Source organism: Capra hircus, chromosome 1, assembly GCF_001704415.2.
Source record: "Capra hircus breed San Clemente chromosome 1, ASM170441v1, whole genome shotgun sequence".
In the NCBI taxonomy this organism is placed as follows: domain Eukaryota; kingdom Metazoa; phylum Chordata; class Mammalia; order Artiodactyla; family Bovidae; genus Capra; species Capra hircus.
This window is the reverse complement of record NC_030808.1, coordinates 81,361,697-81,618,525: the sequence shown is the minus strand read 5'-3', so window position 1 is coordinate 81,618,525 and position 256,829 is coordinate 81,361,697. Positions and strand designations below refer to the sequence as shown.

Genomic DNA, 256,829 nt, shown 5'->3' with positions numbered 1-256,829 from the left:
GGGTGTTGTATAGCTTTGTGAGGTATGTTCTCATTAGATATCTACTTTATACATAGTATCAATAGTGTATGTGATTAAAGTTGTTTTTGAACATAGTCCAGAGAACTTGATTTGGATTAATCTCATCAATGGCTACCAAGAAAGTTCAGCTAATCTAACGAGTCTGCAATATTTCTGACTTTCTAAGTGTCTATTTTAAACACAAGTGTAAGACTCTAGAAATTTCAGGTTCCCAAGTGGCAGAGGAACCAGAGGTCAAATTGCCAACAATCGTTGGATCATGGAGAAAGCGGGGGGGAATTCCAGAAAAACATCTATTTCTGCTTCATTGACAACGCTAAAGCCTTTGCAAGGAGATCCAACCAGTCCATCCTACAGGAGATCAGTCCTGGGTGTTTACTGGAAGGACTGATGTTGAAGCTGAAACTCCAATAGTTTGGCCATCTCATTCAACGAGCTGACTGAGCTGACTCATTTGAAAAGACCCTGATGGCGGGAAAGATTGAGGGCAGGAGGAGAAGGGGATGACAGAGGATGAGATGATTGGGTGGCATCACCCACTCAATGGACATGGGTTTGGGTGGGCTCCAGGAGTTGGTGATGGACAGGGAGGCCTGGCGTGCTGTGGTTCATGGGGTTGCAAAGAGTCGGACATGACTGAGCGACTGAACTGAACTGAACTGAAAGCCTTTAACTGTATATGACAACTGTGTGGAAAATTCTTAAAGAGCTGGGAATACCAGACAACCTTACCTGCCTCCTGAGGAGCTTGTATGCAGGTCAAGAAGCAAGTTAGAACAAGACATGGAACAATTGACTGGTTCAAAATTGAGAAAGGAGTACATCAAGGCTATATATTGTCACCCTGCAGAGTACATCATATGAAATAAGTGCATCGTATGAAATGCCAGACTGAATGAAGCACAAGCTGGAACCAAGATTGCCAGGAGAAATATCAATTACCTCAAACATGCAGATGATACCACCCTTACGGCAAAAAGCAAAGAGGAACTAAAGAGCCTATTGATGAGAGTGAAAGAGGAGTGTGAAAAACCTGGCTTAAAACTCAACATTCAAAATACTAAGATCATGGCATCTGGTCCCATTACTTCATGGCCAATAGATGGGGAAACAGTGGAAACAGTGACTGGTTTTATTTTTCTTGGGCTCTAAAATCACTACGGACTGTGACTGCAGCCATGAAATTAAAAGACACTTGCTCTTGGAAGAAAAACTATGACAATCTTGGAGAGCATATTAAAAAGCAGAGACATCACTTTGCCAGCAAAGGTCCATATAGTCAAAACTACAGTTTTTCCAGTAGTCATGTACAGATGTGAGAGCTGGACCATAAAGAAGGCTCAGCAGAAAGAATTGATGCTTTTGAACTGTGGCACTAGAGAAGACTCTTGAGAGTCCCTTGGATTGCAAGGAGATCAAACCAGTCAATCCTAAAAGAATCAACCCTGAATATTCATTGGAAGGACTGTTGCTGAAGCTCCAATACTTCGGCCACCTGAGGCAAAGAGCCAACTCATTGGAAAAGACCCTGATGCTGGGAAAGATTGAGGGCAGAAGAGGGTGGCAGAGGATGAGATGGTTGGAAGGCATCACCAACTCAATGGACATGAATCTGAGCAAACTCCAGGTGACAGTGGAGGACAGAGAAGCCTGGTGTATTACAGGCTGTAGGGTCACAAAGAGTGGCAAAGAGACTGAGCAACAGTGCTGTGGAGTATGATTTGTAGGCACATTTCTGTAACATCATTAATCAAGGGAGTTAGGACCTCTCACTCTCTTTCTTGCAAGCACACCTATTTCTGCTGGAAACGAATAAGCAGATAGAAATTACAGCTACACAATGGCTTTTCTGATTTAAGGAATATCATTAGTCTCATCTTCAAAGCTGGAGTATTATGGCAAAGCTTCAAGGGTACTTGTAATATGTAGTTCTTGTCAGAGTCAATTACTATTAGAACACATTTTTAAAAATGTCATTCAGAAGGTGATTTTTTTGAAAGATAGTTTACAAATTTTTTAATAACAACAAAATAAGCCTTTAAGCAAGTGCATTTTCAATAATTGGATAGTATATCCTGGAAAGGTTTCTTCATATGAACCACTGCTGTGTGCAGAACCCAATAGTTTGAATCAATTTTGCCTCCTTTGATACAAAATAAGGATAAATGAACTCATATTTCTTCTTCCCATGATACATATAAAATGTTGGCCCTTAACATTTATTGAGTCACAGACACTTCAGAGAATATGATATAAGATATGGTACCTTTTCTAAGAAATACAGTCAGATACATACACACAAATATTAGCATAAAGTTTCAGGGATTATGGACTCATAAAAATCTATTTATAGACACTCTAGTGTCAAAACCCCAATCTAGAGGAGAATGAAGGAGGAAAATAAGTTTTAAGAACTCAAAAAAAAAGAAAAAAGAGCTCAAAATTGAAATCTATGCAAGGTCTAAAGAAGAAAAAGTTATGTGTTTATTAATTTGACACTAAGTTACTTTGCAGAGTTACTATTTTCAGGAATTTTTTCTATTTTTCTCTTTAATTATATAAACTCCAACAATATATATCTCAAAAATTATTCTAAATTGAACTACAATTCAAAGCACATTCTAAAAGTTTTTTTTATTTGTTTTTGGTTTACTTTTTACAATGAAAACTTGTACTATATTCATTCAAGATTTCTCTGTTAGAACTTTTGGTAATTTTGCTTGGGTTCCTTGGCAAAAACATTGTAAAAACCAATTCATTCACATCACCCTGAAGGACAATAACCTAAGCCTATTTGTTTCCTTATATGACAAAGGATTGCTGGATTAATGCCCCTCCAGATTCTTGATCTGCCAAGTGCTGTGCAAGATGTTCACGGGTGCACAGAGTATCTGTTGAATGAAGGGTCCACAAGACTTCCTAAGTAACTAAACAAGTTGCTTACTTGTTTATTAACTTGATTAAGATATAATTCACATACCATACAGTTCATACATTTAGGGTATATAACTCAATGGTTTTAAGTAGATTTACAGAGTTATGCAACCATCAAAACAATAATTTCAGAACATTTTCATTAACCCAGAAAGAAACTCTGTACCCATCAGCAGCCACACCCTGTTCCCTACCCCCAATCATTCAGCCTTTGGCAAACTGTAATCTGCTTTCTATCTCAATAGATTTGCCTATGTTTTCACTTAGCATAATATTTTCAAGATTCATCATGTTGTAGTATGTATTAGCACTTCTCTTCTTTTTATGACTAAATGATATCCTACTGTATGGCCAGTTTACATTTTATTTAGACATTCATCAGTTGATGGACACTTGGATTGTTTCCAATTTGGGGCTGTTACGAATAGTTCTGCTCTAAACATTTGTGTACAAGTTATTGGGTTGACTAGCCCCTCAACTTTTAACCGAACAAGGCAAAAAGTAAAAAGAGAAGAATTCTTATAACAAAATTACACAAAATTTGTTTTTCAATAATTTTAGACTTGTCAGGATTCAACCATTTCATACTCAACATCACAAAGGCTTCCCATGACCAGGAAACTGGTATTATTACTTTATCACAGAATTAGAGGAGGTTAGATCCCTGAGATTCCCACCTTACACCAAGTTAACAAGTTAACAAGTGTAATTTGTTGTTGTTGTTCATCACTCAGTTATGTCCTGTTCTGCGACCTCAAGGACTGCAGCACTCCAAGCTTCCCTGTCCTTCACAATCTCCCAGAGTTCACTTTCCATTACTGCTGCTTGAATAGAAGGGTAAATGAAGACATCTAATGGTCTTGAGGAAATTGTCATCAGACATTACTGAGCCTCTTACAAGCAGCAAGGACAACTGTACACATGGGCCTTGGACAGAAATGATAATATTGAGTGTGACTTTTTAAGCTCCTTTGACTCCCCATTCTGGTCTGAAGTATGTGGTTTCCTCACTAACTCCCAACTGTGTTTTGCTTAAGTTTCAACACCCTTCTGCCATTGAAACTTTGCCCCTGGCCTCCCCCTGGGCAGCTTTCCAAGCTCACGCGTACAGACCCCTACTGCGGACCCTACCCTGCCAACTGTCTCCACTCTACCTCTGAGACTCTGAACTGAAGCCTTTATCACAGGCTTCCTTGCTGGATAAATGCCCCTCCAGGTTTTAGGTCTGTTAAGTGTTGTGCAAGATGCTTAGGGGTGAACAATGAGGATCTATTGATGGAGGGTCCATAATATTTCCTATCACTGCCACGTGTGTGAGGATGAAAGACTCAACATGAATTTATGCATTTATCAATTAATAATTGATGACATATTTCTCAAATGATCAAGGAACTGGGAACCTCAACTTATTCCTGAGCCTCTCTCCTTAGTTATTACAATGTTAACACAAGTTTATTCAGTGCAATTGAAATCATTTATCTGATACAGACAGATCGCTGGCATAAGAAGCACATTCCTGAAGATTTGACCCATTAGAATCATCAGACAGAAGATCCAAAGAGGGGTTTTAGCCAACTGATTGTTCCTTTCATTTTGTGTTTCAGAGCAATCTTACTTTGGATCTCTTTGGATTAGTTTCTATGAAATTCAGTGAGCATTGCCTGATGCCAGCAGGTAAGGCAAAACCTGAAAGGCTGAATCACAGTTTACTTCTGGGGGGTCCTGCCAAGCTTTGCCACTCTTCCAGAGGAAGGTTTCCCTGGGAAGCCAGTTTTTTAAGATAGTCACAAGGCTCCAGTTGGGGAATATCAGGATTCTGCCTGTGGTATTTCTGCAACTTCTCTAGCACCATGGGCAACCCAACTGTGGAAGCGTAGAACATGGGCCCACCCTTGTGCCTTGGCCATCCATACCCGTGTAAATAGATAACATCAATGTGCTCTGGGGCAGCTGCCATCCCTTCTTCCAAGATGCGAAATGCCTCATTGATGAGTGAATATAGGCAGCGCTCAAGGATCTCATCCCGGCTAATGATACGTGGTTTGATGTGATACGTTTCCCTGTACTGTGCCAGAAATTGGGAAAGCCAGGGATCAGGTTTGTGAATCCTTCCCAGAGGCTTATCATAAAGGTACCAACCCTTACCTGTCTTCTGACCAAACCGTCCTGACTCACACAGCATATCAGGAATTGGGCAATATCTCCGGCCACCTCGCTTCCGGGCAGAACTTCCTGGAGGCAATGTAGGTCCAGTAAGACCTTGCCCTTTGCGGGATTTCCAACCTATATCCAACCCAGCAAGATCAGACACTCTAAAAGGTCCCATTTTAAAACCAAACTCTTCCAGCACCTCATCTATCTCCTCTGGTTTACTGCCTTCTTCTAATAAGAAGTATGTCTGATCATAATAAGACCTCAGCATTCGATTCCCAACAAATCCAGAACAATTGCCTACAACTACTCCAATCTTCTTAATCTTTTTTGATAAATTCATAACCGTGGCAATTGTGGTGGGGGAAGAGAATCGGCTGGGAATAACCTCTAACAACTTCATGACATGAGCTGGTGAGAAGAAGTGGGTGCCAATGACCAAGTGAGGACGGTCACTGGAAGAAGCAATCTCATCAATGTCCAGGGCTGAAGTGTTGGTGCATAAAAATGCTTCTGGCTTGCATATAGCTGATAGTTCAGCAAAGACACGCTTCTTCAGGTTAATTTCCTCATATACTGCTTCAATGACTAAATCTACACCACTGAGCTCTTTCATAGATGTAGTTAACCTGGGTTTTGGTCCTGACCAAGGGTGGCCACTCTGCTGCATTTTGGATGCTTCCTTTTCCAAGATGGAGGTTATTATCTTGCTTGCAGTCTCTAGCTGCTTCTTGTCTGATTCTACGGCAATCACAGGGAACTGGGCCTTTGCAAAAGAAATGACAATGCCTCGGCCCATTGTTCCTAAGCCTGTAGATAAGAGTGAAAGAGAAGAAGAAAGAGTCAATGGTATTGGAAAATGGGAAATTATTCAGTGAATGGAAGGTTTCTGTGGCAACGTGGCATTCAAAGACAGCAACTCAAGGACTACAGGTAGATTGAATACTAGTTAATGTTAGGAACTGTATTAGGTGCTCCAGGAGGTATAACAATAAAAAGGATCCACACACACACACTATTCGAAATAGTAAACAAGTTCAGCAAGACTGTAGGGTGCAAGATCAATATATAAAAATCAATTGTATTTCTATAATAAACAATATGAAATTGAGAAAACAATTCCACTTTTAATAGCATTAAAAAGAACAAAATACTTTGGAATAAATTTGAGGACGAACTTTAAGACTTGTGCATGAGAAACCAAAGAACATTACTGAAAGAAATGAAAGGAAACCGAAGTAAATTGAAAGATACCCCATGTTCGTGGATCAGGAGACAATATTGTTAAGATGGCAATACTACCCAAGTAAATCTTCAGGTTCAGTGCAATAACTATCAAAAGTCCAACTGGTATTCTGCAGAAATTAACAAGCTGAATCAAAAAGTCATATAGAAGTACAAGAAATGAAGAATAGCCAAAACAGTATAGAAAAAAGAAAAGAACAAAGTTTTAAGAGTCATTCCTCCCAATTTCAAAACTTTTGACAAATCTACAGTATTCAAGACAGTGTGATAGTGGCATAAAGGACAGACATATAGATCAGTGAGACAGAACTGAGAGTCTGGAAATAAATTCATACACGTACGGAAAATCAATTTTTAACAAAGGTGCCAATATAATCCAATGGGGAAAGAATAGACTTTTTCAACAAGCAGTGCTGGGACAACTGGATATTCACATGTAAAAGAATGATGTTGAACTTCTACTTCACACCATACATAAAAATTAACTTAAAATGATCAAACACCAAAGTAAGAGCTAAAACTATAAAACTCTTATGAGGAAATCTTCATGAGCTCGGATTAAGCAATGATTTCTTAGAAATGACATCAATAACACAAGCAATAAAAGAAAAAAAAACATAAATTGGACATCATTAAAATTAAAAACAAAAAAAAAAATAAATAAAATTAAAAACTTCTGTGTTTCAAAGGACACAAAAAAGAAAGTGAAAAAAACCCACAGGATGGGAAAGAATATTATCAAATCATATACCTGAATTTTAAATTAGGCAGAGGATATAATAAACATTTCTCCAAGGAAGATATACAAATGGCCAATAAGCATATAAAGAGATGCCTAACATCACCAGTTATTTTGGAAATATAGATCAAAATCCCAGTGAACTACCACTTCATACCCACAAGGATAGCCATAATTAAAAAGACAGATAGTAACAAGTTCTGGTGAGAATATGGAGAAATTGATTCATTGATTCACTGACGGCAGATTGTAAAGTGGTGCTGTTGCTGTAGAAGACAAGGTGGAGGTTCCTCAAAATGTCTAACATGGAGTTGCCATATGAGTAGGTAAGTAGGTGATTATATACATAATTCAAGAGAAATGGAGACATACGTCCACACAAAATTTATAGACAAATGTTCATAGTAGCATTATTCAAAATAGCCAGAAAAAAGAAAGAAGCCAGGGACTTCCCTGGTGGTCCAGTGGCTAAGACTCCATGCTCCCAGTGCAGGGGCCTGGGTTTAAACCCTTCTCAGGTCCCATATGCTGCAATTAAGAGTTCATATCCTCACATACCTCAACAAAGTTAGAAGATCCTGTGTGCTGCAACTAAGACCAGGCGCAGTCAAATAAGTAAAATTAAATGAAAAAGAAGAAGCAAGCCAAATGTCCATCAACATGAATAAACAAAAGGTAGCATCTCTTTCTGGGGCTACTCAGTCAGTTTCAGTGGTAAAGAATTCACCTGCAAAGGCAGGAGACACAGGTTGGACCCCTAGGTCAGGAAGATGCCTCAGGGAAGGGCATGACAACCCACTGCAGTATTCTTGCCTGGAGAATCCCACGGACAGAGGACCCTGGCGGGCTACAGTCCATAGGGTCCAAAAAAATCGGATATGACTGAGCATGCATGGACAATATATCTCTCCTTTGGAAAAATCACTCAGCTGTAAAGTAAATGATACATCCTATAGTGTGGATGGGCCTTAAAAAACATTATGCTAAGTTAAAGTTGGACACCAAAAGTTACATGTTATATGATTCCATTTGTATGAAATGTTCAAAATAGGGAAATCAGTAGAGACAGAAAATTGATTAGTAGTTGCCAGGAGCTGGGAGGAAGGGCAAGGAGGAATGACTGCTAATGGGTACAGGGTTTCTTTTTAGGGTGATGAAAAGGTTCTAAAATTGTTTGTGGCATACTTCCCTGGCAATCCAGTGGTTAAGACTGCACACTTCCGATGCAGGGGACATGGCTTCAATCCCTGGTCGGGGAAATAAGATCCCACAGACCATGGGGCACAGCCAAAAAACTAAAACAAAAACTTTTTTTCAAGTCTAAAAAAGTAAAATAAAATTGTGGCAATGGTTGGACAACTTTACAAATATCTAAAAACAACCAGTGTGCTCCTTTTTTGGTGACGTTGTTACTATGTATTTTTAAAATGTTTTATGATAAGATACATATAACATAAAACTTAACATCATAACCATTTTTATGTGTACAGTTCAGCGGTATTAAGCACATTCACAAAGCTGTGTAACCAGCACCATCTTGCACCATCTATCTCTAGAACTCTTCTCATCCTGTAGAACTGAAACTGTGCTCATTAAACCAGAACTCCCCATTTCTCTCCCTGGCAATCATCATTCTGCACTCTATAGTTGTGAGTACTCTAGATACCTCATATAAGTGGAATCAAATAGTATTTGTCCTTTTGTGACTAGCTCATTTCACTTAGCAGAAGAGCCTCAGGTTTATTCACGTAGTATGTGTTAGAATTCCCCACCTTTTAAGGCTGAATATTATCCCTTTGTATCCTTTGTATATGTACATATATATATATATATATATATATATATATGTAGCACATTTTGTTTATCCATTCATCTGTCAATTGACACTTGGGTTGCCATTATGCCACTATTGAGAATAATTTTGCTATGTACATGAGTGGACAAATATCTGTTTGAGTTCTTGCCTTCAGTTCTTTTGGATATGCCCAGAAGTGGAATTGTTGGATTGTATGATAATTCTATTTTTAATTTTTGAAGAAACTGTTTTTCATAGCAGCTGCACCATTTTATGTTGAATTTTACTCTTTAAGTGGGTCAATTTTATCACATAGGAGTTTCATCTCAAGAAAACGGTAATTAAAAATCTGTGTAGTACCAACCCTCAAGGCTTCCCTGATGGCTCAGATGTTAAAGAATCTGCCTGCAATGCAGGAGACCAGGGTTCAATCCCTGGGTTGGGAGGATCCTTTGGAGAAGGATATGGTCACTCATTCCAGTATTCTTGCCTAGAGAATTCCATGGACAGAGGAGCCTGGTGGCCTGTAGTCCATGGGGTCACAAAGAGATGGACACAACTGAGTGACTAACACTAACACAACCCTCAAGGATCTTATAATCTAGCGATGGGAAGAAGAAAAGTTAACAAGTATTCACCATGTAAGGTAAGGTACGTGATGAGAGAAGTTCTTTGGTGCTTTAAAGGAAAGATATTTTTGGTTAGATGAGTCAAGAAAAGCTTCAAGATAAAGAAGAAATATTTAAAGAAAGGTCATACTGAAACAGTATGAAATGATGAACCACCTGGCTGGGGAAGAGAAAAGGAAAGTGAGAAATATTTTAAAGAAAGGCAAGAAGAATGGAAAATATAGAAAAATTATTTGATGGCAAATATGCTGCCGTTTCTTCCCCATACCGTTTCATTTTCTTCTTGGGCACATAGGAGGCTGTACTTTCTAGACCTCCTATATCCCAGTAGGGCCTGTAACTAATTCTGGTTGAGGAAATGGGGGAAGGGTGATGTGGGATCACTACTGGCCCCTAAAATCTCCTACAAGATCCTTCATTACCACCTGGGTACAGAGGATGCAGAGATCAACTCTGAGGACTTGGAGGAGACCCTAGAGCAGGTGTTGGCCTGCAGGTCACATCCAGCCCACTGCCTGCTTCTAACTGCCTATGAGCTAAGATTGGTTTTATGTTTTAAACAGTTGAAAATTAAAGAGTAAGAATATTTTGTGACACCTGAAAATGATATCAAGTTCAAATTTCAGTGTCCATAAATAAAGTGTTACTGGAATCAGTCACACTGATTTGTTTTTATATGGTCTGTGGCTATACTCGTCCTCAACAGAAGAGTTGAGTAGTCGCAGTACAGAACATAAGGCCCCCAAAGCCAAAAACATTTACTGTCTAGCACTTTACAGAAAAAGTTTGCTGACCCTTGTCCAGGAGAATGGTAGAGCCACTAGTTGGAAAGAACCTGATTTTAGAACTATCTTGAGAGTGAGGAAGAAATACATCTTAATTGTGTTAAGCTGTTGAGACTGTTATCTGTTACAGCAGCAGCTTATCTGTTACCTGACCAACCTGCTGTGGATGAAACAGTTCAGTGAAAGCTATGTACATATTACTCTTCTGCACTTCACATTGACTAGCTTTAGGTCTTTTTTAAAAAATTGAAGTATAGTTGATTTACAATATTATATTAGTGTTAGGTATATAACATAGTGATTCAGATTTTTATAGATTATATTCCATTTAAAGTTATTATAAAATATTGGTCATATTCTCTGTGCTGTATAGTATATCCTTGTAACTTATTTATTACATATATAATAATTTATACCTCTTAATCCCTTGTGAGGATTGGTTTTGAATATATTATGTTATCAATCATTAGAAATTATTGATTTAGTTCCTCTGGAATATATTTAATTTTTAAATCATATTAAATTATTTAATACATATAATGAATTATTTAAAACAGTTTTGTAAATTTACTAAACATCTGTGTTTCACTCAGTAACAAGAAGGCTGGATAGCTCTCACTGCTGTAGCAGCTTGTATCCTAAACTTTAGCCTGCATAAACTGGAGGTAGAGTTGATGGTTCAAAACCCTGGCTCTCTGGCTTTCAGTCCCAAGCTTCATATAAAATTCCTACCAATCGTGGTGGGCTGCCGTCTATGGGGTCGCACAGAGTCGGACACGACTGCAGCAACTTAGCAGCAGCAGCAGCAGAGAGTACAATCTCACAGGAACAATAAGGACTCATGAGAAGTTTACGTGAAAGAGCTTCATACAGTACAACGTGATACAGATGATGGCACTGAACACAGCAGAGAAGGAAAGCCACCTGCAAGGGCGGAGCACAGCTCCTCGCATTCCCCTCACAGAGCAGGGCTGCTGCAGGACCTTTGCAGCCCCAAATAGCTCATAGTCCTAACCACAGAGTGGGCCAGACTAATGCTTTCTAGAAGTGTCTTAGCTATAATTTTACTCACTTCCTTGTAAGCGTGAAAGCTTCCATGTTAAATTACCTTATACTATTAATAGTAAAGCTTAAAAAAACAAAACTTAAAGCTTATTGAGTGTTCATAAGGAACATATTAGAAATGCGTTAAAGCATTTTGCATGTATTAACTCTTAATCCTCACCACAACCCTATGCGTTAAGTCCTATCATTTAACCCACTTTACAAATGAGCAACCTGAAGATGTACGTAACTTCCCTGAGGTCTGATACCTAGCAAGTAGGTGTGCTGGGGTCTCAACCCAGGTCATGTGAAGAGCCTGCATCCTTAATGTACAGAATATATGGCATGGACAGTCCATGGGGTCGCGAAGAGTCGAACACGACTGAGCGACTTCCCTTTCACTTTTCACTTTTATGCATTGGAGAAGGAAATGGCAACCCACTCCAGGGTTCCTGCCTGGAGAATCCCAGGGACAGGGGAGCCTGGTGGGCTGCCGTCTATGGAGTCGCACAGAGTTGGACACGACTGAAGTAACTTAGCAGCAGCTTAGCAGCAAGTAGAAACAGAAGGATGGGAAGGATTTTTAAGAGCAGTTGGTTGAGTTACAGTCCTACCCACGCCTTCAGCATGTGACTTGGAGTCACTATACACAGAGTCCTAGTTTCCAAATTCTTCAAGTTGGGAATGTGACTGCTTGAAGCTCTGATCTCATGAGTTTTGGTGAAGATCAAATCAGACAAAGCATGTAACAGCTCTCTGTAGAAGTTGCTACTTCTACAAAGTAGAAGGCTATAAGGTGCTAGCCTTATCACTCCTATAAGAGAACCTGGAAACAGAACTTGGACCTTTTTTTTAAATATATTTTTGTTTACTTATTTGTGGCTATGCTGGGTTTTCATTGCTTTGTGTGGGCTTTTCTCTAGTTGCAGTGAGTGAGGGCTGTTCTCTAGCTATGGTGCAGGGGCTTCTCATTGTGGTGGCTTCTCTTGCTGTGGAGCACAGGCTCTAGAGCATTGCTCAATAGTTGCAGTTCCTAGAATCTAGAGCACAGGCTCAGCAGTTGTGGTGCAGGGGCTTAGCTTCTCTGTGGCACATGGGATCGTCCCAGACCAGGAAGCGAACCTACATTCCTTGCATTGGCAAGTGGATTCTTTACCACTGAACCACCAGGGAAGCCTGAACTTGGGCCCTTGAAATGCAGCTTTTAACCTAACATAGAATTATCCTTGCTGCTCCTCTGATTAATAAACAATGTCTTATTGGGGAGGGGGGGGAAGAAGTATCAGCTATTATTTTAGATCTTCATTTCTATAAACTATTTTTTCATTTAATCACTAAAAATATACACGAAACCAGTAACTGTTTCCTTCAAAAAGTTCTTCACTAATTTCTCACAACCTTGTGGTCTCAAAGTTCTCTAGAAAGTAGGGCTGAAAGACCAAGCTTTTCACTGTTGGTAATTATGTTTTCATAGGTCAATACTGTATGTATATTGAATTTAGTTTCCTAAATTTTCCTCACTAAACACACACAGACAGGGACCAGGAATCCTGTTCCTGGACCAAGTCACTGCCTTTAACTACCCTGGAATTAAACATCGTCAAGAATCCCTTCTACTCAAAGAAGTAAATAAAGGATAAGGGATGCTTTGACTGCTGGCTCTTCAGTGTCTAGTCAACAGCAGTCTTCTCCCCTTCCAACAGCCCTGAGAGCCCAGGCGAGGTGCAAGAAAGTGGACTTGCAGTGGTGTCGACCCACTCTGAGAGCGCAGGCTCACTGACGCGCAAACCTGGGCTCATCAGGGCTGGGGTTTTCCTGGGGGCCCAATGAAAGGACGACGAGTCACGGCTTCTGAGGATGTAGGCAAGGGAGTAGCTGAAGTGATGATTGGAAATGAAAACTGAATAGAGAAGGAAGTAGATTAAAAGAGCCTATCAAGTAACAGATGCAGTTGGAATAACTGAGAAAGGGATGTGGAGAAACACAAGGTTGTAGTGAAAAAGTTCACATTTCAGTGGTGGAGAAATGTTCAGGATGAAGCCCGAAGTGTGGGTCACAGAAGTGAAGTGAGGCGAATGTCACTGCATCTGAGGAGGCGAAGGAACCCAGAAGCAACAGGGCTGGATGGATTCTCCACACAGGGGACGAGGACAACAAGGACAGGACAGCAGGATTGGGGCCAAAGCGGATAACCGTGAGCCAGGCACTGAAATGAGGGCCAAGGCAGGGGAGCGCGGACAGTGATGAGGAGGGATAGAGCAGGCAGGGAGACGGCTGCAAAACAGAGGAAGAGTGTCCAGAAAGGGGTCACGGTCTGAGAGGGGAAGCGGGAAGTGGCAGCGCAGTCCAGGCAGTGTGGGAAGAAGCAACAGCCTTCTTGAGAGGGCTTCAGGAGAAGCAAGTGCCCGGGGTAAGTCAGGTTTCAGGCAGGAGACAGAGGGACAGCCACTGTGAACCAGATGAGGCTGTGGGCGCATTCCAGAGGACGTGGGGCACAGAGGGAGGCTGCGTCACCAAGACCAAGGCGGGCAGAGCAGGAAGCGGATAAACATGACGAAGGGGGAAATGACCAGCTCTCACTTTATTTTCATCCACATTGTCTTTTATGTAGTTTTAAAAGCTTTTGCAAATATTTTTCAGAACAATGTGGTGTAAACTTAAAAAAAAACCTTGAACTTATAAACATTCCATGCCAGACACAAACCTGAAGTCTTTTTAAAAAGCTCACGATAAGGAAAGGGAAATTCTCAAATGATGGTTGACAAACACGATACTGATAAAGAGTTTTTACTATTATTCTGCATTAATTTTTCTTGGCTTGAAGGAATACAGGAAAGAAGAAACAGGTATGCACGTAACTAGAAACAAATATCAGTGTTGCTGAAGGAATATAAAAAGGTACAATCAGTTCTTTGCCATACTATTTATCCAGCTCCTTAAAAAATCACAAGTGAACAGAGTCAGTGCTACAAGGAGCACAGTATGTTTGTGTTGAAGACGTACTAGTTTATTTCCAAATTTCACTGAGACAGCTTCAGACTAAGAAAATGTAGAGAAGGCTCTTTCATTCACACTGCACTGGTGCTAGAGAGCTTGGTGAAGATTAAGAAAGCTGGTGCTTTTAGTAAACTTTGGACCTCCTTTCCCAGAAGACTGTATACAGGCTAATACATACCATACTCCACTTACTATTTCAGGGGATTTGGAATCCACCCAAGACCATTCTTGGGCCAAGACTAAGACTAAGTGAAATTTAGGATAGTGGCCCAAATAAGCCATTCGGAGAGCTAGCTTCTGAGGAAAGAAGGCATTTTGTTTGAGAAATTGTCAAGGGGAAAAAGTAAGAAAGCCCATGTTTCAGGTAAAGATGAATTTGGGGATAGTGGCTTTGAATCAGGAGAAGTGAATGGATGCAAGGACCAGAAAGACACAACCTTCATTCCCAATCCCTAGCTATAGGAGTGACAGGCCACACCTTGAAATGTGGTACACATCATAATCTTGCTGGGAAACCCAGGGATGAGGGACATGTAAGAGGCAGAAATGAGTTTAAAAATGCCGAGAGTCTGGAATCACACAGATGTAGTATTAGAGGACTTGGGTTTAATTAGTTCACTGTTGAGAAGGCCTAGTGTTTCTAAGCCTCATATGCAAAGATAGTTCATGGGCTGGGGTGAAAATTAAGTTAACTAAAAAAGTGATATGTTCAGCAAAGAGCCTGGCACGTAGTGGCCCAAAGCAAATGGTAGTACTTGACAAATGTAGATTTGGGGAGTGACATTGCTCATGTTCTTACCGAGAACGCCAACGGAGGAGATGGGCCGTCCCGACGTTGTTTTCCAGGAAGCCCCGGAGGGAGTGGACCACTTATTTGCCATCCTCTCAGCAAAGAAAGCATATTGCAGGGCCTTGGCCTGCCCTGAGGTATTAAGGTACAGGCCCAGCTCCTTTTCCTTCTTGCTGCCCATGTCATATGGATATTGGACTGCAGCCTGGACTGCTCGGACACAGGCCTCCGGAGACAGCCATCCAGGGTACCGCTTCCGCACCTGCAGAAAGGCTTCACTGAAAATGGTGTCCATGTTGGGCAAGCTCGGGACTGGCATGTTGCAGATTCTACGGGATTCTGGAGATAGATCTAAAAGAAATAAGAAAGAAAATTTGGAACTGTTAACTTATATCAAAGGCTCGTGCGTATATAATAATAAATACTATTTAAGATAGTTTTCCATTAAATGATTAATTAATGTGTTTCTTTTTAAAAATCTTTTTAATTGGAGGAAAATTGCTTTACAATGTTGTGTTGGTTTCTACCATACAATATCGAGAACCAGTCATAATTATACATACATATATATAAATATATATTTAAATATATATATATATATATATATATCCCTCTTAGGCCTCCCTCCCCTCCCCTCTAAACTTCCCTCCTGGCCCCTATTCCCCTCAGCCATCACCGAGTGCCAGGCTGGGCTCCCTATGTCATATGGCAGCTTCCTGCTAGCTATCTCACACATGATAGTGTATATACGTCAACGCTACTTTCTCAATTCAGCCCACCCACTCCTTCCCCTGTTGTGTCCACAGGTCCATTCTCTATGTCTGTGTCTCTATACCCTTCTTGAAAATAGGTTCATCAGTACCATTTTTCTAGATTCCAGATATATGCATTAACATATGGTATTTGTTTTTCTCTCTGTCTTACTTCACTCCTTATACTAGGCTCTAGGTTCATCCACCTCACTACAACTGACTCAGTTGTCAAGATATTTAATATAACACTAATAACAAAATCTCTGACATCTTTGCAACTTAGCCCCATAAGATAGAATTTAATAGATTCAAAGCAATTTCAAGTTACCTAATAGAGGCATAAAAGTTACATCTTCCTTTTACTTCAAGGCCAAGATAATAGATAGATTAGTTATATTAATCTGCCAGTGAGCTTAAGGAAAATAGTTCTGAGTTAATAATATTTTAGGTTCAAAATAATTTTAATTCCATTCTTAACAGTAACAAAAACTTTAAAGTACCTAGAAAAGGAGACAGTATAATATTGCCACAAAGATAGACATACAAATCAATGGAAAAAACTGAGTTAATGACGACCCTGTATGCAAGACAGCAAAAAAGACACAGATGTGTATAACGGACTTTTGGACTCAGAGGGAGAGGGAGAGGGTGGGATGATTAGGGAGAATGGCATTCTAACATGCATACTATCATGTAAGAATCGAATCGCCAGTCTATGTCTGACGCAGGATACAGCATGCTTGGGGCTGGTGCATGGGGATGATCCAGAGAGATGTTATGGGGAGGGAGGAGGGAGGGGGGGTTCATGTTTGGGAACGCATGTAAGAATTAAAGATTTTAAAATTTCAAGATAAAAATCAAAAAAAAAAAAAGAAAAGAAATAAACCCTTACAATCATCACCAATTGATTTCCAACACGGGTGCCAAAACAATTTAATGAGGGAAAGGAGAGTTTTTTTTAAATGAACAAAGCTGAGGACAACCGAATAGTCACATGAAATAAGTAAACAGGTCCTTACCTAGCACCACATATAAAAATTAACTCAAATATGGGCCATAAATCTAAATTGAAGAGTTAAAACTATAAGACTTTCTTAAAAAAATAAGAAAAATCTTTATGACATTTGGTTAGGCAAAGTATTCTTAGCACAATCCACAAAAGAAAAAAATTCATTAAGTTGGACTTCATCAAAATTAAAGACTTTTGTACTTCAAAGAACATCATTAAGAAAATGAAATGATAAACCACAGACTAGGAGAAAATACTTGCATGGTAGGCAAAATAACATGCTCCGAAACATCTACTTCCTAATCCCCAGAACCTGAGAATGTATTATCTTACATGGCAAAGAAACTCTACAGATATAATTAAGATTAAAAACTTTGAGATGTGATGTTTACCCTGTATTATCCAGGTAAGCCCAATCTAATTTCATGAACCCTTAAAAGAGGAGAGCCTCTCTCAGCTGTAGTGAGAGAGGAAGAGTCAGAGAGATGCCACACAGAAAGTTCTTTTGATGACAATGTGGCTTTGAAGATGGAGGAAGGGGACCAAGAGCCACTCCTCTAGGCTAGGAATGGCCATCAGTTTACAACCAGCAAAAACATGGAGACCTTGGTCCCACAACACAAGTACTGAATTCTGCCCACAACTCAAGTGAGCAATAAACAGATTCTCCCCAAGAACTTTCAGAAAGAAGTGCAATTGTTGACAGTTGGGTTCAGTCCAGTGAGACCCCTACCAGACTTCAGACCTGTAGATAGATAAGATAATACATTTGCATTGTTTAAAGTGCTGAGCTTGTTGAGCTTGTTATATCAAGCAACAGACAATGAATACAACTTGCATATCAAATACTAATGAAGTATCTATATCCAGAGTATATAAAGATCTATAAGGCAAAGAACTCAGTTTTTTTTTTTAATTTTATTTATTTTTTTATTTTTTAAATTTTAAAATCTTTAATTCTTACATGCGTTCCCAAACATGAACCCCCCTCCCACCTCCCTCCCCATAACATCTCTCTCGGTCATCCCCATGCACCAGCTCCAAGCATGCTGTATCCTGCATCAGACATAGACTGGCGATTCAATTCTTACATGATAGTATACATGTTAGAATGTCATTCTCCCAAATCATCCCACCCTCTCCCTCCCTCTGAGTCCAAAAGTCCATTATACACATCTGTGTCTCTTTCCCTGTCTTGCATACAGGGTCGTCATTGCCATCTTCCTAAATTCCATATATATGTGTTAGTATACTGTATTGGTGTTTTTCTTTCTGGCTTACTTCACTCTGTATAATCGGCTCCAGTTTCATCCATCTCATCAGAACTGATTCAAATGAATTCTTTTTTACGGCTGAGTAATACTCCATTGTGTATATGTACCACAGCTTTCTTATCCATTCATCTGCTGATGGACATCTAGGTTGTTTCCATGTCCTAGCTATTATAAACAGTGCTGCGATGAACATTGGGGTACATGTGTCTCTTTCAATTCTGGTTTCCTCGGTGTGTATGCCCAGAAGTGGGATTGCTGGGTCATAAGGTAGTTCTATTTGCAATTTTTTAAGGAATCTCCACACTGTTCTCCATAGCGGCTGTACTAGTTTGCATTCCCACCAACAGTGTAGGAGGGTTCCCTTTTCTCCACACCCTCTCCAGCATTTATTGCTTGCAGATTTTTAGATCACAGCCATTCTGACTGGTGTGAAGTGGTACCTCATTGTGGTTTTGATTTGCATTTCTCTAATAATGAGTGATGTTGAGCATCTTTTCATGTGTTTGTTAGCCATCCGTATGTCTTCTTTGGAGAAATCAGTTTTAAAAATGGGTGAAAACTTGAGTGGATATTTCACCAAATAGCATATGTGTGTATGTGTTAGTCACTCAGTCATGTCCAACCCTTTGTAGCCCATGGACTGTTGTCCACCAGGCTCCTCTGTCCATGGGATTTTCCAGGCAAGAATACTGGAGTGGGGTTGCCACTCCCTTCTCCAAGGGATCTTCCCAACCCAGGGACGGAACCCGGGTTCCCTGCACTGCAGGCAGATTCTTAATCATCTGAGCCACAATTGTTCGGTTATCCTGTGAGTTAGCCAATCTTCAGTTTATGGGCTCCCCTGCTGGTTCAGACAGTAAAAAATCTGCCTGCAATGCAGGAGACCCAGGTATGATTCCTGGGTCAGGAAGATCCCTGGCAAAGGGAAAGCCTACCCACTCCAGTACTCTTACCTGGAGAATTCCATGGACAGAGGAGGCTGGCAGTATATAGTCCATGGAGTCGCAAAGAGTAGGACAGCACTGAGTGACCAACACTCTTACTTTTTTTCAAGCTCAGCAGAGAAAGAAGACCTTTCCAGGGCCTACAGCTGATTTAATTTCCTAGTGGCCCATAAGGATGAGAACAGATAGTGGGGAGAGGGAAGTGGGGGGAGAGGATCGAGTGGATGAGGAAAGAGGTCAGAGCTGTCAGTTTTGTGGCGCCTGACAACAGGTGGCTAGTACAGTCTTTGTGGGGACAGGGCTTAGATGGGTATCTTAGAGCTGGATCTGCCCTTGTAATGCTGCCACCAGCCCCACCATCACAGGGGCTGATTCTCAACATCATAGTGCACATCAGAGTTATTTTAGGACTTTTAAAGATGACCATGCTCCACTGTGAACTCAGTTAAGATTCTTTAAGGGTGGGGCCTGGACATGAGTATTTTTTAAAAATTTAATAGGTGATTTTGGGACTTCCCTGGTGGTCCAATGGCTAAGACTCCATGCTTAGAGGGGGCCCAGGTTTGATCCCTGGTCAAGGAACTAGATCCCACATGTAACAACTAAAGATCCCACATGCCACGACAAAGACCTGGTACAGTCAAATTAAAAAAAAAATTCAATAGTTGCTTTTGAGGTATAGCCTTTTGGAGGTCCAAGAGCAAAGCATTTATCAGCCACCATATCAGAAGTCATCTGCAGCTCCTGGCTACTTTGACCTGGCAGAGATTGAAGCGAGAAGAGAAAGAAAAAAAAGGAAGAAGAAAATGCTTAATGGTGTGCGGTAATTTTAGCCAATTGGCACACTTCTAGTATCCCAGGGATACTCAGAACCTCTGAGACCGCAGACAGGCATTTGGGGATCCCCCACAGCACTTGTCCAGACCAAACTAAGCATATCTATTGGAGAGTGTTGGATCAGGGCATAACCGTTAGGAGGTTTTTCCCTGCTCAATTTCCTATCCTTTTTGTTCTGTGGCTGTAATTGAAGGATGCTATTATTTTACAACTTCATTTTATTCCCACAAAATTATTCAGAATTTCCCCTTTGGGTCTACAGGTATGGTGTTTTCAAAGTGCATTTCTTATATATATGCTAGTTCTAAAGTGTGAGGCAAGTGTGAGCAGGTCAGAACCAGCACTAGCTCCCCAGGAAAATGGGAAAGAGAGGAGCTAATTAATGATTCAAGTATGCTTATAATTGAATTCTTTCCCTGACCCATTCATATTTTTTTCTTAATTCTTTGAAGTTTCCTAAGGCAGAAGTTTTCATTTAGAAAATAAGTGAATCATATGCCTCAAGGAGGAAAAAGAGATGATTATTTTCCCTTTTTCCTTTCTAGTAAGCTGACAAGAAGAGATTTTCTCTCTCTAGGATAAAGAGACACAATGTACAGTGTGCAGTTTACAAAAATGGTTTCTGAAGACATACAGGACTCTCTCTAGCTCGGATAAATAGACTCTCTCTCATAGAAGCTCTGCCAAGAACAGACAGAACAACTGCACTTTTTCTGGGCTTGAGGGGGTCCCCAAAGAACTGCTGCTGCTGCTGCTAAGTCGCTTCAGTCGCGTCTGACTCTGTGCGATTCCACAGACGGCAGCCCACCAGGCTCTGCTGTCCCTGGGATTCTCCAGGTAAGAACACTGGAGTGGGTTGCCTTTTCCTTCTCCAACGCATGAAAGTGAAAAGTGAAAATGAAGTTTCTCAGTCGTGTCCGACTCCTAGCGACCCCATGGACTGCAGCCTACCAGGCTCCTCCGTCCATGGGATTTGTCAGGCAAGAGTACTGGAGTGGGGTGCCGTCGCCTTCTCTGCCCCAAAGAACTGGGGTACATAAAAAAGAAGCCCGATTTAGATATGTGCTTAGGCTTCCTAGGTAAGGCAGTGTCACTGTGCTTTTGTGAAACATGTTTATGCAAATGTTCACAGAGAGTAAAAATAAATTACAAACAGCAAAAGATAAAATAGAAGAGAAAGACAGATGAAACCACCAAGATTTTTTTTAAGTCACAAAATCCAAATGAACAAACAGATCAAGGTCTTTGAGCAGAATAAGAATCACTAAAAATGCCTATCACAGCCCAGAGCAGTGACAGGAATAGGACCAGGGTTTGCTGGAGGGACAAAACCAGAGCACTGGGTTCCTGAGCTGAGGCTCCCACTTGGATGTCCCCTGTGCTCATCTTCAGCTAACAGCACACACTTTCAGCTTCATGCCAGAATCACACTCGTGGGAACAAGGGGTTCTTACTCCATTTGGGAACAAGCAGGCTGCTGGCCAAATGCAAATAAACCGCATTTGACAGGACCCTCCCCTCCCGAGTTCAGCCAAAGCAATCTGGTTTGGCCAAGCAACTGAATTGCTCTGCTAAATCCATTGCACTGCAGTCATCAGGGAGGCTTCGTGTAACAAGAGTATTAAGATACATGAAGCTAATTAACTTCCACAGTCAACTCTCTAGGATGTGTGTTAAATTTATGGAGAAACTTGAAGCTACTGCCCAAATCATATTTTTAGATATATATGTTAACCTCTTACAAACTGGCTCCAAAACTGCAATTTTTTTCAAAACTGATTCCAACTGCAACACTGACCACTGGAAATTTCCTTCCTTCTCAACTTGCCTATTGCATGTGGAAACTAAATAAGTATTCTCTCTCTCTCTTTTTTTTTTTAGACTCATACTTTACTACTACAGCTTTAAAAAACTTTTTTTAATTGGAGGATAATTGCTTTACAATATTGTGTTGGTTTTTGCCATACATCAACATGAATCATATATAAATAAGTGTTCTTCATCCTTTCTTTTTGTTCTTTTTGTAGGTCAACATTTCAGCAGTGCAAGTTGAGGGTAATGATGGGGGTGAGAATAGGTTGAATTAATGAAATATTTTTACAAATGGAGAAAGAACTCAAAAATTTTACATGTACTTTTTAAAACTGAGATTTAGTTCACATACTATGAAAGTCACCGTTTCAAAGTTTATAATTCAGGAGTTTTTAGTATAATCACAAGGTATGCAAGCACACATGTATGTTTTTCAACTATGCCTTTCAGACTGCTTTACTAATATTTTTAAGTTAAAGAACATCACGAACCTCAAAAACATCATGCTAAGTGAGAGAAACCAGACACAAAAGATCACATGCTATATGAAATTCTAAAAAACAAGACTATAATAACAGAAAACAGGCCAGCGGTCATATGTGGCCAAGGGCAGGGCAAGGAATCTACTTAGAAGAGGCAGGAGCATACTTTTTAGAGTGACTGAACCGTATCTTGATTGTAGCAGGGCCGCACAACTGTACATTACTACAAAAATTCATCGAATTGCTACGTTTAAACTGGGTGACTTTTATTGTGTATAAATTACACCTCCAGCTGGAAAATCAAAACCAAAGCAAAAATCATTTATGAAATTTTGGGGGGGAAACAAGTTATTTTCATTTTTGTGTATTTTCTTTACATTTTTGTCAGCATTCATAACACACTATGTAGCTCTAAGTATAAAATCAGGAAGATCCCCTGGAGGAGGGCATGGCAACCCCCTCCAGTATTCTTGCCTGGAGAATCCCCATGGACAGAGGAGCCTGGCGGGCTACAGTCCATGAGGTCGCCAAGAGTTGGACACAGCTGAGCGACAGCACAGCACGTGTGTAATTTTGTATTTAGACACTTTTGGATCACAATTTCACATTTCTACCAAGTTTTAATTATTATAATTTTAAGATATACAATTGTCCAAAGCCCATAACCGTTCCCCTACTGTTAACAGGTAAATTACCAAATTTTAAACCAAATGATTTCTCCTCAATATTTGGATGCCACCAAGTGGACAAACTGTGTAATAATATTACTGAGATGAGTAGGCCATTTTATACATTTAAAAAACAATACTTCAATGTTAAAATTTTTATTTAAAATTAATTTTTAAATTTTTATTAATTGTAAGATATAAATGATTATGATTTTATTCATTTTAAAATAAATGATTTTATTAATTATAAGATTACTGTATAAATGTACCAGACCATGATCCCCATCTATCTCTTGAAGTAACTTAACTCTCAAATCTGAATTTCCAGAAGTCAAAGAAAAGAACTTCCTGTTGAAATCATGTTCTTAACAAACGAAAACCACAGGTGAGAAATGATAGACATGGGTCTATCTTAAACCCCAAACCAAAAACCATTTAGGGACCCCCCCAAATGCAAACAGCCTTTCCTGTAGGCCAATTGACTTCTAACAAAACAATAAGTGCTCTCAGGAGGCACAACAAAACCAGATGAAACTGTGGTGAAGATTATCTGGAAAGAAGAGAAAGACAGCAGGAAACGCATTCCCCTTAGGGCAAAGCCTTGCTAACTCTCTTTAGAGTCACCCGCATTTTCTCCTCACAGTCCCTGGCCTCTCCAGTTTAAGCTTTCACTATTGAAATGAAACAGTAAGTGGTTAGAGCCACAAAAAGAAGGATTATTTCAGGGAAGTGTTTGGTCCCTGCCAGCGTGGACAAAAGAATGACTTTTTCAGAGAGGCCTTTGAATGACACTGAGCCATTACCTACCACCAACTGGGGAGATGAACACTCTGCTCTGCCTGTAGCCCAACATTCCTTCCAATTATTTTTTCTGACTCTCTTTAACCCTCTCCATCTTGCTGACAACCTCCATAAATTGAAAAGGAACATTTTTTTAAAGAAAGAAAAAAAACCATCTAGGAATGTCATAAGTCCATGACGTGAGAAACCAGTGAGAGGGAGAAAACCGGGCTCACTGAGTCAGAACCATGGCTTTATTGCGGCAGATTATACAGCCTGCCTTCTAATTGCTGAAGTGTTTGTTTGCATGGCTTTTCTTTTTCTTTTTTAAATGTTTTGGCCATACCACAAGGCATGTGGGATCTTGGTTCCTCGACTCTCTCCGATGAGAACCTGCATTGCAAACAGAGTCTCAACCACTGGACCACCAAGGGAAGTCCTGCTTGGTTCTTCTTAAATTTCAATTGTACTTATTAATAGAACATATACTCATTCAATAAAAATTCAAAAGATACAGAAGAATAAAAAGAGACATCTCCTCTGACTGCTTCTGCTGGCTAGCTAGCCCCATTCTCAGAGGCAACCATCAATCTTTTCTTGTGAATCCTTATAGAAGTATCCTATACATAAACAGTTACAAACACACCTTCTCCCTATATAGACATTCAGTCCCCCCTTTTCTGTTATACAAATGTTGAACTACTGTATACATGATTCTTTTATTTTATTTTAATTGGAGGCTAATTACCTTACAATATTATAGTGGTTTTTGCCATACATTGACATGAATCAGCCATGGGTGTACATGTGTTCCCCATCCTGAACCCCCTCCCACCTCCCTCCCCATCCCACCCCTCAGGGTCATCCCAGTGCACCAGCCCTGAGCACCCTGACTCATACATCGAACCTGGACTGGTGATCTGCTTCACATATGATAATATACAGGTTTCAATGCTATTCTCTCAAATCATCCCACCCTCGCCTTCTCCCACAGAGTCCAAAAGTCTGTTCTTTACATCTGTGTCTCTTTTGCTGTCTTACATACAGGGTCATCGTTACCATCTTTCTAAATTTCATGTATATGCATTAATATACTGTATTGGTGTTTTTCTTTCTGACTTACTTCGGTCTGTATAATAGACTCCAGTTTCATCCACCTCATTAGAACTGATTCAAATGCATTCTTTTTAATGGCCGAGTAATATTCCATTGTGTATATATACCACTGCTTTCTTATCCATTCATCTGCCGATGGACATCTAGGTTGCTTCCATGTCCTGGCTATTGTAAACAGTGCTACAGTGAACATTTGGGTACACGTGTCTCTTTCAATTCTGGTTTCCTTGGTGTGTATACGCAGCAGTGGGATTGCTGGGTCATATGGCAGTTCTATTTCCAGTTTTTTAAGGAATCTCCACACTGTTCTCCATAGTGGCTATACTAGTTTGCATTCCCACCAACAGTGTAAGAGGGTTCCTTTTCCTCCACACCCTCTCCAGCATTTATTGCTTGTAGACTTTTGGATCGCAGCCATTCTGACTGGGTGAGATGGTACCTCATTGTGGTTTTGATTTGCATTTCTCTGAGAATGAGTAATGTTGAGTATCTTTTCATGTGTTTGTTAACCATCTGTATATCTTCTTTGGAGAAATGTCTGTTTAGTTCTTTGGCTCAGTGTTTCATTGGGTCGCTTATTTTTCTGGAATTGAGCTGCAGGAGTTGCTTGTATATTTTTGAGATTAATTCTTTGTCAGTTGCCTCATTTGCTATTATTTTCTCCCATTCTGAAGGCTGTCTTTTCACCTTGCTTAGAGTTTCCTTTGTTCTGTAAAAGCTTTTAATTAGGTCCCATTTGTTTATTTTTGCCTTTATTTCCACTACTCTGGGAGGTGGGTCATAAAGGATCCTGCTATGATTACATCAGTGTTTTGCCTATGTTTTCCTCTAGGAGTTTTATAGTTTCTGGTCTTACATTTAGATCTTTAATCCATTTTTAGTTTATTTTTGTGTATGGTGTTAGAGAGCATTCTAGTTTCATTCTTTTACAAGTGGTTGACAGTTTTCCCAGCACCACTTAATAAAGAGATTATCTTTTCTCCATAGTATATTCTTGCCTCCTTTGTCAAAGATAAGATGTCCATAGGTGCATGGTTTTTCTATTTCGTTCCACTGATCTATGTTTCTGTCTTTGTGCCAGTATACATGATTCTTTTTTCATCTAACAATACAATATATACTGTGGCAATCAAACCATGTCAATACATAGAGTTTCTCATTCAGTTTATTTTTTATTTTTGCATACATAAGTTTAAGTTTAATCGCTCAGTCATGTCCAACTCTTTGAGACCCCATGGACTATAGCCGACCAGGCACCTCCATCCATGGGATTTTCCAGGTAAGAGTACTGGAGTGGATTGCATTTCCTTCTCCAGAGGATCTTCCCAACCCAGGGACTGAACCCAAGTTTCCCACATTGTAGGCAGAGGCTTTACCATCTGAGCCACCAGGGAAGTATATACATATCAGTTCAGTTCAGTTCAGTTGCTCAGTCCGACTCTTTGCAACCCCATAGACTGCAGCACACCAGGCCTCCTTGTCCATCATCAACTCCTGGAGTTCACTCAAACTCATGTCCATTGAGTCAGTGATGCCATCCAACCATCTCATCCTCTGTTGTCCCCTTCTCCTCCTGCCCCCAATCCCTCCCAGCATCAGAGTCTTTTCCAGTGAGTCAGTTCTTTGCATCAGGTGGCCAGAGTATTGGAGTTTCAGCTTCAACATCAGTCCTTCCAATGAACACCCAGGACTGATTTCCTTTAGGATGGACTGGCTGGATCTCCTTGCAGTCCAAGGGACTCTCAAGAGTCTTCTCCAACACCACAGTTCAAAAGCATCAGTTCTTAGGTGCTCAACTGTCTTTATAGTCCAACTCTCACATCCATACATGACTACTGGAAAAACCATAGCCTTGACTAGATGGATCTTTGTTGGCAAAGTAATGTCTCTGCTTTTTAACATGCTGTCTAGGTTGGTCATCGGAGAAGGCAATGGCAACCCACTCCAGTACTCTGGCCAGGAAAATCCCATGGATGGAGGAGCCTGGTAGGCTGCAGTCCATGGGGTCACTAAGAGTCGAGATACGACTGAGCAACTTCACTTTCTTTTTTCACTTTCATGCATTGGAGAGAAGGCAATGGCAACCCACTCTAGTGCTCTTGCCTGGAGAATCCCAGGGATGGGAGCCTGGTGGGCTGCCGTCTATGGGGTCACACAGAGTTGGACACAACTGAAGGGACTTAGCAGCAGCTAGGTTGGTCATAATTTTTCTTTCAAGGAGTAAACGTCTTTTAATTTCATGGCTGCAATCACGATCTGCAGTGATTTAGAGCCCCCCAAAATAAAGTCTGCCACTGTTTCCAATGTTTCTCCATCTATTTGCCACAAAGTGATGGGACCAGATGCCATGATCTTAGTTTTCTGAATGTTGAGCTTTAAACCAACTTTTTCCACTCTCCTCTTTCCCTTTCCAGAGGAGCCTCAACTAAGAGGCTCTTTAGTTCCTCTTCACTTTCTGCCATAAGGGTCATGTCAATGGCAACCCATTCCAGTACTCTTGCCTGGAAAATCCCATGGACGGAGGAGCCTGATAGGCTGCAGTCTGTGGGGTCCCTAAGAATCGGACACGACTGAAGCGACTTAGCAGCAGAATCTGCATATCTGAGATATTGATATTTCTCCCAACAATCTTGATTCCAGCTTGTGCTTCATCCAGCCCAGCGTTTCTCATGATGTACTCTGCATGAAGTTAAATAATCAGGGTGACAATTTACAGCCTTGACATACTCCTTTCCCAATTTGGAACCAGTCTGTTGTTCTATGTCCAGTTCTAACTGTTGCTTCCTGACCTGCATATAGGTTTCTTAAGAGGCAGGTCAGGTAGTCTGGTATTCCCATCTCTTGGAGAATTTTTCATAGTTTATTTGATTCACACAGTCAAAGGCTTTGGCATAGTCAATCAAGCAGAAATAGATGTTTTTCTGGAACTCTCTTGCTTTTTCCATGATTCAGCAGATGTTGGCAATTTGATCTCTGGTTCCTCTGCCTTTTCTAAAACCAGCTTGAACATCAGGGAGTTCACAGTTCACGTATTGCTGAAGCCTGACTTGGAGAATTTTGAGCATTACTTTACTAGCATGTGAGATGAGTGCAATTGTGTGGTAGTTTGAGCATTCTTTGGCATTGCCTTTCTTTGGGATTGGAATGGAAACTGACCTTTTCCAGTCCTGTGGCCACTGCTGAGTTTTCCAAATTTGCTGGCATATTGAGTGTAGCACTTTCACAGCATCATCTTTCAGGATTTGAAATAGCTCAACTGGAATTCCGTCACCTCCACTAGCTTTGTTCGTAGTGATGCTTCCTAAGGCCCACTTGACTTCACATTCTAGGATGTCTGGCTCTAGGTTGTGATCACACCATCGTGATTATCTGGGTCGTGAAGATCTTTTTTGAACAGTTCTTCTGTGTATTCTTGCCACCTCTTCTTAATATCTTCTGCTCTGTTAGGTCCATACCATTTCTGCCCTTTGTTGAGCCCATCTTTGCATGAAATGTTCCCTTGGTATCTCTAATTTTCTGAAGATATCTCTAGTCTTTCCCACTCTATTTTCCTCTATTTCTTTGCACCAATCACTGAGGAAGGCTTTCTTATCTCTCCTTGCTATTCTTTGGAACTCTGCATTCAAATGGGTATATCTTTCCTTTTCTCCTTATTTTTTTGGCTTCTCTTCTTTTTACAGCTATTTGTAAGGCCTCCACAAACAGCCATTTTGCTTTTTTGCATTTCTTTTTCTTGGGGATGATCTTGCTTCCTATCTCCTGTACAATGTCATGAATCTCTGTCCATAGTTCATCAGGCACTCTATCAGATGTAGTCCCTTAAATCTATTTCTCACTTCCACTGTATAATCATCAGGGATTTGATTTAGATCATACATGAATGGTTTAGTGGTTTTCCCTACTTTCTTCAATTTAAGTCTGAATTTGGCAATAAGGAGTTCATGATCTTGAGCCACAGTCAGCTCCCAGTCTTGTTTTTGCTGACTGTATAGAGCTTCTCCATCTTTGGCTGCAAAAAATATAATCAATCTGATTTTGGTGTTGACCATCTGGTGATGTCCATATGTAGAGTCTTCTCTTGTGTTGTTGGAAGAGGTTGTTTGCTATGACCAATGTATTCTCTTGGCAGAACTCTATTAGCCTTTGTCTGGCTTCATTTTGTACCCCAAGACCAAATTTGCCTGTTACTCCAGGTGTTTCTTGACTTCCTACTTTTGCATTCCAGTCCCCTATAATGAAAAGGACATCTTTTTTGGGTGTTAGTTCTAGAAGGTCTTGTAGGTCTTCATAGAACCATTCAACTTCAGCTTCTTCAGCATGACTGGTCGGGGCATAGACTTGGATTACTGTGACATTGAATGGTTTGCCTTGGAAACAAACAGAGATATTCTGTCGTTTTTGAGATTGCATCCAAGTACTACATTTCTGACTCTTTTGTTGACTATGATGGCTACTCCATTTCTTCTGAGGGACTCTTGCCCACAGTAGCAGATATAATGGTCATCTGAGTTAAATTCACCCATTCCAGTGCATTTTAGTTCGCTGATATCTAAAATGTTGATGTTCACTCTTGTCATCTCCTGTTTGACCACTTCCAATTTGCCTTGATTCATGGACCTGACATTCCAGGTTCCTGTGCAATATTGCTCTTTACAGCATTGGACCTTGCTTCCATCACCAGTCACATCCACACCTGGGAGTTGTTTTTGCTTTGGCTCCATCTCTTCATTCTTTCTGGAGTTATTTCTCCACTATATATACATACATATATCTATCTATCTATATATTTGTGCGTGTGTGTGTGTGTGTGTGTATAGGCTTAGTTGCCCTGTGGCATGGCATATGGGATCTTCCTGGACCAGGGATCAAACCCATATCTCCTGCATTGACAGGCAGATTCTTTACCACTGAATCACCAGGGAAGCCCTCTCATTCATTTTAAATCTATATCATATTCTGTTTGGACATGCCATAAAATATTTAAGGAGTACCATATTAAGATGGACATTTAACTTACTTCCAAACTTGTGCTAGTTTTATTATCTTCTTACCTGAAATTCTCTGGGCAAATTTGATGGATTCTTCAATTGGGTCTGAGTTCACAATTTTATCTATAATACCCAGCTTAAGTGCTTCATTTGCTGAAATATGTCTTCCTAAAAGAAAACAAAATAAAACAGAACAATGTGAGATTAAAGCAAAAGCACCATTCTCTCTAGTAGGAAGTTCACTTGTCCTAGATTTAAACATCTATTACAAAATAAATAAGCACTACACTGATTGTTATAGTGGAAAATTACTGCAGAGATAATCAGAAAACTTGGATTCAAGTTCCAACTCTGCCTATACTATTTGTGTGAGCTATACTAGAACCATAATTTCTTTGTTGGTAATTGACAATAATTATGCTTACCTGAGTTATTATGAGTATTAAGTGAAAATAAAACATTTTCCTTATATTCTTTAAATCTCTATAGAAGCACTTTATAAATTATAAATCTCTATATAATTATAAGAGGATTGAATCTTTATAATAATACAGTTAAAAAATAATAAGGGTAGTAAGAAAAGCACAGTTGTAGTACCACCTGTTCTTATACTAACATATACCAAGCGTTGCCACTGATTATGAAGAGTCCTCAAACATAAATATAGTTGGATTGACAGTGGGAAAGCATTATTAAGTTGATATTATATAAGATATAATCAAAATGTCACGGGAAAATAGGATGGACCTTTGCGTTTTTTGGCTACCCAGCATCTCAACTTCTTCCTTAGTCTGTGGAATTGCTAATGTGTGAGCTTTGGAACCAAAAAGGAAGGTAAAAAGGAAGTAGAGATGATCAGACCATTGTTTCTTCAGACCTGGCACCAGGATGTGGCCCATAATCCCAAACGGGACAAATGGAGGGCTTAATTGATGGTTTTCAGCTGAAGTAGACAACAGCTCAAATCTCATTTTGCAGGTGGTGACACCGAGTGTCTGGTGGTGGTGATGGTGGTGCCAGGAGCACCTACTGTCCAGAGGTGGCACTGGCAGCCTCTGGTGTAATAATAGATTGGAAGCTCTAGGGGCTTACAGAAGTTTCATGAGGGTTAGCATCACTCTCAAGTTCTTCAACAGGTATAAATGTGTAATTTGATCTGCATACTCTGAAGTAGGAGGTTAAGGAATATAAGCATTCCTCAGCACAAGGGCAGAAGGAGAGGCAGTGACACACAGCTCGCTTGCCAGCATCATCTGGGCTTCTAAATTGTTTGTGCGTGCTAACTTGCTCCAGTCGTACCCAACTCTTTGGGCCCCCGTGGATTGTAGGCTGTAGGCCAGGTTCTTCTGTCCATGGGATTCTCCAGGCAAGAATACTGGAGTGGGTTGCCATGTTCTTCTCCAGAGGATCTTCCCAACCCAGGAATCTAACCTGCATCTCTGTGTCTCCTGCATTGGCAGGTGGGTTCTTTACCACTAGCGCCACCTTGGGCTTCTGAAGAGCAACCACCAAATCAGTCTTGCAGGCACAACTCCTCCACAGTCTTCGCTGCTCTTCCAGAGTGTTGGCGGATGCCATCTCCAAAGCAAAACCTTCATTCCTGGTTCTTATTAGTGCTTCAGGGAGCAACCAATGGGTTTTCTTGATCAGATAGACAATTCAATGATTTTTGGCAGGGGTCACTCTGTAACAGCAATATTTGGGCAGTCTGCTGGAAATGCCTCTGAAGGCAGGCCTCCAGATCTCCTCCTAGGGTGAGGAGGACAGGGAGGAGTGGGTAAGTGGCTTCAAGGGTGAAGTCTCTCAGGTATAAAACCACTTAAGTGAGGGATGAGTGAATCAGACTCCTCACATTAAGGGGCCCAAAGGGACACAGAATGGAATATGAAAATGCGGCTACTAAAAGGATCTTTGGGGCAGCTGAACAGTGGAGACAAGAGATACCCACAGGATGGACTGAAAATTCCTTCAGCTATAATGATTTCTTCTGACCTGGATTTCACAAAAGTTGGGAGTACTGCTACTGTTTGTATGGAGTCAATGAGATTTCAGGTACTTTTATTCTGTTTCAAGGATCTGAAGAGACAGCTCTGTATATCCAACCCAAATGCTCATGCTGAGATTTGAACTTGTTCTTTCTTATGCTGCTCTGAGTGTAGACAATAACCACTGTTCGATCTAATGAGAGCCAAGCCTTGATCTACTACAAAGAGACTGGAGCAACTTGAAGTTGAGACTTCTCCAAGCCAGGTAATCTCATTTTTTTTTCCAATTTCCTTTGTGGCTTCTTTTCGAACCTTCAGGAAAAAAATGCTACACAGAACCCTTGCCAGATGCCATTTTAAAGTCCCCCTAAAATTATAGAGACTACTTAAAAACATAGGACGATTCTAATGTTAGCATTCTTCTCATTTATTGTGACCTTTTCTGTGCAAATCAAAATCCATCATGTTCTTACTGCTTTTACCTCTTCTCTTCATCATGTTAAAAATAGTGATATTTCTATAAGCAGCAGTGTTTTGAAAAAAGTGAATCCTAGATCACTTTTTTGCTTTTTGTCAAAGAAGCCAGGTTCCTTCCTGATTTCCTTCAAGATATCCTTGCCTTTCAGGCTTAATACTGAAAGCAGGAACACACAATTCCTCAGTATTCCTCCAAATGTTTTAATTTCTATCAATATAAACCTTAGAATTCACAGACTCATTTCACACTGTTATGAATTCCCACCATATTTTATGCTTCTCTGCTTCCTTTCTATTTTGCCCTTTGCGGAATGAACCCTCTCGTGTGCTTTGAATTTCTGTAGTATGTTGGGTTGACTGTAAGCATTCTCTTGTGAATTCTGCATTAGGGACTTAGAACAGTTCACATTCTTAAAATTGCAGTTACCCTACCATTGTAAATTAAAGCAATTTCTAATCTATTTTACTGAAGACAAGAAATTTAGTTCTCCTAACTCCCCTTTCAAGCTCTACAGAATTTATAACACCTCCTTATTCAAAGGCGAAAAAAAGCCATTTTAGACTTTAGTCTAAATTTCTTAGTAACTGTATCAATTACTGTATAAATTATACATTAGATTGCCAGGATAAATATCAATAACCTTAGATATGCAGATGACACCACCCTTATGGCAGAAAGTGAAGAAAAACTAAAAAGCCTCTTGATGAAAGTGAAAGAGGAGAGTGAAGCTCAACGATCAGAAAACTAAGATCATGGCATCTTGTCCCATCACTTCATGGGAAATAGATGGGGAAACAGTGGAGACAGTGGCAGACTTTATTTTGGGGGGCTCCAAAATCACTGCAGATGGTGACTGCAGCCATGAAATTAAAAGACACTTACTCCTTGGAAGGAAAGTTATGACCAACCTAGATAGCATATTCAAAAGCAGAGACATTACTTTGACAACAAAGGTCCATCTAGTCAAGGCTATGGTTTTTCCAGTAGTCATGTATGGATGTGAGAGCTGGACTGTGAAGAAGGCTGAGCGCCGAAGAATTGATGCTTGTGAACTGTGGTGTTGGAGAAGACTCTTGAGAGTCCCTTGGACTGCAAGGAGATCCAACCAGTCCATTCTAAAGGAGATCAGTCCTGGGTGTTCTTTGGAAGGAATGATGCTAAAGCTGAAACTCCAGTACTTTGGCCACCTCATGCGAAGAGTTGACTCATTAGAAAAGACTCTGATACTGCGAGGGATTGCGGGCAGGAGGAGAAGGGGATGATAGAGGATGAGATGGCTGGATGGCATCACTGACTCGACGGATGTGAGTTTGAGTGAACTCCAGGTGTTGGTGATGGACAGGGAGGCCTGGCGTGCTGCGATTCATGGGGTTGCAAAGAGTCGGACATGACTGAGAGACTGAACTGAACTGAACTGAATGATATATTAGTAATAATATAGACTCACGTTATTTTCTAATTTGGACTGTGTGCACAGTTCTGTATTGTGGTTTCTGTGTCAAAGCACAAGTGTTTTGATTAGCAGTTCTCAAAATTTTTAGTCTTGAGACCCCTTTGTACTCTTAAAAATTATGGGATGCTCTAAAGAGCCTTTGTATATGTGGGTTATTTCTATCAATATTTACTATATTAGAAATTATAACTGAGAACTTTAGAAATGTGCCTTTATTAAATCACTTTAAAATAATCATGATAGACCTATTACATATAAACATAAATAATTTTATGTACATAATCCTATTTTAAGAATTTAGTGAGAAGAGTGTCATTGTTTTACATTTTTTAAAATTTCTTTAATTTCTGGCTTAATAGAAGATAGCTGGGTTTTCATTTCTGCTTCTTCATTCAATCTGTTTTGATACCACATGGCATAAAATAACCTCTTATTATTACAAAAACAGTGCTGACTTCAAGGACTGCCTCCCCTCCAGCCCCCTGTACCCCACACAATGGTCTTAGGTACACCTAGGAGTCTGTGGGTCATACTTTAACAACTCCTGATTTGGAACACATTTAAAGACCATGTAGCATCTTATATATGAATCCATACATTTAGAATTTATTTGTGGCTGGTGTGATTTTAGCTACTTTGAGAGTAACCTTTTGTTGTATTTTGTTTTTATCCTTTGGAAGCTTGCAGGATTCTACTTCCTGAAAGTTTAAAACCTTTATCAAAACACAAGGCATTGACATTTCATCAGATTTTTCAGGAAAATGGTGTGTCTGCTAAAATACAATCTCTGATTCTTTTATGTATCTGAAGAGTTTCTTCCCTTTTTCCCTTTGATTATTGCTTCTCCCATTTTTGCTTGTGCTCTGGAAATGTTTATTATTCGTCGCAGAGACCTCTATTAGAGACCTTCCATGTCTGCTGCCTTCATTTACATTTCATGTATCTTTTTAAAAAATTCTTCTGAATTCTATAAGTGGGTCTCTATCCTCCATGTTGCTGATTCAGTCGTCTGTTCTATTGCATCCTTTTTTCAATGCTTCAAAAATTATTTTGGCTAACATATTGATTTTAAACAGGTTTTTTATTTAATAAATAATATATTTTCTTTTCTAATTCACAATATTGTGAGTTTGCTAACCTTTTTCTTTAATCTGTTTCAACAGACTCACATTTATGTTTCATTTTTCTAATGTCATAGAATATTTTCATAGATTTTAGGTTGAGTGTTAAAGGTTTTGTCTGTTAGTTTGTCTTAGTCATGAAATAATGTTTGCTCATATGTATTACTGGTGACTGGGAGCCATGGGTACTAAAACTTGCCCTTAACATCCTGTTTGAATACAGAGAAAACCCACCTGGACCTAACTAAATCTGAAAGGCTGGCAGGATATAGATGTCACTTGCAATTTCTTCCCCAGTACCCTGGGTGCGCTTCAGTGACCAAGGGAGATGGGACCTAGAAAACAACAGCAGAAGGAAGGGCAAGGCACTTGGAGTTCTCCACATCCGAATGGATGGAAAACATCAGGGATGAACTGCAATGTGCCCAGCACATCTTTTGTGGTTACTGCTAAAGATTCGGTTGTTTTCAGATGGCATTTTAGGGGAATTGTGAAGAAGCGGCAGTTGTTGTAATCGATCCACTTTTCCAGAATTACCTCTCTCATGGTTTTCAGAAGAAAAGGTTAGCTAGTTACTCATTAACTTAATCTAAATTTATTTACATATTAATTTCCTACAGGGCAGTGCCTACAAAGCTGGTGTTTTTCCCCATTAACATCAGTAGGGAATCTTCAACTTCCAGTAACAACTTTTTTTTAGCATCCTTTCTCAGGAAAAATGTTTTCCAGAAGCAAGACATCAGGAATCTAAAATAGGTCAGCAAACTGTGCTCCTTCCAGAGGCTCAGAGAGAGAATCCATTTCCTTGGCTTTTCTAGTCTCTGAAGGCTGCCCACATTTACTCTTCTCTTCCTCCATCTTCAAAGCCAATTTGCACCATCTTCTTTCCTCTCTGACCTCTCTCCTTCCACTTCTGAGGGCCCTTGAGATAAGCTGGGCCCACCTAGAAAATCCAGAATAATCTCACATCTTAAGACTCCTAATTTAATCACATTTGCAAGGTCCCTTTTTAATGTAAGGTAATATATTCACAAGTTCTAGGGATTAGGATGTGGACATCTTGGAGAGGGGCATTGTTAGGCCTACCACAGTTACTATTTATAAAATATCTCCTAGGTGACAGGTACTCTAGCAGAAGCATGTCATGTAATTTCATTATTCCTTAGAATAACTATGTGGTTGTTTTACTGATGAAAAAACAAAGACCAAGATGAGTTCAGACAATCTTGCTTCTAAATTCCAGGCCAGTCTATCCAACTGTCTTACTTGACATCTCCACTTGGATGTCAAACTTCACACGTCCAAAACTAAGCTCTTGCATTTCTTCCCTACAACCTGTTCTACAAGCAGAAATCCCCATCTTGGTAATGGCACCATCCTTCCAGCTGCTCAAGCCATTTAAATCATTCTTCTCTCCCCTTTCTCTCACCTCTACATTTGATATGTCACAAAATCCTGGTTGGCTCAAAATATATCCAGAATTTGACCGTGTCTCACCATTTACATTGTTACCACTCAGGTCTACATTTCCATCATGGCTCCCTTGGATTATTAAAGCACCCTTCTAACCAGTCTTCCTATTTCTGCCCTAACCTCCCATCAGTATAGTTTCAGTAGCCAGAGTGATCTTGTAAAACACATAAGTGACAGCATGTTACTCTTTTGCTCAAAACACCCCAACGCTTTTCTACCTCATTCGGCAGAAAAGTCAAAGTTCTCTGTATAATTTTCAAGGCCCTATAGGATGTGACTTCACCCGCAACTACTCTTTCCCTTACTCACCTCACTCTAGCTTCATTGACCTTCTTGCTGTTCTTTGAAATTTCCAAGTAAGCCTTACCTCAGGGCTTGGTATTTGCTATTTTCTCCATGTGAAATATCTTCCAGTAGATATTGGCGCAACAAGCTTCCTCCATCCTTCAGGTCTTCACTCACGTTCATTTTGTAGGAAAGCCTTTCCTAGCTATCCTACCTATAAAATTTTACCCACCCCCCAGCCTATCATTTCACATTGCCCTTTTCTGCTTTATGTTTTCTCCTCAGCGCTTGTCTCCATCTAATCGACCAGATATACTACTTACATAATAGGTAGCCGCGGCATTTAGTAAGAGTACACAGCATGGTAGCTGGTCACCAAAGTGACCTGCCGTGTGTTTGACCTCTGGGTATTTAAGCTCCCCTCACAAGCTGAATAGGAAAGACTCGTATAATCAATAAGATAATTCAGAAAAGATGGCATGGAACTCCAAAGCTAGGTCATAGAAGACACTGCAGTCTTTGCCTTGCTCCCTCTTGGACCAGTTACTCTAGAGGAAGCCAGCTTTCATGTTGTGAGGGGATACAGGAAACTCTAGGGAGAGGCCCACGTGGAAAGAAAATGAAGCCTTCTGCCACAGTCAACAGGAACCAGCCATCCATGTGACTCAGCCATCCCAGAAATAGATCTTCCAGCCCCATTCAACTTTTCAGATGACTGTGGCCCCAGTCAGTGTCTCGGCTACAATCTCAAGAGAACCCTTGAGCAAGAACTCAACTAAGCTGTTCCAAAATTACTGACCCACAGAAACAAGGGGAGAAAAAACACTGCCCATCAAACCATGACTCCAGTGAATGTAAGAAGCATCTTGAGTTCAAAGATGAGGATATCACTGTGCATTTTTGAACAGATGAAATATAATAATGATAATTATTCTTATTGTTGCTATTTTCTATATGTAATCTCTATAAGGGCAGGAGTTTTGGTAAGTCTGATTTGCTGCTATAGGTCCACTGCCTGCAACAGAGCCCAGCACATGAGAAAAAAATTAAACAGCTATTGCATGAGTAAATAAAACTGAATTTGTACAAAGCATACATGTTCATATGTAGCACAGCTGGGATTCAAGCTCAGGTCTTTAATTCTAAAGCGTGTGCTCTTTTTATTGCCTGTTCCTTGGGATACAGTCTGTTACCAAGATGTTCATCTTATTTTTACTCAATCCTCCTCTTTTACTAGAAAGTCAGATGTAGGAATAATAATATATAGCTAACATGTATTACCATGTCTAGGACTGTTCTAAGCACACTGTATTCATTAATGCATCTGATCTTCATCATATCACCATATGGTAGGCACTGCTGTTACATACATTTATGGGGAAACTAAGGCACAGAGAGGTAAAGTGATTGACCCAAGGTCTCACATTATTTCTGTTTGGAATAAACACTAATGCATGCACTATCTTCCAACCTTACTTCAGCTGGAAATATCTTTTATGTCTTTTAATATTTGGTAAATGCAGGGTCTCTAAGGGCTTCTTTGGTGGCTCAGCTGGTAAAGAATCTGCCTGCAATGCAGGAGACCCTGGTTCAATTCCTGGGTTGGGAAGATCCGTTGGAGAAGGGATAGGTTACCCACCCCAAGATTCCTGGACTTCCCTGGTGGTTCCGCTGGTAAAAAATCCACCTGCAATGTGGGAGAAATGTTTTCTAGTGTTGCATTGTTCACATTCTCTACTGAAAGATTACAACTTCTATTTGAGGCTAATATCTTCACACCTGGGAAATGAAAAATTCAGTCATTTCCAAACTAAAACTTGAAATCTTTCCTTGGAAATTCTAGTTTTAATTCTTGTTGTATATTATGATTTCTGAGTAAGATCTGAATATAATGCACCCTATGCAAAAGCAGTGTCTATGAGTAGACTCTTAAATGTGATTAGGGCTTTGTATACACTTTCATCTAAAAGGTATACATATTTGCTCTTCATGGTAACTTTTGAGAAGCTCTCAGGAAAGATATTCTTTCTATTTTACAGATGAGAAAACTGACATCAAAGAAGTTAAAGTATCCTCTTAACATTACATGGGTAGAAGACTATCAAGCCAGAATGTTTCTAAATCCTTGTCTATTTCCTCACATTGATCCAGGCTGCCATTGGCAGAGTTAGTACTCACCTGAGATAATCAAGTCAAGTGCAGCAGGCACTCCAACAAGTCTGGGGAGAAGCTGGGTTCCTCTTGCACCAGGAAGGATTCCTAGCGTGACTTCTGGGAAGCCAACTTGAGCCTATCAAAGATTGAAGGCATAAAGGTCGTTAGAATGAGATGCTACATTCAGAGTCAAGGCAAGCATTCCCTTGGGTTTCTCACACCCTCAAAAACATTGTTGCACAGAATTCAGTGACGGTTTCTACAGAGGAAATCAATGTATACCCGCTCCTTTAATTAACAGCATAAACAGAACTGTGCCATCACTAAGTCTTCATGTTGAAACACATCCCTAGCTCCTTATACATTTTTTTCTCTGACTCTATTACGACCTGTCTCAGCCAACCCAAATAATAATCTCCAGAAACAGCTCTATGGAGCCCTGAAAGAGCCAAGCAGCCAAGAGATTACAAAGACAATCCAAAAATTGGGAGAGAATATTTTCTAATCATATGTCTGGAATATATAAAGAACTTTTAAAACTCAATAATAAAAACATAAATGATCCAATTAACATGAGCAAAGCATCTGAACAGACATTTCTCCAATAAGATACAAATGGCTAACAAGCACATGAAAAGACGTGCAATATCATTAGCCATCAGGGAAATACAAATCAAAACTACAAGATACCACTTCATAACCACTAGGATGGCTGGCATAAAAAGAAAAACAGACAATAACAAGTTTTAGAGAGGATGTGGAGAATATAAAACTCTCATACATTGCTTGTGGGAATGTAAAATGCCACAGTCACTTTGGAAAACAATTTGGCAGTTTCTCAAAGATTAACCGTAGAGTTTCCATATAGCTATATAAGATCATGGTATCTGATCCCATCACTTCGAGGCTAATAGATAGGGGAAAAGTGGAAACAGTGGTAGATATTATTCTCCTGGGCTCCAAAATAACTGCAGATGGTGACTTCAGCCATGAAATTAAAAAACATTTGCTCCTTGGAAGAAAAGCTATGACAAACCTAGACTGTGTATTAAAAAGCAGAGACATCACTTTGCCTACAAAGATTCAACTAGTCAAAGATGTGGTTTTTTCAGTAGTCATGTACAGATGTGAGAGTTGGACCATAAAGAAAGATGAGCTCTGAAGAACTAATGTTTTCAAACTGTGGTGCTGGAGAAGACTCTTGAGAGTCTCTTGGACAGCAAGGAGATCAAACCAGTCAATCCTAAAGGAAATCAACCCTAAATATTCATTAAAAGGACTGATGCTGAAGTTGAGGCTTCAATACTTTGGCCAACTGATATGAAGAGCCAATTTATTGCAAAAGACCCCGATACTGGGAAAGATTGAGGGCAGGAGAAGAAGTGGGTGACAGAGGATGAGAAGGCTGGATGACATCACCGATTCAATGAACATGAGTTTGAGCAAACTCTGGGAGATAGTGAAGGACAGAGAAGCCTGGTGTGCTGCAATCCACGGGGTCACAAAGAGTCAGATACGACTTAGCAACTGAACAACAACCCAGATATTCCACTCCTATATACATAGCCAAAAGAAATGAAAACATGCCCACAAAAAAACACTTGTGTGAAAATTTTCATAGCATCATTGTTTATAAATCCAAGAAAGGAGAAACCATCCAAATGCCCATCAAGTAATGAATGGATAAAGAAAATATGGTATGTCCATAAAAAGAAATATTCAGTCATTGGAAGGAATGAAATACTAATGACATGCTACAATGAAAAAAATTATGCTGAATGGAAAGAAACAGACACAATATATTATATGGTTCCAGTTTCATGAAATGTTTAGAATAGGCAAATCCATATAGACAGAAAATAGACTAGTGGTTGCTAGGACTGGGGGAGAGGGAAATGGTGGGTTACTCCTAAACGGTGTGAAGTTTCTTTGGGGGGCAATGAAATATTCTAAAGTCAGTTGTGGTAAACACTGCATAACTCTGCGAATATACTAATATACTATTGTACTGTACATTTTAAATGAGTGAATTATATGGTATATGAATTATATCTAAGTGAAGCTATTATAGAAAGGAAGGTAGGAAGGAAGGAAAGAAGAAAGGTAGGAAGAAAGTCAGGCAGCAATCTCAATTCAGATGAGAGGGTGAGCTTGAGAGCTTAATCACATGACTTCCCTAGTCTTAAAAGAGGCCAAAGCTCTGTTAGTCATTTCCCAGGTATAAGGATGGGAGGAGGAGGGTACTTAAATACAGACCACCATTTATCCAAGTTGTGATGCCAACAGCTCCAATATACCTGGAATGTTTGAGTCTCTCTCACATGAGGCTTTCCTAGCTGTTAATCACCATTTTCCCCACCACTGGTCATCCCCATTCCCTGACATATTATTGCCTGTAACTTAGATCTGCATTCAATGTTCAGAAGGTCATGATATAAGGAACACAGAAAAAGGAACACAAGATATGTGTCTTTATTTATGCGTGTGTGCATGCTAAGTTACTTCAGTCATATCTCTTTTTGACCCCATGGACTATAGCCTGCCAGGCTCCTCTGTCCATGAGATTCTCTAGGCAAGAATACTGGAGTGGGTTGCCATCCCCTCCTCCAAGGGATCTTCCTGACCCAGGGATCGAACCTGAGTCTTGAGGCTCCTGCGTTGCAGGCAGATTCTTTTACCTCTGAGCCACCGGGGAAGCTCATCTTTATTTATAAGTTTCATTAAAAAAATTAAAACAAAGGGAAAAGGTTAAATAAATTATGATGAATCTATTAATATAAGAGGGGAATCATATAACCATTTAAAATGATATTTTTAAGAAATATTTCCAATAAGATTAACAGTAAATTTCTCATCAGAAACTATGGAGGCCAGAAGGTAGTGTGATGACATGTCTGAAGTACTGAAAGAAAAATACTGTCAACTAATAATTCTACTTCCAACAAAATTAGTCTTTAAAAATGAAAGCAAATTAAGACATTTTTCAGATAAATAAAAACTGAATTTGTTGCTAGCAGATCTGCCATACAAGAAATCCTTCAGCATAAAATGAAAAGACCCTAGATGGTAACTTAAATACACATGAAAGAATAAAGAATACTGTTAAAGGGTAATTATATGGGTAAATATAAAAGCATTAATGTAATTAATTTTTTGCTTGTAATTCCTCTTTTTTCTTATCTGATCCAAAAGACCATTACATTAAGCAATAATAATATATTTATGCTTATGGGCATGCAATGTATAATGATATAATTTGTGACAATAACAATATAAAGCAAGTGTGTAACAGAACTGTAAGGGAGCAAGTTTTTTTGCATACTATTGAACCTAAGTTAGTATGAATCTGAACTGCTGCTGCTGCTGCTAAGTCGCTTCAGTCGTGTCCGACTCTGTGCGACCCCATAGACAGCACCCCACCAGGCTCCACCATCCCTGGGATTCTCCAGGCAAGGACACTGGAGTGGGTTGCCATTTCCTTCTCCAATGCGTGATAGTGAAGTCACTCAGTGGTGTCCAACTCTCAGCGACTCCATGGACTGCAGCCTACCAGGCTCCTCTGTCCATGGGATTTTCCAGGCAAGAGTACTGGAGTGGGGTGCCATTGCCTTCTCCGATGAATCTGAACTAGTTTATTGCAAATTAAGATGTTAATTATAATCCCTAGGGCAGGCAATCACCACTAAGAAAATAACTAAAAAATATACGGTAAAGGAAACAATAAGAGAATTTATCCATTTATCCATTACCAGAACTTATCCATTTAATACAAAGAAAAGTATTAATGGAGAAATTGAAGAATTAAAAGAAATATAAGATGTAGAAAACAAACAGGAAAGTGGCCAAAGTCCTACCTCATCCATAATTATGTTAAATGTAAATAAATGGTAGACACTGGTAGAATGGATAAAAAATACATAATAATAATTTAAATATGGTATTAGTAGAAAATAGAATACAATAAAATTCCATAGTTTTTTTTTTTAAAGAAAGGTTGCAAAGAAAAATAAATATATGAAAAAATGTTACACAGGAAAAGGATCAGAATGAGAAAAGATAAAATGTTAATAGCAGTTATTTCTGAACTGTGAGTTTATGGTGACTTTAATATAAAGATGACTTTATTGTATTTTATAGTCTATTACAATGATGAATATTACCTTTATTATCAGAAAGTATATCACTTATAAAAATATTACTATTGTAAGGCAGGCATCACAAACTTCAATCTATATGTCTAATAACCTAAATTAAATCTATTTTCAGAAATAAATGGATTTATTAGTTGTGTGCTGTTTTCAATAGGAACTTGTCTTCTTCCGTTCAGTTCAGTTCAGTTCAGTCGCTCAGTCGTGTCCAACTCTTTGCGATCCCATGAATCGCAGCACACCAGGCCTCCCTGTCCATCACCAACTCCCGGAGTTCACTCAAATTCACGTCCACTGAGTCAGTGATGCCATCCAGCCATCTCATCCTCTGTCGTCCCCTTCTCCTCCTGCCTCCAATCCCTCCCAGCATCAAAGTCTTTTCCAATGAGTCAACTCTTCACATGAGATGGCCAAAGTACTGGAGTTTCAGCTTTAGCATCATTCCTTCCAAAGAACACCCAGGGCTGATCTCCTTCAGAATGGACTGGTTGGATCTCCTTGCAGTCCAAGGGACTCTCAAGAGTCTTCTCCAACACCACAGTTCACAAGCATCAATTCTTCGGCGCTCAGCCTTCTTCACAGTCCAACTCTCACATCCATACACGATCACTGGAAAAACCATAGCCTTGACTAGACAGACCCTTGTTGTCAAAGTAATGTCTCTGCTTTTGAATATGCTATCTAGGTTGGTCATAACTTTCCTTCCAAGGAGTATGAGTCTTTTAATTTCATGGCTGCATTCACCATCTGCAGTGATTTTGGAGCCCCCCAAAATAAAGTCTGACACTGTTTCCACTGTTTCCCCATCTATTTGCCATGAAGTGATGGGACCGGATGCCATGATCTTCGTTTTCTGAATGTTGAGCTTTAAGCCAACTTTTTCACTCTCCTCTTTCACTTTCATCAAGAGGCTCTTTAGTTCCTCTTCACTTTCTGCCATAAGGGTGGTATCATCTGCATATCTGAGGTTATTGGTATTTCTCCTGGCAATCTTGATTCCAGCTTGTGTTTCTTCCACCCCAACGTTTCTCATGATGTACTCTGCATAGATGTTAAATAAGCAGGGTGACAATATACAGCCTTGACGTACTCCTTTTCCTATTTGGAACCAGTCTGTTGTTCCATGTCCAGTTCTAACTGTTGCTTCCTCACCTGCATACAAATTTCTCAAGAGGCAGGTTAGGTGGTCTGGTATTCCCATCTCATTCAGAATTTTCCACAGTTGATTGTGATCCACACAGTCAAAGGCTTTGGCATAGTCAATCAAGCAGAAATAGATGTTTTTCTGGAACTCTCTTGCTTTTTCCATGATCCAGCGGATGTTGGCAATTTGATCTCTGGTTCCTCTGCCTTTTCTAAAACCAGCTTGAATATCAGGGAGTTCACAGTTCACGTATTGCTGAAGCCTAGCTTGGAGAATTTTGAGCATTACTTTACTAGCATGTGAGATGAGTGCCATTGTGCAGTAGTCTGAACATTCTTTGGCATTGCCCTTCTTTGGGATTGGAATATAAACTGAACTTTTCCAGTCCTATGGCCACTGCTGAGTTTTCCAAATTTGCTGGCATATTGAGTGCAGCACTTTCACAGCATCATCTTTCAGGATTGAAATAGCTCAACTGGAATTCCATCACCTCCACTAGCTTTGTTCGTAGTGATGCTTTCCAAGGCCCACTTGACTTCACTTTCCAGGATGTCTGGCTCTAGATTAGTGATCACACCATCATGATTATCTGGGTCATGAAGATCTTTTTTGTACAGTTCTTCCATGTATTCTTGCCACCTCTTCTTAATATCTTCTGCTTCTGTTAGGTCCATACTATTTCTGTCCTTTATCGAGCCCATCTTTGCATGATATGTTCCCTTGGTATCTCTAATTTTCTTGAAGAGATCTCTAGTCTTTCCCATTCTGTTCTTTTCCTCTATTTCTTTGCATTGATCACTGAAGAAGGCTTTCTTATCTCTTCTTGCTATTCTTTGGAACTCTGCATTCAGATGCTTATATCTTTCCTTTTCTCCTTGCTTTTCGCCTCTCTTCTTTTCACAGCTATTTGTAAGGCCTCCCCAGACAGCCATTTTGCTTTTTTGCATTTCTTTTCCATGGGGATGGTCTTGATCCCTGTCTCCTGTACAATGTCATGAACCTCATTCCATAATTCATCAGGCACTCTATCTATCAGATCTAGGCCCTTAAATCTATTTCTCACTTCCACTATAATCATAAGGGATTTGATTTAGGTCATACCTGAATGGTCTAGCGGTTTTCCCTACTTTCTTTAATTTAAGTCTGAATTTGGTAATAAGGAGTTCATGATCTGAGCCACAGTCAGCTCCTGGTCTTGTTTTTGTTGACTGTATAGAGCTTCTCCATCTTTGGCAAAGAATACAATCAGTCTGATTTCGGTGTTGACCATCTGGTGATATCCTTAAGTACTAATAATTATGAGACCACAAAACTGAAATGTTTGAGATAGGAAATGAAAATTTAAATAGACATGCATACTCAGAAGTTATGCCCAAATATTTACTTCATACTGTACAAGCATGGCTTAGTGAAATTTGATGTGGGCAATAGCACTGTACAGGAGTTCCCCTTTATCTAGTGGTTCACAGGGAGGGCCAAGGGTTATTGAAGGGTCAGTTACAGGCTCAGGGTAGCAGCTATTTATCAACTAGATTGGACATAATTCAACATTTCAACAACCAGTACGACTATACTGGTATATAACAGCTGAACACCAGTGCTAGAAATATCTGAGAGTTATTAACCAGTAAGCTAACCATTTACAGTGATCACCTCTGATGCTTATGACAACATTTAATGCTTGCTTTAAAGAAAAGTTCCCTACATAAATTCCTTCATGGATCCCCTCTCTTACCTCTGCATGGGCAATTCTATAGTGACAGCCCAGGGCCAGCTCCAGTCCCCCTCCTAAAGCCACCTTTTGGATAGCTGCCACCACAGGCTTCTTGTTTCTCTGTATTTCATCTACTATGTCTCCCAGTTGTATGTCAAAGCTCTTACGAACTTTGAATTCTCCAATATCAGCACCTAAGAACACAGAGAAAAGGAAAAAAGAAAGTTGAGGAAGGCTTTGCTATTTAACAATAGACTATCAGATAGTACTTAAGGAATCTCAGATCTCTTTGGATCCCTGAAACACTTTATTCTTCGGCTGCAGACGCAGTAAAGCAACAAGTAGCCTGAAAAACGTAGAATGATATGAAAGTCATCAAATATTTATCAGAAGTCCTGTAATCTAAAATCTGTTTTTCCATATGATAGTAATAACTCTACCTTCAGAAAAATTTGAAAGTTCAGAGAAAGGAAGCTAAGATTCTGAGATTGAGTTAGCCCCTCCTCATTTTCGGCATGATATTGCTCACCAACTCTTTTCACAGCCATTTAGACCTGTATCTTTTTTAAGGGTGTCAGTTATTACAATATAAAACCTCATAAAATGCAGACAGATTTGTGAGTTATATGTTGATCGACCAGCTTAGAATTATGTTTTTCTGATAGACTCTTTTGCAATCAATGAAAGTAACATTTACTGGTTTTCTTAGTTACGAAAATAATACTCATTATAAAGCGACTTCCCCCATGATTCAACAAGTAAAAATTCTGCCTGCAATGCAGGAGACACAGGAGATGCAGGTTGGATTCCTGGATCAGGAAGATCCCTTGGAGAAGGTAATGGCAACCCACTTCGGTATTCTTGCCTGGGAAATCCCATGGACAGAAGGAGCCTAGCTGGCTACAGTCTATGGAGTTGCAAAGAATCGGACCACAACTGAGCAACTGTCAGGGAATGTTTAACAGGAGGATTCCTACGTGCTGTTTCTCATAAGTCCTTTGTTCCTTATCAAAATGGAACGGCACACTGCTCCCAGGAACTGAGGTCATTATGTGAGACAGGCTTGAATCTCCTTTAGTAAACATTCTCTTTATGACAAAACTGCTTAGTCTCCATCCTCTTTCTTGAGATATGGGTTGTCTCCTGACCTTGTGACCATTATTAATCCCTTGTTCCCTTGGTAACGGTTGCTGTACGTTTGGTTTTCTGATCTTTATCATTATCGAAAAAAACTTATTGTACAACAGCCTATATACACTCACAGAAAGATCATTAAAGCACCTTTGCTCCATCAGAGCTTGGGTCCCCATGTCTTTCTTTCTTTATCTCTCTCTGGCTAATTCTCTGGAGCGTAGAAATCTGTTGTGCTCACTCTCCTGCCTGGGCTTCTAAGACTCTCTCGAGAAGGCGCCCTGTGCCTTCACCTCCTCGAGAGGGCGCCTAGTGCCTTTGTGAGCAATGCAAGCCCTGTGTCAAGGGCTTTATTGGTTCTCTGCGTAAACCAGGGAATATCAGCCTCTTTCTCTTTTTCACTTTCTTATCGTTGACTCCGGACCACCAGGTTCCGGTCCATTGAAGGACCCCAACAAGTGGTGTCCAGAACAAGGACTCTGGTATACATGGCATTTCAGATGGAGTGACTCCAGGCTTATTGAGGTCAGGCCCTATTGAGGTCGGTAAGTACTAGACATGGGTCAAATGGCTGGAAAGCCCCGTCATTTCTCTACTTTACTTCACCATTTGCTTAAAGTTCAGGGACTTCTGGTTTCACGCCAATGAATAGAGGCTTGCCTTCAAACATTAGTCGAACATAATCCCTGGTTCCCTGATGAAGGCAGTTTTGATTTAGAAATTTGGCAGTGGGTCAAAGAAAATGTTGAATGAGCCACCAAGCAGGGAAAAAAATATTCCAATTGATTTCTGGTTCCTATGGGCTCTCATTAAAGCTGTAATTCTGCCATTTCAAGGTAAATTTTACCCCTCATGATATTCGACAACAGACAGAACACTTACTGCTTGAATATGAATTAGATGATGAAACTTTACAAAAGGCCCAATTAGAACAACAGAGAATATTTCAAAATTTTCCTACTAGTCCTGCCCCAGCTACTCCAAATGCTCATCCTCTGTCAGCAGGCATGAATCCAGAAGTCTCTACTTTGTTAGAACCTAATGATGCTAATAATGACTCTTCTGAGATGTTTTTTGACACCCAAAGTGGCAATGCTCTTCTGGACAATAATGATAAATCCTTGGCACAGACTCATATTTGCAGAAAATCAGCACTTACTCTCTCTTCTCTGCAAAGAGGCTCTCTAAATTAATGGCTTTGCGATCACAAATTTCTGATGCCAATGGTTTCTCTGTCTTTCTAGTTTTAAGAAATCCTGATGCTCAAGGGCACATAATACCTCAATATGACAATATTAATCTTTTTTACATGCAACAAATGAAAAAGGCTATAACTATGTATGGCCCACATTCGTCTTTTACTAAAGAACTTTCAAATGTTGTAGCATCTTCTATTGGAAACTTTATTCTCTATGATTGGCGAATTTTAATAAAAGCTCTCCTTAAACCAGGAGAATATCTTCAATGGACAATGTGATTTCATGATATAGCCAGAAATCATGCTAACAAGAATACTTGAGCTGGCACTCCCCAAAACCAAATTATTTTTGAAATGCTAACTGGCACCAGACAATTTGATACCATAGAAGCTCAAACACAATGCCCTCCGTTATTGCATGAACAATTAAAAACAGTAGCCCTTAAAGCTTGGGATCGAATTACTCCTCAAGGAGAGCCTACAGGTAGCTACACTAAAATATTACAAGGACCAGTGAAAATTTTGCTGATTTTTAGCTAGATTAGAAACTGCTATTTCCTGTACTGTAATCAGAGAAAAAACTAAGAAACAGCTAGAGAAATTACTTGCTTATGAGAATGCAAATCAGGAATATCAAAGAGCTATTGCTCCAGTTCATGAGACTGGGACTATTATTGATTATTTGGAGGGTTGTCCCAATCTAGGATCAGAAACTCAAAAGATGCAAATGCTAGCTGAGACAATGGCTGCTATCTATAGAAAGAGAAATGAACGATGCTTTGCATGTGGAGATAAAAACTATTCAAAAGGGACTGCCCTAAGAAGACTAATTTAAAAAAACCCTCCAAGAATCTGCCCTTGCTGCCGTAGAGGAATGCATAGGGCTAAGGATAATAAATCTAAATTTGACATTGAAGGAAAACCTATTCCAGGAAACTCCAAACAGGGGACCTCCCAGGTCCCGTACAACAAAAACCAGAGGCAAATCAACATCCAGCGGTACTGCCATCAATATATCAGCCCTAAATGATTTTTTCCTTTACCCTCAAGCAGGTCCTTCTATAGTACCTACTGGTCTTTTTGGACCTCTGCCCTCACGAACCTTCGGTCTTTTACTTGGCCGATCTAGTTTGACTTCTAAAGGAATTACTGTTCATCCTGGAATAATTGATTCAGATTATAAAGGAGAGATTCAAATTATGATGTCATCTCAGATTCTATGGTAAACTCAGATATACCTTCTACATTTTTCCTAAGGGCCACTGCTCATTTAACAAACAAAGTAATTATTAAAATAACTTGGAAGAATGACGAGCCTATTTGGACAGAGAAATGGCCCCTTACGAAAGATAAATTACAGGCTACTAAAGAACTTAGAGACACACAATTAGAATTAAAACATATTGAGGAATCTTATTTAACTTATATGCAGAGTACATCATGAGGAATGCTGGGCTGGAAGAAGCACAAGCTGGAATCAAGATTGCCAGGAGAAATATCAATAACCTCAGATATGCAGATGACAGCACTCTTACGGCAGAAAGTGAAGAGGAACCAAAAAGCCTCCTGATGAAAGTGAAATAGGAGAGTGAAAAAGTTGGCTTAAAGCTCAACATTCAGAAAACGAAGATCATGGCATCCGGTCCCATCACTTCATGGGAAATAGATGGGGAAACAGTGGAAACAGTGTCAGACTTTATTTTTCTGGGCTCCAAAATCACTGCAGATGGTGATTGCAGCCATGAAATTAAAAGACGCTTACTCCTTGGAAGGAAAGTTATGATCAACCTAGACAGCATATTCAAAAGCAGAGACATTACTTTGCCAACAAAGATCTGTTTAGTCAAGGCTATGGTTTTTCCAGTAGTCATGTATGGATGTGAGAGTTGGACTGTGAAGAAAGCTGAGCACCGAAGAATTGATGCTTTTGAACTGTGGTGTTGGAGAAGACTCTTGAGAGTCCCTTGAACTGCAAGGAAATCCAACCAGTCCATTCTAAAGGAGAGTCCTGGGTGTTCTTTGGAAGGACTGATGCTGAAGCTGAAACTCCAATACTTTGGCCACCTCATGCAAAGAATTGACTCATTGGAAAAGACTCTGATGCTGGGAGGGATTGGGGGCAGGAGGAGAAGGGGACGACAGAGGATGAGATGGCTGGATGGCATCACAGACTCGATGGACGTGAGTTTGAGTGAACTCCTGGAGTTGGTGATGGACAGGGAGGCCCGGTGTGCTGCAATTCATGGGGTTGCAAAGAGTCGGACACGACTTAGTTCAACTGACTGAACTGACTGACTGAGGAATCTTACTCTCCTTAGAACTCTCTTATTTTTGTTGTAAAAAAGAAATCTAACAAATGGCATCTCTTAACAGACCTTAGAAAAGTTAATGCATCTATGAAACCTATGGGTGCATTACAACCAGGGATCCCATCACCTATTACTATTCCTCAAAGTTGGCACATTATTATTATTGATTTACAAGATTGCTTTTTATATATACCTTTACGCCCTTTAGATTGGGAGAGATTCACTTTCTCTCTCCCTTATCCTAATCATATCAGGCCTCATAAAAGATTTCAATGGACTATGTTACCTCAAGATATGCTTAACAGTCCCACTATTTGTCAAAATTTTGTAGCCAAGGCTTTACATCCAATGTAACAGCAATTCCCTCATGCATATATCATTAATAATATATTGTAACTACAAAAAGGAGAAATGATATTTTTGACACTGAATAGCCATGATATTCTTTAGACTCCAGAGAAAACTGATTAAAATAAAATCTTTTTTGAAATTCCAAAACTGGTTCTCCTTACACATGCAGTTAGGGAAAGGTTAACTTGTTAAAATACTTTTTTGGAGCTCCAGTTCTGCCTGGGAAACAAAAACAGGCCTAAGAAAAAACCTAAAGTTAACTCTTATCATGTCCTTGGGATACACAGCCCACTCTATCTAGGACTCCAGCCATAAACAAGTTGGTGGAACTAAAAAAAAAAAACATTTTTTTAATTTCAAGCAAAAAACTATGCCTATCTATCTAAAATTATATATGTCTCAATATATGTCTTTGTTTTTGGATAATATGAGGTTAATAAGGTCTATTTAAATTCAACTTCACATGAACTGAAAATTATTCAATATTAAATGTAATGTTTATTTAAATATAAATATAATTTAAATGCAATTTTTGCTAATCTAATTAAGACATGTCTTAAGTCATCAACATTATGTAATGCTTTTATTATGCCTAATCATGGCATCTGGTCCCATCACTTCATCGCAAATAGATGGGGAAACAGTGGAAACAGTGTCAGACTTTATTTTTCTGGGCTCCAAAATCACTGCAGATGGTGACTGCAGCCATGAAATTAAAAGATGCTTACTCCTTGGAAGGAAAGTTATGACTAACCTAGATAGCATATTCAAAAGCAGAGACATTACTTTGCCAACAAAGGTCCGTCTAGTCAAGGCTATGGTTTTTCCAGTGGTCATGTATGGATGTGAGAGTTGGACTGTGAAGAAAGCTGAGCACTGAAGAATTAATGCTTCTGAACTGTGGTGTTGGAGAAGACTCTTGAGAGTCCCTTGGACTGCAAGGAGATCCAACCAGTCCATTCTGAAGGAGATCAACCCTGGGATTTCTGTGGAGGGAATGATGCTGAAGCTGAAACTCCAGTACTTTGGCCACCTCATGTGAAGAGTTGACTCATTGGAAAAGACCCTGATGCTGGGAGGGATTGGGGGCAGGAGGAGAAGGGGACGACAGAGGATGAGATGGCTGGATGGCATCACTGACTCGATGGATGTGAGTCTGAGTGAACTCCAGGAGTTGGTGATGGACAGGGAGGCCTGGCGTGTTGCGATTCACGGGGTTGCAAAGAGTCAGACACGACTGAGCGACTGAACTGAACTGATAATATGATATAATGAATATTTTCACCAATCTATAAAATGCTAATATACAAGACACTTCATAGTTGCTAAAGAAAAGTAAGATATATGCTTTTAATGAAAGATATAAGAAATGGCAAACAAAATGATGAATACAAAAATGTAAAAAAGGTTTATGAGAAATGAAAGAAAATTTTATGGCAAATGGATGTAACTCATTGCCCTGAACTTTCTTCCTCTTCCTTCTTACATGTCTCCATCGATACAAATTCTTCTATAGGGGCCACACCTCTCTGAGGTGAAACTACACGACATGTTATAACCCACCTGATAGCTTACTTTACAATAATTAGAACACCTAATTCTATAAAAACAGACAATGGCCCTGCCTATATTTATAAACAATTCAAACAATTTTTACATTCATTCTCTATTAAACAGATTACAAACATTCCTTATAATCCACAAATACAAGACATAATTAAACACATTACACAGTAAAACTACAAATAAAATATTAAATAAGGGGAAATGCACAGAAACACTTTTATCTTCCTTATCCAGAGCAAACTTTACTAGATTATAATGCAATATATTCTTTAAGCCTATAACTATTGTTAATATAGCTTTATTTCTGTTTCCAGTCTGTAAGATTCTTAAAACAAAATAACATCAACTTCAGTGCCTATTTCACAATACAAAACAAAAACAACATAAAAAAAGGCACCATTTGCCAAATAAGTTATTTGTTTCTAAGAGTATCAAAAGTGCAAAATATTCACCTTCTTTTCAGGTCTGTCTTGTAAGTATAATCATCTTCCTTAACACACTGAACAGAGAGATTCAGCAGCTGCCAGGCTGCTTTTTTTTTCCAGGGACAGGTCAGGTATTTGGATGTGAGCAGCATTTCATTTATCAAGTTGTTCTGCATCAGCTTTTCAATAATTTCACTTAGGAAAAAATGTTTGAGTGTTTGCTCCCAATCCTTTGCCCCAAATAACACAAACCACTTAAAACATAGTCAGATCCTATTTCTTTTTATATCAGGAAAAATGTATGTACTGAATGAGGAGGAAATCAACCCATTAATTCAAAACCACAGCCAAATACCAGTCCCCAAACAGATCTCTAGATGATTTTTTTTTTTTGGACTGAAATATTTCCGAGGAATGTTTTCATCATTATCGCTTTCCTTTCTTTCTATAACTATTGTTAATATAACTTTATTTGTTCTAAATTTTTTAAACTTACCACAAAGAGATATTTTGACCAAAGCAGAAAAACATTTCAAGACATTGAAGAACACCTCCCTTCCTTTGCCCATTTGATATCAAGACAGGTTAACTAATCAATGGAAATCTAAGAAACTAATCTTACAGGGAAAAGGGTATGCTTCTATTTCTCCAGATGGATTTAACGAACTCATTTGGCTTCCTTTTTGGAAGATTCAGCTTAAAGGGAACCCCAACATTCAAACTAGAGACGAAACAACAAAAACCCCAGGAGGAAGAAATACCAGTACAAGCCATAGCAGCTTTTAAAATTTCCAAAAACACCACACTTGATGTCATCGACCTTATGATCTCCCTACTGGGGGACAGATAAAAATCCTTACTGATCGAGCTGAAAATCTGATTTCTCAACAGGGAATGCCTCAGAATCCTGAAAATTTTTTTTTCCTTTTTTGGCCAGGCTTGCTTTGCTTGCTTTTGCTTCCCTCACTCAGGCTGACTTGATTGATCACACTTATTGGGCTTATATACCTAACTCCCCTTTTTATTGTAGGTTATAAAATGGACAGAGATAGGACCAATTGTATCCACTAATGACTCAACACATATGCCCCCTCCTTGGAACTTGGAGGGTCCCTCTCATCCTGAGAAAGAAAGAAAACTAATTAACATTTCTCTAGGCTATAAAATCCTTCCTTTATGCATGGGCCCAACAAAATTGTATATTAATGTTAGTCGACAAACATGGGCTTTCGTCCTGCCTCCAAAAGAGGACTTTCAGACGCTGCTTGGATTATTTACTGCCCTTTCTTTCTTCGTGAACCATGTTTATGCTACTGAAACTTTAGGGAGAGAGTTAAGGAAAGAACAAAGAACACTATGCAAAGGGTTTACTAATAAGAACTTTAAATATATTTCTGTTCATTGGGACAAATGTCAGGCCAAGTCAGGAAAATTAATGTTTATGGCTAATCATACAATTGTCGACTGGGGACCCCATGGTATGTGGTTATCTAACTGCTCAGATGACATTAACAGCACGGTGTGTGATTATGTTACTCAAGTAGCATAGAAGGTTACTAATACTACAGTGGAGCATTACCATGACAAAGGACTTCTTGGGTGGCTTGACGGTGGAATGGCCCCCCTCGTCCTTGAATAGTCCTTGATAAACAGATTGGGCCTAAACAATGGGATATCTGAAAACTTGGTGTGAACACCAAAGAACTTAGGACTTGGACTGGACATTTCACAGGGACCAATCGTAGTCAGAAACTATTTCTTTCGTTATAATCAATCATATTTCATACAAGCTTGTGTTCCACTTCCTTTTGTTATAGCTATAGGAAATTTACAATTCAATAAGACTTTACATTCTGTAACTTGCATAAATTATAAATTATATACTTGTCTTAACTCCTCTGTTTCCTTGAGAAATGACTCCCTTTTGATTCTTCGATCTCAACATAATCTGTGGTTACCAATAAATCTCCAGCGGCCCTGGGAAGAAGGTCCCATGGCTGGACTTGCTTCCCAGTTACTTAATAAATTGCTCTGGTGATCTAAACAATTCATTTTGGGATTAATAGCTGTTTGCACCAGTGCTGCCATCACTGGCATTACTTTACAAACCTCAACTCAAACACATAATTTTATCCAAAATTGGACTAGAGATGCTCATACTATGTGGGCCACTCAGGCTCAGATAGATGAGGATATTCAAGATGAAATACAGGAACTAAAAACAGCCATCAGATGGACTGGAGATCAATTAACAAATGTACAAAAACAGGTGATGCTAAAATGTGATTGGAATTCTACTCAATTTTGTGTTACTTCCGTTCATTTCAATAATAGTGCCTACAACTGGGAGCAAATCAAATTTCATTAACAAAACATACATGATAATGCCTCTCTGAATGTACAATTATTACAAAAAGAAACTTTTGAAGCCTCTTCTAAAAATCTGTTCTCCTCCACTAATTTGAAAACTTTAGCTGAACAACTAGCTGATCAATTATCTGGGCTAGACCCATGCAGATGGTTTTAAAACATTACTCACAGCATCGGGTCTGGAACTGTAATTTTGGTGATTGTCTTGACAATTATATTTGTCACCTACCATTGCCTTCATGCAAAGATTGTTAAAACTAAACAAACTCTACTGGTCAGAACTCTTTTTACAAATTTTAAATAAATAAGGGGGAATTGTTAGGGAGTGTTTAACAGGAGGATTCCTACGTGCTGTTTCTCATAAGTCCTTTGTTCCTTATCAAAATGGAACAGCACACTGCTCCCAGGAACTGAGGTCATTATGTGAGACAGGCTTGAATCTCCTTTAGTAAACATTCTCTTTACAACAAAACTGCTTAGTCTCCATCCTCTTTCTTGAGATATGGGTTGTCTCCTGACCTTGTGACCATTATTAATCCCTTGTTCCCTTGGTAACGGTTGCTGTATGTTTGGTTTTCTGATCTTTATCATTGTCGAAAGAAATGTCTTGTACAACAGCCTGTATATACTCACAGAAAGATCATTAACACACCTTTGCTCCATCAGAGCTTGGGTCCCCATGTCTGTCCTTCTTTCTCTCTCTCTCTCTCACTGTCTCTCCCTGGCTAGTTCTCTGGAGCTAGTGCTCACTCTCCTGCCCGGGCTTCTAAGACCCTCTCGAAAAGGCACCCTGTGCCTTCACCCCCTCGAGAGGATGCCTGGTGTCTTCGTGAGTGATGCAAGTCCTGTGTCAAGGGCTTTATTGGTTCTCTGCGTAAAACAGGGAATATCAGCCTCTTTCTCTCTTTCACTTTCTTATCATCGACTCTGGACCACCAGGTTCCAGTCCATTAAAGAACCCCAACAAGCAACTAAACATATCCACTATAGAAATTTTGAAAAATACACAAGATTATAAAGGACATAAACCCCAAATATCACTACACAGAGATAACAATGTAATATTTTGGTGAAGTCTGTTTTTTCCAGATGCATATATGTAAATTACTTTGTGATCTTAAGTAGCCTCACAGAATGAGTTGGGAGATGAGTTGGACTGAATAGTGTCTACCTGGAACCCATGGATATGATCTTATTTGGAAATAGAGTCTTTGCAGATATAATCAGGTAAAGAAGAGGTCATACCAGATTAGGATGGGTCTGTGTAAGATCAGGGAAATATTGAAACAGAGGAGAAAGCCAAAGGAAGACAGAGGCAGACATAGGAGCGATGCAGCAATAAGCCAAGGAATGCTAAGGATTGCTAGCCACCAGGGACCTAGAGGAGGCAAGGAAGGAGGCTTCCCTAGAGCCTTTGGAGAAAGAATGGCCTTGCAGGGCTTCCCTGTTGGCTAAGTGGTAAAGAATCTGCCTTCCAGCGCAGGATACATGGGTTCTCCCAAATGACACAGAGCAACTAAGCCTGGGTGCCACAACTATTGAGCCTGTGCTCCAGAGCCCCAGAGCTGGAACTACTGAAGCCCATGTGCCCTAGAGCCCGTTCTCTACAAGAGAAGCCACCGCAATAAGCCTGCGTACTGCACCTAGAAAGTAGCCTCCTCTAACCACAGCTAGAGAAAAGCCCAGGCAGCAGTGAAGACCTAGCACAGCCAAAAATAGATGATTAAGGCTGTATATTGTCACCCTGCTTATTTAACTTCTACACAGAGTACATCAAGTGAAATGCCTGGCTGGATTAAGCACAAGCTAGAATCCAGATTGGCAGGAGAAATACTAATAACCTCAGATACACAGATGATACCACACTAATGTCAGAGAGCAAAGAGGAACTAAACAGCCTCTTGATGAAGGTGAAAGAAAAAGAGTGAAAAGCTGGCTTAAAACTCAACATTCAGAAAACTAAGATCATGGCATCTGGTCCCATCACTTCATGGCAAATAGATGGGGGAAAAATAGAAACAGTGACAGACATTATTTTCTTGGGCTCCAAAATCACTGCAGACAGTGACTGCAGCCATGAAATGGCTTGCTCCTTGGAACTGAAGATGCTTGTGCCTTGGGAGAAAAGTTATGACAAACCTAGACAGTGTATTAAAAAGCAGAAACATCACATTGCTGACAAAGGTCTACATAGTCAAAGCCATGGTTTTTCCAGTAATCATGCACAGAGGTGAGAGTAGGACCATAAGGAAGGCTGAGCACCAAAGAATTGATGTTTTCAGACTGTGGTGCTGGAGAAGACTCTTGAGAGCCCCTTGGACAGCAAGGAGATCAAACCAGTCAATCGTAAAGGAAATCAATGCTGAATATTCATTGGAAGGACTGATGCTGAAACTGATGCTCCAGTACTATACTTTGGTCAACTGATGCAAAGAGCTGACTCACTGGAAAAGACTTTGATGCTGGGAAAGATTGAGTATAGGAGGAGAAGGGGATGACAGAGGATGAGATGATTGCATGGCATCACCTACACAATGGACATGAATTTGAGCAAACTCTGGGAGATGGTGAAGGACAGGGAAGCTTGGCATGCTGCAGTCCATGGTGTTCCGAAGAGTCAGACATGACTTAGCCACTCAACAACAACAACAACAACAAAAGAATGGCCTTGCAAATATCTTGATTTTGAACTTTAAGCCTTGGAATGCTGAGAGAATAAATTTCTGTCATTGTAAGTCACTAGTTTGTGCTCATTTGTTACAGAAGCCCCAGGAAACTAATTTAGAAAGTGTTCCCTCTTATTTTTATCCTCTGTTTGTGTAAAATTAGAATAATATTTTTCTTGACTTTTCAATTAGAGATTACCAATGAAGTCATTTGGGACTTGACTTTACCGTGTGAAATTTTGGACTACTGATTCAATTTCTTTAATGGTTTTCTATTTCTCCTTGAGTCAATTTTGTAAGTTCTATTTTTCTACTTGTTCATATTATCTTCTTTAATGGCTAGAGCATCTGTAGTGCTATCCCTTTTGTCATTCTTTATACGTAGTGTTTGTACCTTCTCTCTTTTTCTCAAGTCTCTCTGAAGCTTTATCAATTTTATTGTTATTACTAATCAAAGAACCTTTGACATTATTGTTCTCATGATTCACATTTGTTTTCTATTTTAGTAATTTCCCCTCCATCATTTCCCTCCTTCTACTTCATTGGATCTGTTTTATTGCTTGTTTTGTCAGTCCCTTGATAGAGACACTTAACACAATATGTTTCAGCCTTTTTTTTTTCTGACTTATACCTTTAAGGCTATAAATTTCCTGCTAAACTATGCTTTGGCTTATGCCTCAAGTTTTATGTTTTTATTATTATTCATGTCAAAATGTATTCTAAATTGCATCATGATTTCTGCTTTGACTAAAAGGTTATTAAGAAATGAATTTATTTTCCAAACACATGAGAATCTTTAGTTATATTTTTGCTATTGATTTCTAGCTTGATCGTATTGTTGTCAGAGAACACAGTCTAAATGAAATTTACTGAGATAAGCATTCATGGTCCAGTACCTGATCAATTTTTGTAAATGTGGCAGATTGGAGCATATATATTTTCCAGTTGTTGGGTACATTGTTCTACCTAAGTCCATTAAGTCAAGCCTGATAATCCCAATGCTTTTCTAGGACAGTTATTTTTTCTGCTTCTGAACTTTCCTACATTCTCTCCTACCTCCTTTCTTTTTAAAAGAAATATCAGTTCTGATTTTTCATAATTCTGATCTTTTATTCCATGCCTCAAAGTCACCATCTTGGACTCCCAACCTTAAGTTTTCAGACAGCTGAATCAGCTATTTAATAGCTAGTAAAAGTGAGAGTTGGACTGTGAAGAAGGCTGAGCGCAGAAGAATTGATGCTTTTGAACTGTGGTGTTAGAGAAGACTCTTGAGAGTCCCTTGGACTGCAAGGAGATCCAACCAGTCCATTCTGAAAGATATCAACCCTGGGATTTCTTTGGAAGGAATGATGCTAAAGTTGAAACTCCAGTACTTTGGCCACCTCATGCGAAGAGTTGACTCATTGGAAAAGACTGATTCTGGGAGGGATTGGGGGCAGGAGAAGAAGGGGACGACAGAGGATGAGATGGCTGGATGGCATCACTGACTCAATGGATGCGAGTCTGAGTGAACTCCAGGAGTTGGTGATGGACAGGGAGGCCTAGCGTGCTGCGATTCATGGAGTCGCAAAGAGTCGGACACAACTGAGCGACTGAACTGAACTCAACTGAACTGAAAAGTCTGGCACGTTTTAAAATCTATCTTAGGTTCAGCCTTGTCATCAGTAGATGAAAACTGTAGGATTTACTGAGGATTAATATCACCGACTCAATGGACATGAATTTGAGTAAACTCCTGGAGATAGTGAAGGACAGGTAAGCCTGGTGTGCTGCAATTCATGAGGTCACAAAGAATAGAACACAACTGAGCAACTGAACAACAACTGAGGATTAAAATTTAAAGTATGTAAAAATATTACTATTTCCATTGTTGATAAATAAGTCACACAGTACTGGTACATAGCAGGTAAACTAAATGGTAATTATTAAACTTTAAATATTTCTTGTCACTATTTCAACATCTATTTCTTCTTACACTACTACTGATATACATTAAGCTCCTCTGGTTAAAAAAAGAAGAAGCAGCAAAAAAATTCCTCTGGTTACAGTAAGAATGAATGGGCCTTTATATCCATGCAACTTTTGCCAACGGTGTAATATATTCATTTGGGAAAGAAGAAAATGTGCCACAAATATGAATAAATCATCACTTCAGATACTTTGGCCATATTTTGTCACTATGTTTGCATCTTCACTGGATAATTTTATTTTCTTTTTCTTTTTTTATTGAAGGATAATTGCTTCACAGAATTTTGTTTTCCCTCAAACCCCAACATGAATCAGACAAAGGTATACATATTCCCTTCATTTTCAACCTCCCTCCAATCAGCATTCCCATCCTAACCCTCTAGGTTGATACAGAGCCACTGTTAGAGTTTTCTGAGACATACAGCAAATTCCTGTTGGCTATTTATTTTACATATGGTAAAGTAAGTTTCCATGTTACTCTCTCCATACACCTCACCCTCTCCTCCTCTCTCCCCACGTCCAAAAGTGTATTCTCTATGTCTGTTTCTCCATTGTTGGCCTGCAAATAAATTCTTCAGCATCATGTTTCTAGATTCCGTACATGTGCATACAGTTCAGTTCAGTCGCTCAGTTGTGTCCAACTCTTTGTGAACCCATGAATCGCAGCACGCCAGGCCTCCCTGTCCATCACCAACTCCCAGAGTTTGCTCAAACTCATGTGCATAGAGTCAGCGATGCCATCCAGCCATCTCTTCCTCTGTCGTCCCCTTCTCCTCCTGCCCCCAATCCCTCCCAGCATCAGAGTCTTTTCCGATGAGTCAACTCTTCGCATGAGGTGGCCAAAGTATTGGAGTTTCAGCTTTAGCATCATTCCTTCCAAAGAAATCCCAGGGCTGATCTTCTTCAGAATGGACTGGTTGGATCTCCTTGCAGTCCAAGGGACTCTCAAGAGTCTTCTCTAACACCACAGTTAAAAAGCATCAATTCTTCAGCGCTCAGCTTTCTTCACAGTCTAAATCTCACATCCATACATGATCACTGGAAAAACCATAGCCTTGACTAGACGGACGTTTGTTGGCAAAGTAATGTCTCTGCTTTTGAATATGCTATTTAGGTTGGTCATAACTTTCCTTCCAAGGAGTAAGCATCTTTTAATTTCATGGCTGCAGTCACCATCTGCAGTGATTTTGGAGCCCAAAAAAATAAAGACTGACACTGTTTCCACTGTTTCCCCATCTATTTGCCATGAAGTGATGGGACCGGATGCCATGATCTTAGTTTTCTGAATGTTGAGCTTTAAGCCAACTTTTTCGCTCTCCTCTTTCACTTTCATCAAGAGGTTTTTTGGTTCCTCTTCACTTTCTGCCATAAGGGTGGTGTCATCTGCATATCTGAGGTTATTGATATTTCTCCCGGCAATCTTGATTCCAGCTTGTGTTTCTTCCAGTCCAGCGTTTCTCATGATGTACTCTGCATAGACGTTAAATAAACAGGGTGACAATATACAGCCTTGACATACTCCTTTTCCTATGTGGAACCAGTCTGTTGTTCCATGTCCAGTTCTAACTGTTGCTTCCTGACCTGCATATAGGTTTCTTAAGAGGCAGGTCAGGTGGTCTGGTATTCCCATCTCTTTCAGAATTTTCCACAGTTTCTTGTGATCCACACAGTCAAAGGCTTTGGCATAGTCAATCAAGCAGAAATAGATGTTTTTCTAGAACTCTCTTGCTTTTTCCATGATCCAGCGGTTGTTGGCAATTTGACCTCTGGTTCCTCTGCCTTTTCTAAAACCAGCTTGAACATCTGGAAGTTCACAGTTCACGTATTGCTGAAGCCTGGCTTGGAGAATTTTGAGCATTACTTTACTAGCATGTGAGATGAGTGCAATCGTGCAGTAGTTTGAGCATTCTTTGGCATTGCCTTTCTTTGGGATTGGAATGAAAACTGACCTTTTCCAGTCCTGTGGCCACTGCTGAGTTTTCCAAATTTGCTGGCATATTGAGTGCAGCACTTTCACAGCATCATCTTTCAGGATATGAAATAGCTCAACTGGAATTCCATCACCTCCACTAGCTTTGTTCATAGTGATGCTTTCTAAGGCCCACTTGGCTTCACATTCCAAGATGTCTGGCTCTAGATTAGTGATCACATCATCATGATTATCTGAGTCGTGAAGATCTTTTTTGTACAGTTCTTCCTTGTATTCTTGCCACCTCTTCTTAATATCTTCTGCTTCTGTTAGGTCCATACCATTTTTGTCCTTTTTCAAGCCCATCTTTGCATGACATGCTCCCTTGGTATCTCTAATTTTCTTGAAGAGATCTCTAGTCTTTCCCATTCTGTTCTTTTCCTCTATTTCTTTACACTGATCACTGAAGAAGGCTTTCTTATCTCTTCTTGCTATTCTTTGGAACTCTGCATTCAGATGCTTATATCTTTCCTTTTCTCCTTTGCTTTTCACCTCTCTTCTTTTCACAGGAGATTTGTGCTGAGATTTTGTTTCTTTGTTTGTTTTTCCTTTGATGAGCAAGGCTAAGTGAGGTGGTAATCCTGTACTTTTGTTTTGTTTGTTGTTTAGATGCGGCGTCCTGCACAGGGTGCTACTGGTGGTGGGTGATGCCAGGTCTTGTATTCAAGTGGTTTCCTTTTTGTGAGTTCTCACTATTTGATACTCCCTATTCACTGCAAATGGTGATTGTAGCCATGAAATTAAAAGACACTTACTTCTTGGAAGGAAAGTTATGACCAACCTAGATAGCATATTAAAAAGCAGGGACATTACTTTGCCAACAAACGTCCACCTAGTCAAGGCTATGGTTTTTCCAGTGGTCATGTATGGATGTGAGAGTTGGACTGTGAAGAAAGCTGAGTGCTGAAGAATTGATGCTTTTGAAATGTGGTGTTGGAGAAGACTCTTGAGAGTCCCTTGGACTGCAAGGAGATCCAGCCAGTCCTTCCTAAAGCAGATCAGTCCTGGGTCTTCTTTGGAAGGAATGATGCTAAAGCTGAAACTTCAGTACTTTGGCTACCTCATGCGAAGAGTTGACTCATTGGAAAAGACTCTGATGCTGGGAGGGATTGGGAGCAGGAGGAGTAGGGGACGACAGAGGATGAGATGGCTGGATGGCATCACTGACCCGATGGACATGAGCTTGAGTGAACTCCGGGAGTTGGTGATGGACAGGGAGGCCTGGAGTGCTGCAATTCATGGGGTCGCAAAGAGTCAAACACGAATGAGAGACTGAACTGAACTGAACTGAGGGTTAGTTCTCTGGTAGTCTAGGGTCTTGGAGTCAGTGCTCCCACTCCAAAGGCTCAGGGCTTGATCTCTGTTGAAAATCAGTGGTAATTTCTACATAAATTGTAGGATAAGTGAACTGTATTTCAGTTGAATGCTGATAGTAAAATTTTAAAAATCATCATTTATGGCAAACTTTTTGGTTTGATCCTTGTATTCACCAAGACGCTGCAAAGCACACAAAATTAAATTACAGGAGGCCGATGGCCTAGTCTAAAAACTTCATCGTCATTTCTCTGTCCTCCATCCCACCCCTTCACAGGATAATTAAGAGTGCATGATCACTGAGATGGGTGACAGAAAAAAAATGAACTCCATTTCAAGACTGTGTGAAATAAAAGATAACATTTATAGAACATCTTCTTCATCCAGGTACTGCTCTGCTACTGCTGCTGCTGCTGCTGCTAAGTCGCTTCAGTCGTGTCCAACTCTGTGCAACCCCATAGACGGCAGCCCACCAGGCTCCCCTGTCCCTCAGATTCTCCAGGCAAGAACACTGGAGTGGGTTGCCATTTTCTTCTCCAATGCATGAAAGTGAAAAGTGAAAGTGAAGTCGCTCAGTTGTGTCCAACTCTAGCGACCCCATGGACTATAGCCTACCAGGCTCCTCCATCCATGGGATTTTCCAGGCAAGAGTACTGGAGTGGGGTGCCCTTGCCTTCTCCTGGTACTGCTCTAGGGGTACTGCTCTAGGGGCTTTCAGATGTGTTACCTCTTTTAACCTCACCAAACTCTGTTAAGGTATACATATTATGGTATCCATTTTATAAACAGAAAAATTGGATTTCAGGAGATTTAAGGAAATTCCCCAACCTCACATAGGGTAGAGACATATGCAGAACAGGTTTGTACCAGGAGGTGTATACTGAAGTGATAAGTGAAAGTGAAAGTCGCTCAGTTGTGTTTGATTTTTTGTGACCCCAAGGACTGCATGTATAGTCCATGGAATTCTCCAGGCCAGAATACTGGAGTAGGTAGCCTTTCCCTTCTCCAGGGGATCTTCCCACTCTAGGGATTGAACCCAGGTCTCCTGCATTGCAGGCGGATTCTTCACCAGCTGAGCCACAAAGGAAGCTCAAGAATACTGGAGTGGGTAGCCTATCCCTTCTCCAGCAGATCATTCTGACTGAGGAATCGAATCGGGGTCTCCTGCATTGCAGGCAGATTCTTAACAACTGAGCTATGAGGGTAGCCCTAGGTGTATCAGTTCAGTTCAGTTCAGTTCAGTCACTCAGTCGTGCCTGACTCTTTGCAATCCCATGAACCACAGCACACCAGGTCACCCTGTCCATCACCAACTCCCGGAGTCCACCCAAACCCCTGTCCATTGAGTCGGTGATGCCATTCAGCCATCTCATCCTCTGTCATCCCCTTCTCCTCCTACCCTCAATCTTTCCCAGCATCAAGGTCTTTTCCAATGAGTCAGCTCTTCGCATCAGGTGGCCAAAATATTGGAGTTTCAGCTTCAACATCAGTCCCTCCAATGAACACCCAGGACTGATCTCCTTTAGGATGGACTGGTTGGTGTATACTAGCAGGTATAATAGCTATCAATCCTGGAACTAAATGTCCTCCAAAGGACCAGTCCAATATAAAAGAGATTAAAGTCAGCATCTTCTCTGGGTCTCTCCTGTGACTCTTTGTCTCCTTCTCCATAATGTTTCTTCTTCCTCCCCTATTCATCACCTATACTATAGGATTGCCCATGGGTACAGGTAATGCAGCACTGATCTCAGTCTGTGTGAGATGTCAGAGAGAGTGGGAAAGGGTTGGACACATTACCTGCACAGAAGATGCCATCTGCTCCACAAATCACAATGGCTTTAACTGTATCATCTGTTATAGCTTTCTGCAGACTCTCTTTTATTCCACGGGCAACATTTATACTAAAAGGGGAAAAAAAATTACATGTAGCATTAGTCACAATCAAATTTCTACCATCTCAGAGTTTATTTTTTTCTTTTCTAACAATGAAAAATTAAACATATACATGCTGTAGAAAAATCCTAGATACTTATTGTTAAATTTTCACTAATTTAAGAATTAATATATGTCTACTGTGAAGTAAGCCCTGAGGTGATTAAACACATAAACTTCAGAAAATAAAAGTGTTTTCCTGCATTTTGCTGTAACTTTGACCACTTAGAATCAACACTATCAATTTTAAAATATTACACACATCTTCTCTGTATAGTGAAAGGAGTTTAAGACATCCTAGGGACAACAGTGTACACAACACAACAGCATACTGAGATGAGTGCTATAATAAAGGTACAGAGAAAATGATGTGGAAATTCTGACAGAAAGTGCTTTTGATTTGTCATATTGGCCTAATAAAAGAAAACTGAAATAGTCTAAAAATAACAGTCTAAGTCATGTGGCAGGGGATGCAAGTTACCCGCAAACTAATACTTAACACTTTAAACTAATACTAATACTTTGACTGTTCCCTAAGGTTGCAGATACTAAGTCCATTTCCATTCCACTGGCCAGAACTTAATGCTTTGAGCTGAACTTGCTGCTGTGAAATATAGTCTTTATTTTGGGCAGCCATGTATCCAGCTAAAAACCGATTAATCCACTATTATGTTGAGTTTTCTGTAACTAGCAGCCAAGCCTAACTAATTTGAAAGGTAATGGCAAGGTCTGGGAAAGGAAGGACATTTGGTAAATTTTTGTCAAGTTTCAGTAGATGAGGGAGTCATCCCCAGAGGAGATGGTTAAAACCAAGACTGAATGAGTTTGCCAAAGGAAAAAAAAAAAAAGAGCTGAGAGTAGATCCTGTAAATATTTAAGAGGTGGGAGAGGCTCAGCTGAGTGATTCAGTACCGAGGAGTCCAACGAGACCAAGAGAGGAGAATTTCCAAGAAGCAGAGGATCAGTAAGTGCCAAGGGACGGCAAAGCAGGAGCTCTAGGAAGAGTAGTGAAGAACTGCTTAAAGAAAAAATTATAAAACCAGAGTCCGGTGAATTTCGCCTTAGAATTCTAAGTAATATGGGGGAATTTTATACAGAGGGAAAAATACTTAAAAAACAACTAAAGCCAAATTGTTCAAACCAGCAACTAACATTGCTAATTGATTACATCCCAATACAAAAGGTTTTTGGTATTAAAAATAAATTAATTAATTAAAAAACCTCAGGGAATAAAGGAGATACTTGCTCTTGTATATGGTAATTCCCTTTCACCTAGTTACTTTTCACCATTTAACCCAGATGAAATCAAACAAAACCTCTTGCCTTCAGTTGATTTCATTAGAAACCAAATCTGCTAAAGAAAAACGGAATTTGAACCATCCAGAATACTGACAAGTCCAAAAGTCACATACTGCTTTCTGGGTAAACAATGGCTGCAAAATTAGCCAAAATGAGCCCAATCTGTGCCACTGAGGAGACAAGTCTGGCTTTTCCCATTTCAATCAACCCCTACTCTTTCATTTCTTATCTTCTTGTTAATTTTGCATCATTTGTTGTTGTTGTTTAGTTGCTAAATTGTATCCGACTCGTCTGCGACCCCATGGACTGTAGCCCACCAGGTTCCTCTGTCCATGGAATTTTCCAGGCAAGACTACCAGAGTAGATTGCCATTTTCTTCTCCAGGGGATCTTCCCAACCCAGGGACTGAACCCACGTCTCCTGCATTGGCAGGCAGATTCTGCTACTGAGTCACTCTAGATCCCCTGGAATAGGCAACGGCAACCCACTCCAATATTCTTGCCTGGAAAATCCCATGGACAGAAGAGCCTGGTAGGCTACAGTGCATGGGGTCACAGAATCGGACACAACTAAGCACACACACTCACACACACACACACAAACAGCATTTGCTAAGTGTCAGATCTCTAACACATTTAAACCTCACAATGACTTAATGAGATAGGTATTAAAATTTCTCCTGAAAGGGGGAAAGGGGACAGTTTAAATACAAGACACATTTTAAGTGGTTATGGGAAAATATTCCTAGTTGTAGGTAGCAAACTGTGAAACTATTTACCCCACAAGTTTGAGATGGGCAAAACTTTTCATTATGAGGAGAGATACTTGGGAGCCACCTAGGAAGCTTCCACCTGCCAATGCAGGGGCTATAGTCCATGGGGTCGCAAATAGTTAGACACAATTGGGTGACTGAGCATACATACAGACACACAATTTTGCAAAAATAAAACAAGAAAAAGAAGAATTAAAATGGCTATTATACATACAGCTTTACTAGATTCTAGCTGAGTGAAAAGGGACCACACCTTCGTAGCAATTTCAAAGTCACAGGGGTTAAGAAATTATTTTCTCCCCTTAATATTCTCAGGTATGGAGAAATGGAGTCTAAAGGTAACATTTCATGAGTGATGACCAAAGAACTTAACCTTCTGTCACTTTAGAAGTCTTTTTTGTGATCATTTTTTAAAACCAGAAGTCATCAAAGTCGTGGCTTGTGACCAGCATTTTTCAAAGAAACAGAATGAAAACAGAATACATCAAATAAAAAGAAAAGTTTTGTTTCACTAAACTTTGCTTTCAGTTACATATTCGTATGTGTGTTTGTGTGTGCGTGTCCTAGGTTGCTATGTAAAACATGGATTACTGTGTAGAATATAATTAAAAATTATATAAAAGCCATTGTTTTGGGAGACAAATCTAGTAATTAGGCATCTCCTACATTTATAAAGAGGGTTGGCATTTATCCAAATAGAAAGAAATCTCGCTTAGCTAAAGGAACAAAGAAAGATTTGAACTGTTTGGGCCAAAATATATTCAAATAATCTCTCACTTATCTAAGAAGAAATAATTACCCAAATAAAATTAGAAATAGGAAGGGGGAAAGGAAGGGGAGATGAAAAGCGTAAAGCAAAAAGAGAGAAAAAAAAGGAGGGGACCTGTTAAACTGGATGAACGTGCTAGGACACATACCTTCACCTAAGTACAAGTTTAAGAGGAAAGTGCAAAAAAGTGTTTATCGCCAAGTGGAGAAAATCCTGATGCAGCTGCAATGAATCCTGAGCAGCAGGGCCTGTTGGTAGGGGCTTGTAACAGGCCTTTTGCCTAATAAAAACAATGATAGCTGGTGGTGCAGTGGTAAAGAATTCGCCTGCCAGTGAAAGAGATGCAAAAGACGCGGCTGCGCTGGAAAGATCCCCTGGAGTAGGAAATGGCAACCCACTCCAGTATTCTTGCCTGGAGAATCCCATGGACAGAAGAGCCTGGCAGTCTGCAGTGCATGGGGTCAAAAAGTCAGACACAACTAAGCGCGCACACACACACAACATCTAAGTGTCAGTTTCTAATCGGCAACACATTTAAACCTCACAACTTAATGAGGTAGGTACTAAAATTTCTTCTGCAATGGGGAAAGGGAACAGGTTAAATACCAGACACATTTTAAGTAGTTATGGGAAAATATTCCTAGTTATAGGTACTAAACTGTGGAACTATTTTCCCCAAAGTTAGAGATGGGCACAGTTATCCATTATGAGAGATTAAGGCAGAATCCTAATACTTAGTAATTTTAATTGAAATACAAAGTTCAAAATTGATATGTAATTGTAGTACTCCTGTTTTTCTTCATCAAAACCGAAATAATATTTTGCTTTATCCTGAGTGGCAAATAAGTGGACTTATTCTTTGTGTGATTTTATTTCTGAAAATTTTTATATTATTAAATGCAGAATTTTATATTAAAATAAAAGTTATAATATTAATGCTAATGATAAAACCTCATCTGATGACAGGACAAAAATTCAGTTAAAATTAGCATGTCTTCTCATTTCAGTCTCTTTTTGCTCCAGCAGCATGCAGTAAGGATTCTGACCAAAAGTCGTTCTCTTTATGCTTTATATGTTCTCTGTAAATGATCATTTCCCTACTCCCTGTGGATGAGTGGTTTTTTCCCCAGGTTGATCACTATACTTTTTTCAGAGATATAAAAGAACCAGGTGGTGCTAGTGGTGAAAACCTCCCTGCCAATGCAAGAGGCAGAAGAGTTCAATCCCTGGGTGGTAAAGATCCCCTGGAGGAGGGCATGACAACTCACTCCAGTATTCTTGCCTGGAGGATCCCATGGACAGAGGAGCCTAGGGGCACACAGTCCATAGGGGCACACAGATTCATACACGGCTAAAGTGACTTAGCACAAACCTATATATCATTAATTTCCAAAACAGCAGCATTAATCTCACTTTTTAAAGTAATGCTTTTACTAGTTTAACAAGAAAAGTACTCCACGATAAAAGAACATAAACGGCACAGCAGTTTTTCAGGAAATGCTATTTAATAGGCTAATTCTGACATGAGCTTATTCTAACATGGATCTTCACCAAAGCACTAAGACCTTGAAGTTTAGAACAAACCAAGAGATACATCTTTGTGTTTCTGGGCCAGGACATAATTCTCTTTTACTCACTATATTGGCATTAATGGGGATCTTTATTTTCAACAGTGTGAAGCCACCTTATTTTTGGACTCCCAAAGCTTTTAGTCACACATTGTAAGGGTGGCCTGGACTCCAGGTTGGGAAGAGAGGGATCAAGGTCCAGGCAGCACAGCACTAAGACCTCTGGACTAGAAAGTACATCTGAGAAGTCAAAGTTGCAAGTAAGCAGAAGAGTGCAGCACGAAGTTGGCACGGACAGAGGCACTAAGACCTCTGGTCTAGAAAGTACATCTGAGAAGTCAAAGTTGCAAGTAAGCAGAAGAGTGCAGCACGAAGTTGGCACGGACAGAGGCACTAAGACCTCTGGACTAGAAAGTACATCTGAGAAGTCAAAGTTGCAAGTAAACAGGAGTTCAGCACGAAGTTGGCACGGACAGACCGGTTCGGGCGCAGCTCCCCAATTTCTAGCTGTCTTCCTCTCAGCCTCGGTTTCTTTATCAGCGAAACGGAGGTGAGAGGTCTCTGCAAACAGGTACCGAGCCTACCAATGTAAAGTGAAAGTGAAGTCGCTCAGTCGTGTCCGACTCTTTGCGACCCCATGGACTGTAGCCTATCAGGCTTCTCCGTCCATGGGATTTTCCAGGCAAGAGTGCTGGAGTGGATTGCCATTTCCTTCTCCAGGGGATCTTCCCGACCCAGGAATCGAACCCGAGTCTCCCTCATTGCAGGCAGACGCTTTATCGTCTGGGAAACCACAACGTAAAAGATCCTGGCATTTGCCCTGATTCTATCCGTGTCAGTGTCTTTCTCTGTTTAAACCAGCAGGGGGAAGTCAAAGCCTCCACTTCAGGCAGGCAGGTACGCCCCTGCTCGCCCTCCCCGGACTGATCGCCGAGAGCCCGTTACCTGATCGCATTGACTGGCGGGTTTCGTAGACGGATCAGTGCCAGGCTGTTCTGCAGCCGCGTGAACTCAGCCATGTTTGCTCAGTTGCCCCAAAGTCGCCTCACCCCTCAGCTGAGAGGCAAGATCACTTTCGCTGGGCGCGTCCCGGGGAGGGGAGGGGCGTCTGCTGGGCCAATGTGAACCCGGCACCGCCTCCGGCACCGGCACCGCCTCCGGCACCGGCACCGCTTCCCGCCCCGGGACGCTCCCGGGCTCTGATGCCCATCCTCCATCTCAGTCCTCCTCCTTCCCTGACCGCAGCCCCGTGCTCAGCACACCCTTGCCGTCTCTTCCTCTTTGCTGGCCCCTGTCCTGCTCCCATCACAAAGTAGGTCAGGCAGGAAGTTGGAAGATGCGTGAAATTGCCAGTAAGTCCAGATTTGCAAACCCCTGGCCCAGAGGGGCTGGCTTCCCTGGACAGGTTCTAGATGCACTACGTTGGTGCAGCTTCATCACAGTCTTCATTATCCTTCTTAACAAAGACAGATATGTGGGATCCTGACAATTATATGATATGACACATACCTGGAACATATAAAACACTTCATGCATTTCATCTAAATGAGTAAGGTACTAATATCAACCAAACATGTACAGAACTGTCATGCAGCAACCTTGTGGAACATACCACTTTCTTGTCTGTTCAATCCTTCCAGTTTTTTTTTTTTTTTCCTTCTTCTGGCATTCCTAAGGATTATTTCTAAGATTAATACTTCAACTATGAATCGAGCAACTATTATGTCCTAGGCAGCAGGCCGAAGACTAAAGATAAATGAGGCTGGGTTCAGACTGGGACAAAGTTTTTGAAGATGCAGTTGGCCTCAGGTGGTCTCCACAGCCCATCAACTGGCCAGAAGGCAGTCTGGAAGTTTCAGAGGAAAAACAAAACAATGGAGTGGTTTTATTCACTGACGTTTCACAAATTTTAGCGACAAGGCTGGATGGCATCACTGTCTTGATGGACGTGAATCTGAGTGAACTCTGGGTGATGGACAGGGAGGCCTGGCGTGCTGTGATTCATGGGGTCACGAAGAGTCGGACACGACTGAGCGACTGAACTGAACTGAAGGATTATTTTCACAGATATTCTTTTCAGTTCAGTTGCTCAGTCATGTCCGACTCCTTGCAGCCCCTGGACTGCAGCACACCAGGACTCCCTGTTCATCACCAACTCCTTGAGCTTGCTCAAATTCATGTCCATTGAGTCAGTGATGCCATCCAACCATCTCATTCTCTGTTGTCCCCTTCTCTTCCTGCCTTCAATCTTTCCCAGCATCAGGGTCTTTTCTAAGGAGTCAGTTCTTCACATCAGGTGGTCAAAGTATTGGAGTTTCAGCTTCAGCATCAGTCTTTCCAATGAATGTTCAGGACTGATTTCATTTAGGATTGACTGGTGTGATCTCCTTGCAGTCTAAGGGACTCTCAAGAGTCTTCTGCAACACCACAGTTCAAAAACATCAATTCTTCGGAACTCAGCCTTCTTTATAGTCCAACTCTCACCTCCATACATGACTACTGGAAAAACCACAGCTTTGACCAGATGGACCTTTGCTGTCTAGGTTGGTCATAGCTTTTCTTTCAAGGAGCAAGCATCTTTTAATTTCATGGCTGCAGTCACCATCTGCAGTGATTTTGGAGCCCAAGAAAATAAAGTCTGTCACTGTTTCCATTGCTTCCCCTCTATTTGCCATGAAGTAATGCTTTTGAACTGTGGTGTTGGAGAAGACTCTTGAGAGTCCCTTGGACTGCAAGGAGATCCAACCAGTCCATTCTGAAGGAGATCAGCCCTGGGATTTCTTTGGAAGGAATGATGCTACAGCTGAAACTCCAGTACTTTGGCCACCTCATGCGAAGAGTTGACTCATTGGAAAAGACTCTGATGCTGGGAGGGATTGGAGGCAGGAGGAGAAGGGGACAACAGAGGATGAGATGGCTGGATGGCATCGCCGACTTGATGCGCATGAGTCTGAGTGAACTCTGGGAGATGGTGATGGACAGGGAGGCCTGGTGTGCTGCAGTTCATGGGGTCGCAAATAGACATGACTGAGCAGCTGAACTAAACTGAGCTGAATGGGACCAGATGCCATGATCTTTGTTTTTTGAATGTTGAGTTTTAAGCCAGCTTTTTCACTCTCCTCTTTCACTTTCATCAAGAGGCTCTTCAGTTCCTCTTCACTTTCTGCCATAAGGGTGGTGTCATCTGCATATCTGAGGTTATTCTCCCGGCAATCTTGATTCCAGCTTGTGCTTCATCCAGCCTGGCATTTCGCATGACGTACTCTGCATATAAGTTAAATAAGCACGGTGACAATATACAGCCTTGACATACTCCTTTCCCAATTGGGAACCAGTCTGTTGTTCCATATCCAGTTCTAACTATTGCTTCTTGAACTGCATACAGATTTCTCAAGAGGCAGGTCAGGTGGTCTGGTATTCCCATCTCTTGAAGAATTTTCCACAGTTTATTGTGATCTACACAGTCAAAGGCTTTGGCATAGTCAAGAAAGCAGAAGTAGATGTGATATTCTTTTACCTATTGAAAATAAGGGCTTCCCTGGTGGCTCTGACAGTAAAGAATCCCCCTGCAATGGGGGAGACATGGGTTTGATCCCTGGGTTGGGAAGATCCCATGGAGGAGGGCATAGAAACCCACTCCAGTATTCTTGCCTGGAAAATCCCCATGGATAGAGGAGCCTGGTGGGCTACAGTCCACAGGGTCACAGAGTTGGACACAACTGAGTGACCAAGCACAGCACATTGAAAATAAAACCAGGTTCCTACTCTTAGGAAAGTACCCATGGCCTTGAGGCCCTGGAAACAAGTAGCAGTCAGAACCATATAATCCATCAAGGACAGCCCCTCACTTTGATAGCCAGCCAATCATGAATATCCCTGGGCACAAGCTAACATTCAATATCAACCAGCTTCTTATTAGTGGTATCAATCTCTACTGCCTCTAAAATTCGCCTATCTCTCAACTTCACCTTGCCCAAAATCTCAATGTAAGATTAACAGTTGGCTCTGCTTGGAGAGACCTTGTATAACCAGCACAGCATTCCCTGACTGTAGGAAGCAAGAGATTCAGTATTGTTTTCCAGGGGGACAATTTTGCCGTCCATCCTAACAACTTTCAACATCTCCACAAAGGCCATGTAAGCAAGGCTTAACAGTTCTGAAACTGCTCCTGGAACAAGTGGAGATAAGCACAGCGTGGAGCCATTCTGAGGCATTTTCTCTTCTATATCTTGGAGTCAGTTACAGGTCATTTCTCATGTATTTCCCTGTGTGCATGCTAAGTCACTTCAGTGGTGTCTGACTCTTTGCAACCTTATGGACTCACCAGGCTTCTCTGTCCAAGGGATTCTCCAGGCAAGAATACTGGAGTGGGTTGCTGTGACCTTCTCCGGGGGATCTTCCCAATCCAGAGGTTGAACTTGCATCTCTTATGCCTCCTGCATTAGCAGGTGGGTTCTTTACCACTAGCGCCCCTTGGGTAGCCCTATCTATTGCCCTAGTTTTAGTTAAACACAGAACTTTCTGCCTTGTACTTTCTTTCCCTTAGATACATACAGCTGCAAACATCTGTGTAAATCCATAAAATTGCCTGGCAGTAGTTTAAAGTTGGCTCCTCAGTAGGGCAGTGCTAGGGCGAGCAAAAAAGGGCCCCAATGGGGAAAATTGAAGAGGGCACTCACTCTCTGGTTCATGTAACTGCTGCCCCTGTACTGCTCCTGAACAACAGAGCGATCCCCACACTTTCTGTAATCTGTCATCCAGCCCCTCCTGTTTAGTGTAATACTGTGGGACTAGGGCCCCAGGCAGCTGACACCAGGCTCATCTTCCTTTTGCTCTCTATGTAGATGATAAACTGTCTAAATCTATTTGTATTCCTTATGGGCCCAATCTATGGCAATGTGGCAAGTCAATTTAACAATATGCCACCATGATACTGTTTACAGTCCACTTGACCCCCTTGACTATCTCTTGATCATAGGCTGAACTGTTACATTCTCAAGTTGTCTTATTTGTCTCAACAAGTACCACTTAACAAGATGCCATTCCTCTTGACTAATGCATTTCCAGATCATTTGCATGTTACTAATTTTGCTTGTTAAATATGTCATTTTCATTATTGTCATGGTGTTGCAATTCACAAATAGATCAGTTGATCAGAAATATATTCAATAGTCATCATTAAAAAATCTACAAATAACAAATACTGGAGAGAATGTGGAGAAAGGGAACCCTCCTACACTTTTGGAGTTAATGTAAGATGGTGCAGCCACTATAGAGAACAGTATGGAGGTTCCTAAAAAAATGAAAAAGAGAATTGCCATATGATCCATCAATCCCACTCCTAGGCATATACCTGGAGAAAACTATGATTAAAAAAGGTAGATACACTCCTATGTTCATAGCAGCACTATTTACAATAGTTAAGACATGGAAACAACCTAAATGTCCATAAAGAAGACGTGTTACACATATACAATGGACCATTACTTAGCCATTTTTAAAAAATGAAATAATACCATTTGCAGCTACATGGATGGACCTAGAGATTATTATACTAAATGAAGTCAGTCAGCAAGATAAAGACAAATACCATATGATATCACTTTTATGTGGAATCTAAAATATGACATAAATGAATTTATCTATGAAACAGAAACAGACTCAGAGAACAGACTTGTGGTTGTGGGGGTTGGGGGTTGGATTGGGAGTTTGGGACTAACTATATATAATAAATATATATAGAATGGATAAACAGACATTCCCACTATATAGCACAGGGAACTATATTTAATATCCTGTAATAAACCATAATAGAAAGAATTTTTAAAAAGAAGTATATTGAATCTTGTAATAACCTATAAGCAGGGGCTTCCCTGGTGGCTCAGTGGTAAAGAATTCGCCTGCAATGCAGGAGACTGAAATCTTGTATGCTAGACTTCATCATTATGTGAAACAAGAACTTCCAGATATCCAAGCTGGGTTTCGAAAAGGAAGAGGAACTAGAGATCAAATTGCTAACATTTGCTGGATTACAGAAAAAGCAAGAGAATTTCAGGAAAACATCTATCTCTGTTCCATCGACTACAATAAAGCCTTTGACTGTGGATCATGACAAACTGTGAAAAGCTCTTAGATGGGAATACCAGACCTTCTTACCTGCCTCCTGAGAAACCTGTATGCAGGTCAATAAGAAACAGTTAGAACAATGTATGGAACAACTGACAGGTTCAAGATCAAGAAAGGAGTGTGACAGGGCTCTGTTCTGTCACCCTGTTTGTTTAACCTATACGCTGAGCACATCGTGAGAAATGCCAGGCTGGATGAGTTACAAGCCAGAATCAAGATAGGCAGGAGAAGCATCAACAACCTCAGATAAGTGGATGATACCATATGGCAGAAAGCGAAGAGGAACTAAAGAGCCTCTTGATGATGGTGAAAGAAGAGAGTGAAAGAGCCAGCCTAAAACTAAATATTAAAAAACTAAGATCATGGCATCCAGGCCCATTATTGCATGGCAAGTAGAAGGGGAAAAGGTGGAAGCAGTGACAGATTTCCTCTTCTTGGGCTCCAAAATCACTGTGGACAGTGACTGAGGCCATGAAATCAGATGAGTGCTTCTTGGCAGGAAAGCAATGACAAACCTAGACAGTGTGTTGAAAAGCAGAGACTTTACTCTGCCAACAAATGTCTGTATAGTCAAGGATATAGTCTTCCCAGTGGTCATGTATGGTTGTGAGAGCTAGACCGTAAAGAAGGCAGAATGCCAAAGAACTGATGCCTTGGAACTGTGGTGCTGGAGAAGACTCCTGAAAGCCCCTTGGACAGCAAGGAGATCAAACCAGTCAATCTTAAGGGAGATGAACCCTGAATATTCACTGGAAGGACTGACAGTGAAGCTGAAGCTCTAGTATTTTGGTCATCTGATGTGAACAAACAACTCATTAGAAAAGTCCCTGATGCTGGGAAAGATTAGGGCAGAAGGAGAAGAGGGCATCAGAGGATGAGATGGCTGGATGGCATCACCAATGCAATGAACATGAAGCTGGAAAAACTCCAGGAGATGGTGAGGGACAGGCGTGCTGGAATCCATGGGGTGGCAGAGTCAGACATGACTGGGTAACTGAACAACAACAACAATAACCTATAATGGAAAAGAATCTGGAGAAAATATGTATGTATATAAATATGATGAATTACTTTCTGTATACCTAAAACACAATACTGTAAATCAACTGTATGTAGCCTGCTAGCCTCCTCTGTCCATGGGATTTTCCAGGCAAGAATACTGGCATGGGTATTACTGGTAAGGAAATACTGCCATTTCCTTCTCCAGGGGATCTTCCTGACCCAGGGATCAAGCCCGAGTCTCCTGCATTACAGGCAAATTCTTTCCTGTCTGAGTCACCAGGGAAGCCCTAAAAGAAAAATAAGAATGTAAATATATAACTTTAAAACTTTTGTGTACTAGAGCATCCACATATATACCCATGGTAGAAACAGAGCTAGTTATCTAAACTTGACTTTCCCTGCATTGGTTATCTTTTAGCTCTGGAATCCAGGTATGGTATTGTGAAACTTCATTTAATAACAACTGAAGCCATCAGAGCAGACTGCTTTGGTGAACCAATCAGGTTTTCTGAAACAAATTGCAAAATATTAGGGCTTCCTGGTGGCTCAGATGGTAAAGAATCTGCCTGCGATGTGGGAGACCTGGGTTCAATTCCTGGGATGGGGACATCCCCTGGAGAAGGGAATGGCAACCCACTCCAGTATTCTTGCCTAGAGAATTCCATGGACAGAGGCTACAGTCCATGAGATCGCGAAGAGTCAGACACGACTGAGCAACTAACACTTTCAATGTGAACCAATCAGGTTTTCTGAAACTAACTGAAAAATTGCTTTCCAGCTGGAGTGATAAAATCTCTTACATGCTATCTTCAATGTCACTTCCCCTCTCAATGTGGGATACAAGTAGACACAAAGCTCCAGGGGAGGATAAATCCACAGAAGCCTGACTTCTCAAATGATTTTGTGGAGGAGTTGCCCCACTGACTGGAACCAACATGGACTGTTACTGGCTAAAGAAAGGAATTTAGAATTGTTTGTTAAAGAATTTTAGCCTATACTAAGTAATATAGTGAAGAAATGGGCCATGAATACTCACTTCACAGGGAAGTCGGCTGACATTTGAGGAGAAAAGCTGCTCATAAAAGTGTCTGAAATAAGAAATGGGATAAAAATAGTTTATTCACTACACCATTATTATCAGTAATGATAATTTTTGAACCTTGGAGATACACCACCCCTGCTCCATTTACATATTCAATGTTTTATTGATGAAGGTAAACCATCAGCATTTCTAAAGAAGATCCAACTATGGCAAAAATGACTCAGTCAGATGTTAATCAGAGAAAGCAATGGCACCCCACTCCAGTACTCTTGTCTGGAAAATCCCATGGACGAAGGAGCCTGGTGGGCCGCAGTCCATGAGGTCACGAAGAGTTAGACATGACTGAATGACTTCACTTTCACTTTTCACTTTCATGCATTGGAGAAGGAAATGGCAACCCACTCCAGTGTTCTTGCCTGGAGAATCCCAGGGACGGGGGAGCCTGGTGGCCTGCCGTCTATGGGGTCACACAGAGTCGGACGTGACTGAAGCGACTTAGCAGCAGCAGCAGTAGCAGCAGCAAGTGTTAAGCATTTTTACCAGTTGAAATGTCAGAGATCAATGATGTATTACTGAGCATAAGGATCACACCCATGTGCTGAAACAAAATCTGAGTTGAATGCAACCAAAAATCTAAACTGAGAATCCATTCAGGGCTATCTCTCATGTTCCTACCTCTTAGTTTTCCAGTGGGCTCTGCTTATCACTTTAGGTTTGCACATAGTTTTTCATTGAATGTCATCTTTCAACTTCTGAACTGAAAATCATGCATGAAATGTCCTTTCTCAATGGTAAAGAACCTTCTTATATGACATTCCTGGCATTCTCTGGCATTCAGTTTCAGTTCCTATTGAAAGTACAGTTAGGCTATAGTTCACCTTTATATTTTCTCAGATCTTTCTCCTGATTTCCCACCATATCATTTTATTGAAGAGACTATTTTATCTGCTAATAATAATCTTTTCCAGATTTTTCTGACAAACTGGCAGCATTTAGAAAGAGGCTACATATACTTAAATTTGAGAGATGCTTTAGCTTATCTAGTCTAATATTCTCTCAAACATAGCCCTAACAACATTCCTAGCACAAGATCTCCTGCCCCTCTTTGAATGTTCCCAATGATGAGAAGCTCCATACTCTGCATGGTAGACATTTTTGCTTGCTAGAATTTTTCCCTATTCCTCAGGACTTCCCATTCCCTGATTCTGCTTTTGTTCTCAGGAGTAATAACTCCCTGGTTCTACTTTTGTTATACATTAAGCCTCCCTTTAATGGAAGAGTCTTTCATCAAATATTTAAATATGCTAACAAGTCTGTGCAAGCCTTCACTTTTTATGCTCTTCCTCAGGCACCACAGTTTCTCACATGAGAAGCTATCTCTAGTTCCTCACTACATGAGTTGTTCTGGACACCCTTCGTGTTTGTCAGTGGCATCGATTCTCTGCATTCTGCACCTATCATTAATCAGGTAATATTCACGTTCCCTTAACTCAGGTTTGTTCTTTTTTTCTTACCCATAAAGACTTTTTTCCTTTTAAATTTCAAGTGATGTGCTTTTGCCCCTTAAAAGATAATTACTTCTTTGAGTAATTGAGATAGAACTCATACACAATTCATGCTTTGAAAATGTACAATTCAATCATTTTTAGTATATTCACAAAATTGTACATCACGATTCTCAAATCCACAACATTCCAGCACCTCAAAAAGAAATCCTGTATCTATTAAGCAGTCACTTGCCATTCCTTTTTCTCCTTATCTCCGGCAAACACATATCTACTTTAATAGACACTAATCTGTCGCTATGGGTTTATATATTCTGGACATTTCATATAAATGGACTCACAGAATGTATGGCCTTTTGTATACTGTTTCCTTCACTTAGCATAATGTTTTTAAGATTCATCCATGTTGTAGCCTATATCAGTACTTCATTCCTTTTTATGACTGAATATCCACATTTTGTTTATCTCTTCATCAGCTGGTGGATATTTGAGTTATTTCTTTTTGGCTATTATGAATAATGGTGCACATTTTATGTGCACGTAGTGTTTTTGTTTTTGTTTGGTCATCCTATATGGTGGGGGTCTTAGTTTCTTGATCAGAGATTGAACTCAGGCTCCCTGCATTGGAAGTGCAGTCTTAACCACTGGACCGCCAGGGAAATTCCTATACATGTTTTTATGTAAACTACGTTTTTAATTTTCTGGGATATCTACTTCAAGAAGTAGAATTGCTTGATCATATGGTAATTCTATTACTTCCCAGGTAGCACTAGTGGTAAAGAATCCGCCTGCCAGTGCAGGAAACACAAGAGATGGAGGTTCAATCCCTGGGTCAGGAAGATCCCTTGGAGGAGGGAATGGCAACCCACTCCAGTATTCTTGCCTGGGAAATCCCATGGACAGAGGAGCCTGGTGGGGTACAGTCCATGGAGCTGCAGAGAGTTGGACACAACTGAGCAACTAAGCACACACACATGGTAATTCTATGTTTTAAGTTTTTGAGAAAATGCCAAACTATTTGGGACCATTTGGCAATGGCACCCCATTCCAGTACTCTTGCCTGGAAAATCCCATGGACAGAGGAGCCTGGTAGGCTACAATCCATGGGGTCGTGAAGAGTCGGACATGACTGAGAGACTTCACTTTCACTTTTCACTTTCATGCATTGGAGAAGGAAATGGAAACCCACTCCAGCGTTCTTGCCTGGAGAATCCCAGGGATGGGGGAGCCTAGTGGGCTGCCGTCTATGGGGTCGCACAGAGTCGGACTTAGCAGCAGCAGCATACAATAATCACAGCAATGTCTGAGGTTTCCAACTTCTTCAAATCCTTGGCAACACTTGTCCACTTCTTAAATTATTAGGCTGTGCTGTGCTTAGTTGTTCAATCGTGTCCGACTCTTTGTGACCCCATGGACTGTAGCCCACCAAGCTCCTCTGTTAATGGGGATTCTACAGGCAAAAATACTGGAGTGGATTGCCATGCCCTCCTCCAGGGGATCTGCCCAACCCAGAGATCAAACCCAGGTCTCCCACATTGTGGGTGGATTCTTTACCATCTGAGCCACCGGGGAAGCTCAAGAATACAGGAGTGGGTGGCCTATCTCTCCTCCCAGGGATCTTCCCGACCCAGGAATCAAACTGGGGTCTCCTGCATTGCAGGCAGATTCTTTACCAGCTGAGCTACCAGGGAAGTTATTAGGCTTAGTGTTAGTGTTGGTCGCTTAGTCGTGCCCAACTCTTTGCAACCCAATGGACTGCAGCCCACCAGGTTCCTCTGTCCATGAGATTTTCCAGTCAAGGATACTGGAGTGGGTTGCCATTTCCTTCTCCAGGGGGTCTTCCCAACCCAGGGATCAAACCTGGGTCTCCTGCACTGCAGGCAGATTCTTTACCGACTGAGGTACAAGGAAAGCCCCATTATTAGGCTAGTTGTTTGTAAATATGACTTTGTCACTAAGTATAGTCTTCTCCCTTTTTGAGTGAATACAAATTTAGAATCTGACTGGCTGATGAAAAGCACTCAGTAAAAAGTCATGTTATTAGACATCATTAGTATTATGTTCTCTGAGATTAGTCAAATCGAATTGTGTTTTTATTCTAGGATTATATTTCCATCTGCTTTGAATAGCAAACAGGATTCAAATTAATACATCATGCACTATTAAGATGAAAATGAAGTAGGTTGGCACAACTCATAACTCCATTAATATAAACATCAAAAGTTCTAGCAACTAGTATTTATTTCCAGGTTTTTTCATCAAAGTGCCTTGATTTTAAGCCTGGAAATTGTGCTGATGTGGTTACAGCACAAAGAAATTCCAAAGAAAAAAAAGAGGCCAGTAGACTAGGAATGGGCAAATGTTTTGATTTTTGAATAGGCAAAAAGATGGTAAAAGATGTTGTTGACTGGTGAGTTTAAAAATCAATACCTAATGAAATTTCAGAATAATTCATTAAGGAGATGGTTTGCAAAAAGGAATTTGTGATCATCAAAGATATATTGTGTTCATTAAGAACAAGATACACCAAATTAATTCCATTTCAGTCTTTGAGTGGATTAATACATTGGAAGATAAGAGAAATGTTGTACTGAGACTCCTATGGTAATTTAACATGGTTAGACAATGAAGTCCTTGTGGATATGATGTGGGTTACTTGAAACTATGTTTTATGAACAAATATTTGACCAATTATGTATTTGTTGAGGATTTCCCTGGTGGTTCAGTGGTAAAGAATCCACTTGCCAAAGCAGGAAATACAAGTTTGATCTCTGCAACCCACTCTAGTATTCTTGCCTGGGAAATCCCAAGGACAGAGGAGCCTGGAGGGCTATAGTGCATGGGGTCACAAAAGAGTCAGACACAACTTAGGAGAAGGCAATGGCAACCCACTCTAGTACTCTTGCCTGGAAAATGCCATGGACGGAGGAGCCTGGTAGGCTGCAGTCCATGGAGACACTAACAGTCGGATACAACTGAGCGTCTTCACTTTCACTTTTTACTTTCATGCATTGGAGAAGGAAATGGCACCCCACTCCAGTGTTCTTGCCTGGAGAATCCCAGGGACGGGGGAGCCTGGTGGGCTGCCGTCTATGGGGTCGCACAGAGTCGGACACGACTGAAGCGACTCAGCAGCAGCAGCTAAACAACATGTACGTGTGTATATACACACACACACACACATATATATATACACACACACACATATATATACACACACACACATATATATATACACACACACATACATATATGGTTCAAACGATTGATTTAAAATTTGATTGAAATATATTTTATACTTGTTTCAAGTTATAGTATGTTGGTAGCCAAAAGAAAAGAGCACATTGTTTGAATGAAGGCATTAGATGAATCTATGGTAACATTAATATGGAATTATTTTTTCATTAAAAAGTATACCTCTCTCATGACAGAAGGTTCTTCAAAAACAGGGGGTTATTTTATTCATTTTTGTGTCCCTAATTCCTGAGCTGGTGTCTCTCCTGAATGAATGAATAGAATTAGGATGCTTAGACTTTAGAACTGACTACCATTGTCTAATTTTCTGATTTTCAGTAAATTAATTTCAATAGTCCATAGATTCATTAAAAGTATCATTGATCTTTTTTACTGCTAGAGTTGGAAGAAACGTTAAATTTCATCTATCCCAACTATACTATTCTATGGGTCTATGGGGTTACCTGTTTATTTGTAACACAGACTTATAACCAACATTTCAACAATAATAACTACGGTAACTTTGTCATAGTCTTAAAACAGAATTTGAATATTTAAGACAAATTTCTTCCTATAGAGAAGTCTAAATAAAGTTGTGCCATGTTATTAGCAGTGTGCCAAGTGTATTTATGTTTACTCTAGGTAACTGCTTGAATCCATTATTTATTCCTGTTTGACCGGTTAAAACTGAAGGTAGAGCTCATAGGAGTTGATACTTAACTCCTGGTTTCTGGGTAAGTTTAAGAAGTTTGCCAGGGAAAGGGGGCTATGGCATCTGAAATGAACCCAGCAGTGGCCAGACCAGAACATTCAAATGATCATCAGTATCCTGTGGGAACTGCTGGGTTCAACTGTTCCTCTCTCTTGGACTGGGGGAATTTTCCTAACTTTTTCCACTGAGAGTAAAGGTCTTATAAGTGAATCTGCTTTTACCTTATTAACACCTGAGGCATATTTTGGAAATGGAGGAAGGTAGCCAGTGTTTTTAGACTCCACTTCTGATCCTAGCCCTACCACTAATTGTGTGACTTAAGGTCAGTTACTTCTCTGGATCCAATTTTCCTTATTTGTAACATCAAGAGGTTGACTAAATAATTATCTCCAAAATTCTTCTCAGTTCTCAGTTCAGTTCAGTCACTCAGTCGTGTCTGACTCTTTGCAACCCCATGAATTGCAGCACACCAGGCCTCCCTGTCCATCACCAATTCCCAGAGTTCACTCAAACTCATGTCCATTGAGTCAGTGATGCCATCCAGCCATCTCATCCTCTGTCATCCCCTTCTCCTCCTGCCCCCAATCCCTCCCAGCATCAGAGTCTTTTCCAATGAGTCAACTCTTCGCATGGCCAAAGTATTGGAGTTTCAGCTTTAGCATCATTCCTTCCAAAGAACACCCAGGACTGATCTCCTTTAGAATGGACTGGTTGGATCTCCTTGCAGTCCAAGGGACTCTCAAGAGTCTTCTCCAACACCACAGTTCAAAAGCATCAATTCTTCAGCACTCAGCTTTCTTCACAGTCCAACTCTCACATCCATACATTACCACAGGAAAAACCACAGCCTTGACTAGACGGACGTTTGTTGGCAAAGTAATGTCTCTGCTTTTGAATATGCTATCTAGGTTGGTCACAACTTTCCTTCCAAGGAGTAAGCATCTTTTAATTTCATGGCTGCAGTCACCATCTGCAGTGATTTTGGAGCCCCCCCAAAATAAAGTCAGCCACTGTTTCCACTGTCTCCCCATCTATTTCCCATGAAGCTATGGGACCAGATGCCATGATCTTCGTTTTCTGAATGTTGAGCTTTAAGCCAACTTTTTCACTCTCCTCTTTCAGTTTCAACAAGAGGCTTTTTAGTTCCTCTTCACTTTCTGCCATAAGAGTGGTGTTATCTGCATATCTGAGGTTATTGATATTTCTCCCGGCAATCTTGATTCCAACTTGTGCTTCTTCAGCGTTTCTCATGATGTACTCTGCATAGAAGTTAAATAAGCAGGGTGACAATATACAGCCTTGACGTACTCCTTTTCCTATTTGGAACCAGTCTGTTGTTCCATGTCCAGTTCTAACTGTTGCTTCCTGACCTGCATATAACATTCTGTAAATTTTTTGTTCTAATGATAAACCCTTGGCTCAGCTGGTCCCATCTTTTTTTCCTGGGTTGACTTTCTTTCTACCATAATAACCTTTAAATATCTCCACCTTTTTGAGGGCAAGGTTTGGGTTTTATTCACCTCCCCCAAGATGGGTAGCACAGTACCCAAGCAGGTGATTTCAAGTAGCGTTGAAATTGATTCTTATACAAAATTCCCTCTTTGTCTGGAGAAGCTCACAGTTCAGTTGGGAAAGTACCAAGCATCATTAATCAACCACTTAACTAAAAGCTGAGGATAACAGGAAAACCGGCTCCAACCTCCTTACCACTTATATATTCCAACCAGAGTTATGTAACTGGTAATAGTTAACACTCTGAATGCTTTCACTGTGTCAGCGCTTTCCATGTATTACCTCAAACAATACACACACGCCAACCTTATATTCTAGGTACTAGTATCATCTGTTTCAATCTTGAGGAAAATGGCACAGAGAAGTTAAGTAATCTGCCTAGGTAATATGGTTACAAGTGAGAGACAGCATCACTTGAGCAAAACTGAGAAAACATTGTGACTGTCCGAGGGACTTGACGAGTCTGGAGAACAGTGATGAGTTCAAGGTAGAGAAGTGGCAGGCGCAAGCCATCGTAGAAGGCTACAGAAGCCGGCAAAAAAGTTTGAAAAACAAACAAACAAAAAATCGCACTTCTCCAGGCTGGACTATATAGCCGGAGTTTAGGAAACCAGGCGGAAAAAAACCTGGTAAACAAGATCTGGAGAATGCCTGAATCTCGAGAGAACAGGGGAACAGGCCGGAAGTAGCGTCAACTAACTGCGTTGGGGTCTTAGCGGGACTGCGGGGCCGGGAGGCATTCGGGCCGGACGCGACACCCGGAAGTTACGCTCTGGAGGCGGTACCTGGTTGTGGAGGGCGTCGCGATGGGCGGGGCGGGGCGTCCGTGGTCGTCCTGGAACCGTGGATTCCAGGCAGGTAACTTGCGTGCCGAACCCGGACCGGACAAGGGTGGAAGTTGGGCTTGGGGGCTCAGTTTGCTCAAACTCCAAACTCGGGCAGGGAAACGTGGCTCTCGCTTGATACCGGGGCTGGAGGAAAGGTTCCTTGGCATACGGCTCCCTGGAGAGATAGGGATACGAAGAACTTTATAGGAACGGGGTCGTGCGGAGGAAATGAGCAAACGAGGTCATGGAGGAAATACAGATAGGTTGAGTCTTCTAGGAATCGGTCATGACTTGGGTGGGAGGTTCGGGGGTTGGTCACAGGCTCATGACTGTTGGCGCTCGGAGGTGAAGACACAGAACCTGGACACTGAGATGAGCTGATCTAGAGTTCATTTCCCTCCTACCTGGTCCCCCATCCTATCCTGCTAGTAGGGAACAGCGACATCGTCTTTTCATTTCTTAATCTAGGACAGTGCCTTGTCACTATTAGGCATCATTAGATGCTGTCAAATGAATGAATTAATGAACGCACGAACCCAATTCTGGCTCACCTAGGGGAGCTTCTAAACTTCAATGTTCCTACTTCTGAATGTAGAAGTGATGCCAGCTTAGTTTGCTAACTAGTGGCTTTGAGAATGTCAGTGCAGTAGAGGTTCGGGACGTTGTTGTTGTTGTTGTTGTTTTGTGGTTATTGAAACATAGAAATGTGTCTTAATATTTTTCCCTGGGGTGGGTGGAGAGGAAAGGCTATCAGTTTGACCTTTTTCAGGTTCCTTCACTTTTCTGGGAATAACCTCCAGGTGAATGATACCGGCCAGGAGTTGGCCATCAAATAAATTGCAGTTGTAGCAATGAGCTTCTAATTAGTGTTGCGTTCCTGCGTGCTAAGTCGCTTCAGTCGTGCGTGACTCTGCGACCCTAGGGACTAGCCCGCCAGGCTCCTCTGTCCTGGGATTCTCCAGGCAAGAACATTGGAATGGGTGGCCAGGCCCTGCCCAGGGGATCTTCATCCAAGTATCAAACCCAAAACTCCTGCGGATCCTGCATTGCAGGCGGATTCTTTACCACTGAGCCACCCGGCAAGCCCAATTAGTGTTTTAAGTGCTTCTTTTCTGTAATATGAACTTATTTTTCTTTTTCATAATGTTTTCTTTCTTAAATTGGGGTGCTTTTTACATTTGAGATGTAAATGAGAAGTATTTCATAACAAAGGTTAAAATAGTTATATACAAAAGTCCAGGCAGAGATTTCATCTGGTGGGCGCACAAAAGTTTTTTGCATTGTGCCTCGGACTCTGCAACGCCGTGGACTGCAGCCCACTAGGCTCCTCTGTCCCTGGAGTTTTCTGGGCAAGATTACTGGAGTGGGTTGCTGTTTTCTACTATAGGAGATCTTCCTGTCGCAGGGATAGAACTGTTACCCTGTGTCTCCTGTGTGTCCTGCATTGGCAAGCGGATTCTTTACCACTGAGCCACCTGGGAAGTCCACATAAAGGGTCAACTCCTTCCAAATAGTTGTAGGAGGCTTCCAAAAGAATGAATCTCTAGGTTAAATTGTTTCCATAGTGAGGTATTTGTTTAGGTGTCTTGAATGGAATAAAGAGTGGGCATGTGCTAAGTCCCTTCAGTGGTGTCCTACCGTTTGCAACCCTATGTACTATACAGCCCACCAGGCTCCTCTGTCCATGGGTTTCTCCAGGCAAGAATACTGGAGTGGGTTGCCATTTCTTCCTCCTGGGGATCTTCCTGACCCAGGGATCCAACCAGCATCTCTTCTATCTCCTGCATTGGCAGGCTTACTGCTAGCACCACCTGGGAAGCTCAAAGAGTGGGCATAGACCTAAATAACCTGATTCTTTTTGGTTGTCAAATGGGAAAAAAGTGCAGATGACACATCAGGCTTGTAGTAAGATCTGGGCATGAACCCCTATCTAGATGCATTGATTGATTTAGATCTAGGGAGGTGATTGTGTGTAGGGGTTTCATACTGTCAAATGAGATAGTAGCTCCTAAATGGTTCTGGAATGTTGTTATTAGTTTGGATGTAATGGAGTAGGAAAACCTGAATTTATGGCTTTTTGTTTATTTTACAAGGAAGAAACTAGTAAGCGTTTTTAGGTTTAACAATCTAAGATGTTATTAAAAATAGGTTGGAAAAAACCAGAAGTAGAGATTTGAATACCTTATTGAATTCATACAATTTTTAAAGTTTGCCTGCCTTTAAACCTTGTTTTCCCAATTTCTGGAAATTGCTGGCATCCAAATGATTTTCGCCTTTGTGTGCTCTTACTATGGTGTGTCTTTTAGGATACATGTAAATTTGGTGCAAACTAATGTTTTGAGATCCTCTAGATTGATCTTAATGTTACTGTCATAAAGTCTAATTTTGCTGTCTCATTGTGCGTTCAATGTCATGTCCGTTAATTCTGCACATTTAAATAACTATATTTGTAATACTTATTGTAACTGTTATTCATAATAAATTGGTATCCAAGTGGTGACTTAGATATGTGCACTGACGTCCTTGAGCTTTTCAGTTTTGCAGAACTCTTTGATATCTGTGGATGCTAATATGGACTTCGTTTAGAAAAATCCATGGACCAGTAAAGGACAAAAACATGAATCAGTTTGTATTTTGGCATTCAAATCCTAGCACTTTGGGAAAGGTAAGTTGTTAACTGTTTTATGTTAGGTGAAAAGTATTGATAAAATAGCCCTGGATTGGTCTAGAAAATTATAGGATTGTGATTGAAAAATATAGGCTGAATCTCTCTGAATTATATTTTAATCTGGATCTTCCAAAGAAGTTTGAGTTTTGTTCATTTTATATGAGGGAATGTTACTATTTCTCTGTAAAACTGATCAGAAATTAGAGAGATTGACAAGATATGTTATTCTTGGAACATTATTGCTCTGTTTTCTTTCTGTTGACTCTCGTTTCAACATTTTAGAACCTGTAAGTATGGGGTCGCAAACAGTCATTAAATCATCACACGTCCAAATTTGGCTCTGTAATAGTATGTGTCCCAAATCTAGCCAATTTTATTTTATGCTTTAGGTTAAAGCAAGAAAAGAAGCCTCTAAGTATCTTTAAAAAAAAAATCCTGTCTTACATATGCTTTTTTCCTTTTTCTCCATTAAAAAAAAATATATTAGATGATTCATTCATTTCCAGGCTTTTAATCTTTCTGTCCCAGGGGCAAAGTTTCTCTTTTTAAAATTTCTATTTTTCCTAGTTGAAGAGTTTTTTAAAAACTTTTAACTTCTAACTTTGCAATAATATTAGGCACCTTTTAATCACTAATTATTAAACTTGTAGTTTGTCCTGGTCTCTGTAGACAAACTGGCTTCTTGTTTGAAATGCGTTCATTTCTAAAAGTAGGTTTTACTTCTAGGAATCCATCTTTCAGATATATTTGCACTTGCACATCAAAATTTGTTTATGAACATATTCATCGCCATATTATTTGAAATTAAGAAAATAACAACTAGAAATAACCTAAACATCCTTCAGCAGAGTCTGGTTAAATGAACGCTTTCATAGAATGTAGAATTTGCTGCTCTTAGAATGAGTTAGATCCATAGGTGGGGATAAGGAAAAATCTCTAAGATACATTGTTAACTGACATAAACAATATAGAACTGTATGTATAGTCTATTTTCATTTGTGTTTTTGAAAGCATATGTTTCTATACATACCTGTAAAATTTCTTCAGATCCATGTAAGGAACTATTACTTACAGTACTTAAAGAACAGGTACTCCCAGGGAATGAGACTAGAAGTCTAGAGAAGGAAGGAGTCTCAAGTTTTTTCTGTATTCTCTTTCTGGTGGATTGTTTGTTTGTTTGTTTGTTTTTTACTATGAACTTCTATTTTCAATGCTAAGAAACAAACAGTAAGGCTTTAGGTTAATTATGTGGAGTCATTACTATTCCTTATGTCTATTGTCCTTATGATTATTTGCACTGTTCAGGAGGAATGAGGTTGCACAAGTGAGTTGTTTATTTCAGAGCTGCATGAAAGGTTTGGTGATGTTTTAATATGTTTGTAATCTTGACATTAGACTATTATTCATAATAAGAAGTTGTTAATAAATTAGGTGCTTAGCGTTGCCGAGCTCAATGCTCATACACACTTCATCGCATGTGCCTCCCTACGTGATGCGGGTGTTGTTCCCTTTGTTTGCAAGCTATGTTTGTGTTGGATTGGCATGGTTCTTCTGAACCTCTCTTTATTGCTGATTGGATGGACTTGTTTGAATTGAATTACTATTTAGCAACTCTACTCTTTAAACAGATCTTACTGTTATTATTTTACTTTGTTCTTGAAGTCTGGAACTGGCTTAAGGCATTTCAAAGAATGGCTTGTTCTGTTATAAAATCAGGAAGCCAGAAGATCACTTAGATATAGTTGGATAATTTCATTCTGCATTGAGAATATTCCTTCGAATTGCCTGTTTCTCTGCCTTAGACTCAGCAAAAATTTCTGATGACTTACTTCTCTAGCCATCTTTGTCTCTCTATACTTTCATTGGGTAAAATTTGAAATAAGAGTAGTGCATCAGTACAGTGAGTTATACAAGAAATTTGAAGATGTAATAGTACCATTTTGTTAGTGGAGGGATTTTGTTTGAAACTTGCTGGAGAATAGGCTATGTAAGATACATACCTGTGTGACACTACTGTCATATAAAATATATCATTGCGTGTCTTGTTAGAAGCAAAATGAAGGCCACTACTCTAGGGGCTGAGTCATGATTAATAGAATAGAACAGATTATGGTATGCCAGGTGTTGTATATCGAAACCACACTGGCTGACTATTTTGCATATAAATCATTTCTATTAAATAATGCTTTGCTTCTTGAGATCTGTGGGAGTAATCAGTACTGGCCACAGTTGGAGGAGGGGGAATCACTGGGCAGAATGCCTAAAGTAGGAGTCCTTATTCTTGCTAAGAGAATGGATAGCAATGAATTGAATCCAAGGGTAGACTGTGTTTTCCTGAGTTAAGATGAATGTGGTAAAGGTGACTTATAGAAAGAAAAGAGATGAAAGTAAATTATATGTAGAGAACATAGAATTGGGCAAATACGTGTGTGTGTGTACAGGTATGTATATAATACATTATATATTTAAAATGTGTATGTATATTATTTCACACATATATATATTTTGTGTGAAAACTACAAATTCTGAATAGGAAGGTATCCAGTTAATACAAGAGAAAAAAAAATCAGAATTTTAAGGCCTCAGAGCTGGTCTGTTAGGGGTTAATTCATAATTGTGAGAACAGCTTGAAGAATTTTGGCAGTGTTAAAAGATCATTCACAGGGCCCAAGTGATGTTAAGGTAGACAAAAGCCTGAGGATGAGAAAGTTAAAATTTAGTAACATGTAAGGTTATGGTTAAGGGTATCTTTTAAGATTCTGTTTTATGCCATTGTTTTGAGTGGGGGGAAAAAGAAGAACTGAAAAGTATATTGCTGTTCAATTTGAATTCAGCTAGATTCATAAGCTTTTCCTAGTGTGCCAATTGCATATGACCAAAATGGATTAATTGGACCCATTACCTACAAAGTAATTAGTTTTTGTATATTAATTATTAGATAAGCCTGGAAGGAGGAGAGAATTGTTTTTAATCAATCTTAGGATTATATAAAAGGACGGCTGTGATGATCCAAGTTGAGAGCACTGAGACTACTTTGTTTAGAAAAAAGAAGACTTGGGAACAGTTGGAGAAATGCCATAGGAAGCGCACTTGTTCTGTTATTTGAAGCCAAAATTAGTTCTAAATGAGAGAAGGTGTAGATAGAACTAGTCAACAGTGGAGCAGATTGTGTCCAGAGGCAGTGAACGCCGAGTCGTTAGGGTCTCTTAAGCAAATTTTGAATGCTGGCAGTGTTGTAGAGGGTACTTCTCATTGTTTGGAAGATTGTACCAAATTATTAATAAGGTATATTTTAAATCTGAAAAAAATTATACTGCAGTTAAGTGTTTTATTATGGTATGTGTATATGTTCTATTATCCTTGTATTTAAATTCTGAGAACTAACTTACCTGTTGCTCATTCATCTACTAACTTCAGTTAACTTATAACCAGGAAATAAAATTACGTGAGCTTCCGAATTATAAGACACACACACACAAAAAAAGACACAAAATCTATATGCTTTTCTCAGGTCTTTACTCAGTTCATTTACATTTAGACATAGTTTAACATGCTTAATTAACTGGATCTAACTCCAGTGTATTAGAAGCAACAGATTCTGAGTGGGCCAAAAAGAAAGTTACTTGGTTGTGTCCAGCACTTTGCGACCCTATGGACTATACAGTCCAAGGAATTCTCTAGGCCAGAATAATGGAGTGGGTAGCCTTTCCCTTCTCCAGGGGATCTTCCCAACCCAGGGATTGAACCCAGGTCTCCTGCATTGCAGGAAGATTCTTTACCAGCTGAGCCACAAGGGAAGCCCATCAAATAGAGGCAGGCACATTGACAAGTGTGGACAGCAACAGTCAGAAAACTGACCAATTAATTTGAAATTTGTAGCAACCCAGGCTTTTTGGTGAGATGAGAACTCTTCTGTGTTCATGGATATTCCAAATGATAATCCTGACTGAACTTGAATAATTTGTGTTCAGTATTTTCTATTTAAGAATACCTAAATTTTAGAAAGATTTCTTTAGTTCGTTTTGTAAGACAGATATTTGGCATCTGGAGAGGGTACGTGCATTGTACAGTGTAAAGAGTTAGGACTCTAGAGCAGTAAACATAGATTTGAATCTGGGCTCTAGTATCTACTTGCCGTTCTATTAATTAAGTTTATTATTCAGTCTAAGCCTCAATCTCTTCTCCTATAAAATAAGAAATTACTGAAAAGTAAGTGTTTGTAAAAGATTTGCTTATATTAGGTGTTAAGTCAATAATAGCTATTATTATTTCATTATTACCATAAAGCCTACTCTACCTTGAATTTCTTTCTCTTCAAAGAGAGTAAGAATAAACTTACCTGATAATTTTATTGTAAGTTTATATATATTAATGCTAATAAAGATGATGACATGCTTAAAAAACCTTGTTAAAAATTGTGTAAATAATCCATGTCCACTTTACAAAAAATAGGGTATAGAAAAAAAGGATATGTATATCCCTCCCAAAAGGAGTACAGTCATCTATAATCCTCTCCCACTGTTAATATCTATGTGACGTGCTTTGTTGTTATTATCTTTGGCTGCCTGGGTCCTCGTTGCTGCACGGGCTTCTCCTCTAGCTGTTGGTAGGCCGGGGCTGCTTCGTAGTGGGGCGTGTGGGCTTCTCATTGCGGTGGCTTCTCATTGCAGAGCATGGGCTCAGTAGTTGCAGCGCTCCGACTCGAGAGCGCAGTCCTAGTGGTCGTGGCGCAAAGGCTTAGTTGCTCTGTGGCATGTGGCGTCTTCCTGGACCAGGGATCAAACCCACGTCTTCTACACTGGCAGGCAGATTCTTGGTTCAGTTCCTGGGTCAGGAAGATCCCCTGGAGAAGGGAATGGCTATCCATTCCAGTATTCTTGCCTGGAGATTTCCATGGACAGAGGAGTCTGGTGGGCTACAGTCCATGGAGTCACAAAGAGTCAGACACGAGTGAGTGACTAACATACACAGACACACACACACACACAAAGCCGCCAGGGAAGCTGCGTGCTTTAAAGTGCTTTGACATCCCTATCGGATGTCACTTCTGAGCAGTGACGTCTGAAACTGATTCTACCTTACTACTGTTGGAAAACGTAAATTAGTCTCTACCCTTGCTATTCTGTGGAAAAGGAAATGGCAACCACTCCAGTACTCTTGCCTGGAAAATCCCATGGACGGAGGAGCCTGGTAGGCTACAGTCCGTGGGGTTGCTAAGAGTCGGACATGACTGAGCGACTTCACTTTTACTTTTCACTTTCATGCACTGGAGAAGAAAATGGTAACCCACTCCAGTACTCTTGCCTGGAGAGTCCCAGGGACAGAGGAGCCTGGTGGGCTGCCGTCTATGGGGTCGTACAGGGTTGGTCACAACTGAAGCGACTTAGCAGCAGCAGTAGCTTGCTATTCTGAATATGCAGTGAAAGATTGTGACATGACATAATGTTGATTTAAAGAAAGCCCTAGTTCTGGGAAGCTTTGTGTAATGAAAACAGTTTTGTTAGAGTAGTGGGTGTAGGTTGGTGCTGTGGGGCTGGATGGCCTGAGTTTGAATTCTGACTCCACCCTTTACTAGCTCCGTAAGGTACCTGAAATTTCTTAACTTCTCTGGACCTCAGTTTCTTCACATGTAAATTGGGGATAATAGTAATATCTAATTTATGAGATCATTTTGAGGATTGAATGAATTACTCTACTTAAAGGCTTAGAGTAGTCCTGGCACAAAGTATAGACTCAGTAGATATAAATTGCTCTTATTAATTTTTAAAAGCTTAATTCTTTCTTGGGAAAAAAAAGGATGTTTACTGGAGCAGATTAAAGAAACAAGTTAGGATGAGCACAAGAGTAGTCAGTGAGATATACTGTGTGTTTTTCTTTTGAACTTGCAAAGTGATCTGAATTTTAACATTCAAAGGCTCTGTTAATTTTTCGACCCGTTTAAATCTTGTCAAGCCATGATATTCCCAATTTAGCTTCTTTCTCTACCCCACAAAATCAATTTCATTTTATGTTGTCTCATCCAGCAAATATTCTGGCCATGCTTTCAAAAGCCCAGGAAGTTCTCTTTAGATCAGTTTATCTGACTATAGCTCATGGTGGTTCTGTAAGAACTTTAAATTCAGTTGCAATTTGATGTGAGGAATGTTAATCAAAGTGATAAACCCATGAACATATTTATTCTTTCAGTACACTATATCTCTTTAAAATCTCTTTCCTTTTCTTCTTAATTCCTTTTTGTTTTCTTCTTTTGCTCTTTCAGCATAGTATCTAGCAATCTGATTAATTACTGGTCAAAGAATTGCAGTTTTTCAAAACCCTCAAGAACTTTCACTAGACTTGCTAGTAGTATCTTTTTGTGTTTTGTTTTAAAGTATCAAGTACAAGTTTTTGAAGACCCTGGGGCCTACCATTGAACATTATGTGTTTAAGATTTGAGTTTGAATTACTTCATCAAGACTTAGATCCTCTTCAAAAGCCTCAAGGCTCACCTGTATTAAAGCTCTCCTTTGAACCCTCTCACAAAAATAAAAGCTTAAATTACTAAACTCCATTAGTACCTTACCTTTTATATCCTTTTCTCTGATTTCTCTTCAATTTCCTTGGCCTTTAGGGTCTTTCATGTTGTTTATGTTCCTTTAGACTTACAGCCAAGAAACCTGTACTTTCCAAAAGAATGTGTGTCCCAGGCCATAAGTTTTCACTGATAGAGAAGTGTAAACTTAGCATGATACGCTTAGAATCAGGTCTTTTGTTGTATCCTATAAACACCTGAGTCAACACTAAGAAGATGAGGATGAAGTGGTAAAAATATGCAAGGTCAGATTATGCTGTCAGAACCTACGTGTTTTAGAGAAAAGAACCCTCAACCTAAAAGTTAATGATTCTTAGTTTCTCAACTGGGCTTCCTGGTGATGTAGTAAATAATTTGACTGCCACTGCAGGAGACACAAGAGACATGGGTTCAGTCTCTGGGTTAGGAAGATTCCACGAAGAAGGAAATGACAGCCCACTCCAGTATTCTTGCCTAGGAAATCCCATGGACAGAGGAGCCTGGTGGGCTATAGTTCATGGGATTGCAAAAAGAGCTGGACACAATTTAGCAGTTAAACAACAGCAGATATCTATGTGGTTTAATCCCTCATCTTTAGATCCTTCAAGTCATATGTTACCGTCTCATTAAGGCTCTAACAACTGATTTAAAATAGTAACCTCACCACCACCCCCAAGGCACCCCTATTCCCCTCTCTGCTTTACTTTTCTCCCTGGTACTTACCTCTGCCTGATGTCCTATTCACTAGTGTTCTCCCCAGCACCAGAACAGTGCCAGATGCACAGTAGGTGTTTAGAAGATATTTATTAAGTGAATGAATTTAACTGGCATTCACAGAAGTATGTGTTTGGGACAGTGAGTCCTATAAACCGAATTATGGGGACCTAGTATTTTTTAATGACTTTTAAAAGGATGAATTAATTAAATTTATTTATAGCTTGCTTTGTTCTTAATATTGAAGCAGCTTCTAAAAAGGCATATAGTACAGTGGGATGAAGACATATAAAAAGAACAAAACAAAGTGAGTGAATTGATAATAGTAACATTAAGCTGGGGTAAAGTTAATGTAAGAAAGTCCTCCATAGTGACTAAAGGCAGATTGTAAATTTGACTCGTTAAAGAATTGCTCAGAAATTATAATTGGACTCGAATCATGAACTCTGTTCTGTGGCACAGACATTTGAGTCTTACATAGGAACCCAGAAAACCTGTTTGGTTTAACTGTAAGAACTTGTGAGATTACTCTTATAAAAATACTTGCTTTCTATATTAGGAAATTTCCTATTGGTATAAAATGTACACAGTCTATCCATAATAAAGCCTCTGCTGTTCTGAGTGCTGACCGTCATAGCTATCAGCCTCTGCTTCTGTTGTGTTATTTACAAGGTTGATTCAAAAAGTTTGCTGTCAAAGATACCAATCAGGACATCAATAACTCTGACTTCTCCTACTTGCAGAGTAGTATGAGATTCCAGTGGTTGTGACTTCCTTTTAAGATACATAATTAGAGGCTTAGAAATAGGTTTTTCATTGTGTGATATACACATAAATCAAGATACTCGTATATCAAATTATTGTATTGCATACCTTAGACTAATGTAAGGTTGTATGTAAATTATATCTCCATAAAACTAGGGGGGAAAGTTTTTATACAATCAACCACTGAATTGGGATGGAGAATTGGGAGTTAAATAGGCAAATTAGACATCAAGAAACCTTTCACTGATAGAGTAGCCAAAATCAGAGCTATTTTGTGTACATGTGAAATTAAATGGGATGTTGTGTAGTAATATATATCTTTCTGTTCATGAGATGTATACTTTCCAAATTCTTTCTTGTCTTTTTTTTTGTCATTTAAAATAAATAAGTGAAAACTAAACAAAACTGAGAATTCGGGAAATGCCTGCAGGCCAGAGATAAAGGGAGGGCTGCAAGAGGGGTAGACAATAAACTCTGCAGTGTTTCATTAAACAGAGATGGCATTTTGAGACAAAAGAGGACAATATTTAGCTAAGTGGTGTTCCAGTGGCAAAATATGCTTTTATTTGACTTTTTCTTATTTTTTTACCTTTCTCCTTTCTATCTTTGACCTGGAGATAAGCAGTACTTTTGGAAGGCAACTTCTGTCCTGTCCCATTTTTCAGATAGAAGGGAAGTAAATGAACATTAGACTTTTAGGGAAATAATGAAAACATGGCTTTAAAAAAAGAATTTATGTTCCACATATTTCAAAGTCAGAATATGGGGAGACAAGAGAAGACTACAGAAACATTCAGCTCAGTTCAGTCGCTCAGTTGTGTCCGACTCTTTGCGACCCCATGAACCGCAGCACGCCAGGCCTCCCTGTCCATCAGCAACTCCCAGAGTTCACCCAAACCCATGTCTATTGAGTCGGTGATGCCATCCAACCATCTCATCCTCTCTTGTCCCCTTCTCCTCCTGCCCTCAATCTTTCCTAGCATCAGGGTCTTTTCCAATGAGTCAGCTCTTCGCATCAGGTGGCCAAAGTATTAGAGTTTCAGCTTCAGCATCAGTCCTTCCAATGAATATTCAGGACTGATTTCCTTTAGGATGGACTGGTTGGATCTCCTTGCAGTCCAAGGGACTCTCAAGAGTCTTCACCACAGAAACATTAAAGTGAACAATTTGCATAAAGGGAAGATAATTTCAACAAAAGCTTTATTTTATAACATGTTGCTAATTAAATGATCATATTGGGTTACATTTAATCTCTTAAGTATACATTATTCTAACAGTGTATAAGTATACTTTGTGCTAATTTAAAATGTACTCATTTTGCTTTACATATTTTATGTGATGGAACTTTATGTTCATTTTTTAAGGAAATCAAACGTCTCTTCGTTTTGGCATTTGATGAGTAACAGTAAAAACTTGAGAACAGACAGAACTATCAGTGTAAAAATAAAGCAAAGGTCATCATATTTTCTGGCATAAGTGGTATAGGAGCAGAAAGATCTTGTTTTCAGTAAAAGTGTCAAAGTGGCAGAAAGAAAATATCCCCAACAACTTTGCTGACACAAATTTTGCTATAGTGAGGACGAAGAAAATTGTCCCAGGTTTTAACTCAATATTTCCTGAACTGTGCTACTCAGAAAGGCTGATACAGCTAAAAGAGACTTTGTAAACCAAAACGGTTCTATAATGACTTAAGTTTGGAAAATGTCACATTCTTTTTTGGAAATTTAGAATGCAAATTAGCATTTTCCAAACCTATATGTGGCTAGCAAAGAGTCCAGCACCACTGAGCAACTTTCACATATGTGTGGCTGGAACTCTTTTTAATAGCCCTTGGAACAAGGTTTCATTCATAGAATGAAATGCTATTCTAGATTGAAATGCTAAAATTGAAATTCACAGAAATGCTGTTCTAGATTGAAAAATAAATTTAAAATATATTCATACATATACATATGTATGTTAATATATTCTATTATAGCATAATATTTTATATCCTCTGAAGTTAATAAATGCAGACTGTCAATGACATTTTTATCCAGTATCTTTAATATTCATTAAAGATAGAATATTAAGATTATTTCAAAATTTGCACGCATGTACTAAATTGAATGGTCATTAAATAATAGTACAGCATTCACGTGGATAATCACTCATCTTTTCCTGCACACGTTCTCTTTACTTGTCTTGCAGTTCATCGCACCCTTTCAGACTTTCCTCCTCCTTCTCTGACTATCCCTTGTAGTCCACTCTGTTTCTCTTCAGTTTTTTTGACTTCTAAACACTGGAGTGCCCTAGAGATCAATCCTAGGACCTTATCTCTTTTCTACCTAGACCCATTTCTCTTCAGTTCAGTTCAGTCGCTCAGTCGTGTCTGACTCTTTGCAACCCCATGAATCGCAGCATGCCAGGCCTCCCTGTTCATCACCATCTCCTGGAGTTCACTCAGACTCACGTCCATCGAGTCCGTGATGCCATCCAGCCATCTCATCCTCTGTTGACCCCTTCTCCTCCTGCCCCCAATCCCTCCCAGCATCAGAGTTTTTTCCAATGAGTCAACTCTTCTCATGAGGTGGCCAAAGTACTGGAGTTTCAGCTTTAGCATCATTCCTTCCAAAGAAATCCCAGGGTTGATCTCCTTCAGAATGGACTGGTTGGATCTCCTTGCAGTCCAAGGGACTCTCAAGAGCTTTAAGCCAACTTTTTCGCTCTCTTTCACTTTCATCAAGAAGCTTTTTAGCTCCTCTTCACTTTCTGCCATAAGGGTGGTGTCATCTGCGTATCTGAGGTTGTTGATATTTCCCCCGGCAATCTTGATTCCAGCTTGTGTTTCTTCCAGTCCAGTGTTTCTCATTATGTACTCTGCATAGGAGTTAAATAAGCAGGGTGACAATATACAGCCTTGACGTACTCCTTTTCCTATTTGGAACCAGTCTGTTGTTCCATGTCCAGTTCTAACTGTTGCTTCCTGACCTGCATACAGATTTCTCAAGAGGCAGGTCAGGTGGTCTGGTATTCCCATCTCTTTCAGAATTTTCCACAGTTTCTTGTGATCCACACAGTCAAAGGCTTTGGCATAGTCAATCAAGCAGAAATAGATGTTTTTCTGAAACTCTCTTGCTTTTTCCATGATCCAGCGGATGTTGGCAATTTGATCTCTGGTTCCTCTGTCTTTTCTAAAACCAGCTTGAATGTCAGGGAGTTCATGGTTCACGTATTGCTGAAGCCTGGCTTGGAGAATTTTGAGCATTACTTTACTAGCATGTGAGATGAGTGCAATTGTGCGGTAGTTTGAGCATTCTTTGGCATTGCCTTTCTTTGGGATTGGAATGAAAACTGACCTTGTCCAGTCCTGTGGCCACTGCTGAGTTTCCAAATTTGCTGGCATATTGAGTGCAGCACTTTCACAGCATCATCTTTCAGGATTTGAAACAGCTCAACTGGAATTCCATCACCTCCACTAGCTTTGTTCATAGTGATGCTTTCTAAGGCCCACTTGACTTCACATTCCAGGATGTCTGGTTCTAGATTAGTGATCACACCATCATGATTATCTGGGTCATGAAGATCTTTTTTGTACAGTTCTTCCTTGTATTCTTGCCACCTCTTCTTAATGTCTTCTGCTTCTGTTAGGTCCATACCATTTCTGTCCTTTATCGAGCCCATCTTTGCATGAACTGTTCCCTTGGTATCTCTAATTTTCTTGAGGAGATCTCTAGTCTTTCCCAATCTGTTGTTTTCCTCTATTTCTTTGCATTGATCGCTGAAGAAGGCATCTGCTCTCAAAGTTTTAGTACCTTAAATACCAAAACATTTTTAATCTCCAGCTTAGACCTCTCCTCTGAGCTCCAGATGTATAAACATCTACAAGCTTAACATGTCCATGTGTATGTCTAACATTCATCTAAAATTTAGCATGCTCAAAACTGAACACCTGATCATCCCTCCATCAAACTTCTTTTTCGTTTTTTTAATCTCGGTAATAGACAATTCTATCATTATTATTTCTCAGCCTTGGAGTTATCCTTGATGCCTGCCTTCTCTCATGCCAACCATCTGATCCTTGAGAAAGTCCTGTGGGCTCTGTCCTAAACATACAGGCAGAGTCCAGTCACTTCTACCTCCTAACTTAACCTTCTTTCTTCTACCCTTGCCCCTTTCTATCAACACAGCAGCCAAAGTGATCTTGTTAAACAGAAGTAACATCAAGTCGCTCTGCTCAAAACTCCAGTAGCTTCCTGTCTGACTAATAAAAACCCTTTGATGTGATCTGCTCCTACTCTTCACCAGGTCACCTGTTTCAGCCTTCTCTCTGTTTTAAGGATTTTGCTGGTGCTATGCCCTGTGCTTGGAATGATCTAGAAACTGTGTGGTACTTTCCCTCACCTCCTTCAGGATCTGACTCGGAGGTCACACTAGCTACACTCCCAACTCTTCCTTCCAGCTACCACACACATACTTCTTAATCCCTTTTCTTGCTTGCTTTTTGTCCTTCTCACTATATAATATTCCATGTATTTTCCTTATTTATCTCATCTGCTTCTTTCTCTCAGCTCTATTATATAAGCTGCATGTGAGCAGAGTGATTTGCTTTGTCTTTTATTTTCTGCTGTAACCCTAGTGCCTAGAACAGGGTTTAACTCATAGTGAGTAGTAGATAAATATTCATTGAGTGAATGAATGAATCATGTATGAAACTGCTCAAGTGGTTGAATATAGTATTGCTTAATTGTCTTAATGTGGCTGAATATAAAATAATTAAAGGTTTTTTGTTTATTGAAATCAAAGTATTTTTGACATAATGGGAAAAATCCCATTAAGCTGAGACTTTCAAAATGTCAGTATATGTTTATACTCATTCGATTACTACTTATCAAACCCTGGATATTTTCAGGTATGCTGTCAGTATGCAATTAAGAAATAGTGCTTTCAATAGGTTTGTTATTGTTCAGTTGCTCAGTCATGTCTGACTCTTTGAGACCCCATGGACTGCAGCACGTCAGTTTTCCGTGTCCTTCACCATCTTCCGGAGCTTGCTCAAACTCATGTCCATTGAGTCAGTGATGCCGTCCAGCCATCTCATTCTGTCGTCCCCTTCTCCTCCTGCCTTCAATCTTTCCCAGCATCAGGGTCTTTTCCAATGAGTCAGTTCTTCGCATCAGGTGGTCAAAGCATTGGAGCCTCAGCTTCAGCATCAGTCCTTCCAATGAATATTCAGGATTGATTTCCTTTAGGATTGACTGGTTTGATCTCTTTGCAATCCAAAGGATTCTCGAGTCTTCTTCAACACCACAGTTCAGAAGCATCAATTCTTCGGCACTCAGCCTTCTTTATGGTCCAACTCTCACATCCATACATGACTACTGGAAAAACCATAGCTTTGACTATATGGACCTTTGTCAGCAAAGTAATGTCTCTGCTTTTTAATATGCTGTCTAGGTTGGTCATAGCTTTTCTTCCAAGAAGCAAGCGTCTTTTAATTTCATGGCTGCAGTCACCAGCTGCAGTGATTTTGGAGCCCGAAAAAATAAAGTCTGTCACTGTTTTCATTGTTTCCCCATCTATTTGCCATCAATAGGTTAGAACTAAGTAAGTTACTCTTGAATGGGTAACGTAAATATAGTCAATAAGTAGTAGTATTTTTTTCCTAAACCTGCCATAGCATGTAAAAATAGATGTATATAAAATGGTAGCTAATTTACTTGGAGAAAATAAGAGTGCACGTACAAATAAAAAGTCACCGAAGAAAGCTCAAGAAGAAAAGGTTGACTTCCAAAATTTTATGTACTATAATGTAGTTGCCCTTGAAACCATGTGGTATTAGTACAGATAGGTCAAAATATAAGGAGCAAGACTGAAAACCAAATTTAGGCACATCATCATTAAGAGGATTATTTTGAAAAACAAAAACCTAACCTGTGAATCAGAAATTAGCATGGATCCAATTCAGAAGAAAAAGCACTAGTATATGTACTGCACATGCATATATAGAATGAAGACAAAGATGGAAACAAATACCAAGATAAAGATTTGTGAAATCAAGTTGTTTAGAGATTGTTTAATAAGCATGGAATATTAAAGTGTTAACATTTTCTTAGTATACATAATTTATGCCAAAATTAAAAGTATTAATAAACAGAGCAAATAAACCAAAGTGCTTTCTGGACATGGTTTTAGATATTTTAAAAAACCATTTGCAATTACATATGGAAATTAAAAATCTTTTAAATCTAAAGTTCATATTAAACTATGGGAGGAGAACTTTGCTTCTGTTTAAGATGTAGAAAGTTGCAAAGAGAACATTTCTCTCACTCCTAACATTAGAAAAACCTGATAATCCATAAAGACATTAACTTTTCTTGAGTCCATGAGAGAGTTGGGTTTGCAAGGCAGTCAGGTAAACCGAAATTCCAAAGACAAGCCCTTCTGAGAAGAGATGGGGAACAGAACTGTTTTTACCTTTGGCAGAGCATGGGAGGAAACAGTGACCAGCGTAAAAGGGTGATTGCTAAAGAAAAAGTTAAATTTTTAACGAATTCTTGATGTCTGAATATGGGGCTAGAATAACAGTCTAGAATAACTGGGAGCCCCAGACACCAGGGAGTCTGCACTCACTCAAGCTGTTTTCTGTAGATCCCTTGTATTAATTTCCTAGGGCTGCCAAAACACAAGTGCCACAAACTAGAATGAGCTAAAAAACCAGCAATTCTGTCATAGTTCTGGATGCAAGAAGTCCCAAATCGAGGAGTTGGCTGTGCTGTCTGTCTCTCTGAAGAATGTAGGAAAGAATCTACTCCATGCCTTTCCTCTCTCTCTTTTTAAAAATTGATATTGGATAGTTTTTATTATTTTTAATATTTGTTTTATGTTGGAGTATAGTTTATCTCCTTGTATTTCTCCTAACTCGTGGCATTTGCTGACAGTTCTCAGTATTGCTTGCTCTGTGACCACATGACTGTAATCTCTGCCTTCATCTTCACATGACTGCCTTCTTTATGTGTGTGTGTCTGTGTGTCTGTGGCGCCTTCCCAACATCTTAACCATTCAAGTGTTCAGTAGTGTTACCTTTATGCACACTGTGCAGCATATAAGTTTTGGCATATTGTGTTCATTTCATTCGTCTCAAGATATTTCCTAATTTCCCATGTGTTTTCTTCCTTGATGCGTTGGCAGCTCATAATGTGTTTAATTTCCACATGTTTATGCATTTTCCCATTTGTGTTCTTCAGCTCCTGAAGTTGTTTGGTTCTTTTTTTTATGCTTTATCTTTGCTGATAGTCTTGTTTTGTTCATGCGTCATTTCCCTGATTTTCTTTAGTTGTCTGTGTTCTTGTGTAGCACATTGAGCATCTTTAAGACGATTGTTTTAATTCTTTGTCAGGTAATTCATGAGCCTCCATTTCTTTAGGGTCTGTTTCTGGAGATTTATTTTGTTTCTTTGGCTGAGCCATGTTTCCTCCTTTCTTTCTATGCCTTGTTGTTTTCTGCTGGAATTTGCACATTTAAAAAAAACTGCTACCTCTCCCAGTTCTAGGGACTGGCTTCATAAGGGGAAGACCGTCACCAGTCAGCTCTACTGAAAATTCTGGGAGCCTCTTAAAGCTTCTGTGAAAATGCATCTTCTCTGAGCTTGTATGAATTGTATTGTATTGTAAGATCTTACAGAAAAACCCGAATGAACTTTGACCAAACAAGTATGTACCTTCCCAATTAGTTTCTTTTTCAGGAGTTTGTAATCTTTTGCTCCCTCTGGTGTTGATCTATAGTATTGCTGGTTTTCTGGTGCTAGAACCTGTCTCTGAGCTCTCTTCTGTTCTCAGTGGGACTTGACTTTCTAGGAGTTGAGTCAGAGGTGTTTCAAGTTAACCAATTTTGTGTCTCAAAATTATGTCTCTAAAGAATTCAAAAGAGTAGAGTTTTGATCTGAGTAGTACCTTAGGACTTTCCTCCTACTTTAGAATGACTTCTGGAGAATGTTCCTAGTAGTACTCGTTGTTGCTTCCATTCTTTGAGAATGTTAGTCTTGCAATCCCATACATCTGCTGTCATTCCCTGAGTCATCTTTGCTCATTTTCTTGCCAGCCCAGGAAGGTCTTCAAGACTTCACATTCTCTTTAGTTATTGTCTGACTCTCCTTTCCTTCTCATTCAGCTGTTTTGAAAGAATTTCTGTGCTTTTTTGGTTGAAATTAAGAGAAAGGATGGGGGAGGGAGAGATTCAGACACGTTTTTTAAAAATATGGTGGTTCTTTGTATTTGCTGAAATAATTTATTAAAATATTAATTGCATCACTGTTTTAAAAGAAAATAGTCTGAAGTTCTATTAAGAAAATGATGAATGAATTTCAGTTCATTCATTGTAGTAAATTTCATCAGTGCATTATAGAGCTACTTTTATCAACATGGATCAATCTCAAAAAAAAAGTTGCGTAAAATAAGTTTTGGAAGGATCTTACAAATTTTCATAAAGATGAAAAATAGTACAGTTGACCCCTTGAATAACACGAGGACTAAGGACACTGACCCCTACACAGTCAAAAATCCACATATAACTTTTGACACCCCCAAAATTTACTAATAGCTTATTGTTGACAGGAAGCCTCACCTATAACATAAACAGTCAATTTATATGTATTTTGTATGTTATGTGTATTATATGTTGTATTCTTTTTTTTTTAATTGGAGGCTAATTACTTTACAGTATTATAGTGGCTTTCACCATACATCGATACGAATCAGCCATGGGTTATTCTTATAGTAAAGTAAGCTAGAGAAAAGAAAACATTATTAAGGAAATCATAAGGAAGAGGAAATATAGGTACAGTTGTTTAGCCGCTAAGTCATATGCAACCCTATGCAACCCCATGAACTGTAGCCCACCAGTCTCTTTCTGTACATGGGATTTCCCAGGCAAGGAGACTAGAGTGGGTTGCATTTCCTTCTCTAACAGGTACAGTGCTGTGTGCTTAGTGGCTCAATCATGGCTGACTCTTCGCAACCCGATGAACTGTAGCCCGCCAGGCTCTTTCTGTCCTTGGGCCTTCCCAGGGAAGAATACTGACGTGGGTTGCATTCCTTCTCTAATAGGTGCAGTCCTGTGTACCTAGTGGCTCAGTCATGTCTGACTCTCTGCAACCCCATGGACTGTGGCCCACCAGGCTCCTCTGTCTGTAGGGATTCTCCAGGCAAGAATACTGGAGTGGATTGCCATGCCCTCCTCAAGGGGATCTTCCCAACCTAGGTCTCAAACCTGGGTCTCCCGCACTGCAGGTGGATTCTTTTCCATCTGAGCCACCAGGGAAGCCCAATAGGTACAGTACTGTACCTTATTTATCAATACCATATGTTTACATCTGTTTATAAGATGAGCCATCTGTCTGTCAGTACTTACATCAATATTGTGTTATGTGATACAAAACATGGTGATGTTATCCATGTTACTAACACTGGACATAAAAATGAAAAAATAATGAGATAATGTGAAAAAGAAATTCATATTTATACAGATATAACAATTTGTACATTGATAATGAAGAGGTAGCAGTATGACTGCTTTATGGAACCTGAATGTATCAGTATGATTGCTTCATGTTAGTTCAGCCTATACACTAATGAATGAATCATTATAAAATTTTCATGGCATAGATATTACTATATTATTCATAATGCAATATTAGAAACACTTTTTAAAAAGAAAACCTTATCTATGATAATAAGCTATTTCTCCATTTAGAGAGACAGGCATAGTATATGGTAATGTAATTCTATGAAAGCAAAGTTATAAAACAGAAAACGAACACATTATTTTTATATTAAATATCACTCACCTTATGCCCATATTAGGATAGACTAGTATCCATGTGTACTTTTATGCATTCATGACATAACTTTTTCTTAAGTTTTTCAATATTTCTAAGCTATCTGGTTCATCTGTGAGTTTTTTCAAATTGTGACAAATTTCCAATAATTTTTCCAGTATATTTATTGAAAAAAATCCACGTGTGGGTGGACCCACACAGTTCAAACCTGTGTTGTTCAAGGTCCCACTGTACTTTTGGGGGGGATGATGAACACTATATTCAGAATAGTGATTTAAGTATTAGAAAGAAGTATGTGAATTTGCAAGGGTACCGGGAGTGTTTGAAAATTTGTCTATTTTGGAAATTATCTGACAGAATTATGGAAAGATGAGAGAGTGGTGGGAAAGAGGTGAGTTTTAAAGCTAACTTGTGGATTAAAATTGGAAAGCTCTTTGGACTCTTAGGCAGCTCTGGAGGCTGGTTGGCTGCTTTCTCTACTTGTCTCCCATGGCCTCTGGATTCTAACCGAGAAATGATCTTACTGAGTCTGTTGGTCGCGGTGTGATAGGGAATGCTGCCACGGTAATACCCCTGTTTCAAACATGGGTCCCTGGGTTAGGACAGCAGGATATGCTCACACAAAATAGTGTTTCCCAGAAAGGGGCAGCGGAGTGCAGCACTTCCTAAGAGATGAAGACACAGGCTTTCACCCACTGCAGTTTGCCCTTTCTCGGCTTCCTGTGCATCTCTGTCACTGTGTAATCACATGGCACAGTAATTGATACATATCTGCCTGTCTTAATAGATTGTTAGTTCTTCAAGCACTCATTCTTAAGTACACAGTAGGTGCCTAATGAATGTTTGTGGAATGAATGCAAATGAGCATTCCCTTCCAAGAGATATAATACGGTTAGTAAAAATATGTAGGTATACCTTGGTATATGAAAGTGTAAAGTGAAAGTCCCTCAGTCATGTCTGACTGTTTGTGACCCCCATGGGCTTTACAGTCCATGGAATTCTCCAGGCCAGAATACTGGAGTGGGTAGCCTTTTCCTTCTCCAGGGGATCTTCCCAACCCAGGGGTTGAACCCAAGTCTCCTGCATTGCAGGTGGATTCTTTACCAGCTGAGCCAAAGGGAAGCCCAAGAATACTGGAGTGGGTAGCCTATCCCTACCCCAGTGGATCTTCCTGACCCAGGAATCAAACTGGGGTCTCATGCATTGCAGGCAGATTCTTTACCAACTGAGCTATTAGGGAAGCCCTGGTATATGAAATATGTAGCCAAATGGGATCTTTTTTCATAGCTGATATATATGTTACACATTAGAATAACAATTCTTAAACATTAGAATCATCCTGGAGGATTAATTTAACAAAAAACAGATTGTGTGTGTGTATGCATGCACGCATGCACGTGTTTTAACAAAAACACAGACTGCTTGGCCCTAACCTAGAGTGTCTAATTCAGTAGGTCTGGGTGGGGCCTGAGAATTTACATTTCTAACGAGTACTCAGGTGGTACTGATGCTGCTGGTCCAGAGACCATAAGTTGAGAATCATCGCATTAGAAAAATCCTGGGGAAAGAATATGGAGATGCACAATGAGAACAGCAAAGTCACCTGTCTCTTTCCTCTAAGTATCACTCCTTTTGGAAATGCCTCCTAAAGAAACTGAAAAAAAAAAGAGAGCAAAAGCAAATTATTCTAACAAACAAATTTTGCTATTGTGCTGTATTGCAAGTGGACTATTAACCGCCATTGCTTCCAGGTCCTACTTTATACAGTGGGGATAACAGCATATTTTTAAATTGGAAATATCTTGCAAGGTTATTGTGAAGATTAAGTTTTCAGAACAATGTCTGGCTTAATACATATTAGCTAGTCTTATATTTTTGGTTAATAAGTTGCAAAACTAACCATAGAGAAGAAAAGAGAAAGAGAGAGGTCTGAGCAGAAGATATCAATGTAAGAGTCAATAGGATATAAGAAGTCAGTAAGGGAAAATGTTAGTCATTCAGTTGTGTCTAACTCTTTACAACCCCATGGACTGTAGCCCACCATGTTCCTCTGTTCATGGAAAGAGGAAGAATACTGGAGCGGGTTGCCATTCCCTTCTTCAGGGGGTCTTCCTGACTCAGGGATTGAACCTGGGTCTCCCACATTGCAGGCAGATTCTTTACCATCTGAGCCACCAGGGAAGCCCTACTAAGAGAAAAGCCTGAACAAAAAAGGCACAAGATATTTTTCCTTTACACGTGAAAATGAAATTGTACCTTAGAAGCCAAAAGACCTCTTGACTTTGCATTTGAGAGTTTACTGTTTGGGAACTCTATTTATTATGCTGTAATGGCTATATGGGAAAAGAATCTTAAGAGTAGATATATACAAATAATATCGTCAAAGTGTTTTTTTTTCTTCTTTTTACTAACTAGATGAGAATTGTGAGGTAGACAGAAGAGAGAAGTGCTTGGAAGAAAGCAATTTGATTATCTAATTTTTCCTTCCTCCCTGCCTCCAGCCTGTACACTTTTATTCCAGCTTAATTTCAAAAATCAGGTTGCAGTTGTACATGAAATTATTATCCCATTTACTGTGCCTTCCTAAACTGGAGGCCGTAGGGACTGGGAACATAGTGAGCTGTAATTATTGTGATGTCATGCTAATGATTTAAAATTTTTCTTTAAAAAATATTTTATATTCTTTAGATAGTACTGAAGCCATTCCAGCCACTATTATAAAATAGTGCTGAGATATTCTAGGAAAAATATTAAGGCGCAGCCCTCCCTTTGCTGAACTTGCCCTGATACTCTTTCCCCATTCACTCTTGTGTACCAATTCATCTCTACTTCTGAAATACGAATATATTCTGTCGAAACTGAGATTATGAAATGTTTGATTTTTTTTTTTTTTTCTGTGCTGTAAACAGCATTTGAGAGCAAGGTAGATGACTGGGCTCAAATTCCAGAGCGTACTTATCGTACTTTCACCTTCTGAAAATTAGGGAGAAAAGTGCCAAGGGTGAAACTAGGGGTGTGGCCTAGACTGGGGAGATACTTTGTTTCCATTCCACCTAATTCCCACTGTTGCTTATACTCTGTATTGATTTTCTGTGGTTCAGGGTTGGTTTCAGGACTGCCTCACACTTGAAAGGACAGGTTTTGCCATAAGCCTTTTCACAGTAAATCTGAAATAACTTCCTCTCGGTGAAAATAGGTATTTTAGAAAATCTGAAGTAAAGCAGAAACAATAAGTGCTTTATTATTATGCAGGTAGTTATGCTAATGTAACAGGAATTAAATGTGTGGACTAAGATTCTCACTTCAGCATTATCTACTGACATACTTAAAAAGTGGGCTTTGATAGCTTGGAGCTAGACAAGATGAATTTTTGAATTGGGTGATTATGTGAAGTTTTCCTATGTATAATTGACCCTATAAATACATACTGTCAAATACAATTAAATTTGATCTTTTCTTAAATGGTCCAAGGGGAAAAAGCATTTCATTTTGTGTAAAGTTTATTGACTCATCAGCAATAAAAATCTGAGTTCAAGGTACAGAGACAGACACCACTTGGCATGCCATTATAATGTGTCATGTGAAAGTAGTTTCTGTTTGCAATTTCCAGATAGATAACTCCAGAACTGACAGGGGAATTCCAGCAAGGTCACTCACCTATTCAAATTTTGAAGAAGGAAAAATAGCAAAGGAAAAAAAAAAAGCCTTCGTGTAAACATTAACCGATTTGCTTTTAAGTAGCTCTCTCTTTTCTTTTTTAAATATTGAAAGGAGAGCTCAAACTGGGTTTCCTTTATATTCCAAATCAAAAATAATAAATTTAATTAACTTGGAAGTTAAGTTTATATCTCTGTGGTCTATTATAGCTCTTCTGCATTGGCAAAATATCCAGTGCTTAGGAAAATAGTTTCCCAATGTCCAGCTCTTAAAACACAAAAAGAGAGAGTAGAGGCAGGAATTCTTAAACTGTTTTCATTGCGTTTTCTTTGATAGTTACATCAGATGAAACAGATCTAGTTCTTGTTCTTGAGGCTTAATAACCTGCCCTTAAGTGACACTGAGAAACAGGCATTTGACTAAGTAAACATGGCTGGATGTACATGATGAATTAAAGTATTGTCAGTCCCTAAATGTCTTTTGTGTGGCCTAAATACACAATGAAATGTGGACTGTTCAGAAAATAGCAAGAAGAGTTATTCATCCATAGGCTGGCAGTTTATTCAGTCCTGATTCTTTAAATCTGTGTTTTAATTAACGTTAACATTTGCATAATGATAGCATATTGAATTTAGTCTTAACTTCTTGTTATGGTATAGCTTACAGATTTTTCCTGTTGCAAACAGTGTGTGCGTTTGTAGGGAAAGGTTCAGTGTCTGACCTGTGGTGGTCTGTCTAGTTTGATGCTTTCTGTCCCTCCTGTTCCATGCACCTCATACTGTTGCAGAGATCACAAGTGATTTGCTATCTACTGGTGGACAAAGTAGGGCTTTTATAGAAGATGTTTCTTAAACACTGAGTAGATATAAAATATTTATAAAAGATCTGTAACGCTTAAACATATGTATCCCTACCGCCCAGTTTTACAAAAGCAATATGACCATTGTTCTCTAATATCTCCTATGCACTCCTCTGTGATCCCAAGCTTTTCATCCTCCCTCAGAGGTAACCAACGTTCTGATTTTTTTTGGGGGGGGGGCGCAATCTGCAACTTGTGGAATCTCAGTTCCCCAACCAGGGGCAGAAACTGTACCCCTGCAATAGAAGCACAGTGTCCTTCTAGAGAATTTTGTGTTAATAATTTTCTTGCCTTTTTTCAATGGTTTTATCATGTATCTGTGTATCCTTAAACTGTTTATATATTACTTTTATTTGTTCTTGAGTTTTAAAACAGTAGAATTATATTGTATGTATTTTTCTGGGACTTAACTCTTTTGGGGTTCAGTGTTACAGTCTTAGATCTATCCATGTCAATGTGTATAGTTGTTGTTCATTAGTTTTCACTGGGGTATAACTTTGCATCATATGAGTATTCCAGAATTTATTAGCAGAGGAGTTGATTGATGAACATACGAGATAGTCCCATTTTTAGTTATTATGCACATTGCTCCTATATGTATACATATTCCTGAATATACATCTGCCACATACATGGAAGAACTTCTCAGTGTTTCCCAACCCTTTTCATGCCATAGCACACATGGAAAATTATAGATAATATTTGTACAAAGCTTTCCATTACAGGAATGAAGCTGTGTCTCTGGCCTGGGGGCTTCTTCTTGGCTGAAGGATTGAGGAGATCCATATCTGGGCCCTCCTGTGAGATCCACCCCTGGGCACCTTCCATTTGTTGCCCACCAGGGTGCCATGGAGCAGCAGTTAGGAAGCTGGGTTGAGATGTGTACCTGGGACTTAAATTGCTGGTTGTGGGAACATGCTTCTTCATCTTTTCTAGATCATAACAAATTGCTTGGTGACACTAGTAATTCCCTTTAACTGATATCCAAAGTGCTCATATCAATTCTTGTTCCTTTAATATATATTTAGGACAGAAAGGGAATCACTGAGAATTCTACCACTCTCATGATAATTAAGGTGAAGTAGGAAAACAGATGATGTGATCACTCACCTAGAGCCAGACATCTTGGAAAGTGAAGTCAAGTGGGCCTTAGAAAGCATCACTACGAACAAAGCTAGTGGAGGTGACGGAATTCCAGCTGAGCTGTTTCAAATCCTGAAAGATGATGCTGTGAAAGTGCTGCACTCAATATGCCAGCAAATTTGGAAAACTCAGCAGTAGCCGCAGGACTGGAAAAGGTCAGTTTTCATTCCAATCCCAAAGAAAGGCAATGTCAAAGAATGCTCAAACTACCACACAATGGCACTCATCTCCCATGCTAGTAAAGTAATGCTCAAAATTCTCCAAGCCAGGCTTCAGCAATACGTGAACCATGAACTCCCTGACATTCAAGCTGGTTTTAGAAAAGGCAGAGGAACCAGAGATCAAATTGCCAACATCCGCTGGATCATGGAAAAAGCAAGAGAGTTCCAGAAAAACATCTATTTCTGCTTGATTGACTATGCCAAAGCCTTTGACTGTGTGGATCACAATAAACTGGAAAATTCTGAAAGAGATGGGAATACCAGACCACCTGACCTGCCTCTTGAGAAATCTGTATGCAGGTCAGGAAGCAACAGTTAGAACTGGACATGGAACAACAGACTGGTTCCAAATAGGAAAAGGAGTACGGCAAGGCTGTATATTGTCACCCTGCTTATTTAATTTATATGCAGAGCACATCATGAGAAACGCTGGACTGGAAGAAACACAAGCTAGAATCAAGATTGCCGGGAGAAATATCAATAACCTCAGATATGCAGATGACACCACCCTTATGGCAGAAAGTGAAGAGGAGCCAAAAAGCCTCTTGATGAAAGTGAAAGAGGAGAGTGAAAAAGTTGGCTTAAAGCTCAACATTCAGAAAATGAAGATCATGGCATCCGGTCCCATCACTTCATGGGAAATGGATGGGTAAACAGTGGAAACAGTGTCAGACTTTATTTTTTTGGGCTCCAAAATCACTGCAGATGGTGATTGCAGCCATGAAATTAAAAGATGCTTACTCCTTGGAAGGAAAGTTATGACCAACCTAGATAGTATATTCAAAAGCAGAGACATTACTTTGCCGACTAAGGTCCATCTAGTCAAGGCTATGGTTTTTCCAGTGGTCATGTATGGATGTGAGAGTTGGACTGTGAAGAAGGCTGAGCACCGAAGAATTGATGCTTTTGAACTGTGGTGTTGGAGAAGACTCTTGAGAGTCCCTTGGACTGCAAGGAGATCCAACCAGTCCATTCTGAAGGAGATCAATCCTGGGATTTCTTTGGAGGGAATGATGCTAAAGCTGAAACTCCAGTACTTTGGCCACCTCGTGTGAAGAGTTGACTCATTGGAAAAGACTCTGACGCTGGGAGGGATTGGGGGCAGGAGGAGAAGGGGATGACCGAGGATGAGATGGTTGGATGGCATCACCGACTCGATGGACGTGAGTCTGAGTGAACTCCGGGAGATGGTGATGGACAGGGAGGCCTGGCGTGCTGCAATTCATGTGGTCGCAAAGAGTCGGACAGGACTGAGCGACTGAACTGAACTGACTGAGGAAAACAAAATAATGTATTATTCCCTAGGATATCAATTCAGATTTGCTTCCTCAAAAACATGAGACTGTCAGCATTTCTTTAAGAAGTGACAGCAGAGAGTTACAGGAAGTAGATGATGTTAAGAAGTGACAACATGGCTCTGTAATTTGTAATTGACTGTGAAAGCTAACAGTCCAGGCTGAATGAAATACGTGTGAAAGCTGTAATTTTGTCTTTCAGGTTCGGTGCTGCATTACCCTTTTGTTTCTTAGCCTCAAGAGGTACTTCCAGACAAGGTATATGGTGAAGTAGTGAAAGCTATTTGCTATGTTGGTAACTTTTATTGGGTTGGCCAAAAAGTTTGTTCAGGTTTTTCAGTACCGTCTTAAAAAACCCAAACGAACTTTTTGGCTAACCCTATAGTTTAGAGATTCAAACGTTTAGAAAAGAAGCTGGTGTAACTATTCTTAAAATTGAGTTTCTTTCGAATAGTAAAAAATACCTAAGTATCAAAATTACAGTAGGGTAGTAAATGATGTTGATATTAATTTCTTCCTTCAGATGACATTAGACTAGATAGTTGATTTTTTTTTAAATTACTAATCCTACATAGTTTGCCATGACATTTTCAAGAAGCATCTGCATATCACCTAAACTGTTACTGCTCTAATGGTTTTCTCACACAAAAGATTTAAAAGAAGTCTTTACTTGGTGGAAGCATTGCCTTGTGGTTTGTGGACCAAGGCTGTTTAAAATTAGATGGAAAATACCAGAGCAAAGCTTTCAAATATATCCTTAAAGCATTTGCCTGCAATGCAGGAGACCTGGGTTTGATCCCTGGGTCTGGAAGATCCTCTGGAGAAGGAAATGGCAACCTATTCCATTACTCTTGCCTGGAAAATCCCATGGATGGAGGAGCCTGGTAGGCTACAGTCCATGGGGTCGCAAAGAGTCAGACACGACTTAGCAACTTCACTTCACTTCAATGCCAAAGCAGTATGTTAATTTACTTAGCAGGAAATTACATATGAAAACTACACTTGCATTTTACCAATAGACCGTGCACTACACATCCGCCAAGATTTCAGCTGTTTTGTTATAAATTAGAATTTGAAGCATAGTCACCAATTCTTGCGTTAACATCTATGTTTACAGTATATGTCTGTATGTGTATGCTTATACATACACATTTATGCATGTGTATATGCACACATACCACACATACATACATATTTACCCTATGTATATATATAAATTGTATATATGTCTGTATATATTTACACGCACATATATATATGGTATTGGTTGGTACTTAGTATATATTCATCATTCTCAAATAACATTGATAAAGCATCTAAGTATAATTGACAGTGTGACTTCCTTCTCAGTATGTAGCCAAGCTTACCTATAGACATAAAAGATAAATAATATATGGAAATATCAAATAATGGTAAATATGATAAATCCAATATTTTGTTCATTATTTTTCTTCTTTGAATGTGAAATGTTTATTGTAATTTGCCATGTGGGGCCATAGTTCACTGAGTTATTTTTAAAACTATAGTTATCTTGAGTTTTAGTAGCAAGACTGCATTTCAGGATAGCTGACCATTATATTGGTGCTTCTCAAATTTCTGCCCAAGTACCTCTTTATGGAAGTGGAGAATGAATTTGTAGCCCTAAAAGTAAGGTGACCCCCATGCTTGAAATTTTAGGACCTGTTTGAATTTTAGAAACATATGCAAATTTTGCATTCTTCTCTCTTGTTCGTAAATTTTCCTTCTAATGAAGCTGATTCTACAAAACAATCTATGCCATAGCTTCATATACCCAGTTTGAGAAGCATGATAATAAATGGAATCCCATTTCTTGAAGGCCTTTGACTCAGAATTGCTCTCGTCTAAGAAAACTTCGATTTTTGTGATCTGGGCTCCATTTAGGCTTCACTGAAAGTGAAAAGGTCTCCTGAGTGACCTCCTTTGCCATCAGTTCTCTCTCTTTAACCCATCGTGATGTGTTCTTTTGTATATCCTCACTTCTTGTACAGTACATTTGATGGAATACCTCTTTGATCTTTTATCTTGGTTTCCCAGAAATTACCTCACCATGCTTGTTCTCAAAAGCCTCTGCCCATTCCTTCCCTGTCTTCTTTGCTACGATGCTCTTCCTCCTAACTGTGGTTCTGTTCTGCAGCTCACCTTTGGCCTCTCCTTCCTTACTCTGTATCATCTTTCTCAGCTATCCCAGTCTGTCCTCTCCCCTGAACTCTCATTCTCTAATATTCAGAGGCCTTTTGGACGATCGAACTAAAAGATTTAGGGTCACTCTCACATCCCCAGTGCCTTGCACAGTGCCTGGCATAGTAAGTACCAACAAATATTTGCTGAATGAATTAATTAAATGTATCTCATTCCCCTTCAAACCAGCTTCCTTTTCCAATTTTCATCTTTTGTCCCTAGTTTCATTATTCTTATCTCTCTCCACTACTGCAAATATTTTATTTTTTTCTTCTGAAATATGTTATATCTATGTTAGTTCTTTTCATTGTGTTTTCATGACTTACCCTCAGGCAGGCCTTCATCACCTCATGCCAGGATTACTCCCACAGTTTCTCATTTGGCCTCTTTGATTCTAATCTGTCCTCTCTCCAAGCCATTTCCACCATAGCTGCCCTATTAACTTGTTAAATGTTTCTTGTGTTAATAAACTTTTTATTTAGGGAGTAGTTTTAGATTTACAGAAAAGTTTGCAAAAATAGTACCTTCACCTAGTTTCTCAGATGGTAACATCTTATGTAACCATGGCTCATTTGTCAAAATTAAGAAGTTAACAGTGGTACGTGACTATTAACTAAAATCCAGACTTTATTTGTTTTTTGCCAGATTTTTTACCACTCTACTTTTTCTTTTCCAGGGTGCCATATTGCCACTTAGCATATCTATATTTTTAAGTAGGTAACATCAGCTTGGGAAAAAATTCAGAAAGGACAAAAGGATGCATAAGTCTCCTTCTCACCTTTGAACCATAGCTACCAGTCCCTTCCCTAGAGAGAACCCACTGTTTCTGGATTCTTGGATGTTCTTCCAGAGAGATTTTCAGTGTATTCTGTCTCTCTCTCTCTGTCAAACATACACACACAGATAGTTGCATTCTACATATAGTGCTCTGTACTTTACCTTTTTAAACTTAATACAGCTTGATCATTCTTTATCAGCAACATAAATATGCCTTGTTTTCTTATTACACTGGGTATCTGCGCTATAATTTACCAGTTCCCTTCTCATTGACATCTTTAACTTTTGCAAACAATGCTGCAGTGAATATTTATGGACATGTTATCATTTTATATATGTATTTTTTAGTTATTGCTGGGTCAGAGGGGATATGTATTCATAATTTGATTGCCAATTTGCTTTTCAGTGATTTTACCAATTTATCCTCCATTATTTACCCATAACTTCACCAACACTGTGCCTTATGTGACTTTGAACTTTGCCAGTTTGATAGGTTAAAATGATGTCTTTGTATTTTGAACTGTATTTCTCTTATAATGAACGAGATAGAGAGTCTTTTTATATATTTAAGAGCCATTTATATTTCTTCTTTTGTGAACTGTTCATGTAACTTTGCCCATTTTTCAGTTTGGTTATTAATGTACTCATAATTTTATTTTCCTTCTTTAAAATATTTCAGTTTTACCTATTTTCTAATATATTAAGTTGAAATCCTAGGTCCCTTTTCAAGACTTTACATCATATGTCTCAGCCCTAGTTTTGCACTACTTTCCAACAATCACTACTGCTCTGAGTCTGGGTTTTATACTCTTACAAGGGCACACAGTACTCACCCCAGCCTTCTTTCATAGTGGCCCCCATCTCCTCCCTCCACTATGTCTCTGCTTTTGAGACAGAGATTGTTTTCACTTCCTACAATTGGGAAAACTTCCTTTTAATTTCAAGTAGACTTCTGGAAAGAATAATTAATTGATAGTTTGTAAACTCTTAGAAAATGATAATCACTGAGACAGCGCTGAAAAACAAAATGGAACAACTGCTGACATCAAACTAACCACGTCTCCGTTTCCAGACGCGTTCCAGTGGACTGGCACGCTGCAGACACACCTTTATTATTAAGGCATTGATTTCATCCTTCTGATATACTTGAGAAGTTAAAAACACTATAGGCTACATGACAGTAAGTGTTTTTATAGCTGATCCGACTTGTGTACAAAGAGTATTGATTTATGGACCGAGGTCAAATTGAAGATCTCTAATAACAGGACTCTGTTCTCTGTTTCAGAATTCTGTTCTTGATCTTGATTACTCAGTGTTTATTTATTGATAACTTGGTAAATACATGGAGATGAAGTCAGTACAGTTAGGGTTAAAAAGATATTTCTGATGACAGAGTACAGAGGCATGATTCAAAATTACCTTAATATTAGAAGGATGGGCTAAGAGGGGAAGGACGGGGTGAACAGATATTTATGGAGTTTGGGATGGACATGAACACACTGCTATATTTAAAATGGATAACCAACAAAGACTTACCGTATAGCACATGGAACTCTGCTCAGTGTTATATGGCAGCCTGGTTGGAAGGGGAGTTTGAGGGAGAGTGGATACATGTATATGTATGGCTGAGTCCCTTCAATGTTCACCTAAAGCTATCACAACATTGTTAATTGGCTATAACTCAATACAAAACAAAAAGTTATAAAGAAAAAAAAAGCAGTCTACCAAGTTTGTCAGATTTTTAAAAACAAAATTTTAAGTTTTTTTTTTCTTCATCAGACTTCATTTGGCATATTCTATCAGTTTTGGGTTTATGTTTTCAAAAAAACATTTTGAAATTAAAGTACCTATATTTCTATTGCTGCCATAAAAAGTGGTCACAAGCTTAGTGGCTTAAAACAACACAAATTTATTATCTAACAGTTCTGTAAGTCAAAAATCCAGTGTGGGTCTCATGAGGCTAAAACCAAAGTTTTTTGAGGGCCGTGTCCCTTTCCAGAGGCTCTAGAGAATGTTTCCTCTGGCCTTTTCCAGCTTCTATCAGCCCCCTTTCTCCATCTTCAGAGCCAGCAAGAGCAAGTCAAGCCCTCACATTGCCCCTCTCTTACCAAAGCTGGGAAAAATTGGACATATCCAGATAATCTCCCTGTCTCAAAGTTCTTAACGGCATCTACAGAGTCCCTTGGCTATTAAGGTAACAGATTCCAGTGATTAGGGAACGAATATCTGTGGAGGAGGTCATTATTCTGCCCACCACAGTGCTTATTGCAGAGAATCACCAAGATAGTGAAGGGGCCAAATTAGGTACAAGAATCAGACTAAGAAGAATTGAAGATGATTCCAAATATATTGCTTAGGAGAGAATAAGATAATGTTTATAAAGTGATTAGTGTAAATACATAGTAAATGGCTTTTGCTCCAAAGGCTAGTGCTACAAATTATAGAAATATAGTAGCTCAGAGGGGAAGAAGCTTAGGGATGTGGAAAAGGATGACGCAGCATAATATTTTATCTTGTGAAGAGCTTAATTTGGCGGGGGTTGCAGAGAGGGTCTTAAGTTCTCACTTTACATTAGGTCAGCAAGTGGTTTCAATGTCAGAAAGCACTACATTTAATAAGAACCCTGCGTTGTTTCCCAGCTAGTGAAAGAGCTGGGGCGAATGGAGGTGATGGGGAACTATAATAGAAAAGCAACTTTCTGGCCTCTTTCTGCCGTGATTATACAATGTATGCACTCTGAGGAGACAGGAGAACTTTTATGAAGCAAGATTTTTGAATCCCAGAGGATTATTGTGTTGGTTGGTTTGGTTTTTCTAGGAACACAGGGAAATTCCCTCTGAAACCAAAACCCTCCCATCAGAGATTAGGAGACTCTTCAGGCTTTCTCTGTAATCTTCCATAAATTTGCGTCTTTAAACATGTCCAGGTAAACCTCTGAGAAGTTGCTGATAGGTGGTTATCAAGCAGAAGTTTAATGAACAAACCCTCCCACCTTGTTGGGTGGTAGCTTCCAAGGCCATGGTAAATGTGTATCAGTGAACCTGATCCAGAACCAGCCAGGAAGGGAACAAAGTTTAGTCTGTGAGGAAGCAGGCAGCTGCTGGTAGTTTCATGCTGTCTGATCCGACTTCAGGTTGCTGCAGTGTAAGTATTTTTTAAAAAATATTTTGATATTTGAATATGAAAGCATTGTGGAAACAATTTCTAAGATTAAATTAAGGTACTAAATCTTGTATACTAGACCTACTTGCAAGAAAGTTTCAGCATTCACAATAGTTTTATTTATTTTTTTTTTAAGAAAAGGGAAGTCCGAAAGTCTTTCAGCAAGTGTTCTGCTAACGCAGGTCCTCCTGCTTGCATGAGATGACTTTTAATGTCATGTCTTTGATTGAGCAAAGATGCTTACGGTCAGGAAGTAAAAGTAATGGAATATATATCTGGTGCCCAAAGATTGATTATTTCCAAGTAGTGCTGCAGTTTCTCCCTGATGTTCTTAATGGTTGCTGTCTCTTTAGTTTAGGCTCTTGTTACAAGATTATGTTAGCAAATATTTAGTAGTCTCTCAGGTAATTAAACTGGAGCTTTTGATGTTCAAAGAAATCAAACGAATGAGAACTAAGTAGAACTAACATGATTTAATCAGATATTGGGATCCTAAATTTGAGAGCAACAGAGTGTATTTTCAAAGAGAAGGAACTTTGTGAAATGGATGGAAATGGCAAGCAGCCTTAGAAATTTCTTCCAACTTCAGAGAAATATGTTTTTAAGACTTTGACATATGTACTAATTTTCCAGACTAAATTCCCCATACTGTCCTATGTAAAATAAATTTCATATATGAAGTGAAAAGTGTTGCAATACAGCTGTTGTAGTTCTGCTTTGGTACTAGGATTCCAGGAACTACTCATTGTTATACAAACATTGACTCTACTGAGTGCAGCTATGAGAGTGTTAAGGTTGCATTTGGTGCTAGAGAGGTTGTTATTTTCTGTTTCCCTTTTGCCACGATATATCTGAAAAAAAAAAAAAATCTTGGTACTGGAAAATGGTATAACTTTGAACAGAGAAACAAATTTTGATGTGGTTAATATATTATATAAAAGTTGTAAAGGCTGGCAGTGGGCCAGTAGCCTTTCAAATCATTCAGGAAGTACTGATTGTTTATATGGAAGTACTCTGGGTTTCCCCTTTGCTCTAGCTTCACCTCAGACCTCAGGGACGTTCAGTTTCTTTTTCTAGTCTGCCTCTGATTCCTACTGGACTTGAGTGAGAGCCCACATGGCAGTACTGGGCCCCAGCTGACCCTTGGTGGGATAGAAGCCCAAGACACACTGTCCTAAGCAGGTTCTAGGACTGTAATAAAGTGAGACCTTGGTTCATCCTGTAGACGGCTGAACTGCAATGATTCTAGGTTCCTGAGCTGACTAAAACTTTGCCAACTCAATAGCTGTTGCTGGGCCAGGTTACTTATTTAGTTATCATTTCATGGGGGGGGCGGGGGTTGGGTGTCCTGGAAGAGAAGCCAGTATGGCAGGTGACACTATTACCAGGGAAGCAGCTGTTTACTAACAGTATTTGAAGTATTTCGGTCCTTTAACCACCTGGAGGAACACACAGGTGTGCCCGGGCTTAATCTTAACCAGATACTGTCAGGTTTTTTTTTTAAAACCAACCTCCAGTAGCTGTCTCTAACACCCAGACCATTGCACATACCCCATGAAGCCTGTATGATCTGCTTTCTGACCACCTGTTGAACATCATTGCCTACTTCATTCATGTCACAAAGTTTGCTCCAGCTACATAAATGTCTTGCTGTTTCTAGAGCACATCAAGCGTGTTCCTGCCCTAGGGTGTGTGCTGCCCTGCCAGGACAACTTTCCCATGCAGTATTTCTGCCTTCCTTCTATTCAGGTCTCTACTCAGATACCCCCTCCTCAGAGGCACCACCACCTCACTTCCGCTACATTGCTTCTTTTTCCTTCATCCTGATTTACTTTTCTTAAATAGCTACCTGGCGTAATTTATCAGTAAAATATATAGTCTTTCCCACTAGAATAGAAGTTCTACGAGGGGCAAGAACTGCATCTTGTTCAGTGCTATATTGCCAGTGCCCCAAATAGTGCCCACTGGACATACAGTATGTTCTTGGTAAACATTTTTATGAATAATTTAATGTCAGTTGGTACCACTGAAATTTACTTCTAACCATAGGAACTCCACTCCGGTGTTCTTGCCAGAGAATCCCATGGACAGAGGAGCCTGGAGGGCTATAGTCCATGGAGTCGCAAAGTCAGACATGACTGATCAACTAAGTGCACACACACACACACACACACACACACACACACAGAGGAATTGTCATTGAATTTTTTGAATAGGTGATATATTCACATGGTTCCAAGACCAAAATATATTAAAAAGTTATTTTGAAATCTTCCCACCCCAGTCCCCTATCCATTCAGGACCCCCAAATCACTATTATAATTTTTATTACTATTACTATATTTTATTATTATCCTTTTCCTATATCTAGAGTTTCTTTATATATCAAGGAATTATAAAATTATAAATAGATTCCTACTTTCCTCCTTTTTACATATACTATTATATATACTGTTAATTTTATCACTTATATGTTGAACCTCTTTCCATAACAGTACATGATAAGTGTTCTCATTTTAAAATGGCTGCATAGTATTCCACTGTAGAGATGTCTGCTGGGTCAGTGGTAAAGAACCCGCCTGCCAATGCAGAAGACGTGGGTTCCTCCCTGGGTCGGGAAGATCCCCTGGAAAAGGAAATGGCAGCCCACACGAATATTCTTGCCCAGAAAATCCCGTGGACGGAAGAGCCTGGCAGACTACAGTCCACAGAGTCACAATGAGTCAGACATGACTTAAAGACTAAACAACAACAACAAACCAATCATCCAGTAATGGGCATTTTGGTTATTTCCAGTATTTTTCTTTTGTAAACAATGCTGAAATTCACAATCTTGTGACTGTATCATCCCATATATTCTTACTGTATATCTGAATGATTAAATTCACCAGAGTAGAAATGCTAGATCAAAAGATGTCGTGGCTGTTGCCTAATTGCACTCCATAGGGATTGTTTCAATTTGTACTCCCCCAGCAACAAACATGTAAGAGAGTACTATCAGACTTTCAGATTTTTGCCAATCTGATAACTTAAAAACTGGTTTCAGCATAGTTTTTTTTTTAAGAATTCATAACAAAATTTGTGTTAAAGTTTTAAAAACACTTTAAAAATTTTAAATTGTGATTTTTAAAAATGTAACATTTATCATCGTAACCATTTTTAAGTGTACAAATCATTAGTTTTAAGTACTTTAACACTGTTATGAAACAAATCTCTAGAGCTTTTTCATCTTGTAAAACCAAAACTCTTTATCTATTAAATGGCAACTCTCCATTTTCCTCTCCCCCATTTCCTGACAACCACCATTTTTCTTTCTGTTTCTGTGACTCTGACTAGCATAGATACTTCATATAAGTGGAATCATACAGTTTTTTGTCTTTCTCAATTTAATTTTTAGTTGGAGGGTAATTGCAATGTTGTGATGGTTTCTGCCATAGATCAACATGAATCAGCCAAAGGTATGCATATGTCCCCTCCCTCCTGAACCTTGCTCCCAACTCCCTCCCCATCTCACCCCTCTAGGTTGTCACAGAGCACCAGCTTTGGGTTCCCTGCCTCATACAGCAAATTCCCACTGTGTCTTTTACAGATAGTAACACTTTTTGGTTTTTGTGAGGCTTGTTGCACTTAGCATAAAGTGTTCAGAGTTCATCCATGTTGTAGCAAATGACAAGATTTCCTTCCTTTTTAAGGCTGAATAACTTTCAAATGTTCCATTGTGTTGTAGATATCACGTTTTGTTTATCCATCTATAGATAAACCCAAAAGTGGGATTGCCGGATCATATGGCAATTCTATTTTCATTTTTTGATAAACCACTATACTGTTTTCATAGCGGCTATACCATTTTAGTGTTGTTTTAATTTTCATTTCTCTCATTTTGAGTAGAGTTGAGTATCTTTTCATGTTCAAAAGAAACTGCCTTTTATGTGTGTGTGTGTGTGAACTGTTTCTATATTTGTCCTTAGTAGGATTTTTTCTATTATTAATTTGAAAATACTTTTTGCTTTTGTGCCTCTGAGTTTTCTGAATTTAGAAACTATCCATAAGTAGGTAGAAGTAGTCATAAATGCAGGTTTGGAGTAAGAGTGCCTAGGTTTGAACTCTAGATCTGTTGATGTGTGTGTGTGTGTGTGTTATTCTCTCTTTGCAACCCATGGACCATAGCCTCCCAGGTTCCTCTGTCCGTGGAATTCTCCAGGTAAGCATACTGGAGTGGGTTGCCATTCCCTTCTTCAAGATCAGTTGATAGGTGTGCAATATTGATTGGGCAAATGACTGAACATTTCTGGGCCTTGGTTTTCTTATCTGTAAAATAGGAATAAAATTGAGTTGTTATGAAGATTAAATGAGATGATGTATATTATGTGCTTAGTATAGGACCACTGTGATAAGGCAAGGAAAAGAAATAAAAGGCCAAATTTCAGAAAGGAGGCAAAACTGTCATGATTCACACACAGAAAGATTGTGTACATAGAAAGTCTTATAGAAGCTATAAAAAATGACTTCAACTAATTAAAGAATTTAACTAGGCCACAGGTTATAATCAATATAAAAATTGTATTTGAAATAATTAGAACAGCTAAAACAATGAAAACATCACCATTAAATTACCAAATACATAGAAATAAATATTTTAAAGAACACAAGAAATCTATACTGAGAACTACAAAACATTGCTGAGAAAAACTAAAGATAAAAATTAAAAGTCCAGTATATATATACAGTTAACCTTTGAACAATGCAGGCATTAGTGGTGCTGATGACCCTTGTGCAGTTGAACATCTGCATGTAATGTATAGTCAGCCCTCCACATACACAATTCATCCCTCTGAGTTCCAAATCTGCAGATCCAGCCAACCTCAGATCATGTAGTACTATTGCATTTACTACTGAAAAAAAAGCTCAAGTGTAAATGGATCCACTCAGTTCAAACCTGTGTTGTCCAAGGGTAAACCATACCATGATCATGGATTATAGAACTCAGAACTGTTGAGATGCCAGTCCTCCTGAAATTGATCTATAGAGTCAATGAAATCTCTGTCAGAATTCTAGCAGGCATTGTCAAGCTGATTCTAAAATATATTTGGAAATGCAATGGATATAGAAGAGCTAAAACAATCTTGAAAAAAAAACAAGGTGAGAGATTTATAATATGTGATTCAAGACTTAAAAGTTACAGTTAATCAAGTATTACCCTAAGAATAGATGAATAATATCAGTGGAACAGAATAGGCAATCCAGAAATAGGTCACGTGTATATGATCAATTGATTTTTTATCAAGGTGGCAAGTAAATTAAATGGGAAAAGGATAGTCTTTCTAAACATGTTGCTGGTTGAAGTGGATTTGATTCACATCTTCACAGCCTCCACATCTTTCTCACTTTATACACAAAAATTAGATAGATATGGACCATAGACCTAAATACAAAACTCAGAACCAAAAGCTAGGAAAAACAAAGAAAAGTATATTTGCTGCCTTGGAGTATGCAAAGATTTCTTTAGCGGGACACTAAAAGCATTAATCATAAAAGTACATTGAATAAAGTTAAAAGAGCTTATGTTCTTACTGCAAGACTTCTTAGGACTTTTAATAACATTTCTAGTAAGAAGGTCATGCAGCATTTCTCAGCGTGTTTGACCACAGAAACCTTTTTTCATCTAGAGCATTGAAGTAAAACACAGCAGTGAGTATGGCATAGGATATACTTGAAGAAGTATTGCTTTGGTCCTCTCCTCAAGACATACTATTTTTGAGAGTTGTAATAAGTTAATGATCATTTTCTCCCCCTTTGATGTGAATCACTGTAATTTCATCCATTTCAACTTAGTAAAGAAAACCCTTCTGCCAAAAGAGCTGTGATCACTTCTTATCCCATAACGACTGGTCAGCCAGCCAACTGTTACAGTTATTACAACTGGTAGGATTTGGGGCTAGTATCACATTAGACTGAAATTCACTATAGTAAGAGGAATAAAGAGTGACTGAGAGTACTAAGCATTTTGCATTCTGCCTGCTGCTGATCCCGTATGCTTGTTTGGCCTGCTCTGCCCTGCTAACTCATTGCCTGGCAAACTCCAAGTTGTTAAGCCCGTGCTTCTCTCAAAGGCTTAGAAGTTGGTAAACTCCTACAGTAATCCCAGTTCCCAGCTTGAATGCTTTTTCCCTCCTGTCTATGGAATTCCTAGTCTCTGACTCCTAGTTCGCTGTCCTACTCACATTCCTCTTCCTGTTGTTTCTGCCCATGAACTGATTTTATGGAATGTGGAGTATCACCTGAGAAGCAGGAGAAGAACCAAAAAAGAAAGTAGAAGGAAATCAAACTCAAGTTTTAATTAAACCATAATTTACCTGAAGGCTCTATTCAGGGAAACAGATCTTAGGAAGAAGCCAAAATAATGTTGTGATGTCAGTAGAAATATATATATGAAAGTTTAAAGAAGTAGCCCTATAATGTCTTTGAATTATATTTTTAAAATCGACTAGTATATATTAATTTATCCTGAATGCAGAAAACTCATAGCCAGATATGGAAATGTTATCTATGACATCAGAATAGAGCTTACTAGAAGGACTGCCTGGAAAATCCCATGGATGGAGGAGCCTGGAGGGCTGCAGTCCGTGGGGTCGCTGAGGGTCGGACACGATTGAGCGACTTCACTTTCCCTTTTCACTTTTGTGCATTGGAGAAGGAAATGGCAACCCACTCCAGTGTTCTTGCCTGGAGAGTCCCAGAGACGGGGGAGCCTTGTGGGCTGCTGTCTATGGGGTCGCACAGAGTCGGAGCGGTCTATGGGGTTGCACAGAGTCGGACATGACTGTAGCAACTTAGCAGCAGCAGCAGCAGCAGAACTGTATATGACTAGACGTTGGAGTGTTGGTTGTTTAGTCATTTCCAACTCTTTGAGACCCCATGGACTGCATGCTGCCCACCAGGCTCCTCTGTCCATGGGATTTCCCAGGCAAGAATACTGAAATGAGTTGCCATTTCCTTCTCCAGGGAATCTTCCCAACCCAGGGATCAAACATGGGCCTCCTGCTTTGCAGGTGGATTCTTTACCATCTGAGCCACTATGGAAGCTGTGACTAGATGTTAAGAAGCTTTAATTTTAGATATGACATTAAATTGTTTTTTGGTAGTAAATAAATATATTCTTGTAAAGAAAGAAATTATTGCCCTGACCCTCATTTTGCAGAAAAAAATATATATACACATAAAATATATATTTGTGTGTATACATTCATGTATATGTACACACACATGTATACACACATACCAGGCTCTGTCACAGATACTTTTCTTGTATGTTGTCTCATTTAATCAGCTCTGTTCATGTTTCAACTTCCTTATCTGCAAGTGAGGTGATAATATCTCACTCTACCTTCCTCACAGAATAACAAATATAATCATAGCGAGATAATAAAATATACTACTTTAAGCATTACTCAAGAATTTAAGGACTAAATCTTGAATGCCATGTTGTGAGATGTTTACCAGTGTTTCCATAGTAAAGTGGTGTAATGGATCCTGGTAAAATTCATTTCAAGATACATTTGCAATACAAACTTGGCAGCAACAATTTGCACAGCTTGTTCCACAGACATCAAAGAAATGATGGAACACCTGCAAAGTATAGAACAACCTTTTTTATGCTTCTCAATAAATACAACACAAAGTAAACACACCCTTTGCAGTACTTTATGACACACCTCATCAAAAAACTGGCAAGGGAGAGATATACTTGGGCAAATGCTTGGACATAGGATAACATCATAGATGACAGAAGAATTTTACGTTGGAAATTGAAAACCAGTTTTTAGTCTGTGTAATAACAGTATAAACAAAAAGGTGAGCCTTACCTCAGAAAGCACCTAGGGATCAGGGGGAGTTAAATGGAATGATGCTTATATAACTCTACTGCTTATTAACCTGGACCTGGGAGCTGAAAGAAACTTGATCTCTTTCTAGCAGCCTGATCCTTTATTATAATCAGAATGGAAGTTTTAAAAGCTACTGAACCCCACCTGTAGACTGTCTTTCCATTGACCTGAAAACCTTTCATAATTTAATAAGATAATGGAGATAGGGGCCACAGTGCCTGCCAAGTGTCTAGGAAACTATAAGTTTTCTTCTTTGAAGTTCCCTAAAATGTCTAGGGGATCATAAACCAGGAAACGAAACCATCAGAAGTTTCGTTTAGTAACCATAAAAAGTTACTAATTGAAAAACTGAAAAAGGCTACCTTATAATCACTTATCTGGAAAATGATTAGACAATAAGGTCCATAGGAACAAACAGGAAAAACAAAGTGGTTTATATGGCTGCTTTGGGAAACTGTGAAGGAAAAAATAATTTTGCCAGAACTTTTTCCAGTTGAAAGTTTCAAGAATAAAGTTTTCACGTAATGCTTTAAAGAAATCACGTGAGATACATGTTAAACAGCAATAAGTGCAAATGGGAGGTGCCCAGCCTATAGGTGGATATTAATAGTTCTGTTCATGGAATAAAGAACAAAGAACATTACATACATACAGAAAACCTTACATACTGGTAGAGAAGTTACCTTCACTCAACAGAAAGACCTTTATGCCCATCTAATGAATTCTTACATGTTTAGATTTATGTTTTATTTCTAGAATTTCCTTCTTACTGTGTTTTTGTACTTTCCATCTCTGTGATAAAATTTCTTTTTTTAAGATTCCATATATAAGTGATAACATACAGTAATTGGCTTTCTCCAGTTTCATGAAGCATAATGCTCTCTAGGTCCATTTGTATTGTTGCAGAATTTCCTTCTTTCTTATGACTAATATTCCATTGTATGTATTCGTATATATATATATATATATGCCAAATCTTTATCCATTCGTCTGTTGAAGAAGGCAGATTACATCCATATCTTGGTTAATAATGCTACTGTGAATATTGGGGTATATGTATCTTTTCAAATTAGTGTTTTTGTTTTTCTCGTATACCTACCTAGTATTGGAAATGCTGGATCTTTTGACAGTCCTATTTTTAGTTTTTTGAGGAGCCTCCATACTGTTTTCCAGAGTGGCTACACCAATTCACAATCCTACCAACAGTGTACAGAGATTCTCTTTTCTGTGTATCCTCACCAACATTTGTTATTTGTGGTTGTTTTGATGATTCTGACAGGTGTGAAGTGAACAGGAATTTTTAAAAAGTATTTTCTTGATATATAAAAGTACTTCTTTTATTGATGTCTCTGATTTCATTTGTATATGGTCAGTGAACATACTCTTTTAAGATTTCGGTCTGGAAATAATACTATTGAAAAACACTTTAAGTTTCAGAATAAGGTCTTTGTTGGTGTAGCTATCTTTTCACTTACGTTTTCTGCAGTTGCTAAGTGCAGTGTTCCGTGAGTTTGGGCAAGATGGTTAGGGCAAGATGGTTGATAGTACTGTTTAAATCTATCTGCTGATGGGTTTCTTTTGTCTACTTCTATATCTGTTACTGAGAAAGGAGTGTTAAAATCTCTGATTGTGGATTTACCTATTTCGTTAGTTCTGTCATTCCATGCTTTGAAGCGCGGATGTTGACTATGTCCACATTTAGGATTATTATGTCTTCTTGATGAAGTGGCCCTCTTAATATTATTAACTCTCCCTCTTTATCTCTGCTAATGCTCCTTGTCTTGAAGTCTACTTTATCTGATAATAGTCACATCAGCTTTTTATGCTTAGTATTTGAATGGTATATCATTCCCTCCTTTTACTTTCAAATTGTCTGTCTTTTAATGTTTGAGCTGTATTTCTTAGAAATAAGATACAATTGAATCTTCCTTTTTGTAAATCCAGCCTTGGTCTCTACCTTGTCATTCATCTGCATTTAGCGTAGTTTCTGATATGGTTGCACTTTGTGTTTAGTTTTCTGTTTATCCCATTAGGCTTTTTGTTTCCTCATATTCTTCCATTGATTGATTAATTGATTTGATTTTATTTTTTATTTTTAATATAAATCTATTTTAATTTTAATAAAGTTTTTTGTTTTCTCATATTCTTCCATTGATTGATTTTAGTTTAATCAAATGTTTTCTAGTATTCTGTTTCATCTTATGACTGTTTTGCTGTATCTTTTTAATGTTTTTTAGCACTCCCTCTAGCTGTTTTGAACCCGGGCCTCCTGGTGGCTCAGACAGTAAAGCGTCTGCCTGCAGTGTGGGAGACCCGGGTTCGATCCCTGGGTTGGGAAGATCCCCTGAAGAAGGAAATGGCAACCCACTCCAGTAATCTCGCCTGGAAAATTCCATGGACTGAGGAGCCTGGTAGGCTACAGTCCATGGGGTTGCAAAGAGTCGGACACGACTGAGCGGCTTCACTTTCACTTTCTTTCTAGCTGTTTTAATATGTATCCTTAAATGATCACATTCTACATATTAACGTTGTATCGTTTCTTATAAAATGTAAAATCTGTGGATATAAAACAAGGATTTCTGAAGGGATATTTTAGAAATCTTAAAGGACAAGTAGAAATGAGGAAGAGGTGATAGGGCACTCTAGGGAGAGTGATAGCAAGATCACATAGCCTAGTAAGAGAACAAGCCATTCACTCTGACTAGAGCCTAGAGCTCAGAGTGGCAGGAACTGAGGGCAGAGAACTCAGTAGGGGGCACTCTTGTGTGTCGTGGTGGGTTGAATAGTGTTCCCCTAGAATTCATATTCACCTGGAACCTCAGACTATGACCTTATTTGGAAATAGACTGTAGTTATAATTATTGGCATTAATACGAGGTCATTCTGGATAAGAGGTCATTGGTCTAAATCCAGTGAGTAGTGTCCTTATAAGAAGAGGAGGGGACACACAGAGATACACACAGAGAAGAGGCTGTGTGATGACAGAAGTAGAGACTGGAGTGAAACAGCTACCAGCCAAGGAGCACTGGGGGTTGCTAGGAGCCCCTGAAAGTTCGCAAGAGGCAGGGGTCTTCCTTAGAGCCTTCAGAGGGACCACGGCCCTGCTGATACCTTGATTTTGAACGTCTAGTCTCAGGAACTATGCGGGAGTAAATTTCTGTTGCTTTATGCCTCCCAGTTTGTATAATTTGTTACAGCAGACCTAAGAAACAAATGCAATATTTAACCCATATTCTGCTTACTGCGCATTAAGCCCATTGTTTTGGTTTTAAGATATGTTCAGAAATTCTTTTATTCTTCGCCTTAAGAGTTAGAGCCTAATTCCTCTCCCCCTGAGTGTAGGTTGGATACTGATGACTTGCTTCTCATGAATGAATAAAGGGAGAATGAGGGCATGCAGATTTGGAGACCAAGTCAGAGGTTAGCAAACTATAGATGTGGGCTGGCCACCTATTTTTATGAATCAAGTTGTATTGGAACAAGTATCCCCATTTGTTTACATTGTATGTACCTGTCTTTGCACTGAAACTGAGGTAAGCAGTTACAAACCCTATGGCATGTACACTTAAAATAGTTATTATTTAGCCCTTTCAGAAAGTTTGTTAATCCCTGAGCTAGGTCATAAAAAGCACTGCAGCTTTTTGCTTGCTCTTGATAACTTGCTTTGGGGGAACTCTCAAATTCCTGTTGTTAAGGAACTGAGGCCTCTTACAAACATCTATAAACAGTCTTGGAAGTACAGTTGACCCTCGAACAATGTGGGAGAGAGGGTGGTTCAAAAATTCATCTGTAACTTAACTTACAGGCAGCCCTCTGTAGTTACAGCTACAGTTTCACACCTAGAGATCAACCAACCTCAGATTGCATATTACTGTAATATTTTTTAAAGCCACATGTAGTTTTTAAAAAGCCACACAGCAGTGGACCCACACAGTTCAAACCCATGCTGTTCAAGGGTCAATTTAAGTTCCTCAAGCCCCAGGCAAGCTTTCAGATGACTGCATCCCAGTCAACAATTTAACCGAAACTTCCTGAGAAACCCTGAGCCGGAACCACCCACCTAAGCTGCTCCCAGATTCCTGACCTTCAGAAACTAAGTGCGATAATAAAGGCTTGTTGTTTTAAGCTGTTCGGTTTGGGGCAATGTGTTATGCTGCAATACATAACCAATTCACTCATCCTCCCCTTCTGCAGTTTTCCATGCTGCCTATGAGCTGCTCTGCGTGACTTACCTATGCCTCTGGCTTTGCTGTTTTAGAAACACTGGGAAATAAGACCTTTATATAAAGAAACTCCCAGATGACATGGATAAGATTTAGGAAACAAAAGATATTGGAAAACAAGGACTCTATTTTATATTTTTCATAATTCTCCTTACTAACTAATATAGCACTATGAGTGAATTCAGTTCAGTTCAGTCACTCAGTCATGTCCAACTCTTTGTGACCCCATGGACCGCAGCATGCCAGGCTTCCCTGTCCGTCACCAACTCCCGGAGCTTGCTTAAACTCACATCCATCGAGTCGGTAATGTCATCCAACCATCCCACCCTATGTCGTTCCCTTCTCCTTCCTTCAATCTTTCCCAGCATCAGGGTCTTTTCCAATGAGTCAGTTCTTTGTATCAGGTGACCAAAGATTTGGAGTTTCAGCTTCAGCATCAGTCCTTCCAATAAATACTCAGGACTGATTTCCTTTAGGATGGACTGGTTTGATCTCCTTGCAGTCCAAGGGACTCTCAAGAGTCTTCTCCAACACCACAGTTCAAAAGCATCAATTCTTAAGCGCTCAGCTTTCTTTATAGTCCAACTCTCACATCCATACATGACTACTGGAAAAACCATAGCTTTGACTAGATAGACCTTTGTCGGCCAAGTATGTCTCTGCTTTTTAATATACTGTCTAGGTTGGTCATAATTTTTCTTCCCATGAGCAGACATCTTTTAATTTCATAGCTACAATCACCATCTGCAGTGATTTTGAAGCCCCCCAAAATAAAGTCTCTCACTGTTTACACTGTTTCCCCATCTATTTGCCCTGAAGTGATGGGACCAGATGCCATGATCTTCGTTTTCTGAATGTTGAGTTTTAAGCCAGCTTTTCACTCTCCTCTTTCACTTTCATCAAGAGGCTTTTCAGTCCCTCTTCACTTTCTTCCATAAGGGTGATGTCATCTGAGTATCTGAGGTTATTGATATTTCTCCCGGCAATCTTGATTCCAGCTTGTGCTTCATCCAGCCCAGCATTTCGCTTGATGTACTATGCATATAAATTAAATAAGCAGGGTGACAATATACAGCCTTGACATACACTCCTTTCCCAATTTGGAACCAATCTGTTATTCCATGTGTGATTGATTACTGCTGCTGAACTTGACTGTGACTAACAAAGGGTTAGGCTTGTAAAGCATGTTTATTTGAGTTATTAGGCAGAATGTTTTCTCTATCATGTTACTATTATTTATATGAAAAGGGGTATTTGAGTATGCCATCATAATCTTTATTGGTTGCACTTCAAGAGCTTTAGTTGCTTTTCTTAAATATTAACCAAGTTGTCTCTAGTCAGGATGGTGTTGAGTTCTGTGCGTATATTAGTTTTCTACTGATGCATCACAGTATTATTTTAGTGGCTTAAAACAACGCCCATTTATTATCTCAATTTCAGTGGGTCAGGACTCTGAATGTAGCCTAGTTAGGTCTCCCACTTAGGGTCTCTTACAAGGCTGTAATCAAGGTGTTGGCCAGGGTTGGATTTTCATATGAAACTTGCCTGGGGGACTCGTGTGGCTGTTGACAGCATTCAGTATCTTGGGGTTGTAGAAATAAAAGCCTCAGCTTTTTGTTTTGTTTTTTTTTTTTTTTTGAGTTGTTATTGCCTGTTGTCTAGAGGTGTCCCTCAGCTAACGGAGAGCACCCACACACTTCCTTGCCATATGGGGTTACCCAATATGGCCATCTGCTTCCTCTTAGCTAACGAAGGGAGAAACTCCGGCAAGATGTGCAGTATGGTTTTCTATAATATCATCACATCATTATGTGCATGTGATCAGTACATTCCAGCACCTTTATGGTGTTCTCTTGGTTAGAAGCAAGTCTCACTCTGAGCCAAGGAAAAGCATTAGCAGACGCCTAGTTTCTGCCAGCTCTTGGCATATAGTGTTCTTTCAAGAAGTTTGGTGGTGGAGGACAGGAAAGTGAGTAGATAAGTCAGAGGGAAATTCTGAAAAGGAGCGGCATGAACATGTTTCTAGGCAAAGGAGAAAGCGCAGCCAAACAGAAGAGACTGAGCTGATACATTAATCTGTGCCAAGAGTCTGTTAGATAGCAGGTGCTCAGCTATGTCAGTTGTCTCATACCTCTCCTTACACAATGTCTCATTATGTTTTTTTCTTTAAATATATATTATACTACTCTGTTGTGTGTCATACAGGACAGTAGATACTGGTACTAACCGAACTAAATATATCCCTGACCCCTTTGCCTTTGTGCCATCCAGCACATTTCAGTAATCACTTCCTTCCAGGCTTACGTCCTCCACCTTGTCAACTTTGGCCCTTCTTCCTTTGACTGTGCCAAGCCAGAGTACTCCCCAAATTGTGTTTTCTGCTGCTGTGTTGATGTTTTGCCTCCTCAGTTGGGTCCACACTGCTGATTGGTGGCCTTGAATTCATATCTGTTTGAGTTTCCCGAACCTCTTCTGTAACTTATTATCCTGACTCTGTTGTCCTTCTCAGTTGACAGGGCTTCCTGTGATAGGGTCTCTCACCTTCCTTTCTGCTCATCTCATAATCTTTTATTGCCACCTTCACTTGCCTATATTTTTGCACGACAAAATATGTAGATACCACAGGTATCCCTACCTACCTTGTGGTCAAAGTTTCGGTCGTAAACTCTCCCACCTCCTCAAAGCGTATTCCCAGCCACGAGCATCCCTCACTGTAATGAGAAGACATACCACCCTCTATAGCAGAATATATTACAGAATCATTGCCAAGCCATCTGTGCTTTCATGTTTGATATCTCCCTTAAAATTAGAGGGGGGAAAAAGAAGTTTTTTAAAGTTCAAGTAACTTGAATGTTAAAATAATAGTGTATTTATTAAATCAGCAGGTCTTAAAACTTAATTTTGTTCCCAAAGTAATATACTTGTACTTCATAGAAAGTTTAGAAATTTAGATTAAAAGAGAAGAAAATAAAATTACCACTAGCCCTGCATCCAAATAACTATGGTTAACATTATATTTATTCTTCTAGTCATATATATGTGTTAGATTACATGGTATCAATTATCATGTTACCTTCCTTATCCGTATTTTGTTATGAATATTTTAATCTATATATCAATACTTTAATATATAACTTGTAAAGCTTTAAAATATTTTTAATTTTACTCATTTAATAAAACTTCCCTTTACGGGTATTTTATTTTCTCAATGACCTTTTTGCAAATTCTTGATTATTTGTTTAGGATAATTCCTTGAAGTTTAATTTTAGATCAAAGAATATTTACATTTAAGCCCACTGACACCTGCTATCAAGTAACTATACTTCAAAAAGGTTGTAAGAAGTATTTAATCATCAGCAGTGTGTAAGAGTATGTTTCCCATACCTTTTCCAAGGCAGTGTATAAAACAGTCTTAGCCACTTTGCAAAGAGAAACCGGTATTTCATTTTGATTTAATTTTCATTTTTTGATACCGAAGTCACACTTTTCCCTTACTATCCATTGTATATATTTTTTGTAAATTGTCTGTTCATGGACTTTTTCTTCTTCCCTTCATGTTATTTGTATGTTTATCTACTTTATTATTTTTTGAACTTATGGTTGTTCAAATTAGTAACAGTGTATTTTGTGTTTTCTGGTAGCTATGAATGGTAGCTTTCCTTTAATACAAAGGACAAACTGATTTTTCTTTTTTAGTTAATTTATTTGGCGGCCTTGTGACTTAGTTGGGACACATGGGATCTTCATTGCGGCCTGAGGACTCTCTAGTTGCGGTGCGCAGGCTCAGTTGCTCCGTGACTTGTGGGTTCTTATTTCCCTGACCAGGAATTGACCCCACATCCTTGCTTTGCAAGGTGAATTCTTAGCCACTGGACCACCAGGGAAATCCCTGATTTCTCCATGTAAGATAGACTAGAGAAAAATGACATGCATATATATGGCATACATATACACATAGGTATATATACAGATATGTGTATTATGTATGTCTTTCAAGCATAGCTTAACAAAGCTACTTAATATGGTTCTGTATGATTGTTGACTTTCTTTATGCAGTATTACCTTATTGATCATCATTCAAGGTTTTGGAATAATTAGTTGTTTAATAAAGCATAATGACATTGATCTCAGTCTACTTGTCTGACTTGTAAATTTTTCCTCAGTAATATTATTGTATTGGATTTTCTCTTTTAAGTTTTTCAAACATTCTTCAAATTTGCAGTAGGTGGCAGCAACAGAAAGTATTCTTTCATTTGGTTCAAAATGTAATCAGGCATTCATCAGTTCAGTTCAGTTCAGTCGCTCAGTTGTGTCCGATGCTTTGCGACCCCATGAATCGCAGCACACAAGGCCTCCCTGTCCATCACCAACTCCCGGAGTTCACTCAGACTCATGTCCATCGAGTCGGTGATGCCATCCAGCCATCTCATCCTGGGTCGTCCCCTTCTCCTCCTGCCCCCAATCCCTCCCAGCATCAGAGTCTTTTCCAATGAGTCAACTCTTCGCATGAGGTGGCCAAAGTACTGGAGTTTCAGCTTTAGCATCATTCCTTCCTAAGAAATCCCAGGGCTGATCTCCTTTAGAATGGACTGGTTATATCTCCTTGCAGTCCAAGGGACTCTCAAGAGTCTTCTCCAACACCACAGTTCAAAAGCATCAATTCTTTGGCACTCAGCCTTCTTCACAGTCCAACTCTCACATCCATACATGACCACTGGAAAAATCATAGCCTTGACTAGGCGGACCTTAGTCGGCAAAGTAATGTCTCTGCTTTTGAATATGCTATATCTAGGTTGGTCATAACTTTTCTAGGGGACAATATACATGAACTCACCCTAAATATAAAGAGCTTTATGATAGAGGCTACTCCAGAAATGTAAATTTAGTGTGAAATTGGTGAGTATGTCATAGCCCATTTTGGAAGTAAGCTCCAACAAATACTCTTTTTGGGAAATTGCATTTTATTTTTCAGTGTTGCAAGGTTTACTTATAGCATGTTTTATTATTTGGGAGAATCTTATTCCCCACCACCTCCTCTTTTTATATTTACAGTGAAAGCCACTCAAGACAACAGCCTCTTTTCTAGAGGAGTGGCCTTTTCAACGATGACCCTTTAATACAGAGCCTTGAGTAATTTAACAGACTAAAAATACATGCCAAGAATACGTGGCCTTTTTAGGCCACTGCTTCCATTTTGAGTGGTCTTAGAACTTCATTGTGCTGATTTTAAAATTCAAGGTCCATACATGTCTTAAGAGTGTTTGTAATAATTTTCTTTAGATCGTAACAGTTCCCCCCAAGTTGGTTTAGCATCATCTGTAGTCCATTCGGGTTTCCCAGGTGGCGCTAGTGGTAAAGAACCCTCCTGCCAATGCAGGAGACGTAGAGATGTAGGTTCAATCCCTGGGTCAGGAAGATCCCCTGAGGAGGGGATGGCAACGCACTCCAGTATTCTTGCCTGGAGAATTCCATGGACAGAGGAGCCTGGCGAGGCTACAAAGTCAGGGGTCACAGAGTTGAACATGACTTAAGTGACTTAGCACATGCGTAGCCCATTCATGAGAGGGACAAGCAACACCACTACAGAGGATCTGGGGACACACCGGCTTTAGTTGCCAAACTACAATGACAGGTGGATATTCTGTCCCCTAGGACAAGAGGGGTGGCTGTAAGATAAACCTGGTGGCTGTGAGTTGAGGGAGGAAAAGGTCCACTTGCTGCTCTGGTCATTAACGCTTCCTCCTTAGCAAGAGTACAGCTTAGAAAAGGTTTCTGGTGGAGAACAGCTGTTGTTAGCTAGCCAACACAGAAAAGAGCTCTAGGCTTTAGAGGTGATTTTTAAAAAGACTAAAGCATTAAAATTTTGCAGGCTAAGGAAAAAGAAGAATTTCATGAGAATTAAAAATATATTTCAAGCCCTTTGCATGTTTAATTAGGGTCCAACAGAGTTCTTAAGAATTGATTCAGAAATTCTTGAATCATATTTTCTGTATTTCCAAAGCTCTTGTTATCAGGAGAGAAACTGATCTTGTTTGTCCAGGTTTTAGTAGTATCGTAGAGGTAAGCTAGTATTTTCTCTTCTATTAGATTGCAGATAGCTTTGAGACAATAAATAAATAAATAAATGTGATTTTTAAAAATTTTGTTGGGTTTTCTTTAGGACTAAGAACAGTATCCTATTCTAGGAATACCAAATGAACTAACTGATTGTCCAAGAAAAAGAGGTAGCGTTAGTGGTCACTCTTATCCCACCAAAAAATTACAGAGAACATTCAGGAAATCTAAGATCAACTCCTGACTCAATGCCACAAATTCCAAGACTACGGACAAATCTTTGAACCTCAGTTTTTTCGTATGTAACAAAGAAGAGGACAGAGTAGATTTGAGTTGTAAGGTTTCTCTCAGATCCTTGATTCTCTGAGTCAGTATTCTTCTTAAGATGTCTAGAGCAATAATTGCTAATTTATCTCATTCAGGAAATAACCGCAGTCCACCTGGTAACAATATTAGTAGGAATACACACTAAGTAGCAGTAACAGAGAGTCTCACAATTTTTGGTGGTTCCAAAAGACGGGATGTTATTTCTGTCTTCATTAGCAGTCCTGAAGTAGGCAGGTACCCCAGGACAGATGGATGGTTCTGATTCGTCAAAGAATCAAACCCCAAGGCTACTTCTGCTTCCTTGCTCTGCCATTGCCTGGGGTACCATCATCTGCATGGTAGAAGCTGACTCAGCATGGGACTTAAGAAAGTCCAGTACAAGCAAGTAAGACCTGCAAGTTAAAACCAGACTTGCACTCAAACCCCACTGGCTAGAACTCAGTCATGTGCTCACATCTACAGTCAGGAGAACAGAGAAGTCTTTAGCAGCGTGGCTTGTATCCATCTACAGTTTTAAATGGATTGGGCATAAGGGTTCTATAACTAACAAGAAAGAGAGGAGATGATATTTTAGGAGACAGTCTCCAGCACTGTGCCTTCTGTTACAGTTTTAAACCATTCTGATAATCATATTTTACTGTTTATTGTTTTTCTATCTTTTCTAATGAAATAGACTGAGATCAGGATCTGTGATTTATCCCTATATGTGTATGTCACAGCACATGTAAGATATTTTGAACATAGATGACATTCAATAAAAATTTGTATATTTTATTTGTATATTGATTTTTCAGAGCTTTTAAGTAAGCACTAGGTCCAATAATCTTCCCTTCCATTATGCCGCTCCATCTACTTATTGCTTGTGTAGTGAATGTTACATGTAAAACTTCAGTTCTCAACCTAGTTCAGGAGACTATATCAGGACTCAAAAAGTAGTAAAATTTTTAAATATATGTTATAGATTGATTGATTGGGAGCAGGTTGCTGCTAGTAGCAATTACTGTCTTTTTCAGCTAGTGTGATTATGTGTAATGGAAAACCGAGAGCTTTACAGAGTGGCTTCAACATTTGGTTTTAAGTGTATTCCTTGGACATCACATATGATTATATTTATGAAATATTTTAAAAAACATATCTTTCTCTCAAATATTTTGAGGTTCTGTAATCTCTGTTCTCTTCATTGGTGTTCTTAGTTGCTCAGTGATGTCCAACTCTTTGCCACCCCATGGACTGTAGCCCACCAGGCTCCTCTGTCCCTGGGGATTCTCCAGGCAAGAATACTGAACTGGGTTGTCATGCCCTCCTCCAGGGGATCTTCCGAACCCAGGGATTGAACCCAGGTCTCCCACCTTGCAGGCAGATTCTTTACCACCAGGGAAGCCCGTTCATTTGATGTTAATAACAGAGAGCTGACTGCAGTGCTGAGTGTGGGTTTACACAGAGTGAGCTTGTATATGGAACAGCTGTATAAAACTGATTTTAAAAGCAAGCCACACTTTTACTGACTCTGTGTTAACATCTTCTCCACTCTGACTTCCTTTTTTTTTTTTTTTCTGCTATGCTTGTATACTGTAATCCAGTATGGGAAGGGAAAGTGCTGGTGTGTGCCTTACTGATTTTACATTTGGTAAGAACTGCCTTGGAAGAATTGTCCTAGTCTCTTATATTTGGTTTTCCCAAATCTTCCCCCTTCAGGTTTACCTCCTTTTATAACTGACTGTAACCACCCAACCCAAAATGATCATTCTGTCAGTAAGGGAGGAAGGTTTGCTTCAAGCCCTGGGCAAACTGCAGCATAAGGACAGGGTTTGTTTGTATAAGACAAGCCTTTATTCCCTTTACAAACACGCCAACTTGCCAAAGACAAGCAAATGGCAAATACTGGCTATAGTCTGCACCAGGAAGAGTGGCTCTGAGCTTTTACTCGGCCTCACCCACATTTCAGAGCTTTCAGTGAGCCTCAACACCAAGCTGTTCTTGGAACATTTTTCTCCAAGGGACAGGACACGTTGTTTTGTTTTGTTTTGTTTTTTCAGCTAAGGGCTTGATCTTACCTTTCTATGTCAACAGAGGGCAGCAGAGAGCACCACTCTATAGCCTAACTGCTGCTGCTGCTGCTAAGTTGCTTCAGTCTTATCCAACTCTATGCGACCCCATAGATGGCAGCCCACCAGGCTCCTCTGTCCCTGGGATTCTCCAGGCAAGAATACTCGAGTGGGTTGCCATTTCCTTCTCCAATGCATGCATGCATGCTAAGTCACTTCAGTCGTGTCTGATTCTGTGCGACCCCATGGACAGCAGCCCACCAGGCTCCTCTGTCCACAGGATTTTCCAGGCGAGAATACCGGAGTGGGTTGCCATTTCCTTCTCCAATAGCCTAACTAGTAGTTCTCAAATTGGGTGAGGCCCAGTCTCATAAAGCCTATAGAGACAATCAATCCCACCGACTTTTTTTAGCTATGGCAAAGACTGGGTCTGTTACAGGCATTGGGGCGGGGGTGGCGCGAGGAAGGGTTGCTAAACATTTTGCCTTATGTAGGAAAGTCCCACGCGTGGAAGAATATTCCCACCCACAGAAGTCAGTTAACTTCCTTCTTGTATTGTTCTCCAGCCTCAAGTAACACATTGCTGCCTAACTTAGCACTTTCACCATTTGTGTTGTTATTCATCTTACCAAAGCAACCTACTACTACAAACTGGCCTTTTCATCTTTGCATTGTCACTTTTTAAATTCACTTTAAATTTTAATCATTGAATGACCACAGACAGGTCTTTAATAGGAGAGGGGAAAGAGGTAATGGATAGAATTTAAAAAGTATAAGTCACTAGGTTGCAGAGTTTAGACAAAGATGGATTAGATGAGCCAATCTTCTTGAACATTAATTTTCTCACATATAAAGTGAGACTAAAATCTACTTTAAGATACTTTGTAAATTTTAAAGTGAAGGAGAAGATTGTTTACAAAGAATGTCTAGGGCCAGATTTGTACCCAATTATTATTTTTAGAAATTAGATATGCAAACCTCTCTACTCACAGTATACTTAGGAGCTCATATCCCAATTAAACAACAGTTGCAGCCAACATCCTGGGGATGACATGGTGGATTCTCACTGGGTCATGGGTCCAGTGGACTTGGGTCATGTGCCTGTCCTTTCACTCATATTATAACCAAGTAGGTGAACTGCCCTGCCTTGTGTCACGTGTTCACTCCTGGAGTCCTAGCTTCAGGTGGGGTTGGCCTTGCCTGAACCTCTTGGACTGAGACTGGGAGAGAGACAGTTTCCTCAAATGGAGAGGATGTAGGGGCAGATTTTAAAAGGGGGCGGTTGTTCACTATTTCTATGTTTTGATCTTCAGTTATGCTACATGCTTTGTAAAGCTAAAGTGGAAATGCCAACTTCCACTAAAGAAGCAGGGAAATGAAAACAGGATTAGAAGTATAAAAGTTAAATGGTTGTTTCTTTACATGGCCTCTCAGAAAGAGTACAAACTCTATATGGATGGGTAAAATATAAAGTTATTTTTTGTTTGGTTGGTTTTTTACCCTTTCAATATGTAAAGTGCCTTTATAAACTCAAAATATTATTTTTAGTTCCACAAAGGTTTGGTTTATGGTAACTTGCCAGATTTTGTGTTTTATGGAGTGGTGTATTTCAGGGATGTTAAATGTTTTATTTATTGAGAAATCCATTTGCTTTTGATTTGCTTTAGTGCATTTTCATTATTGATCAGAGAATTATATCCCTTGTTCGTAATCATCCTTTTGACACAGATAATACATTAAAACTTCATTAAGCTGTTAAACTTTATTCTAAATAGCATAAAAATCTCTAAACAATTCCTTTTTCCCAGTTGTCTAGATGTTTTATTATCCTTTGATAAAAATGCTGGACTTCAAATCCACTTAACTCACAATATTCTTCAAAATTTGCTGTAATTATATGAACCTTTAGGATTTTTTTCTATCATAAAAATGATTGTGGAATTTACCATCATGAGACTTTCATCTTTTTAAAAGTTAATAGGTGTATTACTATGTTTCTATTTATAGTCTACTTTTTCTAAAAGGATGTGCTTATGACATATATATACATAACAAGGTTAACAAAGGGAAAATCAAACCTAAAACAAGGAAGATAAAGCAACAATGATAACCACAAAAAGCTAAAATAAATTATACAGAGATATAGATTGATTGATTTGAGCATAAAGTTGGCTCTGGACTTCCTTGCAGGGACAAAAAAAAAAAAGGCAATTCAGTGGATTACATTGTTGCCATCTAAAAGGGAAGGCTAATAATTCTTCAAGAACAAAAAACAGTTTCCCTGATGCTGAGTTCTAAAAACAAACTCCTGTTGTGAATTTATTACGTGTGAGACATCATGCAAGATAGTGGACCGTGTAAAAGCAATATGGCTGTTTCTTATAATAAAAGGAAAACCATTACATACAATGTAACAATGATAGTGCCTCTGCTAGGGAGTACTGTGCTAATGATATTTGGGTAGCATGTAGCTTTCTGATGAACTCTCTCTCTCCTTTGCTGCAAGGACAGGTTTTAGTAATACTTACAAGAATATTTTTCCTTAGATGTTTCTTAAAAATCACTTTCTCAGATAAACATTTCCTGAGAGCTGGACAGCAGCAACAACAAAGTTCGAGTAATAGTCTGCTGAGGTCTTTGAATGTTGAAAAAAAATTTAAAAAACTTCATAAAATGTTTTATTAATAAAAAGAATGAGAAGGTAGAAGATGTGATCTGGAACTCTCTGGATTAGAAGGACTTGCTCAGAGCCCTAGTCTCAATCTACTGTAGTTTAAGTGGAAAAAAAAAAAAATTTATTTGAGGAACCATGTACTTTGAAAACAGGGTAAGTTAGGGTTAATGTTCAGATATGGAAGTGAATTCTAATTAGCATTCTCACCTATTAGAAAGATTGTTTTTTTACATCAGTTCATACAAACTGCATCTTTATGTAGAAAAATTTTAACTTTTTTTTATTTTTACAAAGAGAATTTTTGGTCACCTCTCTTAACTTCCTCAGGGTTTTCCCTCACTCACCTTCAGAACCTCAGAGAGTATTCCTCAACTTCCCAAAGGGAAATAATTAGGATGAGCTTTTCTTTGGAAGATGTGTCACTAATGCATATTTCTAAATTTCCTGAAAAGACCTGTTCTAGCTTGCTGTTGTCCAGTCGCCCAGTCGTGTCCGACCCTATGGACTGCAGTGCGCCGGGCCTCCCTGTCCTTCACCATCTCCCAAAGCTTGCCTAAGTTCATGTCCATTGAGCAAAATAAAAAATCTTTATTTTGTTTATATTAACAACAGTAAAACAAAAACAGTTACCAGAATCATTTTCTGAGTATCTTCTATATGCAGTATTGTGCTGAAGTCCACACGTTTTATTTTATTTAACTTTCACATAATAGGCATATAGCCTATTATTATCCCCACTTTATTTTTCCTCTTCCAGTTTTATTGAGATTTAATTGACATACAACACTGTATGAATTTTAGACATACAGCATAATGATTTGACTTACATCATGCAATGATTACCACAATAATGAAAGTGAAGTCGCTCAGTCGTGTCCGACTCTTTGCAACCCGTGGACTGTAGCCCACCAAGCTCCTGCATCCATGGGTTTCTCCAAGCAAGAATACTGGAGTGGGTTGCCATTTCCTTCTCCACGATTGCCACAATAAGTTTAGTTAAAATCTATCATCTTATATACATACAAAAGAAAAAAAAAATTTTTCCTTGTGATGAGATCTCTTAGGATTTTGTCTCTTAACAATTTTCATGTATAACATACAGCAGTGTTGATTATATTAATCACATTGTACATTAATTACATCCTTAGTACCTATTTATCATATAACTGGAGGTTTGTACCTTTTGGCTACCTTTGTCCCCAAAGATGTTATTTATTAATGACTATTTTCCCCACACTGTACATCTTACTCTAAAAATGAGAAACCAATAGCTTGGTTTACCTAAACTTACATAACTAATGATAATAACCAACAGAGTCAGAATTTGAACCCAGATCTCTTTACTAACTTCTAGCTACACTGGTGCCTGTAAAAGAAATCTGAGTCATCATGCATTAGTACTGAGATCATCATACTCTTTCTTTTTCTTGGTATTTACGACAAAAATTGCCCCTAGGTCATAGTACTTTGAACTCTTAGATTCTGATTTAGTCATTTTCCTTTAAAAAAAACACATAACCAGCTTTAGAATAGCTCGTTTTTTTTTTTTCTTGGCCACGCCTCAAAGCTTGTGGAATCTTAGTTCCCAGACCAGGGATGGAACCAAGGTCCTCAGCAGTGAAAGCATGGAGTCCTAACCATTGTGCCACCAGGGAATTCCCATAGAATAGATCACATTTTATGCCAGAATAATTGTGCCTTAACTTGTGTTCTTAAATTTTTCCCTGATAGTGAGTTTGGAATATCTTCTTGGGAAAGGAGACCAGATTATCTTTTAGTCATTAATGAAATTTGAAAAGGTCCATTTGGTTCTTAAAAGAGTTTACTCACTTTGATAACTGGCTTTGTAGTGCTCCATACTCATCGTGCCTACATGCTGAAATAAAAAATTACTTGTGAGTATGGGCCTTGGCTTAATATTCCTAGAGTTTCAATGTCCCATTCAGTAGCCACTAGCCACTTGTGACTTATTTTTCAACTTATATTAATTAAAATTGAATAAAACTTAAAATTCAGTTCCTCAATCATCGTGGCCACATTCCATCATGCTAATATATGAGACAGTGCAAATTATAGAACATTTCTGTCATCACAGAAAGTTCTCAAGAAGCATTGCTTTCGGATATACATTTTTCTTGGCCCTTTTTCTTCTGTGCCCAAAACAACATTGTTCTCCTTGAAGAATAATTAGTGCAGTTTCTGAGATTTGGGGATACAACTTATCTTCCCAACAGATTTCCTGTCATGCTTGACATAGAGAAATTTTTGTTGACAAGGTTATTTCTGTGCTCTAGGGAGGCATGCTAATCCAGACTAAGTTCATCTTACTAAAACGGCAAGTCGGTAGAGCTAGCTAATTTTTATTTGCCAGATTACATATTAAACCAACATGTTAGATGACTGTTATTAGAACCATTATGCATTCTGTTTTGTTGAATTGCTTCAGAGACGTACCCTGGTCTTTGATTGAGTAATGATGTTTCTATGAAACTTAACAGCCAGTGTGTTAGCTTCTGTAACAGATTTAACATCTCATTGACATATTTTTTCATAAAGGGGTTACCTCTTTCTATTAGTCTGTATTATTTGGAAGTTTGTTTTGTTTTTTTCAATATATAAATCCAGTTCTTCCGGTATAGCCTGGTTGGCTTTGATTGCTGTTGAAGGAAACAGAGATGCATATTCTTTATCTTCTTTTCATTTGTGAATTCTAAAATAATCTTAGTACATGGACATAATTGATTGGTATAGATCAGTGTGGGGCACTCAGGCCTACTAGGAAGGTACCAATATTACATTGGTCTTGAGCACACCCATGTCACATGGATAAATTTCTTTGGTCTGTCTTTTCCATTGTGATATTCCACAAGAAGCTTCTTTAAAGAAATTTGTTGAATATATTGTTTGCTAATGAGATGCTGTTGCTTGAGTATATAGAACAGTATGTCTTTCCTGTGTATAAAATAGCCCTGGGAAGTTGGGTTTTTTTCCTCCCCTAATGAAGTAAGCAGTAAGCAGTACTTATTAGTGTCAGGTTTGAACCCTTTATAATCACATAGAAACAAGCAACCACTCTCCTGTCAGCTGTACAAATAAGCTGATTGAGAGAGCAGATATCTGTTCAGAATGTTCTTGGTCACTGGACACCTATAACCAAGGCCTTATATTAACCACTGTTGTTCTAGTTTCAAGGATTTGAGATCATTTCCCAAGTTCAAAAAAGCTATGATCAGTATTAGTAAAGTATTGGTAATTGTGAAATGAAATGATGCTATTCAAGGGCAATAAATTATATTAATCTCCACTTCTGTGTAACTTTGAAAAAATTTAAAACAAAGAGTAAAAAATCAGCTCTTCTCAATACTCTGTAATGACCTATATGGGAAAAGAATCTAAAAAAGAGTGGATATATGTATATTATAACATTCACTTTGCTATGTAGCAGAATATAACATAACATTGTAAATCAACTATACTCCAATAAAAATTTTAAAAATTTCATTGACGATATTAAGCCCCCAAAAAACAGTAAAAAAAAAAATCAGGTTTTTTTTCCTTGTACTAAGTTGTATGAGTTCCTTGTACTTTTTAGAAATTAACCCTTTATCAGATAATATATCTGGTTTACAGATATTTTTTTCCCACTCTGTAGATTGCCTTGTCATTCTGTTGATTGAAGCTTTTTAGTTTTATACAGTCCCACTTGTCTATTTTTGCTTTTGTTGCCTGTGCTTTTGGTGTCATTTCAAGAAATTATTGCCAAGACTCATGTCAAGAATGGATAAAGGACTTGAACAGACAGCTCTCCAAAGAAGACATACAAGTGGCCAGTGGGTATTAATATGTGAAAAAGTGTCCATCATCACTAATTATCAGGGAAATGCAAATCAAACCACAATGAGATATTACCTCACACCACTTAGGATGGCTTATTATTTTTAAAAAAGATAACAAGTGTTGTAGCGAAATTGTAACCCTTACACACTCTTGATGGGAATGTAAAACAGTGCAGCAGTTATGAAAAACAGTATGGAGATTTCTCATAAAATTAAAAATGAAACTTCCATAGGATCCAGCAATCTCACTTTTGGGTATATATTCAAAAGAAATGAAATCAGGATCTCAAAGAGATATCTACACTCCCGTATTTATTGCAGCACTCTTTGTAATAGCCAACATATGAAAACAGTCCACATGTCCATCAACAGATGAATGGATAAAGAAAATGTATATGCCTACAATGGAATATTATTCAGCTTTTAAAAGGGAAATGCCACCATTTGCAACAACGTTGATGAAGCTGGAGGACATAACACTAAATGAAATAAGCAAGTCACAGAAAAAGACAAATGTTGCTTGATTATATTTATATGAGTTATCCAAAATAGTCAAACTCATGAAAGCAGAGAATACAATAGTGGTTTCCAGAGCCTGAGAGGAGAGGGAAATGGGTAGTTGTTATTCAACAGATATAAAGTTTTAGTTATACTAGATGAATAGGTTTTAAAGATCTGTAGTACAACATGCCTGTAGTTAACAATATGGTATTTTATTGTGCAGTTCAAAATTTGCTGAGAGTAGATCTCATGTTAAGTATTTTTGCCGCAAAAACCTACAGCAGCTATAACAAAAAACCCAAAGGAACACATGAAACTTGTCAGATGTGTCTACTACCTTGACTGTGATTATGGTATCATGGGTATTTGCATAGTTCCAAACTTATCAGTTGTACACATTAATTATGTGTAGTTCTTTGTATAGCAATTGCACCTCAATAAAGCTGTTAAAATTTTTTTAATAAGAAAAAAAATGTCATGAGCTCTTTGGGTGAATTTAATTACAGCTGTTTCTGTTATTAGTAATAAGACATTTTACTAAAACCAAAATCTGCTCAAAGAACATTATAAGCTCTTTGGATCTGTGTCTTAATTGAATGTCAGAAGTTTAATAAACCAATGAGGAAATGTCCTACCTTATTTAAAAGGTAGCAGTAGATTACGCTTTCACACTCGCTTTTGATTCATCACAAATGTCCGTAAGGTGATACTGTTCTGTGAAACAATTACATTTGTTATATTTTCTTACCTATTTCCTTAATCACTAGGGTATTATTCTAATTATTATTTCTCTACTGTTTTGCTTTTACAAGTCTTGGTGTACATCTACTGGGCATCAGTTTTAGGAACTCTCTAACTTTGATTTGTTTTTATCACATCAGTTGAGGCACAGTATTGAACAGCAAGAAAAAGGTTAAAGAAAATAACTGAGGAATAAAAGATTGTGGTATCTTCTATATGCGTTTTTGATAGCACCAATGCCACCAAAATTCTATTTTGATTCCCTCATTCAATAGCAATAATAATGTTTTCATGACTATCACAGCTTGAAACACGCACACAGGCACACACAGACACACACACACACACCACTACCACCCCCTACCCCGCTCCTCACGCTGCCAGTCTGTCCTAAGGCAGTGGCAGACGCCTGATTGGTGGGCTCTGTTTATTCTGTGAGCAGATTCCTTCTGAAAGAAGGCAGGCCATGACTGCCTGAAGCCTATTGGCCAGGACTGCTCTGGACCCTCCCTTTCTTTTTCACAGCACACACCATAGCGAAGTCTGTGCGGAATCCTAAACCAGCCCAATTTACATCCATTCATGAATCTGTGACGTCAGCAAGCCTTCGGGCTTCTCTGCGGTGGGCTGGAAGATTGTGTGGGTGGAATCCCCCTCCTCCTTATTTTTCTAATTCTGCAAGGCTTTTTAAATGAACCTTCCATCTTTTTTAAAGCAAGAAACTGGACCGGCATGTGTAGGAATTCTTCATTGTTGTGAGTATCGCACTCTGTCTTTCTGTTTCATCAGCATTTATTTCACAAGGACAGATGGAGAATGTGTTTTTGATTTGAGGTGATTAGAAAGCTGATATTATTGAGGGAGACACAGTGAGAGAGACAGAGACTGAGGCAAAGGGAAACCTGAAACCCCGTTACAGCTAGGAGTCTGAAACTGACAGCTGGTTTTCTTTTGCTCGTCTGCATGCTGCTAGACGTGGACATTTTTCATTTACGGTTCTGCACGTTACCTCTCGATGTGGGCTTGGCTTTCCTTAAAGAGAGCTCCATCTCTCTGAGAGATGATGTGAATTGTATTAGAGAAGCACAGAACTGGGACCAGAAAGGTGCTGGGGAGAGCCGGGCCAGCTAGACCGAGCAGGTTCTAGCTGCTGAGCACTCGTCTTCCTTTCCGCTGTCCTTTCTGTTTCTCACCCTTCACCTTGCCTTTGTTTCACAACTGTACAACAGTCAACATCTTGGGATTGTAGTTTGAGGAAGATGAATACCAGTTCAACCTTCTACCTAACCCCCGCCTCCAACAAGCTTTTATTATGGGAGCTATAGTGGTATGTTTATACTTGTTTGCAGCTCTTTATGTCACTCTGCACGTTTTATTTACGTTTTCAAAAACCTAAAACCTTCACCAGAGGCAGAAAGGGAATTATCTTTAAATTCTGACTTGTTTAATATTCCCTAGTGAAAACTAAGAAGCGGTTTCTTAATGTAACCTGTAATTATATGCATGGAAATGCACGTGAGCATTTTTCTAAGATAAACTTCCAGCTGAAATCTGTTTATTCCACTGTGTCTGGGAAACGTGCAAAACTTCTGATATGTTCCAGGTGTTAAGTTGGTTCGATAGTTTGCGTGGAGTTTCAACAAAAAGTGTCTGAATTTGTTTTCTAAGGCTTTGGTCGATTCTGGTGAAAGCTGTGGTAGTAAAAAAAAAGGGATGTGCCACTGTGACACATTCTGCCCCCTGGGGCAGCTCCTCAACACGCATAATCTAATAGCCTTTTCCAACTGCCTCACTTAGAGCAGTTTATAGTCTAGTCAGCAGCATGTACCTGGTTGTTCTTTCCAATGAGAGAGAACACAAGATGTCTTTTTTTTTTATCATTCAGCCTTGTCTTGTTTACCTTGTATAATCAATACTTCCTTTTGAAGTTTTCATATTATAATCTGCTCATGGAACAAGGCTTCTAAATTATAGCTCTAACAATATCTTTTGAATTATTCTTGTTAATGAATCTTCCAACTGTGAACTTATTTCAAAATTACCCGAGGATTTAGAATTTTCTTTTATTTCTCATCTTTGGTATTGTCCTCACTCAATTTGTTTTTCCTGAGTACATTTGAACTCACTAGAATTATAGAAGGGAAAACTTCAGCCTGCTTTTAAACAAGATTTTTGTCTTATGCTAAGAAAACTATGGTGTCATGCTTTGCTATTTTTTATCTGCAGGTTGAATAAATAACAAAATTCCCAACATTTGTAAACACCTTGACTTATTTCAGCATTTTTTGAGTATGTACCTTCAGATACATTGTTGAAAGTAGCAATTTCAAAGTTATTTTAAATTATTAAAGACTTTTAAGTCGCTACTAGAGCAAAAGACTCCTTAGGATTTTTTAAAAGATGTGTTTACAGGGACACGTTCACTGCTGGTCCATTGGTTAAGGCTCCAGGCTTCCATTACAGGGGGCACAGGTTTAATCCCTGGTGGGGGAACTAAGATCCTACATGCTGTGTGGTGTGGCTAAAAGCAATAATAGAAAGAAAAAAGAAAATGTGTTAATCAGACTCATCTTAGGAAATGTTCATCAGATTTCGATATACATTTTGCCAAAGAGAGCTTTATTTCCATGAAAGAAATCCAGTCTGCCCTTTGGTTTTATTCAAGTAAAGCTATCCCTTTAAGGCACAGAGTGGATATAGAGTCTCCCTTTCTCTCCACTCCTAGTGGCTGTATTCTAAATGATATTTATTTTCATGTATAGTGTACTTGTAGGGGAAAAAACAATAATTCTTAATTGTTTAATATCAAACAATAAAATCCTGTGTATCAGTGACTGTCAATAGATGGCTTTCTGTTTAAAAATTGAAGCTACTCCAGAAGTAGGAATTAATTTATTTAGTAAACAAAGTCAGTCAAACCAGAGCCATGTCCTGGGGAGCTGTCAAAAGAAAGGTTCCTGAGCGGCCGCATTCACTGTTTTGTGGTGGAACAACCATACTTTGAATGGCAGAACCGGTCAGTTTGGTTTGCACTGGTTACCTGTCTTCTCTCTATATGCTACAACTGAATTAATTGCTTGGTGAGTTTAAATGAATCATGATAGTCAAGATGACCAATTCTGCCAGGTGGCAGCCTGACTCTTACAATTTCGATTAAAATAAAAAACATTCACCAAGAACACTCTTTTACTTTAAAAAAAAGAAAAGGCATTTACATGATATCATACTCCTGCTCTGTGTCAGTTATTATTTCTTAAGGATGTGGGGGAAAGAAAGAATTAGAAGATGCCATCTTTACCCCTAAGGAATCTAGAAGGTAAGATGCCATATATTTTGAGTGTTGTGTTTCAAAAATTGGTTTCTGTAAACAGACATTAAGATTAGAATTACCTGGGGGAACTTTCTGTCTTTCCAATCTAATGGTTTTTAGTATGTTCTCAGAGTTGTTCAGCCATCACCACAGTCAATTTTAGAACATTTTCATCATGCAAAAAGAAACTCTCTACCCATTATCAGTCACTCCTCATTTCCCTTCAACTCTCAGCCCTAGGCAACCACGACTCTACCTTCTCTACACATATACTTGCCTATGCTGATCATTTTCTTATAAATGAAATTATACAGTATATGGTCTTCTGTGACATCAGTTGACCTTTGAACAATGTGTGAAGGGAGTTAATCTGAGTATAATTTGTACTCATCCCTCTGTATCCACAATTCTGCATCCTTGGTTTCAACCAACTATGGACTGTATAGTAGTGTGGTATCACAGCTAAAAAAACTACAAGTGGAGCTGTGCAGTTCAAACCCACGTGGTTTAGGGGTCATCTGTAGCTTTGTGCTCTCAAAGTTTATCCATGTTGTAGCATATATCAGTGCTTCATTCCTTTTTATCACTGAATATTATTTCATACCACGTTACTTACCCATTTATCAGTTGATGGACACTTGTGTTCTTTACACTTTTTGGCTGCTATGGCTGCCAGATGTACAAATGCTGTGTATATTTGTGTGCAACTTTTGTGTAAACATGTTTTCATTTCTTTTGGGTATATACCGAGGAGTAGAATTGCTAGGTCATATGATAACTGTATGTTTACTATTTCCACACTTTTTCCACAAACCATTTTCCAAAACAGCTACACCATTTTGCATTTCCACTAGCAATGTATGAGGATTGCAACATTCATCAGCAAATGTTATTATCCATCTTTCTGATGAGAGCAATCTTAGGGAGTTTGAAGTGGTAGCTCACTGTGATTTTGGTTTACATTGCCCTGATGGGTAATGATGTTCAGCATCTTTTCTTTTGCTTATTGGTCCTCTGTATTTCTTTTTTGGAGAAATATCTATTCAGATCCCTTGCTCATTTTAAAAATTAGGTTATTTATCTTTTTATTATCGAGTTTAAGGGTCCTTTATGTATCTTGGATATAAGTCCTTTATCAGGTATGTGGTTTGTGACTTTTTTTTTTTGTTCTGTGGTTAGTCGTTTAATTTTCTTCATGATATTATTTATAGTACCAAATGTTTTACTTTCTATTTTTGTCATTGTTGCTTGCGCTTTTGGTGTCATACCTAAGAAGGCTTTGCCTGACTCAAGGTTATGAAGATTTACTCTATGTTTTCTTCTAAAAGTTTTAAAATTTTACTTATTACATTTAGGTCTGTGATCCATTTTGAGTTAATTTTTGTGAATGGTATAAGGAATGGTTTGACTTGATTCTTTTGAATGAGGTTATCTACTTCCAACATTTGTTGAAAAGACTATTCTTTTCCCCCACTGAATTGTCTTGGCACACTACCAGGGAACTTAAAAAAATACTGATGCCATGTTCCTGCCTCCAGAAATTCATATTTAATTGATCTGTGGTGGGGGCCAAATATCTGCATTTTTAAAAAGCTCCACAGATAATTCTAATGTGCAGCCAGGGGAGAAAACTATTTGTATAGATAGGGCATTAGCCTCACAGAAGAGGGACACTATTTCTGAAACAGGAGACAGGATGAGTGAAGACACAGAATTCTGATATGGAACGAAGAGAAGAGAGAAAAATTAAGATTCATACTGGAAGTGTGGGATTTCTTGCTAAGTACATGTTAGTCATTTTCAAAGAATGAGGACCTCATCGGAGGTTAGTGAAATATGTTAAATTAAAGGAAGAGAAGGAGCTTATTAAGCAACCTCTACATGCCTGTAAGTCTGTTGAGAGCTTTCACATACAGTATTTCATTTCAAGTATAATCCTCACAATATGAAGTGAGTATTATTACTACTCCCATTTTATAGAAGAGAAAACAGGTTCAGAAAGATTGTCGATCTAGCCAAAGACACCACGTAGTGCATATTGGACCCATTTTTAAACCCAACTCTAATTCTTGGGGGCTTCCCTCACTGTGGTGTTGGAGAAGACTCTTGAGAGTCCCTTGGACTGCAAGGAAATCAAACCTGTCAATCCTAAAGAAAATCAGTCCTGAGTATTCATTGGAAGGACTGATGTTGAAGTTCCAATATTTTGGCTACCTGATGCAGAGAATTGACTCATTGGAAAAGACTGATGCTGGGAAAGATTGAAGGCAGGAGGAGACGGGGATGACAGAGGATGAGATAGTTGGATGGCATCACCAACTTGATGAACATGAGTTTGAGCAAGCTCTAGGAGTTGGTGATGGACAGGGAAGCCTGGCGTGCTGTAGTTCATGGGGTCGCAAAGAGTCTGACACAACTGAGCAACTGAACAGAACTGGTAGCTCAGATGGTAAAGAATCTGCCTGCAATGTGGGTTACCCAGGTTCGACCCCTGGGTTGAAAAGATCTCCTGGAGAAGGGCATGGCAACCCACTCCAGTATTCTTGCCTGGAGAATCCCATGGAGAGAGAAACCTGGTGGGCTATAGTCCATAGGGTCACAAAGAGTCAGACACAACTGAAGCAACTTCACACACACTAATTCTTAATCCCATTCTCTGTCTCTGTATACCATGAATTTTGAGCATTGAGTTCTACCATCAGTCAAGATTGGTCCAGTCCAGCATGAATCTAAATCTCTAGCAATGGTCTGGACTGGACAAACAGTAAGATAGCTGGACAGTGGGGGTAAAGTATTGGCGCAGTAGGTGCAGTGGAAGATAAGAGGGTTAGTTGAATGAAAATTATCATGTTATCATGGAGCCCAGCCTGACTGCACTCTTCTTGGGTATAGCTGACAGGAAAAATCCTAAGAGGACAGAGGGCCACAGGAGAATGATTGAAGAGATTGATGAGGAGACCAGGGTGAAAATGAGAATGTATCAGATATACTTGGCAGGTGTAGAAGTGTTGGCATTTATTTAATCAACAAATATTTATTGAGCTTTTACTGTATATTCAAGGTACTGGGGACCCAGAAAGAGAAACAATGAGACAAAAATTCTTGCTCTCTTGGGGAGCTTATTTTATTGGGGAGGACAAAAAGTGAATAAGTAATTTAGACTATAATAAATGTTAAGGAGAAAAATAAAGGTAGGAGGGGAGTAGAGGGTAGGGATGAGGTGAAATCAAAAAGGAACCATGTCATCATTTGGTTTCTGTGCAGATGTTTCCTCAAGGGGACTAAGGAACCACTGAGGGTGCAGTGGCAGACCATGCCAGGCACTTTGGGTTTATAAAGAAAGCAACTTCTAAGTACTAAAACTCAGAGTGAGTAGTCAGCATCAACATTTCGTTCAGCACCTTATATATATCCTGTACCTGGTGCAGAGCAAACACTTCAGAAACATTTGTTTATTGGATGAGTACAATTTTTTTGGATTAGCAATTTTTCCACTGGTTGGAGGGCAGGGCAGAAATGATGGGAATTTTTTCAAACTTTGCCTGCTGCCCTTTTAGGATAGATCCTTCTAAGTATGCATGTATACATATGGATGGGGGTAGGGGTATCCTTCCATAAATGTCCCAACTCAGAATCATTGCATACTGAGGGATAGTTAACAAGGAGGATGTATTTTAGTGTTCAGATGAATTGGGCCAAGACCATCAGTGTAAGGAATACTGGAGACTCATATTTCTTATGCTTTTTACACTTTAGCAGAAGAGTCACATGCACCACTTTGAAAACAGGGCAAATCGAACCCTTGGTGTATAGTGAAGCTTTTTTAAAATAATAGTTTTCAAAAATGAGGTTCTATTATGCGTTTACCTGCCTTCTTTATTTAAAAGATTACTTATATTAAAATGGATAAAATCAACATGTCTTCTGTTTACCTGCTGTAAGACACAGTGATGCAACTGTTTGTTGTTTAGTTGCTCAGTTGTGTCCAACTGTTTGCAACCGCATAAACTGTAGCCCTCCAGGCCCCTCTGTTCGTGGGATTCTCCAGGCAAGAATACTGGAGTGGGTTTAAGAATTGGACTTGAGACTATAAGAGCCTGTGTAGCAGTCTAAGATCATCCTTGGCAAGATTCCAATTATCTCAGCTTTTTAAAATTTTCCCTCAACTTTGGTCTTAATATATGAGATGGAGAAATTGTTCTTAGTGATCCCAAATGTCCTTTCTAACTCTAACATTGTTAGGATTCTTAAAATTTGTTTATAACCTACATCAAGTAGGCAAGTGACAATTTTTAAGACAGTCTTGTTAAAATCTACCTTATTCCAATTTTTCATAATACTTTTATGGAAGTTTAACTCCCATGGGCTGCTGCTACAGTGGAGGAGAACAAAGTGTCAGAAGTGTTTGAGGTAAAGATATCTGGGTGAAATCACTTTCAGGTTTGCCTGGAGATTTCCTCATACAGAGAAAGTGAGTGCTAATGAGCTCTGACTATGCCATCTTAAGATAGGCTCATTTTACATGTTATTTGTCTTTGCTATCGTTCTTTATAGTTAAGAGAGAGTTTCCATTTGACTAGTGATTTGATGGTCTGGGCTAATAGGGCATATGGCAACAGATAATCTAATAACCTCAGTTTGGCTGTGTTTTGTAGCCTTTTCCTTAATCTAACTTTATTAGTGCTCTGAAGAAGCAAACTCAGTTTGGTTCTTTCTGTCCACCTCTCTCTACTGCCTATGATTCTCTAATTCACTGACTATGATTCTCTAATTCACTGACTATGATTCTCTAATTCAGGCCAAAGTGTTGATGATGAGACTCAGTGAATAAGAACATGAAGACCCGCTAAATCCATAAATGGTATAACCAGGCTTTGAAAAAATAAGATTTTGTTATTTTGTATGAGAGTTGCTAGCCTTTGAAAATTATTTTTACATTCTCCAGATAACATTTTTGTTGCTGGGTTAGTGTTCTAAGTTTGCAGATTTTATTGAAGAAAAAATAAATATTTTAAATTATAAAACAGAAAAACCCCTTTTAATTTTTGTGCTCATTTCCTCCAGTCTAAAATTTTTCTTATATCCTTTCTATCTGTGTAATAGTCAAGCAGAGAGGTCTAATGTCTAGTCTTAACATCTGTAATAATTTCATGTAGAGGTTCCATTTAGTAACAACACATATGTGTAGCAGTGTGGCTAAAAACATCTTACAAAAAGCAATTAGTATTGCACATAAACCCTAAGAGAATGTGTAGTAACTGCAATTTTAATTATTTAAAAATTTAAGGGAAGACAATATAGGACTTTCCACCGACAGATAGTAATTATCTTCTGTGTGCTAATTTATATTGTGAATTCCTGGGCAGGGGTAATAGCTGAATTCGATAGTACTAGAAGGATGGTTTTGTGAAATTCTGGATTACAAAAAAAAAAAAAAAAAGGTCAAAGAAGTAAAAAAAATGAGTTGATTAAAAGTGAATGGCTGGAGACTTCCCTGGTGGCTCAGTGATAAATCTACCTGCCAATGCAGGAGACACAGGTTCAATCTATGCTCCAGAAAGATCCCTTATGCTGTGAAACAACCAAGCCTGTGGGCCACAACTACTGAGGCTGTGCTCTAGAGCCCCGGAACAGCGACTATTAAGCCCACGTGCTGCAACTACTGAAGGCCTAGGTGCCCTAGAAACCGTGCTGCACAACAAGAGAAGCCGCTGCAGTGGCGAGCCCGCACACATCACAAGAGAAGCCGCTGCAGTGGCGAGCCCACACACATCACAACAAGAGAAGCCGCTGCAGTGGCGAGCCCACACACATCACAACAAGAGAAGCCGCTGCAGTGGCGAGCGCACACACATCACAACAAGAGAAGCCGCTGCAGTGGCGAGCCCGCACACACCACAACAAGAGAAGCCGCTGCAGTGGCGAGCCCACACACATCACAAGAGAAGCCGCTGCAGTGGCGAGCCCACACACACCACAACAAGAGAAGCCGCTGCAGTGGCGAGCCCGCACACACCACAACAAGAGAAGCCGCTGCAGTGGCGAGCCCGCACACATCACAAGAGAAGCCGCTGCAGTGGCGAGCCCGCACACATCGCAACAAGAGAAGCCGCTGCAGTGGCGAGCCCGCACACATCGCAACAAGAGAAGCCGCTGCAGTGGCGAGCCCGCACACATCACAACAAAGAGTCGCCCCAGCTTGTCACATCTGGAGAACAGCTCCCGTAGCAGCCAAGCGTGGCCAAAAATAGATAGATGAATTTTAAGTGAATTGCTGGGACTTCCCTGGTGGTCCGGTGGCCAAGACTCCAGGTCGCAGTGCAGGCATCCCGGGTTTGACTCCTGGTCAGGGAACCCGACCCCACATGCCACAGCTGGATCTCACGCCACAGTGAACACCTAAGAGCCTGAGGGCCGCAGTGAGGACCCAGTGAGTGGCTTAGGAAAGAGCCGAAGACAGAGGTTGGAGAAGGTGATGGAGAGCCCAGGGAGAGTGGCTGAGCTGTGGCTCACCCGCCTAGGCGCGTGGCAGCCAAGCCAGCAGTTTCCACCATAAACCAAAAGAAATGGGCCTGAGAACCAGACTGAACAAACTCTTGGAGTCCTAAAGAGGGCTGTCACAGTTGTTATCACTAAAGAGGACTCAATTTGCCAAATAAGCCCTCCGAGGCTTCTTCTTACCCCGAGGCACTGTGCCTGAGTTCCTAGTAGCTGTCCCTCCTGCGTTTAATGGGACACATTAGGCTATCTGCAGGCTTAGATAGCTGTGGATAATTGAGATTAGTGAGATCAAGCCCACCAAAACACAAAACCATGATTGCTTTTTCCAGAGAAAATCATCTTTTGGTTTAAGTGAGGATAAGCTTTTTACTAATTAGTTACCAACTATTTACTCTCAACCTAACAAATTCAAATACAGATGCATGCGAAGAAGCAGATGCAACATACCTTTGGATTTTTCCAGGAAATACTAGACCTAAATTGCGGACTCATTTTAAATTTTCGTTGAGCATAAAAGCTCCTGGGAAATATCCACCTGATATTGCAGCTGCTAGGGCTCAAGAGGCAGGCTGAAAAGAAATTTTACTACTTTGCCTGATTCTCCCTCCTCCCTCCTCATCCTCCCCCTCCTATTTCTGGCCATTTTTGAACAGAACCCCTTCCATCTGTTTGTCAAATCAAAAATAACTGAACATTTGCTTTATACTGCTTGTGTTAATGATCAAAGCTAGGCCCTAATCTAATCCTTATGTGTTCTCCTGGAGACCAGAGACCTGGAGACCAGATTAGATTTCTTGGAGAAAGAAAATCAATCACATAATCCTTTATATTTTCTTAATCCTTTATATAATCTTTTCTCCAATCAGGGCCTCTGCCATAATACATTGAAACAGCACCCACTCCCCATCACCTGCTCCGCTTTGATCAAAAGTTTATCTTCACTGATAAGGATTTCTTTAAACTGAATCTTACATCTTTGATATTGGCTTTTGTTAGTGTCAGCTATTTTTGCCACAGGTTCTTTTTCCTTCTAACTATTTAAAAGGCCTTGGAATGGCTTTAAAAACAAAGAGCAGCTAGCCACTCATGTTCTAATACCCTGGACCAAGGCTGGAAAGTAAAAAGGAATGACCAAGAGAACCTCACTATTAAGGCAGGGCAAAGGCCGCCAGGTTAAGGAGAAGGAAGGCGGTCCTAGGAAGTACCTGTCCAGGAGGCTGTACTGTCTTATAGCCTCGCCAAGCTCAGGAGCAATATGAAACAGTAATTGTATTGTGATTTAACTGAAATGTATATGGCTTGTACCCCAAAATGTTTGTATACTGGAAAATAGTTTCGTGTTTGAATTGAGTGGGCTGAACTTGAAGATTCAGGGTGAGGAAACTGTAGTCTCAAGTATTCTTCTAAAAGAAATCTCCAGTTTATTCCTGAGTCATTATAACCAAAGAGTTGCCTAAGACTAAAACACTAAAGCTTTGGGGCTTGTTTTGGGATCTATCCTTTCATTGCTATACATATTTATTTTTCACCACAGGAAACTGGAAGTTAAAAAAATTATTTTCCTTTGATACTTTTTACCAAGCAAATTCTCTTATTTGAGATGTAATTAATAAAATATAGTTTAGAAAAAACTATTCAATAAGAATTTTTTTCCGCGGTACTTAAATTGTAGTTTCTTTTCTAGGGAGGTACCTAAATAATAAGGTAAAAAACCTCTGTTTCTGTTTCTCAGTTGATCCATCCACATCAGCCTCTGGCCACCAACCATGACTAGGTCTAACCATCCCAGCTGGCTTACCTGCCTCCACAAAACCTGGTTCTATACAGTGAGAAGTATTTATGAGCTATACATTGATTATATTTTCCCTCTCTTCTACAAAATTAAGATGCATTAGCAATTTAAAAACATTAATCTTGCAAAAGATCTGCATATGAGCTAGCTAATGCAGTGGTTCTCAGAGTATGGTCCTAGAACCAGGAGCGTCAGCATCACCTGGGAACATGTCAGAAATGCACAGTTTCAGGCCACTCCCCAGGTGTTCTGAATCTGAAATGCAGGGGGTGGGGTCAGGCATCTCTGTTTTAACAAGCTGGCTAGGTGATGCCACTGCATAATAAAGTTTGAGAATCCTTGATTTATAGGATAACGTCTCAGAATTTTAATATGGATAGGAATCACTTGAGGACTTTGTTAAAAATCAGATTCTGATTCACTTAGTTGGGTGATCTTTTTTCAGCATGGCTAATTAGCTCCCATCCGCCTGCAATGCAGGAGACCTGGGTTTGATTCCTGAGTTTGGAAGATCCCCTGGAGAAGGAAATGGCAATCCACTCCAGCAATCTTGCCTGGGAAGTGCCACAGACAGAGGAGCCTGGCAGGCTATAGTATATGGGGGTCGCAAGAGTCGGACACAACTTAGCGACTCAACCACCACCAATGCTAATGCTGCTGGCCCTGGGACAATACTTTGTGTTGAAGAATTGGTAGGGGGCTACTCCAAGAACTGGACTTCCCAGATGGCTCAGTAGGTAAACAATCCACCTGCAGTGCAGGGGACACAGGTGACACGGGTTCGATCCCTGGGTCAGGAAGATCCCCTGGAGGAGGGCATGGCAACCACTCCAGTATTCTTGCCTGAAGAATACGCTGGACAGAGGGGCCTGGCGGGCTACAGTCCATGGGGTTGCAAAGAGTTGGACACAACTGAGCACCCCCACACACTTTTTGTTGGTGATTTCACTATTTAAAAGAGCCCCAAAGCATAGTGTTGAAGTGCTGCCTGGAGTTCCTATGAAGGCTATGATGTGCTGAAAAAGTCAGCTATGTTTAGGCAAGAATTATTGCGCTGTTGGCTGTGACTTCAGTGTTAATGAATCAACAGTGTATATTAAGTAGAGTGTCTTTAAACAGAGATACACATAAAACAAGTTTGTGTATCAATCAACTGAGGAAAATGTTGTGTCCAAGGGCACACAGAATCCTAACCCTGCATTTCTCCTAGAAGTATTGGTTCAGTATTCACTAATTCATTGTTTGTGATGACTTTATAAAAACATAACTATCTCAAATAAGAAGAACAACTACTTAGTAATCAATTGATAGAATTTATGCTGCCTTTTTTAAATGGTGGTGATGAAATCTGTTCAATCAATGTGAAAATTATATCTAATGTAGTAGTAAGAGAAAAACAGGAGACAAAGTCTCAGGTACAGCACAGTTCGAGTTATGTTTAAAATTTTGCAAGTGAAAAGTTGAAGGAAGTACACCAAAATTTTTTGAGTTAGGGTGAAAGAGTGATTTCTGTTTATTTCTCAATTTTCTGTAATATTGTTATGTTAGGTTTATAATGTTAAACACTTTAAAATCTGTGTCTTACTAGTTTTTTCAGAGACATAAGGTATTGATATTGAGAGGCACCACCTATTCACCTCCTTGAGAGCCAGAGTCAAATACATTCTGGCTGTGGGGTTGACCTTCTTAGGAAAGATTTTATTAAGTTTGGTATAAGAGAGTATGCTATCTTTATTAAGCCAAATAAAACTGCTCTAAATCACAATGTGAATATCCAAGAGAAATCCAGAATTACAAACCCCTTGCAAAGGTTAACTAGCTATTTGATAGATACTACTGGAACCATGCTTTGTAAATAATTTGTCTTGCCTAACCACAGCTTTTCTAATTTCTCTGCATTTTTCCACCCTTTTGACATAAGTGAAAAGCTTGGCTTCTAAAGTCAGAGTTGAGTCCTGGAAGTTCCATTTATTAGCTACCTATGCCTATAAGTTATTTAATGTCTCTAAGTTTCCCCCATGTAGCAGTAAGGGTAATTCTAGAACTTAATGAGTGTTAAATGAAAAGCTGAGCATAGCACATAAGGTACACTAAGCCCTGAATAATGGCATTTGCTATATGTTAGTTTTATTCCCTTCACTGATGGTCTGCCATATTAGGAAAAAAAAAAAAAAAAAGACTGAGTGTCAATACCTGGGGAAAGTTTTTTTAAAAGAAAAAGAAAAAAATGAAAAATTATATTCCTATCCATTCACAGTCCATTTAAAGAAACTGACATGTACCCTGTAATAGAGCAGTGGTTCTCAAACTTTTGGTCTCAGGACCAAAAGAATTATTGAGATGTCCAAAGAGATTTTGTTTATATGAGTAGTATCTTCTAATTTTACCATAATATAAATTAAAACAGGAAAAAATTTAATACTAATTTATTTTTAAAAACAAGTACACATCCATGAAACTTTTTGTGAAAAGTAACTAGTTTCCATACCTCCAACATTTTTTGTGAGGAAAATGGCATTACGAGAAGAGACTTCTGTAAGTCTTTTGATGTCTGACTTAGTAAATGGTAGTTGGATTCTCAACTGGCTCCTGCTTTTGGTCTGTCATAGTATCAAGTGGCGTATGGTAGCCACTGGGAGATTCCACTGTAAGGATTAGTGGACTTGTGAGAGTGTGTAAGCGAAAAAGGAAAGTATAATGTCTCTTTATTACGAAAATAGTTCTGACTTCATAGACCCTCTAAGGTCTCGGGGATCCTCAAAGGCCCCAGAGCACACTGTGAGCACCAGTGCACACAGGGTGTGAGTGTGACCATAGCGGACATCACTATGGTGCTCCCCTTGTTCCAGACACTGTGCTTTCCATTGTTAAACCTCACAACAGCTCTTATTACAGCCCTTAATTTCCAGATGAAACTGAAGCACAAAGATGTTAAATTCCTCAAAGTGGAGCCAGTATTCAGTTGTAGATAGTCTGGCTTCAGTGTCCAAAGTCTTTTCTATGCCACCATGCTGCTTCCCTAATTGGGAATTGAGTAAGATTTCGTAGAGAAGACAACATTTTTCCTAAAGGATATAGAAGACTGGGGGTTCTTATAGTCAATCTTAAGAGAATGCTTCATTAGTAATAAATACAGAGTAGGATTTTATTTTTGAGAGGGTTTTTAGCCTTCAGCTTTAACTAATAAGTTTCTTCTAAATCACTTTACACTTAGCCCTTTTTCCTCTCTCACAACTGCGTCACCAGTGCTCTCCTGCCCACCCTAGTCTATTCAGGGTTCTGAGAGGCTGCCAGTTACTAAAGACAGGATCTTTTCCACCATTCTTTATTTTTTGTTGAGATAAATTTACAGTTTTAACCATTTTAAAATGTGCAATTCAGTGACATTAAGTATATTCATATTGTTATGCCACCATCATTACCATCTGTCTCCAGAAATTTTTCATGTTCCCAAACTGAACTGCTGTACCCATTAAAGAATAACACGCCACACTCCTTTCTCCCCAGTCCCTGGCAACCACCATTCTACTGTCAGTCTTCTGTGAGTTTGACTACTCCGCTGCTGCTAAGTCGCTTCAGTCATGTCCGAGTCTGTGTGACCCCATAGACGGCAGCCCACCAGGCTCCCCCATCCCTGGATTCTCCAGGCAAACACGCTGGAGTGGGTTGCCATTTCCTTCTCTAGTTACCTCATATAAATGAAATCATACGATATTTGTCTTCTTGTGACTGGCTTCTTTCACTTAACATAATGTCTGCAAAGTTTATCCATATTGTAGCATATGTTCAAATTTCTTTCTTTTTAAGGTGGAATAATAAACTTAGGATTTTAAGAATAAATGAAATGCAGGACCTAAAGAAATATCAGCTAAAGAAAGAACAGAATATAAAATACTATAGGACTTAAGTCCATAAAGTTATATTATACTGCTTCGATGCTTTATTACAAAGTTACTGTTTTCAACATCTATTCTGTAGAATTCAGTAGGAGATTTAAAAAAAAAAAAGGAGAACGGCTGGACAATAGCTAGGACCCCTCCAGTATACTGTAGCCATTTCTCATGATTCTAGTCTTTTCTCTTTCTCGTGCTTTTTTCTATCCCCATTCCCTTTTTTCTGTCACAGAGGATGTAAAACCCTCTTTCAGCTCCTCTAGGAACGGCCATTTTATGGAACTGTTCACAATTTTAAAAGCTGATGGGTTAAACATTTTACTCAGACTTTATAAAATAAAAGCCTAAATATTAATAAGCTGAAGTACATTCTGTTTAAGCATAACAAATTGTTTTTTCATTGGAGGTTCAGGGCTGGCAGGGAGTCATGGTCCTTGAGAAGGCTTTTATAGAAAAGTTTGTTATTATCCTGGGAGCATATAGAGAACTCAGCTTTCAGAATATGTTCTTGAATGAGTACTGTATGCTGGTTGCTGTGCCATGCCCTGGGAATATAGTGGTGAACAACCAAGTCATGGCACCTGCCCCCTCAGAATTTACAGACTAGTAGAGGAGATAGATAAAAAGCAATTATAATACAGTGGCATGTGCTATTAGGGGGAGGGTAAAGAGGTGAAGGGATACCAGCTGTTTGTGGAGGACATAAGTAGAGAATCGACACAGACTTGAGGGATCCAGGGAGGAAGTGATAACATGAACCCTAAAAAACAAGCAAGAGTTGAGTGGAGGCATGGAGAAGGCAATGGCACCCCACTCCAGTATTCTTGCCTGGAGAATCCCATGGACAGAGAAGCCTGGTAGACTACAGTCCATGCGGTCGCTAAGCGTAGGACCTGACTGAGCGACTTCACTTTCACCTTTCACTTTCATGCATTGGAGAAGGAAATGGCAATCCCTTCCAGTATTCTTGCCTGGAGAATCCCAGGGACAGAGGAGCCTGGTGGGCTGCCATCTATGGGGTCGCACAGAGTCAGACACGATAAAGCATCTTAGCAGCAGCAGCAGAGTAGAGGCAGGTGTACAGAATGTGTTGCATGCAAAGCAGACTCAAGTGCTAGATTCCAGAGGAGAGAGAGAAGGCAGTGAATTCTGAGAACTGAATTGAGTCTGGCTGGTCAGTTGTAAGGCTTGACCAAACACGAGGGTAAAAAAGCAAATCATTTCAGGAGGGTTGAAGTTTATCCTAGGAGCCAGAGACTTTACAAAGTTGAGTAATAAGTTCATAATTACTTGCTAGAAAAAGCACTGTGACTATGGAGAGAATGGAATAGGATGGAGAGACTAGAGGCAAGGGTAAATTATAGAAGATTGTTATAATAATCTAGGCAAAAATGATAATGACCTGTACTGGAAAGAGTTATTGCAATGGAGAAAGGTGCACAAAATCAGAGATATTCAGAATATAAGTCCTTTTTAAAAGGATTTAATTTAATTTCATACATTATGAAATGAATATATGTCAAAGATATTATTTAACTCATTAGTTAATGAGGGAACTAGTAGGACATTATGAAGAAAATTCAAAGACCACACTTACTGTAGGCAATTAGGAGTGGTGAAGTGCTGAAATGGCTGTGCAGTTAGGGGCAAAACTAGTCAATATGCACAGGACATTAATAATCAATTGCATTCCACCAGATACAATTCACTTGCATTTCTACGGAGAACAGTCAGCTACATTACTAGGCATGTGCGCTACAGTTTTTAGTGTTGCAAATATCTAAAAAACAAGGAAAATCTCACATAAACTGGGGATGGTGCCCTAGGCAAGGATACCCCCGTGTCTTTTTGCCCATTTCCATGTCTTTGACAACTTCTCCTGACAAGAAAATATTCCCAGGATTTTGGTGATTAGTTGAACATACTGAGGATGAGCAGGGAGGAAAACAGAGGGATGAGTCAACTATAATCATTCATTGAATGCTGAAGATGGAACAGGAAGCTGCAGTGCAAAAGTTTCGGAAAGAGAGGATGGTGGGAGATGGGGTCAGGGAAGAGGATGCAAAGAAAAATACAGGATTGAGACTAAGCCAGAGAGTTTTCTCTTGGGCAGTAACAGAGGAGAACAGGAATGTGATGAGAGGCGGGGCTGGCTGACTACAAAGTTTGAAGAATTATTCCAAGGTATCCTGTGATCTACCAGTGTCAGTGATGGAACCCTTCATTTATCCCACATCCCTCTGGGCACTTGTCCCTGTGAACCTGCTTACTTTGAGTAGAAACCTGAAAGAACGATGAAGATTAAAAATGTTAGTGGTGATTTTGATTTAGTGAAAATAAACTCTGAAGACAGAGAACCATGTCTCGTGTATCTTCCTATCTCTGGGCTGCCTAGCCTGTGCTTAGTCACCCAGTGATGCCTGACTCTTTGCAACCCCATGGACTGTAGCCCACCAGGTTCCTCTGTCCATGGGGGATTCTCCAGGCAAGAATACTGGAGTGGGTTGCCATGCCCTCCTCCAGGGAATCTTCGAATCCAGGTCTCCCACATTGTAGGATTCTTTACTGTCTGAGCCACCAAGGAAGTCCACCTAGCATAACAGCCAGCAAATATTTTTCATGAATATATAGAATGAAAGATTAATAAATTGGATTGTGGCCTACAGAGCTCAAGGGTTTACCCCAGTTCATGTAACTGCTTAGGTAAGGATTTTAGGATTCAAGCCCAGTTCTTCTGACTCTAAAATTCATGCCACTAGGGTGAGTGATTTAAATTATAACTTCTCATGGAATTTTCAGCCTACCAATTATTAGGAAAGATGAAAAGGTATTTTTTTATTTTTTAATTTCTCATGTTTCCAGAAATAAAGCATAACTAAATTTTAGATATACTTTTTCTGAGGAGAAGTAACTTTCTGGAAAGACTGAATTTGAAATCAGATGGACCTAACAGGCCATCTACTAACTATGTATCCTTGGGCAAGTTACTAAACCTTTCTGACCCTCATTTTTCTCATCTGTAAAATGATGATAATATTGACTTCTAAGAAGGCCTGAAGATTAAATGATATAAAGTGAATAAAAAGTATAATAGGTACCCTTGACAGGTTCTGGCATTTTTTCCTTCTAAAGCTTTTGCAGGCTTAGTCTATACTCAAATCTGCCTTTATTTGAACAAGGGGCTAATTCTTGATCAAATTAAATTTAGTTTTTTCAGTATAATTTCTTTACAAAGATCTTTGTATCATTTTAAATTTAGATGTATTTATTTTTTAATTGGAGGATCATTGCTGTACAGCATTGTGTTGGTTTTTGCCATACATCGACATAAATCAGTCATAGGTAGGCGTATGTCCCCTCCCTCTTGAACCTCCCTCCCACCTTCCACCCCATCTCCCCCATCTAGGTTGTCACAGAGCACCTGATTTGAGCTCCCTGCATCATACAGCAAATTTGCACTGGCTGTCTAATTTTATGTATAGTAATGTGTGTGTTTCAATGCTAGTCTCGCAATTCATCCCTCCCTCTCCTTCCCCTACTGTGTCTGTTTCCTATGTCTCCATCTCCTTTGCTGCCCAGCAAATGGGTTCCTCAGTACCATCTTAGAAAGATCTTAATTTCTTGATAATGCTTGTCACCTGTTTCAGATTCTTTGCTTTTTCTCTTTTTCATCTCCGTATACTGATCTTTCTCTTTCTTCCCAGTTTACTAAACTTGACCACTACGTGTTTCCAGAATCATGTTGCTAGATTCCAACTTAAATTGGACCTGGTTTGTTACAGGTTTTTTTTTTTGTTTGTTTGTTTTTTGTGGGGTGGGGGCAGGCTCCTTTATTATTTCTCGGATATAGCAAGCATTTCTAACTCAACATATATTTCTGATTCAGCTTTTTTAAATATCATTATAATTCAGGATTGCTATTGTTGGTTTCCTTTTCAAAAGACATTTCCTGAAATTCTATAACAATACTATTTTCTTCTGCCATTTCCTGAGTATAGGCAAATATACTGAAATCACAAATAGCTCGACAGGTCCTGGCAGACAAAAAGCAGTGTTGAAAATGGTATAATAAGGATTTGATCAGTTTCTCATTTTTGAGGAAAAGGAATGTTACTAAACTCCGGTAAGCTTCACTTCTCCTCAGAGGGGTTAATAATACCTGCTCTGCCCACCTCACAGGGCCATTATGGGGCTCAAAGGAGATTTAAATAGATGGAATTACTTGGAAACTCACCTCAACATATAAGTGTAAGATAACTTAGTGGTGGTTGTTATTATTTGCCGCTCTCTCATTATTCATCCCTAAGAACGTGGGTCAGGGATTTTCCTGGCGATCCAGCGGTTAAGAATCCGCCTTGTGATGCAAGGGACATGGGTTCAATCCCTGGTCAGAGAACTAAGATCCCACATGCTGAGGAGCAGCTAAGCCCACGTGCCATAACTAGAGACCCCCACATGACCCGACGAAGATTCCACCCGCTGCAACTAAGACCCAAGGCAGTCAAATTAATCAATTAACTTTTTTAAACGTTAAAAAACAGGCAAACAAACAGAAGGTGGACCAGTGGAGCACACCAGTGTATGAAGTGTCTGTCTGCCCCCAAACAAAGGAGAGCCCTTTCTGATCCTCCTCCCTTCCTCCCTTAGTTTTTCTGACTGGCAGTGAGAAGATTTTACGTGACGAAACCCTGTATGCTCACTTTGGAGTGACTGAAGGCATTTAGACCTTTTCATTGCTGGATGTTGTGTTTGCAGAGTTATTTACACCACCTAGCAACCTGGCCCAAGACAAACAGTACCTGTTAGCTGCACGATGACTTGCTATCCCTGTCAATTGCTCTGTTAATATAACAGCAAACATTTACTGTATCCAGAAGATGGTGTTCCCCTCCCCCTCCTTTCCTATTGAATTAATTTCATTCTCTGGTTGTCTTATGGTCTCTAGAACTAATTTGTAAAATGACAGACTCTTCTAATTGAAAGACGTAAGAGAGGTCATTTGGTTCAATCCTGTACCAAAGCAGGAATATTATAATTTCTCTGATACATTCAGCATTTCCAGTGATGGGAAGAGTGAATCAGTTTTGAGATAAAGCTTTTCCATTGTTGGATTGTTCTGAGTCCTTGTATTCACAGAATACTTTTTCAGTTGCTCAAAGGGACCTTAGAGACCATTCTAGTCCAATTTCTTCAGTTTGCAGATAAGGAAATTGAGGCCTAGATAAGCTAGGTGACTTGCCCATGGCCAGACAACTAATTTAAGACACAGCTGGGACTCCTGACTCCTGGTAACTTCTTTCCAAATCATTAAACTGCAAAATTACTGAAGTCATAAGTGCTGAATAGCATTAAATGCTATTATGCAGTGTATAAATGCTTTAGACACAGCATATTTTAGCATAGCAAATGTTTATATTCTACTATAGGTAAACTTATTTTGATTTTGGTGGAGAAAATCTAAATCTTGTCTTAAAGCTTCATGAGAAATTCCCTGCTTTAAATAGGACTTTTTTTTTTTCTTTCCTTTTTAGAGGAGGGAAAACGAAGTCATCAGTCTGGTTCTTATATCTAAGAAGTCATGTGACCAAAAAGATACAAAAACGCATTTTTCTGCCTGACATGAGGGCTGTGGAGTGGACTGGAGCCAGGGGCTTTTTTATATTCCTGTCAGGCTTTGGTCCCAGGCCTGTCAGTGGCAATGTGGATGAGATGGGAGTAGAGCCTGCCCATATGCCAGGGGACTTTGAAAGATTGCCTGGCCTCTCCCTGCCTTCTGGAAGGACTGCACTTAAAGGGAATCTACAGTCTTTTGTTCTGTGAAAATGTATGCCTTATGTGGGAAAAGGGGGTGGTAATGAAGAGGACTGAACACCGACAAGCTATGATGGGAGAAGCTGATAGATTCCGAGAGGGTCTTGAAGTACTGGAAATGGTGTGATGTAAAGCCTTGACCACCAATGCTATCTATTCCAAAAAATAACCAGCAGCCTTAGAAACAGGGCCTGGCAGCAGCCTTGGGCCTGTGATCCCATGGGCTATTCTTAATATCTTTCCAGGTGTGGATTCAAAAATATTTCTTGAAGACTTTTCAGATACATCAGTGAGAAGACATCTTTCCAGTTTTCAAACTTTTGGTCTCATATCCTTATAAAGATAGATGACCAGACTCTTGTTCCTCAAAAGCAGATTATTATCTTGCAGTGCTTTATACCTCTCTATTTTAGGCGTGTATCATGGCCTGCTTTCATATGTGTTTATGGCTATCTCGCCTATCTGACTTGAGTTCTGAAAAGAAGAGACCATCTTACCATGAAATATGTAAGGCAAGCCAAAAGATAAAGAGGATGCCCTCTTTAGGCCTTTATATCCACATGTGGCTCCTAAGAAGCACAGTACAGCGCCCAGCATGCACCTGGCACTCAGGAAAGTTTTGTAGAATTGCAGTAGTAACTTCCATATATTGTGCAGTCATCATTTCTGTTTCTTCCAGATTATGTGGAATCAGAATCATTTTCTCTGGGCGCCTATGTTTTCCAGGTCAAGGCAAAATATACTGTGATATTCATGAAAATAGTAGCTTCTCGAAAAAGCCTTGAAACAGTGTTGCCCACATTAGGCAGCCCTAATTTTTGATGATGATTAAAATTCAGAAGTCGTGTTCTATTCAAATGACTTAGAGTTTAAATAAATGAATGAAACAATAAATGTATAAAGAGCTAATGAGGAAATGGATTTAGCCGTAAATAAAACAAGTAGCTTGTTATCTGTGTTTGCTGTTACATCCTTTAGCCACCACTGATCTTTTGAGGAGGTCTCAAAAGTGGCTCACAGAAGACAGAGGGTTTTGAAGAAAGGAACATGCTTAGGTTGAGGGACGGACAGAAGGAGATTATTCATGTGTGTATGGGTGTGTGGTGTGGGGGAAGGTAAGGAGCTAGGCCGTAGATTCAAGAGGTACGTGAAAGAGACAAACAACAATGATGAAATAACCCTGGAGAAAGAGCTAATACTCGTCAAAGGGCTAAGGATGAAGTTGAGCCCATGAATTTTATAACTCTCCTGAGCTGACTATAATAATTATATGAAACTTTCCTATCATATTTGTCTCTCCAACAATATTTGTAGCCCTTTGTCCCAGTTTCAGTTTAGCCACTTCCTTCTTTCTTTTCCAACTGCCTTGCCCAGTAGAGTCTGTAAAATATAAACCCTAGCTCGTTCCCTCCTCACTGCAGGTCCCTGACTGGGACTTTTCTACCTGATCAGTGACAGAATCTAGTCTGCCCCACTGGAAAACCCTTTCCCCATCACATCCAGCAGTCACTATATCCTATCAATTCTGCCTTCTAAATATCTCTCAGATGCTTTCCATCCTCCCTACAGCAGGTTTATCCCATTCTCCGTCCTTCCCTCTTCACCCTTAAACAGAATCATCTTTCATATCTCATCATGTCACTTCCCTTCACTTCTACTTCTTTGCCCATAGGGGGAACACAGATTCTCTAATCTGTTTTTTCCAGCCCTATCTTCTACATCTCTCAGCACTTCCCACCAACCTGGCTGACATTTCTCCCTCTCCCTAAATAATAGCCTGGTTTCTTTCATGCCTCCATATCTGTACACATGCCTGTTTCTCTGACTCACACACCTCTTCTTTATTCTTCCTGGACAGCAGTTTTCCCTTCTTTGTATTTCAAAAATTTGTATCCATCTCCTTCAGAGAACTTCTCATATTATATATTAATCATCTATTCCTATGTTTCTCCTCTGTTAAACTGTTAAGTTCCTCCAGAGCAGGAATCTAGTGTGAAGTTCATCATTTTAGTAAAAAAAAAAATATTTTTCTTCCATTTACTTATTTGTTTATTTTTGGCTGTTCTGGGTCTTTGCTGCTGCTTAGGCTTTTTCTCTAGTTGAAGGGTTCGGGGGGACCTACTCTCTAGTTGCCAGGCATGGGCTTCTCATTGCAGTGGCTTCTCTTATTGTGGAGCATGGGGCTCTAGGCACGTTGGCTTAGCAGTTGTGGTGCTCAATTTCAGTTGCTAGTGGGATCTTCCCAGACCAGGGATAGAACCTTTGTTTCCTACACTGGCAGGCAGATTCTTTACCACTGAACCACCAGGGAAGCCCCCAGTTCATCTTGCGTTGTCCTTACTGCTTAACACAGACCCAGCACCCGGAGTGATTAAAGCATTTGTTGACTCAGTGAAGGAGCTGAGTAGACAATATCTAAGTGACCTCTTCCTTACAGATATGGGAGTTTGGGGGTTTAGTTTTGTGATTTTGGCGGCGAATCTAATGAGTGCCTTTCTCAGATCTGTGTGGTAAGAACTGATGTGAGAATATCTATAAAAGTCCTTGAATATCTTAGCAGATGTGACAGGTCTAAGCTTTAGGTGTTCAAGCACCTTACCAAAAAACCCGGTGGCTTTAGCACTTGTAACTTGAATTCAGTAAGGATGAGCTCAGGAGCCCTTTAAGGCTTAATGTAAGGCCTCAGAAAGTATCCTAACTGTACGTTTTTCTTTCGACTTGTAATTTTCTGATTATTTTTATAAACGACTTTCTACACTGTTTTCCTTCTTGTTAGTATCATTCCTGTCTTCCGTCTTCTTTTCACCTGCTTATATCATCTTTGAAATGATTGGGAGGAAATCGTCCAAAGCAGCTAAGCCCTTAGTTTGCAGTACAAGGCAGAAGAGACTCCTCAGCCACCAGGGCGCCAGGCTTGGGGGCCGTGCGAGTCTATACAGGCACATGCTTGCACAGTCCCGTAGCTGCTTCTTGCTGGGTTAGTATCTCAGTTTTCATTCTGGTAAATAGTGTCACCTCTTTCTTTTGGAGACATATTTGTAAGTTCATTAAAAATAGATGAAGCAGCTCTGAACATCTCGTTTGTTCTCTCTTACTTGAAGACATTTTCCCCCTGAGCGTCTTGAATCCTAAATTCCCCCTCTAATTGCCAGTGTTTAAAGTGTGAGAAATTTCTGTATAATTTTCTTATTTCGGAAATTTGGTTTGAGGGTGGGGGTGTTTAAGGGTTGCCTTTGAAAATCTGACTGTACTGTATCCTTCTGCTGTAGCCCTTGTCTGGGCTGGAAGCCGCCCTGTCCTTCAGCCCCTCGTCTGGATGGCCATGCTGATAGATAGCTTCTCCTAGGGGAGCTTCACAGATCAGCCCTCTGTCCATTACCGTGCAGCAGGCTTATAATTTATAGCCCCAGATGGTGACTCGCAACCCCACCACTCCCCACTTACTTCAGTAAAGCAGACGAGGTATTAACTATTAAATTGCTTCCCTCTTTATTTAAAATAATTGATACTATTTGCTAAGGGTTCTATGTAAAAAAGTTATTAAAAATATTGCAAAATGTACAAGTTCATCAGAATGGGAAGAACATTGTGCATTATAATAAAAAATAAATCACCACATGGTCAGGTTTATTTTTCTTGGCCCACCTCCATGTGGAAATGAGGTTTTGAGGCACAATTCTGACCAGATTCCTGAATTTTCTCCTCCTTGGTTGATTCTTAAAGCTTATGGGTTTACGCCTCACGTGAAAACTCAGAATGTTCTCATTCCAGGTTCTTGCCAAAAAATAGAACCTGGAGTTCTTAGCTGTTCAGTGTTTTGAAAAGTTTATGATCAGTAGTGATCAGGGGAAGATTTCCTGAAGGAGTTGGAGTCAATCCTCTTCTCCATTAAATCAAAATTTCAGCTATTTCCTTGGAATCTCTTACTGTAAGTATTGCTTTTCTGGAATTCTTAGGAATCTTACCTTGAATGGAGAGGTGCTCTAAAAATCGTCTAAGAAATGCTGCTGTAGTTACTTTGAAGATGTTGAGACTGTTCATTGTTTTGTACAAATCTGTGGAAGGAAAACGTCCACAGGTCTTAGTAGTGTAATAACTGCTTATCCTCAACAATTGGTGTGTTTTTCTTTTATAAATATCGTGTCTCTCCTTACTTTGATCCACAGAAAGCTCTGGTCCAAATTTGTGAACCGTCTTTACAGTTGTTAAATTATTTTTGCCTACTATTTTTCACCTTGGTGGGGTTTTCTTTTTGACATTGTATTACTGTTTTTCCTTCACCTGTTTACCTATTGTACTGCGTGCATTTTTGTCAATAGCCTATTTTAACAAAATATTTTGACAATAGCCTATTTTGTCAAATAGTCCTTTTTAGAACAAAATCCATGTGTCTGTTTCCTAATATGTATTTAAGTATTTAAGAAGTCAAGCTTACTATATTATCTCAAATGATATTGTAATATATTATCACTTTTTATAATATCACCATAATATTATCACTTTTGAATTTTAAGATGTAGCTGTATATATTTTTGAACTCTTACACTCTTTCACAGCTCCACAGTGTGTGAACCATGGACAGCATTTATTAGACAGGTTGTAGAGGCCAGATGATGCCTGGAAGTCTTACTGTGTAATTTAATCCTGGGTGCTGTGTTGTTTGGCTTCACTAGACTCCGAATGTGCATACGTAATTATGTGCGCATGTGTAAAAAGCCCAGCCCTGATAAGAAAGAGAGGGAGGAACATCATTAGCAGAGATTAGATTTGTCTCTCCAGCTGGGCAATGTGCCTCTGAATTCCAAGGGCTTTCCCCAGTGTAAATTATTAGACTGACTCAGCTGCTGTTCAATTCCCCTCTGGCTGAACTGCTTTTGCTAATGCTGTTAAGCTGTGGCTCAGGAGGCAGAATGTCCTGAGGTACTAAATAGATGTTCTGCATGTAAAAAGAAAGACCTTCCTTCTCATATGTACCAGATGAAGGTATATGGTCTCCTCAAATCAAAGATAAAAAGGCAAAAAGGGAGAAAAAGATAAACCATGTCCCAAACTTCAGCTCCATATACAGAGCTTTTGAAATTGTTAGTAGACTGAAATAATTCCAATTGAGCTAAAGCAAATAGGAATAATCTAATCCAAAGAGTTTATTTCAAATCAGTTCAGAGTATCTGACTTTACGTCTGCTGCAGTTCTAAAATTGGTGAAGTGTAAACAAATTAACCCCACTCAGACAGTACTGAACCAAATTCAGGTTCAGAGCCACAGGAGGGTCTTGTCTGAAGCTCTATGAATACCATGCACAAAACACAGGCTCAGTATAATATACATGTCAACCTGTTGAGCAGAATTCACAGCTACAGTAAATGATCTGTTTCAGTTTTTCCTATTGACAGCTAAGTCTATGTGTTTGTACGAATGCAATTAAAAAAAAAAATGCTGTCTTCTCCGATTTTATTGACTAAGATAACTGATTTATTGATTATAGATAAACCTAATGGTCAATTTATCCACTGAATGTCAGGGAGAATAAGCAAAATGCACAGATAATATGGGAGCTGTAATTAAGTGATTGTTTTAAATCCTTGTTTTTTAAGTCATTAACAATGTTTTCTTTCCAGCCCTATTGACAAGTAGCAAAATTGTCTGACCTGGGTGATTTCTGCCCCTTCCTCCCTTTGTTTTTTCTTTGGGGGAGGTGTTAATACGCTGACGAATAGGAGTAAAATTTAAGAAAACGAGGAAATCAGATAGCAACAGGATCATCCACTGATTAATTTTCAGGACTTAAAGTGCCCAGCACCATACACACGCAGTCAACCACATCATCAGTATTGGCAGCAGCAGTGGCAGCTACACTTGACACTGCGTAAATAGTAGCCTAAACAATACGTCAATTCAGTGCTAGATGTGGTTGAGAAGTTACTACCTCACCTCCTTTATGGTAGAAGACTTTATGAAGAAGGTAAATTTTCAGCATAAAAGATTATGAAGAGAAAGCCTGAGTTTTCAGTGAGCAGAACAGCATTATAAAACCAGGTGAAGAAGTTAGCACATCTATGAGAAGAGCTCTCTTGTAGCCACCATTGCTAGGGAAGGTGGAGAGGAAAGCAGATTGGTGGGGATGGGATAAATTCTGGGGGGTAAATTGGTGCTGAAAGTTCACACTTGAATATGAGAGCTGTTATACACATATCAGGCTGTGGAAACTAATTGGATTATCATATTGGATTATCATTAAAAGTTAGAATTGGCAGTCAGGCCAGCTTCATGGGGCACTTGGCCTGGGTCCTTGCTTTTGGTTTTATGCTCTACTGTCTCTATCTTGAAATTCTTACTAGTTCTTGAACAGAGGTCTTCCGTTTTCGTTTTGCACTAGCTCTGAAAATTTTGTAGCTGGTTTTATTATAAATAGCAATATATGAAATCATCATAAGCCCTTAGATGATGTTCTCAGTACATTTCAGTACGTTGATTTCCTGTGGTATGCCCCTTTTTGCTAAAAGGCCAGGATGTTTATTTCTTTCTATCTACTGTCAGATTTCTGGAAGTGGCTCTGAAAAATGTGTTTGTGCCAGTGAATGACTTAAGGAAAACTCTGCCTCAATTTTATTCCCTCAAAAAATGTTCTTTTGCTAATAAGATATATCAGTTCAGTCGCTCAGTCGTGTCCGACTCTTTATGACCCCATGAATCACAGCACACCAGGCCTCCCTGTCCATCACCAACTCCTGGAATTCACCCAAACTCATGTCCATCAAGTCAGTGATGCCATCTAGCCATCTCATCCTCTGTTGACCCCTTCTCCTCCTGCCCCCAATCCCTCCCAGCATCAGGGTCTTTTCCAGTGAGTCAGCTCTTCACATGAGGTGACCAAAGTATTGGAGTTTCAGCTTTAGCATCAGTCCTTCCAAAGAACACCCAGGACTGATCTCCTTTAGAATGGACTGGTTGGATCTCCTTGCAGTCCAAGGGACTCTCAAGAGTCTTCTCCAACACCACAGTTCAAAAGCATCAATTCTTCGGTGCTCAGCTTTCTTCACAGTCCGACTCTCATATCCATCCATGACCACTGGAAAAACCATAGCCTTGACTAGACAGACCCTTGTTGGCAAAGTAATGTCTCTGCTTTTGAATATACTATCTAGGTTGGTCATAACTTTCCTTTCAAGGAGTAAGCGTCTTTTAATTTCATGGCTGCAGTCACCATCTGCAGTGATTTTGGAGCCCAGAAAAATAAAGTCAGCCACTGTTTCCACTGTTTCCCCATCTATTTCCCATGAAGTGATGGGACCAGATGCCATGATCTTCGTTTTCTGAATGTTGAGCTTTAAGCCAACTTTTTCACTCTCCTCTTTCACTTTTTGGTTCCTCTTCACTTTCTGCCGCAAGGGTGGTGTCATCTGCATATCTGAGGTTATTGAGATTTCTCCCGGCAGTCTTGATTCCAGCTTGTGCTTCTTCCAGCCCTGCATTTCTCATGATGTACTCTGCATAGAAGTTAAATAAGCAGGGTGACAATATACAGCCTTGCCGTACTCCTTTTCCTATTTGGAACCAGTCTGTTGTTCCATGTCCAGTTCTAACTGTTGCTTCCTGACCTGCATATAGGTTTCTCAAGAGACAGGTCAGGTGGTCTGGTATTCCCATCTTTTTCAGAATTTTCCACAGTTTATTGTGATCCACACAGTCAAAGCCTTTGGCATAGTCAATCAAGCAGAAATAGATGCTTTTCTGGAACTCTCTTGCTTTTTCGATGATCCAGCAGATGTTGGCAATTTGATCTCTGGTTCCTCTGCCTTTTCTAAAACCAGCTTGAACATCTGGAAGTTCACGGTTCACGTATTGGCTGAAGCCCGGCTTGGAGAATTTTGAGCATTACTTTACTAGTGTGTGAGATGAGTGCAATTGTGCGGTAGTTTGAGCATTCTTTGGCATTGGAATGAAAACTGACCTTGTCCAGTCCTGTGGCCACTGCTGAGTTTTCCAAATTTGCTGGCATATTGAGTGTAGCACTTTCACAGCATCAACTTCCAGGATTTGAAATAGCTCAGCTGGAATTCTATCACCTCCGCTAGCTTTGTTCGTAGTAATACTTTCTAAGGCCTGCTTGACTTCTACACATTATTTAATGTGATAGCATAATTTCAAAGGCTATATATTTTTCTCATTTTAATTCTCATGGTTTTTGCATAGGAAGTTTTCTTACCGTTGACAAGTAATTAGTAATTTTTTAAGAAGCCAAATTATTCTGATGAGAGAAAGGAGACTTGTTAGTCTAGCGTTAAAAACCTTTCATGGTTTGACACCACTCTATAGTTATAGCTATATTAAAAGCAAAGACATGACTTTGCTGACAAAGTTCCTTATAATCAAAGCTATGGTTTTTCCAGTAGTCATGTACCCATGTGAGAGTTGGACCATGAAGAAAGCTGAGTACCGAAGAATTGATGCTTTCAAACTGTGTTGCTGGAGAAGACTCTTGAGAGTCCCCTGGACTACAAGCAGATCAAACCTGTCAATCCTAAAGGAAATCAACCCTGAGTTTTCACTGGAAGGACTACTGCTAAAGCTCTAATACTTCGGCCACCTGATGTGAAGAGCTGACTCATTGGAAAAAACCCTGATGCTGGAAAAGATTAAAGGCAAAGGCAGAAGGAGATGGCAGAGCATAAGATGGTTAGATAGCATCACCCACTCAGTGGACATAAATTTGAGCCAACTCCAGGAGGCAGTGGAGGACAGAGGAGCCTGGCGTGTTGCAGTCTGTGGGGTCGTGAAGAATCAGACACAACTTAGAGACTGAACAACAACATTGTTATGGCTGTGCTGATTACTGCCCTCCATGTACCTTTTGCTCCAATTACTCCAAACTGCTTACTATTCTTGGAAAATGTCATTATATTCTTACCTTCCATTATTCTCTTTATGAAATTCTCTTTGATAAGGCTGAATGCCTTCTTCCAAGTGGCGCTTCTGCCTCCCTCATCCCCTGCCCTTTTCCCACTGGTATGACTCTTGCTCTTCTTTCAAGATTGCACTTTGTTGGCTGAGTGTCTCTCCTCTGATATTCTCCATCAGAGTCAGCTATTGCACCCACTGTTGTGTCATGGCTCACACTGCTCTTAAACCCTTTCTGAATTCTGCCTCACTTTCTAGTTACTTGTTTACTTGCCTGTCTGACACATTAAGTTGTATATTCCGTGAAGGCAGGACTTTCTAAATTGTCTCTATTCCATCATCCATGGCATGGTAACACAGTGTCTGGAACACGCTCAGTGTATGTTTCCTGAGTGAGTGTCTTAATCTTTACCAGCTGCTGTAACAAAATGCTACAGACTGGGTGCCTTTTAACAACAGAAATTTATTTCTCACAATTCGGGAGTCTGGGAATCTGAGATCAGGTGCCAGCATGGTTGGATAAAGGCCCTCTTCTGAGTGGCAGACTTCTCATTTTATTCTCACATGGTGGAAGGGGCTAAGGAGCTCTCTGGAGCCTCTATTTTAAGGGCACTGATCTCATTCATGAGAACTCCAACTTCATGAGCTGAGCACCTCCCAGAGGCTCCACTTACTAATAGCATCACCTTTGGGGGTTAGGATTTCAGCATATGAATTTGAGGGGGGACATATTTAGACCATAGCAATGACTTAATTGGAAGGATAACTCTAGTTCCTTTACAATATTATCTCATATGTTTAAAGCAATTGGTGGTCATTCCCTAAAGTGAAATAATCCATTGACCTTGATAAGAAAGAAATAATAAAAACAGGGCTGTCATTGGGAATTTAGCCCCTTACAACTGTATGATGTAGCTACCGTAGGTGGAAAAGTTAAAAGAGACTAGAGGGCCCCACGGTAGTCAGGAAAAATTACCTAAAACATTTTGAAGTCAGAAAAACAGGAAGCCTAGGGTACCACTTGACTCTCAATTTAGCCATCCCTAGCCTGCAATTTAGTTTTCAACTTTTCTTTTTGTAGCGCCTTCCCTTAATTAAATTATACTGCCATGTTGAGAAAAGACTTTAAATAAAGCCAGTAAAGTGGCAGGCCTATTTAGGAGTATGCTAAATACATTTTTTGAAGCCCAAATAAAGCAGTGATCATATTTATTTTAATTGAAACATGTACAAAATAATAAAGACAATCTGTTTGAGCTGATGTAGGGTGATTTTTCAGGATATATTCTTTTTGAATTTATTTTGTATTGCTGTACAGTTGATTCACAACACTGTGTTAGTTTCAGGTTTATATTTTTATAAGTGATTCAGTTTTATATTTTTTTTTCAGAAACTTTTCCATTATAGGCTATTACAAGGTATTGAGTATAGTTCCCTGTGCTATATAGTAAATCCTTATTATTTATCTATTTTATATATATTGGTATATATCTGTTAATCCTGTAGTCCTAATTTATCCTTCCTCTCCCCAAATACATTTTTATTCTGCTCTTTGACTCTCAGACCAAATCCTAGCAATTGTGAAATTTGAGTCTTTTCTTTTGATTCTGCCTAGGTTCTAAGTAAGGAGAGAGAAAAAAAGAGAATAAATCAGAATCAGAACCTGAATCTACTGGGATTAAAAAATAATCAGACACTTTGAGTTTCCCTGTGACCACAGCCAATCATGCCTTTAGTTTTGTACCATGGGATGAAACGTGTAGGCTAACAGAATGTATCATTAATCCAAAATCTGGATTGTCCAAGACGTTGTAAATGGGTTAATTTCCAAGGTACTGATATAATTGGTGGACCATCCTCACTCTACTGTCATTTCAGTGGTTATGAGAAGAAGGCTGTTTTGTTCACTAGGCAAAAGAACTGATTTCTCTTAGGTATTTATTTTCATATTTTAAATTTTGGTGCTCAGTTTGTTTCAGTCTAGTGAGGTTGAATTCATGCCCCATTGCAAAATCCATTCTTGCTAAAGAAACTGCTTGTTTTTTTTGGACGCTGTGGAAGAATTCTTCAAATGAAAGTCAAACTATAGAGTGGAGTGGGATCTTCCCTGAGGAGATGTGGGGTGTATTCCCACAAAATTTTGATCCAGTAAAATAATGTTTAAAAATTAATATTGATCGCATGCCTAGGAAGGAAAGAAAATCAAAAAAGGACAATAGAAACCCTAAAGATTTAATGGGAAGGGCACTTTGATTTGCCTCAGTAAGTGAGGGAAAGGATACATGAGTTTATTATGTGTCTGTGAACCCTTAGGATATAACTAACGTCTCCTTCCTCAACCGTTTTCTGCCACCTGACCTTAGATCTTTACCTCTGCCTTCAATCAGCACTGATTCTGGGGCTTTGGAAAAACTCTAAGAATGGCTTTTAGATTCCAAAGACATGTAACTTTGACTGTGTTAAACTCTTAACTTATTTAATACTATGGACTGATGCTTATTAACTTTCATTTGGGAACACCCAGAGGTATCTCTATCTTAAAGATTGTTAAAGGATTCTGAATATAAGATTAATCCTAATATATGCATAAATGGAAAGCTGTAACTCTAAAGCCATGTGATTGCATCTTAACAAAGCTTGCCACCTCTTACACGACTAGCTGGGCTTTGTCTTTGTCCGAGGCCTTCTAGCAAAAATGTCAGGAAAAGTGTCAGTGTCCTTAGAACACTGATAGTCGCCAAGGAGCCTGTTGGAAGGTTATTGATGTGTTCTGGTAATTCTGCTATTATTCAGGACATCTTGGATCTTTGCCTTTAGGAATGCTTTATGCAGATCTCAGTCCTGGAATTAAGGGGAAGAAAAGCCCAACTATGACCCCTCTCCCCCATCCCTTCCCTGTTGGCCATTTTTCTGTTTTCTTTATGGTTATGTCTTTTCTATAAATGGATTTCATATAAATGGACCCATATACAACTTTTAGGAACACATGATTGAAAATGCACACTTGTAATGAGTTATTGAATTATCATTTCTGAAGGGAAGCAACTAAATATGTCTTTAAATTCCATCCTGTGATATTAATCTTTGTATTGAGGTACTACATACTGACTGTTTACTATCACAAGTAGTTATCATTCTGCATTTATTTTTCTTTCCATTAGAACTGTGTATTTAATATTTATTGATATCCTTCCTTGTCATCCCCATCTTGGACAGATGAGACTTACCAAGGATCCTTTAGTAGTTTGCAAATTTCAGCTATATATTGGGGGTAGAAGTGGAAACTACACCAATGAATAATTAAATGATGGATTTGGATTACTCTCTAGCACATTAAATTCACATTCCGAAACAGTGATGTGAGACAGGTGAAAAATGATTGTTCTTTGCCAATTTCAAATTTATATCCCTGGTAAAGCTCAAAATGTCCTATTACATATTTTCTAGAGTATCATCTTGATTGAATCATTACTTTAAAGAATTAAAACTCGACACTTTTTTTTACCAGTTCATTTACTAGGTCATCAGAAATTTGCTTTTAGAAATTTTATTTTCAATTGATACAACTGAAATCAGTGTCATTCACTCTTGGTAAATGCAATATCACAAATAATTTTAAGTTTGAAAATCATTAGAAAAATTCAGTTCTTGCTAGGAGTATTGAGAATCTGGTGGGCTGCAACAACACTGAGATACACTTATGAAAAATTATTTATTATATCCAAAAGCTGATGAGTCTGTGGTACAACTTTTTCTAAGAAGATTTAGCTTTTCATACAAATTGCTTTTGTATCACTCTGAGTTTAATTAAAATGTAAATTGATGCAATGTCCTTTTCATGTTTCCTCTGACATCTCTGTAACATATCGATCACACAGGAAACTAAGTGGCTTCATGATTTGTGTACAATTCAATATGTCTGTCTATATGTTTTATCACTATCTTCGACTACCATAAAACCTTAAAATTATCTTTCTTATTAGGTACTTTATATAAAACTTCATATGCAAATAATGTTCTTTGTCAATGTGAAATCTGAATTTAATTCCATTTCTAATCTTGTGGATATCTTCTTTGGATTGTTGTAAGAGCTCTCAAAATTTCAGTACTTTAAAATTTCACCTAAAATTCTTCAAAGAATTCTAATAAATCCCTGTTAGGCTTTAAAAAAAATAAAGCTCAGGACTGACTGTTTCTGTGAGCAAAAACAGTAATAAGGAGAAATAAAATTTCATATCTCAGTTGGTAAAGAATCCGCCTGCAATGCTGGAGACCCTGGCTCAATTCCTGAGTCAGGAAGATCCCCTGGAGAAGGGACAGGCTACCCACTCCAGTATTCTTGGGCTTCCCTTGTGGCTCAGCCGGTAAAGAATCCACCTGCAATGCGGGAGACCTGGGTTTGATCCCTGGGTTGGGAGGCTACCCACTCCAGTATTCTGGCCTGGAGAATTCCATGGACTGTATAGTCCATGGGGTCACAAAGAGTTGGGCACAACTGATTGATTTTCATTTTCAAGTGACTAAAGGAGTAGGATCTTTCACTAGTACAGTTTTGATTACTTTGGTATTAAAATTGAACATTGGATCCAGAGTCTGGAGTTCCTTGCTCCCTCTGGAATCTTTATCCTGGTTATCTGTACAGTCTTCTCTGAGAAGTGATGAGAGTTGTTGGTGATTCAGTGGAAACTTCTGATCCTGTGCAGCCTGCCCTCCATTAGCCCTCCCTATAGTTTTCTGCCTTCACCTACAGTAGTCCTGTGATTAGGCACTTTAAGGAATGGTGATTATGAGAATAATAGCAATAATCATAATTTCAATTTTAAAATTCTTCACAAATGACTGTTTAAACTATATAAGTATTTGAAAATGAATCATTTGGCTCTTCTGAAGATTCTAAACAAATGACTATGGTCCTTTGGAAAGTTGTTTTTAAATACTCTCTTTAATTTGATCCTGACGAATCATGATTAGAATGAGTTGTACTTAAATCATTTCATTCACAGGCATTACTAAAATTTGGTAGCACACATGTTATTTTAAAGGAGATAAGAGAATTCTCTGCATTTAGCAAATTCCCATGTACAAAAGGAAACCGTAATCTTTATTAATTCTCACAACAAACAAATCTGTTAATGTGAATGAATCATATGGAGAACTGCTGTCCAACTGAACATTCTGTGGCGATGGAAATGTTCTGTTTTGTACTATCCAATATGGTTGTAAATAGTCACATGTGGCTACCAACCACTTGAAATGGATTAATGTACCTGAGGAGTGGAATTTTTTATTTCATTTAATTTTAATTAATTGTTCATTAAATAGCCTCAAATGCCTAGAAGCTACTGTTTGGATGGTGCAAGTGTAGAAGTTTAGCAAATTAAAACAGAATGGAGGAAATTCTATAGTGAGTGGACATTTTTTAGAATTTTCCACTTGTCTTTACTTGTTGCTAGAAATTTTTACCTTTTATCATAAATGTAGAACTTAACCTCGAGGTAAGATGTGAGTCTAATCCATATTTTTTAAGGCCTTTCTTAATTAAATATAAGCCCATTATAATATTGACAGTGGAGTGTTGAGACTAAACAAGCATGGGTTTGGACTCAGCTCAGATTTAGGCTCAGGCTCAGGCTCAGGCTCTGGAATTGGAATAGAACTGGGTTCAACTACTGTCTTTACCACTTAGCAGCTGTTGGTGAGTTCTTTAAGCCCTCTGTGTCCCAATTCCTTTGTCAGCTATAGGAGTGATAATAGTACCTTTCACAAGGGTTGATGTAAGGATTAGAGAAGTTAATATAGGAAAAGTGTTTTGAGCAGTGTTTGACAGTAATCTCAGTGTCGTGGTCCGGGCATGAGTTGGAAAAGAATTTCCGGACACGAGACAGAATGAGAGGGAAATAAAGTTTATTAGAGTGGAAGATGCTGTTAGAACAGTGGGCCAGCTCAAGGGAGAACCGATGTTAAACAGGGTCCTTAGTCCGCTTTCATACCCAGGGTACAATGAGTGGGATAGGGGTCTTGCAGGTCATTTGCTGATTGCGTGAGGCAAGTGTGCTGGGTGGAGGAAGAGGAAGGCAAATACCTTCTCCCTGTGTGGGATAGGAGGAGAAACAAGTTATACTGCTCAAGAGGACCTGAAATCCCTTAATAGTTACAACATGGGAGAGGGAAGGACGATAAGGGTCTGGTTTTTCTGTTCCTGTATTCCAAGACCCCCCTTGGTTTTATCTGCTCTTTTGTCCTTGGGTCACCACACTCAGTAAATATTAGCTGTTGTTATTAACACATTGTTTATCAAGTTACTCAGTGTGTGTGTTTGTGTGTGTGTATGTGTGCATGTGAAGTTCTCTCCTCCAAAAAGTAAACTGCATCATCTTATATTAGGTCCTATGCTAGGTGTAAGGCTAGATAGGGAGCAAATGAAGAGGGACAAGGTACGGAGATAAATAATACTTGGATTCTACCCCCACCTAATTTACAAACTAATTAGGATGAATTATTTCTCTTTAAAAATAGAAGTCATCACCCACTGACTGCTCCCTCCAATTCTAACAATCTATAATTCTACCATCCCTAAGTAAGACTTTAAAAAGCAATACAAAGATGGCAAAAGGACCTTTGACAACTTCTTGCCTGCCAGTTACAATCAAGACTTGCCCAGAAACCATTTGTAGGATCTACAGCCTTACTGGAAATTCCATATACATCATTGGAAGTCTTACTGAAGCTCTTTAATAACTCTGTTATACTAAGCTGGCAATGAATAATTTCATTTTCATGTTATATAGTATAAGCATAGGGACCACCAGAGAAATCTCTATTAAATATGTTTTTATTCTCAGCATCAAATTAATAACTTGTGCTACTTGTACTTTCTCCTAGTTAGGTGATTATTAATCTTTCAATATCTATAATTATTAAAATTACATCCAAAAGATTTTCTTTTTGCAAACTAGACAAAGCATGGAGAATTTTGAGAGTGGGTCAAAGTGGTCTTCAGACCTGGAGTCTATAAATAGTGATGTCAAATCATACAGGCTGGGCCATTGCTTATTTCTGGGCTAAGCTGCTCTATTTATATCCTTGGAAATGAATGATTCTTTGCATGAAAAAATAGCCATCCTTTGAGATAACTTTAAATTTCTCATTTTCTATGATTATCCCTAGAATGACCAAGGACAAAACTGTTGTAAAAGATAATGTGCTCATTTGATCGTTAACCATGTGGTCCATATAGTCAAAGCTATGGTTTTTCCAGTAGTCATATACTGATGTGAGAGTTGGACCATAAAGAAGGCTGAATGCCAAAGAATTGATGCTTTTAAACTGTGGTGCTAGAGAAGACTCTTGAGAGTCCCTTGGACAGCAAGGAGATCAAATCAGTCAATCCTGAAGGAAATCAACCCTGAATATTCGCTGGAAGGACTGATGCTAAAGCTGAAGCGCCAATACTTTGGCCACCTGATGCAAAGACTCATTTGAAAAGACCCTGACGCTGGGAAAGATTGAAGGCAAAAGGAGAAGAGGACGACAGAGGATGAGATGGCTGGATGGCATCACTGATTCAATGGATATGAGTTTGAGCAAGCTCCCGGAGATAGTGAAGGACAGGGAAGCCTAGTGTGCTGTGGTTCATGTGGTTGCAAAGAGTCAGACACAACTTAGTGACTGAAAACAACAATATTATTATTAATAATGATATATTCCCTTATTTTAGAATAATGTTTATTAATTTAACATAAAGCAAGTATTATTTCATTTAGCCCTCATTACCGCCCTGTGAGGTTGGTACTCTTATTATCCAAGTTTTTGACTGTAGAAGCTGAGACACACAAAGGTAAGGAACCTCCCCATGGACAGAGTCAGGATTCAAACCAGGCAGATTGAATCTAGAGCATACATTTTTACTACAATATTGATTATCACTTAAAGATTATTTTTTTATGATTTTTCTACATTTGTGGGAAGCTGCTATTGTACAAAATTCTATAGGCCTAGAGCTATAAAAAACTTTTTTAGATTTTGCCCTAAGAATGGGGCCTTCATGAAGAAAGTAAAGGCGAGCTGCCTGAAGACAGTACATTTCCAGAAAGATGGGTGAAACAAGAGTAGAATCAGGCATTCCCTAAGAGAGAGAATGTCTTCATATGTACACAATATGACATAGAACCATGTCAATCGCTAGGGAAGAAAATTCTATAATCTCCCTTGGGAACACAGTTCTGTCATGATTCTCCTATGTTGTAATTGCTGTTCTGTTTAAAACATAAGCAGCCTTTCTCTAGAGATATTTTCTTGAATCTATCTCTGAATTTAATATAGTAATGTTAAAATAATGGGAGTTGTGTACTTTTTTTCCCCAAATATTAGAACTACATAGTATTAATATTCTCCCAATTATTATAGCTACATAGAACCTTCTCATTTTCCTTCAACCTAATTAAAACCTGGAGTGTAAAAAATAGCTGCTGTAATTAAAGACAAAGGAAACTAAATATGAAAAAAAAATTGCATATGTTTGGGATTTTCCTCTTCTGTTTTCCAGCTTACTCTTGCCCTTTTAACCCACATTTGTTTTTGGGTTCCTCGTGCTTTCATTTATAATTTCAGATGAATGTGCCTCAATTTCTATGTAAATTGAGCTATCTTTTCCTTATCTCCCCTTTTGTCGTTTTTTCACTTAAGAATGCTTTCTTGTCTTCCTTTTGTCCTTCTTTTCACGTGCCTTGATCTCACATATGTATTGAGCATATTGACATATATCTTTTCTTTCTAGTTTTTCTAGTTACAGGTTTGAATCACTAAGAAGTCTTGAGGATTCACTGTGTGCTGGATAAATGTATTATATATGCATTATCTCATATAGCCATCTAATACATTCTATGAGATGAATTCTGTTATTATCGCCACTTAAAACGAAATTTGAGGCTTAAAGAGAGAGTGAGGTCAAGCTAATGATTGATATTTGAATCTAGGTCTATCTTCTTCCAGTGCTTTCCCTCTTAACCCTTCACAATATTGTTCTCTAAATGATAAAGTACATTAAGAGTTCTGAATTGGTTGATTGGGAGAATATTACTATGAGAATATTAATGCAATGAGGAAACAAAAGTTGATGACTCCTATTTTGTTTTTACCTTTCCTACTAGTAAAAATCATATCAAGCTGGAAAAAGCAGAATAATCTAGGTAAGAGAACTGAAACTTAAGACAGATAAAGAGACAAAGGCATATCTAATTAAATCTTGATGATTTCCAAGTTCTAAGGTCAGATGGCTTACACACTAATGCACTAAAACTCTTGCATTTAGAAAAAACAAACAAACTCTTGCATTTAGGGTCACAAAGACAACCTTCCATAAGGAATTATCATTAGAAATTGTGAGCAAGATATTCAAGGACAAGTAGAATATAGAGGGACTTCTCTGGCGGTCCGATGATTAAAACTCCATCCTTCCACTGCAGAGGGCATGGGTTCAAGCCCTCGTCAGGGAACTAGGAACCCAGAAGTTGTGTGCGTGGCTTGGCCAATAAATAAGCAGAAAACATTTTTAAAAAGCAAAGATTTGGATTGAAAACTTCTGAATAAGCAATTAATTCTTGCTAAGACTAGAAATTTAGGAAAACACAGAAAAAATTTAAAAAACAGCAATGAAAACCACTGTTAATCTTTTAAACCTGCTTTCCTACTTTCTTGAAATGCTTATATAATTATTTTTATATTCGTTAGTATTAAATATTTAAGGACGTATGTATCTGTATCTTATTTTTAAGATATTTTAAGTGGATTTATTTTGTTATTAATTTTCTTCTTCATATGGAAAGTCAGACTTAAGTCAGAAAATGATTTATGGAGGTTGTAGAGAAATCTTTCCTTTGGTCAAGAAATTTGTATAGCCTTTGATTTTAGGTGTATTTTAGGTGTATTTGCTGGTTTTTAAATTAAGATTATAGTTTGTAACTATGTAAAAAGCATCTTTTAAAAAATTTATGATTCATTTATTTATTTATTCATTTTTGCCTGTACTGAGTCTTCGTTGCTGCTTGGGTTTTTCTCTACTTGTGACGAGCCAGGGCTACTCTCCAGCTGTGGCGTGCAGACTTTTCGCTGTGGCAGCTTCTCTTGTTGCAGAGCACGAGTTGGAGGGCTTCAGTAGTTGCTCCCAGGCTCTAGAGCACAGTCTCAGGAGTTGTGGCACACGGGCTTAGTTGCTCTGTGGCCTGTGGGATCTTCCTGGACCAGGGATCGAACCTCTGTCACCTGCGCTGGCAGGCGGATTATTACTGAACCATCAGGGAAGCCCTATAATGAAGCATGTTTATTCATTTTAAAACTTACATTATAAGCTTATTTTAACTTGAATCCTGGTTGTGTTTATAGGTGAAAGTGAAAGTCGCTCAGTTGTGTCTGACTCTTTGCGACCCTATGGACTATGCAGTCCCTGGAATTCTCCAGGCCAGAATACTGGAGTAGGTAGCCTTTCCCTTCTCCAGGGGATCTTCCTAACCCAGGGAATCGAACTCAGGTCTCCCGCATTGCAGGTGGATTCTTTACCTGCTGAGCCACAAGGGAAGCCCAAGAATACTGGAGTGGGTAGCCTATCCCTTCTCCAGTGGATCTTTCAACCCAGAAATTGAACCAAGGTCTCCTGCATTGCAGGCAGATTCTTTACCACTGAGATATCAGGGAAGGCCATATTCATTAAGTAATCTGTCAACATGGAGGTTGCCTTTTTGTAATTTTTATTTTTTGCTGGCTCCAGCATTGTTTAATATTATTAAACATTCATGATTTTAACCAAAAATATAGGTGTATGATACACACTGAATCAATATTTTTGAATGCATGATTATTGGATGAAATGTTATAAAGGAGATGGGACAAGGTAGGTCAGTGGATTTGGTCAATGTGAGGTTATTATTGTCCTTTCAAATAGGGATTTCAGTAGATGGCTCACAGTTAAGAGAGCAAGTTAGGGGTGAAGCCACAATTGTAGGTCACTCTTCTGATCTGATTTTTAGATAATCATATACTTAAAATTTTGCAGTTCCATTAGAAAAAGCAATCTAATTTTTTTTAAGTTCAAATCACGATCTCCATGATAAACATCTGTCCCAGAAAGATTTTTTTTTAATTATTACTATGAGCAAGTAACTTAATCCCAATTTTTAAAATGGGAATGATTGCCTTAATAGCATAAACTTCACTTATGCTCAGCTATGTGAAGTAACCATTTTTGAAAAGTAACCAGAAAGTTGGGATAGCAGTATTGTGTTCATTTTAAGGCAAAACAATGCCAACTGAAGAGAAGACAGCTTGGGAAGAGCTCAATCAAAAAATCTTAGCAATCATGCCTACTTTCAAATTTTATTCGATTTTAGTCAATTCATTGAATTCAGTTGAATTTTATTCATTTGTGGGAGAAAGTTTCCAAAATCTTTGATTTGCTCATATTTATGCTATAAAGCTCAAAATCGGATCTATTATAAAATTATCCTCTTTAGCAACATGGAGACAGTTGTATCATATAATAAAAACACAAGAACTCAAGGACTATTTGGCCACCTGACCTCTTCCTTTCCTCTTTTTCTCGGTGCCAAATTCATCTTGGCATGAAGTCAAGGTAATTTCCAGAAACTGGCAGTGCCCTGGCAAATGCACAGCTGCCCCTTTCACCAACCCTTGCCTACTAATTTTTACACAAACCACTTCCTCCTTTTGAGGCTGAGAAGCCTACAGGGCAAGGAAGTGTGCCTGAAGGGCAGAGAGGGAGGCGCTGCCTTGTACTCCTGCAGATTCAGGAGCCCTTGTATAAGGGCAGAGGCAGCACCACCTCCCCCTACAGCCTTGCCCATAGATCTTTGTACTGATAAGGGCACAGGCTGACCTTGCCCTCTTGCACCTCTGCTCTTCCTTATCTTTTTCCATTTGACTCTCAGTGTTTAAAATTCTTGCCTCGTTTTGCGTCTATCACCTTCTAATAAATTCTAGCTTCGATTTCTCATGAACTAAAAGATCCAGTCAGTTCCCAAGAGAGTACACGAGCCCAGACTGGACAGAGAGAGGAACTGAGAGGACAAAGAGAGAGGAAGAGATGGTGGAGCGGCGTCTGCTCCCCTAGGTCCCACTTACCAGCTCCTTCACTGTGCAGTGGCAGTGTGTGGGTGTGCATACAAACACAGGTAAAATTTAGATAGTGTATCCTCCTACACTCTTACATGTAGAGTCAGCTCTGATCGCATTTGAATATAGTCATGGTGATGATTTCTTTCCTTTTGTTCTGTGCTCCTCCGTTTCTCTGCCTTTGTTGGTTGCGATTGGACTCGATTTCTTGGTGAGCAGAGGAAAGCCTCTCTGACTGCACATCTTTATACACATCTTGAGGTTTCCATCACCTCTGCCTGCTCCCAGAGCAGCTGGATCACCAAAAGCTGGGTGCCCTTCACTGCTATATCGACACATGCAGGGTCACCCCTCTAAATGGATGTTTGTGCTTTTGCGGATGTAGCTTTAGTGCATCTAGAATAACATTGCGTTGTCATCTGTTTTGTCATCAGTGATCATGCTATCGTGACTACTTGTTTCTATTTGTCTGAATAAATAACCAGACTAGGGGAAGACCAGAGGATAAGGAAAGAGGACTCATTCTAGCTCTGCCACTAATTAGTTGTATTGAGCAAGTCAGCAGTCTCTCTGGGATTTTATTTCGTATGTGAGACAGGTAGGTTGGGCTATATTCCTTGAAGGTCGTGTTATTCTTGATCTCCTAAATATCAATGGTAAAGTTCTCTTCTTTAGACTCATTCCTAGTGCCTGTGTGAGCAGGCCCACTTCATGTGCACTACTAACTTCTTAGAAATCAGCAGAGATGGGAGTTCTCTGGTGGTCTAGTGGTTGGGATTTGACACTTCCAATGCTGTGGCCCAGGTTCGGTCCTGGTTAGAGAATTGAGATCCCACAAGGTGCAAGGTGTGGCCAAAAAAAAAAAAAGAAGAAGAAATGAGAAGAGGTTACAATTCAAAACAAACTCATGTCTTTCTAACTTTTTGTATATGAGCTAATTTCAGTGTGATGTCATCAAGGAGAAGAAACTCAGAATAGAAGTGGACAAAATGGAAATTTACCAGGAGTTAATATAAAATCCTGCAGTTGAGTTCAATTCAGAACACTTTGCACAAATAGGTGTTTGGCTGAAATTCACATATACATTTGGGTATTTGCATTATCAACTGATGTGAGCCAACGGCATAATGTATGCCCTGTGCTGTAAAGGATAACCACGAATCCCAATGGCAAAGACAGATTGGAAGCAACTGCTCAGACAGTGGCCAGGTCAGATAGCATGAAGTCAGAGATCCTGAAAGATATTAAGCAGAGCAAGATCAGAGAGGCCAAAGGCAAAGGACAGCTGAAGGTCATGGCAGAAGATCAGCAAGAAAGCAAAATGAAGGCATCGGTAATGTCAAAGCCTAGAGATGAACACAAAAGGAAGGAAATGGGGAGGATGGGGCTGGGGGTCAACTCAGCAAACAGCTGTTTCTATAATGAAGGGCTCCAGCTTTTCTTTTTCTCTCTTTCTTTTCCCCAACCTTATATTCCCAGCTAGCTTCCCAGCCCTTAAATTTCTCCACATCCTGGAATTTGTCTCACTTAACCCAAGGCAATGGCACCCCACTCCAGTACTCTTGCCTGGAAAATCCCATGGATGGAGGAGCCTGGTGGGCTGCAGTCCATGGGGTCGCACAGTCGGACAAGACTGAGCGACTTCACTTTCACTTTTCACTTTCATGCATTGGAAAAGGAAATGGCAACCCACTCCAGTGTTCTTGCCTGGAGAATCCCAGGGACGGGGGAGCCTGGTGGGCTGCCGTCTATGGGGTCGGACACGACTGAAGCGACTTAGCAGCAGTAGCAGCAGCAACCTAACTTTGTCCTGTTAAAGTTCTCTCTCTGATTTCTTTAAAGGGAAGAATTATCTGTATTGTTTCATGAGCTTTCAGAGCCTGTATGTGAAGGAGTTACTTTTATTTCACACCGCTGTCCAACATCAGCTGGCTTTTTCATTATTTCTGGCTGACCAGATCTCCCACACATGCCCTGGTCACTTTTTCTCTGCCCATGCTCACACTCTTATTCTTTCTTAACTTCCTTTCCTCTGTCAGTGTCAAACATATCTTCCTTACCTTCCCATGTCCCCATTCTTATTCCCTGTAGACCAGAATGTGGCATGAATGTCATGGAGGTGAAAGTAGGCAGGAGGTTAATTCCCTCGATGTAATTATTAACTCCTTAAGTAGCATTAGTCGCTTAGCTGTGTCCAACTCTTTGTGATTCCATGAGCTGTATACAGCCCACCAGGCTCCTCTACCCATGGAATTCTCCAGGCAAGAATGCTGGAGTCGGTAGCCATTCCCTTCTCCAAGGGATCTTCCTGACACAGGGATCAAACCCAGGTCTCCTGCATTGCAAGCAGATTCTTTACCACCTGAGCCACCAGGAAAGCCATCTTACCAGGTGGTGCTAGTGGTAAAGAACCTGCCTGCCAGTGCAGGGGGCTTAAGAGATGTGGGTTTGATCCCTGGGTCAGAAGATCCCTTGGAGGAGGGCATGGCAACCCACTCCAGCGTTCTTGCCTGGAGACTCCCATGGACAGAGGATCCTTGGAGTCTACAGTCCATGGGGTCGCAAAGAGTCAAGATATGACTGAAGCGACTTAGCACACATGCATGACTCAATAGGATTTAAGTTAACTGTGTTGGGGCTTCCCTAGTGGCTCAGATGCTAAAATATTTGCCTGCAATGCAGGAGACCCAGATTCAATCCTTGGGTTGGGAAGGGAATGGCAACCCACTTCAGTATTCTTGCCTGGAGAATTCCATGGACACAAGAGCCTGACGGGCTACAGTCCATGGGCTCTTCTGCCCATGAGGTCACAAAGAGTCAGACATGACTCAGCGACTAACGCTTTGAACTTTTGAACTTAAGTAGTGTATGAGCTTTGAAAGAAAGGGACTATGTCTTACAGAGCCCACATGGTACAGTAGAGAGTTTGGGATTAGGTCCTGGCTCTGTGACCTTTAGCATACACCTCTCTCTAGGCCTCAGTGTTCTTCTGGGAAAGACAGGAATAACGATTCCATGCTCTGGCTTTCTTACACAGGCAATCAAGTGTTTAGGTCAAGGTCACAGGAAATAGCATTTTTTAACCTGTAAAGTACTCTAACAGAATGAAGGGTTATCATAACAGGTGCCTTGTTATAAAGAATTCAAGGAAATTTGAGAATCTGAATTCTTAGTTAGATTGTAATTCTTGCTCCACCACTTTCTCAGTATGTAGCCTTAGAAGTTCCTTACTTCTCTAAAATGAAAATGACACTATCACAAAGATAATGTTGCATTTAGTAACTGCAGGCAGGTTGTTAAGCTATTGTTAGGAGCCTTAAACCTGACTTGGTGGGAGTATTTATACCAGGGAAATTAGCAAATACTACTTACTGGATTACTGGTTTTTTTATTCTGGAGAGTAGATGGGTCAGACAACAAACATTTACTTCTGACAGTTTTTTGGGGGCTGAGACAACCAAGATTGAGGCACTTGCACACTCAGTAGTCTGGTGAGGGCCTGCTTCCTGCTTCATAGACAGCCGTCTTCTCACTATGTTCTCACGTGGCAGCAGAAGCAAAGGAGTTCTCTAGGGTCTTTTTCATAAGGCAGTAACCCCATTCATGAAGGCTCCACTGTCATGACCTAATCACCTCCCAAAGGCCCCCCTGCCAAGTAACATCACAAATGAGTTTCACCATGTAAGTGGAGTGAGGGGAACACAGACATTCACTCTATAGAAGTGTATTGATACAGAATGCTTAGAATATCTTGAAAAACACAACATAAATCCCTCCCAAATCTAACCACCTAGAATTAACAGCTATTAATTCTTTGGATGTGTCCTTCTAGTCGTTTTTTCTTATACATGTGTTTGTGTATCTTTTTAAATAATAAAAATTTTAAATGGCTTATGTTGTATATATTGTTCTAACCTATTTTTTGTATTAATAGTCATGAACATTTTCTCATGTTAGTAAGTACTCTTCTACAACATGATTTTTAACTGCTGCACAGTATTCCATTACGTGGATTAACACCACTGTTTAACCCATCCCCATTGCTTCAGCATTTTTATTGTTATAATCAGAAATGTAGTAGTGTAACTGACTAAAGACAGGGTGATCTCACGTCCTCTTCCTGTTTTCCCCAGGTTCTGAAGCCCCCTCTTACGTCGGAACTCTTCTGTAACGATCCTCTGAGTGTCACCTCAGGACCTCAGGCACACTCATGGCACGATGGCCAACCCTCAGGAGCACCTGAGCTGCTCCTCTTCTCCACATTTACCTTTGAGTGAAAACAAAGCCTTCAATGGACTACAGGATGACCTCGCACCTATGGGGAGCCACGCTTCCCTCAAGCTTCTTAAGGACCAGCAGGAAAAGGGCATGGTGCAAACTGAGCTAGCTGAGGGCACGAACAGCCCCATCACCACAACAGTGTTGACAAGCATAAGTGAGGATTCCAGGGACCAGTTTGAGAACAGCGTTCTGCAGCTAAGGGAACAAGATGAATCGGAGATGGCCATGTCTCATGGGAACAGCAGCACTGTGGGTGGAGAGGGCACAAGTGGAACTGAAGACATCAAGATTCAGTTCAGCAGGTCAGGCAGCGGCAGTGGTGGGTTTCTTGAAGGACTATTTGGATGTTTAAGGCCTGTATGGAATATCATTGGGAAGGCATATTCCACTGATTACAAATTGCAGCAGCAAGGTAAGCAAGATACTTCCTGTGTAAACATACCACCAGCATTAACTGGGTAACCTTTGATAAACTAAAGACCTAGAGGCAAAAGAATACACTAGGTCAGTCCCCTATAGACCTTCTGAATGGAGCAGAGTGACATAGCATTGGTCTTTTTTGGTTGAAGCCCATCCTTTGTGGTTATCCAGTGATGTCCGGAGTAGAGTGTATAGAAGACAATCCAGGACATTGTGAGGAAGAAAATGTTAGCGCTCCTGTTCCTTTTAACTCAGCGTTTTAAATTTCTGTTCTCATGCATGTTTTCACATGTATATTTAGTATTTTAATAAAGTTGTACAGATACATAATTTGTAAATAAATCACATAGCAGGCACATATTCCAAATTTTTTATTAACAGTTTTTTACAGTCAAAAAGTTTGATGGTCACTGGACTAATTCAAAACCAGACAGAAGTGGCATGGTATTGCCTCCAAAGATTACAAGACTGCCTTAGTTAATAGCAAAAAGGAATATTTTAAATTTTATAGTCAAGCTCAGAAAACTCATGTTTTGAGAAAAGAACAAAATATCTAACCATCCTTGAGAAACATTATTATTTCTAGATCCCACAGCTTTTTAAAAAGTAAAATTAAAAAAAAAATAAAAAGTAAAATTGTAACTCCCATCATTGTATAACATGTATATTCATATATTCCAATTCAAGCCTTACCCTTTTTGAAGTAAAGAGAACACATGGCCCTAGTGTTCTTTATAACTTTATTTATATTCTTGAAACAGTTTTTCCTGAGAATAAAAGTAAGATATATAGAGAAAATTTTGAACCTGCAAGTAAGTTCGCCCAAAAAAGTTAAAATAACCTATGCTTCCCCAATCTGAAAATAACCAATGTTAGTGTTTTGGTACATATATTATGTTAGCCTGTATATCTGTGTGTATGTATGCTTTAAAAAAGTCATACTGTTCTGTAACTCCTTTTTATTTCATATTGTGAACCCTTCCCATACCATGAAATATACTTTTCAGCATCATTTTTAATAGCTGCGTAATATTAAATTGTGTGAAGATGTACAATTTAGTACTTGTAATTAAGTAATCCTCTGTTTTTTCCGCTTTGGATGAGAACTCAGGGTTTCCTCTTTTAACAACATTCAAATATAACATAAGCATTGTTAATTATATTGATCAAGTTGAACATTACATACCCTTGATCTTATAACTGGAAGTTTGAACCTTTTCACTGCCTTCATCCAGTTCCCCCTCCCCCACTCTCCACCTTTGGTAACCACAAAACTGATCTCTCTTTCTGTGAGTTTGTTTCTTTTTGAAGTATAACTGACCTACAGCACTATATTAGTTCCTGGTACACATCATAGTGATTTGACAGATGGCAACCCACTTCAGTATTCTTGCCTGGAAAATTCCACGTACAGAGGCATCTGGCTAGCTATAGTCCATGGCGTCTCGAAGAGTCAAACATAACTGAGCACACGTGCACTGTGTGTTTCAGAATGATCACCATGACAGGTCAGGCTACTGTCTGCCACCACACAGAGATATTATATAATTATTGGCTGTGTTCCCCACACTGTACATTTCACACCTGTGACTCATTTATTTCGCCCTAAAAGTTTGTACCTCTTAATCTCCCTCACCTATCGCTCCCCTCCCCTTCTTCCTTCCCTGTGACAACCACCTGTTTGTTCTCTGTATCCATGACTCTGTTTCTATTTTGCTGTGTTTGTTCCTTTGTTTTGCTTTTTAGATTACGCATTTAAGTGAAATCATATAGTATTTGTCTTTCTCCATCTGACTTATTTCACTTGGCATAGGGCCCTGTAGGTCTATCCAGGTTGTCACAAATGGCAAGATTTCATTCTTCTTTATGGCTGAGTAATGTTTGCTTACTCCTTGGAAGGAAAGTTATGACCAACCTAGATAGCATATTGAAAAGCAGAGACACTACTTTGCCAACAAACGTCCGTCTAGTCAAGGCTATGGTTTTTCCTGTGGTCATGTATGGATGTGAGAGTTGGACTGTGAAGAAAGCTGAGTGCTGAAGAATTGATGCTTTTGAACTGTGGTGTTGGAGAAGACTCTTGAGAGTCCCTTGGACTGCAAGGAGATCCAACCAGTCCATTCTAAAGGAGATCAGCCCTGGGTGTTCTTTGGAAGGAATGATGCTAAAGCTGAAACTCCCGTACTTTGGCCACCTCATGCGAAGAGTTGACTCATTGGAAAAGACTGATGCTGGGAGGGATTGGGGGCAGGAGGAAAAGGGGACAACAGAGGATAAGATGGCTGGATGGCATCACCGACTCGATGGACATGAGTCTGAGTGAACTCCGGGAGATGGTGATGGACAGGGAGGCCTGGCATGCTGTGATTCTTGGGGTCGCAAAGAGTTGGACATGACTGAGCGACTGAACTGAACTGAACTAAATATTCTGTTATGTGTGTATGTATGGTTACATATATATGTGTATATATATATGTGTGTGTGTATATATATGTGTATATAAATATATATATATATCACATCTTTTTTTATCTGTTCATCTACTCATGACACTTTGATTGCTTCCAAATCTTGGATATTGTAAATAATGTTGCAATTAATGTAAGGGTGCATGTATCTTTTCTAAAGAGTGGGGTATTTGAGGGATTTGTTTTTAATTTTTAATGCAATTTTTAAAGGATGCTTTCCATTTACAGTTATTACAGAATATTGGTCATATTCACCATATTGTAAATTACGTCCTTGAGCCTATCTTATACCCGGAAGTTTGTACCTCCTATTCTTGCATCCCTATAGTGCCCCTCCAGCTCTCTCCACTGGTAGCCCCTGGTTTGTTCACTATATCTGTGAGTCTGCTTCTTTTTAGTTATATTCATTTGTTTTTTTGTATTTTTTGAAGTCCAAAATATATATGATACCATATAGTATTTGTCTTACCCTATCTGACATATTTCACTTTAGCATAACATCCTCCATGTCTATCCATGTTGCTGCATATGGCATAATTTTGTTCTTTTTATGGCTGAGTAGTATTCCATTGTGTCATATATGTATGTGTGTGTATGTATATATATATGTCAAGTTGTATGGACTGTTTGTATATGATGGATGTTAATATTTGCAAGTATTTTCTCCCATTCAGTAGGTTGTCTTTTTGTTTTGTCAATGGTTTGGCTTTGCTCTGTGAAAGCTTTTAAGTTTAATTAGGTCCCACTTGTTTATTTTTGTTTTTATTTCCTTTACTTTAGGCTCCAAAAAAAACATATTGCTGCAGTTTATGCCACAGAGTGTTCTGTGTGGGATTGCATTCCTCTAGGAATTTTATAAGTCTCTGGTCTTACATTTAGGTCTCTAAGGAGTGTTTTTGTTTTCTTTAGATAAATATCCACGAGTGGAGTTGTTGGGTCATATGGTAATTCTATTTATAGTTCTATTTTTAGTTTTTTGAGGTATCTCCATACTGTTTTCCATAATGGCTGCACCAGTTTGCATTCCCATCGACAGTACACAAAGGCTCCCTTTTCTCTACTCCTGGCCAACCCTTGATGATTAGTGGTGTTGAGCATCTTTTCATGTGCCTGTTGGCCGTTTATATGTCTTCTTTGGATAAATATCTATTCAGCTATCTGTTTATCCTCTGCCTATTTTTTAATCAGGTTTTCTTTTTTATGTTGTTTTGAGTTCTTTGTACATTTTGGATATTAACCCCTTATCAGAATAGTGTTTACAAATATGATCTCCCATTCAGTAGGCTGCCATTTCATTTTATTGTTTCCCTTCACTGTGTAAAAGCTTTTTAGTCTGATATAGTCCCATTTGCTTATTTTTGCTTTTGTTGCTCTTGCCTGAGAAGACATATTCAAAAAAATATTACTAAGATTGATGTGAAAGAACGAACTGCCAATGTTTTCTTCCAGAACTTTTATGGTTTCATAGATCTTACATTTAGGTCTTTCATCCATGTAGCTGTCTAATTTTCCAAACACCATTTATTGAAGAAGCTATCTTTTCCCCATTGTATATTCTTGCCTCCTTTCTTGTACACTAATTGCCCATACAAGTATGGTTTCATTTCTGGGCCCTCTGTGCTGTTCCATTGATATCTGTGCCAGTATTATACTGCTTTGATTACTATAGCTTTGTCTTACAGTCAGAAATCAGGGAGCAGGATACCTCCAGCTTTGTTCTTCTTTCTCAAGATAGTTTTGGATATTGGGTATATTTTGTGTTTCCATACAAATTTTAAGACTATTTGTTCTAGTTCTGTGAAGAATCCATATATATTTTGACACAAATTGCACTGACTCTCTAGACTTCCATGGGAAGTATGGTCATTTTAACATTATTAATTCTTCCAATTCATGAGCATGATATATCTTTCCATCTTTGTGTGTTGTCTTCAATTACTTTCATCCATGTCTTATGGTTTTCAGAGTACATGTCTTTTACCTCCTCAGATGTATTCCTAATATTTTATTTGTTTTGATGCAATTGTAATTGCATCACATTGTTTTCTTTACTTCCTTTTCTGATTGTTGATTGTTAGTGTATAGAAATGTAACATCTTTCTGTATATTAATTTTGTATCCTGAAACTTTTCCAGATTCATTGGTAACTTCTATTACAATCTTCTCATTTGACAGTTTGTTTACTATTTTCAGTGGTTATAAGCCACGCTGCAGTGAATATAGCATTGAAACATATACATTACCATATGTAAAATTAGATAGCCAGTTGAAATTTACTGTATGATACAGGGAGTTCAAATCTGGTGCTCTGTGACAACGTAAATGGGTGAGATGAGGTGAGAGATGGGAGGGAGATCCAGGAGGGAGGGGATATATGTATACTTGTGGCTGATTCATGCTGATATATGGCAGAAACCAACACAGTATTGTAAAGCAATTATCCTCCAATTAAAAATGAAAAAAAAAAATGAAGTCTACAAAACAAACGCTAGAGAGGGTGTGGAGAAAAGGGAACTCTCCTACACAGTTGGTGGGAATATAAATTGGTACAGCCACTGTGGAAAACAGTATGGAGATTCCTCAAGAAACTAAAAATAGAATTACTGTTCAGTTCAGTTCGGTCGCTCAGTCGTGTCCAACTCTTTGCAACCCCATGAATCGCAGCACGCCAGGCCTCCCTGTCCATCACCAACTCCCGGAGTTCACTCAGACTCATGTCCATCGAGTCGATGATGCCATCCAGCCGTCTCATCCTGGGTCGTCCCCTTCTCCTCCTGCCCCCAATCCCTCCCAGCATCAGAGTCTTTTCCAATGAGTCAACTCTTCGCATGAGGTGGCCAAAGTACTGGAGTTTCAGCTTTAGCATCATTCCTTCCGAAGAACACCCAGGGCTGACCTCCTTTAGAATGGACTGGTTGGATCTCCTTGCAGTCCAAGGGACTCTCAAGAGTCTTCTCCAACACCACAATTCAAAAGCATCAATTCTTCGGTGCTCAGACTTCTTCACAGTCCAACTCTCACATCCATACACGACCACAGGAAAAACCATAGCCTTGACTAGACGGACCTTAGTCGGCAAAGTAATGTCTCTGCTTTTGAATATGCTATCTAGGTTGGTCATAACTTTTCTTCCAAGAAGTAAGCATCTTTTAATTTCATGGCTGCAATCACCATTTGCAGTGATTTTGGAGCCCCAAAAAATAAAGTCTGACACTGTTTCCACTGTTTCCCCATCTATTTCCCATGAAGTGATGGGACTGGATGCCATGATCTTCGTTTTCTGAATGTTGAGCTTTAAGCCAACTTTTTCACTCTCCTCTTTCACTTTCATCAAGAGGCTTTTTAGTTCCTCTTCGCTTTCTGCCATAAGGGTATAACCCAGCAATTCTACTCCTGGGCAAAACTATAATTGGAAAACATACATGCACCCCTGTGTTCATAGCAGTGCTATTCACAGTGGCCAAGACATGGAAACAACCTAAGTGCCCATCAACAGAATAACGGGTAAAGACGTGGCACATATATATCTCAGAATACTACTCACTCATTTAAAAAATGACATAATGCCAATGAAGTATTACTCAATCATAAAAAAGAACAAAACACCATTTGCAGCAGCATGGATGCAAGTAGAGATTATCATGCTGAGTGAAGTAAGTTAGAAAGAGAAAGACAAATACCGTAAGATAATCACCTTTGTGTGGAATCTAAAATATGGCATAAATGAACCTATCTACAAAACAGAAACAGACTCACAGACACAGAAAACAGACTTGTGGTTGCCAAGGAGGGGGTTGTAGGGAGGGATGAACTGGAAATTTGGGGTTAGTAGATGTAAACTATGACATATGTCAATAGAATGGATAGCAACAAGGTTCTACTGTATAGCACAGGGAACTGTATTCCATTTCCTGGGATAAACTATAATGGGAAAGAATATGGAAAAGATGTGTATATATGTATAGGGTTAGGGTCCCATATATATATATACACACATACGCGTATGAAACTGAATCATTTTGCTATACAGCAGGAATTAACACATTATAAATCAACTCTACATTTAAAAAAAATTAACTCTGAAATGCTTTCTCTTAAACTGATACCAGCCTCTTCATCTGTACCCCTTCTCCATAGGTATATCGGGGTTTACCTGTAAATCTGTCAATTCCTGATATGTGTTCCAGGATTTGTCAACCATAGCATTCTTTCTCAGTCCATAGATGGTGTCTGTCTTTCTCTCTCTTTCGTACATACTCCTTGCCTTGCACATTCTACCCTCTTGTTACCTCTATGATCTTAAGGTTACAAGGAAATTAAAAAGCTGTTCCTTGTCACGTGGAGATTGGGGACTCCTATGTAAAACAGTATTTTTGTTTTAAAAATTGGGAATAATGCAAATACATACAAGTATTAGTTGCTCAGTCGTATCCGACTCTGTGTGACCCCATGGACTGTAGCCCACCAGGCTCCTCTCTCCATGGAATTATCCAGGCAAGAATACTGGAGTGTGTTGCCAAAACTGGGAATAAAGACAAACCCAAAGAGGAAAATAAAAGTCACTTGTCATCCCACAGCCCAGAGATAACCACCCTTAATTTATTATTTTTCTGAAGTTCTTTCTTCTCTGCTTAGACACAAAACCTACTAATATCTGCTTATATGACAAACTCATTTGGTTTTTAGGGTCATAACTTGTCCAGTCTAATAATTATTTTGGTGGAAATGTGAAGATCTCAGGATCCAAATGCAACATTGAGGTTCAGACTCATAAAGAAGGCTAACAGACACATCCTATGTCTGTTAAAGGAGCCTTTAAAATTTTTTTATTGTTATATAACCTTGTAGGGAGAAGGAAGTGGCAACCCACTCCAGTGTCCTTGCCTGGAAAATCCCATAGATGGAGGAGCCTGGTAGGCTGCACTCCATGGGGTCGCAAAGAGTCCGACACGTCATGCATTGGAGAAGGAAATGACAGCCCACTCTAGTGTTCTTGCCTGGAGAATCCCAGGAATGGAGGAGCCTGGTCAGCTGCCATCTATGGGGTCACACAGACTCTGACACGACTGAAGCAACTTACCAGCAGCAGCACCACCATATAACCTTGTATTTAATTTTTCTTCTAATTGATTGTGTGACCTTCAGAAAGGCTTATTTCAGGAACAAATAAGAAACATGCTTGGTCAGTTTTAAACTTATAAGGTTACAGCAGCTGCCCAGATCTTCAGCAAATGACAGGGTATCCTACTGTGAGCGGGTGTTGCTGTGGGTTGTACAACAGATTCACCAGCCTAAGTGTATTTTTTCTCGTATCAGCTCCAGGATCAGGGAGCTAATCTTTAATCCTGGATTACAGTCAACCAAAGGCTAGTAGTACATATAACAGATGTGTCCCTGCATTTGGTATTATGAGGAAAGTTCACTCGATTAAAAAAGTTTTAATGATATCTTCATCTCCCATTTAGTATATTGGTGGTTAAGTGCAAATAAGGTAGTATGTAGAATTGAAATTTTTCAATGCCAAATTTTTCCCAGTCTCAGAACAAGTATTGTTATAGACTTGTCTAGATAAACAAAGGAGAACTTATATGTTAAAGTGAGTGGGCTTGTGGCTTTTTCTTAGCCCTAGGGATCATGATGGGTATTGGAATTAAGATTGTAGTCATAGTGATGAATCAGAATGAAGATAAAAGCTGGGGAAGAGTACCAATGGGACAGATATAAAAGCAGTGGAGAGTCTGGGACCAGCCCTGGAGGGAGCCCAGCCGGTTTCCAGCATAATGAGGTTAGTTATCTTGCTTCTCAGTGATGCAGACCCCCAGCTTGTGCAGTCTTGTTGCTGACATTCTTTTTGCTGCCATTTTCCTGTTCCTTGGCTCCCTACTAGGTATTGATCAGGACATTGGAATGGGACAGAGAGAACAAAATGCCGTGAATCAGTTTCCCTTCTGGGAATCAGCTCTAGTAGAAACAATTGACAGAAAGGTGGTTGAAGTATTACTTTACACTCTGTGTTCCTGAATTACCAGTACTGTCCCCTTTATTTTTCCATGGATAATTAAGATTTGGTTGAGCATAGATGAATTAACACAGGTATGAGCTACTGTTGGTCAAGAAAATTTTTGTTATTTATTATAAATTCAACCTTTGATATTTGAGTGCCAAATATTTTTATCATTTATATTTCTTTTATTTTATAATTGAAGTATAGTTAATTTACAATATTATATTAGTTTCAGGTGTACAACATAGTAATTCAGCATTTTTATATATTTATTTAAAGTTGTTATAAAATATTGGCTATATTCCTTGTGCTGTACAATATATCCTTGTAGCTTATTTGCTTTATACATAGTAGTTTGTGCCACTTAATCCCCTACCCATATCCTGCTCCTCCCTCTTATCATTTGTATTTTAATAATTCGTTTTTTTATTGTATAAAAATACCAAATAATAGGATTATTTATAAAATATATAGTAAGTTACAATATAAACATTATAAAATGATGTAAAAAGAAAGGATTATTTAACAAATTTTTTAAAATCACTAAATAACAATATGAAAAAATTAGTTTGCATTACATCCTGCAACAAATTAAGCTTCAGATGCAAAGGTTAAGCTTAAAAAATCAACTATAGATCACTCTTAGAAGATAGATTAGACAGTGGAAGAAATCACAAAGCAAATTACAGGCGACTATAAAAGTATTTTGTTTAAAACATGAAATTAAAAGAAAAATGCTTTGTAAGAAGTCTCTTCATATGTATCAAATAGAAAGCTGCTTCAAGTTTATGAGAACTGCAAACCCAAGTAAATAAATGGACAAGGGGTAAATTTGATAATTCATACAAAGAAGATGTATTAAACAAATGTGGAAAAAACATTCTACATCACTTGCAATTAAAATAATACACACTTATAAAACACTGTTTTATACCTAATTAAATTAGCACCAAAAAATAATTGGCAATAGTCATTGCTGGCAAAGTTGTAGTAAAAGAGACTCATGCTTTACTAATGTCAGCAAAAACTAGCAAAATTCTTTTGGATAGCAATTTGGAATGTATAGCAAGAACCAGGAAGTTATACTCTTTAATGTAAGGATTGAATTTGAGGAATAATATAAAGAGAGAAAGAAGTATCAAATTTAAATTAGCAAACAAAAAAATAGAGACACTTAAGTACTGTGAAAGGTAAGAGGATACAGTAAACAGCTGTTAATCTTATAAATAAAAACTGTAAATATATGGGGAATACATAATACATGAAAAAATTGTACATCACATACACTCTTACATAGCTATATGCATATAAACAAAGACAAATAAAATGAGAACAGAATATGGGTTGGGATTTCAGATAAAATATATGCTTTTCTGTTTCTTTCTAGAATTTTCTAATGTTTTCTAGTACTAAACAGTAAATAAAGATTGAGTAAGTAGAGAAAAACAGCTAAAGATTGTCTAATTTTAGTAATTACGTATTAAAAATTAGAGTAACCTGAATTTTTATAGAGTTATTTGGAAAAATATTGCCCAGTTATGCTCTTGCTCAAAATCCAGTGCTAGTACTTAGCCCCAAGAATGGTCAAAATGACACTGTGCTCAGTTCTTTACTGGACCACTAATGAGGAACTCTTTCAGTATACATGGGTCCCATGTGTACCACATGAATAAGCCTGTGAGGATGAAAACTCTTAGACGCCATAAAGATAACTAAAGCAGTCAAGACTGTAACTTACTGTTTCCACCCAAATTTTACTTGGTATTGTTTGTTCCTTTGGTGATTTCATATTTGTGAGCTATTTGTGTTTTAGAGAGGTTTGTTTTTGCAGAGCATCTATTCAGTTTCAGTAGAGCAGAAACCTTTAATGCTGGTCATACCAGAAGCATGGGCCAAATGCCCATGCTATTAATCTCCCTCACTGTAATTTTTTCTGCACTATGTAGTATTATATTTGGAAGGTCATGTTTAACCATTGTAACAAGAAAACACATCTTATTAAGAATCTATGGAATTTCTTTTCTCTCGAAGTAGAGAAAACTAGAAAAGAGAGAAATGTAGTTCCCTTCCACTCTCTGCTTTTGCTTCATCAACATAGTAGTGAGTTGATTTGCTTTCAAGACCAGAATATCTTCAAAGCTGATTCAACACTACTTGGTTCAGTGTTCTGCAAACTGTAGCCTTTAAGTGACTGGTGATCTGGCAAGAATCTCTCATAACCTTTAACATTGTCATCATCTCCTCACTTCACGGGGCTCCTAGCTCTTTGATGTTCATTTCTGTCCAGTGTAGCGATAATGCACTGGCAGAAAGGATAATCAGTGGATTATAGTCTTCTTTCAAGTTTCATGAAATTAAAGCACATATTGATTGAATTTTTGATCTATTTTAAATAGTATTTTATTCACTATAAAAGTAATATATGCTGAAAGTTACAGTATTGTAAATCAACTCTGCTTCAATAAAATAAAAGTAATACAGGCTTATAGTTTACAGTTTTTAATACAGAAAAGGATAAATGATATAACATGAATCATCAATAATGCCACCACTTAGAAATGACCCCTGTTACATTTTTGGTGCAAACAGAAATTAAACTTTAAGAGAAACTGGCAAATACTGCATCTATATGTATAAATTTATCAAGACTAATAAATGACCCTCTCTTTCAGTTACTTCATGGGAGGAAACGTGGTATAGCAGAAAAAACACTGTCCCTGGACTCAAGCCAGTTCCAAGGTCCTTGGCCCTGTTTTGCCACTTACCAATTTTGACTTTCAGTTGTTTAAGGCCTGGTTACCCTTTGCCTTAGTTTTCTCATATTTAAGTAACCGTAATATGGCCAGACTTGTAGGATTATTGTAAGAATTAAACATATGACAGACCTAAAACACTCTGCTAGTGTCTGGCATATAGTAAGTACTAAATAAAAGGTAAATACTAATTTAATTGTTATACATCGTTAGGTCCTCGGGAGAGTATCACTGAAAATGCATTCAACCAGGATTAATTGGGCACCTGCACTAGAATTCAGAGAGGAATAAAGCCACACTTGTAATGGGTAATAAGGTAGGGATAATGACGTAGAATACAGAAGGGTGAACTGACTGAACAAGCAAGCTTCAAGGGAGGAGGTGGGGCTGTGGGAGTGGCAGGATATGTTTTGTCCGGAGGCAATTATATTGGAGATTTCCCATCTGCAGGATTTCACTGGTTAAAATCTATACAAACTAATACATAGGAATATCTCTATGATATCAAGACCCATAGAAAAGTTCCGTCTTTTAGCAAGTTACCAGGTGAGAGACAAAAGTTGAGGTCATTCTGGGTGATGGTGAAATTGGTCCCTGCAGAGTGGCCTTGTAGAATGGCCCCTGAGCAGATTCCAGGATCTCCTTATGCTTGTTTCTCACTTGTGTGCCTAGATACTTGGGAAGTGCCATTTGAGGAGATCTCAGAGCTGCAGTGGCTGGGTAGTGGAGCCCAGGGAGCTGTCTTCTTGGGCAAGTTCCGAGCGGAGGAGGTGGCCATCAAGAAAGTGAGAGAACAGAATGAGACGGATATCAAGCATTTGAGGAAGTTGAAGCACCCTAACATCATCGCTTTCAAGTAGGTCAAGGCTTTTTTTTTTTTTTTTTTAAGTAATAGATTTTCTTTCCCTCAGAACATACATGTAAGTTCCTGACTTAAAAGACGTGTTAAGAATACTCTACAGACTTAGCAATATGCTAGGTGCTTTGGGAGGATACCAAGGAACTATTATACTAGAATCATGTTTTTGAGAATTTGATAGTCTAATAGCTCTTTTTGCCAGAGCACACAGTGCTTGGAAGGGAGGGAGATACATGGGACAGAGAGGGAGAAGGTGAACTCCTGCCATGCAGTCAGATCTGCTGAATCAATGTAATTTATCCATAGCATAACAGAGGCCTCTTCAAGATAACCTGAACACCTTCAAGTTCAATTAAGAAAACAAAGCTAGCATCTGAAGTGATCAGCGGATAATTAGTTCCTTGTAAATAGAGGTGTATTTTCTTATTAGTTTCCATTAGTGTCTCCTCTGAAATATTAACTTGTAGTAACAGGCACCTTCAGAATATTTCTCCCTAAAAAAAATAAAATTAAAAAAAAAAAAGAATATTTCTCCCTGCCTCAGCTTTTGCCAGATTCCTTTTCAAGGAATGCCAAAACTGGCTTTCTAAATCTAATAATAGAATTCGTGATTACAGTAAGTCAAATGATACATTTATTTCACAAAGTGGTTGTTTTCAAAGAAAGTGTGAACATACCTTTCTAGTTTAGACCCTCATTTTCCTAGTGTTGACTGGGATCCTCAGAGGCAAATTTGTGGAAGGCACAGGATTTGATCGTGTCAAGAGAATATGTGCTTTATGGGCTTCCCCTGTGGCTCAGCTGGTAAAGAATTCGCCTGCACTGCAGGAGACCTGGGTTCGATCCGTGGGTTGGGAGGATCCCCCCGGAGGAGGGAAAGGCTACCCACTCCATATTCTGGCCTGAAGAATCCCATGGACTGTATAGCCCATGGGGTCGCAAAGAGTTGGACATGCCCGAGCAACTTGCACTTCACTTCAGTTCCCTTTCAAGAGGACATGTGTACGCTCTTCTGCCTGTACCTTTCCCTTGAGCTCCTTCTCTTTCCAGCGCTGAAAATTCCTAGGCTTGAACAAACGAATGATGTGTGGCTTAAGAGGAAGAAAGGTGACGAATGGGAAAGAAAACCTTTAGGAAGGATGAAAGGTTAGAAATTGGAGCCTCTTGGTATATTTTTATGTAATATATATTGAGTTTATATATAGGCAAATAATATGACCAATGAGGCTATAGCTAAAAAGTGGACTAACTTAAAATTCCCCTTCCCTAACCTGAGAGGGACTTCTTCCAGCCCCTCAAGAGGGATCCTTTCCTTAAGAAAACTCTCCTTATAAAGTTAAACATGTCATGCAACAATTTCTAATTGGAATCATATCCCCAAAGCAAGGAATAAAAATCTTGGGTACAGGTTTTGTAAAATGGATTTAGATGTGTGTTAAGGTTGAATTTTGATTCCCAAACAACACCCCTTATGGAAAGGGAAAGAAGTGTGAAAAGAAAAGAAGCTGTGTCAACTGGGATACTAAATGGAGTCTTTGGATTCATTTCCTTGTAGAAGGAACATCCCTGCAGAGGACATGGAGAGAACTTCAGTTGCTATAGTGATTCTATTATTGGTTGCCCTAGGAGGGCCAGGAGGATGTGAGAGTAAAACAAAGTACTATGGAGACCAATCATAATCCTTCCCAAGATGATAAGTTTCACAAGACAATGGGTGGAGAAACTCCCTTCTTTCCTTCATTTTACTTCACTGAGAGGATCATCATTATAGCATGGTATACCCTCATAAGTGGAAGGAAGAGCCTTTTACTTAACTAAATTTTAAGCTTAAATCACAGGGTTTGAGACATAGAATATTCTATGGATGAGCATGGCTTTTTGGCCTCCTGAAGTGAACTAGGCTGTGAGTCTCAGGCCTGAAGGCTTTCTAGCAGGATGTTGTGGATAACTGAAAGTAGAAATGAGTCCTCAGAAGGCGAGTGTGAGAAGCTGGATTTTTTCCTCTTTTCTTTTGTTTCTTCCTTTTTACTCAGGGTCTTTTCCCCACCTTACCCTCTGACCCTCCCACCGGCATGTGCAGTTTTCAGCATTGTGGATAAGGATTGCTTTATTGGTGTCCAACTCTTTAGGCTGAAGATGCTTGAAGGTCTTTACCTCTACATGGGAAACAATAGTGAGACTGTGTCCCTGGCCCATTACACCAGGCTCTTGAGGCATTGTGCAGTGTTGTGTTTGCAGCCGTCTGTGCCATTGTGTTGCCTGGCCAGTGAATCACTCAGGAGTGTCTGGAAGATATCAAAGCGTGATTAGATGTTAGTACGTCTCTCTGGATACTGATTTCTGTACTTTCAGCTTCTTTTGAAGTTAGCAGAAACCATGCACAGAAGGGAAGTGCAAGTAAATAATGTGATATTCTCTTTTTCTTCTAATTTTTTAAGCAATCTTTTAAGAAAACCCAACCTGCCTGTTTCTAATGGAATTGGGTGCCAAAGGGAAGAAAAGGTGGCAATTAGAAGTGATTATAAAGCTGTTATTTATAGCTACTAAGAAGCCTTGTCATAGTACAGGGCTGATGGAATGATTGCTTCTCATTTGTCAGTCAAGAAAGATGAAAAGTATATAGTATGACGATGTTTGTCTGACAAGCTAAACATAATTGAATAGGATGCTGAGTAGTTTCAAACAAATATTTGCTTTGTTGTTCTTAAGCGCATTACATTATGTCTGCCCTTACTCATCATTTCTCTGTAGTAAAAACTCAATTGTCTATTTGTAGTTGCCGTATACTTGTGCTCCACTGAGGTTTCCTGAAAGTCAAGTAACAGAAACTTGAAAAAAATTTTTTCTTTAAAAATCAAGACGAGCATCTTCTTTGGTGGGCCAGTGGTTAAGAATCCGACTGCTAATGCAGGGAACACGGGTTCAATCTCTGGTCAGGGAAGATCCGACATGTCATGGGGCAGCTAAGCCTGTGCACCGCAACTTCTGAGCCTGCGCTCTCTGCAACAAGAGAAGCCACACTGCAAGGACGCCCCCGCTCACAGCAGCTAGAGAGAGCCCAAATGCAGCAACAAAGAGCCAGTGCAGCCAAAAATAATAATTCTTTTAATCAAGATAAGAATTCTGGGGGGCTTAGAAAATGATAGGAAAGTAATAGAAATAGCTTTGTGGCATTTGACAGGCACATCAAGGCAGGGAAAATGAAAACTAATTATACTTCTTCATAACCTGCCATTGTTTTAAGACTTTCACAAGCCACTGCTTCTAAATTCTTTTACCACTTATGGCAGCCTAAGACATAGGACATGAATTGGTAGCTGGTTGAGGACTTTAGCTGGGAGTCTGGTAGGTAGAATAATGATATTCTTTTGGAGGAGGGCATACATATCATTAAGAGATAAGACACAGAGAATTGCTCATGGTAATTTTTTTTTTATCGTATTTTCAGAACAAAACTGTGAAGTAAAGTTTATATGATTTTCCCACTTTTATAAGATAACAGTATTAATATAAGAATCCCCAGTATGCTTGTCTATACAGACTTTAACGAACTTTAAGAAAGGAGGCTGTGTAGTGTAGTGAGTGGAAAGCACATGACCTTTGAAGTTAGACAGACTGGATTGAAATCCGAGCTCTGTCATGTTTAGCTGTATGATCTAGTCAGTTTTCCTCTCTAAGCCTTAGCCTGTAGAAATGGAAAAGATAGTATCTATCGTGCAATGATTTGGAGCAGATTAAACAAGGCACTTAACTAACACGTAAGCATACCTGACACACGGAAGATGTTCTTTTGTGTTGTTATGCTTCCTCCTACCCCTCGCTTCTGCACCTGTTTGTGCAAAGGCTTTATCAGCAAAGAATGTTCAGGTGAAGTTAAGAAATTTTTGTCAAGAACTTGCTGTGAACTTCCAAGCCATGTGATAGGAAGAAAAGAACTTGAAGACTTTTTCCTTCTAGGAGCTGATAATCTGTAGAGGGAGAGAAAAATAGTATATAAAAAATTAATTGTAGCATAGGAAATTAGAGAAGAGAAAGATTTTTTAGACTGGAATAATCAGGAAAGTCTTCATAGAAGATGTAGGAATTAATGAAAATAGAGGCTGCATAGGTATATAATAGAATGTGTGACATTATTTTTATTCTAAACAGAAATGCTTTTCAGATACTTATAATACAGAACATTGATTCTTTTGGTATTCAGTCTAATTATCTTAAATTTGAGTATTTTAAAATTCAACAAATTTAATGGTAAAAATAGAAATATTTTACTTGAATTCTCTCTATACATTATATATAAAACTTCCATTTAATTTTTAAGGGAAGATACTTAAATTATTCTTAATCTAAAAGAACGGTGTCCAGCCTACACAAGTCTCAGAGAAAGATGCTCTTTGTTTTAGAATGACAAGGTCCCACAGAAAAAGCACCGATACAGCATAGCATATAGATACCTGAGGGCTTCCCAGGTGGCACAGCAGCAGAGAATCCACCTGCAGTGCAGGAGGCACAAGTTCAGTCCCTGAATCAGGAATATCCCTTGGAGAAGGAAGTGGCAACACTCCAGTGTCCTTGCCTGGGAAATCCCATGGACAGAGGAGCCTAGCAGGCTTCAGCCCATGGGGTTGCAAAAGAGTTGGACACAACTTAGCGACTAAACAACAATAGATATCTGAAGTGAACAAAACAAACTAAAATTGTCTATGTGCTAACAAAGAAACATGTAGACTACAGGAATTTAAATGGTAATTTAAGAATCGGGATATATATGCATTTTATAAATAATTTGGATAGAAAACCTGTCTTTATTAAATTTATTAAATATTTTTAAAGTATGAATATGTATACATGTATGTTTATGTGATCTGTGTGTTCATATATATGTCTGTGTTTTCTTGAAAGGGGTGTTTGTACTCAGGCCCCATGTTACTGTATCATCATGGAATACTGTGCCCATGGACAACTCTATGAGGTTTTGCGAGCTGGCAGGAAAATCACACCTCGATTGCTAGTAGACTGGTCCACGGGAATTGCAAGTGGAATGAATTATTTGCACCTTCATAAAATTATTCATCGTGATCTCAAATCACCTAAGTGAGTTCTGGAGCTAACTTTTCAGTCATTTTCTTTTATTGTTTTGAAATATGGAATTTTATCAATCATAATGAAGCTTTTAGACTATTTTCAGTTCAATTTAAATAAGCAGAGTGGATATCTCTATTTGCGTATTTTGGAGAGTGTTATTAACCTCCTTACTTACCTATATGGCAGATATGTCCAGGCACCTGTGTGGTTTTCCCTTTTTGTTGCTTTGCAATTGTACAACTATGAAACAAATTACATTATTAACCAGAGAATTCACTTTCCATCATCTCAGATAATGAATGCCAGACTTTCCCACTGGAAGACTTGTTTTCCTAGTGTGTTTCCCCCAGAAAACCAATTTTCCAAAACTGAGTTTCAGAAATATATACAACAGAATAAAAATAGATTAAAAAATAAACCAGAGGCAAAGAGAAAGTGAAAACATTAACTAAAGCTTGTCCACAAAATGTATGCCATAAGTTTCTGTACAGTCACTACAAGTGGATTACGAATTTGGCTTTGAGCTTCCTAGAATCTAAGCAAAGAAGTAAACAAGTAAAGTTCCACAGTGTCCATTAAACAATATAAATTGGTTATTTAAGAGAAGCAGAGCTGTTTCTAGTAATCTTTGTTTTCAGAATGATTCTTTGGTTGCCAATAACCCACTTTAAGAGGAATGCTTATTCAAGTTTCCCAAAGTGCATGAAGAAAGGAAAGAAACTGATTAAGTAGTACATTTCAATGTGGCTACTATTTTTATACATTATTTTCATTATTTTCCATCACATTTTGTTTAGAGAAGCAGAAAAGAATCTTTTACTAAAACGTTTTTGCATAGTGCTTTCATGATTTACAACATTTAAAAATACTTAATCATATCTGCTTTAAGAGATGTAATAAGTATCATTATTCTTATTTTATGTAAGATAATCCAGAGCTCAGAGCCCAAAGTCATGGAGGTAGTGCTTGAACCCAGAACTTAGATCCTTCCTTGTCCTGATAAGATGAGGGATCCACAGTGAGTCCTGCCCCTACTCCATGGGAGATACAAAATCTGTCCTTGATTATCAATTGTAAAGCAGCTCTAGTTTATCACTGTTAATGTCAACAATGTTTATTACAGTCCTTAGCTCACTAAAAACCTCCTTGCTTTCCTTACACAAAAACGTTATTATAGTATTCATTCCTTCTGTTCACATTTTTAACACAATCTGTTGTTTCTGTCATCCACTGCATACATAGAAAGCGCACAAGATACCTTGCCGAAGGCCTGTTTGAATGGCCTCCTTCTTAATCAGCTTGTTCTCCTTAAGAATTCCTCCCTCTTATATTAGGGGATTCTCTGGCTCTTCAGTGGTTAGGACTCAGCGCTTTTCAGTGGTTAGGCCACTCACTGCTGTGGCCCAGGTTCAAGCTGTGTGGATTGCCCCCGACCCCAAAACAAAAGACTTACTGTTCAGATTATTTCTCTATATCATTAAGCCTCTGAACCCCTAACTCCTTAACACTCTAATGTTCTAAACAGGCTATTTCAAGTGAATTCAGGCAGTGTCTGAGGGTGCTAGCACTCTGGGCTTGACTGGCACTGGATTATACTCTGAGGCTAGCAAAAGCAGTTTGCCCCAGGCCACATCCCAGATCACTATTATAACAAGTAAAATGTGTAACAAATTATATAAGTAAGAAATTATAACAAGTAAAATATTCTATGCATGACTTATGTAGAATCTGTGCTTAAATTTATTCCTGCTTTTCCTTAGCAACATTAACAGAATCCCAGCATACTTACTTGCCTTTTAGATTAATGAATCCTGTGTGTCATGGTTCCATGCATGATTTTAGTTGGCCATTATTTAAACAGTGTTTTAAAAAAAGTGTTTTTCCCACTGGATTGTCTGAGACTGGCAAGGATGAGAATCAATGTTTATTGAGATTGGTGCTTTACATTGCTTATCTCATTTAATTCAAATGAAAATTTTATGAGATCATTAATTACAGACTCGTAATGCCTTATCCAAAACTCCTGAAGTCAGATGATTTCAGAAGGTAGCATAGGGCATTACATTACACCCCCAGCAAAGTCTGGGGCAACACCCTATAATCATACACATTCATAAATCCATGGCAAAGCCTTTGATAGTCACACAAAATGGGATAAGTAAATTGAGTTTGTTTTATACTTATGAGAAAATATTTATAAACCATTTCCAGAGATGTTTGAATTGTGAATAAGATACTGTGACCTGAACTGTCTCTATCTTACAGATGAGAAAACTGGCTTAGAAGAATTAAGTAATTGGCAAAGGTCACACAGTTAGCAAGTGGTAGAGGAAGGATAAAACCAGGTGTAGCAAGCCCAGTATGCTGCGCTGCTCACAAGCGTAAATGATGCTGCTCCTGGTGGGTAGCTAAGGCCGCAGTAGTACTGGAACTGGAGAGCTGAGTTCTGCAACGTAGGAGGCAGCGAACAAAATCTTCAGTTGCCAGTTAGTCATGATTTTCATTAGTACTAACGCTCTGAATCCTTTCTTTATTTCTTTTTAAAGTGTTTTAGTGACTCACACAGATGCAGTAAAAATTTCAGATTTTGGTACATCTAAGGAACTCAGTGATAAGAGTACCAAGATGTCCTTCGCTGGCACTGTCGCCTGGATGGCACCAGAAGTGATACGGAATGAACCTGTCTCTGAAAAGGTCGATATATGGTGAGTGGTGCCATCTGTCCCAACCAAAAAGCCTGTTCCCACTTTCACCCTATTAGCACTTCCTCTTTCAACACCTCTCCTCACCCAAAATACTCTTTAGTATTACTCAGTTCTAGTTGATCTCAGTCTCATGTAACCCAAGGTACTACCCAGTGTGATGACACTTGGTAAGAAGGATTGGGAGAGGAGGAATTGGGGTGAGTATCCACTCAGTGAATCATCAGTTTTGGGGGTTCATCAAGAGAAAATGCTGAACTTTCTGGAAAACTAACCAATACAGTATTGTAAAGCAAAATAAAGTAAAAATAAAAATTTTTAAAAATTCAAATAAATAAATAAAAATAAAACCAGCTTGAACATCAATAAATAAATAAATAAAAGTTTACTTCAAATAGCCATTTAGTGTAAAAGTCTTTCTGAAATATATTACATAATTCTTTCCTTCTTGAATAAAACATGGTAAATGAAGTTTACTTATTCTCAGACCATCATCAGGTGTATTAGTGATGTACTTTGCTGCAATACAGTTACATGCTTTGAGGTATACGGGACTATTTGCCCTTTTATTAAACAGTCCTGATAGACTATGCTTTTTGCAGGGGGGGGAACAGGAAGAGGTATTCATCTTTATTTTCTTTTCCTCTGAAGTTCCAAATCTCTGCTATTAACAGTATATTTTCCTGTAGTTGCTTTTCTTCCATTCTTAAAATTGGTGACTAGTAACTTTTAGACTTAAAACCAAAATAATAGCCTATATTAAAACTGGCTATAATTTTAAAGTAAATAAGATAAAGTAGAAATGTGAGATCATTTGTAATTTGGGTAATTATTACCAAAGTGTCCTCATTAGGGATTTCATCAATTTATGTTCCCAACAGAAATGTATAAGAGAGTTTTTTCAGGCTCACCAACAAAATGTGTTCCACTTTGGGATCTTCTGCCAACCATATAGGTAAAAACAAATGGTGTCCTAGGTGCAGTTTTAATTTGCATATCTCTTCTTATAATTAAGGTTGTACTTTTTTCATATATTTACACACCCATTTGTAATTTCTTATTTACACACTAATCCTTTACTAAGTTTTCTGATATTTTATTCTTATCAACTTATAGGAGTATTTTATATATTAAGGAAATTATCCTTCTGTGTATATGAATTACAGATACTTTTCACTTTTGTTGTTTTGCTTATGTTAGAGGGTTTCTCCATGTCAAGATTTTCTTTTAAGCAGTTTATCAGTCTCTCCTGTTATGACTTCTGGATTTCTTAATTAGAAAAGCTTTCACTACTCTTAAGATTTTTTTTTTCCATATGTTCTTTGAGAATTTTTAGGATTTCATTTCTCACATTTAAATCTTTGATCCATTTGGAATTTATCTTAGTGTAAGATAAAGTATAATTTTTTCCCCAGTTGTCCCAATAGTATTTATTGAATAACCAATTTTTCCCTACTGGTTTAAGATATAACTTCCATCATATACTCAATTCATATATGTATTTGGTCTAGATGTATTTCTAGACTTCTATTCCTTTCCATTAGCCTAGCTGATTATTCATCACCACTGTTAATTTCTGAAGCTTTGTAGTATGTTTTAATATCTGATATTTGTTACCCTTCATTAATTTTCTTTTTCAGAGTTTCCCTGGCTGTTTCTATTTTTTCTATAGCAATATTAGAGTTTGTGTGTTTGATTGAAAATTACTAAATGGCTAAAATATAAATCAGTCTTTCTGAAATATCTTCTGTGCTTGTTCCCGGGGCTACTATAGGTCTTTTGGAGTGGTGCTTTGGGAGCTGCTAACAGGGGAGATTCCGTACAAAGATGTAGACTCTTCAGCCATTATTTGGGGGGTTGGAAGCAATAGCCTACACCTTCCAGTTCCTTCCACTTGCCCTGATGGATTCAAAATCCTTATGAAGCAGACATGGTAAGAAATATGTTTCTCCCAATATTCTCTTCTACCTTCTTCCTTAAAACCATATTTAAAACTTCTCTAAACCATATTTAAAACAGCAGGGACGTCTCCAACGTGTATTTGGAATGAATAACCTTACTTTGTGTAAAGTCTAGGAGCCTTGGAATTTGAGAACTTTGGATTCACATACTAGTTCTGCCCTTTTCTATCTGTGTAATTTGAGGCATGTCATCCAAGTGGCAGTTTTCTCACTTGTGAAATGGGGGTAGTATGATTAATTAAAAATTATAAATAAAGAATTTGGTCTGATATCTTGAAGCAGTAGGCCTTAGTAAATGATAGCTATCACCACTTTGCCAGTTCTCAGGGATCATTATTATCAAACAGATTCTAGAGATTTCTAGTTCATCGTTAGAGGCGTCTCATAATTACATTTTCCTGTTGTTCTTCAGTACATCAAAACTACCTGAGATATAGCCACACATGGAGTCAGAAATGTTTTTGTTTTTGTTTTTTTGTAAAGTAGAATAAAATCTTTATCCTCCTGGATACAACTTCTGAAATGCACAAGCTTTTTTTTTTTTTTTAACTTTTAGGCAGAGTAAACCTCGCAACCGACCTTCTTTTCGGCAGACACTCATGCATTTGGACATCGCGTCTGCAGATGTACTTGCCACCCCACAAGAAACTTACTTCAAGTCTCAGGTAAGTCTGGAAACTCTTCCAGGTCCTGCTAAACAGACAGGGAACTCTCAATGAAAAGGAGTCTCTCCTAGAAGAGGGCATTCTGATTCTTAGAACAGTTACGTAGCTCGACTCATTGTGAAACAGTAATGATGACTATTATAAACGTCACACATACAACTTTGGCGTTTTTTTAACACTTTGGAGTTTTGGAGGGTTTTTAAGCACTTAACATATATGAATTCTCTTATTTGAAAAAACCTTGTAGTAAAATATCATCTTCATAGTGGGTTCTGGTGAAATTGTTGGAGAAAAAAGAGGAAAAGAAGATATGAAAACTGTAGTGTACCTACATTTGAATTAAAACTATTGCTAACCTTCATGAAAGTATTGCTTTCCTTAAAGTTAGAAAAGCTGAAGTAAAGAGGAGGAAAGTTGAAGCCCAGAGAGAGCCTGTGACAGAATTAGGCCCAAGAGAACCTTTTCTCTACCTTTTCACCTAGTAGCTCCAAATAAAATATAATTTAATGTATCTGTTAGCCTTTACTACAAAACATACAGCATGGTGTTTTAATATTCATAAATTCTACCACCTTTTTCTCCCAATGTAAAAGTTTACCTCTCCATAAATAGTTCAAAATACCCTTCTAGTTCCTAGAATTTTTCAGTTATTTACAGGCTGATTTGCTTGAGTCTGAAATTCAGACCATCTCTGGCTAATGATAATAAAGTATTTGTGAACTAATGAGGGAGGTACTGGGAAAAGTAACAGATTTTGAGCATAAATCCCTGTCCTGTGGCCTTGGATAAGTCACTAAACTTCCATAAACCTCAGCTAACTCATCTAAACAGTGAAGATGACCATGTTTTCCCTTCCTTGTGGAGTTTTGGTGAGGATCAGATAGGATAATGAACATGCAAGTGCACTGGAAGCTGTAGAGAGCTGTTTGATTACAAGATGTTATTATTTATCTCCCGCAAAGCTATAAAGATTAAGCCTTCTTTGAGGTTGTATGTTCTGGGTACTTTTTCTGATGAACTCCTGAGATGGATAAGAATGGCAACTAGGGAGCTCCTATTAATTGTGTTTTGACAAATTATCCTCCCACAATGGGCAAGAACTAGTTTTTTAGCACATAGTTTTGCTTATTAATAGCCCTCTTATACCTGAGGCCTTGCCTCCTGCCTGCTGCCAGAATTCTCTCCACACCAGTCATCAACCAATAGTTGTTTAGCTGCTGGTCGCCACCTTCCCCCCAAACTCTCAGTCAAGGGTGCTGCCAAGAACCCAGCTGATGTCTTCCTGAGAGAACATGCTTCATCTGTTTCTCATCAATAGCACTTGTATAAAGAAGCAGCGTATATAGAACAGATGAGCAAAGCAACCAATTTCAGTACTATATTAGATTCTGCCAAAGCTATTGCTTCATTCCTGGACAATAAACCATTTCTCCAAGTAGACAATTATTGCTCCTGGTGTTCAATTACGTTTGATAGAAGTCTTTAGAAAACATTTTAGCCTGGTCGCAGATCCCAGCTGCTAGGTGCATCTTGTGCCCTGCTTCTGAGCTCTTCTACAACCCTGTCTTTGCACCGTTTTGAGTGCCACCGTTGTTGCTGTTGTTCAGTCACTAAGTCGTGTCCGACTCTTTGTGACCCCATGGACTGCAGCGCACCAGGCTTCCCTGTCCTTCACTATCTCCCAGAGTTTGCTCAAATTTATGTCCAGCGGTGCTATCTAACCATTTCATCCTCTGCCACTCTCTTCTTTGCCTTCTTTCCCAGCAGGGTCTTTTCTAATAGGTTGACTCTTCACATCAGGTGACCAGAGTATTGGAGCTGCAGCATCAATCCTTCCAATAAATATTCAGGCTTGACTTTCTTTAGGCTTGAGTGGTTTGACCTCCTTGCTACCCAAGGGACTCTCAAGAGTCTCACAGCTCCACAGTTCGAAGGCATCAATTCTTCGGCGCTCCGCCGCCTTTATGATCCAACTCTCACATCCATACATGACTACTGGAAAAACCATAGCTTTGACTATATGGACCTTTGTTGGCAAAGTGATATCTCTGCTTTTTAATATGCTGCCTAGGTTTGTCATAGTTTTTCTTCCAAGGAGCAAGTGTAATTTCGTGACTACCCAGTGCCACTGTGACCACCCAGAAACTCCAGGGCTGGGAGTTGCAGAGACAGATAGCTCATTAGAGGGATAGACTGTTCTGCCTTAAGAGTAATTTAATCATGAGCAAGTAAGTCGTAGAAACAAGCTGGTGCTCACTGGGGGAGGCAGTAAGGAGGACTCATGCACTAATCAAGAGTTAAGACCTTTCTGACTCAGAATCTAAGATTTCCTACTACTTATAGCCCCTCAACAGAGAAGGCAATGGCACCCCACTCCAGTACTCTTGCCTGGAAGATCCCATGGACAGAGGAGCCTGGTAGGCTGCAGTCCAATGGGGTCACCAAGAGTCAGACATGACTGAGCAACTTCACTTTCACTTTTCACTTTCATGCATTGGAGAAGGAAATGGCAACCCACTCCAGTGTTCTTGCCTGGAGAATCCCAGGGACGGGGGAGCCTGGTGGGAGGCCATCTATGGGGTTGCACAGAGTCGGACACGACTGAAGCAACTTAGCAGCAGCAGCAGCATAGCCCCTCAACATCCTGCTTCTTCATTTCTCATAGCTAAGCCTCTTTTTTTCATTACTTTATAAAAATCATGGTAAAAGATGTTATAAAATTTGCTATTTTAACAATTTTTAAATGTACAATTCACTGGCAGAAATCATATTCCAGGGTTATAAAACTATCACCATTATCTATTTTCAAAATTTCTCATTACCTCATTAAGCACTAACTTCTCATTCTCTACTCCCCACAGAAATCTCTGTTCTGCTTTCTATCTCTATGAATTTGCCTACTCTAGATATTTCATTGAAGTAGGATCATACAATAGTTGTCTTTCTTTGTCTGGTTTGTTTCATTTAGCATGTCTTCAAGGCTCATCTATGTTGTTCAGTTCATTTCAGTCGCTCAGTCGTGTCCGACTCTTTGCGATCCTGTGAATCACAGCACGCCAGGCCTCCCTGTCCATCACCAACTCCTGGAGTTCACCCAGACTCATGTGCATCAAGTCCGTGATGCCATCTAGCCATCTCATCCTCGGTCGTCTCCTGCCCCCAATCCCTCCCAGCATCAGGGTCTTTTCCAATGAGTCAACTCTTCACATGAGGCAGCCAAAGTATTGGAGTTTCAGCCTCAGCATCAGTCCTTCCAATGAACACCCAGGACTGATCTCCTTTAGGATGGACTGGTTGGATCTCCTTGCAGTCCAAGGGACTCTCAAGAGTCTTCTCCAGCACCACAGTTCAAAAGCATCAATTCTTTGGTGCTCAGCTTTCTTCATAGTCCAACTCTCACATCCATACATGGCCACTGCAAAAACCATAGCCTTGATTAGACGGACCTTTGTTGGCAAATAATGTCTCTGCTTTTGAATATGCTGTCTAGGCTGGTCATAACTTTCCTTCCAAGGAGTAAGCGTCTTTTAATTTCATGGATGCAGTCACCATCTGCAGTGATATTGGAGTCCAGAAAAATAAAGTCTGACACTGTTTCCACTGTTTCCCTATCTATTTCCCATGAAGTGATGGGACCAGATGCCATGATCTTCGTTTTCTGAATGTTGAGCTTTAATGATGTAGCGTGTCACAAATTCATTCCTTTTATGACTGAATAGTATTCTATTGTATGGATATCATCTGTCTTATTCATCCATTCATATATTAATTCAGCTTCATTTTGACACCTCTGTTATGAGAGAGAGCAGGAGCAAGGTATGGGTGCAAGGGCTTCAGCGAACTGGTTAAATATCTGAGAAGACAAAAACGTGCTAAATGTTACAACCTTCCCCAGGCCTTACCTGTGCTGTGAAGAGGATTCCATTCACGATAATAACCCAGATTTCACTGTATTTTTCCCTTACCTGCTTACTGGACTTACGTACCTTGTGAAACACTCCCTGCTCCCTCCTCCACTCTACATGTAATTTGGGGGAATCCCCAGTAAAGAGTAGGGATCTCAGATAGCCTCATATTAATGTCTGCCTACCTTTCCTTGTGGCCTCCCTGGTGGCTCAGACTATAAAGAGTCTGCCTGCTATGCAGGAGACCTGGGTTCAACCCCTGGGTCGGGAAGATTCTTTGGAGGAAGAAATGGAAACCCACTCCAGTATTCTTGCCTGGAGAATCCCATCGACAAAGGAGCCTGGTGGGCTACAGTCCATGGTATCACAAACAGTCAGACACGACTGAGCGACTAACACACACGTACTTTCCACTGACTCTGGCTAGAACAGCAATCTTCCACCTAGCATCTGCTGAGTGTTACTTTATTGGTTAGTACTGTTTTCTGCTGAGAGACTGTAGTCCCCAGCTGGCATCCATGGTTGCTGCCTTATCCTTAAGGAACTGCCGTCACCCACCAGGAGCTGCTATTTTTTTTGCAGTAACGAAAAAGCCGTGGGCTTCTCCAGATTCCAAACTTGCACATTGTGCTTATGCAATAAACTGGTCCTTTCCCTGTTGAGTTACATTTTGTTACAGGTCACATAATAGTGCTAGTTATGGCCCAAGGGTTTGCTGGTATTTTAGTGAAACAGTAGGAAATGCCTCTCCACTCCTATGTTGAGGACTGTTATAGATCAGAGTCACACAGGACTCCTCCCCCCTCATGTTTTCTCTCAGAGACTCCTTAATCTCTGTGCAAACTGACTGCAGCCTGCCCACCTCCATTTCTTAGATATGGCCAGACATCTCTAAATTGAAGATTCAGTGCAAATTGGAACTCCTGTTACATAAAGATTCTAAGTATATATGATGGAACTCCAAAATTAACATCTACCTGTAACACAGTACCTTTGAGGAAAACACATTATTGTATTAATCAGTACTTGGTGTTTTCCCACAAAGGGAATTTCTTTTGAGGAAATCTACTTTAACAAATTTCAGTCTTGAGAGGGTTGTCTTTTCAGTTTCACATTCCATGAGCCAGATGTCAGGAGGTTTATTTCCTCTGCTGCTGCTGCTGCTAAGTTGCTCCAGTCGTGTCCGACTCTGTGTGACCCCATAGACGGCAGCCCACCAGGCTCTGCCGTCCCTGGGATTCTCCAGGCAAGAACACTGGAGTGGGTTGCCATTTCCTTCTCCAATGCATGAAAAGTGAAAGTGAAGTCGCTCAGTCGTGTCTGACTCTTAGCGACCCCATGGACTGCAGCCTACCAGGCTCCTCTGTCCATGGATTTTCCAGGCAAGAGTACTGGAGTGGGTTGCCATTGCCTTCTCCATTAGAATTTTAAAAATCTAATCTGCGATATCTGATCCCTCACCACTAGAGGGAGATATTCTTGGTCCCTGTTAAAGTGTCAGGATCCACTGACATGATCTTCACAAAAGAGGATGCTTTAAGACCCACCCTTGGCCCCCTCCCTTATCCATTTTAGGTCCAGCCACCCTTGATCATCAGTCTTTGGCATCTTAAAACTCAAATACTCTTGCTCTTTGTGACTTTAATCTGATGGCTGAGAGAACAGCATTACCTGGACTCAACCAAACCTGTGTTTACTGCTTGGATACCACCACAACTTAGCAACCACCATCACCATTGTCAAAGACTGCTGCCAAACAATGGGCAGACATTCTAGATCTTGGCTTTTTGATGACATTGCTTGGCAGATTTGATGCCAGAAAATCAACTGACAGAAATCGCTTCCCAATGGTCAGTCAATATGTGTGTATATATGTATATATATGAAGATCTAACATTATAAACAGATAAGCAGAATGAACACTTTCTAAATCATTGTAATATAATTTTTTCTATAAAAATAAATGAGAAACAGCAAATCTGGGGAGAAAGCTTCTCTAATTTCACAATTACTTAAGTATAACTTCTTCCAGGGTCTAGAGAGATCATTTTTATGAATCTTAAAAGGATAGAAGAGCTGTGGAAGACAATGCAGTTAGAAACATTTCGTTACATATTTAGCTCTCACTGGAAATTATTTTAGATTATCTCATTAGCTTCTCAGGATAGTAGTGCATACATAATGAGGAAGGTTCTCCTTTAGCTGTTTCTCTAGAAATGGTCTATAGACTGTATTTCTGCAGAGATTTTCCTGCCTCCTAAAATTTAGATGAAATTAGTCTGAAACACCATGCCTTATGGAAAAGTCCAGTGTCCTTTTTAATACTTTTGTGAACTTCTGGGAGATTTATAATTACATGGACACTTTGGCTCTGCTTTTTAGACCCCCATCCCTGCCATCTTTTGGTGGTTCCTTTATCTTTGTCCTGTCATTGACCCAAAGATGCAGTTCAGTACCTTTCTTTATTTTTTTTTTTTAAAAAGCAAAACCAAATAAATATACTCATCCAAAGTCAAGGTGAATGTCAGAGGCTTTACCAAAGATTTAGGAAATTGGAAGAGGCTTATGTTTTGAACAACTAAAATCACATATTAGATACCCATCCCTCTCCTAAATTTGTTTCCAGACTACTAAATTCTTTGACCATGCTCTTTCTCCCCCTCCTCCTTCCCTCTTTTCTTTCTCACTCCCAAATTCCTAGATGCATGCGTGCATGCTCAGTCACTTAAGTCGTGTCCAATTCTTTGCAGCCCCATGGACTGTAGCCCTCCAGACTCCTCTGTCCATGGGATTCTCCAGGCAAGAATACTGGAGTGAGTTGCCATGCCCTCCTCCAGGAGATTTTCCCAACCCAGGGATCGAACCCACATCTCTTAACATCTCCTACATTAGCAGGCGGGTTCTTTACCACTAGTGCCACCTGAGAAGCCCACAGATTCCTGTATAAGTCCCCATATTTTTATCCCCTTCTCCTGTTGTTCATGCCTCTTGGATCTTCTATACTACATATTTTCTCAAGATATTTTTGTAAACAAAGCCCAGGAGGAATTCTGGTCTAATGTAAAAATGGTCATATTCTGACTGACACATGCTTGTACCATATGGTTATCAGAGCTGTTCTTTCTAGCCAGGCTCTCTCCACCAGAATCTTGACTTAAAACTGAGCTGCTTGATGACATGATCCTCTACATAGAAAACCCTAAAGACTCCACCAGAAAATTACTAGAGCTAATCAATGAATATAGTAAAGTTGCAGGATATAAAATCAACACTCAGAAATCCCTTGCATTCCTATACACGAATAATGAGAAAGTAGAAAAAGAAATTAAGGAAACAATTCCATTCACCATTGCAACGAAAAGAATAAAATACTTAGGAATATATCTACCTAAAGAAACTAAAGACCTATATATAGAAAACTATAAAACACTGATGAAAGAAATCAAAGAGGACACTAATAGATGGAGAAATATACTATGTTCATGGATTGGAAGAATCAATATAGTGAAAATGAGTATACTACCCAAAGCAATTTACAAATTCACTGCAATCCCTATCAAGCTACCAGCGGTATTTTTCACAGAACTAGAACAAATAATTTCAAGATTTGTATGGAAATACAAAAAACCTCGAATAGCCAAAGCAATCTTGAGAAAGAAGAATGGAACTGGAGGAATCAACTTGCCTGACTTCAGGCTCTACTACAAAGCCACAGTCATCAAGATGGTATGGTACTGGCACAAAGACAGAAATATAGACCAATGGAACAAAATAGAAAGCCCAGAGATAATCCACACACATATGGACACCTTATCTTTGACAAAGGAGGCAAGAATATACAATGGAGTAAAGACAATCTCTTTAACAAGTGGTGCTGGGGAAACTGGTCAACCACTTGTAAAAGAATGAAACTAGATCACTTTCTAACACCGCACACAAAAATAAACTCAAAATGGATTAAAGATCTAAATGTAAGACCAGAAACTATAAAACTCCTAGAGGAAAACATAGGCAAAACACTCTCCGACATAAATCACAGCAGGATCCTCTATGATCCACCTCCCAGAATTCTGGAAATAAAAGCAAAAATAAACAAATGGGATCTAATTAAAATTAAAAGCTTCTGCACAACAAAGGAAAATATAAGCAAGGTGAAAGACAGCCTTCGGAATGGGAGAAAATAATAGCAAATGAAGCAACTGACAAATAACTAATCTCAAAAATATACAAGCAACTTATGCAGCTTAATTCCAGAAAAATAAATGACCCAATCAAAAAATGGGCCAAAGAACTAAATGGACACTTCTCCAAAGAAGACATACGGATGTCTAACAAACACATGAAAAGATGCTCAACATCACTCATTATCAGAGAAATGCAAATCAAAACCACAATGAGGTACCACTTCACACCAGTCAGAATGTCTGGGATCCAAAAATCTGCAAGCAATAAATGCTGGAGAGGGTGTGGAGAAAAGGGAACCCTCCTACACTGTTGGTGGGAATGCAAACTAGTACAGCCACTATGGAGAACAGTGTGGAGATTCCTTAAAAAATTGCAAATAGAACTACCTTATGACCCAGCAATCCCACTTCTGGGCATACACACCGAGGAAACCACAATTGAAAGAGACACATGTACCCTAATGTTCATCGCAGCACTGTTTATAATAGCCAGGACATGGAAACAACCTAGATGTCCATCAGCAGATGAATGGATAAGAAAGCTGTGGTACATATACACAATGGAGTATTACTTAGCCATTAAAAAGAATACATTTGAATCAGTTCTGATGAGATGGATGAAACTGGAGCCGATTATACAGAGTGAAGTAAGCCAGAAAGAAAAACACCAATACAGTATACTAACACATATATATATGGAATTTGGAAAGATGGTAATGATAACCCTGTATGCAAGACAGCAAAAAAGACACAGATGTGTATAACGGACTTTTGGACTCAGAGGGAGAGGGAGAGGGTGGGATGATTTGGGAGAATGACATTCTAACATGTATACTATCATGTAAGAAATGAATCGCAAGTCTAGGTTTGATGCAGGATACAGCATGCTTGGAGCTGGTGCACGGTGATGACCCAGAGAGATGTTATGGGGAGGGAGGTGGGAGGGGGGTTCATGTTTGGGAACTCATGTCCACCCGTGGTGGATTCATGTCAATGTATGGCAAAACCAATACAGTATTGTAAAATAAAGTAAAAATAAAAATTGAAAAAATAAAAGAAATTTAAAAACTGAGCTGCTTTATTCCAGAGATGATGGCTAGCATGCCAGCTGTAATGTTTCTTGGGGTCAAGACTACGAGTATTAGAGTAAACACAGAAAATGGGGTGAAGAGTTGGGTAGGGTGTGCAGATGCATTAATGTGAGATATTTTACTACTGAACATCTATTCTATAAGGCTCTTCAGTATAATCATATGGGGTGGGTGGGGGGAAGTCTTGTACAGGGTCCTATGGTTATATCAAGGATTAAAATTCCTGGAGTTAACAAAACCTAATTTGTCCTCACCTAGGCTGAATGGAGAGAAGAAGTGAAAAAGCACTTTGAGAAGATTAAGAGTGAAGGAACCTGTATCCACCGATTAGATGAAGAACTTATTCGAAGGCGCAGAGAAGAGCTCAGGTCAGCTGACCTCTCCTACTTCACTTCTTCTTATTCCCAGGTCTTCAGATATTTAATAGGAACCCTTTCTGTGAATCACTTCATCTTCTACACACCTGTCACCTCTGCTGGTTATTGTTTTTTTCTTTAAAAGTTGCCCTGGAAGTCAATCACTTGTATCACTTTCTTTCTGTCTGTACTTTTATCTTCCTTTATCGTATCTCTGCAACAAAGATCCCTGGAGCAATGCTATTTGTTTATTCAGTTGCTGCCCTAGGTAACATGAAAGATCAGAAATTTATAAGAGGTAGTCCCTGACCCGAAGATGCTTATTAAGGGATAGAACACAAATAACCACTAGATTCATTTCAGTTCAGTTGCTCAGTTGTGTCCGACTCTTTGCAACCCCATGAATCACAGCACACCAGGCCTCCCTGTCCATCACCAACTCCCGGAGTTCACTCAGACTCACATCCATCAAGTCGGTGATGCCATCCAGCCATCTTATCCTCTGTCGTTCCCTTCTCCTCCTGCCCCCAATCCCTCCCAGCATCAGAGTCTTTTCCAATGAGTCAACTCTTCGCATGAGGTGGATTGGAGTTTCAGCTTCAGCATCAGTCCTTCCAGTGAACACCCAGGACTGATCTCCTTTAAGATGGACTGGTTGGATCTCCTTGCAGTCCAAGGGACTCTCAAGAGTCTTCTCCAACACCACAGTTCAGAAGCATCAATTCTTCGGCGCTCAGCTTTCTTCACAATCCAACTCTCACATCCATACATGACCACTGGAAAAACCATAGCCTTGACTAGACAGACCTTTGTTGACAAAGTAATGTCTCTGCTTTTGAATATGCTCTCTAGGTTGGTCATAACTTTCCTTCCAAGGAGTAAGTGTCTTTTAATTTCATGGCTGCAGTCATCATCTGCAGTGATTTTTGAGCCCAAACAAGATCTATACCATGGATAAGTATAAATGAGGGATTATCGTGTTAGCTTTAACTGTGTATTTCCCTTAACATGTAGCATATTCTTATTAAGATATTGCCAAATAGTGTATGGACAAAGGCTATAAATTATACATAAATTGCACTCAGATTTTACCTCCTGGCTATTCTGTATGAGTGGATATGGCCCTTAACAATCAACAAAGTGGAAAACTTGGACTTTTCATCTCCCACTCCACGTTGTCTGAGTCACTACATCAGACAAGCGAGCCTTAAATTTAGAGGGCCCTTGGGCAAGTGCTTTTGAGAAATCGTCCTGATCTTATTTCTTTGGAGCTGACCCTGGCTCTCCCCCACATTCATCAGCTTCGCTGCTCCTGTGTTTTCTTTGATAGGCATGCTTTGGATATTCGTGAGCACTACGAGCGGAAACTTGAGCGGGCTAATAATTTGTACATGGAACTGAGTGCCATCATGCTGCAGCTAGAGATGCGGGAGAAGGAGCTCATCAAGTACGTACCCGGCCACTGTTTGTCCTGATTGATTGGGCATATCAGTCGGCCAAGATGTAACAGTCGTCCAGGTTACTGCTACTCAAAACTGGTGGCTGTTTTATTCATCCACCCAACATTGCTTGGGGGATGTTCCAGGCACAGGTCCCTGCCCCGGTGGTGCTCACATTTGAGTGGACTCGCCACAGAGCTGGTTCTAGGGCACTTTGCAGTTTCAACCTGCCTAGTGGCTCAGGGAAGGAGGGTCTTCATTTCAGGAGGAGCTTGGTGTGGATGAGTGGGAGCTTACTGCCCCCTAGGGAAGAAAAGCAACCGCTGCAAGCAGTTCAGTGTTTTCCTGAGAATGGCGAGAAACTCTGGGGTCCTGACTAATAGCTGCTCCTGAAAATGAGTAGGACTTCAACCTTTGCTTGGTATCTCATGAGGCGTGTCAAGGGAAGGGAAGGTTGGCCTCCAAGTCCCATCTGCAAGCTGAAGGAAAAAAAATGAAGTCAGGTTAGTTTGAATTTAGTTTTGTTTTTTCTTCCTTTTTAACCTGAAGAGCAGCCTTGTTATTCAGATAGCCTATATCTGTTAAGTGTGGCCAGACTCTGTGGGTGGAGTAAACCTGTGAAAACATTCTGCCCACCTTTTCTGTCTGGGGTGACAGGTGGTTTAGTCACCAAGTCGTGTCCAACTCTTGTGACCCCATGGACTGTAGCCTGCCAGGCTTCTCTGTCCATAGGATCCTCCAGGCAAGACTGAGACGTGGCCTTTTCTTTCATTCTTCAGACGTGAGCAGGCCGTGGAGAAGAAGTATCCTGGAACCTACAAACGACATCCTGTCCGTCCAATAATCCACCCCAATGCCATGGAGAAGCTCATGAAGAGGAAAGGCCTGCCTCACAGACCTGGGATGCAGGCCAAGCGGTGAGCATCTATACTGACACTACTCAGATAAGTGGGGAAATATGGCCCTAAAATACATTATCAGATGATGGTGAGTGTGGCCACACGGTACTGCCTCTGGATACAGAGTAGGGAAGTGGGAGAGAGTGTGTCCTGGACTCCGGGAGTACAGTTATTACTGTCTAAGGCATCAATATTTATTATCTTAGCATAGAACAGTGAAGAGAAATGAAGTGGGGGCCGGACAGGCCTGGATTCAAATCCTATTAGAAGCTGTGTGATTTGGAATATGTCGGTTGATCTCTGTCAATGCCATGGGTGAAATGGTGTACTTTCTTTTTCTTTTCTTGACCCCCTAGTGAACAGAATTGAGTTCTCTATAATATGCATCATGGGTCTCTGTATGTCCCACTTTTATTTACTCATTTAGTTAGTTCTTTTTAATAATATAATAAGTGCCTGTAAATCCACCACCAAAACAAAAGCAGGCACTTTGATAATTACCTATATCTAATCATTTAGTTCCCCTCATCCCACTCCTGTGTGGAACTTTAGTGAGATTTAAATAAAATGGCATGTGAAATCACCTAGGAAACCACAGTTGCTCAAAAAAAAAAATTAAAAAAATTTTTTAAAGATGCCCTTTCCCCTAATTACAACACATTTTCCTTGCTAGTTTAATGTTAGAATGCTCTTCTAGTCAGTTTTTTTAATCAAACTCTCTGCTAGAGGAATTCTTCCCAATGAATGGAGTGTTGACCCAATCCTAAATTAATGCAAAAGAAAGAAATGTACCTTAATCTGGGCATAAACCTATCAGTGAGATTGGGATAAATGCAGTAAGAATAAAGGTAGTGAGAAAATGCAAACCAAGCATGTATTTTAAGACTTTCAGAACAGTGACCATCCCAGCATAGCCTGACTAATATAAGTCTACACCACTGAGGGATAACTGCATGGATTAATCCCAGCTTTGCTCTTACTTACCATGCTTCACCATCTTCTGGTCAAGCTCTAGAGAAATTGTTTTCAGTTGGCACCTGGCAAACCCCTCCAGGAATCCCACCACCTCCCTTCTTTTGGTATATGAACTAGGCACAGCCTTCACCTCTGGCTCCTCTCTGCAGTCTGCCAACAGCTAAAACACCAAGTACTTTGGGAAAAAATAGTACTGTTTCATTTTTCACAGTATGAGCTCGTGTTTACTTTTATTTCACCTGTGAGAAACATGTCTGAAAGTTTGACAGCACCAGTAGATGCTTAGTCAATGAGCTGATCTTGTCTGGAAAGGCAACTCAGAGTGGGTACTAGAGTTGCAGAGAGTTCTATTGATTGCCTTTTGAAGGATTTATGTTTCAGATTATTTGGACAGTCCAGTGATTTATCAAGTCAGCTGGCCAGTGCCCTCTGAGGCGATCAGAGAGGAGAAACCATCCACTATCTTTCAGCCTCAGTTTGTGTTTAGTCAGGGACAGAAAAAGATGAACCATGATGGATCCACCAAGCCCATCACAATTGAGTATAGTCTAATAAGATAGTTTAAATGCCTTATAACATGGAGAAGCTTGGAATGGGGGAGAACTGTTCCTTGGTGTCCAAAGACTTAGCTTCAGGCTGTGAGTTCTGCCATTTCCTAGCTTTGTGATGGACACAAGCCAGCTAACCTCTCTGATCCCTCAGTGCTCTCATCTGTAAAATGGGTATTGTAATAGTAGGAAGGTGGTGTTTTGTCTATTGTGAAGTGCTTTGTAAACTTGGGTGTGCTGTTATCAGTGTTATTCTGTGATTTTGCACTGCCAGGTTGAGCAGCCTTCACCTATCTTAGGACACTTTCACCTAAGTTCTCTTTTAGACCCTGCCATAGCCAGTTAACTGCGTAAATATTGATAGATGCCCTCACTGGGCCTTGGAGGGCTCTCTTTCCTCAGTAGAGAGCCCCAGGACCTCCCCAGATGCTGTCTGTGGCACAGGTTGGCCAACTGACCACAGTGCTGTGAATCTGAGACAGGAAGATGCTGATAATCCCACAGTACCCTATCCACTTCATCATGTACCAGTGATACCTGGAACTTCTATACTAAGACAAGTCTTTAACGGAAATTCTCCTGGAAAAGAAGAAAAAAACCATCTCCTGCTGCCTGATGCCTACTGATTTGCTACGAGGCCTGGATTTTCAGAATGTGGTCCTCAGTTGAGATCATCTGAAAGCATGTTAGAAAGTCAGGCTCTGAGGTCTGCATCCCAGACCTGTGCAGTCATTTTAACAAGCTCCCAGGTGATCTGTACATACCTTCAGGCTGTACTCTGACTGTCCAACAAGCCAGACTGGCAATTAAGAGAGACTGTTCACCTAGATTCTACCAGTAATGAGCTGTGAGACCAGAAGCCAATATGGTCGGGATTTTGGGTTCCTCATCACATAGAATGAAGGCAGGACTGCACCTGCAGTTTCTGTGCAAGGTCTGGAACCCCCTGGGGCCTGAATAGAAGTGTCTTTGAGACCACTGTGAGGGGACAAGGATGAGGAGCCAGCACCTTGTTGGGGTGGCAGGGGCTTCTGCTTTCCTACCTCTCTTCAGCTGTTCTGGGTGAAATACCATTATATTAATTTCAGCTGTATGGTATAATGATTCAACATATGTGTATATTGCAAAGTGATCACCACAATAAGTTCAGTTAACATCTGTCACCATACTTAGTTACAAATTTTTTTCTTGTGATGAGAACTTTTAAGATTTACTCTCCTGTGCATGCATGCATGCTAAATTGCTTCAGTTGTATCCAATTCTTTGTAACCCTGTGGACTGTAGCCCATCAGTAGATCCTCTGTCCATGGGATTCTTCAGGCAAGAATACTGCAGTGGGTTGCCATGCCTTCCTCCAGGGCATTTTCCCTACCCAGGAATCAAACCCACATCTGGTGCATGGCAAGCAGGTTCTTTACCACTAGCACCACCTGGGAAGCCCCATTTACTCTCTTAGCAACTTTCAAATACACAATAGAGTATTGTTAACTCCAGTTACCACGCTGTTACATCCCATGACTTATTTGTATCATAATTGGAAGCTGGTACTTTTTGATCCCCTTCACCCATATTGCCCACCCCCTAGTCCCGTCACCCCACCTCTGGCAACCACCAGACCTGGGATACATTTCCTCAAACTTGAATGAGTTTTCATATGTTTAAAACCAAACCTGTTCTTTCTTGCAGGCCAGATCTGTTGAGATCTGAAGGCATCCCCAGTGTGGAAGTGGCTCCCACGGCATCCCCTTTATCCGGGAGTCCCAAACTGTCCTCCTCCAGCAGCAAGAGCCGCTATCGAAGCAAACCACGCCACCGACGTGGGAACAGCCGAGGCAGCCACAGTGACTTTGCCGCCATCTTGAAAAACCGGCCCGCCCAAGAGGATTCACCCCATCCCACTTCCCTCTACCAAGCTGAACCCCAGTACCCATCTCCCCAGCACCATAATCCTCTGCAGCAGCAATACCAGCAACCCCCACCTGCCGTGTCGCAGAGTCACCATCCCAGACTCAATATGCACGGACAGGACATTGCCACCTGCGCCAACAACCTGAGGTACTTTGGTCCTGCAGCAGCCCTGCGGAGCCCACTCAGCAACCACTCTCAAAGACAGATGCCTGGCTCTAGCCCTGACCTCATCTCCACGGCCATGGCGGCAGATTGTTGGAGAAGTTCTGAGCCTGACAAGGGCCAGGCTGGCCCCTGGGGCTGTTGTCAGGCTGACCCCTATGACCCCTGCCTCCAGTGCAGGCCAGAACAGCATGGCTCCCTAGACGTCCCCTCGACCAAGCCGGTGGGGAGGAGCCCCAACCTTTTCAAGCCACCAGCACACAATCCCCTCTTGGAAAATGCCCAGGGTTCTGAGAAAATGGAAGAAAATGAATTCAGCGGTTGTCGGTCGGCGTCATCCCTTGGCGCCTCTCATCACGTCACTCCCCCAGTGCTACCTCGCAAAACAAGGCCACTCCAGAAGGTAAGGTGTAAAGACAACAGCAGTGTGTCACTGCCTTTGAGGAATGTCGAACCTATCATATGCTGTGCGTTATAGAATATATAGAGAAAGTATGCATTTTGTAAAAGGATGAGATAACAAAAGCGCAAATAGCAGTATTTTTGCTTTTAATACTTTCCACACTGCTTAGGTGATAGACTAAAGAATACAACTCCTGAATCAGGGCACTGATTCAAGCATATATAATTTATAAGTAGGACATAGCTGTATGTTAGGGCTACGTAATCAAAATAGGTTGGAATCCATATCCTAGCCTAGTCCTAAGGATGTTGCAAGAAGGAAGGACCCCATTATAAAACACATTTTGGAAACATTCCCTCTCGGAGATTCCTAAGTACACGTTTAACAAATCCTTGGCTTTGCGAAATCGTGCAGTAACCTCCTCTAAGCCAGCTTTTCCCTCACCTATTTGACCATACTGCCTTTTAAAAATAACGCTTGTTAATCCCCCATGGAACTCACTTTCTTCCCAGTATATTTTAGAAAAACGTCACCTTCATTATTAACCATCAAGACCCAGCCAGTTCTCAGTCACCAAAACCTATTCCTCTCCTCCTCACCTGTGGTTCATTAGCTGGGAGTCTGGCTAACTCTCCGACCTTATGTAAGAGCACAAGCTTGGTAGTCAGACAGACCTGAGTTCAAAGCCAGGCTCTTCTACTTAGTACCTTTCTGAGCATCAGTTTCTAATCTATAAAATGGGGCTAAAAGTGGACCCTGCCTCACTGATTGATGTGAAGTTTAAATGAGTTAATCGTAAAGAATTTAGAATAGAACCTGGCATACAGCAACATTCCAAAAATATGAGCTCATCTTGACGCTGGAGCTGAGGGCCGCTGGCTCAGAGCTGTGCCTCCTCCTCCACATACAGTGCCGCTGCTTACTGAGCACTCCTGGGGATCCATCGTGTCTCAGCTAGTGCAGTGGATTTGGGCTGATTCATTCTCTGCGGCTCTGGCCCCTATGGCTAGTAACATATGTTTTAGTCGCATCTTTACTGAGATATAATTCACTTACCATACAGTTCTCTCATGTAAAGTGTACAGCTCAGTTCTTTCTATTCAGAGTTATGTAGCTATCAGCACAACTGATTTTAGAATCTTTTCATCACCCCCAGAAGAAACCCATCAGCCCACTCCCCAGTCCACTCCCAAGTAACATGTATCTTTGAACTATCCTGGTGCCATTTTGAGGCATCTGTGGGTCTGCAGGCCACGCAACACACCCCTCCCACATTTGGCCTCCCTAGAACTACGCTCCCACAGGGCAGCTCAACATCTCTCTACTGGGATCCACTCCCAGGAGTGCTTTAGGGGCAAGTGCTTGTCTCCTCAGGCAGAATAGCTCCATCCCTGTCTTTCCTATTCAAAATGCATATCAGAAGACAAATGGGTAAAAGTGGTAGATTATTAGAACTGACTTTAAAATTATCCTTCCAACTTCCCTGATGGTCCAGTGGTTAAGACTTAGCCTTCCAACACAGGCGGTGCAGGTTTTATCCCTGGTCGGGGAGTTATGATCCCGCATGCCTCATGGTCAAAAAACCGAAACGTAAACAACAGAAGCGATTGTGTAACAAATTATGCTCAACTTTTGGTACAGTTATTTGGACCCACTTTACTCACCTCCCAAGGGATTGTTGTAATCCTGTGCATCATGGGGCTTTGGTTAATGATGGTTGATCTTAAGTGGGGCTGTTCTTGTGCCCTTGAAAGGAAATGGAATCTTCCCTCAAGGGGACTGTGTACTCAGATGAGGTACTTACACACCTTTCCAGATCAACCGCAGAGCCCAAGCAGTGACGGGGCCTCAGATGTCCCAGCCAGAACTCTCTTACCCATGCCTAAGTGCTGATTCAGTCGCATGTTAGGCATCTACTTTGTATGCAGTGTTGTGTTAATGGTAGAGGAGGAATACAACGAAACAAGATGGGCTCTGACCTTAAATGATGTGTGTCTTAGCAGCAGAGAGGATATAAGCATAATAGCTATAATACTAGAGAAAAAGTGATTGATGCATAAAGAGGGGAAGTAGTTGTTGGGCTTTGAAGAACTGAAAGATCACCTCTTGTTGAAGTCTCTGTGTCGGAGCCTAGAACCACTAGTGACAGTGGTTACAAGAGACCACCCCCAAATCTAAGACTTCGTCTCTGGTTTCCCCTCACCTGTGGACATGCTCATGGAGGCTTCACCTCCCTGAGCCCAAAGATGACCCAGCCTTACCCAGTTCTATGCGTCCTCCAGCATCTAGCGCAAGGCCTAGATGGACACCCAGGGAAAGTTGCTATATGAATGAATGAAGAGGTATGCTTTTAAAAATTACAGTAAGCTACCTCTCAGTGCCTCTGATGATAATTAAATCTTTTACAGGGTCTCTGTGCATATGTGTGTGCACATGTGTGTGTGTGTGAATGTAAGAAAGAGAAATAAGACTCTTTTCTCCTTGTTCTTCTCAGAGTGGAGATGACTCCTCTGAAGAGGAAGAAGGGGAAGTAGATAGTGAAGTTGAATTTCCACGAAGACAGAGGTAAAACCAATAACCCGATGTGACTGCTTTCAGTGTAGGCAGGGAGAATCCTGAGTTCGCCACACCTTCAGTTCCATCACCGGCCACTTTCTAACAGCCCTTTAGAGGGAAGTTTGAACCCACTGTGTTCATGCTTTCCTGTTGGCCATTTTGGTAGCTGGCTATGCACTGCAGATCCTAGTTTATCCAAATTCACTAGATAAGAACTGAAAGATGGGGAAAAGAAATATGACTCAAGGCTATAATTGAGAATATAGTGGGCAGTTTGTGACAAATGGCTGTGCTGTTTTATGGGTAATTTTATTGGTTCCTAGTGTACCTCCTTGTATTAGTCTGCTCAGCCTGCTGTAACAAAATACCACAGACTAGGTGGCTTAAACAGAAGACATTTATTTCTCCCAGCTCTGGAGCTGGGAAGTCCAAGATTCCTGGTGAAGACTCTCTTCCTGGCTTGCAGACAGCAGCCTTCCTGCTATGTCCTCACATGGTAGGGGAGAGAGAAAGAGCATAAGAGATCTCATCTTCTTAAAAGGCCACAGACCTATCAGATTAGGGCCCCACCCGTATGACCTCATTTAACCTTAATGAAGTGGCTGAGCGCATACACACACCTCCTAAAGACCCCATCTCCAAATTCAGTCACATTGTAGATAAGGCTTCAACATATAAATTTGGAAAGGATACAGTTCAATCCATAGCACTTCCCATGCCTTGGATTTTATACCTTACCAGGTTAAGTATAGTTAAATTGGTTGATCCTCCTTCAGCCCATCCTTAGAAACAGCTTCCTGACTAGCCAGCAATAAGAACTTTGCTTGTAGGACCAAAGAAGAACCACACACCCCTACCCCTAGCATTAACAGCTGCTGTAATGTAGAAGTATGGAAGGGAGTTTTCCTCCCAGGAGGCCTTTTCTGCTGATAGGCATTCTGTTCCTGAAGAGGAAGACTGTAAGAATACCCCAGGAAGGTTTGTGTACCTGCCCAGAACCAGGAATTTCCTGAGACCAAGGGACTCCCCATATTTTGGTAGATTATATTCTGGGCCCATATGCCATGCACAAAACTGAAGTCTGTTCTCACCCCTGAGTTAATCCTACCACACTGCCATTGCTACCTTGTTTCCTTGGACACTATGTTTTCTCCTCTGCAGTGAGACTGAGCCTGGATATCTGTCTTTTCACCCTCTGACCCCATTTTACGGGCGTCACAATTACTTCCAGCATTTGTTCCTATGGGCACCGTTAACTCAGCCTACCTGATGGCTTCCCACCTTTCTTTCTTGCTATGATACAAATTTTGTTTTAAACCTGATGGTTTTGCATTTTTAATTATAACATTCTCCCCCTTGTCTCCCTTCTGGGTTACCAGCCTTGGGAAGCTGTGTGAGTCCTACCTTAACTTCCCTTTCCCACCTGGGCTTCCTCCATCTGGACTCTTGATGCTATCACTCCAGCCCATCACCTGGCCTGGTCATCAGCCAACCTCAGATCACAGGCCATCGGCATCACTTTGTACTAAGAAATACAGGAAGGTCAGGCAATGAGAGAGGGAGAGGCAGTCTTCATTTTTATTGTTTGTTTTGTTATTTTAAGACAATGTAAGCTAACAGCATTCTTATTTACTAGGCTCCTTTGTAAACAATGGGAGAGAAATGAGGAAGTTTTATAAATCCCCTCCCCACTCCCCAGAAGCTTTGTCTCATCAGGGCTAAACCCTGACTTTACCTGGAATGAGCACCTACTGCTGGACAGTGCCCAGAGCTACAGAGTCAACGTTGCTTCCAAGCTCATTTCTGTTAGGGGTTAATCCACAGGGTGGTAACAGCGCTCAGTCTTCTGAGGCCCCTGTACCCAGTGAGAAATGTAGTCACCGCCAAAGACCAGCGGTAGCCATCAGCTTTGGAGCGTTGTGTGGAGCCACATAAGCACAGAAAAACAAATGAAAAGGGAAACGCAGATTTCTCTCCCTGTTGCTTTAAATAGTTTCTTCCTTTCTGGATTTGGCTCTCCCTCTGGGGCAAGCAGAAAACTAGATCACCTCCCACCAAGGCTGCGACCAACAGACAAGAAAAACAGCCGTTCCCAGGACTAAGTTCCTCTGGTTCTTTGTGGTTCTAGGCCCCATCGCTGTATCAGCAGCTGCCAGTCATATTCCACCTTCAGCTCTGAGAATTTCTCTGTGTCTGATGGCGAGGAAGGAAATACCAGTGACCACTCAAACAGCCCTGATGAGTTAGCAGATAAACTCGAAGATCGCCTGGCAGAGAAGCTTGATGACCTGCTGTCCCAGACGCCAGAGATCCCCATTGAGATATCCTCACATTCGGATGGGCTCTCTGACAAGGAGTGTGCTGTGCGCCGCGTGAAAACACAGATGTCTCTGGGCAAGCTGTGTGCGGAGGAACGTGGCTATGAGGTGGGGTCTTCTCCTCTCTTCTCCTCTCATCACTGTCCCCTTTCCTGCAGATCTTTGTGTTAGAACATGCTCAAGTCCCTAGGGCCTTTACAGTTATGGAGAAGGGCCTGGCAACCCACTCCAGTATTCTTGCCTGGAGAATCCCCTGGACAGGAGAGCCTGGTGGGCTACAGTCCATGGGGTCGCAAAGAGTCAGACACAACTGAGTGACTAACACACACACATAGAGGATAAAATAACTTCCTCTATGAAGTAAGTAGAAGTATAGTAAGCCTCCTACGTATGAACCTTTAAGTTGCCAACTTTGGTGTTTGCGTGTCCAGTCACTTCAGTTATTTCCTGCGTCTGGCGTACATTGTCATGTGTGTGCACCCTTCTCCTAGCGGTTGTGCTTCTGTGTAATTTTACTGCACAGCACTATATAGAGTACAGTAGTGCAGTATCAGTATTTCAAGCCCAGGATGTCTGGAAGCAAGCATAGAAACAGCAGTGATATAGCAGGTATTACTGTATTTTGCAGGGTACTGTACTATAAGATTTAAAATGTTTATTTGTGTGTTTTTTATGTATTATTTGTGTGAAAAGTATTATAAACCTATTACAGTACAGTACTGTATAGCTGATTGTTTTAGTTGGGTCCTTAAGCTAACTTGGTTGGACTTAATGAACAATTTGGACTTACAAATGTGCTCTGAAAACAGAACTCATTTGTATGTAGGGGACTTACTACAGAGATAAGAGCTTCCCAAAATGGGGTAGTTCTCCCAAATGAAGCACGAACATAAAACTGCTCAGGAACGCTTCACCCCGAGATGCAACTCAAGCATCACTTCTGACCCTATCTCCCAACCTAGTTGAGGGTATCCGCCTCCCTCCCCCAGCTCCGCACCAGCCCCTATGTGCTGTCAGAACGCACGTACCACTTCAGTTAGCATACAGTACTGCTTTCTCAGAGGATGGGTCACAACATGGTTGGAAGAGTAGACCCTGGAGTCTGACTGCCCAGATGCCAACCTTAGCCTCCCCACTCACTCACTGTGTGATGGGGGGCGAGCCACTTAACCTCTCTGTAGGTCAGCTCCCTTATCCCATATACAGGCATGATAACAGCCTCTATTTCACAGAGGATTAAATGGATTAATGGATGTTAAAGCACTCACAGCAGTGTCTGGAACGTAGTGAACAATATATGGGGGACTGTGGTACACTATTTTCACTGTCTTTTTCATCATTGTCATCATCATCTTTCTAAGTCTTCTTTCTCCGTAAGCCCCACAAGGACAGGGTCTGGTCTCATGTATGTTAGCCAGTAACCCAGCACAGGACCTGTCACATGGGAGGTGTTCAGAATACATTGACTGAGTAATTGGAGAAAGGAATTAAGGTCTTATGTTGTCTTGACTTTGCAGAATCCTATGCAGTTTGAAGAATCGGACTGTGACTCTTCAGATGGGGAATGTTCTGATGCCACAGTCAGGACCAATAAACACTACAGCTCTGCTACCTGGTAATGAAAGAACACCCACCCTGAAGATCTCATGACTATACTGGCATTTCAAATTCACCCTACCCCCAGACTCTTCCCACTCTCCCCCTGCTTTTTTGTCTGGGAGGAGAGCTGCCCCATCTTTCTTACCCCTAGAAATGAGCTGCAATAACAGGAACATGAGACTTCACAAATCTCTGGAGAAAAATATCCAAATGAAATTAAGTCTCACTGAACATTTCAATCAAGAATGGCAGGGATCTATTTTATTGAATATTCTAGCTACTGTAACATTGATATTTATTTTTGTTTGACATTTTAACACTTTGTACTGTAAAGAGTGAACTATATATGATAGAGAAAAAGACAATAATTTCTTGCAGAAAAAAAAGAGCAAAAGGAGGAAAGGAAAAAAAGTGAAATTTAGGAGCAACATCCTTGGGAGTTTGTGGGACCAAGAGGTATTATTGCTACTTGAACAGGGGACCAGTTCTTTTGGCTGTAAGTGACTGAAGAAGAGCCAAAGCAAGACATACTGAGCATTTTAGAAAACAAAGAGCAGCAGAAGAAAAGCAATTCCAGGGAACTTGTAGAAGACCACACTAAATTCAACCAGCTTGTCCAGATGGGAGATGCAAAGACCTAGAAAAGTTTGGTGACCAGCTACTGGTACCCAAGGTCTTTGAGGGCATGGATTCAAAACTGTGTATGTGGAAGCTGATCTCATTTTTTAAGTTTAAGCAGCATTTGGTAGTGAGACTTACAGGTAGTGTCCAACCTTGTCCTTGACAAATATTCCACTTTTTACTGCTATCAGTGTCATGACCTTGGCAAGTGTGTTACCTTGACCAGTGTGTTGATTTTTCAGACTTGAGTGCCATTTTCCTGTATCCTACTTCCTTCCTACCTGTTGACTATGTCTTTTAGGGAAGAAAGGGGCAGGGGAGGGAGAGCCTGAGGAAGAGAGAAGGGTAAGACAACAGTGCTGGAAAAGCAAATGTGCAGTTTGTGAAAGGACATGCACAGAATGTCTCAGTTTAACTACGTGGAGAAGATGGGAATCACCCCTCCCTGGGACCAGGTTGTTTGTCTTCTAGAGTTTTATTGACTTAAATGGAACAGTCCTTGAAGGCAGCTAGGAGGTGTATGAGTCTGCCCAGTGTCCAGTCCCAGACCATACCTTATGTTTGTATTAACTCATTCTAACCCCAGAAGCTTTCGTGAGTGGCTGCCACTGTCAGAAAAAAGGCGAAACAGGCAATTTGCAAAAGGCAGCCCCTTCCCCCACCACAATAGCTTTTCTGTTAAATGCTACTTGTAAAGTGTATTTGGCTCCATGTAAATTTGAATAATTGGATTCGGAAATTCACAGAAAGAACAACTGATGCTAAGCAGAGATTGGAAAGATTTTATGTTGTCCAAGGCCTGAGGTCCTTTCTGTCTCCAGAATCATGGGCTCTGAGAAACAAACCAAGGTATCTGCTTTAAAGACATTTTAATCTAGAATTTGATATAAAAACAGATGTTGGCCTAGTTTCTGTCTCCAAGATTAGTCACTGCCAAACACCCTTTCTTGGCTCAAGACCTAGAGAGGATGGTTTAAACGCTTTGACACTGCATCAGATTGGACATCAGGCAAGACTTAACACACACAGGTATTAAACCATTTCCAGTACAGGTAAAAGCATCGCCCTCCTCCAAGTGACACTGATTGCATCAGCCAAAAAGCAAAAGCAGGAGGGAATTCAGAGCCGTTCCTTTTGCTTGTTTGATCCCTCCATTTGTTTACACTTTATGTTGAGACATTGATTTAAAATTTAGTGTCTATAATTTATAGCTCTTAGGTAGGATGAAGGAAAATGTTTAACTTATACAGAGAGCAGTATTGTTTCATTAAATTATTCCATTTTGTATGAATTCTGTAGCTGGACTACATGAAAGATCTTAAGTTATGGCATTATTATCATTGTTACTTTATTTTATAATAATTATTATCCTTCTCATTTTCTGTCGATCAGAAGGTGTGGTTTACGGTGTAGCACAGTGATTGTGTTGATTGCTAACCATGAGTTATTATGGATTTTTATGAAGGAATGAAAACGGAACTGCCATGTGGGAGCTCCCTGGTATTCGTCTTAGCTGTATTCCCTCATTTTCTGTGTACAACAACAATCATCTGAGGATGCGGGTACTGCCCTGAGGCCCAGTGGTTAACGCTGTGATTTTGACTTGATCACAAAAGCTCCTAGGTGGGCAGATGACTGAGCGGTGGACAAAGTTCCAAAGCTGTACACTTTCTAAAGTTTCTTAAGAAATAAAATCATGCGATCCATTAGAAGCACAAGAGAATTATTTAATGCCCTGAGAGAAACAGGCCTACAGGGAACCTGCCTGGGGCCTGTGGGATAGTTTCAAGAACTGGCAACATGGTTTGTAATCTCCTTCCTGCTAAATCCCTTAAAACCAACCTTTTTTCCTCCTAGTTAGGAGAATAAAAAAAGGAAATAGATGGCATGACCCAAAAAAAAAAAAAAATGCCTAGCTGAGGTGATGATTAGAAAAGTTCTAGCCTGAAGCCTAATCTCTCAGTCACAGAGCTGGAAAAAGCACCGTTTAAAGCCCATATGTTTCATCCTCTGACTTCAGACCACACTGTACTGTGAATCTCTCTGGCTCATTACTTCTGAGAACAGAGAGGCTACAACTCTGTGTCCTCTTTCTGTCCAACATAAAACACTGACCCTTCAGCTTTTCCAGGCCTTGCCCACCTATAGTGGCCAAAGAGAAACATGAAGGTCAGTGTGTCTTATCCCTTTCAGTGATGATCTTTCTGGAAAATCCACTACAATACCTCATCATTTTGATACCTTTTGAATTCCCATCTGGACTGCCTGTCATGATAATGCCATATATCTAACTGGATTGACTGTTAAGAGCGTGTTAGGGCCGCAGACAGTGTTGAATCTTCAGGTCATTCACTATATGGTCAAGAGCTGAATAAAGTTCCACATTGAACATTTTACTTATTTTCTTTAGTAGAAGTGACTAGAGGCTTCAGAGAAGAACAGTGTCTTTAGAGAAATGCCTTCTCTATCCCAGGCTACCCTTCATTGCCTGCTTTGAAGTAACCAGGACAATTCTGAATTGGTGTGTGTTTGAGAACAGCCCCACTGTCATCTGAAGAGTGTGGAATGAAGAGCTCAGGGAATTTAAGAGCCAATTCTTCAGTCTGACAACTGGGCGACAGCGCTTTAAGGAAACTCCCAGGACTATGATTTCAAGCTTGGTTGCAGATCAAAAGTTTAACCCCCCTGGGATGAATTCCACATTCGTTTAGCATCTGGTTTTGACTGACTGCAAGATAATGAGTTTTAATTTGTGTTGCAGATGAGCATTTGATTCGCATCTATTTCTAGATCCTGTCCTCTGAACAACAATTCCTCTTAAAATTGCTTAGCAGAGGGACTGAGAAGCCTGCATCTCCTTTGAAGTTAAAATAGACTTTACCACTGCTAAAGTTTAGACCTGTTTGCTAGATTGTGGGGAGCACCTTCCCAGGGAGGTGAAGAGCTAGCTGTGCTATAAGATGTTTTGGTATGACCTACTTGAAGTTCAGATATTTAAAAACTTTGGTATCAACAAATCTATCCTTCTAGAATTAAAGATATTTTTAGTTGTATTTAATTAGTACACTGGAGTTCCATTTCAGGGCCTCATTGTACTGAATTTGCCTCTTATCCAAGTAATAATAGACTTGATGGTTTGGGGTTTTCTTGGTACAACCTAATTTTAAATGCCCTCTCCCACTGTGGAGCACTGATGTTTTTTTCAATGTGAATGTATCCTTACTGACAAAAGATTTACCTTTTTCTTCCATGCCCTTATGTCTCACTCTCTACCCCCTTTTCTTAAAATGTTTCTACTTGAACTTCTTACCACTGAATTCTACAAATTCCAAGGAATTCCTGCCCTGCTCTGCTCATAGTAGAGTTTGCTGTATTGTGATTCATTTTTCTACCAAGCCAGAAATCAGAATACCACCACATACCACCCATCTACTGTCTTCATGCTCAGTATCCCAAACTGTGTTGTTAATCACCATATTCTTTCCTGCTGAGCCTGGACACAACCTCCGAACCTCTCACAATACAGCACTTGGAGCAATAATTACCACTTGATTGGAATGGTGTGCAAGGGGAGATCTATTTGCTGTCCCACCCTTAACCTCACAATCTCCTAAGGTGGTTTGAGATCTTGAGTTAGCCCACACGGGAGAATGATGGGATGTACCAGTATGCTGCTTATAGGTCCCACCCTGTGGCCAAAGGGCAGCATGAAAGGCAGGAAAAAGCCTCCTCCATGCCTCCACCCATTGCCCCTTTGGTGTATGTTTGCAATTGAATTCCAAAATGTCTCTTCATTTACATCATTTCATTGTGTTAAATGAGCCTGTTCCTTACCACCTTCTATAAGCAGAGGGTTAATTAAGAAGTCCTAGTTGCTTGCTTTTTCCTTAGATTCTGTGAAACTGAGGTACCAAAACGATGTGGCATCCTTTTTAAGACTTTCGACTTGTACTGTCAGTATGAATTGAGTGCCTGTCTAGGCAGCAAGAATTTTCTTCATTGCTGATTTCATAGAAAAAACGCCCTAATATACTCACACCGCCAGTGTTACCAACATATACAGGCTAGCACAGAAGAAATCACATTAGTCTGCCTGTTTGCATGTTACAGCGAATACTGCAGCACCTGTTCAAATTGGAACGGACTAGACTGCCAAGTGGAGGACCTTTGTAGAAACTGGAACACTTCTCAGGGACAGGTGGCAGAAGAGGGGAGCTCACTGTTCTGAGAAATAGGGTTACCCAAAAGGAGTTGGGTGAAGGCTTCCCTGTCACGTGACCAGAGCACACTGGCAGAATTTCCCACAGAGCCAAGTCCCCTGGCGGGCAGCAAGGCCACTGTAAGGGAAGCGAGTACTAGTCGTCCAGTCGTGTCCGACTTCATGTGACCTCATAGACTGTCCGTGAAATTCTCCAGGCAAGGATACTGGAGTGGGTTGTCATTTCCTTCTCCAGGGGATCTTCCCGACCCAGGGATTGAACCCAGGTCTCCTCATTGCAGGCAAATTCTTTACCATCTGAGCCATCAGAACAGGTACTGTGACGAGACTTCCAGCCAAGTCCCAGGCCTGCTCTCCAGAGCCACTTCACAGCACTCAGGGGAATGCTGGCTCCTGGCCCTAGGCTGTCACCTGGTAACCAGGCAGACGGGGTCCTCCAGGGGTTGCAGGTCAGAGGGAACCCCCACCAAAAGGTGCAGGCTAATAGGAAGGAGTCCTTTACTGACCGTGTTACTAGGAGCTCGCTCCCTTCGGAGTGCCCACTTCTTAGATTCTGGAAGTGTGACAACCCACTTTGATTCTTGATTGCAATAAAATGTGAGTTCAGTTTGAAGCAGATTAACTTCCTTTTTGGTAGTCAAGTCTCAAAATGAACCCCCTCATCTGCGACCTCTGTGGCCTCTCAGTTCTCCTGCTCCTTGTGCAGGTTCTGATGCCGGCTCTCCCTCTTTGTATCGACCAACTGTACAGTGATGGGAACATGAGCGACTATCAGAGCAAACAAATGCATGGAATTAAACAAAACGCGGACGTCACTGTTTTCTGTCCTGCCTTTTCTTTAGGGACTGCTTGTGTCCGGGAGCTACCTTCACAAGTTTTAGAATTTGTCAGGGAAAGGAAAACTTTACATGACTGGGTTTCCTGCAGCCCGGAAAAATAGGTGGTAAGAAAAGCTGGTTTCTGTGGCATTTTCATCAGACATCCACAGAAAGAAGAGACGACCACCATTGTGTGATTGTCTCTTCATGATTATTCTGCCACATCTGAGACAGGCGCTCTGCTCCTTCCCTACAGCTTTCCTGCTGTCCACCTTGCAGCTACTTCTCTGGCATGAAAACCCGACTCTCAAATGTGCCCTAAGAGGGAAAAGGCAAAAATGAAAATCTTCCAATGCACACAACTGGTGAGAAATCCAAGAGTAGAAAGCTAAGACACATTGGATTGTCTGATCTCAGGCAATCCCGAATCCCACTGGCAAAGTTAGCAACATGCACAAACACACAGCACACAGAAGACATATGTCCATTTATTTGGGAAACTGCTTTGCCTTTAAAGTCACAACTGCTAAGGCACATTGTTGCAAAGTCAAGGGGGAGGAAGGAGAGAGACAAACCCAAGGATCCAGGTAAAGGGCAAAGGGTACAGGCTTTCAGCAGTGCGGAGAGCTTCCAGTGTCTCCCCTCGCTTCTACCACAGAGCTTTAAGTCCAGCTGGTGTCCTCCTCATGCTCTTTCTTGTTCTCAAGCTTCTTTTAAAACAACACATGCTTAAAAATGAAGTACTTGTTATGTTTTTATAGATTATACTGTGTCCAAAAAACACTGCTTGGGAATTCATTCTTTATAGTGAACAAGTATTCCCAAGAATTCGTGTAAAACAACTGATCTGCATTAAGCCTTGGCAAGAGTCTTGGCCAAGTCAAATCAAAAGCCAGCAGATGGTGCCCAAGGGCAAGAGTTCTGATAAGAAATGATGAGTTACTCCTGTGGGGCACAGGATCCCAGAGCTGTTCATTTTAGGTGCCAAGGTCCTTTTGTCCTTGGAACTGAATTGATCTGTGCCAATTACAACACTACAGCTATAGAAAGCAGACAGCTACAAATTCGTTAAAACACAACACAACAAAGTAATCCAAAGCCAAGTATTCTCCTTGAATTTCCCTGAATTGAAAGATAAAACAGAATTATCCCTCAGTTATTCTCAGGAAATGAAAAAAAGCATTTGGAGGGTATGCAGGCTGGTACCTGCATACCAGCTGGTACGGTGTACCGAGTCCCTTCTCCTAACAAGACAGAGGAGGCATTCTCACACAGAAAGCACAGACTAGAAAAAAGGTACTGATGGTCATTTGGTTCAGGTGACTCGAGGGCTCTGCACAGATAGGTAAGCACTTCTCCAGAACATATTCATAACATACAGAGTGAGCTGCACTGATATTTAATAGTCTGATTGCAATCAGCTGAATTGTCTGGACATGCAACCAAGAGATGTGACATGTGGTAACATCAGTGCGTCTGAACAAAGAGCATTTCAGCAATCACTGTGCTTTTGAGCTGTACATGGAAATTGTATGCAGTTTGTCAGCTTGTTTCCCTTCATTAACGCAAGAGGTAGGTCATCAGCAAAAAAAAAAAAAAAAAAATGTATTGAAGAAACACTCTTCAGGAGACTAACAGGAAGTGTGGTATCAGTGATGTAGGTTCACGTCATCAATCTACATTTAGCATGTCCACAAGGGACGAAAAAGGATAAAGCCTGTCACGACAGCCGATCCCTGCGCGGAAGAGGCACGCCAGACAAGGGCCGTCAGCATCCTCTCCCGAGACAGCTCAGGGCTTTACAAGAGGCCAGGATGACACACTACCCTGAGTTCCTTGTTATTCAATAAAATACAAACAGGATTTCCTGGGAGGCCATCCATTTTGCAGAGTGTCTTGCTAAATCTTGGTTGGTTTGAGAATCTGATACGATTCACCTTCCAGAGCACAGTGTCCTTCGTGACAGGACAGGGCACACAGAAGAACAGTGTCCAGATCACCTATTGAGAATAATTAAAAACAATGAGGGGCTTCAGAGGACCACATCCATTACATACGTAAGCAACAGAGTCCAGGGAGATAGCACCCAAGAGACCCAGATCACGTGACCTTCCTACTATTCAGAGAATGAGCGTTGCTTGTTTCTTTCAAACGTAGGTCTTTCTGACTAACTTTTTTAATGAGGGTTCCAGGAACTAAGGCCACCAGGGCAATGGCCAGCAGTTTAAAGGCAGTTTCCCAGGAGAAAAGAGCATCCAGAGAGGTGAGGGTGGACAGGATGGAGCCTGTCTGCACACAGATGAAATTATATGGGATCAAACCTGGAGGAAGAAAAGGGACATCCTGTTACTCTGGGACAGGAAAACGAAGACCAGAAGTGCTTCAGAAAATTCACCAGTAATTCACAACAGTGACTCCAGTTTCATACGTGACTGTTGCACAATTCTGACTCCTAAACATATTTCCTCTTTCCCTTCTTCTCTTCCATTCCTTCCCCTCCTTTCCTCGCTTCCCACTACATTTGCCTCATTAAACAAAAGGACTTGAGATGGTCTGCTAAGATTTAAACATTTTTTTTAAACGGGAAAACAAGAATAAAACAAAATGAAGAATAAACAAAATTAAGGCAAAAATGCATAAAGTTCACTCATTTGCTAGAAGCGTCCCCAGATTTGGTTCTGAGTACCCAGCAGCCCAAGCAAAGAGAAACACCAGCATTATGAGTTGTGCAGTGTGCCCAAGATAAAAACAAGTTTCTTAGAAGTAGTAGTGCTATTTCATACTCTGTACTGTCTGTAAGACGTCATTGAATCCACTGGATCCCCAAAGTGACTGGTGGCCCAAGAGGCTGACTGTATCACAATCCCCCATGAAGCTGTTAAAAACACACTCTCAGGCAGTGCCCCAGGGACTCTGGTCCTCTGGGTCTGGGGGTAGAGCCCAGGAACCTGCATTCGAACAGCCTCTCCCAACTCTTACTCCCCAGACTCTGATTGGTTTGGGGCCCCCTGATGATCCACTCCTCTAGCGGATGATGCCTCAAGATGAGACTCATCAAGGTCATATAATCTGTCAGAGGCAGAACTAGAACCCTGGTCTCTGGAGTCCTTCCAAGCCTCGTGCACCTGGTTAATTACAGGCTGCTAATAGAGATACAGAGGCACTCTCATCTAAACGCTGGTCTAACAGAATTAGCTGTGGTTGATTCTGCTTCGATTTAAGATCTCAGCTTCTCCCAGGAATTCCCTATTAATAGCAACTGCTCAACCACAGATCTGTCGTGTTTGACCCAGAGGCCTGAGTAGTCTTTCCCTTCATTTCTAAAGAAGGTTTAAGAGAGACGATCCTTGCCTTTCGCTTGGAAAGGGTGGGGTAGTTTACTTCCAGTGTGGAGAAAACAATAGTCACTGATTTCACAGGATATTAGCCATTTTTCCATTCAGATGAAAGTGGTCCAAAGCTGATACTTAAACACTGCTGTCATCCTAGCCTTGCATTTAGCCAAGTGGCTCATTGAGGGTAAGGAGCTTGCTGAAGGTCATACAATTGTCAAAAGGCAAGAAGGAACTAGCTCTTCCTAAGGCAGATCTTAATGGAAATAGGGGCCAAAATCAAACAGGAAGCCCTTGCTCTGACCTTCCCCTGCCTCCACCTTCTCTTCCACTCACAAACCTGAACTCTGCTTTCACTGAGCCCTTACTATGGGCCAGGTCGTGTGTTACACAGATTTCTCTTCTAATCCCAGGGCCCAGCACAGTGCAAACACAATAGGCATTAAATACAGGCACAGAATGAACAATCCCTAATTGTTCCAGAAGTATTTTTATGGGTTTTCATGTTCAAGCCCAAGTTGCTATCAGGAACAATTACGTTAGACAAGGCTGGATGATGCTCTCCGTGAGCCTGGCTCACAAAGGCAGGCATGTGCCCATGACGACTGTGAGACTCAGACTTACATGCCACGTCTTACCGATAAGAACAGAGAAGAAGAACTGCACGATGGGGATGTTCAGAATCGGGGCCGAGAGGTTCAAGAACCAGTTTGGCGTCATAGGGAAGAGTCTCAGAAACAGTAAGAAGAAAAACAGGCCGTTTCTGTTCTCCTCCACCTGAAGCCAAAGACAAGGCCATTAAGAAGCAGAAGAGTCTCCAGCTGGTGAAAAATCTGTTGGTGCCAGGCACTGTTCTAGATACTTCTCATATTCTATAAATTCCAGGGCAGAGATTGTCTTCCTCATTTTTAAAAAGGAAGTGCCTGGGACTTCGGTGGTGGTCCAGTGGTTAAGAATCTCCTTTCCAATGCAGGGGATGCAGGTCTGACCCCTGGCTGGGGAACTAAGATCTCACGTGCTGAGGAGCAACTAAGCTGGAGTTCCACAACTAGAGAGCCCAGGGACCACAATGGAGACCTAGTGCAGCCCCCACCTCCCCAGAAACAGAGGTGCCTGAGGCTCAGAAGTCAGGAACCTGCCCAAAGACACAGAGCCGGCAGTGATGGAGCTGGAGGCTGAGCTCAGGCCTTCATCTCTAGGAGACATCAATAGACCCTCTGGAGCCTCCTGCAGCAGGGCAGGGGGCACTGTGGGAAACCCCTGCACCACACTCCCCTCAGGGCCATGCCACGACTTTCTAGGGACCCAGCACTCAGAGGTGCCCTCTAACCTTACCTTCTTCTGCAGCAGGAACACTTTGTCAGGAAAGTAGGAGACCACCAGCTGTTTGCCAAAAACACTGGAGAGCAGGTAGCAGCCCGTGGCACCCACTGAGGTCAGCACGCAGCACAGCAGAAGCCCCAGCCAGGGCCCAAACAAAGCACCGGCTAAAACATTCTGCAGAGGAAACAAACGCTCTGCATGAGGACATCCGCCAGCTGCCAGCCATCTCGTCTTGAAGCCTGGGAGGCCTAGGTTCCCTCCTCCTTCAGTGATTTTCCTGGACAAAAAACCCTATTCCCATTGTAAAGAGATGAATGAAGGGCGATGAAAGAGCTGGGAACTACAACCCTGGCTTCAGTCTTCTTACCCTTAAAATTGGGAAGAGAAAAAAAAAAAAAAAACTGGGAAGAGGATTAAAACCTCAGAGGACAAGACAGAATTAAATGGGAAAATCTACGCCTAACACCCAGCCTTCCACATGGGCTGTGATAAGTCCTGCAGACCCTGAGGCTCTGGGGAGGCAGAAAGAAAGCTCTCAAGTTATTTTTTGCTATTCTAAATGGACACAAACCATGGATTTCCCCTTAGTTGACCACATGAGCTTTACAGAATGTCTTGTGTTTCTTTGCTTTCTGCAGGAATTACATCTCTGTGGTATGCTAACCCTGGCGGTTTTGTATTGACCAGGTTTCTAGCTGACACTCAAAAAAGCCTACGATGAACCAAAAGGGAAAAGTGAACCAATACTTCCTAAATGCAGTCTGGCTGGTAGACATCATCCTGCCAAACATGGAATCCAAGAGAGAAAATAAAAGGACCTGGAAGCGAGAAGGTGGGGATATCCTCAGCACCTCCAATGTGTTAAGGACTTGACGACATGTCCAATTTAATCCCCAATAAGACCCTGTGTGGTATGCCAGCCTCACCTCATTCTACCAGTGTGAGATTAAGTATGGTGCCCAAGGCCGCATGAAGAAGAAACAGAAGGCACCCCCAGGGAGCAGCCAGCTCTTTGCCCTGCAGAGGGATCAGCTCAAGAGAGAAAGAGAGATGGGGGCAAGCCCGGGAGACAGATGGCCTCTAACCTCCGGCACCACACATGTCCCCATCTCTCTTGGCGTGGCTATGTTTGCTTTTCTTCCAGTTGCTAACAAAGACGCTGCTGAGGCAGATCCGGCCTGAGCTGAATGTTGGGGCAGGAGGGAGAAGCAGGACAGAAGGAAGCTTTCAAGGCTGCCTGCTCAGGGCCGAAGCCGCTGTGTGCCAGGCGCACCATCACTGTGTCAGCCCTTCTGCACCCACTAGGTCATTTCATCCTCCCACGTTAACAATCCCAGGGGGTTATGTAGGAGAGTCTCTGTTCTACAGATGAGGAGGCAGGGCTGGAGAGGTTAAATGGTTGGCTCACTGTTACACAGCTGGGATCTAAACCTACCCAAAGCCATAATATACATATACATTTATACCAACCAGCTTACAATGCTGCTGGGAGGACAGCAGAAATTCTCTCCTGTATCACCTGAGGTGGAAGCTGGTTAGAAGCATCCAAGAGCCCACGCGCAAGCCTGGATCTAACACTGCAGCTCCCAAGAGCCAGGGGGCTGCCTGGAAAACCAGAGTGACTCGTCCCCACCACTCCAAGTGAGTCGGAGGTTTCCCGACTCTCTCCAGCCTAAAAGCACCAGGAACAACCTGCATCTGTTCATCAGACGCTTACAAAGGCACTTCCCTGTGCCAGGCAAACACACAGGCTGTCAACAAGGAACAGGCCCAGCCCTCAGGGAACTCACAGACTAGTGGAGAAAACAGATTTTAAAAGAAAACCAACATGTAGAAGGGGACAAGTCTCAAGGATGGTGCTCCACAGCTGTCAAATCCTTAGAAACGAAAGCAGCAAACTTGAGAGGAAAGGCAGGCTCTGGAGCTGGAGGGTAGCGGGTGGGGCGAGGGTTCAGACCCCAGCCCTACCCTCTCCTCGCCTCGTCATCAGGGACTTCACTTCTCACCATTCACTTCCTTGTCTGTAAAATGCAGATAATAGTCCCCGTTACTGGCTCTTGGGAGAATTAAATAACGTCGAGCGGGTAGAGCAACTAGGACAGTGCCTGACACAGGGAAAGCTGTCAACAAACAATAGCCACGGTGGCCTGTCCTCTGACCTGTAGGCTCTGCAGCCTAATGGCCCCTCTGCAAAGAAGAACGTGGCTTCCTGGGAGGCAGGCACAGGAGGAGGGCAGGATACTGACCAGGAAGCTGGACCCAGGGATGGCAAAGCTCTGTTTGTAGAGGTAGGCACTGCAGAAGAGCAGGAACACGTAGACCTGGTGTTCCTTTCGGTATTCTCGAAGGACCTCGGAGAGTTCCCGCAGCTCAGCCAGGTCCGAGGGAAACCATAGTGACCTGGAGATTTGGAAAAGCAGATGGAAACAGTCGAAAACAGCCTCATACCTAATAAAGTCACTTGCTGTGTCTTCTTTCCAAAACAGATTTTTAAATGTGCCCATCATCTGGTCTGCTGGGAACCAGCAGATGTGGGAGGCTAGGATGATGGATGACCTGATATTTATAACACAGTGGAGGCAAGAAGAGCCTTGGTTTGGAAGCAAGGGACCTGGCGTAGCATCTGAACCCTGCTACTATCCAGTGGTATGATCTCAGGCTAGTCCTTGAGCCTTAGTTTCCTTATTGGAAAAATGGGAGGTTAATGGTGGATAATCACTAAGTTCCCTCTTAGCTCTCAGATTTTATGGACTAGTCTTTTTTTAAATTTTTAACTGGAGGCTAATTGCTTTACAATATTATGTTGGTTTCTGCCATACAACAACTTGAATCAGCCATAAGTATACATATGCTCCCCTCTTGAACTTCCCTCCCACTCCCCACCCTATCCCACCTGTCTAGGTTGTCACAGAGTATGGGGTTGAACTCCCTGTGTTATACAACAACTTCCATTAGCATCTATTTTACATACAGTAATGTATATGCTTCAATGCTACTCTCTCAGTTTGTCCACCCTCTCCTTCCCTCGCTGTGTCCACAAATCTGTTATCTATGTCTGCGTCTCTATTCCTGCTCTGCATATAGGTTCATCTGTACCATTCCCTTAGATTCCATATATATGCATCAATACATGACAGTTGTTTTACTGTTCCTGACTTCCTTCATTCTGTGTAACAGGCTCTCAGTTCACCCACCTCACTAGAACTGACTCAAATGTGTTCCTTTTTATGGCTGAGTAATACTCCATTGTATAAATGTACCACAGCTTCTTTACCTACAAACAATAAATGCTGGAGAGGATGTGGAGAAAAAGAAACCCTCTGGCACTGTTGGTGGGAATGTAAATTGACACAGCCACTATAGAGAACAGTACGGAGATTTCTTAAAAAACTAGAAATAAAACTACCATATGATCCAGCAATCTCACTACTATGCATATACCCTGAGGAAACCATAACTGAAAAAGACACATGTACCCCCAATGTTCACTGCAGCATTATCTACAATTGCTAGGACATGGAAACAACCTAGAAGTCCACTGACAGATGAATGGATAAAGAACTATTCCTAAGAGGCAAATGGACTAATTTCTAGGCAAGTATTAAACGCCCTGAATTGCCTTCCTTTCCAGGGGTAAACTCTCCCCACTAAGCTTTAGGCCAAGGACAATTCAAACTTCACACTTAAGTTACTAGATAAAACGATTGCTTTATCAATCACAAAGGAGCCAATTAAAGGTTCCCTGGGAAAGTGTATTTGTCCCACACCATAAACATAATCTTCTTGATAATATGTCAGGCTTGAAACCAACCCTTTCAACCAGCCTGCTTTTCACCCTGCTCTCTATATGGTCCTCAGTGTACTCTGATTCCTGTACAAGGGTTACCCTGTACAAAGGCTACCTTGCCTCTGCCATCTGAACAACTCTGGAATCCATCAATGATCAATTACACGCAAACCCTCCTGGTTCTCATTAGAATGTTTCTCTTACTCTGACACCCACAGCACAGCCTTCCCAGCTAGAGCAAAACAACAGTCACTGAAAACAGCTGTCCTAATATTCAAACATAAGTAACATACATCCTCATTATCTTCACAAATAGTAGGCCGGTTTCACGACAAACCGGCCTGGTAGGTATTTGTACCACCTCCTGCAAAAGGAAAAGCTGAGACAACCAAGAAGAGACAGTCGATAACTAATTAGTGAATAATTTAAAGTTGTCCATCAACGTTTTTCCTCAAGCCCGATATGCCTTCAAGTCCCAAGGGCAGATCTGACCAGAAGTGAACTGGGGAGGATTGAAGGAGGGAGGCTGAGAGCAGTCTTAACGAACCGGCTGCGGGTCCACATCGGGGCGAAGGTGGGATGCAAATAGGGGTCAGGCCTGGGCCTGGGAAGGCGACGGGAACATCGCTCAAGAGGCGATCCAACTGGGGGGAGCAGAGATGCTCCAGCAGGATCAGCCCAAAGTTAGGCGCGCGTTTCCCTCCGCAACTAAAAAAAAAAAAAAAAAAAAACCAGAAGGCACCAGACCGCACTCCCGCGCGGCCGACAGCGTGCAGATCCCAGCCAGGGCCAGGTCCCGGCTCCAGCTCACCCGGCCTGCCCAAGACTGAGCCCCAAATCCCGGCCTCCGACGCCGCCGATCCGGGAACCCGAATCTCCGGTTCCCAGACCTCATCCTCGGACCTGGCTTCCTTGCTCTGACCCGAACCTCGGACCCAGTCACCGCCGCCACGCACCTGTCTCCAGCCTCCTCGGCTGAGACCAGAGTCGACGCGCGAGGCAGTCGCGTGGACAGCAAGTACAGGGCGAAGGTGCTGCCGGCGAAGACCAGGAGGAGGCCGAGCAGGGAGTGCATCGCGGCCCCTGCGGAGCGTCCTGGCAGTAACGCCAGGAACCTCGCTGCCTGCCGGCTGCGCCAGCGGAGCGGGTTAGCAGACGGACAAGGGCGGTGTCTGCCCCGGGCCCCGCCCCCATCACCAGGCCCCACCCCCGGCCCGGACTCCGTGAGCCCCTGGGTCTAGAATCCGGCAGAAACCTTCCTTTCCGGGGAGGAAGGAGGGAGGGGGGTTCAGGATGGGGAGCACGTGTATACCTGTGGTGGATTCATGTTGATGTATGGCAAAACCAATACAATATTGTAAAGTAATCAACCTCCAATTGAAATAAATTTATATTAAAAAAAAAAGAAACCTTCCTTCCTTCTGCTCTTGCTTCTGTCCTCTTTCCGTCTGTATATATTTTTTATAGTTTACCTCTGTCTCTTTCTCCACTTATTTGCTGGGTCCCTGCCAGGCATTAGGACGTCCAGGGTGAATCAGGAACCCTGACCACAGCAAGCTTGCAGTCTAGTGGTCAAGATAGACTTGTTGACCATCAGCTGAACCAGAGGCTCCAGTCCAGTGCGGTGGGATAATCAAAGTGACCACGGAAATAAAGAGAATTTCCTTTTATTGAACTCCTACTATGTGCCCAGTATCCCTAATCCTCACAACAGTTCTGCAAGTTTGGTTTTTTGTCTTTATTGAACAGATGAAAAATCTGAGTCTCAGATTAAATGACATCCCCCAAGAGAGCCACAATTAGAATCCAAGTCACCCTGGGTCCAAAACTAGTGGTTCTGTACTGCGTGGATTCATGGAAGAGGTGGGGTTTGAGTTTACCTTAAAGGATGAGCAACATTTCCACAAAAGAGACACGAAAGAGAAGGTGAACTGGGGACCCCAGTAAGGGGCCAGCGTCTAGTTTCTGTGAAGCCTAAAGGGGTGAGAAATGAGACCGTGGCAACAAACTGGAAAGCATGGAAGAGCAGCTAAGTACTTGGATTTTTTTTTTTTTTTTAATATTGTACATGAGGAGACACCAACAGAGGTGTTTAAGCAAGAGAATGATTTAGTTCCCATTTTAGGATGTTTTCCCTGGCAGATGATTAGGCTGCATTCTGAGTTGGTAGCTGATGAGAAAGGATGCAGGCCTGAGCCAGGACCACAGTAGTGGGGAGGAAGATGGACAGACTGGGAAGAGTTGAGTTGGTAGGACATGACTAACTACATGGAGAATGACAGAGAGGACTCCAAAATGTCACAAGCCTGGACAACAGAAACATCCTTGTCATATCATTCAAAGCTCCTCTTGGGCTACATATAGAGGACCTGTCAGAATTCAAAGTGTACAAGGTCCTAACAAGCCCACGTCCAGCAATTTAACCCATAGATAGGCCCTTAGGCAGACAAAGATGTTATGTTCAAGGGTATTCTGTCGGCTTTGTTTTGATATGAGGATACTGGGAACAAGCCAAATGCCCATCATTTGAGGACTATTGAGGTTAATTGTGGTATATTCACAAATGGAACAAATACTAAGCAGCTTCCTGAAAAAGGGAAGCAGCTCTGTGTATCCAGATACAGTACAGTAGCCAGAGAGATGGGTAGACTAAAAATCAAACAAGTTGCAGTGTTAGACTATATTATGACTCATTTGTAGGAAGAAGAAAAAAGATACATTTTATATTTTCAAAATTCTGGGATTTGCAGGAAGGAAATGAAATGACTCAATGTCTGGGATTTGCATCAAAATAATGGGAAGAATGGAGAAACAATGACTTTTTAACTCCATTTCTTTCAGAAGAAGGCTTTATTAGCATCTTTATCTTACCCAAGTTGTTGAAGACAATAAAGATTTTAAACTTCACCTTCTTGACCTGAATCTGAATATAATGGCTAGTAAGAATATAAACAAAACAGTATTGGCCATTGAGTTGATAATTACTGAAGCTGGGTGATGAGTGCAGGGAGGTGGATTTTACCATTTTCCCTATTTCTATGTATGTGCAAAGTTTTCCATTTTAACACTTGTGTGGGACTGCTCTCAGCCCTCCATTCTTTTCTCCCATCAAATCTGCCATTCCAGCTGAACACACATGATGTTAGTTTGTGCCTGTGACAACTTTTCTGCCTGAAAACCCCTACTCTTTCATCAGTACACAGGGCAATTGTCACCTCTTCTGAGAAGCTTTCTCCAGCTCCTGCAGTCCAAAAGGCTGTTCCTTCTCTGTGCTTAGGGCCGCCTGTGAAGTGTCTTTATTCCTGCGGGCATATACTGTGCTCCAGCGTCGTCACCCATCTCCCCAGGAGACAGTGAACATTTCTGTAAATGAGACAAGGTCTCACCATCCTGTGTCCCAGCCCTTAACCCTGTGCCTGGCTTTTCATTGGCACTTAGTAG

General features: G+C 40.0%; 3 protein-coding genes across 7 annotated transcripts; 1 reads left to right on the top strand and 2 right to left on the bottom strand.

Moving 5' to 3' along the window:
- Window positions 2,942-70,433, bottom strand: EHHADH (enoyl-CoA hydratase and 3-hydroxyacyl CoA dehydrogenase). Its single transcript, XM_005675175.3, has 7 exons — window positions 70,300-70,433; window positions 64,812-64,915; window positions 45,769-45,941; window positions 38,766-38,877; window positions 29,856-29,960; window positions 15,140-15,481; window positions 2,942-5,916 (listed from the first exon to the last, which is right to left on the bottom strand). The coding sequence occupies exons 1-7, from the start codon at window positions 70,371-70,373 to the stop codon at window positions 4,655-4,657; spliced, it is 2,172 nt and encodes a 723-aa protein (XP_005675232.1). The 5' UTR covers window positions 70,374-70,433; the 3' UTR covers window positions 2,942-4,654.
- Window positions 85,274-244,943, top strand: MAP3K13 (mitogen-activated protein kinase kinase kinase 13). Of its 3 annotated transcripts, XM_013963962.2 has the most exons (15): window positions 85,274-85,345; window positions 87,851-87,979; window positions 193,884-194,443; window positions 206,349-206,532; window positions 211,435-211,626; window positions 214,164-214,322; window positions 216,094-216,252; window positions 216,837-216,945; window positions 226,384-226,493; window positions 227,812-227,928; window positions 228,700-228,837; window positions 232,029-232,815; window positions 235,310-235,380; window positions 237,500-237,797; window positions 239,207-244,943. In XM_013963962.2, the coding sequence occupies exons 3-15, from the start codon at window positions 193,969-193,971 to the stop codon at window positions 239,306-239,308; spliced, it is 2,901 nt and encodes a 966-aa protein (XP_013819416.2). In that variant the 5' UTR covers window positions 85,274-85,345; window positions 87,851-87,979; window positions 193,884-193,968; the 3' UTR covers window positions 239,309-244,943. The 3 variants fall into 3 exon arrangements, with proteins under 3 accessions (XP_013819416.2, XP_005675229.2, XP_005675230.2); XM_005675172.3 differs by lacking the exons at window positions 85,274-85,345; window positions 87,851-87,979 and adding an exon at window positions 119,053-119,120; XM_005675173.3 differs by lacking the exons at window positions 85,274-85,345; window positions 87,851-87,979 and adding an exon at window positions 147,689-148,177.
- Window positions 245,417-254,544, bottom strand: TMEM41A (transmembrane protein 41A). Of its 3 annotated transcripts, none has more exons than XM_018046988.1 (5): window positions 254,345-254,544; window positions 251,761-252,001; window positions 249,614-249,775; window positions 248,917-249,055; window positions 245,417-247,267 (listed from the first exon to the last, which is right to left on the bottom strand). In XM_018046988.1, exons 1-5 carry the CDS (start codon window positions 254,461-254,463, stop codon window positions 247,047-247,049), a joined length of 882 nt encoding a protein of 293 aa, XP_017902477.1. In that variant the 5' UTR covers window positions 254,464-254,544; the 3' UTR covers window positions 245,417-247,046. The 3 variants fall into 3 exon arrangements, with proteins under 3 accessions (XP_017902477.1, XP_017902479.1, XP_017902486.1); XM_018046990.1 differs by having other exon boundaries at window positions 251,848-252,001; window positions 254,345-254,542; XM_018046997.1 differs by having other exon boundaries at window positions 247,163-247,267; window positions 248,903-249,055.

Excerpts from the sequence above, each read along its gene's own strand:
- MAP3K13 (XM_013963962.2), top strand. The coding sequence starts at position 193,969 with ATGGCCAACCCTCAGGAGCACCTGAGCTGCTCCTCTTCTCCACATTTA. Across the intron at positions 194,444-206,348 it reads TTACAAATTGCAGCAGCAAG|ATACTTGGGAAGTGCCATTT; the intron begins GTAAGCAAGATA and ends TTGTGTGCCTAG. Across the intron at positions 214,323-216,093 it reads TCTGAAAAGGTCGATATATG|GTCTTTTGGAGTGGTGCTTT; the intron begins GTGAGTGGTGCC and ends GGGCTACTATAG.
- EHHADH (XM_005675175.3), bottom strand. The coding sequence starts at position 70,373 with ATGGCTGAGTTCACGCGGCTGCAGAACAGCCTGGCACTGATCCGTCTA. Across the intron at positions 64,916-70,299 it reads CCGCCAGTCAATGCGATCAG|TATAAATGTTGCCCGTGGAA; the intron begins GTAACGGGCTCT and ends TTCCCCTTTTAG. Across the intron at positions 29,961-38,765 it reads ACTTGACTTGATTATCTCAG|GAAGACATATTTCAGCAAAT; the intron begins GTGAGTACTAAC and ends GTTTTCTTTTAG.
- TMEM41A (XM_018046988.1), bottom strand. The coding sequence starts at position 254,463 with ATGCACTCCCTGCTCGGCCTCCTCCTGGTCTTCGCCGGCAGCACCTTC. Across the intron at positions 252,002-254,344 it reads GCCGAGGAGGCTGGAGACAG|GTCACTATGGTTTCCCTCGG; the intron begins GTGCGTGGCGGC and ends CCAAATCTCCAG. Across the intron at positions 249,056-249,613 it reads TGTTCCTGCTGCAGAAGAAG|GTGGAGGAGAACAGAAACGG; the intron begins GTAAGGTTAGAG and ends CTTTGGCTTCAG.